The 219,480-nt window shown below is 42.2% G+C and overlaps 1 protein-coding gene across 3 annotated transcripts; it reads left to right on the forward strand.

Annotated features, from left to right (window-relative positions):
- The first annotated feature begins 56,200 nt into the window (after positions 1-56,200).
- On the forward strand, positions 56,201-200,580 carry Adam23 (ADAM metallopeptidase domain 23). 3 transcript variants are annotated; one of them, XM_021648510.2, is made up of 26 exons: positions 56,201-56,725; positions 57,993-58,210; positions 87,282-87,358; positions 122,683-122,746; positions 133,694-133,776; positions 135,153-135,216; positions 139,548-139,620; positions 140,360-140,433; positions 142,280-142,345; positions 148,268-148,339; positions 150,675-150,838; positions 151,694-151,778; positions 152,604-152,694; positions 154,700-154,748; positions 156,824-156,923; positions 160,131-160,202; positions 160,779-160,868; positions 162,095-162,175; positions 168,565-168,615; positions 169,275-169,338; positions 171,253-171,358; positions 172,306-172,425; positions 174,981-175,149; positions 177,892-178,003; positions 190,384-190,474; positions 196,859-200,401. In XM_021648510.2, exons 1-26 carry the CDS (start codon positions 56,524-56,526, stop codon positions 196,905-196,907), a joined length of 2,487 nt encoding a protein of 828 aa, XP_021504185.1. In that variant the 5' UTR covers positions 56,201-56,523; the 3' UTR covers positions 196,908-200,401. The 3 variants fall into 3 exon arrangements, with proteins under 3 accessions (XP_021504185.1, XP_060224468.1, XP_060224469.1); XM_060368485.1 differs by lacking the exon at positions 190,384-190,474 and having other exon boundaries at positions 56,262-56,725; positions 196,859-200,580; XM_060368486.1 differs by lacking the exons at positions 190,384-190,474; positions 196,859-200,401 and adding an exon at positions 192,843-192,901 and having other exon boundaries at positions 56,262-56,725.
- Positions 200,581-219,480: the final 18,900 nt, after the last annotated feature.

Here is a 219,480-nt window from a genome sequence, read left to right on the forward strand (position 1 = left end):
ATTGCTGAGTGGTGGTTGAAGTTAGATCAGTGACAAATGTTGGTCCTCATAATGGTACTAAGTGGCTTTCTAAGAAGAGTCAGACACACACAGTCCTGTCTTTTAGACAGGCCACCCTGGGATTCTGCCAGAAAGACGACCCTCCAGTGCAGAATGCTGGAGCTGGAAGGGCAGGTGGAGGGTGGAAGGATCAAAGCTTGCCTCTACACCATGCTGTGTGACTGTGATTCTTTGAGCTAAGTGATCCTTTCCTTATGGAGTTAGCCCACTTCAGGTTTCCACTGTAGTGCTATGAACTTTCCCCTTTACATTTTTTTTTTTTACTGTGTTTAGTAAGTTTTGGTACATTATATATTTTCACTCACTTGTAAGTATTTGAAAAATTTTCCTCTTGTGATTTCTCCTTGAATACATAGGTTAAGTGTTTTTTTCCCCCCATTTCTACAAATTGATGAATTTTTCAGTTTCTTTTGGTTCCTGATTTCTAACTTTATCTCAACGTGGTAGGCGAAGATAACTTAGTATGATTTTTGTCTTTTAAAATCTGTTAAGAATTTGTGACCTTCTATACGGTCTAGCTCGGATAATGCCTCACAGTGGGCTCCTGTTTTAGCTAGGGATGTCAGCTAGATCTAGCAAATGAATTGTGTTGTTCATCTGCTCTTCTATTTCCTCACTTATCTTCTGTCTGGCTCTACTGTTCATTATCGAGAGTAGCCTACGGCAAGTCTCCAACTGATACCGTGTTGCTATCTCTCTCCTCCATCCTGTCACTACCTCAGCTTTATTATGGTATGATCAACAAATAAAAATTGTATATACTTATGGAGTGTAACAGGGTATTCGCACACACACAACCGCATTTTCTTTATCCACTTATCTGTTAAGAGGCGCCGGAGTTGTTTCCATATCTTTGTTATTGTGAATGATGAATGCTGCTGTGAACGGAGCTGTGCAGATAACTTCTGAGGTGTGGCTTTCATTTCCTTTGGATTTATACTCAGGCATGGGATTGCTAGATCACGCGCTACTTGTATTGCATTTTCTGAGGGATCATCATGCTGCTTTCCATAAGCCTAAACTAATTTACATTTTTATCAACTGTGGACAAGGGTTCTGTTCTCTGCACATCCTCATCACCACTATTTTTGTTGTCATTTTTATAACAGCCATTTTCACAGGTATAAGATGATATCTGTGGTTTAATACAATTTCCCTGATGATTTATGGTGCTGAATACTATTTTTCATATACCTGCTGGCAATTTGGGTGTCTTCTTTTGATATGTCTTTTGCCCATTCTCAAATAGGAGTATTTGTTTTCTTGGTATTGAGTTGAATTCCTTGCATATTTTGGATATTAATATCTACCTTATCAGGTGCATGCATGGTTTATAGAGATTTTCTTACATTCTATATGTTGTCACTTTATTTCATTGATTATATCATATACTGTGCAGAAGCTTTTAAATGAAAATGTAATCGTATTTGTCTATTTTTTATTTTGTTGCGTGTCATTTTCGTTTCATACCCAAACAAAATCATTGTGCAGACCAAGATCAAAAATCTTTCCCCAGGAACCCTTACAGGATGTTGGTAGGAATGTAAATTAGTTCAGCGACTATAAAAATTAGTATGGTGGTTTTTCAAGGAACTAAGAGTAGAACTACCATATAGTTAAGCTATTATACTACTGTTGGTTATACACCTGGAGATTTCTAAGTCAGGATGTAAGGTAGAGACCTACTATCCTTGTAGGCTTTCTTTGTCAACTTGGCATAGCCCGAGATGAAAGCCTCCACTGAGAAATAGTTGGTCCAACCTGAGACCCACCCCATGGTAGAGATCCAGCCCCTGATAATAATGATACTCAGCATGCTTTCAGACAGGAGCTTAACTTGACTGTCCTCTGGGAGGCTCCAGCCAGCAGCTGATTGAAACAGATGCTGAGACTTGCAGCCAAGCATGGGGCAGAACTCTGGGGGGTCCTGTGGAGGGGATAGGAACCCCACAAGAAGACCAACAGAGGCAACTAACTCAGTTGCATGGGAGATTTTAGAGACTGAGACATCAACCAGGGAGCATGCATGATCTGAACCTAGGCCCTCTGCACCCATGTAACCGACTGGCAGCTTGAACTTCATATGGGGCGCCTGATGATATGGACTCTATTGCCTGCTTTTGGATCACTTCCCTGTGGTGACCCCCCTCCAGGAGGAGGTGTCCCTTTTTTTGGGGGGGGAAGGAGAAAGGAAGGGAGAAGGAGGGGAAGTGAGGGTACGGGGAGGGAGGGAGCACCCTGGGGATGTAAAGTAAAAAAACTAATAGAATTAGTTTAATTAATTAATTAAAAAAAGAAATTACCTAGACTAGATTGGCCTGGGGGCGAGTTAGTGTGGGGGAGTCATCTTGATTATTAGTGGGTGCAGGAGGGCCCAGCCCCTGTAGGCCACCCATCCTTAGCAGGTGGTCCTGAGCTTCAGTGAGCTGGTGAGTCAGCAAGCAGCATTGCTCCATGGCTGATGGGAGCCAAATAAATCCTTTCCCTTTCCTAAGTTGCGTCTTTTTCTCAGGGTGGCAGAAAAGAAATGGGAGCATCTGCATACACATTTATCGGGGGGCACCATTCTTAGCAGAAAAACCACTGGAATCAGCCTAGATACCCATTAACGGTTGAATAAAGAAATTGTGGTACATATACACAATGGGGTTTTATTAGGCTATAAAGGAGAAAGAAATTATGCTATTTTCAGGAAAATAGGTACAGCTAGGAATCATCATATTGAGTAAGCCTGGACTGGGGGAGAAAAATGTCATGCTTTTATACATTGGAATCTAAAAATGAAAAGATACGAAAGGAGACTATTTGGGAAGACTGTTAGACTAAGGGTGGAGGGGAATGGGGACAAGAGAGGGGGAGTGATGGAGGAGTAAATAGGATCAAAGCATATTAGATACGTGCATGAAAATGTTATGATGAGATCCATTGCTCCGTATAATTAATATGTGCTAATAAGAAGCTTCTATTCGAAAAGCACAGCAATTTCCTGTTTTTTCCCCCTAGTAACATTTCTGTAGTTTTCCTAGTAGCTTTTCGCCACTTACATTTGACCCCTTCATGCATTTTAGATCGATTTTCGTACCTGGTGTAAGTTCGCTTCGCCCTTCCGCATGCAGATAGCCTATTTCCTCCACCCTCCCCATCACTGTTGAAGATCCTGTCTGTGACGGTTGGTCTTAGTGCCAACGTAGCACAAATTAAAAAGTCACTGGGGTAGAGAGCCTTGCCTGGAGAATTGACCAGGTTCTTGACAGGGAAAGACCCACACCAAGTGTGAGTGTTACTTTCTTGAAGCAGCCCAGATAGAAAAGGGCTTTCGGGGCTGGAGAGATGGCTCAGCCACTCAGAGCACATAACATAGGATAAACCTACTAAAATCTGTACATCTAAAGAAACTAACCAAGAGAGAGGACCCTGACTAAAATGCTCAATCCCCATCCCGAAAGGCAAAGAGGATGGACATCAGAAGAAGAAAACAGGAAACAAGTTAGGAACCTGCCACAGAGGGCCTCTGAAAGGCTCTACCCTGCAGACTATCAAAGCAGATGCTGAGACTGATGGCCAACTGTTGGGCAATGTGCATGGAATCTTATGTAAGAAGTGGGAAATAGATCTGGAGAAGACAGAAGGTCCACAAGGAGAGCAACAGAACCAGAAAATTTGAACACAGGGGTCTTCCCAGAGACTCATACTCCAACCAAGTACCATGCATGGAGATAACCTAGAACCCCTGCACAGATGTAGCCCATGGCAGTTTAGTGTCCAAGTGGGTTCCATAGTAATGGGAACAGGGACTGTCTCTGACATGAACTGATTGGCCTGCTCTTTGATCATCTCCCCCTGAGGGGGGAGCAGTCTTACCAAGCCACAGAAGATGACAATGCAGCCACTCCTGATGAGATCTGATAGACTAAGATCAGAAGGAAGGAGAGGAGGATCTCCCTTATCAGTGGACTTGGGGAGGGGCATTCTTGATAAAGGGGGAGGGAGGTGGGGCCGGGAAAGGAGGGGCTTATGGGGGGATACAAAATGAATAAAGTGTAATTAATAAAATTAAATTAAAGAAAAAAAAAGAAAACAAGTGGTTAAAAAAAAAAAAGCACTGGATGTGCCCCGTCTGTGCGGCCGATCACAACTCTCTGTAACTCCAGTTCCAGGGGATCTGGCCTCTGCGGGCAAGGTATGCAGCATGCACTCAGTGCACAGAAATCCACGCAAGCAAAATACTCACGCACATAAAAGTGACAAAGTCTCAAACAGAAGGACACAGTGGGAGGAAGACCATTCACTCTGCCCTCTTGCTGGGACAGCCTCCTTTTCTTCGCCTCCCAGCTGGTTTCTCCTGTGCTGTTGCTGCTGACCCCTCCACTGACCTCAGATCCTGGGCTTTCACCACCGACTCAGGATCAGCAGCTCACCAGGAGCTTTCCAGGTTTCTGACCCCAGACTGGACTTGCTGAGGCACCCGCCTATGGACCCAACAACTACCTCGTTGTTGGTCACGCCAGTGTGAGATAGCCACTGTGGCGTGCAGGTTCTACGAGGTTCTCAGCCTCTTAGGTGAAATTTAATAAACAGTGTGATAAATAAATCCTCACTCAGAAAGGCAAACGGGATGGACATTGTAAGAGGGAAAAAACAGGAAACAGGACAGGAGCCTACCACAGAGGGTCTCTGAAAGACTCTACCCAGCAGGGTATCAAAGCAGATGCTGAGGCTCATAACCAAACTTTGGGCAGAGTACAGGGAATCTTATGAAAGGGGAGATAGAAAGACCTGGAGAGGACAAGAGCTCAAGGAGAGCAACGGAACCAAAAAATCTGGGCCCGGGGTTTTTTCTGAGACTGATAAATACTCCAACCAAGGACCATTCATGCATATAACCTAGAACCCATGTTCAGATGTAGCCCATCGCAGCTCAGTGTCCAAGTGTGTGTCCTAGTAAGGGGAACAGGGGCTGTCTCTGAACTCATGAACTCAGTGGCTGGCTCTTTGATCACTTTCCCCTGAGGGGGGATCACCCTTGCCAGGCCATTAGAGGAAGACAATGCAGCCAGTCCTGATGAGATCTGATAGGCTAGGGTCAGATGGAAGGGGAGGAGGGTCTCCCTTATCAGTGGACTCAGAAAGGGGCGTGGGAGGAGATGAGGAAGGGAGGGTGGGATTAGGAGGGAATGAGGAAGGGAGCTACAGCTGGGATACAAAGTGAATAAACTGTAATTAATATAAAAATAAAAATAATGTATATATAATATATTTGTCATCCTATCTGCTCTGTTTCTCTAGAGAACCCTGACTAATAAAGAAGCTTTCCTTTTCCACTTGTTTATTCCTGGCACTTTCATCAGAGATCCTCTGACTATAAATGCACAGATTTATTTCTGTGTTCTCTGTTCATGTATATGTCTGGGTTTTGTTTGTTTAGCTAGCACCATGCTGTTTTAATTACTAGGCTGTAGTATAGTTTGAAATTAGGTAATATAATTTCTAGGTTTTTTTTCTCTCTCTCTCCTTCACTCTCTTCTTTTTCTTTCTGTCCCCATCTATTCTGCTTGCTTCCTTTCATGCTGGGGATTGGATCAAGGGCCTCCTGAATGCCAGACAAGGGCCCTACCCTGAGCTTCAGCCTCAGCTGGTTGTTTATTTTTACTCATGTTGCCTAGGATACTCAGGGTTTGTTGTGGTTCCACAACAATTTTAGGATTTTTTTTTTTATTATTTTGGCAAAAACTGTAATTGGAACTTAACACCCCAAGAGTGTAACATTCAAACTTGGACTTATTCTGGTTTAACACCAACATTATATATATAAATGCTGCCCCTTTATATCTTTGTCCCCAAATCTTTCAGTTGCTCTGATAAATTTGTATATTTATATACTGTATTACAAATCTTGAGCTAATACTTGAAAACTGTATGCCTCAAATTAGAGAGAAAATAAAAACTTGGATTTATAGGATTTAGAGTAACAATTTTCTAACGCACTAATCTCAAACCATGTGGAAAACAGTAGCAAAGGAATCATAAAATATTATTACCAACACTCTGCATTTTACAATTGTCTGTGCATTTACCTTAACTGGAATTTACGATTTCTAATTTGTGTGGTTTCAAGTGACCACCTCGTGTCTTTTTCTTTCACCTGTTAAGACTTTTTTTTAGCTTTTTTTTTTTTTGGAGGGGGCAGCCTCCAATGTTTTAGCCTTTTGTTATCTGAGGATATCTTTCTTTTCCGACATGTATAGATGTGTGCATGTATAGTGTATGCATGTGTGTGCACACAGGTGCACATGATGATGCCAGAGGCCAATATTGGGTATCTCTCTCTGTCGGTCTCCACCTAACTTATTTTTTAATCCTACAAATATTATTAATTTTTTTTTTTTGTGTGTGTGTGTGCATGCATGTGTGTGTGCATGTGTGTAGGTCATATATTGCTGCACAGGTGGAGGTCATCTCTTTCCGGAGTCAGCTCATCCCTTCGAGCATGTGATTTCATGGGGTTGAACTCGGGGTATCAAGCTTGCCAGCAGGAACTTGCGAGTCATCTTGCTGGCTCTGCACTTTATTTTTTGAGACAGAGTCTCTCATGGAACTTGGAGCTAATAGATTCAGGTAGATTAGTTGGCCAACAAACCCCAGAGAACATCCCATCTCTGTTTCCCAACCTCAGAATTTCAGCTGTACATCACTTCCTCTGGCTTTTCATGTGGGTGCTGTGGCTCTTTTTATTATGATGATGATTATTTTTTCTCATACATTACACCCTGACTGAAATTTCCTCTGATAACCTTCCAAAAAAAAAAAAAAAAGAGGGGGCCTCCCAGAGCTAAACATGGCCTAACAAGATCCAATGAGACTAGGCACAAACCCTCATAGCAAGGCTGGACGAGGCAACCCAGTAGGAGGAAAAAGGTCCCAAGAGCAGGCAAAAGAGTCAGAGATACTCCCATTTTTGGGAGTCTCACAAGAACACCAAGCTAAACAACCGTAAGGTGTATGCGGAGGGCCAGCTCAGAGCCATACAGGGTCTGTGTCATTTCAGTCTCTGTGAGCCCCTAAGAGCCCTGCTTAGTTGTAAACACAAGTTCTCATATTGGTACAACATAAACTCTACCCACCCAGCCATCTCCTCAGCTCCCACTGTTTTCATTTTTTTGAAAATTTTATTATTATTATTATTTATCACAATTTATTCACTTTGTATCCCGGCTGTGGCCCCCTCCCTTGTCTCTTCCCAATCCCTCCCTCCCTCCCTTTTCTCCCCCTATGCCTCTCCCATAGTCCCCTGATAGGGAAGGTCCTCCTCCCCTTCTATTTGACCTTAGCCTATCAGGTCTCATCAGACTGGCTGCATTGTCTTCCTCTGTGGCCTGGTATGGTTGCTCCCCCCTCAGAAGGAAGTGATCAAAGAGCCTGCCACTGAGTTTATGTCAGAGACAGCCCCTGTTTCCCTTACTAGGAGACCCACCTGAAGACTGAGTCTATGGGCTACATCTGAGGAGGGGTTTTTAGATCCTCTCCATGCATTGTCCTTGGTTGGGGTATCATTCTTTTCATTTTTAAAGGAATATCATCAAAAATAAGATTCTTGTTCAACAGTAAGTTTTTTTTGTTTTTTGTTTTTTTTTCTATTTCTAATATATCAGGTCCTTTGCCTTCTGGACTCCAGAAGTTATTTTTTTTTTTTTAATTTTTATTTTTAAAAATTTGTAGTGTGTGTGTGTGTGTGTGTGTGTGTGTGTGTGTGTGTGTGTGTGCTTGTCTGAGTGCAAACCCCATGGTGTGCATTTTGAGGTCAGTGGACAACTTGTGGGAGTTAGTTCTCTCCTACTTTCACCAGGTCATCAGGCCAGGGAGCAAGCGTGCTTATGCCCTGAGGACCATCACTGGCCCTTCAGAAGTTCTTATGAGAACTAGTATTTAAGACTGTAAAATTGCTGTATCTTTTTGAGCATCATTTGTATGGGATGAGTTGTTTCCCTTTTGTGACACTCAGGGTCCTCCTCGTGTTTGCCTCTCAGTAGGTTGCTTGGAATGCTTCTCCACGTGTGTGCTTTCAGGTTCATTCCACATAGGTAGGTGTGTGTATGCATGTATTCATCATAACTGAGAAGCCTGACCATTATTTGATTATATTTCACATTGTCTCTTTTCCTAATGTGACTCACATGATGTGTCCCCTAGGCTCTGTTCTCCTTTCTTAAATCTTATTTCTTTCTCTTTGTGATCCAAGTAATGTATGGCTGATGAAACCCACAGTTGGTTCTCTCTAGTGATTTTTTTCTTTATTATAGTGTTTTTGTTTTTGGCTTAGTGTTAGGTTTCCTTTTTTCTTTTGTTTTGTGTTTAGAGACAGGGCTTCTCTGTAGCCTTGGCCGTCCTGGAGCTCACTCTGTAGACCAGGCTAGTCTTGAACTCAGAGATCTGCCTGCCTCTGCCTCCCAAATATTGGGACTAAAGGCGTGCGCCAGCACTGCCCGGCTAGTGTTAGGCTTCTAGTCTATTGATATTTTTATTTTATGCATCTATTATTTCCCTGCCTGGCTTCCTTCCTTTTCAGTTAGTTTTCTGGGTGTTGTAAACTTTTTGTTTGTTTGCTTTGTTATATTTGGAGACGACTATGTATCTCGTGCTGGCTTGGAACTTGCTGTGTCCTAGGCTGGCATTGAACTCATGAGCCTCACCCCTCCACACAGAGTGCTTTGATTGTACGCTTATGCCACCATACCTGGCCAACATAAGTTGTTCGAAAATTCTTGTCTAGCTTATCTGCCTTTTTGTCTCTTTATAGCGACAGTTTCTATCCTCTAACTTTTTCTGTTTACACAGGCTGTACATTCCTGTTTCTCTGTGCATTTTCAAGGGTATGTGGTGGCATTAGAATTCAGATTCTTCTTCAGGATCTTCTGCTTCTTATTTTTGATTTGTATTCATTTGTTACTGGCTCTATTCATTTGTGCTAGCTTCCTGGCTATGTTTGAATAAAAGTGTCTTCTGTCTTCTCTGAGCCTGGTCTTTCCCTGAGCATGTGCGGTAGTTTTTAAATTTCATCCATGTATTCAACTGCTTTTGAACATCGTTATCTAAAATGTCTGGTCCTCAATGGATAAAGGACAAAATTAAAATGTGTGTGTGCTTGTGTGTGTACCCATGAGTGTGTGTGTGTGTGTGTGTGAGAGAGAGAGAGAGAGAGAGAGAGAGTGTAACATGTATACTGAAGAACTCTTTACAGTTACGGGGGAAGAGCTTATGGGAAGGAAAGGGAGGGCAACAATGCCAAGCCGCCTCTTTCTCTGCAGCTCCATGATCAGAAGATTTGATCATCAGCGTTTAAGCATAACTCCATGGGTTGGTTTGGACAGGCCTTATGTAGGATAGAAGGGTTATATAGATACTCATAATGTTTGATTTGCTGTTCAGACTCACTACCTGGGAGTAGTCTGACTTGGTCACATCTGTGGCTCATGGGGCTGAGGTGGGGAAGATGCTTTGAACCCAAGCTGCAGGCATTGTGCAGGGGCATTAAGGTTCAAAGACTTGTGCCAGTGAGTTCCAGGCTCTTGCCACTTTTTCTTCCAACAGATTTAGTGTGTCTATTTTTATGTTGAGACCTTTGATCCACTTGGACTTAAATTTTGTGCAGGGTGATAGATATGGGTCTATTTGCATTTTTCTACATGTTGACTTCCAGTTAGACTAGCACTGTTTGTTGAAGATGCTGTCTTTTTTTTTTTTTTTTTTTTTTTTTTTTTTTTTTTTTTATGGTCTTAGCATCTTTGTAAAAAATCAGGTGTCCATAGGTGTGTGGATTTATTCTGGGTCTTCAATTCAATTCCATTGATCCACCAGTCTGTTTCTATGCCAGTACCATGCAGTTTTTCATTACTGTTACTCTAGAGTACAGCTTGGGATCAAGGATGGAGATACCTCCAGAAGATCTTTTATTGTACAGGATTGTTTCTAGCTATTCTGTTGTTGTTATTCCATACAAAGTTGAGAATTTTTCTTTCCAGGTCTGTAAAGAATTGTGTTGGTAATTTGATGGGAATTGCATTGAATCTGTAGATTGCTCTTGGTAAGTTGGCCATTTTTACTATGTTAATCCTACCAAGCCATGAGCATTGGAGATCTTTCCTTCTTGTGATATCTTCTTCTATTTCTTTCTTCAGAGACTTACAGGGGATTGAAGCAGATGCTGAGACTCATGGCCAACCTTTGGGCAGAGTGCAGGGAGTCTTATGGAAGAAGAGGAGGTTGGAGATAGAGGGACATGGAGGGGACAGTGGCACCACAAGGAGATCAACCAAACTAAAGGATCTGAGCCTAGGGGGTCAGAGACTGATGCACCAACTGAGGTCCATGCATGGAGAGGACCTAGACCCCCTGCTCAGATATATCTGATTGGCATCTCAGTCTCCATGTGGATCTCCGAGTGAGGGGAGCAGGGGCTGCCTCAATCATGAACTCAGTTGACTGCTCTTTGATCATTCGCCCCTGGTGCTGCAGCCTTGCCAGGCCATGGAGGAAGAGGATCCAGGCAGGCTTGACAAGACTTAATAAGCTATGGGCAGATGGCAATGATAGAGAACTCCCCCTTTTGGTGGACTAGGGGAAGGGTATGGGGGAAGAGGGAGGGAGGGTGAAACTGGGGGGAGTCAAGGGAGGGGGCTTCAATCAAGATATATAATGAATAAATTGTGAAAAAAGAAAAAGAAAAATTAAAAAGAAAAGGAAAAAGGATTCAAAGGCTTATATGGCAAGCTTTTCAGGCAGCTGAAGGGGGCAGGAGACAGCACAGGCAGGCAATGTTTAAAAGAGTCATGGTTGCTATGGTCTCACATTCTCTCAGGAGCAGTGAGAAGGTTTGGCTAGATTAGGTTTGTGTTATTTCAAAGGTAGAATTAGACAGTGTCAATCACTTTCTCCTGTAGACCCATGTGAACTATCAGCTTCCCATGCTTGCCTCCATGACTTTGCTGGATTGGACCCCAAAATCAAGATTTTTCCCATCAGGTTAGCTGTCAAAATGGTAGGAAGGCCTCCTGTCAGGCCTGCTGCCAGGTCCCATTTTTTTTTTTCTAGACTTGCTGAAATACCTGAGGTATCCTCTATAATGGAAACTTGGTCAATTTCCAGGAGAAGCAAGATTCAAGACAAGCCACTGCCTTGATCCTGACTCTCCGCAGGCAACCATATTTAGCAATGAGATCCTGAGAGTTCAGCGGTTATCTCTGGGCAACACAGCTGTGGTGCCAGCTCCTCGATTCTGCTTGTGTGCCTAGAGAGGAACCACCTGTCTCTATATCTATATTTTCTCCCAGAAGAGCTGAGTGATTGTCTATAACAGCTGTGGATATTTCTGTTTTATTTTTAAGAGCCCTAAGCAACCGAGTGAAAAGCGAAGCCGATTATGTCATTGAGGCCTTTAATATGTATGAACAGGGAAGCAGAAAACTGAATTAGCCATACCAAACAACAAGGCTCACATTAACCGCTGGATTTTACTGGGGAGGGGGAAGAGTCTATGAACAAGAAGGCAGAATGCTTGCATTTTGGAGGGGAGATGATTTTAGTTTTCTTTATGCTGATTCAGGTAAATTATCTTTACACAGAGGCTCTTTAAACTCTGCAAAGAACCAAGTTTATTGTTATAAGATGGAAAAAAAAAAATGTGTGGAGAACAGGCTACCTAAAAATCTGGAAAACAATCTGGGTTTCATTCCAGCTTCTCCCACACATTTGTTTGTTCTTAACGGTTTAATGCCACTTCCTTTCTTTCTCTGAATTCCATAGATGTCCAGTGTTAGTGGAAAAAAGTTCAGTATCTACTCTGAACTTTATTTGTAGCATCAAAGCATGAAGCTAAGCATCTAGATAGCTAGGGCCAGGTTTCTGGCTCCCATGTCAGATGCCACAGGATCTTTGGCTAGTGGCTGTCATTGACAAGTGGTTAGGTCAGCGTGAGAAGGTGCTTTCATTTAGTACTGTATGTATCGTGTTTGAAATAGCAAGGCTTTTGGATTCTGGATACCGCATTTTAGTGCTGGTGGTGATGGGGTAACATTTTGGCAAGGAAAGAGAAATTTCTAATATTTATACGAAAGTTCATGAGAGCATACCAAAAACTGGTCAAAAAAAAAATTTAGGGCATTTTTCTGTCTCCTCCCTCCCCATTTACTTTTTATTTTAAGGAGAATCTAGTTTACCTCAGCTATACTTTTTAATATTTCATCGTGAACATGACACATAATATTATTTGAATTTTTTTTTTTTAAATGGTGGGGCCAGTGAGGTGGCTCTGGGAAAGGCCCCTGTCACCAGAGCAGATGGCCTGGTAGAAGGAAAAAAAAAAAAACAGACTCAAAAGTTGTCCTCTGAACTCACCCCAAACACACACGAAACAAACACACGACTATCTAAAAAATAAGCTTTGAAAATATGAAAGGGCTAAGAAAAATATTGTACTCAAGGGCAACAGTTTTGAATAATATTTTTATTAATTCGTTGAAGATGTCATACAATGCATTTTGATATATTTCTCCCCCCCCAGACTTCTATCAGATCCACTCCCACTTCCTCTCCCCATCCAAGCCAATTTCACGTTCTCTCTCTTTCTGACTTAGTAAGTCCAGCCTGTGTTGAGTATGGGACCTGCCTTGGGGTGTAGTTGCCAGTCAAGAGGTCGCATCATTAAAGAAAACATCCTCTTTGCCTTTTGGGATGGGGATTGGGCATTTTCGTCAGAGTCCTTCCTCTTGATTAGTTTCTTTAGATGTATAGATTTTAGTAGGTTTGTCCTATAATATATGTCTATATGAGTGAGTATATACCATGTGTGTCTTTCTGCTTCTGGGGCAGCTCACTCAGGATGATCCTTTCCAGTTCCCACCATTTACCTGCAAATTTCATGATTTCTTTGTTTTTTATTGCTGAGTAATATTCCAGTGTGTAGATGTACCACAATTTCTGTATCCATTCTTCAGTTGAGGGGCACCTGGGTTGTTTCCAGCTTCTGCCTATTACAAATAAAGCTGCTACAAACATGGTTGAGCAACCGTCCTTCTGGCTATTACAAATAAAGCTACTACAAACATGGTTAAACAAATGTCCTTATTGTGTACTTGAGCCTCTTTTGGATATATGCTTAGGAGTGGTGTAGCTGTGTCTTGAGGAAGCGCTATTTCTAATTATCTGAGACAGCACCAGATTGATTTCCAAAGTGGTTGTACAAGTTTACATTCCCACCAGCAGTGGAGGAGGGTTCCCCTTTCTCCACAACCCCTCCAGCATGTGTTGTCACTTGAGTTTTTGATCTTGGCCATTCTGATGGGTGTAAGGTGAGAAGAAGAAAACAGGAAACAAGTTAGGAACCTGCCACAGAGGGCTTCTGAGAGGCTCTGCCCTGCAGACTATCAAAGCAGACGCTGAGACTTATGGCCAACTGTTGGGCAACGTGCATGAAATCTTATGAAAGAAATGGGAAATAGTAATATTTGGAGAGGACAGGAACTCCACAAGGAGAGCAACAGAACTAGAAAATTTGAACACAGGGATCTTTCCGGAGACTCACACTCCAACCAAGTACCATGCATGGAGATAACCTAGAACCCCTGCACAGATGTAGCCCATGGCAGTTTAGTGTCCAAGTGGGTTCCATAGTAATGGGAAGAGGGACTGCCTCTGACATAAACTCATTGGCCTGCTCTTTGATCACCTCCCCCTGAGGGGGGAGCAGCCTTACCAGGCCACAGAAGATGACAATGCAGCCACTCCTGATGAGATTTGATAGACTAAGATCAGAAGGAAAGAGAGGAGGACCTCCCCTATCAGTGGACTTGGGGAGGGGCATGCGTGAAGAAGAAGGAGGAAAGGTAGGATAAGGAGGAGAGGAGGGAGGGATTTATGGGGGGATACAAAGTGAATAAAGTGTAACTAATAAAAGTTAAAAAAAAGAAAGAAAAAAGGAAAAAAAGGGAAAGAAAGAAACCCAAGGGGGGAGAAAAAAAAAAAAAAAGAAAACGTACTCTTGCTCCTCCAGCAGCTATCAAGTGTCAATAGCTTTTCAGGTAGGGCTGTCTTCGTGCTTACCTCCCTGACTTCATGCTGGAATTTTGTTTGGCTTGAACTTGGGCAGGTCTTGTGAATGCTGTCATAATCACTATGAGTTCATATGTGCAACTGCTCTATCATGTCCAGAAAAGACTGTTTCCTTCGAGTCATCTACCACCTTTGACTCTTCCCTGAAGATCCCCGAGCCTCGAGGAAAGAGGTATGACATAGATGTCCTGTTTAGCAATGAGCAGTCTGATGTCTCTTATCTGCACATTAACCAGTTGTGGGTTTCTGTGTTAACTTCCATCTACTGAAATAAGAAGGTATCAGGAGGCATGTTACTGATATATCAATTTAGCAGAATAATATTAGTAGGTTCTCCCTTAGGGTCTATGACCTATTTAGCCACGAGTTCTTGCCTCATTGAGTCATTCTTGCCTCATTGAGTCATTCTTGCCTCATTGAGTCATTCTTGCCTCATTGAGTCATTCTTGCCTCATTGAGTCATTGCCTTAAGCATGGGTTCCACCTCATAAAGTGGACCATAAGTCCAAGGAGGCAGTGGGTGGTTATTCTCATAACGTTTGTACCACTAATGCACGAGTGGACATATTTTACCAGTAGGCCATTTACTGTAGCTTGAAGAGCTCACAGCTTGGTGAGACTGATGATTACTGACTCCCTGTAGTGTGCACAGATCCTTCCAGCATGGAAAAATCTAACCAGGAAGGATGACTCTTTCAAATAAGTACCCCTTGGATTTCTTCATGCTTAGGGCTCAAGAATGTGGTGTCTTCAACAATAGGGTCTTACCATCAAGCTCTTGTGGGTCACCAAGAACATTGTCAGTAGCCTGTAATGTTGGGGAGTAAATGAAACCCCACTGGCTACAACTCAAAAAGAACTAACCCATTCCTGGTGCTAAGATTTTTATTTGGTAGTATGTGGTATCTGGTTGAGTATTGGCCCCTTCCATTTATAATTCCATTTAAATTCCATATTTAATTTAATCAAATTCCATATTAAATCCATTTAAACTCTTTTGATATATATATATGTTTTTAGAGCCTATATTGTTTTCTTATGGCTTTTTCCAAAGGCCTTCAGTGTTAGTTATACTTTTCCATATTTCCTCCTCTAGCCTCCCTCCCATTTTCCATCCCACATCATCCTTCATCTTGCATCATTGCCCACATCTCTATCCTTCCGCATTCTATCCACCCTTTCTTGAAAGATTCTATCTTCCTAGGACTGCACCTTCACCATGGTTCATAGATTTTGTTATGTTTTATTTTTATTTTCATTCAGCTCTAAGAATTAAAAAGTGTGCTTCTTGACTTCTCTCCTGACTCAGTTTTCATTCAGTGGTGTGCTGTTTAGTGGAGTTCGTGTGCTTCCCAGTGTTCCCATGGCTGCTCTTCAGCTTTGTTTCTTTGTGGTCTTGTAGGATGCAGGATGCTATTTCAATTTTCCTGTATTCATTGAGACTTTCTTTGCGTCCTCGTATGTGGTCAAGTGTGGAGAAATTCCATGGGCTGATGAAAAAAATGTATTCTTTAGCATACATTTGGGGGGAATGTTCTTTAATGTCTGCTAGATTCATTTTCTTTGTGGTTTCGTTTGACCCCAAAGCATCTCTTTAGCTTTTTGTAGATGACCTGTCTACTGGTGAGAATGGGATATTGAGGCCACAAACTATCAGCATGTCGGGGTCAATCTGTGATTTTAGTTCTAATGGTATTGCTTTTGTAAGGTTGGGAAAGGAAACATCTTAAATCTCTCTCTTCGTCTGGCCTGGAACTTACTCTGAAGCCTAGGCTGGCCTTGAATTCATGATCTTTCTGTCTCCACTTCCCACCCATCCCTATTAGGGGGCTCAAAACTGTCTGTGATTTCAGCTGTAATAGAAACGATGCCTTCATTTGCTCTTCATGGGTACTTGCATACACATGCACATGCACACACGCACACACATGACATTAACAAATAAATGAAAAAACAAGTCTCTTGGAGATTATATATATATATATATATATATATATATATATATACACACACACACATATATAAAGATTTGATTCTATCAGAAAGTTTCAACTTGGCGATCAGCACAAAGATAATGAACATGAATGGCTGCCAAAGCCTTTGGGTGAAAGTAGGTGAGCAGAACTTTATGTAAACTCAGATTACAGCTCTGTTTAATGTTTATTGATTACAAAAGGGGGAAATCATGGAAGACTTGGGAACCTTGCAGATACTGTCTTGGCAGCAAGGGACTTTGAAAGATTTGAGAGATGTTCCCCCTGCCCCTGCCCCATGTTTCAAATGTTAAGGTTGATATCATCAAATACAGCACTAAGGAAAAGCTGAGGTTTCCTGAGGAGAGGGTGGCACCACCCCAGCCAGTCTGGAGATAGCTGAGAGAGCAAGGGGATGGTGGGCTTTGACTGCTTGTTTTTGAGACAGGCTTGGCTGGTTTGGAACTTGTTATGTAGACCATGCTGGCCCCCAACTGGCAGCGATCCTTCTACATCTGTCTCCCGAGTGGAAGGATTACAGACATTCGCTGCCAGGCTTGGCTGGATTTCAGCATTTATTGTGTTTAACGGGACGGGACTTGGAAGAGGGTTCCAACTGCGGGCCAGGCCTTGTGTAGCTTGGACTTCCCACCAGCATTTATGAAAAGAACACCCCGCTTTTCTTATTAGTTCGCCCAAAACGTGTGGCAGAGGAGGGAGCGGAAGGAACCGGGATTGAGAACGCGGAGGTGTTAGGAGCCACATTAGAAAACAAAACAAAACAGAAATGGTCTAAGAGCAGCCACATTAGCTGTCATGTTCCACTCCACAAAGGCAAAGGAAAGAAGGTAACATCTGCCAGAGTCCAGCAGAAAACACATTACCTGGGCCTGATTATCAGCGTCACCCTATGACCCCGCCGCGTAGGCAAGAGCCGTTTAACTCAGCAGGCCCAAGGCTGTCTCTCGAAAGGCCGCTGTCAAGAGTGGCTCCCGGTTGGCAGCTGGGAAGTTGGTTTACAGGAAAGCTCTTGCGGTAATAACCGGCGAGAGCGGCTTACCAGACTTAGTTTCTAAGTTACCAGACTTAGAATTCTCTTATTCTGAATACCTGCCTTCTTTTCCCGAGGCTGGAATTTTGGCACCCATCAGACCCCGCGACCCCGTCCAGTGAAAACCTTGCTATGGGCACGAGTCTTTAGTAAGCTCTCCTGGCAGGCAGCATTTCACAGATACTCTTAACAACAGCGCGGTGGGGGGCGGGGGGGGCAGTTAGGCAAGTCTGGCGAGGCTCCTCTCCAGGAGGCTCTTGGGAGCATGCACCTGGGGCTCCCTGGGGCTCCCTGGGCTTTACCCGTCATGCTCTGCCCTGCGGCTGATTTGCTTTGTCTTCCCTGGCTGTAGCGAACCTAGCCAAGCCTATGACTACCCGCACAACCATAAGAATCCTCCCAGCAAATCATCAAATCTAAGGATGGCCTTGGGGACTCTGACACCCCGCAGTGAAATACATTCTCTAAAAATGATTGTCCCATAATCTTCAAAGGTTAGGGACATGAAAGTCAGAGAAGCTAACAACTGGGAACAATGTGTAATCTTGAGCTGGATGGGTCCTTCCTTTTGAAACGGCTTTTACTGGGACAATTGGCCAACCTTGAATATGGTCTCTGATGACGGACTTAAAGGAGCCTTTTGTTTCTTGCAACTTTTTGATAGGAATATATATATATATATATATATATATATATATATATATATATGTATTTGGGGGAGGGCTGGGATTAAACACAGGGCCTCCCGTACGCTAGGAAATTGCTCTGCCTCTGAGCTATGTTCTCAGGCCTAAGCACACTGTTTTAATTGATTGTGTAATCACTCCTGCACAGCAATTTGTCATAGCTTCCTTGGCCTAGTGGCTCTCAAGTGTGCTGCACACGAGAATCCCCCGGGTAGCGTTAAATTAAACGAGTCCAGGTTCTACCTTCTCACGAGATTTGCTTTTTTTGTTTTTCATAGATTTTGATATGAAACGAAAAGAAAGAGCCGTTCAGCTAAGAAAAACAATGGCAGTCCCTGAGTCTTGCTTATTTAGGTTGTTTTTAGTCTATCTATAATATTTCAGTAAAAAACAAAACAAAACAAAAAAACCAATCTTTGTGCATAAGCCACCCGTTATTTGAAAACTAAGCTGTAACATGATTTTTTTTTTAAAGGACCCTGATGGATATTTTTTTTTCCGAAGTATTTTTGAAAGCAGGTTGTCCAGGTTCTATTTTTTCTGCATATCCCGGCAATGTTCAAGTCCTTAAGACATCTTTATTAATAGGATGGGCGGAGGTCCCTGCTTTGCTTTAGTTAGTATTGGGAACATTCTCACAGGGGGTGAGGAGCTCCAGGAAACAGTCTCCAGGCTGATTGCTTCAGAGAACTGCGTCATCACTCATAAGAGGCACCTTGGAGTTTTGCTCACTTTACTCTAGGAAAAGAACTTTTTTTCTTGGGGGTGTGGCTGCCACAAGAAAAGCTGCCAAATTGAAGGTTTATTCTATACCTGAAAGGAGTTCCTAGGCCAGGGGGGAAGAAAATGCTTCAAGCTGTGGAAGGGGCTGTGCTTTTTGTGCTCCTGAGGCGACTGGAGGTTTCAGGCAGGAACAGGATTTGTTGTTGTTCTTAGTCATAGGACTAAATGACCTCTTTCAAGGACTGCATCAGAGGCAGTGACAGACGCTAGTGTTATTTGTCTCCTTGGTCATAGGGACATTTGGAAGATCAGATATGACTAAATAAAAACCGGTTCGAACAATCAGTCAGTGCAAGAAGCGTAGTGTGAGCTGACAAAGACAGATATGAGTAAGCACATCGTACTGTCTATTATTAAGAAAATATTCCAGGCTAACCCCAGCCACAATTACTTTGGCAGTCAGTGTTTATAACACTCAAGAATTCTTGTCACAAAATGTTATTCAGAGAGGCTACAAACAAACAAACAAACAAATAAACAAACAACAACAGAACAAAAAGCACATCCAAAGAAGATAAGGGGATGTCACGTACATTTGAGAAATCCAGCTAGTGGCAATTTATCAGCCCCACCGGGTTAGTAAAGAGCTTCCACCACACGGGGGCGCTCCCATCTCACTTCAGCTATTACCCCACCCACAAACAGTTTGACCTCTGGTGGCAGATGGGTCAAATCGGAAGAATTCAGCGTAGATCTGGAACTTTCTCTGTACTGAAGGAAAGACTGACGATGGTTCCTGGCACGCTTCTCTTTGTAGCTCATGTGTTGCGGGCTTCTCTCATTGACTGGCTCTTTAGAAATGGGCTTCAAGCCTGTTCTATATCTGGAAGGAGTTCATCTTTTTCTTCCATCAAAGCCAAGCAGCGGGGGTTGGCTGTGGACCAGGCACACCCCTTAGGTAAGGAGGAGTGTGTTAGGGTTTAATTCCGAGAGCAAAGGAGAGCTTCTCTCTAAAACAGATGGTGCTTCTCTGAGATCCTTGTGGACCAGAGATGCTGCGTCTCCGGACAGGAAAACAATCTCCGGGTTTGTCTTCCCTTTTTTTTTTTTTTTCTTTTCTTTCTTTTTTTTTTTTTAAATCTCCTTTCCTCTCAACCGGCAATGAGATGAAAGGCTGACATGGATTTTTGGAGCACTGTAAGTGTTCGAGTAGTTAGGATTGTGACAATCATCACGAAGCAAATGGAGAACGTCTCTTTTCTTTCCCTCCGTTCTCTTCCCTTCCTTCCTTCCTTCTTTCCTCCCTCCCTTCTTCCTTCTTTCTTTCCTTCCTTCCTTCCTTCCTTCCTTCCTTCCTTCCTTCCTTCCTTCCTTCCTTCCTTCCTTCCTTCCTTCCTTCCTTCCTTCTTTCCTTCCTTCCTTTCTCCCTCCCTCCCTCCTTCCTTCCTTCCTTTCTCCCTCCCTCCCTCCTTCCTTCCTTCCTTTTGTTCCTCCTTCCCTCCCTCTTGCCCACTCATTCTTCTCATTTTGGATGAGGTTTCATCTAAGACAGATAGTGACAGTTATTTTCCCTTCTGTTGATTAATCATAGTTATATGAGTGACTCTAGGATCTTCCTCCTGTCAGGCCACCACCATCTGCTGCTTGGAGACCACTATCCTGTTACTCTGGGTACCTTAGACATTAGCACCAAGTAGTTTGGGAGCAACCGGAGCCAGAATGCCTAGGAACAAATTTTACTTTGCTGCTCAGTTAACTGACTGGGTGATATTAAATATTGAACAACTTTCTTGGCCTTGTCTGTACCTACATTTCCTTTCCTGGTGAATAAATGTTAGTACCTATTTCAAGGAGTATTTTTTTTAAGTATTTCAAGTATTTTTAAAACGCATTTAGTAATGCGTTTAAAGTACCCAACACCAGAAGGCACTTTTTAAGCACTTCATCAACGATAACTACATTATTCTACTTTTCACTTGTAATATGCTTTTCTCAGTCCCTACAGATAAGCACTGTAATGATTTCTAAAGATCATTTTAGGGCTGTTTGTGTGTGTGATTGACAACATGTGTGCATGTAACTGACAATAGCACAGGGAATTATTCCCATTTTGGAGCATCCTTCTTAATTTGCATTGGTACCTTAAGACCTGTTTAGGCTGATATAGGTACATCTATTATAGTATGGACCTTTTCTCTCTCTCTCTTTCTTCTTCTTTTTTTTTTCTCTGTCCTGAAACTTGCTCTGTAGACCAGGCTGGCCTCGAACTCAGAGATCTACCTGCCTTCCAAGTGTTGGGATTAAAGGCATGGGCACTACCACCCGGCTGTATGTACCTATTTAAAAAATAATTTATTTAATTTTATTTTACGGGCATTGGTGAGAGGATGTGAGATTCCTTGGAACTGGAGTTACAGACAGTTGTGACCTGCCATGTGGGTGCTGGGAATTTAACCCATGTCCTCTGGAAGAGCAGTCAGTGCTCTTAACTGCTGATCCATCTCTCCAGCGCCTGGTAGGCACCTTTTAACTGTTATACAATATATTACTGCATATCTATCTATAACATTTTCTTATCTGTTTCCTTGTTGATAGACAATTTTAAAGGCTGCCAATTTTGTTTTTTGTGCACTATGCTGCACAGAAGTTTTCCATCACATTTTATGTGTATGTGTTAGCATTTTTCAGCCATGTTGGAGAGCTGCTGGGTTTCAGGGAATGGGCCGTTACCTGGACCACTTTATACCTCAAAGTATCCAGTTTCTTAAAACTTTGAAAAAAACAAAACAAAACAAAACAACACTTTTTGATAACCTCTTGTTGCCAATCTGATGGCGACACGCAGGGTGACATTATTGGTTTAATTTGCATTTCCCTGACTTCTAGTGGTCCAGGGCATCTTTTCAGAGCTATTAGCCGCTTGCATTTTCCCTCTGGGACTGTCTGTTCATAATTTATGTTTGCACTTTCATTGTATCACTTGTCTTGTCTTATGAATCTGTGGGATTTGCTACCCATACTCCCTCTTCCATTTGTGTGTGTGTGTGTGTGTGTGTGTGTGTGTGTTTCCAGCTCTGTTTCTGGAATCTTCTGTCATACAGGCTTAAATGTGTAAGCTGCCGTGTCCACCCAGTCTTTTCCTCTGCTTTTTTGTTTGTGTGTTTTTCATTTTGCTTTTAACATTCAAGAAATAAAACTCTCTTTTCTGCATGGTCATAAGGAGTCTCTTGTAACCCCTTCCTTCATCCTTCATATCTTCTCTCTATTGTCCAGTACAGATATTTACAAGATCTGGAGTATATATCTTCTTGGGAAATACAAAGATTTGTACCAGCACCAGACTGCTGTGGAATATCTTTACACATAGATCTTTTCTTCTCTTGAGAGCAAGCGGAATCAGAGCAGAAGGGGAAGCTGTTCCCTAATACCAGTCAGAGAACAGCGTAAGCATACATATTGTCGATGAGGACTGAGGCTGCCTGAGGAACAAGTGGATTTTTTTGGCGGGGGCAGGGGGGTGATGAAATCTACCTGCAAGGGAGGAATTCTTTCAGGAGAAGGAGGAATGGATTACGGAGTCAGAGCTGGGTTGTGCAACTGCTGGACATGGGTGAGACAGAGAGCTTTTGTGGGTGTGAGAGACAACCAGAGACTGTGTGGGGGCTGACATGTTGCTTCTTGGTACCACGCAAGCAAATGTGGAAGAAGCATCACCCACATCTACTCCAGCTCAGAAATGTGTTCCTGGGTGGATATTCAGGCCAGAACAAGTGCCTAGGCAGAAGGGAAATGGAACATAGGATGGTTGTGGTGAGCGAAAATCTGCAAAGTCTGAAAGGGGCAGGGTTCTTAGCATAAATGACATCATTGGAACTAAAAAACAAAACAAAACAAAACGGCTTCAACTGGAGAGAGGGAGTAGGGGGAGGGACGGGAAGTTGGACTGATGGGAAACAAGGCCAGGAATATGAGGTGCTTGGAGAGCCTCTTTGTTGATCAGAGTCTGCATTCAGAAGTGAGTCTGCAGCTCGGTTCAATATGGGCCGATGCAGCTTCAAATGTGGACACAGATAAAAGCAAAGGAAGACATTTTAAATATGCAGGATGAACACGAACAGTAAATACGCAGAATGAACACAAACAAGGACAAAAACACTCAAGAGAGCCTGAGAGACTAGTGGGTCACTCATTGACAAATCTCCGCATCACGCAAGAAAATGCAGTGGAATTTTGACTTTAGCACCATAATTAGTCGCCTGGTTATTATCTTGGGGTTTTATTGCTGTGAAGAGACATCACGACCAAGGTAACTCTTATAAAGGACAATATTTAATTGGGGCTGGCTTACAGTTTCAGAGGTTTAGTCTGTTATCATCATGGCAGGAAGCATGGCATCATGCAAGCCAGCATGGTGCTGGAGACAGAACCAAGAGCTCTCCATTTTGATCTGCAGGCACCAAGGAGAGACTGTGTACTAAGCTGGGCGTAGCTTGAGCATGTATGACCTGAAAGCCCGCCTCCACAGTGACACACTTCCTTCAACAAGGCCACACCTCCTAATAGCGCCACTCCCTCTGGGCCAAGCATTCAAACACACAAGTCTAAAGGTCAAAGCTGTTAGGAGGCGGTGGCTGGGGATGTGGCTTAACATTTTTACGGACCAGAAATGGAAACGGCTAGCAGTAAGTGAGGACTGCAGTCCATGCCTGCTGGGCTGGAGGTCCAGATACAGGCTGTTCTAGAAGTGTGACTCCTACAGGGCCATGAGAAAAATGAAGCGGCCTTGTGTGGTAAGAATCTAGAGCCAACATCCATGTGTACAGCCAAAGGCTGGGTGGGCTTTGTCCTGACTCTATAAAAGAGGCTGGAATAGCCCAGATCAGCATCTGGAACTGTGGCTTTTTAAAGATCAGTCCCTCCAGGGGACAGGCAGACACCAGGGCAAGCTACATAGCAGGACAGGCTCGGCTTAGGTACTAGATTTATTGCAGCCCCATTGCCATGTGCTAGAGCACCAGCCTTACACAGTTCAGGATGTTGGCGGTGATTTTCCGTGGAGGCTGAGTAGAGGCATCTGTAGAAGTTATAGACAGGAAACTCTTCACACAGTGTGGAACTGACAGAGACGGCAACCAAACCACCCACATTCAAGATAAGCTGGCACCTCAATGTGAAACCTCTGTGGTAGTCACTTTTCCTATTGCTTGACAAACTGTGTGACAGATGCAGCTTCAGGAAGGAAGGGAGGGTTCATCTTGGTTTGCGGTTTGAGGGTACAGCCCACCACGGCGGGGAAGGGGTGAAGGTGGGAGAGCCTGAGGCCGTGGCAGCAGGTGTCTGAGGTGGCTGGGTAGTCATGGTACTGTCACAGTCCGCTTTCTCCTTTTTACCTAGTCCAGGACCCAGCTTGGAATGATGCAATCTACGTTGAAGGTGACTCTTCCCTTCTCATTTAAACCTTCCTGGAAATGTCCTCACAGGCACGCTAAAGGGTGTGTCTCATAGGTGGTTGTCAGTCGTATCATGGAGCTCTGAGGCTATTGGTTGGTGTGCTTTCCTGGCATGCACAAAGGCCCGGGTTTGATCTGCAGCGTCACATAAAATGGGTGTGGTGGTGCACAGCTGTAGGTTCAGCACTCGGAGGAAAAGGCAGGATGGCCAGATGTTCAAGATCGTTCTTGGCTTACATACCCAGTGGGAGGCCAGTCTGGGCTACATGAGTACCGACCTCAAAACTCCAAATCCTATCAAGTGGACAAGACCAATCATGGCAACCAACCTTGGGAAAGCTACCACTGAAAAGAAAGCGAACGAAAACACCAGTCGGGGGTGGGGGACACCTTAGTGGGGAAAAAAATGAAAAAAATATCAGAGGACTTTCGAATTATGTTTTCAGTTTTTAGAGGGATAGAAGAGAAGAGGTGGTTTTATGGATCTCGGCAACAAAAGTGACTTGTTTCTAACTTTAAAAACAAAGAGAGGGCTGGGGAGTTGGTTCAGGCAATGCAATGTAAGCCTGAGGACCTGAGTTGTGCCACCGGTACATAAAAAGCTGGGCATCAGGTTACATTTGCAACCCTGGCACTGGGGAACAGAAGCAGGAGAATCTTGGAACTTGTGGGCTGAGCAAGCTAGCTGAGTTGATGAGCTCCGTGACTGCTGGACTCTTCATGCACACACAGGAAATGAGAAAATAATTACCAAGGCTTTCAGGTTTTTGTCTATGAGTCATTTATTTATCCAATAAGTTCTAATTCTGATCTTTAGTGTCCCAAACACGGCTCTAGGTGTGTAGGCTAAACCAGTGAATAATGCCTCATGAGCATGAGGATGGAAACAGCAATTAATCAAAATAAATAGTGAAGTCGTGTTTCTCAAAGTGATGGGTGTGGAAGAAGAAAGAAAACGAGTAAGATAAAAAAGTAGCGAGCCCTGGAATGAGGAGCAGTAAAAGTCTCATCCACCAAAGCATTCTGAAGAACTCGTAGCTGGTAAACACTCAGGCTCAATTCAAGTTACTATATGCATATTTAAAGGAAAACATTTCATTTGAGAACGAATTCCGTATTTCCATCCACCATGCAGGCTGCGCTTAATTTGCCTGACTAATGTGGTTCTAACGTTTTCTTGCTTTTCAGTTGAGAAGGGAAGTTTGTTGGAATCAGTTTTGACTTTGGAGAGGCATGTATGCTGCTTACTAATGTACTCTTGTGTCTCCTTGCTCTTCAGACTGAGATGAACATGTTAGGGGAAACTATAAGACCGTGCCCTAAAAAATGCCAAGCAAGGCTGAAGTTTACCCCAACTGGCAATGCGAGGAGCTTCTACAGAGAGCGAAGACCCGTGTGGGAGCGACCATGAGCTGTATATAGAACGTCAGATTTAGACGTAGACAAGGTGGGGGGTGAGGCAGAGGAGAGAAAGAGAGTAAGAGAATGAGAAAGGCTACTGTGACCAGCTCCTCTGGTCTTGGGTTTTGGTGAGGTAGGAACTTCTATGACCTTCTCCTTTAGTCTGGATGCTATATTTATAGCCTATTTAAAAATGACTTATTAGCCAGGTGTGGTGGCACATGCCTTTAAACCCAGCACTCAGGAGTCAGAGGCAGGTAGTCTTTGTAAGTTCAAGGCCAGCCTGATCTACAGAGCAAATTCCAGGTCAGCCAGGAATACCTAGTGAGCACGTGCCTCCAAAAGTAACACAAAACAATTCATAATAACAGTCTCTCTGATGCAACTCGAATGAGAATTTTAAAAAGAGCACATTCCAATCTGTGTTGAGGACAGGAGGCTCTGACAAGGGGTGGAAGATCCTGTTCTCTGAAGCTGCTTGCCGCACCCGTGCTAGAGCTTGGCCAACATTATACCCTAAGGATGAAGGAGACGGGGACACGGGCTGCCGGGATATGTGTCAAATGTTGGACCCCCTCGTCGCTTCTTTTGGTCAAAGCTGTTTCCCCATCAATTTTCATTTTGTCTGATATTATTGCCATTCATTGAGATCCCAACATTTGCTTTAGAAAGCCTGTGTTGAAAATGTAGCCATGTAGGTAAGAATCCATCCAGAGGTTAATTTAAGGAACAAAGTAAGATAACTACTGAGGTCAGGATCCTGAGCGGGGAAAGAACAGAGACAGGTAGGAAAAAGTACTTAGGCAAATCCTAAAGAGCATCCCGGAATAATGGTCCCTGCAGGGTTGTAGTGAGACTTTTATGATCTGTGGGAGATGTAGAAAACTGCAAAAGGGGGACATATAAGCCGATTTCTCTAACATTTATAGATGACATTGTCTTAGTCCATTTTTCCTGCTTCTGTAACGCAGTACCATAGACTGGGTAGCTTATAAACCACAGAAGTTTATTTGGCTTATAATGCTGGAGGCTGGGAGTCCAAGGTTGAGGTATTGCATCTTCTAGAGCCCTCGTGCTACATCCTATAATGCAGAATGCATCGCCTTTAGCCCCAGCACTTGGGAGGCAGACACAGGCAGATCTCTGAGTTTGAAACCAGCCTGGTCTACAGAGCAGGTTCCACGTTAGCCAGGGGTATACAGAGAAACCTTGTCTCTCAAAACAAACAAACAAGAAACAAACAAACAAACAGAGAAACAAACAACAAGTAAATAAGCAAAAAGTAAAAATAAATCTTATATACAAGTATAGATATGCTAAACCTTAAAGGTCCAGGGAGGACTGTTGTATATACGTTTCCACTTTGCAGCAGAAGGCACCAAAATCTTCAGTAATAGGGCTTTAGCCCCAGGGGCTTACAGTGTTTCTAGAACCAAGTGTTTCTGTTTACTTGGGATTCAGAGTAAGAAGGAAATAGGATCTTTTCAAGGGCCATAGAAAATATATATGTATGGGCCTCTAAAATCATCCCCCAGACAGAGACTACCTTAGGGGTGTCAGCTATATGAAACGGCTCATATGTGCAGAAGAGGCGGCACCCAGGCCAGTGGATAGAAAGGTCCTGTGCTGTGCAGGGTGCTTATAATCCAGGTTTTCTCTTTTCTTTTGCCAGAAAGTCCTTGAGATAATAATCAACTTTCATCTCCTCAGCTAGTCTCTATAACTCTTTATATAAACACACTGTTTTCCTCGCAGTTAAACATTATTCTACTTTTAATTAAAGAACAAGGTTAGCAAGTCCTTAGCCCATACTTCGATGTTAATGAAAGATGTCCCAGGCTCTGGAAAACTTTAAAAAAATAAATAAATAAAAATGTAAAATGACTTATTAAGGGGGGGTCTTGGGACCAGTACTTATCTAGTTTTGTAAATATGCTCCAGAGAGAGAGAGGAAATGTCACAAATATTTCATCTGTCAAAAAGTGTGTTGTTTTCAAAGGATGTATTAAAAGAAATAAGAAAGTCACATCTTACGAAAGAGAGAAAACATTTCTTCAGTTTTTAATCTCTTTTCTTACTCCTGGATACTGAGCTTTTCAGGCTCCAGAGAAACCTTCCTTGCTTTCTCTTATGAACCAATCTCAACATAGCTGTTTTCTGTTGCTCATAGTATGTTCACACCAGAAAACTCCTGTACTGGTAAGTCGCCGGATGTGCTGTTAGCGTCTCTTGCCAGCTTCACACAAACTAGGTTCATCTGGAAAGAGGGAACCTTACCTGAGAAAATGCTTCCATCAGACTGACCTATGGATAAGTGTGTGGGCCGCTTTCTTGATGGGTGGTTGATGTGGAGGGGTTCAGATACTTGTGAACAGTACCTTCTCCAGGCAGGTGGTTCGAAGTTGTATGAAAAAGCAAGCAGATCAAACCAAGAGGAACAAGCCAATAAGTGACGTTCTTTCATGGTCTCTGCTTCAGTTTCTGCTTCCGGGTTCCTGCCTTGAGTTCCTGCCCTGACTTCCCTTGATGATGGACCATAAACTGTAAGCTGCAACAAACCCTTCCTTCCCCAAGTTCCTTTTTGTGACAGGGTTATCTCACAGCAACAGAGAGCAGACTAGGACACCGTGCTGATAATTGACTGGACGCGAGGCAGCAGGGTGCCATTTTTCATCCATGACAGAGCTAATAGTTATAAGAGCTACTACAGACACTGGGGAAGGATAAGGGGCAAGAGGCGCAGAGAGGGCGCTTTCATATTCTATATTAGGAGAACAGTTCTGCACTTTATAATGTAGCAAGGAAACAGCACTTACACATTTGCTAATTGTTTCCTGTGAGTTAACCTTTAATCTAGGTGACAGTTTGAGAGGAATATTGAGAGAGGCTCAATGGCCTTGGGAATATGTGAACCTTTGCTGCACAAAGAAATATGACCATGAAGGAAAGTGCAAGAGGAGCAACGTACCGATACCATGAGCCCCAGACAAGGTGGACTGCCTCCTAAAGGGACTAAATATCGGGGTGATTGATTGTTTTGATCTCCATTCTTTATTCAGTGTGCCAGCTGGAGCTGAGAGAGGAAAGCTGATTTGGGGGTGTCAGATCTCTGTCCTTACAGATGGGTGGCTCTGAATATAACTCAGCTTGAGGGGACAATTTCTGTCTCTGCTCATTGGTGCTTGTGGTGACAGGTAATAAGGACACCAGTTAACTGTTAACTGGCTAACTGTTTCTTTTTCTGCAATATGAGAGTATCGCAGAAAACCTCTCAGTGAGTTACGGTGAGTTTCTTTAGAATTTAGTATATCAGGCAAAAGAACTTAAAACAAAGAATAATATTTCAAGAGTCAATTTGCAGAGTTGAGCTTCCATAAAACACGGTGGTATAAGATACAACAGTGTTGTCATGATTGTCCTTCCACAGAACAGTCCATGTCTAGAAGTCATTTCTTCTCTTTGCCCTTTGCTTGTTCCACTCCCCCTCCTTTCCTGGAGACAAGGTCCCCTTATATAGCCCTCGGCCTGGAATTCTCTATGTAGATCAGGCTGCCCTCAAAAATCACTCAAAAATCACTGAGGCTCATTTGCCTCTGCCTCCTGAGTGCTGGGATTGTGAGCATGAACCACTATGCCCAGATTCTGAACTATTTCTTGAAAAGGTTATGTTTGCACATAAAAATTATGTATCAGATGATTACTGAGGGATACAGGTGTTGGAAACTTGAGAGTGTTTAAGGAAAGAGGATGATCAATTCTTTTCTTAGACTTTAGGCTGAAATATTAGTGGGTTAGCCGTTAGACTGATGGGGAATTACGAGTAGGCAGAGCATGAGTAGACCAGCTAGCAATCAAAGATGGCCATTATCTATGGAATAATGGAGGCCATCGTGTGCTCTCAGAAACACAATTTTTACTTTGGAGTTGGTGGAGTGGTGCAGAGGCAAGTGAATAAATTGTTGAAGTAAATATCCAAACCACTTTAAAATTACTTTTAAAAAATTAAAGGAAAAGTTATGTGCATGTTTTGATGCACTTTTCCTTAGTTTTCTTATTACCCTTTGATTTGGTAAGATGAAAGGCAGATGGAAAGAAAGATGGATTTGGGATGGGCTTTTCTGGGAACCCAGGACAGGTCCCTCAGCTTTCATCTTCTTCCCTTTGTCCTCCTTTGGGAGGAAAACACTTTTACTCTATCCTTCTATCTTCCCAGGCGGGGGGCTTGCAAATTAAAGTGACATGAGACAGATGAACAGGACGGAAAAGCTTTACTCATTTGCTCACAGAATTATCAAAAGAAGTAGTTGATAAATGGTTAAAAGTAGAGATTTAAATATGTAACCCAGAAAGGGCAAGGGCAAGGGGGAAGCAGCTACTATGCAAGAAGAAACAATACATTTCTTTATAGAAAGACAAATGGAGTTTTAAGTACACTATGGGGAAGATAAGAAGTTTATGATGCTTACTTACAAGGGTTCTTCATGGCCATGAAACTCTCCCGGAGAAGAAATTGAGGCAGCTTCTTTTCTCAGAAATTGTTGCTTTCAGTCAGATGTTTTGAGAGCCCATTTCTGCATTGTTGAACCTCAAGTGCCTATATCTGAAAGCAATCTTCACATGAATTCTGGGGTTCTAAGTGGATCTCCAGATCCTTTCAAACCTATGCCCAATCTTCAGTGACAATTGCATTTCCTTATACTTTAGGGTGCTTCAAAATGTTTTCATAGCAGGAGAATTTAATTATAATTACATAAAAGCCAACACCGAAAGTTGTAAGTGTTTGAGAAAGTTCACTGACCCTAGATTAGATGTTTATCACATTCTCTTTAGCTATCAACTTCTCCCCACTCTTACTCTATTCAGGTAAGTTCTTCTCTCTTGCTAGGAGTGATGGAGAGGGAGCTCCTTGTTCATTGTAGAAAATACTCAGAATTAGCCTCAATTGGTTTAATTGGTTGATAGACCCACCTTTTTGCTGGTCATGGATGATATCAATATTCCTATTAGCTAATCCAATTAGCTCACTCCTGAACCAAATTGTAGGCTCAACTCCTTTGAACCTTAAGGGTTTAAAGTAGATGAAAGATGGTTCCAGAAGAATAATTTTCTTACCAGGAGGTAAAAACTGATTTTTAATATTGCAACAGATTTTCCATGTGATTAAAAAAAAACCCTTTGGTATATGGGAATGCTACGATTTATGGTAAAGTTAGTACTTAGTGGATACTGGGGATACAACATAATTCAGTGCCAATGAATCACGTTATGTGTGTGAAGAATATAGTTGACAGCATCAGAATATCCCGAGAGAACAATCTACACTATGCCAGAAGATAACCACATTGAGCAGAAAGGGAATTCATTTTGGAGAGTGAATACAGACTGCGTGGGCTATCCTAAATGCTACTGCATTGTGCACTTGAAGCTCGCTAAGAGAATAGATCTGAAGGTTGGAGAGACGGCTCAGTGGTTAAGAGCACAGGTCACTCTTCCAGAGGAGCCAGGTTCAATTCCCAGTACCCACATGGCAGCTCACAAATGTCTGCAGCTCCAGTTCCAGGGAATCTGAACATAGACATCCATGCAGGCAAAACAGCAATAAAAACTGAGACTAGATCCGAGATAACCTCACTACAAGAAGAACAAAAAGACCGAGAATGATACGCTAGGAAGCTTGATTACAATAATAATTTCATAACATATCCAAGACCAAAACATCGTATGACTCTAAAAATGTATAATTTGTGTTTGTTAACTATGCCTCAATAAGGCTAGAAGGTTGGAAGTCTAGAAGGTTGGAAGTCTATGACCTGGATATTATCTCCTCTAGTCCAGCAAGCCCAACCGAACAAGTTTACATTTACGGTCACTTGTATCACCTCTTCTGGTAACAGTCCTCCTGATTATTACTTGGCACTAAATGGGTTAACTAATGGAAAGGAGAAATGGATCTGAGCAGAAATTGTGGAATATATTGTGAGGTGGGCAGGGGTGCGCTTCCTATAGCCTTTATCAAAGTTGAGTCCTGGAGTGGGGCATTGTCTGATCAATAAGGTTTTATGGACCTCTGTGTGTCAAGCTGGGTGTGTGATCCTGGCAACCTCAGGGAGCTCATTAAGGAAGGTCTCAGGAGAAGTCACATAATTAACAAGACCTTTTTGAACTTAGCAAACTAGCTCTCGATATGTTTGTGTCCGCTGTCACGATCTGTCACTTGGATAAGGTGACGGTGTTCCGCTTAGCTTTCTGCCTACGAAAGGTAATTGAGGAGATGGATTGATTCCCGTAACTGTCCAGGACCCTTTGTCACACTTCTCCGCCACTGATTAAATGTTTTGCCGGGCACACTCCCTCCTCTGCTTCGAGAAATAACTTTAATTAATGAAAATGAGACTAGTTCTCTCACAAAATCAGATCTAATTTCAGCTGAGATGACTCATATTTTTATCCTCAGCATTTATTAATGACTGTTTTCATCTGGCATACAGCAATTCCATGTGACTTAAACATACAGAGCTGGTCTAAATAATAGCACATAAATCTATTTAATGCACATCTGACTCCAGTTGCAGTCATTATAACTTATTCATTTATTTCTGATTGTCATCATATTTCTAAGCAAGTGCTTAATGTCCTGCTGTGTACCCTGCGTGGTCCTGGGAGCTGCAGATACAAAGATGATTAAGACACGGTCTTTGCTCGCTGTGATAAGTCTTATATATGCATCCCGAATGTCTGCAACAAGCTTGTGGCTGTTAGATAAGACCATTCCAACCATTTATATGTGTAGATTAACAGCCTGTCTCACCTTATTTCAACCTTTCTTCTCTTCTGTATCTTCAAATATGAGTATTTTTCTCCACTTACAATTTATGTCAACAGCCGCTCTTTGCCTCCCTTCGGTTTTGCTTCCTTCCCTCGTTTATCATCGGAACCATCTCTTGGCTTGTCTGTGCTGATGTCACTGAATGTTTCTGTTGCTCAACTTAGGCTTGAGTATCCAAGGGCACTAACCCATACTTACCTTTAGGGCTCACTTTCTTCTGTGGCTTGTTGATGCCTTCTTTGCCTCATTCTTTTGTAAGATGGAAACATGGGATGGGAGTAAGGGAAAGGAAGAAAGAGTCTATCTGCCAGTAGAATTACTGAGCTTTGTGTAATATTGTGGTTATACTTTTTCCCAGTAATCTTTATTTAGAAGGCTTTTTATACAGCCTTCTCTTTTGCCCTCTGATATATAGACATATATTTTGGTTAGGATGGTTAACTTTGAGTCTCGTTTGAATTCAGAACCAATTATTGCATTTATCAAACATTAATAAATCCTTGATTGTGGTTGCCCATAGCAGTTTCCTCTCTTTTAGAGTCTGGCCTACAGGCTGACATAGTCATATTATCTCAAAGAGACAGAATCTTTACAAGTGTGTCTGTTTATATACCAATACCTGTATGTGTGTCTTCTTTCTATATACTGTATAGCCTCTCTCCTTTCTCTATACTTGTATGCATGTATGTATACTATACATATACTGGTACCAATGTATAGCTCAGTCTAGGTTTAAGGTCTCTACACCTCAGGGGCTGCTGGTATGAGTTCTGTTTTTATGTATAGTGGCCCTTGAAATTCTAATGTCCGAGGACAGGAAGATGCCCATGAAGACAATGTTTCTTATCTTTCTTCCTCTTTGTATCTTCCTGGCTGCTTTGAGAGGAACAGCTTTTCACCATTGTGCCTTCCCACTGGTATTTTGCTGTCTTGCTACAGTCCTGAAAACAATGGGTCTCACCAGCCACCGACTAAAATCTCTGAAACAGTGGTCAAAAGAAACCTTTCCTCCTTCAGGTTCCTTTTCTCCCTCTGATAGTGATGGGAAGCTAGCTAACACATACACCGAGAGATGTGGTCCACTCAGAGTCACATGCTAGTTAACTCCTTCTCCTACGTTTAACTTTGCAAGGTTTCTATGACCTCCTAGTACCACCTTGGGGGCAAAGCCTTTAGTGTGTGGACCTTTGGGGAAGACGCTATTCATATATAGACTATAAGGACATCTATATTGAAGATTATGAAACAATGGGAATCATCTTTGGAGAGTAGCTACTCTAGCCTCCACCTGATTTCCAGTTGCTAAGGTGGGACAGCTGAGCCTTTCCTCCATCTTCATGTTGGCTCAGGCCTCTCCTGTTGACATGTCCTCTAGAAAGTCTCAATAGCTGGGCATCCTGCATTTCACCCTGTGAGGCTCTGGATGTCCAAATGGAATGTTTTGAGATGGAGGAACCAGAACCAGGCGGTTATTTTAAAAGCTGGAATCAGTATTGTGCCATTTTGGCAACATTTGATTGGAAATCAAAATTCATTAAAGCTAGCAAAGCCTGGTCCCCTGGAGACCTTATAACAAAGAAACTGACTTAATAGGTCAATTGAAGATACAACAATAAGAATGGCAGTTCAGTATCCAAGTGGCCTTCATAGTAATGGGGACAGGGACTGTCTCTGACATGAACTGATTGGCCTGCTCTTTGATCACCTCCCCCTGGGGGGAGAGCAGCCTTACCAGGCCACAGAAGAAGACAATGCAGCCACTCCTGATGAGACCTGATAGACTAGGGTCAGAGGGAAGGGGAGGAGAACCTCCCTTTTCAGTGGACTGGGAGAGGGTCACGGATGGGGAAAAGGGAAGGTGGGATTGGGAGGGGAGGAAGGAGGGAGATACAGGGGGGATACAAAGTGAATAAACTGTAATTAATAAAAATAAAAATAATTATAAAAAAAGAATGAAAATCAGAGGAAGGAAACTGATCCAATATGGTCACATTGGGAAAGGAACAAATAAAGAGGGCCAGTGACCCCTCATGCCCATCATCAGAGATCTGACATGAAGTTTAAACTTAAAAGACAAGGACAACAGTTACACATAACCAAATAATCCTGGTCAGGGTGTGGCTCCACCTATTATTTACCCATTACTGACACACCATGGTCTCTAGTTCTGGCTCCCTGTGTGTCCTGCAAGTTGTTAGCACACGTGAAATCTCCTTCTGGGGGACAAGCATCCTTTCTGGCTGGACCCTAATCTTTTCCTTACCAACATGAGATTCCTGGGGAGATTCCAATTCTTTGAGGTTTGTTGCCTCAATAGTTAGCCAAAGGGAGAGGCAAAGAGTCTCTCTTGAAACTCTCTTCTCTAGGGACGTCCTGTTGGGAAGGTTACTAAGATGGTAGGGGACCATGTGAGGACATGATGCCCTGTTTTTGGGAGTCACCATTGAAGATTAGCTATTATTTAGGATAATGGCAATTTGGAGAGAGCAAGGATAGGATAGTAATCCCTAAAAGTCCCTAAATATGAAAATGTCTACATAGAAAATTCTGCCCCGACCACCTAGGAGCCTCTTTGCATTCATTTAAGACTGTTTATAAGTGTGGGGGGGGAGGTATTTGAAAATCTGAACATGCGTGTAGTCATTGTCTTCTGACAGGTAATTAAGAGAACACTTACTCTTTGCTAGGTGAAGTGATGAGGGGAACACAGGAAATATAGGAAACACGAGGTCCCCCATCTCTCTCAAGTACGGCTGTTGTATAGTTGTGTGACTTTGAGCAACTTCCGTCTTCTCTGGCTTTTCGTTTCCCATCTACAGAAGCTCTTTCTTACTTAAACTCCTAGGACATATTGTCACCAGTCACGTTGTTTTATTCTTAGGTAGTTTTCAAGACTGAACTGAAATGGTATCTTTTCATGCAGTATGATATGGACTAGTATGTTATTGGAGTAGGGGTTGCTCAGTAGCTTCCCTTCATCACTGTTTATCTTCTCCCCTCTCTTTCCTCTCCTCTCCGCTCTTATTCTCTTCTTCCTTCGCTTCCTGTCTATCTATCTATCTATCTATCTATCTATCTATCTATCTATCTATCTATCTATTTGTTTATCTACCATCTATCTGTCTGTCTGTCTATGAAAGTGTCTTACGCTGTATTCCAAGTGTGCACAGAACTCACTGTGTAGCTGGTCTCAAACTTACAATAGTTGTCTTGCCTCAGTTTACCGAGTGCTGTGATTATTGGAATAAGCCACCACGTCTAGCAAGTTAAAAAAAATAATAAAAATCTTGGAGTGCTTTGTCATCCCACTGGAAAGTAAAGTGACGTTTGTAGGATTATCTATAAGACATCTTTTTGTGTTCTACATTTAAAAGCAATGTTTATTTCTGCCTGTGTTTTGTTAGTCAGAGCTCAGCCATGTGCCCTTTCATAACTGGAAATGTGGTTTCGCTATGTTATCACAAAAAGGGTGTTGGACATTCTTGAGTAATTAATTAGTCCTTTTGTCAAAGAGTCTTTGTTCCTGTGGATGGCATTTTGTTGCCTTCGGTAGCTACACATCTGTGTGCTCATCCTGGCTTTTTTTTTAATTGCCATTTATTTTGTTTATGTCTGTGTCATTCTGGTTTTTATTTAAAGTTTATTAAAGAGCAAGTCTTAGTTTTAAAACTCATTACCACCAGACATACTTCTGTTTGATAGAAATTCCCTCTTTTTCTTTCTCAGCATGTTTCAGCACAAAATGATCTGTAGGTTATGGTCTGAAAAAGGGAACAAGTATTCTACCATTTGAGTGTTGTTCTCCATCTTGCTAGACCTCTTGTTTCCCCCTTACAAGTACCCTGTCATTATGAAACACAACTGCTTAAACTGGAGCTCACTCAGAGCAGTGGCAAACAGCATTAGGGATTTTCTATGCTCACACTGTCAGATTGATGAAGCTGAAGAGAGGTATTGTAGAAATGAGACAAAACTCATTTCCAGGAAGAAAACAGCAACCGCATCGCCAGGTCGTGTCAACTCCGGGGAGAAAGACCGTCTCTGCGGAGAACGACGGAGCGCTGGTGCTGTGCCCTGCTGAACTGAACTCTCCCATCTGTCGCTCTTTGATAAATGAATTTCAGTAAAACACATGAGGATGAAAAAAGACTAGGAGACACCAGAGTTTAATAAAACTTTGTGTCTATCAGACAGTGTCTTGTTTCTGGCAAAGCTTTGGGTTTAGTAATTGGCTTAACTGTGAGTTACTGTGATAAAGAGCAAAACCACTGTCTATAGCAGAGGAGAAAATGTCAGAGTTGAACTGCAGATCTTAAGCCCAACTGTGATCGCAGACTTAGATTATGAAATGGAGTTGAAAGGGGGCTTTTCAAGCTAACAATGAGGCTGTTTTATTCCAAAGGATGCTTTCTGTCAAACATTTCTCCCAACATGGTAATTTGATCTCCCTTCATTTAGTCTTACTTAATCTTTCACTTAAAAATTTCTACCAAGATTAGCTACTAAGTTGAACTTTGAATTAAAAGCTACAGAATTTTGACTGTTATCATAAAATCAATATATTCTTATTATGCAAAATTATATAATGCTAAAAAACAGGCAAGCAAATGAGATATATTCAGTATTGCTATGGATATCCACAGTTCCCATTTTGGAGTTTATTTTACTTAATATAGATACAAATTTTATCAAAGTTAAGTAGCTACAGCTATACAATATATGCAATTATGTATTTTGTTTTTTTCTTCCATTGCATTTTTATTGTTGCACAATTAAGCCCCGGATGTCACTGCCAAGAGCACAGAACTAGCATTTTAAATCTCACTACAGATTCCATAGACATGATTTTAAATAATATTTTATGACTTTAAAATAAATCACTATTTCTGTAAAGAACTTAGAAACTACAGAAAGACAAGGGAAAGGGACGTTAATAGTCTAGGATCTCATTTGCCATTTAATTATTATTATTTTTGAATGTGGTTAGGTGTAAATTTTTATTTTTATTTTTATTTTTTTTGGCTTTTGGATTTTAGAGACAGGGTTTCTCTATGTAGCCTTGGCTGTCCTGGAGCTCACTCTGTAGACCAGGCTGGCCTTGAACTCACAGAGATCTGCCTGCCTCTGCCTCCCTGAGTTTTGGGATTAAAGGGTGTGCCGCTTGGCTGTAAGTGTGAATTTTTACTGGATGAATTTGTAACTCATATACTGATTTACATTCTTTTTCTAGCATCTAATAATGCAACGGTAGAACTTCCCTATGTTATGTAAAAACTCCCTGTAAATAGGGCCAGAGAAATAGCTCAGTGCTTAAGATCACTGGTTGCTTTTCCAGACGACCTGGGTTTGATTCCCAGCACCCAAATAACAGCTCATAGACATCTGTAACTCCAGTTCCAGGGTCCACCCTTTTCTGGCTCTACCTACACACTGTGAACAGACACGTGTGCACCCGTGCACAGAAACACAGTCTTTAGAAAAGCTCCTTGTAAGCTGGGTGCTGTGGCGCACGCCTGTGATCTCAGCACGTGGGGAGGCAGAGGCAGGTGGATCTCTGTGAGTTCGAGGCTACCCTGATCTACAAAGTGAGTCCAGGACAGCTAAGGCTACACAGAGAAACCCTGTCTCAAAAAACAAACAAACAAACAAACAAACAAACAAACAAAAAAGCTTCTTGTAAGTGAAAATTTAAAACTTTATAAAATTTTATCATGTGATAAGCTACCCAATCAAGGTTCTGTTGTATAAAGTAATATGATACTTAGACTGATGAACACACACACACACACACACACACACACATATATATATATTCCTAAGAGTCCAAAGACATGACACTGGTACTTGTTTGCCTTTTGTTTTTCTTTTTCTTTCTTTTCTCTTTCTAAACCAGCAATGAATGTGTGCTTGTTTCACAGTGTTGGTCTACATTTTGTTACTTAAAAAAAAAAGTCGATACAAATGTAGATGAGAATCGATGTAAAGTCATTCTGATCAAGCTGATTTGGGTACATCGGTCCAGTATCCTGGCAACTTGAGCTACATGAATCCTATGACCTCTGTCCCCTATGGTCAGAAGGACGCTGCATGCTCTGGTCTCTCTTTCCATAAACATCTTTGTCTATGACAATCCTTTACTGGAACTAGGAAAATAAATGTAAATAAACGATGTCTCTTGAATTTACAAACGGGCACCTCACTCTTGTATGCACAGGCATGTGGCTGTGTTAAATTGTTGAGTGTCCTGGTCTTTGGTGACCAGGTCTAGACTACTGAATTCCTGGGCTAGCTACCTCTGGCTAGGAACAGATTCTTAGCCAAAACCACATCATTTTTATGCAGTTATATCAAGAAGACCTAAAAAATGAGAGAATTAATAGACACCCTATCTCGGAGGAGGGAAAAAAATCTCTCAGCATCCTACCTCTAGACAAAGAACTGCTCGGAGTGGGAGAATTAATCTCTCCCGGGGGTGAGGCGGTTATCCAACACAGAGTTGTCCATCCCGAAACCATATACACACAACAACAAAAACAGACCCAGAAGATTACATTCCTATATTTGTGCATCTATATGTAACAAGAATAATCAAAGAAAATGAGACCATCAGTTTGAGAGTAGGGAGAGGTTGGGAGGGATTGCAGGGCGGGAAGGGGAAGTGATGTAATTATATTTCAATTAAAATGTATACAAAATAACAGTAGAAAAGAGAACATAAAGTTGGTTGTGAGACGGGATGGGGGAGCGAAGGGAAGTTAGAGAGAGGTAGTGGTGGAAAGCTGTGATCAATATACAGTGTATACAAATGTCTGAATCTTTCAGGGAATAAAAATATTATTAAAAATAACCCAAAAGACATAGATTGCAAGGCATGAGAACAGTAGACGGTGCTCCATGACTTCACATCCCCTTCTAAGGAAGGGCGGAACACTTGCCAGTTGTATTCAAGACAGTTGTATTATGTTTTTTGGAACTGTCACCTTTCTTTGGAGGTAAGTATGACTTTAAGATGTTTGTATGTGTACCAAGTTGACAAAAAGGTGGACTTGGGATGATTAATTTTATAAGCCAACATGATTAGGCCATGAGTTGAGTTGCCTAGATATTTTTGGCCAAGCATTTTTCTGGATGTGTCTATGATGGTATTTCTGGATGAGCCTAACTTGAGTATGTTACTTTCCCTTATGATTTTTCTATTTATTCTGTGGCTGGAATCTCCTGTGAATAAGGACTGCATGTCTACTTGATCTAGCACAGTGGTCTAGGCTTCAGATTTGATTACAACATCGGCTTTTCTTGGGCTCGAGGCTGCCGCTTTCCAGATAGTATTGATGCCGCTGGCTCTCCTGGCTCTCAGACTTTTGACTTAGACTGGAACCATGCATTGGCTCTTCAAGGTCTCCATTTTACTGACTAAGATCACCTTAAGTCATGTGAGATAACACTTTAGCATTGGTTCTGTTTCTTTGAGGAATTCTGACTCTCCGTAGTGCTATTTTGAGGAACTAAAATTACCAGAGCTGGAGGAGCTCAGGTTAGAGGCCAGCCGGGGTGACATAACAAGACCCAGTTTCGAAAAACAAATCCCCAAACCAAACCAAACCAAACTAAGCAAACACAATAGTAACAAAACTGCTAGAGTTAGAGTTTAGTTTGTGTGTGTGTGTGTGTGTGTGTGTGTGTGTGTGTGTGTGTGTGTATGTGCATTTGCATATGAATGTGTGAGACAAGGGTGTGCATGCATGTTGAGGTCAGATGATGACCTTGGGTTCCTCAAGTGCTGCCCAGTTTTGTTTTTGAGAATTTTGTACAGTACATTTAGGTCATATTTATGTCACCACCCAAGCTCTTTTCAGATATACCTCCTTCCCTACCCACTCAATTTGTGTACTCTTCTTCTTCTCTTCTTCTTCTTCTTCTTCTTCTTCTTCTTCTTCTTCTTCTTCTTCTTCTTCTTCTTCTTCTTCTAACATCAAGTTCAACTTGTGCTGCCTATGTATTCTTCGCTGTGTGGCTCTCCAGTCAACCTATCCGGGACCACACCCTTAAAGCAAATGACTCTCCCTTTCCAGCAGCAATCAATTGCAATAGCTTCTCAATTAGGAGTGGGACTTTATGTCCACATCCCCTCTCCATGCTGGGATTTATTTGGCTTGTGCTCGAACAGGTCTCGGGCATGCTTCCACAAGTGTCATGAGTTTATATGTGCAGCTGCCTCGATCTACCCAGGAAACACCGCTTCCTTGTGGTCACCCACTGCTTCCAACACAGAATTTCTCCCCCTTGGTTGGCATTGAACCCTAGTAGGCTAGGCTGGCTGGCTGGCATGTCCCAGAGATCCACCTGCCTCTGGCTCCCCAGTGCTGGGATTACAGCCCATAGGTACCACCCTACGCTAAGCTTTTTTTTTAAACATGTGCTCTAGGAATGGAACCCAGGTTATCATGCGTGCAGGCAAGCACTCTCACCAACTGAGCCATTCCTCCAACTCAAGCTTAGATGTTTTTATTAGAGTTTTTGATAAGTAATAAGAGTATGTAAATTTTATAGCAAAACATACAACTGATAATTCTGAATCCATGACGAGGGTTTTGAATCTTTGTCTCTCCTCAACAGAACCCTTCAATGATTAGTTTCGTTGGAGATACAGTATGATGTAAAGATATTCAAGAGCTAAAAAAAATCTGTTTAAAACAGGTAGTAACAGGTAGCTTAGGGACAAGTAACTTAAATTTCTGTGACCCGCCTTTTTTTATATGTGGTTCATGGTTACACTGAAAGAAATGTTGTCTGAGGGTCCTTTTGGTTATAACGGTCAGCAGTGTTTCAGAAGCTCCTGAGTTGAAGAGGAACAGGAGGATTGCATCCCTCAGAGGCCCCAATAAACAGCTCCCCAGTTCTGCAACCACATTCTGTGCAAGTTGAGAGCTATATGGTGACCAAAAACATCACCCTATTATGGTTGGAGATCATGCTCCATCTCTTCTCTGTGGGGAGCACAGTGCAGTGGGGGAAAGGAAGTCACAGAGCAAAGAGGGAAACTGATGTGAGCATGCTCAGTTCATGCTCTTCCAATTTAGTCACCAGATAAATCATCTCTGTCCCCCAGAAGTGTGAAAAGCAAAGGGACAGAGACACTCCTGACATAGAATGTAATAGATTTTTCCCCCTTGGAAAGAAACACTAGGGATGGAAGAATCATTTCTGCTAACAAGTTGTTGAAGCAGAAGAAAGAAACTGGGGGATTTAAATGGGCAACTCTAGGTCAGACCCACACACACTGTAAATGAAAATCAATAGAGAGTTCTGGAGGTTTAAGGCAGCAAGGTGAAAATGGTCTAAAGAAAATCATAACCCAGTCATCAGTAAATTAAAAGAAGATAATGTGAAGAGAATTGGTGGATTAGAAAAGGCAAGAAGTAACAAAGGCTGAGACACTGGTTTGAAGGCTATTTTGTTTCTTAAAGGTAAAATTACATTTATGAAATTCAAGTTAATTCTATTTCAAGCATCAGGTATTTAGGACAAAGGCACAAATTACTAAATCTTACATGTGTGTCTTAGGTTTTCATCAATTGCTTATCTGCAAACAACCTTTAAAGGAGAACTTTGGTGTAGGAAGTAAAAGAGTTTAATTGAACAATAGTTCCATGACAAATCTGTGGAGCATTTTCCTACACCATCACTCTCCCCATCTCTATCATCTCTAAGAACCAATAAGACAGGTCTGAAGTGACTTTGCTCGGCATATGCTTTTACAACTTTTGCACTTATTTCTCTTTTTAACTCTAATGCATGTTTATTATAGTTTGCCCTTTACAGTACATTTTAATTAAAATATATTTACATCATTTACCCCTTTCTTCCCTCTAACCTCTCTCATGTTTTCCCCCACAATCTCAAATGAATAGCCTCTGCTTCTTTAATTGTCATTGTTGCACACACATATATGCACAAATATACGTAAAAAATACTAGCTGCTGAATCCGTTTTTGTTGTTTGTGTGTATACGGTTTCGGCTGTAACTCAGCATCCTTGGCAGCTTATGCAGTACTCTCTGGTACCGTGGAAGCCAGGCTGTAGGAGGAGGCTTCTTTGGAAGAGGCGAAATTTCAGGTAGGGTCCAGCTCAAATCACCTGAACCCTGTGTCCTGAATGTGGCGTCTTCAGCAACGGGACTTCCCTTCAACCTCAGAGAGAGTCAACAAGGGCAATGGCAGTAGCTTATAATGCTTTGGGAGTTACTTGGATTGCCCTGATCAACAACTCAAAAGGCTTCTCATGTTTTACTGAGGTTTTTATTAGAGTATGTTTGTTGTGGAGGAGCAATGCCAGCCCAAGTGACGTAACTTCATTTAACATATGAGGTGTATGTGTGTGCACACACATGCTTCCGTGCATTGTATGTACTTTTGGGTAAATATAAAATAATATGATTCCTCGGGGCTTTATCAAATGACCTTAGTGTTATCTGTCCCTCTTCTCTCCTTCTGTACTGACTTCCATTCCCCACCCCCAGTTGATCCCCCTTCTTTCTCTCTCTCTCTCTCTCTCTCTCTCTCTCTCTTTATCATTTCCCTTTTCCTATCACTTCCTATCCTATCACTTGTATTGAAGGAAATTTTGACAATAATAAAGGAAATTAAGGGAGCAGAGCTACCTTGTGCTGTTCCTTAGGCTAGAGGTATTTGGTGAAAGAGTGAAAGTTATGCCAATATGGGTTTTGGTTCAATTTAAGGAGGAACTCGGCCTTAGAGCTGCTGAAATGTGTGCTGGGGAAAGTTAAGTTTCTCATAACTGAAAGTTGATTGATTTATCTAGCCTTATTTCATCTTATATCTGATGCAGTCCCCATTGTAATATGCTATTTTTATTATACACCTTTCCACTGTTCTGGAAATAAATAATGAAAACTGAAGACGTTTTCATCACATGAAAGTGGGCAGCATGCTGTGTGGATAGGCCTGGTCCTGGGCTGAACAGGCAGGTGGCCAGTTTTGCTGGAGCCATCTCATCTTTCCCTCAGCACTTTCCTTAGAGCCCAGGCTCCCTTGCTGCTTGCTCTGGCAGCATTGTTGTTCAGGCTTGCTCTCCTTCATCACCACTCAACCCTCCCTCCCAGCGCACCACTGCAGCTTCTGGTCACCTTTTAAATTGCTTACGGTGGCTTTATCTATGAGCACTGAACCCCCAAAGCCATGTCAGATTGGGTATATTCCCCTCAGTCACCCCAAGGGAGTGACTGATTAATTCAAGTAGCAACTACACAGGGGATGGTGTTTAAAAATAAAGCAGAGACTTGAAGAAGACGCTTGGGTTAGAAATAACAGAACACTGAAGTGGAAATCTAAATAACTTCTGCAATGAATTTGTTTGGAAATCTAAATAACTTCTGCAATGAATAAGGGGGAAGGGAAATAAAATGCTAAAGGGAGGAGTTAAAGGAACAGACAAGTCCACCCCCCCAGGCATGAGGCATTTACTACATTGTATTGTTGCTAATAGAAAGGGGCGTGGCTAGGGCAAGGATCATGAAGCTGGTGACAGGATGGTCAAGAGGGAACTCTATAACAGAAGAGGAGCGCACATCAAGGATGGTCTCGGTGTAAATCTTGTTTGCTAGGGCTTCCGAACACTGTTGTCACTTTTGGTAGAGTTGGGTTCTGGCCTGGCCTGGCACTACTTTGCATTCCCCTCTCCTTATTGATGGAACATAGCTGGCACCTCGTTTCTTCAAGGTAATTGACAGAAACCAATGAAATGGGTGAGCCCTTGCCGTTAGGTGAAAGGGACCCTCTCTTCTCTTTTATCTCATAAGGAACTCATATGCCTACAATGACAGAACCGTATAATATTGCTAAGTGTGCAGAACTTTACCTTGTGGGGTGACCGTTTGGCTCACAAGTATTGTTCCATCTCTGGGAAATGTTCTAGAAAAAGAAATATGGTGTATGCTGTTAGCTATGAACAAATTATAAACCATGATCCATTTGGAGGTCTAGGTTACAAAAGACCTTTGTTTTCTTCCAGGACAATACCAGATATTAGATGTATGCCAAGCTGCCTACTTTCCTTTAATAATGTATACTGACCTAATAAACATTTTATTAAATACAGCAACTGACAATTCTGCAGAGAAGCAGAGTTTCCATCCCACTGTTCTGTTTTTTTTTTAAGCCCTCTTATTGCTCTGGTGAGATATGACCTTTGACCCTTTGATTCTGACTGCTGGCTCCTGCTGCTGCTGGGTACTGCCTTCCGGCTGCTCTCAGCAGCTCTTGACTCTTGCTAAAATGCATTTCCTGTAAACCCTTCAGTCAAGCAAATCATCACAAAATGGACTGCAAATTCCCACAAGAGCAATGTTATAATTGAAGGTTGCCTCTTGACTTTGAACATGAAATATATCAAATAAATAAAAGATTGACTACCAGTATTTCTTTTTAAAAGGCAGTGAAATTGGGCGCTGTAAAAAGAAAACGAGTATCTCTGTGTGTGGATTTACACAAGGGTTCAACCAACCCATAGAGCATATTGAAAACCCAGAAAAACTTGAGCGCCAGTATATCAAAAATGTGCTTGCGCATGGGCCTGAGGGGGCCAGAGGCATTGAATTTCCCTGCTGCTGGAGTTAGAGAGGCTTGCGAGCTGCCTGATGTGGGTGCTGAGAATCTAATTTAAATCTTCGTCAAGAGCTGTGTGAGATCTCAACTACAGAGCAATCTTTCCAGCCTTCTGTGCTTTCTAATGAACCAAACAAGAAGCAACTTGCAAAAACGCGGAGTGTAAAGGGGTCCTGCTCACCTTTCTGTGCTCTTTTATTTCTGGAAAACCTTTATTTTATTTCTGGGTTGTTTTTGTTAACATGAAATTACTACTGATACTGTTCTTAATACATTAATTTGTTTGAGGCAGTGTCTCATGTCCCTGAGCCGGACTTGAGCTCGCTAGGTAGCTAAGTCTAGTTTTGAATGCCTAATTTTCCTGCCTTTACCTTCTGCATGCTGCGAATTCAGGCTAGTGAAAAAGTTTAAAACCAAAAAAACTTGTTTGGTGAGCATCTTCTTGTCAATTTAGACTCCAAAGAACTCTTCGAGGAATGTTCTTACTGGCTTCACTCACCTGCCTAGGACAGGTGAGCGCTTTCTCTAGCAGCGTGGTTCTGGAGGCAGCCCTGGAGATGGATCTTCACAAAGGCTTTTAGGAAACGGCCTTCCATCAGTGCCTGTGGGAAGGTGGAGAAGGCAGGAGGCAGAAGGAGAAGGTCAAGAGCTGTCTCCACACACTCCACAGAGTTGTGGGGTGACCTGTGTTGTCAGAACTGTGTAATGTGGAAGGAAAAGTGGGCGTGCCTGTTGAAAATATAGGACCTTAACTAAACTGAATTTTAGATTTAAATAATTGTTTGTTTGCTTGCTTTTGTTTTTTGAGACAGAGTTTCTCCATCTAGCCCTGCCTGTCTTGGAGCTTACTCTGTAGACCAGACGGGCCTCAAACTCACAGGGATCTGCTTGTCACTGCCTCCTCATTTGATCCCTCACTGGGATTAAAGACATGCACCACCACCACCCAGCTTCAAATAACATTTTTATTGTATTTGTTTACTTACTTGTGTGTGAATATGCACATACCACCTATGGGGGTCAGAGAGCAATTTTTGGGTTGGTTCTCTCCTTGCATCACAGGATCTAAGGGCTGAACTTGGCAAAGCACCTCGATCTGACGAGCTACCTTGCCAGCCCGGATTCAGGGGCATAATTACCAATAAAACTGAACTCATTGTTGGTCGGCGACATGAATTGATCCAGGCTTCCTGTGCTTTTATTTGCAGTTCTGTTGTGCCCTGGCCAGGATTCCAGATCCTTGCTTCCAGAGTAACTCCACAGCAGCATGCTAGGTAGGAATAGTATTGTCCTGGGCACAGTGACTCTCCAGTCTAAAGCAACCCCTCTGAAGTCTGAGGGCTGAGCCTGACTGCTGGCAGCTTACTCAGCCACTGGGTGACAAATCCTTCCTAAGTTTGAATGACTTTCCTTGTAAGAACTGGTAACTCTGACGACATCACTGAATTACCCTTAGTATTTTAATGAAAGGGAAGACTTTTCTTCAGCACCAGACTCTGAGATAGCAAATACTGGACTCAAAAACAAACGCACAAGAGCGCTCTGTTCATTCTTCTCATCATCTCTACCGGAGACAGTGTCTGAGGGTCAGAGAGGTCTACAGGGGTCCTGTGTCCCGGTTTGCCCAAAGCATTCTTAGTTTATGACTCTTGTCCTGACAATTGTTTGTAGCATTTGTCTTTTCCCCAAAGTGTCTTGGTTTAGAAATAATTGATCCGCTCTCCAGAGCAGGAATCTTGTGAGGTTCACTGTTAGACAGGCATCACGCTTTACTTCTGCAAACTGGGAAACAACATTGCTTCTCACCCCAAGAGAATGCACTCTTTTCATAGTTCCAGTTTTAATGATTAAAAAGGCAGAAACTTAAAAAGAGAAGTGACAGGTAAAGACATTTATTGGCCACACTGAGTCAAACAATTGGATGAGCCATAGCTGTGTTTCAGGAGGAGAAGGACGGTGAGATATAAACATGGCCCTGGGGTCTTATTTCCTAAAGTGTTTTCAAAAGTGAAAGGATACTTTGCCAGGGAAGGTACCCCAAGAGGGGCCTGCTACATACGAATTTGTCACCAGGTATGATCCTGCTAGTTATTAATGTTCACCCAAAAGTTCTCTCTGAAATTTCAGGTGCTGTGCCCTCATTAAAATAGGTTTTGAATGGGTCATGATTTGGAAGGCTTTGAAAGAAACTTCCTCTCCCATTCTCCACTGTACATGTTGGCTTCGTTCTTAGCATTCTAGGTTGTCCTCAGCAGGTCATTTCCAACACTTTCTCTTGGATAGAACCCAGCTTCTTTCTAGGGCTTGCATACCAAGGCATGCTGCAACTTTGACTGTCTTTTCTGTTTGGTCCCAGCACTTTCTTGTTGCCATTTTAAGATGAAGTCCTTTCATTTCGAGATGAGTTAATATAGACTCCATTGTCTGTTTCCCATGTCAAAGTTGAAAGTATGTATTGAGTGTGTGTGTGTGTGTGTGTGTGTGTGTGTGTGTGTGTGTGTTTGGAGGGGTGTGTGCGTGTGCGTGATAGTGCCAGCTGTCATTTGGATATTAATCTATGTGTTTTGAGGTGGGTTGTGTGTCTGTCTATATATAAACAGGTTAAATTACTTTTTCCAAAATGCTCATTTGGCGTGAAAACTTTTATCAGTTTCTTGCCATGAAATTCTGCCTCATAAAAACCTGTTTACGGCTTATCCCAGTTCCCCCAAAGATTTAGTGCATGGGGAACAGTGTGTGCTGCGAGAAAGGACGTTTCACCACACAGCCCTTCCTTCTGAGAACTTATCAAAATAGCGAAGGAGAAGCCTTAGGAGTGGGGACTTGGTGGGAAATCCCAGGATTTACCTCTTCTCTCTGGAAAAGCACTTGTTTGTTTCTGCCGTTCTGTTCCCGTCTCTAAGCCGCGTCAATATTCATGACATGAATAATCTCCTCCCATGACAATGAAGAGAAATAAAATAGCAGGTCAGCACGGGTCTGTGCGACTTAGGGCACTAAGTGGCATGAGATATGCAAGAACAGGCCCCGTGTTCTAGTGCTGGCCCATCCTTTTGCCTTAGAACAACAGAATAAAAACATTTAATGAATTCTGCAGAGGGTTTGAGCCTTCATAATTATTTTCTTAGAAATCTAAACATCCTAATATTCAGAAAGCTAATGTCACTGGGATGGGTGAATAAATGTTGCAAATTATAATTAATCATATTAGGCGAAACATAATAGGTGCTTATATTGGTTAATTTAAAATTTAGAGAAAAGATTAAATTCACTGCTAAGTAAAGATCTTGTAGGGTGGGATCCGCTGTAAGAAACATCTGGGACACAATTAGGTTTTTGTTTCACAGTTTGACAAATAATTACATTTAATGACTGGATTTCAAAAATCTTTGACATGAAATTAAGAACACAGTTTAGAAGAGAAGTATATGAATAAACAAGTGAGTAGTTTTAAATAGACAAGAACAAAATTCAAGAGTTGGCAAGACTGAGCTGGTTAAGGCATTTGCCACATAGCCTCATGGCTCAAGTTTGAGCCTCAGAATCCACGTTAAGTGCAAGGAGAGAACAAATTCCGTAAAGTTGTCCTCTGACTGCCACACAGGTACCAGAACATGTGTGTGTACCAGCGTGTGCACACACATACACACAAGTACAAAGTCAATTTAAAAATAAATTGCATCTCTAGTTAATTACACACTTTCAAATGTTTCAAGTTGTTCCTCTGAAGACGCTGTCTCACTTAGTTTTGAGGTTATTGTCAAATAAGCTATCCAAGATCAACGTTTTTTCGAACTCTAATTTTAAGCACAATTAATTGCTGATGTAGAATGGGTACAAAGTTTTTGGTTCTGTCCTTTCTTCTTTTTCTTTTTAAAAAGGTATTTAAGACATTCATAGGGTGACAGTTGATAGATTGCTAATGTTTGAGAGTCATTATAATGTAGTTGAGAATTAATGTTTCTGCTCTAGGCAACGGTGAGCTTCCAACCCACCTGCTTCTTAGAACATAGACAAGTCATGTAATGTCAGGAAGCCTAAGTTCCTCATCTATCTATCTATCTATCTATCTATCTATCTATCTATCTATCTATCATCCATCTATCTTAAATTCTAAAGAAAATATATAAAATTATATATATATATATATATATTAAAGACACTTAAGTGAGATTTTTCTCTTTAGAAGTTCACCCTACACATGGTTGTGGGGAGCAGATGACGTCCTGCATGGATGTGTGTTGTTGAAAGGAGCACAGCCATGTCAGGGACCCCAGTGACTCAGACCCACGGGAATGGCAAAGCCTTCCTAGGGTCAGGCTCTGGGAGGAGGCAAAGCTCTCCTCTGGTCTACGTGCAGGTGTCGACAGTGTGTGAAAAGTCAAAGCTCTTTCCAGATGTTTACAGCCCGAGACTGATCTCTTATAGACTTCCTACTGAGACTGGCTAAACCTGCCTTCTCCATCAGGGGCATATACAAGGTATGTATGTATGTATGTATGTATGTATGTATGTATGTATGAATGTATATAGTCTCTGAGCTGCTGCATCTTCATCAGAGTGCACAGCCTACCCAATTTCAGCTGCCCTCTCTCTCTCTCTCCATCTCTCTGTCTTCTCTCTCTCTCTTTGCGTATGTGTGTGTGATTTTTTTCATTCCATCATAGCTCCAGTTAGGTCAATTCCTAAAACCTTGCAGATTGCAGCATATGGGTGTGTCTATCCATTTCCCTATCACCCTCCCCTCCTGTTAAGCCATGTGCCATCTTTGTTGAGATGTTTTTCCAATTAACTTCTATTTTGCTCCATACTGACTGTTTCTGGAATTCTTTTCTAAAGCAAAATTGAGAATCCCAGTTTCATCTCAGCATCCCGAGGTTGGCCTGGGCTGCATCATGAAGCTGTCTCTGGCAGGCACGCCACTGCTGCTGACAGTTTTACTAGGTATATCAAAACATTATGTTAGACAGTTTTAAATAAGAAGCTTGTTTAGGCAAGCAAACACGCAACCAGGCAAAACATCATTGCAAGATCACACCTGTTAGCCGTGGTGTCTCCTTACCCAAGGTGGAACTTCTAAAATGCATAATAAGGATGGCCTTCCTGAGTTGTAGGGTTGAGCATCCCATAGAATAGCGTGGAGGAAAACAGTTTGCACCGTGTAGATGCACAATAATTAGAAAAGCTGCATTATTAAAGGTTTTCAGCCATTGTTCTTGTGTACAGGAAGGCTCGTGATCAGCATATTAGTTTTGTGGCTCAAGTTCAAACTTTTTTAGAGAGGAAAAAAATTAGTTTCTGTCTCTAAAAACAGTTGGCGCCCCCTGCCCTCAATCCTTGCCATCAGTTCTTGGCTGCAGAAATTTCTCTGTGAGAAAAGCTCAGTGAGGGTCTGAGCCTCATTTAACAACTCAGTGGCTATTTCTTTTTATTTTATTTAATTATTTTTTATTAATCACATTTGATTCACTTTGTGTTCCAGCCAGAGCTCAGAGTTCCGGTCAGAGGCCCCCTCCCTCATTTCTTCAGAATCCTACCCTCCCCTCCTTCCCTCTTTTCCTCCCGTGCCCTCCCTACCCACTGAGAGGGGAGGTCCTCCTCCCCTTCCATCTGACCCTAGCCTATCAGGTCTCATCAGGACGGGCTGCATTGTCTTCCTCTGTGGCCTGGTAAGGCTGCTCCCCTCTCAGGGGACAGGTGATCCAAGAGCCAGCCTCAGTGGCTATCTCTAATCAACACATTCTTCTAAGTTTGTGGAGAACACATCACCAGGTGTCATGCTGACACATGTGTGTAGTTCTTTGTAGCATAGATTGTAAACATAGTAAACTGTGAGACAAATGAGTCTAGTGTTTGCCGAGTGAGAGTAAAATGAGCTGTTTTTGTATTTTTTTTTTTCAATTTTATCTTGTTCTGGCAGAAATTTCCAGTTAGATGACATCTAGTATAATGTCCTTTCAATACTTAATTTTTTTCAGTGAGCTCCAGGTATGTTGCACTCCACAATTTCATGCCATTCTGTCTCGCTGTCCCCAGGGTCACCTTGGTATGGAATTCTTTTTCCTTTTCCTAGTAGCACAGGCATCAGTTCATCATGACTTCTGAATCTGTGGCATCCTTCAGCATAAACACTAGTATACTTTAAAATTATGTATTTATTTATTTTTAGACAGGGCTTCTCTGTGTAGCCTTGGCTGTTCTGGACTGGATTTGTGGATCATGCTGGCCTGAAACTCAGAGATCAGTCTGCCTCTGTCTTCCTGAGTACTGGGATAACAGGCGTGTGCCACGATGGTGGTATTACCTTTAAATTTTTAAATTAATTCATCAGTTAGTTTTTGAAGTAGGTTCTTATGCATCCTAGGCTGGCCTCAGACTTGCTGAGTAGCTTAGAATGACCTTGAACTCTGATCCCTCTGCCTCTGCTTTCCACGTGTGGGGATGTGCCCCACCATTTCTGGTTTTATGCTGTGGAATGAACCCACAGGCTGAGCTACACCCAGCCCTTAAACAGCAGTGCTTGCAGATTTGCAGACTTGTTTTCCACGAGCTTCCAGGTTTCAGGTGACATCATGGGCCTGGAGTGCAAACTCGCTCACCTTCGTCTGTTCTCTAGGAGCTAGAGTGAGGAGCACAGGCAAATCACTGCTGGTGACAGGCTCGTGGAAGGGCTGTCATGGCATATGTTTCTCTGTCGTCTGACTTGTCATGGCTGTAATGTTCATTCAGCACCTCTTTGCTCACCAGAAAATACAGTTTGGCACAAAAAAAGGAAAAGTCTGAGATATTTTTGACATCTATGTTGTTTTGGTGAATAAATTCTGACACTTGTCCCACTAAGTTCTGGGAAACGATTCCAAAAAGGAGGACTGCTTTTTTCTTAGGAGTCCTTTCATGTACTGAGCATCTTTGAAGAGATCGGTGAGTACTTACTGATTCTAAAACAAACAACTGAACAACAAGGGTGATAAGAGTCATATATATACACACATATTGTATATACATATAATATATGCCTACACATTACGTACATATACACACATACCCACATGATACACACATATCATCCATGTATATAATATACATAATAGATATATAAAAATGTATAATACGTGTGTGTGTGTCTGTGCCGGTGTTCTACAGTTGCCCGAGTCCTGTCTGAAGACAGTTTCGTCCACCGTGTGAATGCTGAGGACTGAACTCACGTGTCAGCCTTGACAGCAAGCACATTTACCTGCTGAGCCAGCTCGCAAGTCCCAGACTCTTTTGAAACTAAAGCCCTGCATATTGTTGTACATCCCTTCCCCACTCTTCTGTTCACAAGCGGCAGGACTTAACATAGTTGATAACTCTTAGCTTTAATATACATTGATAGGAAACACACAAACATTTTGTTGCTAAAAGCAATGAGCTGATGAGTTAGAGCCTGCAGCCCAGATTATTGTTATTATTTTACTTTAAGATGATCATTACTACATTTATTTATTTATTTATTTATTTATTTGAGACAGGTTCTTATGTAGATCTTATTGGTCTGAAGGCTGCTATGTAGTTCAGGCTGGCCTCGATCTCACCTGTCTCTGCTTCTCAAATGCTGGGATTAAAGGCATGCATTATTCATTACACTCAGCACAAACACACACACACACACACACACACTGAGACACACAGAGAAAGAACGTGCAGTGTGCATGCTATTGGAGGATACTTATGTAGGTCAAGGTCAAAGTGCAACTTGCCTGTGTCATTTCTTGACTCGAAGTGGATCCCAGGAACTTAGCTCAGACGGTCAGGTTTGGCAGCAGGTGCCTCTACCTGCCAAGTCTTCTCACTAGTGCTGGTTCTTACATATTTAAACGGTTGTTAAAAATAAAATATGTGACAGAGACCACACAGCCCACAGAGCCCACAATATTGACTGTCTGATCCTTTACAGAAAACACAGGCTGGTCCTCGAGCCGTGTGGAAAATACCAACAACAGAACTAACTCACTCACTCATACTTTCACTAAGAAGCATGAATTGCATTTTTCCTTTAAAGTACGGTCTTCCACCTGTAGACCCAGTGATCAGAGTTATTATACGGAGGCACTGCGGAGTTTGCAGATGTAAAACCCGTGACATGATCAGCCACAGCTGGTTCTGTGACGCCAGCTACACCCCAGCGGTGGGGCAGCCCAGTCTGTTCCTGTCTGTGCGCTCACTGTCTCCTAGAACTCCACGCATCACCCGCTTCCAATTTGCCACATACATTTTTTTTTTCACCCTTGATATTTTGGCCTAATACCACTCTGATTGTTTTGTGAGCCTATTCTGTCACAGAACCTTTTTCATCTCCTTTGACCCTCTGGCGGCCTCTCCTGTGACCTCTTTGGGTCACACGTCTTCTAAATATAATGTTTCTGTGTTTGAGCTTTTTCTTGTTCTTGTGTCATTCTAACTGTCTCAGTGGCAAGCAGATTATGGCAAAGGGAAGCCTCATTCAGGTGGCTCTCTTGTCCAGGCCAGCGGAGACATTTCTGCAAGTCCTTCATTGCCCCCTCTGGACGCTGCTTGAAGGTGTCCTTTATTGTGTTCTCTGGTGTCCACATTGCATGGGATGCTTTTTCCCCTCACAGCAACCATTTTCCACATCTGCCATTCTGACCAGATCAAACTGGTAGTCCACTGATGGCCTCAGTATCCGGTGCAGCTTTGATTTCAGACCCAGCCTGGTCTCAAGCTTCTGGTTTTTCATTTTCTTTACTCTAGCCAAGCTTGCTGCATCTCTCCTGTTGCTTTCGAAGTACAGTTGTCTTTTGACATCCTCATGTGCTGTGGCAGACACACACACACACACACACACACACATACACACACACACACACACACTCATGCACAGTTTTGTGTGTGTGTGAGTGTGTGTGTATGTGTGTGTGTGTGTCTGTGAGATACTGGAATAGAACCCTCAGGGCCTCTCACAGATACCCTTCTATCTGTTTCCACCATGGTTTGATAGGGAAAAGCTGATCTGCGTAGGAAGAGCCAAATGTTGGATAGCAAGCAAGAAGGTCACTAACACATACACCATGAGGGTAAAATGGGACTATTTAGAAGTAAACTCTATTACACTAAAGCATCTTCAGCTACCTAAATGTGAATAATGGTAGGTATAACGAACTGGCCAATTAAAGAATATATGATTCTATTTTTAACATTCATTTAAATAGAGAGGTGAAAGAACACATCTGAATAGATAAACGTTCTTAGGTGGTTCACTCACTTCCTGCCTCCCCGGCTGATACACTGCCTTGCCTCCAACAGCATCTGTAAACATTACACTTCTATATATATAAATGCTGTTTTCCACTATAGAGCATAAGTCAGCATTCTTCTTTGTAAACACTCCACTCCTCCTTAGAAATGAGATGGAACCTTGTCCCACATGCGCAAGACCGTGGGTTGTAGCCGCGGGTGCTCAGTTAGCCCCTCTCAGCCGGGAGGTTTATTAGAGAGCAGTACGGGACTGTCACTCACTTGCAAGAGATGCGTTTGAATTAACTTGTGCCGGGACAACCTTCTCTTCCTATCTTTCTCCCTCCGGAGTCCTTGTCCACCTTCTTTCTGGCTTCCATTCTCCCCATCCGTTTTCATGGCTGTCTACTATACCCAATAGAAGTTGGGACAACCTAGCCAGCATGTCCTTGTCTTGAGGAAGACGAGCATTCTTTTGCAGGAATACTGATCGTCAGGGAACTGCACGTTCACCAGATGCCTCGCTAGCTTAACCGCTACAGCCACTAACCTGAACCCCCTCCTAACTTACCCATTGACCACGTATTATCCAAGAGACTTCGCTGGGCCTTAATATGTTGTTAAGACCTAGGGCTACAACGTTGCTGACCTCATATGCAATGTGTGTGCGTGTGTGTGCGTGCGTGTGTGTGCGTGCGTGTGTGTTGGAGAGGTGTTAATAGTAATTCTAAATCATTGTGCTCAAGAAATACTCCTGCTCAAATTGGGAAAGAAAAAAAAAGTTAACATTAACACGGGACACCTCGGCAACTCTGCAATTTGAGGCTTGTGCGCAGGCCTGTCCTTCCTTGTCTGTCTCCGGAAGTTCTTTCAGTGAAGCTGGGGTGGAGGTGGCGAACTGTCTTGACAGGATGCTGGTGTTATAAGCGTCGTTCATTTTAGCCACAGACTTCTTGAACTCTTCCCCCATCCCCCAACCCGGCCTTCTCCAAGCAGACATTCTTACGTGTATTTTACATATAAGTAATGGAGTAAGACGCTATTGTTATCGCTCAGACCATCCTTGGGAGGGTGAATACATTCATGCTGGTGTTACTGGAGTCTGTTGGTTAGAAATGTGCCTCAAATTCTAATTTGGAATCGCCAGAATTAGTAGTGGGTGCTAACCCACCCAAGCCAGGGAACCGACAGCAGTGAGGGAAAATACCCCCTTTCCCTGCACAAGATAGTACTGGATCTCAAAAATAGAAACGTGTTCTCAGAAATGCCTGCACGCCCCCGAGGCTGGTTGACTTCCCAAGATAGCTGCCATGGTTGGCTTCTAATCTCTGTCTTTCTTCTGTTCCAGAATACATCCCGTCATACTCTCTGAACTTAGCTTTTCTTCAGAGCCCTATGGGCACAGGCAGGGAGGACCCACGACCCTGCAAGGGGATCCCAATGGCTCCGTGCCCACAGACGCCAGCCTGCGAACGCACCACGGCGCTTCCCACTGTGATCCCACTCGCTGCTCTGAGAAGCGCTGCTATTTTTACCTCTCCGGCTGCAGCTCTTTATATTTATTTGAAGGAAGGAAATAAATAGGGTTTGAGAAAGAAAATGCGTGGTCTCAGTTTTCCCTGCGCTAGAAAGGGTTGGTTGGTTATAGGAGTGGATGCTAAACATGGGTCGCTTTCCTTAGCAAGTTGTTGCCAGATCAGGCCTGCCCCAGGCCTGGAAAGCCCTGCACTTCTCTCTTTGGGCACATCCCCTACTGCAGGCTTCTTTCTCCCATGCCCTCATCTTTGGAGGTGCCACCATCTCTTTTGACGCTGCCTGGGATGCTGCATCACTCTGCCCTCTCTTCTCCCTACACCTCCCCGGGGCTCCCACAGTAGAGCATGCGCAGTGCGGTCCATGCGGGCTACAGCATCAGCATCTGCAAAGAGCGTCAGCATCCGCACCCGAAACCCCACTCGGGCGCGCTCCCGGAGGGTGGGGTGCAGTACCGCGCGGCGCGTCCCCGCGCCTCGGGCCCGCGCCGCGCGTCCCCGCACCGCTCGCTCCCCCACCCCCCCCCACCCCGCGCGAGCGCGCGCCTCCTCAGCATCCTCAGGCCCCGGCAGCAGCCCCCGCAGTCACTGGAGCGGCCGCGCCCGCCGCTGGGAGGGTGCAGCGGCTGGGGAGGCTCCAAGTTGGCGGAGCGGCGGGGACCCCTCCTGCGGGCCGTCCCCCGAAAGGCGGAAAGGGCCGAGGAGGGCGCGCCGCCGTCCCCGAGACCCCAGCCCCCCGACCCCTGCCCGCGGCCGCAGCATGCGCGCCCAGCCGGCGTGACCGGCTCCGCCCGCAGCCGCCCCGCACAGCCCAGCCCGGCGCTCTCGCGGGTCACTCGGACCGGCGCCCGGGAGCGATGAGCCATGAAGCCGCCCGGCAGCAGCTCCCGGCGGCCGCCCCTGACGGGCTGCAGCCTGGCCGGCGCCTCCCGCGGCCCCTGCCGCTGCCCCGCCGGCCCAGTGCCGGCCCGCGCGCCGCCCTGCCGCCTGCTCCTCGTCCTTCTCCTGCTGCCTGCGCTCGCCGCCTCGTCCCGGCCCCGCGCCCGGGGGGCCGCTGCGCCCAGCGGTGGGTATGGCTGGTGCCCTTTGCGTTGCCTTCCCCGAGGGCCCCTGGGGAGGAGAGAGAAGGGCACGCAGGTGCGTGGACCCTGAACGTGTGGGTCCCCAGCCCGGCCTTCGAGCGCCTCCCTGACGACCTTCCGCCTTTCTCAGTCCCAAGCCCCAGGTTCATGCTAGTTCACTTTTGTAACTGATGAATTCACAAAAGACCCATTCCAGTGACTGTGGATTCCACCCAGAGGTATTTGGTGGCTCCTGAGTCCTTTAGCGCTCTCTATGTAACTTCCAGTGACTGGGAGATGCAGCAGCGAGTGAGCAAGTTGCTTCTTGCGTTGGGGAACCTTCATAGGCATGCAGGGCGGGGAGGGGGGGCATGCAATAATAGTGGCAAATGCTTGTTTCCCCAAATTCCCCACTAGGTTTAGTCTCTGCTGTTGGACTTAAGGTGAGGGAAGGCATACTTGGGGCACCAGAGAATGAAAGTCTCCAAGACACTCTTTGAACATGACCTTTGGCTGTGTTTTCCCTAAATGCTTGTCATAATGAGCAATCAGAATAATACAATGTTGAGCACACTGGCGACTAGAACTCACGGAAAGCAGAAAGCTGGCCTTGGCAGTAAGAGAAAAAGAATTTGGAAAGCTGCCAGCATTTACAGATCTATAGCCCCTTTATGACAAAACAGTTTTTTGCTCATCTCAAAGTTACACAGAAAAGGGAATCATATATATATAGATATATATATGATATATATATATATATCTATATATATATATGAAAGAATCGCATATATATATAAATGAAAGAATCACTTTCCATTCAGTGTCTATGAATTCAGCACCCAACTTATGTCAGGAGGGTTCTAAACTCTCTGATGGGCTTATTGTTAGGTTGGTTCAGTTGAGCTGCTGTATCCTCTGAAGGGGGAGGGTAGGACCCTTGAAGTGTTCAGTTGGTGACTCTTCTCTAAGCCCGTTCTGTCCCTGTCCCCACCTAGTTTGGACGTTCAGACCTAAGAGTGGATGGGAAAGGCATACACGACTACAGTCCACGATTGTATAAGCTTCCCTGGCTACCAACCTATCCAGGCCGTCCCACTGTTAGAATAGCTTGCTTTTCTGTGTCTCCACCTCCTTAGCGCCTTAGGAATAGAAAACTTTATTAATGTGGTTGATGGAAAGGTGCGTTTTAGAACTTACATATTTACTGGATGTATATGTGTATGTTTGTGTATATTTGTGCCTCCTGTTCTCCTCTCCCTCCCCCCCCCCCAGCTCCGCACTGGAATGAAACTGCAGAAAAAAACCTGGGAGTCCTGACAGAGGAAGACAACACATTGCAACAGAATAGCAGCAGAAATACCAACTACAGCAGTGCGGTGCAGAAAGAAATCACACTGCCTTCAAGACTGGTCTACTACATCAACCAGGACTCAGAAAGCCCTTATCATGTTCTTGACACAAAGGCCAGACACCAACAGAAACACAACAAGGTAGGCAGGAGGCTGAGTACGCCCAAGTTGCTGCCACGAAGAGTTCTCTTCCGATTTGACTTTCTGCCAGAATCTGATTTCACAAATTTTAGTGCAGCATTTTATTAAGAAAGCAATTAATATGATGGTAGGAAAGGAAGTGGAGGGAATTAACTTGGGATCGACCGGGACAGGGTCTACTGTTTGCTTCTTTGACTCGGTGGAAACTGAGCCTTTTCAGATGTCCTGTAAGAAACTCGGTCCCCATGTCTCTCAGGTGCTTCGGCCTCAACGGTGCAGTGAACTTGTTTGCAGTCCTGACTTGTTTCTGGGGGCCTTTATGTACGGGGGCAGGAATCTTCCTCCCAGGAGGTAAAAACTCCTGGCAGTCTCTACACAGAAGGCCTCTCTGAGAGGGAGCATGGCTGCAGTTTCCCAGCAGTCTCTGCCTGTAGAACTTGCATTTGAGTTTACTTTATTTCCTTAACTGGGAATTGTGGGGGGCGGGGGAGGCGGGGGAGGCGGGGGAGGCGGGGGAGGCGGGGGATGTTGCAATGATATGTTCATTCAGTAAACAGTTTGGCATTTCAAGAGACCATGAAGAACAGAAAAGAGTGACTTGCGTAACATACAGACCAGTTTTGATTGACAGCACCCTTGAAGACACCCCGCATCGATGAAGAACATTTTCTTTACCTTTAGGTTGGTTTAGAAAGTGGCGTGGAGCTTGAGAAAGATACTCAAAGGAAGACAGACGTACTTAATATCCAAAGAGTTTAAGGGATCCCCTCTCCCGTGTCTTAATGTTTGAACCAATGGTATTTGGAATGAAGCAGGCCTACCCAGTGGGGTAGTGGAGCCTTTGTTCTTTATTAGGTGCAGAACACAGAGCCCGAAAGTTATATCTTTCCTTCTGAACTGTCCCTGTTCAGTTCATACTGACAGGAGCACGAACAGAATTTAGGCAGAGCTTCTGTGGTTTGCATCAGTGGGCGGTTAGTTTTCTGAAACAGGGGTAAAGTCTATCTGCATGTCATAAATGGGGACGGAGGGACACAGGCCTGTGTGTGACTCTTCTAAAGGTTTAAAGCAGCTATTAGGTTTGCACAGTTAATTGTTACTATTTTTAAAACAAGTGAGGTCCCCGAGAAAAAGCTTCCTTCATACTGAATAACTTCATTAAGCCTGTTAGCCTTGTTTGTGTGAGTTTTGAAGGGGTGGTTGCCCTCCATGGCTGAGACGGTGAGCTTCTCCTCTGTCAGGCCTTCTGCTCGGAAGGCTTTCTGTAACTGGGTGAAGCGATGGATACATGGATAGAAGGAATGGGTGTTGTCTTTAGGAAGAGAATGCCCAAGGCCCCCATTTGATAACATGCAGAGAGGACTAAATAGCTTCCCTTTCGAGTGATCTCTGTGTTAAGCAGGGGACAGTCTGCATTGCTTGGTTATAGTTCTTAAACTTCAGGGCCTTTGTACAGGATGCTGGAGGAAAGCCAAATCTGACTCAAAGCCTGCTTTAAAGGATGTCTAAGCCCTCCTCAGCTGAGATCTGAAAGAGATTTCAGGGGAACTTCTTTTTAACTCAGGCGTTGGATACCATGACTAATGCTTGTCCCATGGTCTAGCCTTAGATGGCTGTTTTGTTTGTGGGCATGATTTCACTGCATATGACTTTATGATAATAAGGCCTATTGACCTTTTCCCCGTGATTTATGTAGACGAATGGATTTCTCCTGTGGAGCACTGGCTTGCGGTTGGCGTGACTAAGTTTCTTGACCCCGTCCACCCTAGTTTCTTTTCTACTTTTGAAAAGAATGTTCAGGCAGGAATGATAGTTGAAAGTCTTTTTTTCCCCCTTTTTTTTCTTATTAGTTTAATTCAATAAACATCTGTTGTACACTCCTCTTATGCAGAGCTGTATGGTAAGGGCTCACAGCTCAGAGATGATAAGAGTAGCAAGGATGAAAAAATCATACTCATTCTCCAGGAGACACAGACATCCGCAAGACCCTGAGACAAGCCTGGGTTAGATTTTAATAGTTGCGATCTGACTTGGTGGCACCCTGAACTTTCCTTTCGTGGTCTGTGGTTTCCTCTTCCCTTGTGTATTGAGGCCTCTCCTGGACTGGTCAACAAGAAGTATTGCCGTGTTTTTTACCGGGTCCTAAGATGACTTGCTTAGTATCAGTGAGGAGAGGCACACCTGTGAGTTCAGCTGCTTTGTAAACGTTACAGTGAGAAAGCGTAGAATTCCACCCTCATCGCTTCTTAAAAAAGAACCTTTGACTTCAATATCTGCGCACTTGGACCTTTGCTTGCTCTGGTTCTGAAGCAGATTTTAATGAAGGCCTCAGAAGTGCTGAATCACTGTGTCTCTCTCTCTCCGGGATCACTACGGTTGGGGGTGGATTTGGAATGGGACATTCCCAAATCTAGGTTGCAAGGCCAAGTTCCACATTTATGTCTGAAGGAAGTTTCATAATCTTGCTTTGTCCTTAATATTTAACGGCTGTCAAAGTTAAAATGCTTGTTAACTCTTTCGTAATTGGGGGTGGGGTGTTGAAAGCTGATTGTGTAGTCCACCTCTGTATATGTTTCTGGTTTTGTAAGGTTCATTTGGGAAGAGAAAAATCTCAGTTGAGAAAATGCCTCAGCCATGGCCTGTAAACAAATCTTGTGGACGTTTTCTTGGTTTATGATTAATGTGGGAGATCCCAGCTTCTTTTGGACAGTGCCAACCTAGGCCAATGGTCCTGGGTTGTGTAAGAAAACAGGCAGAGAAAGCCATGAGAAACAAGCCCGTAAGTAGCTCTTCTCCACAGCCTCTGCTTCAGTTCCTGCCTCCAGGTTCCTGCCAGGAGCTTCTACCCTGACTCCCTCAGCAATAGGCCATGACCTGGAACATGTGAACAAAAATAAACCCTTTCGTCTCTAGGTGGCTTTGGCCATGGTGTTTTATCACAGCAACAGAAAGCAAACCAGAACAGGAATCAGTTCAATTTTGACATAGAGTGATGCTGAAGAAACAGCTGTCCACATGAATTCATTTTTGAGAGAAATGAGTATGCTTATTTCTATGACAAGGTATGAGGTGTACCCTAAGACAGGCCAGAGCAGCCAGGGGATAAAGAGACACCACAGACCTACATAGTCAAGGGTTTCTTGTTTTGATTTTTGACTTTTGGTACATTCCCAAATTAGGATTTCCTTATAGGCAATCTTATTGTCTGATAGTTTATTATAACAATCTCCTTATTACTTAAGATGTCAGCTCACTATTACATAGGAGTTTTAGGGCCTGCTAATGAAAAGTTTTAATTTTATGTGAAACTGGAAAATAAATATTGGGTGTCATCCTATTTTATGTCACATAGGTCTAGAACTCTTGAAGTCATCAAGGCAGCCAGGGGCTTTTTAACAAATGGGATAATGCAGCGATGACTGGTGGCTGGGGCCTTCCGGGATGTTTTAGGATGGGGGTCTCGTCACTAGAAAGATGAGGGAATGACTGAAAGGTTGGGTCTTTCAGCCTTGCCCATCCGGAAAGGACCTTAAGATTTAGTTGGTCGTCAGTGTCCCATCGGCACGATCAATCAACCACACTTAGGAAGTGAAGCTTCCCTAAGGCTCCAAAGGGATCGGATTCTGGAATCTGTCTGCTAACTGAACACTCGGAGGTCCCTAGAGGGTGTGGCACCTGGACAGGGCCTGAAAGCTCAACACCTTTCTCCTACAGCGAGCCTTACGTCTGTCTCTCTTCCACCTGGCTGTTTATCTGCCTCTTTTATAATGTCCTTTTTAGTTACTAGTAAATGTTTCCCCTGAGTTCAGTGAGCTGCTCTTAGCAAATGAGTCAACTCTGAGCAGGGAGCTACGGGCAGCCTGATGTATAGCTTGCCATCAGCTCAGACTCCAGCTCAGGGCCTGTGACCGGCATCTGAAGTCTTGCGGGACTCTGCCTTCAACCTGTGAGGCCTGACACTGTCTCTGGATGGATAGTGTTAGAGCAAAATTTGAGTTAGAGGACACCTGGATCGCTCGATGTGGAGAGTCTGTTAATTGCTTGCCGTGTAGACAACTCATGTCAACAGTGTTGTGGTGGTGAGTGTTGTGTGAGGGTGAAGACGGAAGAAGAGCTTTGCATTTTCTTATGTTTCGTTGTTATCAAGACCTGCCAGTCTTTATGAGTCTATGTGGAATCATGTGATTACTACACAAAACAGTGTATGGCCAGTGCAGCACACGAATAAAATGGATGGTAGATATGAACAGCAGAAGAAACAATTTAGACACATTCATTCTTCATTCATTCACTTTTTTTGTATGAGATGATGCTGTGAAGCCCTTTCCCAAGAACGTTGATCAAAATTTACTTGTCTTTTATGAGCTCTCTCTTCTGATTGGCAAGTAATAGAAGAAGGATGTGAGGGCACAGTTTATAGTCAGGGGAAGGAGACCCAGCTATCAAGGGAGTCCCCCAAGCAAATGACCTGTTGGCACAAACTGACTTTTAGGTAAACAGACTGCTCCTTACTTCCCACAATTCCAGGCTGAGAGAGTGTTTAATGAATTCAGTTTCTTTCTTATTTTGGTGCTGGAGGTTGAACCCAGAGACTTGTGCTCTAAGCATGCATGCATCTACCACAGAGCTGCGTCTTCTCTGTGAGCGGAGCTGGACCAAAGTCCTTAGGCTTTTGAGTTTACCTCAGGACAAGGCTGCTTCCTCAGTTTCTGATTTTCTAGAAGCCAGGAGCTCCATTTTTCTTAGTATGGGACAGCAGAAAGAGCAGGATGGGAAAGGAAGTCCCAAGCATTTATCCTGCCAGGTGCTCTTAATACAGTTTTAGAAGTCTGGAATATACGTTTTTATGATCGTTATCTATTAGGAGGAAGCCTCACTATTGTGGGCCATGTGAAAAAGAAAACTCTTCTGGAAGTTTTCTTTAAAAAAAACAAAACAAAACAAAAAACCCACGTTTTAGCTAAAAATCATAAGATTTGTAGAATCTTATGTGCAGAGCATCTCCACTTCTCCATCACCACACTATGTGAGTTTGATTAACAGGTCTGATGTTCCATGTCCTACCTCTGTTCTGGTGGAATAACCACCCATTGGGTTATATTATAGGACGGACTTTGACATGGACTCAACAGACTTCCTGAGTTGTTTTTAGATAGTCATTGCAAACGTGTGATGTTTGCAGTGGCGTCATTTGTAGGACTTGGAGTACTGTATCTCTTGAGTGAATTTTTGACCAAACATCCACATATAAGAAAATACATAGAATGGATGCCATAACATCTCATGTTATGACTATACTGAAATAAAAAAAAAATATATAGCCTACAGATTTTTTTTTTGTTTTTGTTTTTGTTATTTAGATTTTTTAGTACTGGACCAGATCATCAGGAGAGGTAATTTTAGTCTTGAGTTTTGGCGTTGTAGAAGTTGCTAAACATATGTTTATGCTGGTTGAGCTAGCAAAAATACCTATACAGTGGCGCCCTGCTTCAGTCTCAGTTTTTCTTCCAGCATTTGTGTTACTTGTCAGTTGTGAGTAAGGAGAAAAATGAGTGCAGAACATTAAGGTATTTGAGAGGCCAAGAGTAGGGGTGCGGCTAGTGAGAAAAAGAAAAAAAGTCCTACTTAATTCTCTAGAAATCTAGTGACCAAGGTTTATAGACTCAGCAGATGAGGTTTATCAGTGGTGTCTTCAGAAAGGATGAATAGCCAGAAAGCTGCAGGCAGGGCCAGGGTTCCAATCCATCTCTTTCCTGGGCATAGCCCGTGGTAGAAGGAGATAGAGAGTGTCAGAAGGAGAAGTGGGAGGTTGTAAAGACAGGAGATAGATGCAGGCGTTTGATTTATTCCGTGTCACAGGGTGAGTCATAGGAGGGGGCTCCAGAAATGAGCATGGTGTTGAACACCTGTCCTGCGGCTCACAGAGAGCTAACCCCCTAACAGGAGGGGCAGATGAGGACGGCAACAACACCGGCCCATTCATTTTAAGCACTGACAAGCGCTTGGAGAAGGTAAAGCAACATGCTAGAGAGTGCTAGACACAGCGGTCTCCTTTGAAGAGCAGAGTGGGTCTAGCTGGGTGTGACAAGTCCGCCAATTGTTAGAAAGTAGTTCCTGTCTAGATAAGGTGGGCGTTCGCTTTAGATAAGCATAGGCGGTGGGGAAGAAACAGCAGCACTTAATCTTCACTCATTCTCCTGGTGGAGTGTCAGAGCCGAGGCACTGTGGTGTGTCATTCATGTCTGTGCCGTCACTAGCCGTTGCTACAGAAGGAGGTAGACGTCCAGAGGAGAGAACAACCTTTGCTCAAGGAAATCAGAGAGAAGAAAGAACTGGTCTGGCCCCGATCCTATTCCTTACCAATTTGTGTCAGAAATGCTATTCTCAAACTCCTAGATTAGTGGGGTGAGATGATGGAGGCCCTGGGAAGTGATTAGGATTGGAGAATTCGCTGTGGTAAGGGCCCCATGTTGGCATTAGTGGCTTTATATGAAGAGCAGGAGAGACTCCGGCTAGAACATTTGGTTTGCCGTGCGATGCCTCGTCATGATGAATCAGGAAGGTCCTCTGCACATGTCGGTGCCATGACCTGGGGCTTCACGGCCTCCAGAATCCTGGGCTAAATGCACCTGTGTGTGTGTGTGTGTGTGTGTGTGTGTGTGTGTGTGTTTCTAACTTGTCTAATCTGTTGCGGCAACAGACAACAGACTAAAGCATTCTCCTGCTTCAGGTGCACCCTTCTTTATTTATTTGGCTTTCTTGGTGTCTTTGCGTATTTGAATTTGGATCCTTGTCCTTGATTCTTCTTTTCCATCAAGTCTAGACCTTTTTAATTCATCCTCCCCCCAAAAAAAAATCAATTTGAGCAGCTCACAGCTGAGCCATGCTGATGAAAGTCTGGCTGCAGTGTGTGTCCCTGAATAATGGTTTCTGCTCAGGGCCTGACTCATTCTTGCCAACTATATAACTGCAGGGGCCGTCCTGCCTTCACTTTGTAGGGTTAGTATCCCACTGCCCCCCTTTTTTTTCTTCCATGCAGAAAATAACCCAGGACCCATTGTCTGGTGGCATTGCCTGGGTTTGGTGGCTTCAGCCAGCGTGAAATAGTTCAGGGAAGAAGAGAGCTGTCCTCACTGTCCCCATTTTTCTCACTGGGACTGCAATTTCCCAGCATGGAAGAGCGAACTTGGGGCATCAGCGCTGATTCTTCTCTCCTTCATTTCCTGCCTGTAAATGGTCACTTCTCCAGTCTTGATGCTACTCCCTGAACCCACCCCTCCTCTCCCTGCATTGTGTGCTTGCCATCGCCTCTTGTCTCATTCTCTGTCAGTCCATCAGTCCCACCGCTGACAGGTTAAGCTTACTGGAACACTTATTTCATCACGTGACTCCTTTTATCCACATTCAACAAGCATAATTTCAGCTAGATAACTTTTCCTCGGGCAGAGCACAGGTTGCTTTCCTCCTTCTCCACAGAGCCTTCCTTTTCCAGCATTCTTCTGGCTCTTTTTTGTCCGAAGGTCAGTCCACAGATGGGAAAAGTCCGTGTGCATGATTTCATCCTTATCTGTCCGAACTATGAGGCTACTTTCAGAAAACCCTTGTGCTCCCTGGGAATAAACTAGTCTGTCAGTAATGTGTCCTGAGACTTTGAAGTCTAAATTCTGTTAAATTCCTACTTAGCTCTGATGGTCCTGTCCCATCATCTTTAAGACTTGAATAATTAGCTGCTCCTCAGGTTTGAATTTTCAGAATTATTATTTTTTCCTTTCAAGAAAGTACGTAAGTCATAAAGTACATAACCATGAAGTTTTATTCCTACAAAGTATTCAGTTCTCAGTGAACACAGGCACCCGTGAGGAACCTGAGTGCGATTTAGTGACTCTGCAGGCAAAGCCCACTGATGCCTGCCTTTTGCAGTGTTACCGGGGAGTCTTTGTGTTTAGGATTTATGTCACTTAGTACAGCTGTAATTGAGGTTAGTGCCAGAAATTCTGTTATAAAAGGGACAGATCTAGTTGTCGTAATTTATGTGACAGGGTAGGTAGAAGTCTCCCTCCTGGGGAACCCACTGTGGCACAGCTGCGAGTTGGTTCGGTTCCTCAAACAAAGTTTTGTTTTGTTTGGCATCTTCGTCGGCTAGAGAGGGGACAGAAGCACATTTCCTTGCCTGGGAAATGAGAGATTAATGAACTGACTTCCACTTGGAATTCTTCTATGACATGCACTCATTTGTTAACAAGATCAACCTTACTACGAGATGTTTTTTCCCCGGTTTGAGATGAGAAGGATGGGAATTCGAGCAGATCCCCTCTACAGGAGAGGTACCAATTACAGAGCAGTTAAGTCTAAGTAGGCTGCTAAGCACAGGACGAACAGACCCCTGGCTGCATTGCTCTTGGGCTTAAACCTATCATTACACAGCTGGGGACAGTCACCTTTTACTTATCTTCGTGTCCTGTTGAGGGACTGGTCTTGTCAAGCTTTAAATCCTAGGTAAACAGTGGCAATTAGGAGATCACATGGTCTTGGACTTCTTCCTTCTGCCCGGTGGGATTAAAGATACATTTAGGAGTAGTCTGACCTAAACATGGGGAGAAGCTGATCACACACACACACACACACACACACACACACACACACACACACCACAGAACAGAACAAAGCAAAACAACAGCAGCAACAAAACCAACCTAAAACAAGGTAAAACAAGACAAAACAACAACGACAACAACAAAAAGGAATCGAAAAGCCAGACCCCTCCAAGAGGGCAGGAGGTGTATGTGGCTCAGCTCAGCTATAGAACTGCTTGCCCAGTGTTTCCAAGACTTTGGGTCTGATCTCTCACACCACTAGAGAGAAAAACAAGTAAACAACAACAGAGACACTGGCTTCGATGTTTTTGAGTGTGTGCTGGATCTCAGAATCTCTCTGGAGCTTGCTTCTCCTACCTTTATCCCCACATGGTCCTCATAGCAAAGCGACTGAGGTGTTCTGGATGTGGAACCTTGTTCTCTAGACTTCTAGTTTCTTGCTCTTTTATCACACCTCTGTGGGCGGGCCGTAGAGCACTGGCCTTGCCTTTGAGATGAAGTATTTTTAAAAAGTGATGATTTAAAAGTTGTTGACAACATAGTTACTTATTTTTTTAAAAATTTTCCTCTCTCTCTCTCTCTCTCTCTCTCTCTCTCTTTTAAGATTTATTTATTATTTATACAACATTCTACCTGCACACCGGATCTTACTATAGATGGTTATGAGCCACCATGTGGTTGCTGGGAATTGAACTCAGGACCTTTGGAAGAACAGTGAGTGTTCTTAACCTCTGAGCCATCTCTCCAGTCCCATATTTACTTATTTTTAAATTATTGTGTGTGTACATGTGAGTGCAGTGGCCACAGACACCAAAAGAGAGCTTGCTCTCACCTAGAGAAGGCAATATGGGCTGTGAGCTACCTGACATGTGTGGCGTGGGCTGAATCCAGAGGAGCAGCACATGCCCTTAACTGCTGAGCCATCTCTTTAGCCCAGACACTTGTCTTCTTGATCAAAAGTCCTGAGAGCAAATGACACCTGAGCTGTAGCCCTGCGTACATTCCCAGACACACTGCCTTCAGGATTTCCTTGCATTCACTAGCCTTTTTGGTCTTTGTTTTACCACTTCCTGGCTTCCTCCCTCTTCCCTTTTTATCTCTCCCTCCTTCCCTTCTTTCTTCCCTTCTTTCTCTCTCTCTCTCTCTTTCTTCTTTCTTTCTTTTTAAAATTTTTGAGACAAGTTTATACTATGCAACTCAGGCTAGTCTTGAACTCACCATATAGTCCAAGCTAGCCTCAAACTTAAGTTACTGTTGCCTCAGCTGCCCAAATGTTGGGATTGCAGACATTTCCCACTATGCCTGACACGCTTCCTGATTAGCCTTTCTTTTTATCTTTTCTTTTGCATTTAATTTTATATTATATTTTAATATATTTACATTATATTTAATTATACTATATTTTTTAAATTTTATTTTCCTCTGTCAATTTCTTTCCTTATGGAGAGAGAATGAGAATTTGTGAGAGAGAGAAAGAGTGAGAGAGAGAGAGAGCGAGAGGGGGGTGGAGTTACATTTGGTGTTGCCAAACTATATGTCAGACATTTGACTCATTTTAGAAATAGCTTCTTTTCTTGGAAAAGTATTCTTGTATACTTTTGTAGGAGCTTACAGCTTAAAGAGGTGGGCGTCTGAAACAAGCTGATTTAACAAGAATTGGTAAAGTCATCCTTTATTTTTTAGTAGCTAAGGAAAAAAAAAACAAGACAGAACTCCCAATTTAGCCCATTTGTCAGCACGTGGAATGCGACATAACTAGTGATTCAAAACGAAGAGGATATTTCAACCGAAAGCTAGGAAATGGCCACTTAATGACACAGTATATCCATTTATTTGTGTGACAAATGTGATTTAAAAAAAAAATTGGCCATTGTAGCGGTTTGAATATGAAACACCCCCCACAGACTGGTGTGTTAAAGGCCTGATCCCCAGCTGGTGTTGCTATTTTAGGATGATGGACGCGTTGGAGGTGAGGCCTGGCCTGGCCGGGGGAAGTAGATCTGTCTTTCACCCTGCTGTTTCCTGGTCACCAAGAAGTGAGCAAGGCTTGTCACATGGGCTGGCTGGCTATGGGCGGGCACTTCTGAAAGCATGAGCCAAAGGCCCTTCTTAGGTCATTTTCTTTGTGTGTTTGTCACAGCTGTGTGAAGAGGGCAGGGTTTTTTGTTTGTTTGTTTGTTTTTGTTTTGTTTTGTTTTGTTTTTGTCTCCTCCTGCTACGCCTGTTGTTGCAGAGTGATGAAGAATGGTTCAGGGATTTTAGAGTGTTCTTGGTTTGAGCTGCAGATGAATCTGATCCATTTTAGACAGAAGAAGACATAGGTACTCAGCCAGGTTTTGGGGGCACAGACTTGTCCCAGCTCTCCGGAGGCTGGTGGGAGGACTCTGAAAAGGGGTGAATGCGGTAGGGTGTGCACGCCTCCGGATGAGCTAATTAGCTGAGCCGCACTGACAGCTAGAAGTGATTTTCCTAAACCTGTGTTGATAACCAGGGCATTTGGAATTCGGGCATTTTAGTGAATTGTAAGGGGAACCTTCTCTTTCATTCTTGTCTTGGCATCGAGGGAAAGAATCCCAAGGCCTCTGTGTGCCAGGCTAGTCTTTATGTTCCTGAGCTATGTCCCCAGATCCAGGTGCACTTTTTTTTTTCCTTGAGGGTATTATTGGTAAAGCTCCTAATACTTGTGCTCTAAATAACATAAATCTTAAGACAATTTTTTCCAAGAACTGTCCCAGTTAGATAGCCAGTCACTTTTCTTCCTTTTCTCCGGTTCTCCCAGTGGGGCCAAACCAAGAAAAACCTCAATTTGCCTTTGGAAGTTCTCTGATTTGGAAACAAAATATAGCAGGAAGGCAACCATGCCAGACAGAAAGTGTCTTCATCTTCTGATCAGAAAGAACCCAACAGGACAAAAACTTCAGATACACAGTTTGCTTTTATTTTTCTCACTGGGATACAATTGAATAGCATGCGAAATCTGTGCACAGGTTTGCCTGGAGAGTCCGCACAGTGATTCCCCACTGCTTATAAATGATGGCTTTGTAGTGTGTTCTCACTAATTACTTCGCTAATTGCTGTCTGGCTGTCCTGAGTGACACAGTGGCCTTTCATCTCTGCAGAATGTTCATACAACAGTTAGCCACATTCATCCCTGTTACCCTCGCTTGCTTGTTCTCTCAGAACCAAGGAGACATTCAAATGACGACGTCTCATTGTTTTTCTGTTTTGCAATGGTGTGTAAAATTGTTTTCAGAAATGGTTAATCATTATGCCTTTCCCTTATAATTAATTTAATACATAGTTTTTTCATTTTATTTATTCTTTTATTTGGGTGGCATCCATCCTTTCAAGACCCACTGAAGCATTTAATATTTGTTGCTCAAAGTGGCATATTTATAAACAACCCCACTCCTTCCCACATTGTCTTCATAATTGCCTCTAAGTCTGTTTTCTAATTTTTTTTATGAAATAAATTAGGCATAACTAAAATCTAGAAATCTGCCTATCAGAGATTTTAAATTTGTCTTTTCAGTTTACTTTTCCAAAGTTTGTGGATTCCCCTGGGATGTTTCCACACCCTAATATGTTAGAAGTTTAGGAGCTGGCCCAACTCACTGTTATGAAACACTTGTTGGTGGTGTGATGCCTGAGAGCCTTGAACCTTTCCTGGAGGGCCGCTCTTGCCCTAGTTTTGCAGCCTTTACTCTGCAACCCTTATCCTTTTGTTTCTGCTTTGACGTGTAATAGACAACCCAGGTTTATTGTGTTCAAAATGGAACTTTTAGTTTTAACCTCTCCGAGCCCAGCCTGCCCCTCCCACGTTCTCCCCATGTGGGTAATGGGAGCATTATCTCCCAGACAGTCACTCAGGCTAACAGCTTTTCCCCACCCGTTCTCCCGAAGCATCACTTCAAGTCATCAAGTCCCATCATCCTTTCAGAACCTGGCCGTTTCTCTCCACTGTTGCCCAGCTGGGTTACTGTGCCACCACCTCTCGATTTCATTTCCTTGTTCCTTGTTCCTTTTTCTGTTCCTGTCCCCCTCCTCCCTCCCACTCTTGTCATTTCTACATGCACCAGGCAAAATGATTCTGATAAATTCCTATTTATATTATTCAACTAAAAAATCTCCAGGAGCTTCCATTTTCTAAGAGTGGTTTCTGCCCCTCTAATCACAATGATGTGGCCACTAAAGAAAATTATGCTGTTATAGTTGGATGGACAGGAATGCTCTTCATGTTTGTGTTTTTGAACATATAAGTTAGAAAAATGAATAAGATTTAAATACCAGTTTCACAAATGATTGGAAATATAATAAGGTATACTTCATAGAATTCATTTTCCTAGAGAAATTAATTCAACTTAATTTAATTCTATTTAAATTAAAAAAATTAAAATGTATACTTTGATTAATTCACGTTTTAATAGGAAGTTTTTATTTTCCTAGTTTAAAATCCTAGACCATGCAATTAAAGTGGGTTTTTAAATTTTAACAACAGAGGACAAATGCACCATCTGAATGCATTTGCCGACATTGTGACTCACTGAAGGGCATCTTTCTCTATCCAGAAATGCTCTTGTGGATCAGTGAGCTGTCCAGCCTATTTTCTCACCACAGGAAAGGGTGATGGATACTTCTGGGTTCAGCCAAGGGAGGGGCTGTTTCTTGGGGTTCTATTTTCACAGAAAGGGCCACTTTCTTACTTCTTGGTGTCTAGGGCCCCAGATGGGAAACTCTGTAGTGATGACAGGCGTCTTCACAGAACTTTGGGAGCAGGGCTCTTACGGAAATTCACTGTTCTGTCAACGTTGGGCTTCCTGGGCAGAGAAGAGAGGTCAAACCGCTATATGCTAGTTTTTGTAGCGGTGGCCCCAGTGTGCATTCTCACTAGGGCTGCATACCGGTGAACTATCCCTGCTAACACTTGCTAGCTTCAGTTTTTTTCGTATTGACGAACCTCATAGGCGTCCAGTGATGAGTCTTTGTGGCTTTGATTTTATTTCCTCGAGCACTTTTTGATATCCTTATTGATGCATGTGTATTTTCTCTGGAGAAGTTGCCTATTCAGTCTTTCCGGCTTTCTGTTTGTTTTCTGTTGGTGAGCTGTAGAAATTCTCATATTCCAAGTACAAATCCTCCATCTCTTGGCTTTCTCCCATCCCATGTGGACTTTCCTTTTCTTGACATTCTCCCCTCCTCATTGGAGAATAACTCTAAGTCATGACCATAGGCAACGGCTCTACCACCTCTCTTTCTTTCTTATTTTGAGACAAGACAGTAACTTGCCCCATTCTCCTTGAGCTAACTCTGTAGCCCAGGTTGGCCTTGAACTTGCAACCTTACTGACTTAGTCTCTTGAGCAGCTAGGATTGTGGGCCTGAGATACCAGGCTGACAGTGCTGTTTAATGTACAAAAGTTTATTTATCATTTTTTATGATGTCTCAATTAGGTTTTCTTTTGATGCCTATGCTTTTAATATCGTATTCAAGAAATTATAACCAAGTCCTGTGTTATGAGGATTCCCCCCACATTTCCCCCGCCCCTTGCTCCCATGTTTTCTTCTGAAAGTTTTGTTGTTTAAGGCTCAGGTATAGGTCCTATGTGAACACTGATTTAATTTTTCTAGGTCATATACAGGCTCCAACTTTTTTTTTTAATGTGGATATCCAGTTTTCCCAGTACCGTGTATTAAAAAGACCATATTTTTCTCCTTTAAACTGTCTTGGTATCCTTGTTGAGGATCACGTGACTACATTTGCTTGAGCTTTATACTCTACTCTGCTGGTCCTCATGCCCGTCTCTATGTCAGCACCATACTTTTGATCATCATACCTTTGTGGTAAGTTCTGAAGTCACTAAGTGTTGGATGAACTTCTGGGCCTCATGCATGATGAGCACAGGCTCTACCACTAGGCCACACCTGCAGCCCCTGTTCTTTTTCAAGATAGGTTTTGTTGTTTGGGGTTCTTTGAGATTCCTTTGAGATTATAAGGTTTAGGATAGATTTTTCTATTTTTGGGCTTGGATCGCTCTATTGATTACTTAGAGTAGTGCTGTACTTTTTTTTTTTTTTTTCTGTTGAGTTTTAAAATCCACGAACCCTGATCGATTTCCATATATTCGTGGCTCTAGATTTCTTTCATCTAGTTTTGTGGTTTCAAGGATACATCTTACGTCTCTTTGATAAGTTTATTCTTCGTTATTTTGTTGTGAATGGGACTGTTTTTGCTTAATTAAATTAAATTAATTTAACTTAATTTTCAGATTGTTTATCGCCAGTATGTGGACAGTATTTTGTGGTGCTGGCAATGTGAGACCAAGGTCTCCCACAGCGAAGGTGAACATTCTGTCACTCTGCTACACACCCAGCCCTCCACATTGCATTCTGAATGTGGTTTTTGTGCTCTGCAAATTTTCTGAATTCGTTCATTACTCTTAGATTTCATCATGTAGACTGTAGGGTTTTCTGTATAAGAGATCATGTCATGTATGGACAGATGATTTTATGTCTGCCTTTCCAATATGGATGCCTTCATTTTTTTTTTCTTGCTTAATTAATTTGGCTGAGGCTTTCATTACAGTGTTGAATTTGAAGTGACGAAAACAGGCACCATCATTTTCTTTCTGAACTTAGTCTTTGCTATTCAGTGTCATGTTATGTGTTTTGATGTAGGGCCTTTGTTATCTCAATAATAATAATATTCTATTAAATTTTGCATGTTTTGCTTTGCATATTTCTTTAAAAAGGAAATCAGACTACAGGGAGAATGATTGTTTAGTAGCTTGCCAATTTTGGGTAAGTTATTTGTCTGGATTTAAATCTTGTCATTTTAAGCCTGAGGAGGTTGAATTAGATTTTGGGATCCTGTAGTGTCTTTAGGATAAACCTGGGAGGTTGCTGAAAAGATGTGTAGAATCCAGTGACTTGAAATGTCATATGTCATTTGATTTTGATGTGGGAGAGTTCATTTGATACAACACTCATGGCTCTGAAGTTCTGTGAAATGTCCTCCAGAAAGAGATATGTGCTGTAAAATTAAGGGTCTGTCATTATTTCCAGGGTTGGCTCTATTTGTGGAGCAGCTGCCTTCTGAAACTGGGGTGTTAGGCGGAGAATAGGAATAACAAATTGTGGAAATTTATCTGAAAGTGTGTACTGGGTAGGCTTCAGGGCTTGAGTTTGGATCTATAGTAATCCATGCAGAGAAAAGCTGGTTATGGCAGTTCATGTCTGTAACTCCAGTACTTGGGACATGGATCTGGGTAGATCCTAAAGGCTCACTGGCCAGCGAGCCTCGGTGGATTATTGAGTTCCAAGTTCCGTGAGAGACCTCGTTTCAGAATATTGTGTGGGGAACATGGAGGAAGATATTTGATGCCTTAGACTGCCACACATGTTTACAACTCAAGTGTACCTGTGCACAGATTCACAGGAACACGTAGTACTGAGAGAGGGTGAGGGGGGTAGCTGGCCTCATGAATGAGTAACGTGAAGTGATTCAAAGAGAAAAGAGTTTTTGAAGAACAAAGCAGAGGAGTGGCTAAGGAGTGGTTTTCTACATAACTGCCTCTAGCTGGACCATGCTCCATCCCAGACTCATCATGAAGTCCTCAACAAGACATTTGATGTGATACAATTCCAAAAGTAATAATCTTGGGACTCCAGGGCAAAGAAACGTTATAATAGGTAAAAAGCTAATGATAGATGTACATAAAGATGCACATTCCCGTGTGTGACATTGGCATAAATATGTTGTGTGAAATTCGGGGTTACTCTTACATATTTCCCAGCACGATCTAAGAATTCAGAATTCATAGTGGCATAAAATGAATAGCAAGTCTCTTTCCTAGCAGTCTTCAAAGGCTGTTGAATTTCTGTTTTTAGTTCTTATAACATTTAATAATTTATCTCTGACCTATTTTTAGATACCCATCAGCCTAAGATATTATCTTTTCTCCGGTACAAGGAAAGGTGAATATATTTCACTGTAGTGTGCTTCTTTTTTCCCTAGCTCCTGACTTTTACTTCTGACATATTTTCTTTCCTTTTTTTTTTGTGATATTAGCAGGTATAATACACTTAAATGATCTTAAGGGGATTTAGTCTTAGAATTATGTGTCAAGTTGCAGCCTTTGGCCTCTGGAAAGAGAGATGAACTTGGCGACCTAGGAAGAGCAGCTGGAACAAATTACCCCTCTATAATGGGTTGCCAGGAGTGTATGCTCGGCGTGCAAGGCCTTGGAAGGTTGATAGTGAAGGACTGAGAGACATTTTGTGGAGGAAAAGTATCACATATTTCCTTTGCCAGAGGACAAAGGTCTTCTTAGGATTTCTTCCTCTTTATCTTAGGAAGATAATGAAGAGTTTTAAAAGGGAAAGAAGGTAATATTACCTGACTCATATTTTAAAAAGGGCATCTGGCAGTCCTGTTCAGGATGGACTACTGCAGGGCAAGAGTGGATGTAGGGTGACCATTTGGGACACACTCACAGCTGCCCAGGGCAGAGGCAGTGTGGTCTGCACTGTGGTGGTAGCCGAAGCATGACAGATAAAGAAGTAGATTTGGTATGTGTTTAGAGATGGAGCTTCCAGCTTTCTGACAATTGGGCTGGAACATGAGAGGAGCTGTGGTATGTAAAAGAATTCCTCTCTCTCCCGAAGCTGCCCACACCTGAATCCCTAGAATCTGTGATTATGCCACCTTCCATGACAAAAGCAATTCAGTGGGTATAATTAAACAGAGGATTGTGGAATGGGATTGGGCTGTGTGTGTTGGATCCACTCGGAGACCTCATGCAAGCAGAGCATCAAGGCCCCTATGAGTCAGAATGACTGAAGAGGGTGTGACAGTGGATGCATGCTGAGAGGGACCCTTGAGCCCAGGAGTGTGGTGCTTCTTGAGATTGTGGAAATTAAGGAAATAGGTTCCTCCTGGCTCGCTACAGTTGGAACCAGGTTCACTAACAACTTCGTTTTCTAGTCTGTAGACTTTGATTTGGGCTTTTGACCTCCAGGAGTGTCAGGCAGAGTGGACATATGACACTAGCCCAGAAGCCCGGAACGCCTGCTGGGCTTTCATCACAGGGAGCCCACGGAGGAAGTTTAGAAGCAGGGGGAGAGGGTACCCTACCCTGCTGCAGAGGATTGTAGGTCATCTCTGTGAGTGACTTAGCTATGGTGTCAGGGACAGGTCGAAGTGGGGGGGAGATGTGGGAGCCATCATTAAGCAAATGACATTTAGAGACTCGTGGAGTTTCATCCACGGAGAGGATATTGCTTCAATTGTGGAAAGACAGCTTAGTAACCTTCGAACGCTGGCTCCATTATGACTCCATTCCCTCTCATTTCTAGCTGTTTAAATTACAGTTGTTTTCTTTTGAGTCACCAAATGACATTTCAAAAGATAATAAGAAGCTGTCACTTCGGGAGGAAAGAAAGTAATTTTAAACATCCTTTAAAAAAGATTGAAATTTTGGACTGTGTATCTAGTTGCATTATTGCTTTCTTTATTATTTTTTGAAGGATGTGTGTGAGCTCATTTGACAGATTTAAACCTGTACTTTAATTTAGAGGAATCTCTATGGGCATAAAAAATTTAAAACCCCACTTCTCAGGTGGCCTAGTCTACCTGTGGAAATAAGCAAACTTTGTTTGTCAGTCACTTATTTGGAGAGCTGTGTTGATGGTTGCAGATGGGCTTTGAAGAGAAGGTTAAATGAATTCGTGTAAAGGCACCGTATCCAGAAGGATCTAAATTTTTGTAGTTCCTGCAAATGCAAAGCAGGGATTCTTAACCAAGGGTAGCTCTATAGACCATTTGGCAATGCCGAGAGAGATTTTTTAGTTGTCCCAAGTTGAAGATCGGGTGCTGGGGTCATCTGTGGGCAGAGGCCATGGTGCTGCCAACAACGTGTTTTGTAGCTAGCCTCCTCATCCAGTCAAGGAGACGCTCAGCTCAGGGTGTCAGGAGCGCTGAAGGTGTAAAGCTCTGTCAGAGCTTGTAAACCTACAAGCTAGGAGACAGGCAACTGTCAATCAAACGTAGTCTTTGGCTGCCTTCTCGTAAGTGCCAGAACTTTCTTACAGATTCTGTAAAGTTTTGACTTTGTAAGGAACGAGCTAATTTGGTGTTCATTGGAATGGAAGGCAGAAAGAATAAGCTGCAAATCTTCAGCTGAATGGTGTTTTCCTTTTTTTTTTTTTTTTTGTGCGTGTGTGAGAAAAAAGTATTACATTATCATAAGATTACTTTTAGAAAATTCATGTCCTCTAAGGAGTTTTTATTTCTGGCTATTTATCAAATATTGATAGCATCGTGCCCTCGCTAATCATCACTAACTAAATATCACCCTAGTGTAGTAATTTGCTTATTTTAGGTAATAAAAAAACACTTGAAATGACTATAAATAAATAATAAAAATTTGAAAAATTACCTAATTTCTTTCTTATTTGTTGGCACTATTAAATATCTTGAATCACTGTGGGTTAAAAAGAAATATTCACAAAAAAAAACCACTTGTATTCATATGTTGGTTTAGTTACCATCCCTGGGAAGAGATACAGGACGAAGAACTTTGGACAGTTGTCTGGAGGATTTTACTCCTAGGTTTCTCAATACAGACTTTGTGTTATTAGTGTGTGTGTGTGTGGGGGGGTGCGGTGAGAGGGAGGGAAGGAAAGAGGGAAAGAGAAGTGGGGAGGGAGAAAGACAGCCACACAGACACGCAGAGATCAAGGGCAATCTTTGGTCCTTTCCTTCCACTGTGGATTTGAGGATTAGACTCAGACTTCCTCATTGAGCAGTCTCAGCAGCTCCACAATACAAACCTCAGTTATTAAATTAAAAGAGACCTTGAGAAAATGATGTTGTCAAGAGGATGGAAGCTATGTCTGAACGTCCCTGATTTTAAGAACAGGTCTTTGAGATGGATGCTATAGACAGTAAAATAAAATCAGTAAGAATGACTTTCAAAGTCCTCAGAGTCTGCGACAATGCAGGTCTGATTGCAATGACAAATACAAAATGTGGAGTAATGATAGCATCACTTCTAAAGCATAAGGATGCACTTTAAAAAAAAAGCAAAGGTAAACATTATATTTTTCCTTGAGAATACTTAGCATTTTTATACAGCCACAAAAATGACCTCTGTGGTTTGTAGCAGAGCTAACATTTCCTGACCATTGAGGAGGATGCTTCTGTATTTAAGATTTTTTTGGGGGGAAGGGCTTCCAGTGTAGACCAGCTCTGGCAGTTATGCTTGAAAAGGTTGATATTTTAACCCTCTGAGTAGAATTGCTTTTTGTTGCTTTTTGTAGTTTTTTCCCATTTACTTCGGCTTTTTTAAAAAACTTAAGTCCTAGTTTAACCCATTACAGAGTATATTTTCTGCTGAATTTACTTCCTTCCTCAGATCTTAAAAGTGTTATTTATTTCTATTTGTATGTATTTGAGTGTTTTGTCTGCATGCATGCCATCTCAAGACCATGTGCGTACCTGGTGCCTGCACAGGTCAGTGGATCCCCCGAAACTGGAGAGATGCCTACGAGCCTCCCTTTGGACCTTTGCTTCCTTCCTTGTCATCTGGCCTCTTTAGTCCATTGTTAACACCATACCCTTGAGTGGGCTGGTTAGACTGAAGACCTGATTGTGACTTAGTGACTTCTTATTTCATTCAGAGCACAGGCCAAGCCTTGCCTCGAGGCCCCTACACAGCTGACCCTTATTACTTCTCTCTTCGGTGCTTACCCTGCTCTCCTTCACTTGTTCCACGGCACCAAAAGTGGGCTTTCTGCTATTCTTTGACATATACAACATGCTCTGCCTTAGGGCTTCCACAGTTAGCTGTTTCTTTTGCCTGGAATTCTCAATTGCTGGTTATGCACAGATGTAAAACTTTAAAATAAGACAGCGTTGAGCCTCTTTGACAAGGAACAGGCTCCGGTGTTATTTAAGAAGTCTAGTGACACCTGCAGCTTTGTAAAATGGGGAAATCCAGCTTTGGCACATCTTCTAGTTTGAAAGTTACTCTTGCCACCCAAAGATGGAGGGGTGGTGCGGGGAACCCATCAGTGATTGCAGAGGAGGACAGAATTCAGAGCCAAGGACAGAAGCGACTATAGCTGAACCCCAGAAAGTCCAGAGAACTTCATAATCTATGTGAATTCCTGTAGAAAAAAAAAAAAAAGAGGGACTGAATCCCAGTTCTAGGCAGCTTGTGACATGAATTTTATAAAAAGTAGTCAAGAAAAGTCAAGGTCTCTTAGGAACAGTGTAGTTAAATAGTTGCACATTTAGGATAAAGTTGAAGCAGAGCCTGGGAAACCCATGCAAATGGAAACTAGAACTGTGGTTTGGAGATCTGGCCATAGTCTCCAAGAAGAATGGCATGAGAGCCATTAACAAGGTGTTTTAAGAAAAAAAGCCTCTTCTCTAACTTGCCGTGTAGACTCCTCTTCTTAGCCCCTCTTAGTTACCTGTCTTAAGTGTTTTCTTCCCAAGGGAGAACTAGAAATGAAGATTTGGATCTATACTGTATCATTTATGGTTGATCAGTTGTCATAATGCTCAGGTGAAGTGTGTAATTACCAGACCCTAGTTCTCATTTTGCATCTCAGATTAACTCTTAGCTAATCCTTATGTGGAAATCATAAGTTAAAGACCTTCTGTCGCAGAGAGATTTTGAAGTTGAAAGAGGCCCACTGAGCTGTAGCCAACATTCCAAAGAGCAGAGCAGCAGACTAGGGCAGTGTCTCTCAACGGGTGGTTTCCTGGATAGTGCTACTGTTACATAAGCAATTCTGGAAAAATGGTAACCAGTCACAGACAATAAGGGTGAAGCCTGATTTATTTTCTTTCCAAAGTTTGTATCTCATTCTCCCTCTCCTCCCTTTGCTCCTACTTTTCCTCCTACTTCTTTTCTTTTCTTTTCTCCCTCTTCTTCTCCTTCAGGGCTGGGGATTGAACCTAGGGCCTCATGTATTCTGGGAAAATGCTCTACCACTAAACCATGTCCCCATAGTCTATATTCTTTTCTTTAATTCACATTATTTAGTGGGTGTTTAGGATTCTGGCTAGAGAGTCAGAATGTGTTCTTACTTTAACACAAAAGAGTTGAAGAGAAAGAGCCCTATTTGGAGTTGTGCAGTTAGGTGATGTAGAAATTTATGAGGGGAAGGAAGGTGAGTCACACCTCAGCTACTAGATTAATGCATCAAATTAAATGTTACCATTCAGGAAGGCAGCAGAAAGAAACTGTTTCCATGGCAACTGTTGTCATAGTTGGATTCTTACTCGTCTTTCACAAACTACATGAAAGCCAAAGAATACAGCTGTTGTGATACTGGCGATGCTGTACTCATCTTTGAATAAAATTGCTGTGGAGGCTTGTGATTTTGCTTGTCTTGTTAGCATTGTAAGCTGAATGTACAGAAGAGAGCAATTATCAAAGGTTAGGGTATAGAAGATAGTTAATATAAATGTCCAAAGAGTCTTTGTCAGTGATGTATTCACAGAGCCGTACAGGACTGCTGGATAATCACCAGGAGTAATTTTCCCTGGTCTCCCTCTCCTCTCATAATATTAAATATGGCTTCTCTTCTTTGAGTCTTTTTTAGAGATTGTAAAGAAAATTTCAGCGCACAGGAGTCATATTTTTTTTTTTTGAATGTCTGTTTGGATCATCACTTTACTTTCTCTTTTGTTCACCTATTTTGTGTACCATTCAGAGTACTTCAGTTTGAAGGACAACAGAAAAGGGAAGTAGATAAAACTGGAGTCTCTTTATAGATGGTTAATTTGGAAAGGAGTTCTTGCAGAAGATTTGCCAGAAGTTTCATGGATCTATAAGCCCATTCTTTGCTTTCTCTGTGTCATCAGATTCAGTAATTGAATCCTGGCTATGTTTCTTTCAGACTCCATGTTCCCCCCGCTTTTTTTTTTCTGGTGAGGTTGGCATAGAGACCAAAGTCAAACAGTGACCTGCTTCTTTTATTGGGAGATGCTGATCTGTGGCCTGTGAGCCGAGTGCGCTTGGCTCGTGTATTGGTCTTGTTTCTGTAAAACAAAAGGAGGCAAAGGACATGGCTTAAGCTTCCTAGTTCCTGCTGAAGATAGATTGTTTAGCAGAATAAATTAGCATTCTTGGGTTAATACACATTTATCACATTTATTGATGTCATGAAATGCTTTATGATGCATTGTCAAGTTTGATTCTCACGTCCATCTAACTTGCATTTTAATACCCAAGTACATTCTGTGTTTTGCTTTAAAAGCACGATCCTGATGCACCTATCTATTTGCAAACGTTAGAAAGACTTGGTATTTTCATCCCATTAAGTCCTTGAGCTCTGTGAATTCTACTCGTCTTTACATGCTGAGACTCCCCCATAAGCCACTGTCACTGATTTCCAGTCTACTAAATTTCCTCTCCAAATTCTAATATACTTGCCCCTACTCCAAATTTGATGATTAATTGTGCTCGTATGTCCCATGACAACAGATAATTTTTTGTTGATATTTAATTGGGTGTACTCTATTTCGTACTCAGTTGTTTTTCATTTCATGTCCCAGATGGTCAACTTCTTAAATGGGAATCTTAATTTTTCTATAACCTTCCATCTTCTACAGCTCATACAAGGTAGGTGTCCTATTCCAGCTTGTTAGCAGGTTAACTGGTAACACTATGCATTGGAACACATTAGGACACGTGATGATATTCTCTTCCACAGGCTACCTATTTAAATGTAACTTGGCGGGAATTGTTTAGCAAATTACCTTAATTTGTGAAACTGCCTTCGTGAAACGTTTGCAGCTGTTTCACTTCTTAGGGAAATGATTCATATTGTTTCAAAGACACTGCACTTGAACAAGGTCAAAGCATAATCTATAATTGTAGTGAGTAATACAAATGCAACATTTTCAAATTTTACAGAGTACAGATGCACATTGGAATTTGCTAGAAAGGAACCAGATATAGTGTGGGGAATTTTGAAGGAGCTGACATTTCTACCCTTTGTAAAATGTTAATATATTCTTCTTTTCTCTCTCCTTTCTCACTCTATGTTGTTCTTTTCTAAATTATTAAGGCCTTACAATGTGACCAACATTTTCTAGTAAGTTTCTATTACAGTTTGATCTAATTTAATCCTCATACACATCCTTGGGGTAAGCTATTGTTATTTATATGTTAATGACTATTGAGATTTGAAGATTTAAGGACTTCTGACACGGGCTTGACACTTTTCACTGAACTGAAGCTAGTACTTTGCAGTCCTTTGTTGTATGACCTTTGACAAGAATGTCACTTAACCTTCTGTCTCTTTAAAAAAATTTTTTTCTTGGGGCTGGAGAGATGGCTCAGTAGTTAAGAGCACTGTGTGCTCTTCCAAAGGACCCAGGTTCAATTCCCAGCACCCACATGGCAGCTTACAACTGTCTGTACTCTGAATTCCAAGGGATCTGACACCTTCACACTAATGCACATAAAATTAAATTTTTTTTCTTATATGAGAAATAGTAATAACACCTGCAATCTGGGTAAATATGACAGTGCCTTGGGATGATCAAAACACGAGAAGGGGCTGGATATGTATGTCACCTGCATTTATTTTTCTTTTCAAATTATGTCTGTGTCTGTGTGTCTGAGTGTATTTTGTGCATGTGAGTGCGATGCCTGGGGAAGGCAGAAGAGGACATTGAGTTCCCCGGAGCTGGAGGTACAAGGGGTGTGAGCTGACTGGCGAGGTCTGGGAATGGAACTCAAGTCCTCTGTAAGAACAGCAAGTGCTCTTAACTTGAGCACGTCTCTCCAGCCCCTGAGAACTCATCTTTTATTACTTTAGCGAGTATCCCCGCAAACAACAGTATACTTAAGAGAGAACCACCTCCAGGTTGCCCTCTGCTTCCGCAGTCACATATAGAGTAAAGAAGCAAGTAAAGAAGCAAGGAGAGCGATGGTACAGACTTTCTGTTCTGTAACTTCCTCAGCTTCCATTGAGTTCTGAGGTTCTGTAAGCGGGAAAGGGTAAGCTTTCTGTTTCCCGGTTTTAGTTCTTGAGATAGGTATGATATAGAGAGCTCAGCTCCCACAAAAGGCAGAGAATACTGTGTGAAACATGGTTTTGTGAAAAACATTCATGTGCTCAAATGGCCATTTTATATTTTTATGGGTAATATATATATGTATGTATATAATATGTCAATATATATATAGTAGCTGATATATTTTCCTGTTCTTCATGTCTATTAACTGTCCTTAAATATAAATCTCAAGAACAGCTCCCTGTGCCTCTTCAGCGCCTGCTGTGTGCCTGTTACGAGCTGTCTGGGTTATATCCCAGCATTATGTGATGGCAAAGCTGACAACCTGGCCTAGGATGGAGTGGACTTTCAAGATGCTTAATATGGTAGCTTTAGATGCTGTCTGTCAGAAAGAAAGAAAGAAAGAAAGAAAGAAAGAAAGAAAGAAAGAAAGAAAAAAGGAAGGAAGGAAAGAAAGAAAGAAAGAAAAAAGGAAGGAAGGAAGGAAAGAAAGAAAGAAAGAAAGAAAGAAAGAAAGAAAGAAAGAAAGAAAGAAAAAGAAGCCAGACAGACAAAAGAGTGCTTTAAGGCTTGTAAATTGTCTCTCAGCAAAGGTTTTGTGCATATAATTGCTCTCGGTTGTTTTTGTTTATGAAGCTCCTGCAATTTCCCTGGGCCAGATTCTTAGTCAAAAGAGAAATACCAAAAGTGCGGAGGCAACAGCTGTTTTCAGTCCTTCAGGGTGGTAATTCTGAGCCCAGCGATGCACTCCTCCTTGTGAAGTGATGCTTCCTCGCTGTAAAACTGTGCCCTTCGTCAGGGCCATTACAGAGAACGTCCTTATAAAAACAGGGCTGTTTAACAGGCAGCCAGAAGGAGAAACCATTGTACCTCATGTGGGGTTTACCAACCCTTCTCCGAAGTAGTCTGAGGATCTCATTTTATATAAACCTCGCCGTATCATTCCTCCTTTTAAGGAGAGGAACAATGCTTTAGTCTGCCTTTGTATTTTCAACCAAGTGTACCATCTTGTCAATTCTAAACATATTAGAGAAATCTGAAGTGCTGTACTGTCTCACACAAAACCCTACCCGTTTCTGCTATTTGTCTAATTTCCTAGCATTTCGAAGGTGTGTGTGCTTGAGTATAAAACTATATATGTAAGTATGTATGTATGTACATATGTGTAAATAAAAATTGCATGATCTAGGCATGGTTTTACTTGTCTAATTCTAGCATTTGGGATGCAGTGGCAGGAATTCAGGCCAGCCTCAGATTCCTGGTGAATATGAGTCTAGCCTGACTGCTTAAAGCTGTCTCAAAGCTGGGCGTGGTGGTGCACTAGTAATCCCAGAGCTTGGGAGGCAGATCTCCAAGTTTGAGGCCAGCCTGATCTACCTCGTGAGTTCCAGGACAGACAGGGCTACACAGAGCCTTGTCCCAAGGAAAAAAATAGAGAGAAAAAACAAACAAACAACAACCCAAAAAAACCAAAACCAAAACCAAACCAAAACAAACACAAAACAAAAACAAACCCATAAACCTATCTCAAAGCTAAAAAGGACACGCGTGCACATACACACACGCACTTCAACACAGAAATAATACAATGATAGGGAAGGAAACAAAGGCCAGGCCTTTGCTTAGGGTGGAGAATCAGTGCTCTGTGTCTCATTTCATAACGAAGAGCAGGGGGAAGGTAAACGGGGTGAGAGAAAAATGATATTATTTAAAATAGATGCAACTCTATTAAGTGAATTTATAGGGGTTTTTTTGTTGTTTTTTTTTTTATAGTGTGAGCAAATAAGATCAATATGTGGAAGACATATTGTTTTATAAGAAAAAAATGTACGGCCTGACCTTAGAAATGAAATAAGTTAAAATGTTAGAATACCTCTGTTTGATAACGATAATGAAGCAGATTTTTTCCCCTGTAGAAGAGAGGTGTGGCAGATCACCTCGGCGGTGCCAGAGGGCAACTGATTTACATATATGGAGGGTGCTGCTGCTGCTGCTGCTGCTGCTGCTGCTGCTGCAAGCTAGATCCTGCTGAGTGAAATGCCAGGAATGAGCATTTGGAGGGGACGTGGCCGTCTGGGTCCCCTGTTCACATTTGACAACAGAAGTTTTACATTGAGCACATCACACAAAGTTGGTAGCTCACTTGGCGAGGCCTGATGACATCTACTCTGCAAGTTATTTGCCTACACAGCACATGTAATTTTTTAAACAAATGGAAAAGTATTCTTTATTCCAGTAGTCATTTTTTTTTGAGCCTAATTTTGAACATAAATCTTTTGCTCCCCTCCTAGGTATTATTTAACTTTTGAAATTTCATTCAAATAGCATTTTGTCAGGGAAGTCTTCTCGTAGCTGCTGTCCTAACCCTGCCAAAATGTGGCTCAGCCTTAGCCCTGGCGGCCACTTAGACACAGAGGCAAGAGTTCCCTGGGACCGTGCCTTCTAGATGCAACAATCTTTACCTGTGAGATTTCTTCGAAGGCGCTTGCACCATGAACTCTCCAGAAGGGCAGAAGGCAAACCCGGTGTCACTTGCTAAATCTTGGACTAGATTCTGCAACACTGAAGTTTGTCATGCTGACTTAGGACAAACTTAGTGATAATCAAATTGTGCAAGTTCGAGCAGTTATATAAAACGGGCGTGCTGTGTTTATCAGCACCTACCCTATTTTTCCACAGGTCCCCTTGCTGTTTATATTTGTCTCATTGCTTATGTGCAAGAAGATAAGGTTTTCCTGGGTCAACAGCAGGTTCTTAGCATTTGTAAGGAAGCTTTAGAAGGTCTTATGGATCAGCCTGGTAAAGCTGGGTTGTCACAAGTGAACAGTTCTCTATTACATTTTTATGAGGAAAATATGCTTAAGTGCTTATATTCTCAGGAAATAACTTTTAGGGTTTAAAAAAAAAGCTTTTGGAAACCATAGCTGAAAAACCTCCTCTTATTCATTCATCCATATAAATGTCTTCAAGCAAAAATTCATGGTGCAAGATATGAAATGAATTCATGTAAAGACCAAACAGTTTGTATTGGCTATTTAAAGGTCACCGCAGATGACAGAGACCATGCTTGACAAAACAGATGCTTCCTATTCTTACGTTTAGATGCAGGAACCTTGGACAGGCGTGACGATCTTGTTCTAAATGGTTTGGACTTTGGAATGGAGGCTGATGGGATTAGGGTAACAGAAAACACTTAACTGGTCTGTATTTCAAATTTAGTATGTGTTAATTGCCTTTAAAATTCTGCTTACTGATTTTATTGAGTAACTGGCAGCCAAGATGGACTAAAGTAAAAACCATAGTTTTATTGATGGTGTTTTTATGGCTGTGGCAAGATAATAGTCTTGACAATAAATGTTTGGTGGATTATTTGAAGGTTGTATAGCTTTGGGGAAGAGTCCTTAATCTACCGTCATTGGCAAGACGTCTGGGACACGTGTCTCGGCCCTCACTGAATGGAAGGAGCAAACATCCCAATGGATGGAGGAGGGGGAAGCAAGTTGTTCCTGCTGCTCTGGGGACCAGAGTTCATTCCTAGAGTGTATATGAGGGCAGGTGACCGGGATGCCTTTGAAGGATGGGGAACATTTGATAAACACTAATGGAAAGGAGGGCTAAGAGGAGCCTGGAGTGGCAACAGAGGGAGCTGGGAAAAGAAAGCCCCTAGAGGGGATGTTTCCGTTGGCCTCACCTGTTGTATGGTGCTGTTGCCTTGAGAATGAGTCTAAGGAGTTGCTGTCTTTTTTTTTCTCTCTCTCTTTTAACTTGATAGGATGACAAAGGAAAGCTTTATGGTGGATACTACTTTGACAACTCCTCATTGATTTGTTAATTTACATTATTCAGGGCACTTCTCTGACCTATGCTAATCTTTTAACACCTGCTAAATATGATCCTGGCTTAGATGGGATTATTGTTGGGCTTTGAATTAAGGCATCAAACTCCTAAGCATGACTCTTAAAGGGGAATGTAAACCTGGTATTCCTAAGAGGTCAAGTGCTTTCAGAAGCCAGAAGGCTGTCCCGTTGCATTTTATTGTCACGTTCTGCTGATATATCACATAAAGAAAGTCCTTAATCCCACCGAAGAGCAGGGTGCTGACATGAGTTCTCACTTTGGTGTGTAGGAAACTTCATTTGGAGATACAATATAGTCTAAAGTCAAGCTTTGATTAGAGTTTTGCACAATTCATCATGGTCACTCTGCAGGTGCAGCAGGACATACTGCTGATTCTTGCCTCTGTGGCTTTGTTTGGGAGGACTGATTTTCTTTTAGTGCCTTTGCTGGTCACACAGTGGATCTTCCAAGCAGAACCAAGATGGCACACGCAGTCTTTAAAGTGATGAGTTGATACATAAAGATGCAGAAAAAGGCTACACAAAAATTCTGGTCCTGTTAAATATCTCTTATGGCTCCTTCTGTCTCTTTGCATTCAGGCTGTCCATCTGGCCCAGGCGAGCTTCCAGATTGAAGCCTTTGGCTCCAAGTTCATTCTTGACCTCATACTGAACAAGTAAGTGTGCAGCAAATCCTTTTAGGAAGCAGGGAAAGTAAAACTTCATTTCTAAGACTCACCAAAACAATGTCTGCTCTGAAGCAACTGGTATTTTTAGTGCGTTATCTGGCCAAGAATACTTGAAGAGGTCTGGTAAGTTGGAATAGTAGTAATGATTTTATTTTGTTTTTCTGAAAAAAAAAAAAAACAAAAAAAAAGACATTGAACATGTTATGTGTCCCAAAAAAGAACTTACATGTAATAATTTTAATAACTTTTCCCGAGTTGTGATAATTAGATACTTTCACGTATATAAAAAGAATGTTCTTGATTACCGTAACTTTGTCTTTTCTCATCTCCTTCCTGCCTCAAACACCCACCCTTCCCCCTTAAGTCTCCTTTCTACATTCATATATTATTTTCCTTTTTTGATATCCATTGAGTTTTAACCAGAATTGTCTGTGTTACCATGGGGTTTGAAACTGTTCATTGGATTCTGGTGGGCTTATCAATGGGTATGTAACCGAAGACAATTACCACCCCTCCCCCCAAATCCATCAATAGCCAGTAGTTCAATAAGGAGGCATAGGGCCCTGTGAGCCCCGCTCTGATCCATGATTGACTGCTGAGGGGCCCAGTCTTGTCATACTATGACTTTAAAAGGAATAAATATTTGAAGTAATGCTAGTTAATTGAATGCTAACTGTAGTAATTATGATGTAAGAAGCATAATAAGTGACTGACTGAAGCATAGTTAGACTTAAGTCTAGAAATTTCTTTCGTTTTGCTTTTTATAATGCAACACACATGACTTATGTAGGAAGAAGAAAGTAAACAATGACTCACAAGCTAGCTATTTTGAGAAGGTTCTTTGCTTCATAATTCGCACCAATGCACATTCTTTGAAACTTTGTACTGATGAAAATTTACCCTATTGTCTCTGTGCCTGTGTTTATGCTGATATTTAAATGCTTTTTCCTAAGTTGGAACAGTTTGTTCAGGTGTTCTTGTGCAAAGTGTGAACAAGAGCTCTTGTCTTAGCTGGGACCGAAGAGTTCACACTGAACTGGCAACGGGGATTTGGTGAAGGTGTTTTCCCATAGGAGTCTCTGTAGTTATAGAGACTCTAGACAGAATTTTCAGCTCTCATCAGTAGTTTAAGAAGGACTACATTTTATAAGACAATATTACTTAAGTAATATTCATATTAATGTTACTTAATATTAAGTAATACCAGACACTGTGATGCAGGTGACCGTAGCCCACATCTGAGGAATTGCAGAAGACTATTAAATTTCTTGTATGCCAGATTCTGTCGGCTCTGCAGAAAGAAAGTTGCAGAGTAAGCTTGGGTGCTCCTTACTCAAGTGTTATTGCAGCCTGAAGTCAGAATGAATCAGCAGAACTCAGGCTTTCTGTGTTAAAGATACTGCAGGTTTTCTTCTTTGGTTGACTTCCAGTTCACCGTGCCTTGTCAGCACGGTGCCTGCAGAAGGGATTGTCTTGCCAAGTCTTAGGCTATGTTGAGTACCAGGATGTGGCTAATTTTAGTTGGTCTCAGTCCTCTGCTTATTTGACACTGCCTGAGTTGCAGGTTGCAATCAGGACTGCAGTGTGCTTTGGAGGGCGGCCATGCCTACCACTGCACCAACGGCTGTGGACTCTGAATTCTCAACTATCAGGACCACAGCAGAAGTTCCCAGTCAAAAAAGTGATGTCTGAGGAAGGGTCACATGCGGTGTCCTAGCGTACTCAGAGTTACGGAGGCAGTCCAGAAGATACTTATCACTAGCATTTAACATGCAAAGGAACCAGGCTGAACGCCTGTCATGAATATCACTGCTTGAGGAACTGAGTCTAGTGGGGGATGGTGGATAGAGAGAAATAACATTAGAAGAGTGTGAAGTGCGCTGTGCTAAAGGTTAACATAGAATGCGTGGTAGTGTGAACAAACCCAAAAGGCTTACTTCTTGGTGAGTACAAGCTAGAAGTACAATCAGTGGAGAAAAGTTTATTATGTGCAACCAGTAAGGACAGCACTGGGAATAGGCTGATTCCTTTCCCACACAGAAGGCTAGGGATTTCATTTGGAAGACTTATTCATATTCTTACTGGAAAGCGTTGTCATTACATGTAGACCCTCACACATTCTGAAGTGTGCTCTGTGGGAGGCATTAAATAAACTTCCTTATAAGTCATATGTTTAAAGATGGTGGATGGGAGTAGCTAGGGAGTATGAATTCTCATATAGAGAATTTAACATTATAATGAACAAAGTTTACTGTGGTAGCCTGGAGGAAAAGTCAGCAGTTTTGCTTGGTTTAAACTGGTGCCTTATCTGATCACAACAACAACAACAAAATCTGAAAGGATGTCAGTAGCCATTTAAAGGAACAGCGTCTTATTTTGCATGCACCTCAAGTTTCCAGTTTTGCAGCTGTCACACCAACGAGAGGCATGGAGGAATGTGAGAGTACATGTTAGAAGGGGTAATGTTGGAGACCTACTTTGTAAGACATGTGGTTATCAGCAAGGAAAGTATTGAGAAATGGGAGGAAGAGGGAGATGGAGAAGATGGAGAAATGCATCCAGGCGTGGAAAGGTCAAGAGAGAAAGATATTTATCAGAGGACTCGTTAACACCACAGATAAACAGATGGGTCTGGTGGGGATCTGAAGAGAGTTAAGACCCACCAGGCTAAGCAGGCGTTCCTTCTTACAGATTTCAGAGAGGGTGGGGAAGTCTCACACTATGAAGCTGATGATTAGCCCATAGACTGCTGGCAATCAGGTTGTTTCTGATTCTCAGGCAGCAGGAGAATTGGGAAAGCTTAAGTCCTTTAGTCTGTGTGTTTATCAGAGGGTGCGACACCTTAGCCCCTGATTGCTAAATGTGCTTGGCAAAATTGCTTTGGGGAAATGAGGACTGCAGATCTGCAGACATCACAGACAGCATAGTAGGTTGTCTGTCTTTTTTTTTTTTTTTTTTTTTTTGAGGCCTAGGTAGCACCTAACCCAAGTTGAACAGATCTGTAATGGTATGTGGTAAGAAGGCAGGGGCACGTGATTCAGTAATGCAGTGCCTGAAGGGAATGTTGACCTTTTGTAGAAATTTTCATAAATTACAGGGTTAAGACAGAGGGGGATAATTCTGCAAATCTAAGCCTAGGCGTAGCTTAACTTGTTGGGGTCTGGAATCCAGGTCCAGAAGCTCATATCATGGAAAAGCCGATCCTTAGAAGATGAGCAAAAGGCTTTTTTAATGGTCAAAGAATGGAAAAGTGGGAACTTTGCCCACATATCAGTATGTTTCAAGGAGTTGAGTTCTGAATGTACAATACAGAGGGAGAGGGAGATGCTTATACGAAGTAATATACCTGAGAACAGGTGAAGAACTTTCAGGAACCCAGAGATTCCTCTTTCCACTCCTTTCAAAGCCTGATGGTTCTTGATGTGGAGGTGAAGGAGAGAGATTAGGTGACTATATTAAACCAGAATATTAGTGTTTGGGACAAATCATTTTTCAGTGGTCAGCATGTCTGTTTGTAGAGCTGAGTAGAGTTAGATCCAAAGGTTAAGACAGAAGAAAAGGAGAAGGAAGAGGAGGAGGTGGAAAAAGAAGATGCAAGTAAACAAACAACTAAATAACAGCAACAGCAAAAACTAACAAACCCCACACACTAAGAAGAAAAAGATGCTAAGCCTTTTAATTCTTTTCCATTCACCCAAGAGGGCATACTCAGGTTCCAGTAAATTCCAGTAAAGAGTTGGCAGCCTTAAAATTCCTTAACCATTAGTCCAGGGAGCCTCTATTATCATAGGCCACACATCAGAGATGTTACGCACGAGGCAATCTCGTGGGCAAGAATAATGTGTCACCCGGCTGCCTGACGTTCAAAATTAGTGATCTTGATGTTGACTGAAAGCAAGCGAAGCCTGAGTGTTTACAATTTTTTTTTTCCTTGATAAGAAACTCATGGACGGTCTGGTACTTAGGCTCAATTGCTTGGGAGTCATTCCCAAGGTTGTACAAAGTCATGGGTAGTAAACAGAAGTCTGGTTCACAGGCAATGTGAGGGGATACTTTTAAGAGTCTCCAGTTGGTAAAAAAAAGAAAAAAAATCATTAGAATTGGTTTGATGGGATGACAAAGCAGAAAAAAATGAGGTAAAGCCCACAGAAGAGTCTCGATTGGACAGTGTGTGTCTAGAGGGTAGTTGGATAAAACTCGTGGGGAAATGGGAACTGGAGGGAGTGGCCTCGAGAGTCACTTCCGTATAAACGTTAATGACAACGACGGATGTCTTTAAACGAGGGAGGAAAGGCAGAATAAAGAGAATTGGGGGATAGGCAGGAGGTGGGGAGAGGACCCTGCGAAGGAGACAAGTGAGTGGGGAGTAGGAGGAGAATCAGCAGAAAAATGATGTTGACAGTTTTTAAAAACCTGATTCACGTCATTATGTGCAGCTGAATGAGCTGTTAAGTCAGGAAGCAATAAGCATCCTCTGAATTTTCCAGTTGATTTGCCAGTGTGGTTGGAAGAGAGAGGTTTTAGTGAAGCTGGAGTCTTGAGGGGAGCCAGTTACAGAGCTGGGGATGATTGAGAGAACACAACTTGGGGGATAGCAGATGGCCACTGGTTATCAGTGCTTTTGTGATGATGGAGCAAGTTAATACACCGAGAGACAGATCTGATGTGGAAGGCTTTGATGATACAGAAGGGGTAGTCTATGGAGCAGATACTTAGGGAACATTCTCCATGACATTGAAAACATGCTGTGGTTCATGCAGCATGACTCCTATTGCCCCAGAGCTGCTCACCGGTCACTGATTTAGAAAATCTCAGGACTTGCAGGTCGTTGAATGTTTTGGATGCTTAAATATTCAGGCCACACAATTGGCTCCAAAGTGACTGCCCAGTCTACCAGCATGCTCTCCTGCTTATTTAAAGGCACATATCTGGAATGTCAGCACTTGGGGAGCAGAGGATGACCTGAGTGTTCAAAGCCAGCCTGGTAAGCCCTAGGCCAGTTAGGGCTACATAGAAAGACCCTGTGACAAATAAACAGTAAAATACATGCTTGCTTGCTGCTGACCCATACTCAGGGTAGAGAAGGTAGAACTTCCACCGTGTACCTACATTCTAGGTGGTTAATCAGTCAGGGATATTATTGAGGGGAGAGAGGAGAGAGAGAGAGAGAGAGAGCCCTGCTTAGGTGAAAACTGTAGGAACTCAGCAGTAGATTGCTGTAACCTAAAATTGGGGACCTGCAGACATGGAACATGGAAACTAAGAAGGTTGCTTTATTAGTAACCAAGTGAGCCAAGAGACACAACTCAGCTTGGACTATGTGGGGCGATGCTGAAAGCTATAGTGGAGCAGCAGCCACGGGAGAGGCAAGGCTGTGTGGGATTCTGAGTAGCAATCAACCCCATGGCAGCCATGGCAGCATTCTCCTGTGCGTAGAGCAGACTGGCTCTCATATTCTCCTTCTCCTTGAGGGTGCTATGTGGGTACATAGGAGAAGAAAACAGGGGACACTGTATAGATTCAGACGATGTCAGGGCTCTCAGGGTCTCTGCATGCTCTGCATTCATGGGAATGGCTCCAGTAATGAGTTAAGTAAGAAAAAAAAGGGCAGGATAAAAAAAAGTGTTACTATGATATATCCAGGAAGGTAGCTCTGGTTTTAGAAGAGCTTTTTCTTTGAATTTTCTGGGACTCGGGTGTGTATGATGCATATCTAGAAAACATCGATTTACAGAGGCATATGCACACAGTAATTTGCTCATTAAAAGCAGTTCATGCTGTACTCTTCAAAGAAGAAAACAACTTCACGGAAATCGTTTCAGTTAGGTTAAATAAAGAACCCGGCTTTCATGCTGACTGACATGGTTAATTCATCCTTCAGTTAGTCAACACATTGAGCCTCTAGTTTGTGTAAGACGCTGTGCTGAGCAGCATAGGGAATTCAAGGATGTGTCAGAGTTTTTTTTTTTTTTTCCCTTTTCCCAAGAACTCACAGTTAAAAAAAAAAGAATCCAAGTTAGAGAAATGAAATTAAAATGTACACAGATGATATTAAAACACACCAGTTGGTCATACAATACCAAATGGCCAGTCTGGAAAACATACATACAAGTCACATTATACAGACTGAGAAGGCTGTATTTATTTATTTAGGAACACACACACACACACACACACACACACACACACCACCACCACCACCACCACCGCCACCACCACCAATAAAGGAAAAGAGACCATGAATTTGAAAGAGATCAAGGGAGTGGGTGTATGGAAAGGTTTGGGGACTAGAAAAGGGGGAAATGATGTAATTCTCTTATAACCTCAAAAAGTAAAAATATATTTAAAAAAAATCTCCATTGAAAAACAAAACCGTGGTGGAGAGCGGCTGAGACGCCTTGGTAATGAGAGAACGTTCTTCTGGTGAGTGGGTCCTCTGAGTTTTACGGGGTGCTGCTGTAGAGCACGGATCCCTGCTATAGGAGCCTGGCGTGAGGATACAAGGGAATCATGGGTAATGGAAAGGTGAATCTGGGAAGGGAAGACTCAACCAACCTGAGGCTGTTTGCTCTCTGCGGCCGCCTGAAGGTCTTGTGCAGAGGAATCCTGGCACTCTGCACTCTCAGCTCCTGCCTGGCAGTCATGGAGAGGCAAAAGAGCTCGGTTTAGTTCACCAGCTCCCCAGGCACTTGCCGTCTGTGAGCTGCTTCCGAGGAAAGAGACCATTCGGTACTTCCAGGTGGGACAGACATCTCTCACGCCATCTCTCAGGTAGTTCTTCAGCGGCTGGTGGCGTGTGTGCTCAGAACTCCGGTGCAGGGAGCTTGTGCTAGAAACGGTGGGAAGCAGACTGGCCTGGGACCAGCCCTAGGTTGTGGGACTGTCTAAGAGCTTGAATTCTGGACTTACTAACTCCTCTTCTAAGATGACCACTTTGTCACTGCACCCAGCCATTCTCTTTCCTCGGCAATTAGACTCCCTGCTCACTTTCTTTTGCACATTTGAAGGAGTGCAGGGAATTTGGGGTCTACACTCTGTATCCCGGGTCTGCAGTGGAGGTTACCAGGTGACACACGCTCAGGGGGCTTTTGTCTGAAGAAGTTAGGGTAGCACAGGGTATGGAACATGTCTGTGTCTTCAGATGCTGCTACTTTGGGAAAACGCTCCTCTCCTGAGTTGAAGGGGTGTGTAAATCATGCTAACAATGGCGCCAGCAGACCTTGGCCTCAGCACATTGCCCGTATTGTGTTTAAACTCCTTAAATAACCCCTTAAAGGAGATGTACTCATCTCCTCTGCTTCTGGGCAGTCTGAGACCTGGTGAGACTCGGTTGCAGTTTGGAATTCCAGCCTGATTGGGTTGTGTGATGGCTCTCTAGTGATTACGGAGCTATCAACACCCTAGTAAGCTGGGTGTGGCTCTCAGGGTTTCATACCCTCATGTTGACCTTTGAGACATTCTCCACCAACATTTAACAATACAAAGGACACACGTAAGGCTCCAGTTGCATTTAAAACAGCCCCGTGCCTTGAGCATGGCCGTGAGTCTTGAGCTGACTTTCATCTCTTCCGCAAATTAAAGCTCTGTGAACTTCAGTACCCCATCACGTATGACAGAACAAGGTCTTTTAAAAGGTGATTAGTTAAAACACATGCTTTTGAGGGAGTCCAAAATTCATTGTGAATAGTTTCCTCATGAGAATGAGAAATCTGAGTAGTCATGACTGTACATAGAGACACCGCATGAAGATCACGAGATGGTGGCATGTGTAACCAGGAAGAGGCCTCCAGAGTTTAACTGGCCCTGTTGACACCTCTTTCCTGGGTTCCCTAGACTATGAGAAGATAACTTGTTTGTTTGTTCATTTAAGCCACCACCCTGGTTGGTACTTTGCTTATGGTTCCTTAGCCTACAGACTCAACCATCCTGATCCTTGTCAGCCAGAGAGGTTAAGTGCTGCTGTTAATAAGGGAATCTGTTCGTATCTTACAGCTGATTATCCGACGGTCATTTCCAGGGGCTGGTTTGGAGGCTGCGGTCTCTTTTGTATTTAGGGGTTTCAGGAAGATTGGAACTATTTTGATAATTTCAGAAAAAAAAAGTTTCTGTGATAACGAGGAACCTTAAGAAGCTGTTTCCAAGAGCATGGATCCTGATTTGACTGTGCCACATGTAATATGACATAGTTGGATTTCATGAGCATGGCCTGGAGTAGAAACTTTCTCCTGCCAGGGGGAAGGAGTTGCAAAGGGATCTCACCCTCTCAGACCTTTTCTCCTGTTTAGTTCTGAACAATTTGGTTCTAGGGGTCCAGATGGCTCTGATTTTTGCCATGTTCTCTCTGACAAGATAAGAACTTCCCAGGTCTCTCCCTGGACATTTCCTTCTGGACAGGTAAGCTTTTGTTGGATGCGTTAGGTATTATTTACTGCTGATGAGTCATCTTTGTGTTAGTGGATCAGGCCCAGACACTGTGGAAAATTTAAAATAAGATGAGTATTCTCCAAAAATTAGCAGGCTCTAGTTTTAGCTGTTTGCCATGGTTGTCCCATCTACACAAAAAGGGTCTGAGAAGAGCTTTCACAATTAAATACAATGATAACAGCAACCTTGAAAGAAAATCACAAGCATTGTTGCACACCCCTTTAATCCCTGCACTCTGCAGAGGCCGAGGCAGGCAGAGCTCTGTGAGTTTGAGGTTAGCCTGGTCCCTAGAGAGAGATCCAGGCCAGCCAAAGTTACAAGATAGAGAGACACTGTATCTCCAAAACAAAACAAGCCAAATGTTGGTATCCCCCCTCCCCCGTCTTATGCTGAGGCTTGAACTGGGGCTTTGTGCATGTAAGTCAAGTGTTCTTCCTCAAGTCTATGTATTGATTCTTGCTTTTCACAGACGGACAAGATCTACCTAAGGCGTGCCTTCTGCTTTAGAGCAAGAAGCCCTGCCACCCCAGGACTTGCTGTCTATTGACAACAATCGTCATGGGAGGTTCAAGGTCGGGAATATCAGAATGGCCTCAGGAGCTAGCTTTAGATTTTTTTTAGATTCCAAGAGCTCATACGATTGTGATGGCCCAGAAGAGAAAACCTGGCTGCTACAGCAGAGAGAAAAATGTAACAGCTAAGAATTTATATCAAAACCGAAAGATTCTAATTGCCTGCCAGTGGCATCTCTGGGCACTTGTTATTCAACACAAGATATAAAATATAAACCTAGTGAACCAAGGAACTATTTTCTGACTGCTGGATAAAAGGGGATCCCGTGCAGGTAACCAATGTGAGGGGGAATATGGCCGAATAAACCAGAACTTGATTCATTCTTCAGAGAGCTTATTGGGTTTTTGAAGACAAAAATTTTATATAGAAATCCTAGCAGAGGTTAGTCATGACAAAATGGTCAAAAGCACAGCAGGTTCTAAGTGACTAGGCATTGGGGATGGGTTCATTGCCGTAGTTACTGAAGCTAGATCTTAATTTTCTGACAGTTGAATGAGAAAGGCAATACCCTGGCTTATATAGTTTTCACTATCTGGTAAGAGTTCACCTGTCTGCCTGCAGATAAAATTTTTTTCCTGCCAAGGAGGAACTTAGCCTTACGGTCCCAGTACGGTAAGACAGTTATCAGCATTAGGGTTAATATGGATAGCCGTCATTTTGCAAAGGAGCAGCGATGATACTTAGGTGAGCTTCCAATACTGACCTTCTGTATGAACCAAGTACATGAAGTTCTTTCTAACGTCAGTGAAATGACCAATAAATTTCCACTGATGGAAGGAAGCCTTTCATAAACCATCCAAAGTATTTTATTTCATGATGTTTATTGCATGTCTGCTGAGTGTCAGGAAGTGTTAAGATCACAAGAGAGGGATCATCTCCTCACAAAGCTTACAGGATGGTGGAGGAGAAAGATCGGTTCACAGGCACTTCTTGAAGGTCCTAGAAGTGCAATAGTAAAGATTACAGGTGCTTCTAGTCACATGTGAAGGACATGTAAGTTAGATTAAGGGTAGGAGTGGCTATGGAGTTAGATGTTCATGGAAACTGATGTTTCAAATTAGACATGAAGTTTAATTTTAAGAGTTGGCCAGGTCGAGATTTGAATGTGGAGACCTAGAGGATTGGATTAAGAGAAAATGGAGGGGGACTGGGGAGGTCAGCAGTTAAGAGTGCTGGCTGCTCTTGCAGAGGGCCTGGGTTCAATTCCCAGCTCCCCCCGCAACCCCCACTATGGCAGCTCACAACTGCCTATAACTCCAGTTCCAGAGGATCTGATGTGCTCATACAGTTATGCATGAAGGCAAACACCTGCAAAGTAAAAATGATATATTTTTTTTTTAAAGAGAGCAAATTAAGGTCAACGAGATAAGCAAGCTTCACAGCGGCTCCTAATGACAGCTGGTAACAGAACCTGGGACTGTCCATTGTCAAAGCCTCTAGGAACTGAGGCATTACCTTAGTTCATTTGTGAAGCTATGGCAGAATAGCCCAGAACAGTGGAAATGCATTCCTGCAGTTCTGGAGGTGGGGGGAGTCCAAGATCAAGGTGCAAGAAGATTTGAATGTGGTGAAGGAGTCTGCCTCAGGATAGAAGGACAAGCATCGTGTCCTCATAGTTACTGGGGAAGAGACGGGAGGTTGAGATGGCTCTCTGAAGCCTGTCTTGTAATGACACTGATCCCATTTTATGTGAGCAGAGCCCTCATGGCCTCAGCATTGCCCCAGAACCTACTTCACTATGCCATTACCAGTTTGAGTTTTGGAAGGACACATGCCAGATGTATTTGAAAAGTTCTGTAGACGTGAACCTTACAGAAATGAAACAGTATGAACTGGCATTTTCATGTTGCCTTGTTTTTATAATTTCTATTCCGTGCATAAATCTAGTCCTAAACAATGATTTATTAAACTTTCCTCTTGATTCTGTATGGATTTTTATAAATTCACAGCTTGATATCAGGCAAAATGGCTCATTAAGATCATTGGTGGCTTTATTTATTTATTTATTTTTTAATAAAGATTGTGTTATTTCTAGCATCTTTCTTTTTGGTGATTCACAGGCCAGATTCACCATAGAAAGCCATTTCTCTGCTCTTTTTAAATTAATTATAAATTAGAAGCCCAATATTAGAATCCTAACTACAGCTGGTTCTGACTTGCTTATTAAAATGCACTCTTCAGAAACGTCAGTTCTAATTCATCTTCCCCAATGATGTCCATGAGGTTTAGAAGAAAACAACTCATAGGAACTTAATTTTTTTATTGAAAACATTCAAGTCTAATTTAAAGAATTAAAATAGCATTTACCTTTTTATAGGGATATCTTTTAAGTAAGAGGCTAAAAATCTCTAACATACCATTTGGGGCACATTTTCCCTCTTCCTCATTTGTCTTCTGTCCAAGCAAGACCACTCATGCGATAGATCAGACTTTCCAGTGTGATTAAATATTCTTATACTGGAAGGACAGACTGTATCTTTTACAAATCCCTATGGGTTCTATTTTTAGCATCCCTTCTAGTTTTATTGGGATGTAATTAGCAAAACTATACTTTTTAATAATATAGTGTATATTTGTCTTGACATCTGTATCTATTGTAGTTAACTACTATGCTCAGGCTAACAGACATACTAATTGCTCTATCACCAGCATAATTACCCTTTCCTGTTCCATTTCTTCCTTCTCTTCCTTTCCCTCTTTCTTTCCTCCTCCTCTTTCCTCTTCCACCTTCTCCTCCTCTTTCCTCCTTGCACTCATTACTTATTTTCTCTTCCCTTCTCTCCCCTCCTTTCCCCTCCATCCTTCTGTCTTCTTTTTTTTGTAATTTTACCAAGGTGGGCTTTCTTAGAGACGTAACAGCATCAGTTCTCCTGCTATTGTTGCTGTTTCTCCACCAAGCTAGCCTGACTCGGCCTTAAGAACATACTCTACTCTCTAAAGATATTCAAACAGTGGTTTTGGGGGTGGGGGTCTTCATTTGACCTTCCAACCCACCTCCCTTCCTTCTGCTTTCTACACAGAGTTTGGCTATAGGACAAGAATGAGACTTAAGTCCTAAGGAGCGCACAGTTTAGGACTGAATCAGGGAAAGGAGGGGCTTGTTACTGAGGTTTTAGGCTGAGTGATTCAGGGATGACTAAGTCGTTCAGGCAGGAAGACAATTCTTTCTGAGCACCCATTAATTTTCCTAGCTGAGTCACCAACCTGCAGTGTTTACTAACTGTACAAATGATAAACCGTTTTCTGTTTTGCATCTTTTTTTTTCTCTAACTGACGTCTCTCTCTGATGAAGCTTCAACAGCGTTTTATAAGCTGCAGAAAGAAGTTCTGATGTTTTAGTGGGAATTAGAAATTCACCCGTGCCTCCTTAGCTTCGTTCCTATGACGTCATCAATGCAGTCTTTAACGTAAACGTTAAAAATCTGAGAGACAGCAGCACTTTCAGGAGTAAATAATCTTGCTACCTCTTCATGTAGCTTAGCACTCCTGGATTCTGTGTGTGCTTTTGAGTTAGTGAACTGTGGAAAAACAGCAAACTGCAAGAAACCATTAGATATTCCTTTTCATAAAGGCAATCTGAGGCAAGGTTTGCATGACTGTGGATTCTAGGCAGGAAACTGTTTTGTACCCAGCCCAGTGAACAAAATGCTCACTTGACACCTCCCTGCTTTGAACATGTATTCCTCCCACACTTACTCAACTCGAAGATGATGTATCCTTACTATGGAAGAAAACAAGGTCTTTTGAGAGTTGGATTTTAATCACAACATTATTACTTCCTGGTGGTGTCCTCAGTTTCTCCGTCTATAGTTTCCTTCTTGGTCCCTTGTTTCTGGATGAAAGGGGGCTGTCCCATGAGCTGTCTGTCCTTGTTGGAGTTAACTGAGTGTGAGTGACTTTTGAATCTCTGCTTTGAAGGCGGAGGGCTTTACAAAGGCCCCTAAGGCTGATAAAAAGAGCCTTCATTAAGACACATTAGTGAAAAATAATTGTGCACCTGTTCACGTATTTTCCTGTTTCGAAGGACAACTTGTACTTTTTCAGTAGACTTCTTTTTATCATGAGAAGCTCAGGTTAAACTCCTAAAGGTGCCGCAGGTTTGCTCCCCAGTCTTGCCCCCCTGACTGAGAAGTCTGGAGGTGGATCAAGAGCACCCCCAGGTCTGACAAGAATGATTCTTAGACTAGGTCAACCGGCAGCAGGTCCTTGTTTCCTGTTCTATATGCGTGTGTTTCCTGTTTTTGTACTTAAAAGCCACTTACTCTTGGGCACTGAACGCTACTCTACTTTAGCCACTTACCAGCACCTTTTGGAAAATGGTCTCTGAGATTGCTATTGTCCCCAAGAAAATGGCCAAAATTTTGTTCATATATGTTCAGCCAGAGTACAAAAGAGTACAGGGCCTTTTTCAGGAAGAAAAAAAAAGTTTCAGAGAGAATTTTTCTAATATACGAGAAGCCCACATTTCTAGCATGTCAGGCCCTATTTATAGGCCCTCCCTGCTGTGCTCAGTACTGTTGCACAGCAGGGCGTTTTTGTAGTGTACAAAAGGGCATTTTAAAGTCCTTAAGAACTTTCTGCAAGGTGAAAGCCATCTCAGGTTGAAGGCTGCCAGCATTGCCATCTCAGGGCTTCACAGATAAGATAAAGTCAGCGCCCCCCCCCCCCCGTCATGAGAGGACCATTCAGAGATGTGCATTGATAGACAGCTAAATATAATAGTGCTCTACTGCACTAATGTGAAAGAGGATGTAGCGATGTTCTGTTTAGGATTAAGCCACAGCAGCTGGAATACTGTGTAGTTTCTTCTTAGGCCTGATTCTAAAAATTAACCTGCACCCTATGGGCTTGTACTGGGGAGAACACGACGGATGCGCCATGACTTTTCTTTGTCTTACTTTAGAGATGATGGCCTTGTGTAGAAAGAATCAGTGTGACATGGAAGGCTTCTACATTTACTGTTTACTATTTGTAACAACCGACATGCGGCTACTTCAAAGCAAGTCACCACCTTGCGACTTTAAAAGTTCACATGTGAAACCGTAAAACTTCGTGGATGATGGTAGCTGTCTTCTCCCATGTTAGCTGTCAGCCAGCAGAAACTTTCCACCATTTAGGTACTAAAAAGAATTTTCCAGGCTGGCAAGATGGCTCAGCATGTAAAGGCACTTGCCGTGCCAGCCCGATGACCTGATTTTGACCTCTTGAGCCTACATAAAAGGCGGGAGAAAACCAACTCCATAAAGTTGTCTCGTGACAAGCACTCCCACGATACATTTTCTTCTTCTTTTTATTTTTTTGTAATTTTAACATAGTGTTTATTGAATCTTAAGTATATGATAAATATGGGTGGTGAAATCAGTGCTTTTTCATTGATTCTGAAGCATAAGAGAATCTACCACTTATAAGAAAGCATCCTTTGGAGAGGTAACATGTCCCTCTGGATTTCAAATGAACTTTAGGTTTGGAGAGCTGTATTCATTGTCCCCATTCAGAGCAGTCAGCATCACCGTTCGGAGCAAGGCCCCAGTGATTTTTGTTTGTTTGTTTTGTTTCGTTTTCTGTTTTGTTTTTTTTTTTTTCTTATCAAGTTCCTTCTTTTTTTCCTTTTTTTTCTACCCTATTTCTGAATGTTTTACATACCCTTTTTAATTGTGGATGTTCTTCTAAAACATATAATTCATAGGCCTTTCCCATAAATGCTGTTACAGACTTCTAGTCAACATGAGGTTTAAAGATCAGTGTCTGTAACCGTGTCTGTTTTTCCATGATGCCTAACTGTAGCAGTGGATCTGTGGAGTGCAACCAGTACCCATTTGTTCTCCCAGGGAGAGAAGTCAAGATTCTCTGTGGCCCTGTGCACCCATAAGCCACATTCTAGTGTGCTTGTGTGAGTCGGTGTAAACATAGCCCACAGGGCCGTGTGAGAACCTCTCTAGTGTGTACTCGGACTTGCTGGAGTGGTGCGGGTTTATCCTCCAGACAGCCTACACTTGTCTTCCCTTGAGCAGAAAACAATGCTCCACGGAGCATTCAAATCCCAGCTCATCTGTGTGCTTGACAAGCTGAGTTTGTTTTTTTTTTTCCTCTCTCTCTCTAGATAGATACTTATGTCCTTTGTAGTTGAGAATTCTATTCTTTTTTAATAGATAACATTTCCAGGACCGGAAGATCAAGCCTTATAGTAAGCACCGTGTTTAGTATAAAACAGTTCCCAAGGGACCGTGTTAATTTGTGTGATCCTGAAGGGAATGGAGTTTTACTCTTTCAGCGTCCTGTGTTGGCCAGGATATCTTGAATACTTAGTGTAAAGGACTGGGTTCCTATATGTACTGAAAGCCGTGTGCCCCACCACCAGCCAAGAGGGTCCTTGGGGTACAACAAAGATTGCAAAACTGAATGGCCAACCTTGACAGGTGACATTTGGGAAGGTGCCTGTGTGAAAATTAGGTGAGAGGAGGAAAAAGGTGGGGAAAGGAGGAAAGAAATTATCAGCTGCAGCGTGGAAGGCTGTGCTCAGCCCAAGGGGGAGTTCTGACTGCTGGTCACTGTGCCGATCCTGCTGTGCTGCTGGTCAGAATGAGAGTCGTCCCGGCGCCGCCATCTTGCCCTCCCCTCGATTCGGCGCCGCCATCTTGCCCTCCCCTCGATTCGGCACCGTAAGGAGTGAGTTGATAGTGAGCTGTGTGGAAAATGCTTTGGATCTGTAGCAGAATTCCTGGCTATGATTTCTGATTCTGTCAGTGGGTTAAATCGTGGGATCACACGCAAACTCAGTTCATCAGACTGTGAACTGAGGTGGAGGGGAGGGCTGCCTGGGAAGCCCTGTGTGAAAGCCTTCCTGTAGTCCAGGCACTTAGTGGGGTTTGGTTCCTTTGACAAAGTTCGCTCGTTGTACTCTGGGTGGTAACCAGACTGTGCAGAAATTCTGCACAAATGGGTTCTAGTCTTAGATTTTTTTTTTTTTAGGTAAAAGGCCTCTCTCTCTTCCCCTCTCATTTTATTTCGTTTTGTTATTCATAGAAGCACTTGAAGATATTGTCATATTCTATTTTTAAAAACTTTTGAAAATGATCATAGTTTTGCTTATATAGTTGTATAGGCTGTGACTATGTAAATTTTGACCTATTTTTTTCTGTCACCTTAAAGGTATAAAGAACTATTTTTACTGTGAAGCCTCATTTGCATGGAACTGCCGTAGGATGAGTTGCTATACATTAACTAGGTTTTCCAAATAACAATATTTACACCTTAATTTGTTAAACTTTGAATTTTTAAAAGATTTGTTGGATTATTTTGTGTGTGAGGGTTCTGTCTGTCTGTTTGTCTGTATACCACAAGAGTGCCCGTCACTCGGAAGAGGGCATCAGATCCCTTGGGATTGGAATTATAGCGCTTCCATATGGTGCTGGGAAGCGAATCTGGGCGATTCTGCAAGAGCAGCAGGTGATTTTAGCCACTGAGCCAACTTTCCAGCCCCTAAATGTTAAAAAAAAAGTTATTGTTGAGAAAATAACTCTTCAAAATCTGTGTTATAGATGGACTATAGCGGCTGTGACTTCGTCTGTCATGGATGGACTAGAGTTACTATGGCTTCATCTGTGTCATGGATGGACTAGGGTAGCTGGAACTTCATCTGTGTCATGCATGTACTCTAGTAGTTGTGACGCTGAGTCATGGATATGCTGGGGTAGCTGTGACTTTATTTTTCTGAATGCACAGTTGCTGCCTTGCCTGTTTGACCAGCGATGTCATAAATTTGTGGCTCCTTTCCTTTTGTTTCTTTTAAAATTTATTTATATTTTAATAAAATACAGTTTATTTACTTTGTATCCCCACCCTAGCCCCCTCCCTCATTCTCTCCCAATTCCATCCTTCCTCCCTCATCTTCTCCCATGCCCCTCCCCAAGTCCACTGATAAGGGAGGTCCTCCTCCCTTTCCCTCTGACCCTAGCCTTGTGGCTCCTTTTCTATGGTCAGCTATACTCATGTCTTCAGTTAATCTGCCGTTTCAGCCTGGTTCTTAATAATTTGTCCCTCTTTGATGTGTTAGTTCTAAATAAGAAACAGCTAAAATTATTAGCATTTTATGTAACCCACAAGTTAGCAACACTGAACAAACACTTGATGTCTCCTCTGTTCAAAATGTTAAGAAATGTTCTACCACCGGAGGCTGGAGAGATGCTTAGCAGTTAAGAGCTTTTCTAGAGGACTGGGGTTCAGTTCCCAGCACCTGACATGGTGGCTCACAACTGTCTATAGAGTCAGCTCCGAGGGATATGACACACCCTGGGGACAGCAGGCACACATTGTATCACAAATACATGCACAGAGGCAAAACATAAGATAAAAGTAAGTACTCAGTCTGTACAAAAAGGGGGACGCACCACTGCTGTCAGATTTTGAATCGTGGTAGCCTTCATGCTTTGTCTTGTGGATGCTTGAACCAAGGAACTCTGCATACATAAATGGGTTTCCTTTTACTTTAGAAATATAGCCAGCCGGGTGTGGTGGCACACACCTGTAATCCCAGCACGCATTGGGGCAGAGGCAAGTGGATCACTGTGAGTTCAAGGAGAAAAGGGAGAGAGGCAAAAAGCGGGGGTGGGTGGGGGGAAGCTAGCCTGTTCTACAAAGAGAGTTCCAGGACAGCCAAGGCTACATAGAGAAACCCTGTCTTGAAAAATCAACCCTCCCCCCAAAAAAAAGAAAAGAAAAAGCTATGTAGACGTTGTTTGAAATGTAATATGCAGCATTGCGGAACGTCTACCAAACGCCATCATTTATAAATTGCTCTGGCTTAAATTATGCTGTGACTCTGCAAAGACTCCTTGAAGGCTTGGTTCCCAGGCAATGCCACTAAGGTGAATAGATCATGAGGCCACCAACTCAAGGACTATCACAGGGAATGAACTGGTTGGAGGAAGTAGGTTACTGGTTATCTTTGAACAGTCTTCCCCTCCCCTGCCCTCCCTTTCCCTCCCCTGCCCTTCCTTTCCCTCCTGCCCTTCCTTTCCCTCCCCTACCCTCTCTTCCCCTCCCCTGCCCTTCCTTTCCCTCCTGCCCCCCAACTTCTTTTTCCCCACCCTTTCCCTCCCCTCCCCTCCCTGCCTCATTCTTTCCTTATTCACTCCTATGCACTTCTCTTCTTTTCCCCCTCCCTCTGCTTTTTTCCTCTCTCCCGTTTCTCCTCTGCCTCTCTTCTATTTCCCCTCTTTCCTGTTTCCTTTCTTTTCACTCTCTTCCTCTCTCCCTTTTTTTTTCTCCTTTTACTTCTTTTTTTTCACCCTTTCCTCATCTGCATCTCCAACCTCTACCATTCTCCATCCTGGCTGCCACGAGGTGAGCAGTTTTCCTTCTCCATATTCTTCTGCAGTGATGTCCTCCTTCACCACGTTCCTGAGCGGTTGAGCCAGCCAACTACTGACTAAAACCTGTATGATCTTGAGCTGGCGTGCACATCTTTCTTCCTTTAAGCTTTTGATCTTGAACATTTCATCACTGTGACGGAAAAGCTAGCTAACACCCAGCTGGAGACTCTGAAATTTAGTAATGGACAGTTTTGTTTTGTTTTGTTTTGTTTTTTTTCAAGGTCACCACCCTAAGATATGCTGAGGCCTGGAATCAAGGACCCTGGAGTTGCAGTCTATTGCTTCTGTCACGCCCCTCTTCTTATATGGAGAGCGTTGCCAGCATAGTTCTTCTGTATGTTAGATTATACACATAGAATTAATAAGCTGTCTTGTGCGTGCCTAAATATGTCAGAGTATTTAGATAGTAGAGACTAAATAGAAAGAAGACTAGGTGTATAAGGACTTTGATGGGGAACCCGAGACTGAAAATTTAAGATCGGAAGCTAAATGTCACAGACCTCATTCCCATAAGGTCTCCTTTCGTGAGTGGTGGAGGTAGGGGACTTTCAGTAGAAGAAGGGACTATAACGGGTTGGGGACATGACTCAGTGAGTAAGGTGACTGCCATACAAGTGCAAGGACCTTGGTTTTCCTTGCCTGTTCTTGGTTATACACATCTATAACCCTAGTGCTCCCGGGTGGAGAAAGATGGAGACAGATGGACAGCCAGTTTTTGGCCAGCTGATCTAACTTTCTTTAGAGTGCTGACTTGAGGGAGAGACCCCCATCTCAAAAGATATGGTAGAAAGCAGTAGAAGGAGATATCTGATATAGATCTCTGACCATATACACTCACGAAAACACACATATACACATACATGGATACACACAAACATGAATATACATACATACGGGGGGTAGGGTGGGGAGAAAGAAGGTACTCTCAAAACTACCATTTCTTGAATGCAAACTAGAGTTTGCAACAACAAAACTTAAATCTGGCTTATATCTCTTGAATCACCAGCAGAAGGATATAACTTTCAGCTCAGGTAGACTGTGATTTTGGGATTTGGAATTCAAACAAAAATAACAGCAATGACAGACTTACTAAGCATGTCCAGTGCTTACTCTAGTGTCCAAGAGCCTTGTATGAGCTAAGTCTTTAATCCTCACAGTGACCAAAGATGTAATTACTATTATTGTTCCTGTTCACAAAAAAATGGATCAAAGGCATGGAGGGACTGAGTCCTCATATTGAAATTCATGTCTTATAGCTATGAGATTTGATGGGCCCTGGGATTCCAGTGCTCTCTTGGCTTTCTGAAGAGGTGGCTACATGTAGCTGTGATTACACAGCTTAGTTGGATGTTTGTGGGTGGAGGGGTGTTGACTGACTGCCGAGAAGGCCCAGCCTGTCTTTATAAAATGCTCATTACATTAAGAAGAGTCAGACTTAGAGTCCTAAGTGGTAGCTCATCCATGTAATCTTACCACTGGGGTGGCAGAGTCAGGAATTAGCCCATATTCCAGGTTGGCCTAGCTCCAGCGTGAGACCTTTCCTTACCCCCATCTCAAACAAAACAAGGGCTAAAGCTTAGAGTTCTCATACATACGAGACAGACTCAGTTCTTTGCCCTTAAATTCACATATGCCTTTTATACCACTGGGCTCCATGGAACTTCTTACCAAGACAAATTATTTGTTTTTTTTTTTTTCATCACTACCATCTCTCCTAACAAGAGGCACGCTTCTTCATCAAGTCTATCCTTTGTCATATGTGCGAACGTTTGACAGAGAGAGTCATTAACCTTGGAGATAGAGTGGGGATTCAAGTGGGAAGAACATACAAACAGTAGCATATGAAATCACTTTTGTGATAGCTGGCCTTTGTCTCAAACACTGCTGAGCAGCTCTGGATTTTTTTAGTTTGACAACACTCCAGTTTAGGAGCCTTCCTTCAGGGATACTCCACCCACCCACAGTAAGGCTCCCACAAACCCCAATATTCCTGAACTCCCTTTCTCTGGCTTTCACCGTTTGAGGCATTTCCTTAGTTATAGCTTGAGGTCTGTATTTGCTTATGAAAGCTGACACATGACCTTCAGTTATTTTTTTCCCTTGATGAGTTGCTAGTGTGGTCCTACTATAGGCATGGAACTCACTGAACGAAGGAGAAAGTCTCTTATGTTCCATTATCATTTCAAGAACTGTTTTTAATTTCATCGGTGTTCACAAAAGAACCCTATTCTTAAACAGATGTCAAGTTAGCATGTCCCTCAGTTTTATAAAAAGAGAATGAGAAAGATTTTGCTTTCCAGTTAAATCGTTCAATTATTTTGACATTGAACAGCAGGCGTTTGTCAAAATTAGTGGTTGTGTAAACCTAGATGTATAAATGAAAATGAGTGGGAAGGTTGAAATCAGTTTTAAAATATAAAAAGGTGATCAGAGGATCTGAAGGACCAGTGATAATTGCACAACCACGCTGGCTTTCCTTTATTTCTAGGTCTATTCTCTAGTAGAGTTAAGGGTACTATGGATTGGTGAAGAAGAAATAAATATTCTCCCCCTCCCCCAGATTCACGTTCATTTAATCCTGCCAGTAAGCTTTTCTTAGTAGCCCTGTCTTTTGGATATCATTTAAGGCTTTCTTAAAGTGGCAGCTTGCCTTGGTGAAGCAATGGCCATCAGTTCCTCCTTCCTCATTCCATCCTAAAGTCATAGACACGTTATTGACTCATCATACAAAACACAGCTAATGGTGGACACTTAGAGAGTTACCTGTTTATGGTTAGCTGTAGTCTCTGTGCTTCTGAGACACAGTAGAATGGCTGCTAAAACAAAAATAGATTTATGAAAGAAATAAATACTTTTTTCTGCAAAAAGTAATACTGCTGTTCATAAAATTTCAAGAGAGTCCGAGTAATGCCGAAATAAAAACTCACAAACAAACTCATGATATTGCTATTCATAAGCAATTATTTTAGTCTGTTTAGAACACTGCTGGGACCAATGGGAATCTGAGTAAATAGTTTGCAAAAGTGGCATTATTCTATAATAATTAAATGCAACTGATTATGTGGAATAAAAATTGAGTGCCACGACTCCTTAAACATAAATAATAGAAGTTAAAAGAATCATTGAAGGATGGCTGTTTCTTCATAATAGAAAAATTAAGCCCCATTAAAGTTATGAATCAATTAAAAAACTAGACAGATTTATATAATCAACTAGACTGTATGTCTGAAGGAAAATCAATACACTAACACTTCTTTCACTTAATCCCTATTTATTGAGTAATAATGCTTATTTTACACTGTCAAACTTTGCGAGCTTTGCCTTTTGATTATGAGCCACAGTTTCCACTGTAAATATTAATTCTTAAGATAATTTCTAAGGGCCACTGTGAGTCTTTTACTGCACTGAGTACATCCTTCCTAGGGTATTTGCATCTTGTTTGACTGGAATTAACTGAAAAATAGATTATTCAAGGTAGAGTTTTGAATGTCATCTCATGAATTCATTTCTAAATAAATGCTTATCTGCTATCCTTGTAACTGAGAAATAATCTGAGATTATATGAAACAGTTAAGCCCTCCTTTCCCTGGGATATTTCAAGAATGACTCTATGTGGACTCTAGAACCTATGGTCAAGTCTCAGACAACTGGAGTTCCCTCTTTAGAGAAGGCGTCTTTGTTTTTTTAAATATTCATTTGAAAACGTTTCATACACATATTTTAGTCATATTTTATCCACTTCTCCCCAAGTCTGTAGGCCCACCCTCCAAAACTACCTCTTTTCATATTCTTTCTTAAAAAGAAAACCACACACACACACACACACACACACACACACACACACACACGCACGTACGCACGGGGTAGGGAGAGGGAGAGAGAGAGAGAAAAGAAAAAAACAAACAGACATATAGTCTGTTTTGTGTTGGTCAAATATTCCTGAGCATGCAGCCTGCCCTGGGCTAATATTCCCAGTGTCCCTTTCCCCAGTAAACCCTGTTTATACCAGATCTGTTGCATGGTGTCATTTCTCAGGGGGGCACACCTTGGCATGGGCCCGCCATGGTACCCCTCGCTGCATTTACATTTCATGACAGTATGTCTTTCTGCTGTAGGGTTTATCCTCATTAGTCCTCATTGATAATTTTACCAGGATTGATGGCACCATTCATCAATAACCACTGTTTATCAATTTTTCTGCGACCATGATTTGCCTTTTGGAATTGCAAGCTCATTGAATTTTTAGAAATTTTAAAAAAGAGTTATTTAGTTTATTACTATATGCATATGAGTGTTCTGCTTGGATGTATATGTGCAGTGTGCACATGGCTGATGCCCATGGAGGTCAGAAGAAGGCATTGGGTTCCCTGGGACTGGAACTACAAATGGCTGTAAACCACCATTTCAGTGTTGGAAATCAAGCTCATCCTCTGCAAAAGCAGCGAGTGCTCTTAACTGCATAGCTAACCTTCCAAGTCCATTGTATTTTTTTTTAATTTTTTTTTCCTTCTACATTTTTATTTTTATTCTTTTTAGGGACATCAATGATGTGATATTCTTCCCATTTGTCCAGTATTTTAGTATCATATTATCATTGAGTACTGAATGTGTTTTTATTCTTTATTTCCTTTTCTCTTTGTGATTTGATTTATATCCTTGCAGTATTTATTTTTATTTCATTTTTCTTCTGAACCTTACCAGCTTGCCTTTCATATTCTTTTATGATATTTCTTTGACTGGCTTTCTTTTAAAGAAGAGGTTATTTCTAAAACTTTGTTGAAGTCCCAGTATTTGAGCATGCCTTCCTTTTTGTGTGTGATGCATACCCTTTGTCTCTCCAGGACTTTAACACTGTGCTCCTTCGTTGTCTAGACCTAGGTCCCTATCTTTTTGTTGTTGTTGTTGTTATTATTAATTGGTGCATGGAGCAATCTGCTGAAGCAGAGTGCAGGGAGCCACAGGGAAGGAAGGCAAGTTAGCACCCTTCAGCTAATTTGGAGATTGTTGCTTTGATTGCTTTTCAGTGGGGTGTTGCTGTCCTCAGAGAGAAGGGTGTTGTGCTTGTTTTTTATTTTATTTTTTTAACTCTATTTTATTTGGGGTATTTAAACCTCTACCTTCCTCCCACCAACCCTTTAGCTCTGGGTAAGAGAGAAAAGGTTAGGAGGAGAGGGGTCGCAGACCCTTTTACTTCTCCTCGCTGTTTAGGGTCGATGGATTCTTTTGGGGCTATGTCAGTCTCTGTCCACAGCAAATCCAGCAAGCAGTCTCCTCTGTCTATCTCCTCTAAGCCGCTGATTTGTAAAAAATAAGAAAGGACAGTAATGTCACTAGAAGGGAACAAAGGGAGAGGAGGGGGGGGAGACAGAGGTTAGATAGCAGCCACAAAAAATACAGTTCCCCATGAAAATTTATTATGTATCTTATAAAGAACCAGTAGAGCAGATTTCAGAGGTTCTTACCACAAAAGAGCGACAACTGCTAAAGGAGAAGAAAACTTCAGTCACCCTGATTTGTTTATCGCTCATTTTGGCAAAATTAAGTACATTGTTCCTCATGATTACACTCTCTAGTGTAATTATGCCAATTGAAAATAAACATAAAATTTAGTCACCTTTCCGTTTCCCAGAAAATCTGCTTTTAAAAGCTGAGCAAAGTGAAATTTCTTTCTAGTTAAGAGTTACACAAACTATCAGGCACAAGGCACAGGAAAAAAAGAGGGGGGAGGAGAAGCCTCATTATGCTATTTTCACTCATCCTTCCTGATTTTGGATTGCCATTTAGAGTGGGTGTTTAAATTATTAGCCATTTCAGAAATGTCTCTGGTTTTAGATATTACTAATCATCAGAAAGGCTGTTAAGTACCATTACTGGCTTTAGGATTTAAAAAAAAAAATGCATACAAGCAGAGTAATTTAAAATACTGACCTGACCCTCTGAATATGCATTTAAAAACACTCCCATAATAATCCTCTTCAGAATTGTTGGATGATCTACATACTTACGGTGTAACATATTGTCTGATGAAAGCAGTGAGAATCCAGCCTGAGCAGAAGGCTGCACCTGAGGAGCTGTGTAAGTGAAAGCCCCACAGTGAGACTCGGTCATGGCCTTGTTTTTCCCCTTGGCATTGCCATAGGTGCATTTCACCTTCCTCTGTTTTAGTTAGTGGTTTTCTAATGCTGGGACTCTTTAATGCAGTCTCTTAGGTGGTGGTGACCGCCCCCCAACCGTAAAATTATTTCTGTTGCTACTTCATAACCGTAAATTGGCTATGGTGATGAATTGTGGTGTAAATATCTGAAATGTGACCTCAAGGGGGGTCGCGACCCACAGGTTGAGAATCACCATTCTGTAGCAGCACATCTGTCAACACGGTGAGTGACGTGGAAGGGAGTGAGGGATGACATTTGTCGTTATGAATTCAGAAGTACGTTTTTAGATGCCTGGCACAGTGACCGAGATCAATATTTTCTACTCACGTTAATTTTGGTGATTATAAATAAGACGACTTTTTTACCCTTTCATAAAATATGTAAGTTCATGGATTCTTCCAGCGAAAGTAAAGGATAATATAGCATGCCTCAAATTTATTTTTATTTTTTAAATTTTTTTTTATTGTATGTGTATGGTCATTTTTCCTGCACGTGTGTCTATTCCCTTTTTACATGCCTGGTGCCTGCAAAGGCCAGAAGAGGGCAATGGGTCCCGTGGAACTGGGGTCACAGATGGCTGTGAGATGCCTCGTGGGTGCTGGGAACCAAACCTGGGTCTTCTGGAACAACAACCCATGCTCTTAACCACTGTGCCAGCATTCTGTGCCTGAGAAGCAAAGTTTTGATTGTCAAGTTTTTGTTTCGTGTTATGTCTTTGAGGACTGTTTCCTGTGTTCATGATGTTGCAGATTGACTTTGGAGTTAGGGAAACTATGTAAGGCTGCCTTCCTGTCCTTTGATTTCCTGTTCTTTTAGCTCCCCTGGTACAGGTGTTAACTTCTGGACGGTACACTAACGCACTTTAGATCTTGTCAGTCCTGCTGTGTGGTGGCATTTCTGAAGGTCTTGCTTCTGTGCTTTGCCATCCAGCAACAGCTTCCTTTCCCTTTCCAACGTTCCCTCTTCAAACAGAAGCAGACTCCTACGTGCGCACTGGCGTCTGAACGTGGCCTGACCGCTGCTGTTCCTAGAGAAGGAGAAAGTCCCTCTTCTCTCCTGTGCGTCTTACCTCCCACACGCCCCTTAGCTTTCTCTCTCTGGACTCAGTAGTGACAGCTTTCTGATTCTGGATGCTTTTGCCACGATCTCTTTCTGGCTCAGTGTGTCTCATACTCCAAACTTTAAATGCCGGGATTTGACTAAGTCTTTCTGTTTCTGTTACCTGTAGGCATTTTGAATTGCTTTTCCTTTGAGGGGAGGCTGATCAGTGGATGGAGATCTTGTTTGACATTCACGAGGCCTAAGGTTTGACCCCCCCAGTACCACATGGACATGGTGGGAAGTGCCCGAAGCCAGAGAACTAGGGCGGTAGAGCAGGAGGATTTGAAGTTCAAGGTCATCCTTTGTTACATAGCAAGTTTGAGGGCAATCTGGGATGTACTAGACCTTGCCTCAAAAATAATAACAGCAACAATAAATGCAATTCCTGCATATTCATTGCTCTGGTTGTCACGCAAGGCATTATCAGTGTCTTGGAAACCCTGTGTGTGCCCCTCATTGCCCTATGTCCTCTACCACCCTCTTCTAGCCGTGATAACTTCTTATTCTGAAGTTTAAGTAGTAGATTTGGGGATTTTACCCCAAGCCAAACAAAACCCACAAAACAAACAAATAACTCCCTTATTTGGCAATAATAGGAATCTGGAGTGATGGCTCACCAGTGAAGAGCACTTTTACAGGGGACTCAGTTTCAGTTCGCATTATCCACATGGGAACTCACATTCACCTCAAACTCCAGTCCTAGGGTATCTGACACCCTTTTCTGACTTCTTCAGTACAGGCATACACATGATGCATATACATACGTGCAAGTAAAACACTCTTACACATAAAATAAATCTAGTTACTTTTAAAAGTGACAACAATAGAATTTTCAGTAGTTATGGTAGAGAGATTTATGTTTATCTTTAATATACCATAAAGAAAGAGCTTGTCTAGAATTAAGAGGAGGCTTCATCCTCCTTTTAGTCTGCTTAGGTTCATGCTGACAAAATGCCCTAAACTGAGCTCCTAACTATTTGGCAGATTTAGATGCTGGCAAAGCCCACCTCCTGGCTGGCACATGACTGTCTTCCTGGATCCTCATATTGCACTGAAAAAAAGAGCAAGGGTGTAAGGGCGTTCTCTGGTTCTTCCTGCTCCTGTCTTCCTTTTATTTATTTATTTTTCTTCTTTGTGCTGGACGAAGACTTAGGCCCTTATTCGTGCCTCATGCCAACTGGTTTCTGCTTGCAAGAGTGTCAGTGCCGTCATGAGAACTCCGCCTCATGACCTTGTGTAAGGCTCTGTGGTAGGCACACTTGTCATGAGAGGGTAGGTTGGGGACAACCTACATGCTTTTCTTATGGACATTGTTTGGTATGTTCTCCAGCATCTGTAGGCATGTCAAGTCTCGACTGCTGTCTGGGTCCAGAATCTTGACTCCACTGGATTTTTGGATTTTGATACGGCTTCCTTGGGTGTGAATCAGGTAGTTTACAACCTAGCTCTTTCCCTACCACCTCTGGTCCTAACCTCTCATGGGCCTGGAACTTATATCGCTACTTAGTAAATTCATTTCTGTGGATCATATACAGTTAATGCTGGAATTTCTTCTACCAGGGCACTAAAAATGTCTGGTTTTTTAAAATTAAACTATAAATAGATCCCCTGAAAGACCCAAATAGAATAGTTTCTTCCTTTTTTTCTATGTCAGTCTCTCTGGGATTTTGCTTCTGGAATCTAACAAAGGTTTTGCTTATGATCCAGATTTTGAGAGTCACTTTGTGAATGTAGGATTGTTGATCTGGACTGAAATTTTAAGCATATGCGATGCAAGTTGTCTGGCTGTAGGAAAAGGCCCATTTACAGAAATTGTTTTCAGACTCTGACCTATAGATCTGTTCTGCAATTTTAAAGCCACTAGCAATTTCACTTTGTTACTGGTAGGCCACATAGACATCAATGTAGGAGAAGGAATGTGTTTACCGATAAAATATTGAAAATGATCTTAAAATATATTTTTAGAAGGCCATACACACACAGTGTTCTAAATAGCCTTTAAAAGATAAAAATCCAGTTTTAATATTATGCAAAATGTCTAGACTCTATCATTAGATGGGAATAGATTAAATTACTCACCTCTAATCACTATTTTATACACGTCTCTCAAAGTGACATTAATTGCTCTCCAATTGGCTAATTATAAGATAGTCTTGCAGGACGAGTACTAATTTCTCCCCGTTATCCCTGTTTTTTCAGTATCTTTATGATAAAGCATGTTAATGTGACTGTGAGGTTTGGATTCATTTTAGTCACAAGTGAAGTGATGGTTTTGCAGACCATTTAGATTGGTTAACATAAAGGTAGCTTTGACAGTTTTGGAGCCTTGGGCGTCAGATCGGTTTCTGTGTAAGAGGGTGTATTTTAAATTATCAATCAGATCTGTAGAAAGAGTATCAAATGATATCTTGGAAACGGAGGTGTTCTCTTTCTGTCGCGGTATGTAGAAATATGTAGAGCCGGGGAAAGTGTAAGCAATTCTCCACAGTGTGAAGGTAATGTGAACGGAGCTGGTTTTCAGCACCTTCTGGAGCATCTCATTGTTCCCATAGCAGAAAGAGTGTGTCCACCAGGCGGACTGTGTGTGCCAGCAGTGTCCAGCTTCCTGCTCAGCGACCTTCGTTTGTGGGAGTTAGTAGCTATTCCTGTGTCACTAACAGGAATGGCTTAAAGGAAGGTGGGTTTATGGTTTAAAAGGGTCTTTTATGGCGAGGAAGGCATAATGGAGCAGCCCAGTTCCTGGAGGTGGGACTGTGTGGCAAAAGCTCTTAACACGAAACGTGAAAAAGGAGGTAACGTGTCACCTTAGGGGCCCACTGCAACCAGCAGGACCTCCTAGAGGTGCCACAGTTTCCCAGTCTTGCCAGCAGCTGGAGACCTCTGCCAGACTCAGAAGGTAATTGGCAGGAGGTCCTCTGCTAGCCAGCTACAGAATGACACTAAGTTTCAAGGTCCTCACCAGAAGGAAAGGATTCTTCCTAAAGAAGCTACACAAGAACCACCATGTTTCTAGCAAATTCTTTAATTTCAAACAAATAATAAAAAATAAAAAAAATTCTTTAATTTCCTTAGGAAGTCTGTTGCCTTGCTAATGTTTTGAAATGATCCATTTGGGAGAATGGAAATTGCCCTTCGAGAAGTCAGTATTGCTCTAGGTAAATCATACATTTTTAAAAAGCAATTCAAGGTGAATAATTTTTTGATGCTATGGCTGTGCTCAGGGGTTAGAATCGCCTAAAGGTCATTTTTTTTTCTAAATGATAATTAAAAAAATGTATGTTGTTTGTGAGGTAGGCATCCTGTGTTTGCACACACATACACACACACAGAGCTGTTGAAGGTTACTCTTTCCCTATATTTCTTCTCTTCCCCTTTGCAATAATGTGTTATTTGTCACAATAGTTTGCTGTTACTACAAAAGTGTCTTTCTGATGGCATCATTGTGACAGTTTCTTGTTTACCCTGGGGAAGGACCTTGGCTTACTGTCTGCCTGTCTCTGGTGTGTGTAAGGGGATTCCGTGGTTGGGAAGCACAGATAGATGGCTTCAAATGATCTTCTTTTGTGTTGGGCTCTGCAGATCTATTCTTCGTTTTCGTTGTTGTTTCTTTTTTCTTTTTCCTTCTTTCTTTCTTTTTTTTTCTTTTTGACAGTTCTTCTCAGTTCAGCTGTGCAAGCTCAAGCTGTCGCAACCCTGAAACAGAAACAGAAATCAAGGGCTAGGCTCCCTAGGTAAAAGGGAGCACCGAAAACACAGCTGTGGATGTTCTACAAAAGTCTTGCTTCATTACTAATAAAACAGCACAAAGCTGCAAAAAGCAGAGGCCGGGAGATGGGGTAGGCTGTAAGTGCTTGCTGTGTAACCATGGGGCTGCTATCGTGGTAATCATGATTCCCAGAACCCCAGCCGAGGGGCCAGTGGTAGCAGTATACTGTAATCCCAGGGTTGGGGAGGAGACATCAGATGGAGCCCTCGGACTTGCTGGCCAGCCGGTCTAGCCAGTCAGTGCGCTCTGTGAACAGTGGCAGACCCTATCTCCAAAAATAAGGTGGAGAGTGAATGGGAGGACACCCAGTGTTGACGCTACATGTACACACACACACACACACACACACACACACACCACTACACTGACAAGTATAACTGGCCTTTGCCTAATGGATTTTTCTTTGTATGTATGCATATATGTATGCATGAATATATATTATATATACAATTTCCAATAAATGTCAGAGAGATGGAAATGTAAAAAATGAATCTATCATTTCTCTCAATTGCTGAATTCTCTTCTTCCCTCTGTCTCATTCAGTTTCCAGCAATTAATCAAATGAGTGCAGGAGAGTCACAGCTCCAGGGTCTAATACACGGATAGACCTCTTCCTTGTGTGTGCGTGTGCTCTGTCCTGCTTCTAACGTTAATTACTTTGCTGATGGCTCTAATTGACCTGGTAAAGGAGCCTCTCTATGTTCAGCCTGTCCCAGCCTGTCTCAGATTTTCTGTGGACACAGGGTGTAATGCTTGCTTTCAGCTTTTATGCAAAGCTCTCCAAATCCCGCCTCTCCTCTGTTCCATTGAAAGGTCCACGCCGTTGCTGAAGCTTGCGTGCAGTCCCAAACCTGCCTTTTTAATGGCCCTAGCCACCCCTGCACGCTCAGGAGTAGTTGGCCGACACAGAAAGGACTCCATGACTTTGGTTTGTTGTTGTTTTTTGCATATATGTGTGTTGGCTCTGGTTTTGTTTTCCAAGAGAGAGAAAGAATATGACATTGGGTGGGTAAGTGGGGATCTTGGAGGAGTTTTGGGAGAGGAAATAAAGAAATCACCAAAATATACTGTGTGTAAAAACTCAAAATTTTAATTGCTAATGTTTCAGCTACATGTGTACAAAATAACATTTTTGCAAGGTGTTTTGTTTCTATCTTGTAGTTTTATTATTATTATTTTACAATTTATTCACTTTGTATTCCAGTTGTAGCCCCTCCCTCATTTCCTCCCAGTCCCACCCTCCTTCCCTCTTCCTCCCCTGTTTTTCTCCCCTAGTCCACTGAGAGGGGAAGCTTAGCACAATTAAACTGACAGATAATATACACTTTACCACAAAATAAAATACCTCACATATTGCTGGCCTGAGATATAAAGCTTTTACTATGGTATCTCATTAGAGAGGCAGTCTGTACTAGTGTGGTGCTGCACACAGTCAATTCTAGCACTCGGGAGGCAGAAGTAGGCAGATCTCTGTGAGTTCGAGCCCAGTGAGGGCTACATAGTGAAACCCTGTCTCAAAAGAAGAAAAGGAAAGAAAGGTCACCACTGAAAAGAAATTAAATAAGCAAAAGAAAGCAAGGAAAAATGATGGTGGATTCTGCAGGAAGTAATAGCTGATGATGACCTTTTTGGGGTATATCTTTTTGTAAGCTTTTCTGTGTGTGAATGGATGCATACAAACACGCCGGAGAGGTACCGAATTTTCACACTGGTTCTTTTCCTTCATTTTTCCAGGTGACTGTAAAATAGCACACAATAAACCCCTCGCAACTATGTAAGTGTGTGTGTGTGTGTGTGTGTGTGTGTGTGTAGGTGTGAGTGTGGATCGGAGTGGATATATATATATGAATATATGTGTATGTACAGTGTGATATGACTGTGTGTGACTGTGGATGTATATGAATGTGTGTGCCTGTGTATAAATACGTATGCGGATGTGTGTCTGAGAGAGAGGGAGTATTGCTTTCGCCTTGTTTTCTTTCCTCAGCAAACCGTCATAGGCAGCACTGGATAGAGGGTGAACCTATGGCAGGCTTTTGTTATCCCCTGCCAAATTGCCCTCTGGAGTGCTAGTTTTCTAACAACCTTGCCAGCACTTGCCACTATCACTTGTTTTAATTTTCTAAAGGGATCGAGTAAATGTCCTCTTCTGTTGTTTTAATCTTCGTCTTTTATCGCCAGTGTAATTGTGCATTTGTATATGTTGACCAGCCTTAGCATTTCTTGTTTGGTTTTTGCATGAGTGGCCCCTTGACCTTGTGGATGCCCTTTGTCTGCTTTCCTTTTGAAATGTTCTTGGTTTTAAGACGGCTCTTCTACTAAGGGGAGTAAATCTTTGTTTTTCACTTCTTTTGCAAGTTTTTTTTTTTAAATCCGTTTGTTTTGAAATTTTGGTTGCCTTAACAAATTATCTTTACTTGCATAGTTTATTTTTATAGTTTAATTTATGCTTTTGGGTGTAAGGCCATATATTCAAAGACCTGGATTTGTGTGGTCAGCTTATGGATTTACCTTAAAGCACACAGCCTCAGTAAATAGTCTTGGTTTGGTAGACTGGGGGATGGAGGTCCAGTTTCCCCCAAATATTTAGCCATGTGGCTGAAATATATGAATTCTTTATTTTTTTTTCTTCTGGACTTGTTTCCTGTCTTATGTTCTTCTGGTTTTCAGTTTTCCACTCTTCATGGATTTCAATGCCATTCTTAACACTATGACATTCTTATGTGAAAGCGAGACTTCAGATGTTCTGCTGTGGCCTGTGTTCTTCATCTTAGTTCCTGTAATGATAACTCAAAGTCCCGTTGGTTTTTTTTGTTGTTGTTGTTGTTGTTATTTTTATTTGAAAAGTGTCACGTTTTTCTTTGAGATGCACTGAAGAGTCATTTTGTCATGTTTAAAAGAGTTCTTGAGATTCTGTTTGGAATTGCACTAAAATTAGGTTGAGTGAGGGTGAATGGCCATTGCTCTAATATTGACTGCTCCCCAGGGGGAATCGAGGGAATGCTTCAGTCATGACTTGTTTTGTGTTTGCTTTTTAGGCTAAGGATTTGCTGTTAATTTCATGTGTATTTTTCTTACATGTTTTTATTCTTAGGGTGTTTAAGTATTAACATATGTATGTGGGTATTATATATATGTAAAGTTTATTATTATTTTGGAAACTCCCTGTATTATCTCTAGATCATTTTTTTTCTGGTTTATATAGAAATATGTGCTCCATATTTATCTTGTAACTAGCCACCTTATATAACTCTTATGTCTGATAGTTCTTTCCCCCCCATTGGCTCTTTTTTTGTTTTTTGTTTTTTTTTTTAATTCTTGCGGCCATTTCCCTCATGCTTGGGAAGACTGGAATATGGAATGACTGAAATGCTCCTTAAAGAAAAAATAGGCAGACGAATAAAAGAAGCAGGGAGTCCTCTCCCTAAAACCGGTAAGGGCAAGATTTGGAGGCGCTGTTCCTTCTGGACAGAGGCCACAGGTCAGGCTGACACTCCTGGAGACACTGGTAGCAACACACACAGCAGCGTAACCACTTCACGCCCTCTGCAGCTGCCTCCTCAGGTCATGCTGGCTGATCCAGACCTCTGCGTGGCGGTTCTCACCCTTTGCGCTATACACCGAAAGCCTGTCTCCTATTTTTTCACCTAACTCTTCTTCCTTTCCTCTCTCCACCATGAACTACAGCCCCAAATTTCTTGTTTTCCCTATTCTGTGGTTTCTAGGCTGTACTATGTCACGTGGCTCATCGCCTGAGACATGAGGAGGTCTGGTGCTATGGAATGACCATTATAACCTCTCCTGTCGTTTAGAACGTCATCAGATCCCTCCTGTCACCTTGTCTTCAGCCTGTAATCCTTTTCGTCCACTCCCACTAGGATTGTTCTGTGCCTGCAGCTCTGTTCCCACGAACCATGCCCATATTCCTCAGCTTTTGCCTAGCTCGCTCTCTTTGTCTAACTTAACACAGAGCCTCTCTTCAACATGTAATTATTTTCACCCACCTCATGTATCACTGCCTCTCCACAGCTCTTATCTTCTAACCCAATTCCAACCCTTATTTTATTGTTTATACTCAAAGGAATACGCTTTGCTCCCACACACAAGAAAAATAGTAATCGACAACTCACTTTACTTTAAGTCTATTGTTTAAAAACAATAAACAAAAAACAAAAGCAATATAAGGCAGGAGCATAATTGTAGGTAATAAGCGTATCCTTGTATGAATGTGTTAACCTAAATTTCTATAATTTTCTACATTATTACTTAAGAAAGTAATCATTTTTGAACATGACGATCTGACTTCAGTCCCTAGCACCTGTGTAAATTGAAGTTTCAAATGGAGGTACATGCTGGAGACAGGAGGATTTCCTAGGCTTGCTGGCCAGCCTTGCTGAGTTAGTGAGCCCCAAACCCCAACGAGAGGCCCTGTCTCAAAGAATAAGGTGGGCAGACCCCAGTTGTCTTAATCCCACACTCTTCAGTGGGTGCAGAGCGCCTTGCACTGTGCTTCGTTCTGGAAGCCTGACTGGGGCGATGAAGGAAACGGGGAAAAGCCAGACACACAGGTGCACAGAAAAGCCAGAACCAGGTGCTCCATGCTTGGAGGGAGCATGTGTTGGAGGGGCGCCAGCTGCTCAGCAAGGCTAGACCTCACGGTGCTCACTGTGTACAGGGCACAGGGAAGTGGTTAGTCTGACTCTGTAGGAGGTCTCTGTTAGGGGCGCTGTCTCAGGCTGGAAGCCACCTGCTCTGGTAGGGGCGCAGTCTCACACCGGAAGCCACCTAGAGGAGGATGTTGCTAGATACTTTGTGCAGACCAGAGGAAGGCTTTGCAATCCTCATGGGTCTGAGGTGTTGGTCCTCATCGAGAATACACATACGCTTCGGTCTTCTTCCACTCCCCACAACCAAGCACGCGTTTCCCAGTTTTATAGGGGAGAATGCATTAAAACAAAAACAAAAACGAAAACAAAAACAAAAAACCAAACAAACTTGAGTTAACAGCAACAGCATCGACAGTCACAGTGCATAGCTCTGAACACCCAGTGCTGACTTCTAGGCTAAGTTCTGCATATTTGTGGTTTGATTTAATCAACTTAATGTCCTGTGAGTTTCATATTTTAAATGATCTCATTTCACACGAGTTAGTGACACTTGCCTGCGTCGACACTTCCATTCATTGGCTGTGCTATGTCTAAACCCTGCTCTTACTTCAAACTTGATGCTCTGATAATTTTAAATTTAAAGTTTTTTTTTTTTAATTTTGTTTTTGGCTGCCTTGGCGTACATGTGGAGGTCAGAAGACAACATTCAGTAGTCAGTTCTCTCCTTCCACTGTGGGAGCTGGGGATTGACCTCAGGTTGTTGGGTTTGTGTGACAAGTGGCTTTTGTCCACTGGGCCGTCTTTTTAAAATAGATTTAAAAATTCAAAATAATGTTATTTCATAGTACATTGGATTGTGTGAGGTTCAAACATCATTCCCCATAAATAAAGCTTTTCTGGGACTCAGCCACACTCACTTGTCCGAGTGTTGCTGCTGGGATGGCAGGATCGATTGCTGCTTGCAGGGACCACACAGCTGACGGAGCTGCAGCGTTTACTATCTGGCCTTTATTGGAAATGCTTGCCAGTTGTTTTCCGTATTCCTTCCCATCGACCCACACTTCAAAAAATTCCATCGATATGCCCTCTAGGTGCTGAATCTAAGGGTGTACTTTAGATTGCCTGTGTTTTATGTTTCTGAATGTAGACTGGGAATTTCTTTTTCTTTTTTTCCTGGATGTTGCCCACAGCCAGCTTTGCCGAGACTGTGGACAGCAGGTCTGTGGTTTCTGTGCCCTTCTTATCCACTCCTTGAGCTATTTTTAAACCTCCAGCATTTGGATGCAGAAATCATTATGTCTGCTCTCCTTTGCAGTGGTTTGCTGTCTTCTGACTACGTGGAGATTCACTATGAAAACGGGAAGCCGATGTACTCTAAGGTATAGTAACGTGGCCAGATCTCCTGCAGCATAAAGCATATTCATCCTGGAGCTGACTAACGCACATTGCACTGTTCTGATGGCTGTCAATAAGATCACGTGGCCGCCTGTGCCAGGGAAATGCTTTACTGAGGAAGAATTCACAAGAACTTAAAATGCTGAAGCAACATTCAATTCTGTATACTCAGGACCACAAGGGAATTTTACTGTTTTGCTTTTACACTCATTACCTTCTTAATGGTCAGATGAACTTTTAAAGTTTCACATCAGCACCATAAATACCATTTGGGTGTCCCTTATCTAAAATACTTAGGACCAGACATTTTTGGCTTTAAATCTTGTTTAAGTATTTCCATTATACATAGTGATGTGTGGGCACAGGGCTACAGCTTAAACAGAAAATTCATTTGTGTTTCATCTACAGCTCATACACACAGCTCGAAGGTAAGTTTGTACACTTTAGATAATTTTGCTCATGAAACAGTTTTGTGTGTGGAATTTTCCACTCCTGCTGTCTTGCTGGTGCTCTGGAGTTTTGGAGACTTTTGCATTCGGGATGCTCAGCCAGGATCATGGCCATGTAATCAGAATTATAAGGCTGTGTGAACTCGTGCGGTTTATTGCAAACAACTGATGCCCAAGGGTAAAAGGCAGGTGAGGAGATGAGACCTAGGGGGTGTTCTCCCCCCAAACCCCATCTCCCCGAGTCTCTTTTGAGGCCATGTAATCCAGGTTGACCGCAAACTCAAGGTTCACTTGCCTTGGCCTCCTAAATTCCGAGACCACTGGCATGTGCTGTATGAATACCCAGCTAGATTTCATTATTTTATTTATTTATTCTTGCTGGGGGTCAAACTCAGGACGTTGGTCATGCCAGGCAGTGTTGTACCACTGAGCTATAGTCCCTGTCTTCCCTATTCAACCATCACAGTAGGCTCATGAGGTGGGTTTTTTGTTTGCTCGTTTGTTTGTTTGTTTGTTTGTTTTGGTTAATTGAGACAGGGTTTCCCTGTGCAGCCTTAGCTGTCCTAGGACTCTCTTTGTAGACCAGGATGGCCTTGAACTCACAGAGATCCACCTGCCTCTACCTCCAGAGAGCTGGGATTAAAGGCATGTGCCACCACACCCAGCTGAGATGGGAATTCTTATTCCTGTAGTAAAATGAAAGAAACAGAGGCATGGAGAAGGCAGCAAACCTGTTCAGGGCCAACGCAGGCTGTGATAGAAAGGTAATTTGGCCCCGGAAATTCTTCATGTGGAAGTGATCTTTTCTTGTCACCAGGAAGGCCAATGAGGAACAAATGGGCATAAATGAAAGCAAGATACGGTGGGTAGTGCATGACAAACAGTGATTTCCCTGAGTCAGGCAGAAAACTCAGAGTGGGTACAGGAGAGAAATTATGACCTTTAGTGACTGTCCAGATGCCACTGAGGCCCAGTAGTGCGCATGTAAACCACACTGAGGAGGAAGTAAGAAACAAGCAATGGGGGTGTGTGGGGAGGGGTTAGTATTTTGCAGATGGCTAATGAATGCCAGCATAGGGCTGGCACCTTTCATGTGCAGACCTGCAGAGCTGTGAGCCAGAGAGACCTGGGATTCCTAGCACATGCTTATCGGTGGTCATAATTAGAAACACTGCCCAAGGCCATGGCGCGTCTCAGGCCTTAGGTCTGTCTGATTAACGGTGGGCACATTTGCCATGTGCTCTGGCCTTTGAGATGGATCCACAGACCACAGAGTGCCACGTGTGCTTCTCCCTGCTGTCAGCTCTCTCCCAGCTGCATATGGGATTTTCGAATCTCCCTGAGACTAACACCGTGGGAAGGGACCAGCAGTGTCAGCTCAATTGCGGGAATGGTGCTCGCTGGTTTGTGCAGAACCACGCTGCTGTCAGCTGCACCGGTGCTCTGCGCACTGCGCATGCTGACTCATGAGCCTGGAGGAGAGGTGTTAGCGCAAGGACTTTCCAGACTCAGCAAATGGGCCACCTATGCAGCTTCGGTAACCTGACCCAAACTTTTCTCTAAGAAACTCAGTATTTTTTTTTTAGAAGTACAATAGCTAATTGGTATACAGAGTTCATTTGAGGTGCCCCAAATGAGGCTTTCTTACTAATAAGATATTCAAGCCTCTTATGGTTGTAACATATTTAAAGCAAAAGCTACATCAACTCTGGTAAAAGCAGCTATGTTCACTGTAGTTTGATTTTGCGTTCATCCTTTTTCTTTCATTTATGACCCATTTCCTCTAACAGCTCATATACCCAAATTTACCCATGCACAGATAATGGATTAATGGTAACATCCTACTTTTACATATATATATATATATATATATATATATCTGTGTATATATATATATATATACATATATATACACATATATATGTACATATATAAACATACATAAACATATGTGTGTATACATATATGCACACTCATATCCTCAAGCCCTAAGAAAATGCTATGCACAATTCTGTGCAGGATTTACAAAATCTAATGCTAGGATAAATACTCTAGCATGCATGAAACCTTTATTTATGTTGGATTATTATGTTAAAAACTGCCTAATGTTCTAACTTGTTTGTTATCATTTATTTAAAATATGAATCCATAAGATCTTTACCTTGCTTCCAACCTTCCCTTAGTCCTAAGGGAAAACTTCCCAGATGCAGCCTGAACACACTCTTGGTAATTGCTGAAGGGTTGATTTTAAGAACAGGACTCTCTGGATGAAAGCGTTGTATATATTTTATGATTTTTTTGGTCATAATGACCATTTTCGCTTCTGAAATTATGTGTAATTTCGCATAAATTCCCATTCCCATTACATGTGTAAACTTAAAAGCATTTTAAAAAATGAGATTTACAAAGATTTGCCTCTGTAATGATTAAGAAAGCTTTTCTGAGGAGCACCAAAAAAAGCAGTTAATGTATGGTAATGGCATGGTTTCTCATGCATTACGTGAGCTGATCTCTGACTGAGGGCTGGAGAGATGGCTCAGTGGTGAAGAGCATGTACCGCTCTTGCAGAGGACCTGAGTTTGTTTCTTAGCATTCATGTTGGACGCCTCACAACTGCTTGTAACTCCAGCTCCAGGAAATCCAATGACCTCTTCTGGATGCTATATTCAAATGCACATTCCTACTCACTATATAAAACTAATTAAAAAAACCAAGGATCCCTTACTGTTCAGACAAAGGAAGGCATACACACAAACACTCCTCTAATTCACTGTGCGCCGTTATCTGCCTAGAGAAGCCTGGGATCTTAGGTAGCCTGTGAGGGCCTGGAGGTAAAATATAGATGTGGATATGTAAAGCGCTGTGGGCTAGGATGAAAATCCCAGTGCACGGGTGCTCTGGGAGCACAGTTGCAGTCTTTGCACCTCACTGTACCAAGCAGCCCCCTTCCCCGTCCCCATTCCTCGATGAGGTTAATGCCTTTTACTATCACTGAATGAAAGTGGGCTGAAGAGAGGAGCAAATACAGAAACCAGGGAGACAAAAACACAAAACAGGTCCCTGAAAATGAAAGTCAAGTTCATGGTCTAGGTACCAGGTAGGTGTCTGCTGATAGAAACGGGGCAGCTTCTTGTGTGTCCCCAGCCAGGCAGATTTTATTACAGTTCCTTCCACTACTCCTTGCACAAAGTTCAGTACAAAGTACAAGAAAGCAACTTTGTTGATTTCATTTTACTCATCCAAAAAACGTTATTTCTGTTTTCTTTGGTTGAAACAAGTTTAATTCAGGCATAATTTTTTATACCGGAAAGCACACAATTAAATTGTTTTTACCATATTTGCAAAATTGTGCATCATTAACAATCTAATTTTAAAACATTTTTCATCACCCCACAAAGAAACGTCTTTTCTATTAGCAGTCCTTCCCTCATAACTCTCCTTCCCATCACAGGTAACCACTAATCTACTTTTCTGCCTCTATAAATTGCCTGTTTGGAACATAAACGAAATCCTTTAATATGTGGTCCTTTGTGAATGTTTTCTTTCTTTCCAGCTTTATTGAAGTCTTAATTGAAAAATGCAAATTGTGTTTTTAGGGTGTGCTACTTAGATGTTATACATAAGAATATTGTACAGTTGGGTTGTGCCAAATGGCATGCTTTGGCGTTCGTACCCTGGGAAATGAATGATGGGTCCACTGAAGCTGATGGCCACATCCTCTGCTTCCTGCAATTATTTCCATTAGTGAAAACATCTAAAATCCACCCCAGAGCAGATTTTAAGCATAAAATACAGTAAGTGCAGTCACTGTGTGGCACTTTCTGTCTCCACAGTCTATTCCACCCACGTAACTACAGCTTTGTGTCCTTTGACCAACATCTCTTCATTTGCCCAATTGCCCCCTGCCCCTGACAACCACTGTTCTGCCATCTGCATCTGATTCCCCCTCATGCTACCCATTTGTTTCTCTCTGATGGATTATTTAGCACATTTGTGTGTCCCACCACGTCGGCATTGTGGCAGGATTTTCTCCATTCAAAGCCGGGCGAGAGTCTTTTGTGGACGCATTTCTCCATCCGTCAGTTTCTCCAGCGTGGTAAGGTCAATGTAGCTGAGGTGAACATGCAGTGAAGTTGTCGCTTTAAGATTCAGGTTTTCCTTCCTTCCTTCCTTCCTTCCTTCCTTCCTTCCTTCCTTCCCTCCTTTCTTCCTTCTTTCTTTTTTTCCCATGGGTCTCTATTCTTCAGTTAGCCATGCCGATCTGTAGTTCTACCAACAGTATCTTTACCCGCTTCCAACAACCCCTCCAACATATATACCTTGTCTTTTTCACAATAGCCATTTTCATAAGTGTGAGGTATACACATATACACATACCTCATATGAAATCTCTCTCTCTCCACACACACACACACACACACACACACACACACACACACATCACACACACACACACACACACACACACACACACACACATATATATACGTGTTTGTGTGTGTATGTATGTATTCTGACCTATTTTATGTTTTGGGAAAAGCACATGCATTAGTGAACCATAGATGCATCCCTGCCCTGTGGGGAGAAGGCTTTATACTCACCTTGTTCTTTTCCTTATCCGTGTAACCACGTGACTGTTTTAGAACATTCCTCATCACATCATGAGCTTAGTGGCTAAAGCTCACCGTATCTACGAGGGCTTTGGCAGCAGCAGGGTAGTGATGCCATCTGGGTGAGCCCTTGATAGACCTTGCTCCTGGTGGAATTGGAAGCAGAGTAGAGCAGAGGGATTTGTGGAGTGCACGTCACGAGGACCCTGACTATAGTCATCCCTTGGTATCATGGGGGGATTTGTTCCAGGATCTTACAGGGGACATTTCTGTCCATGGATGCTCAAGCTCCCTGTTTAAAACAAGGCTAGGGGTTTGTGTACCCCACACATCCTCCTGCACCTTTTACGTCATCTCTAGCTTACTTACAATGCCCAGTGCATTATGAATGCATGCAAGCTGACTGTTTGGAGACTAATAGCAAGGAAGGTGGTTTGTATATGTCCAGCCTGGATATAGATGTTTTTGCTGAGTTTCTTTGTCACACCATTGGTTGAATCTTGAAAAGGCTGTAAGTTAAGTGTTCCTGATAACGGAGGGGCAGGCATTGCCACCAGCTATTATTGCTGAGCTGGGGCATCTGCATTGGGCAGGCTTGTGTTTCCTTCTTCTTCCCGGCTCCATTTTCTCTTTTCCCATTATCTCTTCCTTTATTATTGTTTAATAGATTTTCTCAGACTCTTTTTCTCCATCTCTTTCTTACCTCTCAGCCATGTTTGGAATGAAAAATTCTTATTTTTATGTTCCGTTCCTCACCAGAAAGTTTGGATTTCTACTCTTACAATAAATATAAATGCCTCTTTTGTTACTTGTATAATCATTCTAATATTTTTTTAGCCTTTGAATTAATAGCTAGCTTAAAAGTTGCTTGCCATTACATAAATAATAAACAATTTAAGTTATGATGGGGAAAGATTACACATGCTAGAACATTTACATTAGATATCAAATTATAGTCATTAAAATTTCTAGTTTAAAGTTAAGCTCACTATCGTTGATCATTCAAAATATTGCCCTTTCTGGAAATATTCTGAAAACATTCTAGACTCTAAAAGGAACATGGTCAGACAACACTAGTTCCTTACAAAGCTATTTTAAGTTTGAACGGTATAGTTTATATGAAATATTTGAGTTGTGGCATTGGCAGAGCTGACTCCTACCCAGACATCACTGGAAGGACTCTTTTCCCTCTTGAATTTAATGAAGGTAAATTAGTAAACCAGCATTGGAATCTCAGATTCCTCAGCTTTCTGAAGGTAGTTTGTCATTTCCTCATTCTGCAGCAAACCTAGGCAACGTTTGTAATCGGCTCTTTTAAAAAGCTACAAACACTTTTTTAAAAGACTGGCACACTATGTTAGTAGGTAAATTTGTGAAACAAAACCAAAAATCCCTACCTAGAGTACTCATTTGAAGGTGGCATCCTCATTTCAGTGCATCCTGAGTCTAACTCGGGTATGGGCAGTTCTTCCCAATGGGCCGTATCACTTGTGAATGTATCCCCCAACCTCCAGTACCCAAGTGAAAGACCTCACTTCTCAGGAATCATGAGCGTGTAGGTTTCACTGAGTGTCTAGGGCCGAGAAGCTCAGAAGCACTGACTGATGGAACGTTACCAAAGCACTTGGAGATAATTAAGCAAGAACAAAGTTTGGGGAAAAAAAAGCTTAAAAAATTGGCTTTCTTTCTTTTGGTTTCACCCCCACAGCTCAAATCTAAGAGGGTCACTCCCACCAACCTGCTGTCCATCTTCTGCACCTTCGCAGGGACTTCCCAGTTCTGAATTTTCTCTGCCCTCTCTCCTTGTGGGTTGATGTGGCTCTTTTACACGACTGTTGTTTGGCTGGGTCACTGTGAGTGCAGAAGTGTTTCCTTTTATTAAAGCGAGCTGAATTAAATAATGTTTGTTAATGGAGCAGTAATGTCATAGAATGGACTTTTTTTCACTTCAAGTTGTTATTATTTGAATTCTTAAATTGCTCTCTCCACTCATATCTGATTAGAAAATGTTTTAAAAGATGAGTATCACATGGGTTGGGGAGTGTAGCTCAGTGGTAGAGTGCTTGCCTAACCTACAGAAGGTTCTGGGTTCAGTCCCCAACACCACACACACACCCACACCCACACCCACACCCACCCACCCACCCACACACACACACACACACTATGAAAAACAGGTAAGCAGACAGGACTTCAAGCAAACAGAACTAAAGACAAACAACCACCCCCACACCAGTAACAATAACAAAACAGTGAAGGGTACACCAGTGGTTTCCAGTGGAATCCTGAGCTTGCTAACCTTATGTGGGAGCTGGTTATTATGGGCATATGGCTTAGCTCTTGGAGTCCATGGCTGTGAGGAAAAGAATGGCTGAGAAAGTTGGGAGTGTACTTACTAGGAGTTTTCATTTCCTCTGGCTACCAGTAAGTTCTGCTTCTCAGAGGATCCATTTTTGCTGAATTTAATTAACAGGCAAACAGTTTCTGGATCTGAAAATGCTGACATTGGTGGAGACACAAATTGACTTAGCTCTTGCTGCTGCTTGTCTAGTCCCAAGCCTGTGCCACTCTCAGGGGTCAGCACTGACTCTTGAGTGGGCTGAGGCCTTCCTACCTGAAAGAAGAGATCTTAACCAGAGGACACGAAGATGTGACATCCAGCTGGGCCCTTTTTTGCTACCTTTGGGAGAGCCTGCTGCCCGTCTCCTAATATGCACTTGAAGAATTTGGTTATGATCAGTGAGTGTTCATGATGGCAGATTCTTGGGGAAGTCCCCTTGGAATTGACTGCTCCGTGCAAAGGGAGTGAAAATCCCTCACGTGTGCTCTTTGTGTCTGGCTCAAAAGAGTTGCCAAGTGCTATTTTTCAACAATACGTAAAAAAACAAAACAAAACAAATTTATAAATTTTTAAATTTATAAATTTTTGCTATAAATTTAAAAACAAACTCAGAAAACATTATAATATTAACACTAAAATGGAGATTACCAAACTAGTAAATACATTTTAGATAATAAAACTGAATATTGTGCCAACACCAAGAACTGAGTGCTCCTTTAGTCTCACGTAAGAGGCACAGAACTTGATAACACAAATATATAATTCCCTACTTTAATTCAAACAGACGATAATTATCTTTCTAGTCAGAGTCAGCTTCCACTCATCAGTGGAAGTGGAATGGAACTTACATATAAGAAGGGATGGTGCTGTTATATGGGGAAAGTAAGAATATATATATTTGTTTAGGGTTTTGAGACAGGGTTTCTCTGTGTAGCCTTGGCTGTCATATACTCAATTTGTAGGCCAGTCTGCCCTCTTGAACTCAGAGATCTGCCTGCCTCTGCCTTCCGAGTGTTGGGATTAAAGGCGTATGCCACCACACCCGGACCAAATAAAAATATCTTGAGAAAAATCTGAAAATAGCTTCTCTTGGGAAGGCTAAGTGAATACAGATATTTTCTGTACACCTCTTACGGACACTTGCCTTGAGACAGCTTTTATTTTTTTGTGACACAAAGTGCTAAGTGACAGCTCCGATACAATGTACAGCTACTAGGTGTTTCATTTTTGGAAACATGTGAAGGTTGACCCGATTCTCAAGCAGCTTCGGTGTGTGAACCCACTTGCCCTTCCAGGTGGCAGTGTCAAATACGCAAATAGAACTTGATATACCTTGTACAAGTCAATATTTATAAGCGACTTTGCTATTTGAGAACAGAGGAACAGCCCCCCATATCCAGCACTTATAATATGTCATGTATCATATGCCTTCCCAATAACCCATTCAAATGGGAGGTAAAGCCACTGGGACAAAACCAAGTGAAGACAGCAGTAGGAGGTGTCTGTGCAGATTCAGGAGATGGGCAGCGGGTAGATCAAGAACCACCCTCTTAGGCTTGAACTTAACCCGGTCCACTAAATTCTTTTTCTTTTTTTTTGGTGGGGGAGTCAGAAGCAGCAAGGCAACTCATGTTACCAAAGCCAGAAATACCCAGGAACCAGTGGCATCTGGAAAGGGGGTGATGGGTTGAAACGTGCACGTGAAGAATAATTAAGTCCCCGATTCACTGCTTACCCACATAGCCAGGTGGACGCCCCATCTCCAGTCGGTTGAAGTATCTCAGTTTATAAAAGAACATGGAGAAGTAATGAGCGAAGGGATAATAAAAGATGGCTTCCCAGATGGGAGCCCATGAGCTGTTTTCAGTTACGAGGTGTCCCAGGGTACTTAGTGTGAGAGAGAAGAAACATCCCCACAAAGGCACGTCATAAGACTTCATGGCTGTAGTTGAAGAGGAGTCCCTGGAGTGCTCTTATAAGAGAACGATGGATTTTTATAGAAAAGCATATTTGGTCATATTCTTCCCCTTCCCCAAGTTCTTTTAGATCCTCTATCCGCTCAACTTCAAGTTCTTTCTCAAAAACCCAATAAAGCAACAAAACCCCCTCAAACCAAGAACACAAAATAAAGCACCATCCTAAAGGAAAAACAACTGTAACAGAATAAAAGCACACAAAAGACAGTGGAGTATGTTACACGTTGGTCGACTACTTCTGATCACAAAGCTTGCCTTAGAGTTGTTAATATGCCCAGTGTCAAGCCTTTGGAGAAAAATGATTTTCCCTCTTTCAGCAGGTATACAGTTCAGTTTTTAAGCTTTGCCTTAGTGACTGTGTATTTTTAAAACTGCAATGAAATAAAAGATAAGATAACACAAAAACTATCACATCCAAGTTGGACAAGATAAATCAACAGAAGGAATAGAGCCCATAGACCCACTTGTTTGCACACTCAGGAATCCCACAAAAACACTAAAATGGAAGCCAGAATATAATAAGCATTAAGGACCTGGTGCAGAGTCACCCAGGCCCTGTGCATGCTGCCTTAGCTTCTGTGAGGTCCTGTGAGCTTTGCCTGTGTTGATTTAAAGAGCCTTGTTTTCTTGTTGTTCTCTATCCTCTCTGGTTGTTACACTCCCTCCTCTTCCTCTTCCACAGGGCTCTCCAAGCTCTAAGGAAAGGGCTTTGATGAAGGCATTCTCATTTAGGGCTGAGTGGTTCCAAGGTCTCTCACTCTCTGCATAATGTCTTGCTGTGGGTCTCCATATTTGTTCATATCTGCAGCAAAAGGAAGCTTCTCTGATCATGGCTGAATAAGGCACTGACCAATGAGTATAGTACAAAATCATTAAGATTCATTTTATCACTACATTTTTTTTCTATGTTTTGGATCAGTGTATCTTGTTTTACCCTAAGTCTCTGGGATGTCTTGTCTCAGATTCCTGATCACCAGAACAGTGTCAGGTGTGGGTTCCACCTCACAGAGTGAGCCTTAAGTCAAATCAGTTATTGGTTGGTTGCTTCCACCATTGCCCTAACCTATCTTGCAGGTAATACACCATTGCAGATAAAGAGTTTGTGGTTGGCTCGGTGCTTATGTTTCTCTTTTGATAACATGGAGAGTACCTCAGGAAGATAATTTCTAAAGAGGGGTGAATCATGTTTTAGCAGTACAAAAGAGTCTATTCAAAATGCATAGAAACACAAGAAGAAAAGCTGTGGTGTGAGGAGAGAGGAAACTGCTGTGTAACCACATCTGTTTGCAACTGCTTCTGAGATACATGCTTCAGAGGGGCACACAAACTTTATCACTGACCTTGGTTTTGTTTCCTATAAAGCCCCTTTCTCCTCCGCTAAGCACATGCAAACTTGTTACCTTCACAGCTTGCCCTGCCCTAGATTTTTACTTCAAATAGAGGAGTTTCTTGTGCACATGTGTTCTCATCCTTGATGGTCTTTCTCTGCAGAACTGTGGGAAACAGGACTGTCAATGTCTAAGATACACTCAGTGAGGTGTTCTTTGTTTTGTAGGGCGGAGAACACTGTTACTACCATGGAAGCATCAGAGGTGTCAAAGACTCCAGGGTGGCTTTGTCGACATGCAATGGACTCCAGTATGTGGGAATCTTCTGGGTTCTTCCTGACCTCAGGCTTGCCTGTATCCATTCACTCTTTGCAGTTTTGATCTTTCAGATATTTTGCATAGTGAATTTTCTATGTCACTGATATGTTGGGATTAGATACAGAGTGGTTCCAGGAAGCTAAAGTCTCCCCTTCTTTAACACCTAGACTTTGTAGGAAACTCAGAGATTAAACAAATAATTACGTAGATCAATAATTCCCATTTTGGTTGGTGCAGTGGAGGGAAAGGAAAGGGGGTGCATTAATTAGCTTTCTGTCACTGGAACAAAAGTCCTGAGATAATCTACTTACAAGAGAAAAGGATTATTTTAGCTCAAGCTTTGGAGGTTTGAATCTATGATGAGTTGACGTCATTCCTTTGGGCCACTTATGAGGAACCACATCATTGCGAATGGAGCGCGTGTAGTGCGACAAAACAGCTCACCATATGGCTACGAGAGTTAGAAAGTGAGAGGGAGGCTGACGGCCCACGATAGCCCCTCCCCCGCCACAACTTCTTACCAGGCTCAGGAAGATTTCCTTATGATGATTTCACTACTTACATTGGACCTGTGGGGGCCATTTAAGACCCAAACTCTAGCAGGGAGCTTACAGAGTGACTCAGTCTAGCTGATGCCATGCACACAGGTCTATGGCAAAGGTCATATGAGCTGGATTAGAGCTAAGTCTCATGAGGGATCAGCCTGGGAAAGATGGTGTGTTAAGAGGAGACGAACTCTTTGAAACCATGCATAAACACATTTTAGACCCAAATCAAGTGATGCCTCAGATGAAGGTTTAGCTTTGGCCATGTGATGAAAAGGGGTTAAAATCCCTTTCAAATAGTATTAAAACAAACAAACAAACAAACAAACTCATGTCTCCCTGAGTTAAAATGTGGTTTCTATGTCCTACTACTTAATGGGCACTCACAATTTACAAGTGTAAAGATACTTCTGCTGGCCTCTTCAGAATCAGAGATGGCTTTAGAATATTCTTAGACAATGGAGTGGTCAACTTCCTTCTAGGTGATACAGAATTTGCATAATGAGGAGTTTGTACTAGTTTCATATGGTTCTGACATAAGCAGTCCCCCCACCACCACCATGTGCGAGATGAGTGTTGTCCTCAGTTTACCAGAGTTTGCATGCTCTGGGGGAATGCGTGACACTTTTGTGGCTTGCTTGCTACCTTGTAAAGTCCTGGGAGTGCTGAGACGGAGGCGGGGTTCCATGCAGCTACAGGGAGTGTATGTGGTTCAGTAGCTTTGCTCAGAGGCACCCTTTGGTGACGCTGCCGAGGTGCTCTCTTGCCAGCTCTCACCGTTTGCCAGAATCGCTGACTCTCCCCCTTTTGTCTTTCGCTACAGCGGCATGTTTGAGGACGACACCTTCGTGTATATGATTGAGCCGCTGGAGCTGACTCATGACGAGGTGGGTTAGCGACATCAGTTTCCTCATGGTGTTTGGTCTTTCCAGCATGTGTAGGCAAAACACATCAGAAACCGTTTATCTGTGTTACGCGATTTCAGACTCGGTGTTACAGTGCGAGGTTCCTATGCCAGTGAGGGCGGCTCAGAGGTTTCATGCCTAGGCATTCGGAAGCCTTTGGAGGGAACATGTAAGGCCTTTGTTTTCCACTGTGGATCCTGGACTCTGTTAGAAAAGCTTTCCTTCCCACTATCTTCTGTAGATAACTGTGTGAGAATGTACTGACTTTCTGTTACTAGAAACACTTAGTGGGGAAATGTGTGGTCTAAGCAATGACGACACGATGCAACATACAGTTTTGAGATGGAGATAAGACGGCGTTTCATCCTGTGCAGGCCAGCATGCGTAATCAGAAATCCTGTGGTCCTGCCATGCTGTTCACTGACAGGGCTACCAGCTGTACAGGCTAATACAGAGTCATCAATATTATATCGAGGGCTGACTGTGTTTTCCGTTCATGATAAAACTGGTACTCTGAGACTCTTGATGGGGGTGCAAGAGATGACTAAGAAGCCACACATGACATTTTAGAGGGTGGTACCTGCTGAAGAGAGGGAAGGGCCGTCAGGGTGGAGGGGGAGTCTCGATTGAGTAAAGGGAGCTGGAACTTTCCCAGGACCATGAAGATGCAAAGGCTCTGGTGTGGACACTGCTTGCTGTGTTCTCATGTTCTTGACTAGGCAGGAACAAGGTAAAGATTGGCAGATGATGACATGGTGCCGTCAGGGAAGTGAAAGCCAGGGAGGGAACTGCTGGTGAGAAAAACCTGTATTCTCAGAGTGATGATCAAAATAATGCAGTCATTTGATGGAGGGCAGAAAACAGTTTTGGTGGGGCCCAGGGTGTTACTGTGCAGCCCAGGCCTCCTGAATGTTCTGTGTGTGCCGCCATGTCCAGACGGAAATGTTAAAAAACAAAACAAAACAACAACAACAACAGCAAAAACCCCAACTTCTTTTAGGAATATCATAGTCAGCCAGTGCGGTGGCGCACACTCGTGATCCCAGCACTCAGGGAGGCAGAGGCAGGCGACTGTCTGTGAGGTAGAGGCCAGGCTGGCCTACAAAAGTGAATCTTGAATAGCCAAATTTATACAGACAAAACCTATGTAAAAAAAAAATGTAGTAGTCATTGAGGTGGTTTATATATTTATATATTACTATAAGCTTATATATGTGTATGTATGTGTGTGTGTATATATATATATATATGTGTGTGTGTGTGTGTGTGTGTGTGTGTGTGTATGTGTATGTTTACTTATTGTGTATGAGTGTTCTATGTGGATGCAGTGCTTTGGGAGCCAAGCAAAGGGCCTCAGAGCTCTGGGAAGGGATGTGAGTGGCCATGTGGGTGCTGGGAACTGAGTTCTCTGCAAGGGCAGCAAGCACTCTCAACTGCTGAGCCATCTCACCAACCCTGACATCCAGGCTTTTGACAGTAAAAGGCAACATACCATTGTTTGTTTATTTATTTATCCATTCGTTCACTTATTATTTACTTATGTGTGTGGATGACTATGAGTTAACATTTCAGATTTGAGACAGAGAAGTCATGGAATTATATACGGTGATATTTGAACAAGCCTGTATGGGTTTTGATGAATAACTAAAACTTTCCAGAGAGTGATGACAGTTTATGGTAGAGTAAGATGCTCTGATGAGAAAACTGTTCTCCCTATTCCATGGGCAGGCAGGCAACCCTCTTAGAGCAAAACTGTCAGACATTCAGCAAAATACTTTGATTTTCAGCGTTGACTAGCTGCTCTCTTACTTTCCTCACCAAAGAAATCCCCCAAAGAAAAACAACAAATCCAAAATAGTTCTCTAAGTCTTTACATTTTATGAATGTACAAATGGGGTAATTTCCAGTGCATCCATAATAGGGCAATTTTTGCAGACTGAGTGAATCCATAAATGTGTTGCAGTGTCTGGTGAGCTGCTAAAGGGTTTATATACATATAAACTCTTATTATCAAAATGTTTAAAGAGTTAGTGCTTCGTTGTTATAGCTGTAATTAGACTGCTTGGGCCTGATGGGTATGTGTTTATTATCTTCTGTTCCCTGTCTGCCTCGTACCGCCTCCCTTTTGTTCACAGAGTGATTTGTTCTCATTCTCACTGTGGGTAGGGGCCAAGGAGCAGAACTTGAAACTTTAAATTAGTTGTAAAAATTATGTTGGCGGATTCAGAGGTGAACCTCACTCTGCTGGATGTCTTTATTCTATTACCAGAATAAGAGCTCACTAGAATAGATTTTGGATTTTTGGAAGTTCACATTCTTCTTCTTATTATTAATTATTACTAATGTTAGCATGCTTTGTAGTCAGTCAAGAGCATAGACAGGATATTTCCATGTTTTCCCATGATATTCTGTTGCAAGTAGAGAGTTAATAGCAATATTTTTAATTATCGTTTTTTAATCAAATCTAAAAAGAAGGGTACTTTTAAGGGCTATTTTTTGTGATTACAAAACAAATATATTATATATGAGTGTGGTGTTGCATTCCTGTAATCCCAGCTGTTCAGGAGGCTGAAGCAGAAGGAACTTCAGCTCAAGGCCAATCAGGGAAACTTAGTGAGACCCAGTCTAAAAAAAAAAACAAAAACAAAAACCAAAAACAAAAAAACAAGGAAACAAAACAATAACACCAAAAATACATAAATAAATAAATAAATAAAACCCCAAAATAAACAGCTAAACAAACTAACAACAACAACAACAACAAAAAATCAAGCTAGGGAATGCTTAGCGGAACAGAACTAATTTAGTATGCATGCCATTCTGGGTTTTATTATCAATTTTGCAAAAACCCCCAAATCTGCTAATATATTTGACAAATTGAAAAATAAAATAAACAATTAAATAGTAATTATCCCTCATACCATCACCAAAGATAATATCTCAGCACCTTTTAGCAAATATTCATACAATTTTTCAGTTGCAGTTTTTCATAAACATTTTTTTTAAGATTTATTTATTTTATGTATATGAGTGTTCTATCTGCATTTACACCTGCCAGAAGAGGGAATCAGTTCACATTATAGATGGTTATGAGCCACCATGTGGTTGCTGGGAATTGAACTCATGACCTTTGGAAGAGCAGACAGTGCTCTTAACCACTGAGCCATCTCTCCAGCCCATTTTCATAAACATTTTAAATGAGTTGATTGGACCATCATTTCTTAACACAACTTAACCCAATAATGAATCTTTTTGAATCACAGTATTTTTAATTCATTAAATAGAAATGTGATGACTGATCTTGGTTATCAAATTGACACACCCCAGGGGAGGGAAGCTCAGCTGAAGAACTGCCTCCATTAGAATGGCTGTGGGCATGTCTGTGGAACACAGGATGGGCAAGCCCACCATGGAGGCCCTATCCTTAGACAGGTGGGATAAAGTAGGTACCCCTAGACTCTATAAAAAAAAAGGTAGCTGTGCAAGCCAGAAGAAGCAAGCCAGTAAGCAGAGTTCCTCTCTGGTCTCTGTTTCTAGTTCCTGCCTCTAGTTTCCTACTTGAGTTCCTGGACTCATGTTTTTCCTCGACGGACTGTAACCTGCAAGCTGGAATAAAGCCTTTCCCTCTCAAGTTTGTTTTGGTCATGTGATCATCATAGCAACCGAAAGCAAACTAGGACAGGGATAGAATATGGACTCCTTTTGGGGGACATGTTGGACAATGCATAGGTAAATGATGGCTGGCAGACAGGAAGCACTGAGCTATGGAAGCTACTTCCACTTCTGATGATGTAATGAGTCAGTGTGATGCCTAGGCCAAAGAATATGAGTATTTTCATGGTTGTTTATGGGTCTTTCTCAAGCCATGTTTACCAATGATGTGTGAGTACGTTCTGCCTTGCAGCTGTAATGAACTATGGGATGTCATAATTTTTAAAACATTTTCAAGTTGGCAGGAAAATTGCTGTTTCGTCTTTTTGAAATTTATGTCTGTAAAAGCCTACTGAAGCACCAATGTTCTCGCATGCTGGTGGATGTTCCGTTCCTTTCTTTGTGCATTTCCTACTTGGGGCTTTGAAAGAAGCTGAGATTTAAGAGCAACTGACAAAACAGTGCTCTGATCTGAAGTGGGGCAGTTGAAGCTCACTGATTCATTTAAAATTAAAGATTCAACCAGGCATACCCTTTTCCTTCTAATACCTAACGTCCCCAGGTAAGGAAAGGTGTTAGGAAAAACATCACGCTGACACACGGTTCCATAAAGGTGTCTTCACGTCTTACTTTTCCATTTCCTCCAATTGTTTTTGTTTCAGAAAAGCACAGGCCGACCACACGTAATCCAGAAAACCTTGGCAGGACAGTATTCTAAGCAGATGAAGAACCTCAGTAAGTTTTAATTAAAATAGCTGTGATCCGCGTGGGGACTGTGGCTTGGCAGACCTCTGGACGCGCGGGCTTGTTGAGAAGGGAAATTGGTTTGAGAGCTGGGGTCAGCAGTGTGGGTGGGAATGGAGTCCCAGCTGAGCCTTGCGTGGGATGAGCCATGGGGAGTTTTTTCAATGGAGATGACAAATGGAACTCTGGCTTAGCTGGGCTGGGAAGCGGAGTGTGGCCAAATGTAAATGATTACCACAGGGCCAGGCGGTAGGCCAGGCTTTCTGCACTGCTTCCCCCATTCACCCTGCCCCTGAAGCATCTTTAGTATGCTAATGTTGGTTAAAGGCTTCCTTTGATTTCCTGGGGGCATGTGATTCTATTCCTATATACTAATGCCCAGAATTTTTCATAATTTATGCAAAACCTTCTGCCACGCATCACTTTAAATTCTAAAATAAACTGGGCGTATATGGTAGCGTTCTTAAGGTATTGTTAAATGGTTGTCAAATAACCACCTTCTAATCAACCTTGGGCACCTCACATTTTTCATGATGAGAACAAAACAGCGTTTGAACTGTCTTTATGAGTGTGAAATGTTCAGCAATCAATGCACTGTTTCACTGTAGGCTATTTTGGCTTTGTGATGACATTTATTATTAATGGCACTGTTCCTTCGTGTAATATTTGAAGTCTATTCTCAATGGCACTCTGTCCACGTCCATTTGATGTTCATTTTCCTCTTACACAGGCACAGATGGCAGTAACCAGTGGCCTTTGCTACCTGAATTACAGTGGCTGCGGAGAAGGAAAAGAGCAGCGAATGTGAGTGTAGCCTTGGGCCCCAGGCATGACCCCTTCACCCTCGGGAGTCCGGCCCCCACACTCAGTCTAAACTTCCGCCTTCCAAACAAAAGAAGAACAGCACAAAGAAGCGTCTATCTCTGGAGCGTTTTCAGATGACGCCGTTCCTTCTTTTCCTGTTAATGATTCAAACAATGAACGCCAATGTCAGTGTAAAAATGTGTTGTTTTAGTTCTGTTTTCAATGTCTTTTTCTTATGAAAATCGGAACACATTTTGTTTTCCTGCTGAGAAGCACGGTAGGGTTGTTGAGATAGCTAAGCAGGCGAGGCTTAAAACCTGAACGCCAATGTCAGTGTAAAAATGTGTTGTTTTAGTTCTGTTTTCAATGTCTTTTTCTTATGAAAATCGGAACACATTTTGTTTTCCTGCTGAGAAGCATGGTAGGGTTGTTGAGATAGCTAAGCAGGCGAGGCTTAAAACCTGAATTCCATCCTGTGAACGGCTGGCGAAAGGAGAGGATTGATTCCAGTAGTTGGCCTCTGACCTCTGACATGTGCTCACCCTCCCCACACAGACAAAAAGGAACAGATAAGCAATAAAGAGAGAACGCACCAAAGCTTTAGAAGTGACATTTCTGTTAAAAATATATATATATTGGCTAATCAAGGTTATTTGTCGTTCTTCCAAGTGAAAAACTCTTATTATACCAAATTTGAAAGCCGGATGTGACTTCCGGAGCAGAAGGACACAATGTCATTCCTCTCACTGGCGATATGACAGTGGCTAGATAAGAGTCACGAGGTGGCATAACCAGTGGCTGCTGTATGTCTTTTGTGCACTGATAAATGCAGAGGGGCGTTGTAACCAACTATGTAGTAGATTAGAAGGCTGTAATGGTTGGGCCTGTTTAGTAATTACATGGTGAGTGCCATGTAACCAAGAATTAATTCTACAGTGTATAGGTTCCATGGTAATTCAGTAGATGACTTAATGAGTAATTATAGCACAAATTACACATTTTAGATAATGCTTAGTTGAATGTGTTTTTTTTTTTTTCTGTGTTAAATGAATTAGACCCCCCCGGCGATCTAAAAGTTAGTTCAAGTCTGAATCATCTTTTTACGTAGCGTCTCTTGGTATTATGGTAATCACGAACACGGTTTTCGCATTCACTTATTTAGCACTCCTTGCTCACTCTTGAAGATGCAGTTGGCTTATGCAGCTTTCCTTTTCCCCCAGTCTACCCCATGCTCATACCGTGCACACAAAGAAAAAGAACCACCATTTTCCCCTTTTCAGCTATGAAAAATAAATTACGTGTGAATGAGAAGTAAAATAGTCTCTATTCCTAAAGTGTCAGGGTTTGTTCCTGTGAGGGGCTGGAAATTGGTACTCTGTTAGTAGCCTTTTACTCCTGTTCTCTAATTCTTGGTCGCCCTGATGTGATTTCAGAGATGCCTGCTGTTGTCACGGAATGAGTTGAAAGTCAATTCCCTTAGACATTTTAATATGAACATTTTTACCATTAATGTCATAGAAAAGGAACTCTACTTTTAGCTACCATGCTATGCATTTTCCTTGAGACCGATTTTACGTGGAAAAACCACACAGAAACAACATGACCCATTTCCCATTTTGGTGAGTAGAGATAGTAAAGCTGTTTTCTTCTAAGTCATTGTTTGTTCACTGACACTATGGTCACGTATGAACAATTGCCTCACCAGGCTCCTTTTTTTGGGTATCTGTACAATAGGCAGAGAAGAGTCCTAAAATCCAGGGCTCTCCTGCAACTTGCCTTTGAAGACTAGAGATACTTTAACGCCAGTCACTATTATGACCATGTATTTTTTTTTCCTTTTCCTTAGCCATCACGCGGTGTGTTTGAAGAAATGAAGTATCTGGAGCTTATGATTGTTAATGATCACAAGACGGTAAGACTATAGAGCCAGTGCTGTCTTAGTCACTGTTCTATTGCTGTGAAGAGACACTGTGACCAAGGCCACTTGTAAAAGACAGCATTCAATTGGGGTCTTGCTCACAGCTTCGGAGGCTGAGTCCATGCTCATCGTTGTGGGTAGCATAGCGTGGCAGCAGGCAGCCTGCAGGAACAGTGGCTGAGAGCTTGCATTTGATCCACAAACAGGAGGCAGAGACCGAGATAGAGGAGGGAGGGGTTGGCATGGGCTTTGGAAATGTCTCAGTGTCCCTCAGTGACACACCTCCTCCAAATAGGTCCTACTTCCTAATCCTTCCCCAAACTGTTCCTCCAGATAAGGACCAAGCATTCAGATAAAAGAGCCCCCTATGGGGGCCATCCTCATACAATCCCCCGAAATCCCCAGTAGCCTGTTCAACAAGAAATGCATTTCACTTTAACTATTGTTTGTAACTTAATGAAGGCTAGATGCGTAGACACAATGTTTTGGTAAATCTAAATGAGCACCGTATTTCTAGATAAAGAAGAGACAATAACTATGAAATTTTGACAGCTCCAAATTTATCTGTTTAATAGAGATTTATAGTGGGTAGATATATCAATATGATATTTTTCACTTGTCCATGTTTAAAACTCTCACTTTCTACTTCTCACAACTGTATGCTTGGTCATCGATTCACTATCTTACTCCATGTTTTTGTCCTATGAAAAATAAAATATCATATGTGAGGCTCTGGGTTCCCTCCCCAGTGATGAAACAAACAAATAAACAAATGAAAAATCTATATAAAGAGATCATTTTAAACTGGTGTTTTGTTTTTACTAAGTATTGACAGTATACGCCCGTGGAAGTCAAACGTGTTTCACTTCAGCAATGCTTAAGAGGAGAAACATGGACAGAACACACCACTCTCCATTTGCTTAGCCATTTCCGTAGTCAGCTTCTGGGCGAGCCTCTTGTGGCCAAGGCTGTGTACCACTGTCCCCGGTTCCAGCGGAGTGCTGGCAATTTTTAGATAGATTTTAAATGTTAGCTCCTCCCTAGCGTTTAACTCTTTCCCTGGTGGCTGATTCCAAGCTATTGAAGTGAGTGAGACCACTGACTGAAGCCAGGCAAGAGGTGACCGAGGGGTTCTTTCAAGCCCTTTGCATCTGGCCTCATCATTGCCGCACTCCTAAACTCATTAGGCCGGTGATTATCTTGTTACAGCGATGCGGTTTAATTATATATATATATATAAAAATGCTCATTAAAAGTAGTTGATTTTATGGAGATGGAGTTGAATTTTTTAAAGACCCCATGAAGATGAAGAACTTTGAAAAAAAATGCTTAAAAATCATGGCTAAAAAAAACATTATAAAATACTGGAACAAAATTTTAAGCTTCACCAAGTCCTTGTTATTTTAAGAAAATCAAAGTTAATGAACTATGTAAAGTTGTGTTTTGCATTAAATCATCCACATGAGATTCTGTTCAGCACAGTCTCCCCAGAGAAATCCTTAAAACTGTATATCACAAAGGTTTAATGTATATTTAAAATTTTATTTCAGTCTTTTGCTTTAATGGATATTTGAATTAATTACCATTAGTTACTAACTACTAATTCAGTTGTGTTGAAAATTCTCTTTCCCCCGAGGAATTTCTTTTTATTTTCGTAGGCAAGCTTAATTTTCCTTATCAGTCTTTCAATAAATTTCTTGAGTAAGAAGGAAAATCTGTTGGAATGACTTATAACTTCCTAGAAGTTTTCCCTGGTGAGGAAACCCAAAGGATCAGGTGGTCACTTGTGCTCAGACAGCATTAAATGTGACTTTCTTAAGGGTGTTAGTGGGGCTGTCTTCATCTGAACCGCTTTTTCTGACTGAGAATTTTCCTAACCGCTTTTCACACCTGATGATTATGCCAAGTTGAGAAATTATGTCTTTGAAAGCCTGGGCTTTTCCTAGCATTCATTTTACAGGTCTTGTAAGGCCTAGATACAATAGTTAAGCTGTGTACAGTAAGTACTGTTGAACAGGCAAAGTGCATTCCTGGCAAGTGAGGAGAGAATATCAATTTTTAAAGGTCTATTTATTTATTTATTTATTTATTTAATATTATTAGTGTGTATGTGTGTGTGCATGTGTGTCTGAGAGCGAGTGTGTGTGTGTGCATGTGTGTCTGAGAACGAGTGTGTGTGTGTGTGTGTGTGTGAGAGAGAGAGAGAGAGAGAGAGAGAGAGAGCGCATAGGAAAGAGCCACAGTGTACCCAACTGTACATATCCTGCAATAGCACCTTTCTCAAAAACACAATTTTCTGCAAAGAAGGCTTTCATTTGCTTATACCACATATTTTGTGCTAAAATCACCATCTCATTTTGGGTATCTTATCTTCCCTTCAGTAATTTCGCACACTTATTTACTGCCATGTTTGTGTGTTTCTGATGTGTATGGCGGTAGGCACCCCCAGTGGGGCAGTCAGGGGTCAGCTTTCAGGAATCCTGCTCTCTTTCCGCCCTGCTGAGTCCCTTGTTTCTGCTCTGCCGTACTCTAGACTGGCTGGCATTTCCATCTTACCTTCCTGTCTCACTACAGTGGTGCTGGAATTACAGATGCACACCAGTCCTGGCTTCTCTTTTTTCGCTGTTTGTTTGTTTTTTAATGTGGGTTTAGAGAACTGGACTGTTTGTGAGGCTTTACCCAGCAAACCATCTCATCAGCCCACATCTTTTAATTAAAAAAAAAAAACAAAAAAAGAAAAAGAAAAAAGAAATCTAAGTTTTTAAGTCAGCAAAGTTTTAGTTGTCATTTCATTACAATAAGTTATATTAAATGAGAACTGGGCATGCTATTTTAATGATGATGTGTTTTAAAATGCAAAAAAAAAAAACCAAACAGAAAACAAACCTTGATTTTTTTGAATGGTGGTAATGAACAAAATTACCTGAGCATTTCTAGCGTTTAAGCATAATTACTTTGGGGATAATATCACTAAATAGCCCCTTTGCTTTAAGATCAGGTTGCACTCTGTTCTATAATTGTCCCAAACAAATACTCATTTTTAAGAAGCCTCGTAAGAGTTGAGAAAAGCTCCTTTTTGAGGTGATCTTTCTATCAAATGAAGTTTTAAAAATATAACTGCTGCAATGATGAAACACGTGAGTTAGAGAGTAGAGTTCTGCACTTCGGCGCTGGAAGCCAGACCGAGCATGGATAAGTGAATGCGTCAATTTCCAGCATCTGGAGATTTCTGCTGCTGGGCTTTAGCATAATCATTCCACCGAGAAGCCCCATCTCACGGTGTTTGTACTGTACAGGCCAGCGGGATTTTTTAATTCTTACCTTTGGATTGAAAATAAGGTTCAGCTTTAATTGTTTTCAAAAGGGCACATTTCTTAAGGGGTTCATTTATCCAGAAAGTGAAAGCCAATTTGCCAGCTTAAATGGAAATGGTTTTCGGTGATCAGAAAATGTGAAGGTTAAGTTTTATCATAAATGAAGCCCACACATTTTTCTTTATTTGCCAAATTAGTTCTCATTCATGCAGGAAATGGGAACATTTTGCCTACATTTGCATTCAGGCCTCCCTCTCTAATATTGGCTGCCTGAAAAATTGCACCTATCGTGTTTTGAACAAGCACCCCAATTATCAGGGGCTTTCAAATAGAAAGGAGAAAAAAAATCTCTCAAATTTGTAGAAAGCATCTTGGTACCTAGCTGGCAGAAATTAATTTGTGAGCAATTATGGCTTGATAAAAGTCTGCAAACATTTCTTTGAGCTGCTTAAGCTAAAAATAAATATTAAAAACTGCCTAATAAAAAATTGGTAGAGATATTTTAAAGCACATGTAAAGCAAGCGTTTTGCTTCTATTACTGCCACATTATTAAATATGAACCAATAAGTGCAAATCAATGATGACTCAAATATTTTTTCAATTAAAACCTCATTTGGTTTTCCTTATTTAAAAACCACTATATTTTTATGGACCAAACAAATTACAAGTTTTCATCAATAATCCTGACTTGTTGGGGGTCTATGTAATAAACAATAGCTTATAATCGTTTTATAAGAATTATTAACTGAACAAGTTAACCTCTTTTCCCAGCCCAGAACAGGACAAACTTTGTTTTCAGCCCCATGATCTTAGATAAGTTATTTGAGGACAATAAAGCTTATTTCATGGAGCTGTAAGGAGTGAATATGTGCTGTAGGAGAAACGCGGTTTCTCATAGATCCTCGGTGCCTGCTAAATGGAGCTTCAAGCTAATGAAACCAGTGGCGGTTTCTTTGTGGGCCTGGGAACTCAAGATCCGAGCTACCTCCCCTGCTTTGTTCTCCCTTTCCCTTCCTCTCTCACCAGCACTGAATACCGACGACTTCTTCTTCTGTTATTATCATTATTTGAGAACGGTTTTCTCTTCTGGTTTCTGTGACACAGTAGTTCTTCTCTCACTGATATCTGTTCTAATTGTTTAATGTCTGACCCCTCAGATTACGTATGGGGGCTGGGCTCCGAGTTCTGTGGCATGTGCTCTTCCTGCCTGAGAGCTTCCCATTTCAAGCTTTTAAACAGGCTCATGATTTAAGATCCCTGACGCCTTACTTGGGAGCTTTCGACTCCTGAGTTCTGTACTCAGGGAACTAAACGTGAACGTGGCGTCTTTGCTCTGGCATCGGATAGGCAGCTCACAGTTGCTCCCCCTAGATTACAGTTCAGAGTTACTGGACTGGTTCCAACGTGTTTGAAATCCATGTGTTGGGAACAATTCCCAAATTCACATGGTGGTGGTATTCAGAGGTAGGGTCTCTGGGAGGTATCTAGGATTATGTAAAGAGAAAAGAATTCCTATTATATTTTAAATATTCTTAATCTTTCTGAAAGATACAATTGATTTAATAACTGTAATTGGAAACAATTTTCAAAGACTTACGTGCTACAAAAGACTCACCGGTTTAAACCGTGTTTCTCTTTTTCCCCATGGTTGGAGAAATAGCAATAGCCTCACGGAGCGTACAGTTGACTTGTAAACTGTCCGAGACCTTGATACAAATCCAGCCCTGTGGTGGGGAGGTGGCCCACCGCGGTAGCACATCGGCTGTAAATTGGGAGAGTGTGATGAGGCCTCGGGGCTGTGTGTCTCCACACAAAACCAAACCTCCCTCAACTGCAACCCAATGCCAGGAGACGTTTTTGCTCAGTTCTTGACCCAGGGCCTAGTTAGTCTGTGCAGGTCTTGAACTCTCAGGCTCAAGGGTTCCTCCTACCCCAGATTTCAAAGTGCTGGGATTATAGATGTCAACCATGGTGCCAGGCCCACATGTCAGCGTACGGAATGATTTTGATTAGTTTTCTTAAATAATTAAAACCAGCCATGATCGGTTAACATACTGCCTTTTATTTGTTGGCTCCTCTTTGGCTTTGCTCATCCAGAATAAAGGCTTTGCTCTAGGCGTGACATCCTTGAGAGGAAGTTCCCTCAATGCAGGACAAATACTTCCCTGTCATGGACACTGTCTGGAGTGCTTGTGTGTGGCCTTGAGTTGGAAGTGAGGAAGTAGTCCAGTCGAGACTGGCCTTTGCTCTAAGCCCTTTGTATATGGTAAAGATTCGTTTTTATGGAAGCAAAAGAGCTGAAGAGTAGCTGTTAAGACTGAATTAAAAGTTGACTTCAAGGGACAGGGTTTCTGAGCATAGGTCTGTAGGCTCCTGCAGGCCCTAGGACATCATGAGTATTTCACAGTTTTGCTGCCTGCGGTTTGTGCTGTGGGGAGGGGAGGAAGAAGGCAACACTATCTCCATTGTAGTGCAAACCAGTTTTTGACCTTTTGATCCATGTTTCAAGCATCTCTCAGAGATTTCTGCTTCTATGAAAGTTTGACGTTTAGTGTCAGTTAGGATGTAACAGTGACCGGGCTCATCTTCTCTCCTCCCTAGTACAAGAAGCACCGCTCCTCTCACGCGCACACCAACAACTTCGCAAAGTCTGTGGTCAACCTCGTGGATTCTGTAAGTAGCCTGGCTTTTCTTCAAAGTGCTTCTTCTGAATCCAGAGAGCATGCTTTATATCTCCTTCTCTCTGCTGTGCTCGGTGATAATGTTAGCTATCGCTTGGATGAAATGAAAAAAAAAAAAAAAAAGCATTCATATGTTCTCCTGGTGAAGAAACTGTTGGACAGAGAGCTTTGTTTAAAAAAAAAAAAGTATTATTGTCTGAGCTTCAGAATTCTCAGACTTCCCAAGACACTTCAGCACTGTTTCTTTTTTTTTTCTAAGCTTATTGACTTTCATTAATTATCATTTTAATTCTACATATCTGTGGGGTGCAGTGAGATAATTCGATACATGTGTACGGTATCTAATGAGCAAATCAGAGAAGCTAGCATTGCCACCTCCTTAAACAGTAAGAAATTTTTATTAACCCACAGTAATTGTATAGCATTGCCTGTGTTATTACCAGAGTCCATGGGGGATAAAGAGCAACAGAGAAAGACCGTAAGGCCTGGAAATTATTCTCAGCAAATGAGACTTTATTAATAACTACTTGAGCTTTTCCTAAATATTTTGCGTAAGTAGAGAAGTCCTAATGGATTGAGGCGGCATGTGTTTAGAGGATTTAGATAGATGGAAATTTCAAGGCTGTGTAGTTATTATCTCAGCTCTATGGTGGAATATTTCAGAGTTAATTTCTAGTATTCTAGGTGATAAAATTAGGTGTCATCACCACATAAAATAACTTTGTAAAAATGAAATGTCTACTTTTGCAAAAGGTTCTGACCCTACATATCTTCACTACTGACGTGCTTTTTCTTTCCTGGCACTTCATAAGTTCCAAAGAATGATCGTTTCAGATTTTCCTCTTGATCCCTGCCTTAGGTAGCCACCCCACAGAGCTGAATTTCTTACATTATGTTCTAACAAATAATTCAATTTGACTCACATAAATTAATTTATATATTCTGCTGTGAAGTGCTACTCTGTTAAGCTAAATATATTTTTTTTAATCTTGTCTTTATTGTATGGGCCCTCTTAACTGTGGATAAAAAAATATCCTTTTTTAAAAATTTTATAAATTGCCAAGCATCTAAATGCTACTCACTCTGAGGATCTGCCTTTTAAACAGCCCCAAACCACCCGTCATGTAAATATTCATAACATATTTTGTGCACCTAGCATATGTTATGTGCCTCATAGGCACAGCTGACAAAATTGTAATATGAGTTGATGTGCATAGAATATGTAATATAAAATTAAGGTTGAACCCCTGAGAGCCAGTTTACATCTGCCTTATTACTTTTCTTTAATTTCAGCTCTTGTCAATCTGCTCACAGGAATGCTGTAACTGGATATGGAAAAGAGAATCTTAAACACATCTTTTCCCATGCAAAAGCTATTTATTAGGCAGTATCTCCGCGTTAATCATTTGTGTGTGTGTGTGTGTGTGTGTGTGTGTGTGTGTGTGTGTGTGTGATTGAATGGAATCGTGCTTTGCAAAATTTAATTTTTAGTTTATGTTATATTTATAAAATCCTGGAGCTGATCTTTCACAGCAATATATATATAATATATATCATATATATATATACATATATATATATATAGCACCCAGTTTGTCTTTGTGTGGAGCCATTATAGCCTCAATTTGATGCTAAATTTCTTCATTCAGTGTCTTTGTAGACCACTCATTTGTTTTCTTAGATAGTTGAAAAGTAAGGCAACGTGGCAGCTCCCACTGAAGTTGGTTAATTCTGTGAGTTCTTTACTTGGGCCCAAAGTAGACAGAACAGAAGAACCACAGGCTATACGTGAGTGGCGCCCGTCTGCAGTGAGGGTGAGATTGGTGACGCAAAGCTGCCTTTTCCTCGCCTCTTGGCCTCAGACCTGTGGTTCACTCTGAGAGATATTGTGTTGCGTGGCAGGGCAGGTGTGCTGTTGGATGAACTGTCCCAAAGCTGCAGGAGTCACTGTGCCAGGCTGTGGCTTGTTGTCTCCTCTGGGGTTTGGAAAGGTTATTTTGCTGAGCCCCATTGGCAGTGCAGGTCCTGGCTTGAGAATCTTCACATCCGTACCTTCCTCTCACATATGAGATGCCAGGCAACTGACGATGCTGAGATGGGGGTGCAAATAACCATCAGGAGAGTAGAGAACACATATGTGTGGGGGTTTTTTCTTCTTTATTTTGACACTTGGAAAAGAGAAAGGGAAAGTAGATTCTGTATGATTAGCTAATTCTGACCCCGTGTTCTCTCACCTCCCTCTTCCCCCCTTCCGCTGACTGACTCACTGACCGTGCCTGTTTGACCCAGTGTTTTCCTCCTGCACCTGTCCTGTTGTATACCCTCAGATTTACAAGGAACAGCTCAACACCAGGGTCGTCCTGGTGGCTGTAGAGACCTGGACTGAGAAGGATCAGATCGACATCACCATCAACCCTGTGCAGATGCTGCACGAGTTCTCCAAGTACCGGCAGCGCATCAAGCAGCACGCCGACGCCGTCCACCTCATCTCGTATGTGATCCTTCTGGCTGCCGTTGCGGTTTTTGGCTCAGCATTTATCTTTATCTCCTTACAGTGTCAGTTAGGTTAGAGATCAGGGAGCAGAATCGCTGTTGATACCATTCTCTGTTCATGGAGGTAGGATTCCAGGACGGGGGTTCTGGGGTTCCAGGGCCACCAGCTCTACTATCCCAGCACAGAACTTCCATCCTGGAGGTCAGATCACAACCCAAGGTGCTACTGACACGGTTGCTTCATTACAGGTGGCAGGAATGGCCAGGCTGGGAGGAGGGCTAGAGGGCATCCCTTCTGTGAGGGCAATTTCTGTAAAGCGGGTTTCCCTTAAAGCTCGCAAGTTCATCCGTTTTGCTCAAGTTTGCTAGATCTTAGTCACGTGGCCATGCTTCGCTGTAGGAGGTCTAGAAACTGTCTTTTCAGATGGACCATTGGATACAGTTGTGTTTCTGTCCCTAAGGAAGAGGGTTATACTCTCTTTTCACTCTCCCTCTTTCCCCCTCATGGCAAAGCTGTTTTAACCATATTCCTCCATGGTTCTGTACTGTAACAAACCAAGCAACACCCTTCTGTCTTTCTTCCCTCCCTCCCTCCCTCCCTCCCTCCCTCCCTCCCTCCCTCCCTTCCTTCCTCCCCCCCTTTCTCAGCCTTTACCAATTTATAGTGACCAGCAAATGCTATTCTCTGGTAGAATAAGAGTCAATTGTTTATAACAGCCAAGGTCGAAATATATTTAAATACAGTTTTTCTTTTTCCTGTTGAGGGTGGTTTTCAGGGTGTTCGGTGTGGGAGAATACGTATGTTTGGGGAGCATTTGTGTAGTTGTTTCTGACTGTACTTTGGTTTCTTAAGGCGTGTGACATTCCATTACAAGAGAAGCAGTCTGAGCTACTTCGGAGGTGTGTGTTCTCGCATAAGAGGGGTTGGTGTGAATGAGGTAAGTTTCCTGTTTTCTTTACCTAGAGCTCTGTCCTTGCAACCAACTTATTTTTTCACTAAGGCCCGGTGTATAACTCTTGCATGTTTCGAATGATGGCAATGAAAATGTAGCATAAGAGGCTTAGATCAGTAAACAGGGCCCAAAGTGGTCCTCTAAGTTTATAATGGTAGCTTCTGACGTCATCTTGGTAGTTTTTCACTCTTGTAGTACATACATTACCTGAGAATTGGCTCAGAGATTTCTTTTAGGCCTGTATAGTTGAGATGTTTTTATAAACTTATCAATCTTTTCCTATATTGTTTTTTTGTTTTGTTTTGGTTTAGTTTCTAATGCTTTTTTGCATGTATTAGAATTAACTCATTTAAATCAAAAGTTTGCAGATATAGTTTGTCTCTCTGTGTGAATTTTCATTTTTATGTTTACTGCTTAAGTTTGGCATGACTTAAGACAAATGTTTTCATAGAATCCCTGTTTAGATACCTTCACCATGAAAATTCTCCATTGCAAGAAGTACCGCAATTAGATAAAAGCCAGACCTGCAGTGTGTCTTACCGGCTAGTCCCACTTAATCCGTGTAGAGTTCATCCTCAGTTGGTTCAAGGAGCACAACCTCAGCGATTTGTGTTTTCTGTTCTCATGTGAAAGCTCCCTGTTCTGGGGCACAGTCTCAGGGGAGAAATGACTTAACGAGCACACATCATCTTTAGATGTTGTAAGGCTTCTACATAGGGACTTGAATGATGGCGATAACAATGAAGGAATAATAACTGGCTTTGTGCACTCTCTCAAATGTTTCCACACACTTTCAACTCTGAAAACCAGTATGGTCTTCCAATGGCAGTGGCACAAGTGTTATCACAGAGCCTGGCTCAAAACCTCGGAATCCAGTGGGAGCCTTCTAGTAGGAAGCCAAGTACGTACGCTGACCTTTTTACTCAAGTTCCTATGTTGTTCTGTCTGTGCAATGTGTGCCCAGTCATTGAGAATGTCTTATTTCTAAGTTACTGTAGTTTAATTATAGTATATCCCATTCCTTTAAAAGATCTTGAGCATCTTGAGATAATTATTAGGCTGTTGGGATAGGGGTGGGAGAGACATTTCTCTTCCAAAATCCATAAGCTCATACCTGGTCAGTTCTTTCTTACACTGAGAATGTTGAGCCAAGGTGGGGTGTGTGGCAGTACTAATTTGCTCCTCTAATTTTTAGCCATTTGTGTATAGACACAAAATGCCAGGTACAGCTCCATAGAAAGCTTATCAAAGACTCAGGGCACTGGGAAGGAGCCGAAATCTAGAGCAGACAATTTCTGAATGCTAGCAACACTTAACCCACACAGTCACATCCAGAAGGTGAGCTCCCTGTCTCCCCTTAACAAAGCCTGACACTGGCTCTTTAAGCTTGGGATGGGTAGGAGAGGTACATACTTGTTCTCTGGTGCAAAGGTAGGCCCCAGGGGGGGAAGCTCATCCACCGTGACTGACCCATGCAGCACCTGTTGATGACTGTTGATGTCATCACCATGCAGTGACTGTTGATGTCACTGTTTTCATTGATCACATGAGAGAAGGAAGGAACTGGCTAGCTCATCGAGTGGGCTGAGTATTGGGGGACCATCAAGAGGTTTAGGAGCCCAAGGAAATATCTGGTTTCTTTTAAGGCCAGGATAAAGTCCATATCTCATTTCTTTTAAAATCAGGATGAAGTCCAACCTGAATTACAGTCCCCTTTGTGCTAGCACAGTAGTTGGATACAATCTTGGGACATTTTTGTGGTAGAAGGCAAAACATCACAATAGGACCTTGTGGAGGAGGAGAGCAGCATGCTCACCCATTGTTCACTTAATGAGAAAAAAAGCTGAAATCCTCATCCTCTTATTATAATTTTGAGAGGCAAGTTAGGAGCTAAAAAACAAAAACAAAAACAAACCTCTCTTCCTTCCCAAGCCTTCCCAGAGAAGAGAAGGAAAATGTATTATCTTGCTTAAACAGTCCTCTGTGTGACTAATGTGTAGTACTGTGGAAAAGTAGAGCGACATGTGTGTTCATGGTCTTGAATCCCTTCATGCGTGCATTAATGGCCAGGTGGACAGCCATGACAAGCACCTAGAAACATCTTACCAACCTCTATAGACTGTCATTTCCTAATATCTTGCTCAGAGCACTTGCTTTCTCAAGGAAGTGGCCACTCCATATTAACATTTCAGAAGCTGGTCCAGACAGCCCCGAGTCAGGAAGCGGAGCCCCAGCTTCAGCAACTCGGTGGAAAATCCTGGAGGCCAGTGCTGGGGTCAGCCAAGAGATGTTATCAGATTGGAATGTACAGTATTAGGGGATGAGATTGTTCTCCACGTCTCTGGCTGATCCTGGCACTTACTCCAGCAAGTTGCATTCCCTTCTCTAACTGCCCTGTGTCTGAAGGCATTGCCCTGCATTTAGACAGATCATCCGGGAATGCCATCTGTGTGAACCCTAGAACCACCCTGGGAGATAGGCAGAGAGAGAGACAGCGCTTCCATTTTAAAAGCAGAAATACAGCTCCCTGCCCACTGAAAGCTAAGTGGCTTCTCAATGGGAATTTCTCCTGGAGTAGAAGGTAAACTAGGGTGGAGCCTTTTGTTTCTGGCCCACAGTACTCCTAACCAAACATCGGAGTTTAGAAATATGACTGAGGTATTTGAGTAACAAAAATGAAGAGAGGCCCAAGTCTCCACCCTTCCCACCCTCACCTTAGGAAGCAACCTGTACACCAGGCATAAGGAACCATTGTTTTAAACTATTTAGGGGAATAGGGGAATCTTGACACTGTATTTTTTTGGACATGAAATCGGTACTGAGGAGGTTTTGCAGGAGCTGGTACAAGTTGAAGCTGTGACTTTGTTCTCCTCTCTCCTTTCACTGTTCTTGTTTCATTGGGCTAGAATGTGAATGCATCGAGTCCTGGGGTGGCTGCATTATGGAGGAAACAGGGTAAGTCCACGTTACGCTTGCACGTGAGGTATGCCTGCTGCAGAAATTGCTGCATATATAACACTTAGAGACGCAGTCTCTCAGGTACTGGTATTCTAGGCTAAGCACTTAGTATAAATCCAATAATTAATTGTCTGATATTTTAAAACTGACAGTGCTAATTCACTTTATATTTTAATTTTTAATTTAAGGTTGGGGAGAAAAGTGAAATGTATTAACTACTTCCATTTATTAACCCTTGCAGGAGTCACATGACTAAAAGCTTCTGCATCTAGTGGAGGCATTAATCTTTTAATATACTTAGAATAAAAGCAGATGGTCTACCTGAAGCAGCCAGTGAAAAATCAATTCAGTCACCCATTTACATTTTTTAGGAACTTATAAATACGTGCTTACAGTAATAAATTTGTGCTACACTGTTTATAGAGCCCTCAGAGCTTTTTTCTCCTTTTTTAAATTAATTCAGTTATAAAGCTTGAACAAAAGGGTTGTCAAGTGGCCGACCATCAACCTTAATTCACTTGTCTTTCCTTAGTGGGCACTTGTGCAACTGGACCAGCTGTTTCGTAAGCAGTGCACTGAGCCCTGCCACTGTTGCTGTTTCTGTGGCACTCTTGCACTCTGCCAGTGACCACCACTAGGCCTCCTAAGCTAAAGCCCTTAGTAGTGGGGAGAGGTGTCTCTTTTCTCTCTTTGCTCGGGCCAGACACCGGCACACTGGCAATTTCCGGACCTACCGTTTTTCTACACTGGTTGTCAAGGTACCATCTCCTACAGGCCCCTTCCTCCTCCTTTCACCACAGTCCGGAGGGGAGAAAGTTTGTACAGTTAGCCGTCACCCCTGCGACTTCAGAACACGTTACTGGAAATGCACTCTGATCTTGAAATGCCTTACCAGGCATATACTTGTGCTCTGTACTTGAGTCCTTCTGATGACACAGGCTGAACAGGTGCCATAGCAAATAGTGCCATCTATAATGTTGGTTTCCTATGGCAATATTATTGTCTTTTAAACTGTCAGCTTCTAAATGAGTTTTGGATTGAATGTTCATAGCATGGAATAAACTATTTGAAGGTAATGTATATTCTCTCAAACATATTCCTGATGTACTTCTCGTAAGACCACCACTGTCGACAGAGGTGAGTTTTAATTCCGCAAGTACTCTCGGACATCAGAATATATAAAACTGTTGTATTGTATGCTAGGATGCCCTATTGCAGACTTTCCCGAGGAACCATTGTGTATGAGTTAGCTTAAACTTGATGTGTGTGTATGCTATTCCCTTGTGTACTGACAGAGGGGTCTTAATTTGATTGACTAAATCATGGAGAGGCTCATTTTTTATTCATGCTAAATCATGAATATTGCTCAATAATTGTATTTGAAATGAAGAATAAAGAGCTGTGGCTCATGGGAACATTCCTTAATTCTTTTTTGCTGTGGGCATACGCACTGGTAGCTTATGCATGTATGATCCAGCGCACTCTTCAGAGTTTACTCATTTACTTACATTTTTGATTGCTGGAGCCCAAGTAACGTTGTCTTTAATAAATCAGCTCTCCCAACACCCTCCTCCAAAACACAAGGTCTAGTAGGTTGTGAACCTTTTTATTCAGAACAGAGTGAAAAAGAAAAGATTGCCTTTATTGAGGCAAAGTAAATAAAAATCATCAAAACCTAGCCTTAATTTAAAGTTTCATAGCAAGCCTTTCATGTGACGTGTTTTGAGACAGATTTCAGTCAGGAGGGTTGGTAGCTGGGCAGTGACCAAGCCCCTACTTCTGCAGTGGTCCATTTATTTTTCTTCTCCAGATTCCACCCCATAAACATAGCCATTTGGATCCAAGCATCTTGTCAATATTTGTATAGATTCATCCACATCCAGAGTGGACATCCAGTGGATTTTAATTTTCATCTCCGTGGGGGGATACAAAGTGAATAAACTGTAATTAATAAAATAAATAAATAAAAAAAATAAAAAATAAACAAAATCTGTAACAACAAAAAAAAACTTTTCATCTCTGATGATTGCTTTTGTGAAGATGTTTACATAATTGATTCCTTGTTTCTTCAGGGTGTCCCACTCTCGAAAGTTCTCAAAGTGCAGCATTTTGGAGTATAGAGACTTTTTACAGAGAGGAGGCGGAGCCTGCCTTTTCAACAGGCCCACAAAGGTAACTGATTGTTCCAATAATAAGAATGTACCAAACATTAGAAATTCTTTCTCAGAAAGCAAGTCTCTTGTCAAACAGTTAAATATATTGCTACAAGCAATCTTCCTTTCTCAGCCTCCCAAATGCTGGAGTTATAGGTAGGAGCCACTGTACCCATCATGGAAAGATGTTCAGTTGTTAGAGAGCCTCTATATGCTTGCTTGCAGTCCCCACAAATGCAAAAATTCTCCAGCACTTTATGTTAGAGTTTTCACCTTTCTGTGAAGAGGCAGAATGAAAAGAACTGTTACTATGATTTATTCTTGGCTAACAATCTCATTTAATCTTGACATTCTCTCTGGAGACTTCCTGGGAGTTTCCTATACCCTCGAACCCCAATTCTTCCACTTTCTGGAGTGATCTGGTCCTAGGCACAGAGCATTACCAATATCAGCCAAGACAAAAAATGGTGTTGGTCTAACATTTGCAGATTCTGTAGACACCACAAATATTTCTACTCTATAGTCCCCTCCCCTGGCAGCTCATGCTGTCACTGGCATTTCATACGAGTATGTACAAACAATATCACCATTCCTAAGGCACAAGTAAAAAAAAACAAACAACAACAAAAAAAAAAACTATACATTTCAGAAAGAGCTTTTTAGGAGTTTTCAGAAAACATGTTTGACAGTAAAACTTCTAAATTTTGAAAATCTTCATTTGGGCCTCATGATGTAAATATTTATGTCTTGCTGTGGAAGCATGAAATTGTTTGATTATAAAAAATGCTCCAGTTCCCTTGACATAGAACATGGCCAGGCATCATACTTTCCTAAAGTTCAGCAGAGGCAGAATTCTCAAACTGACAGGCACAAGGCTCCTTGTTTTTATAGGAGCGTGTTTGGAAGTGAAGCAGGCCAGCAGTTGAAAAGACAGTATTGTTACCATTAGCAGATGGTATCAGAATTTGAACGTGGAAAAAAAAATCATTTTTTCTTTAGAATACACCTCATCTCAGATTGAGTTCATTTGTATAGAAAATGTTCAATACTCTGCAAATTTAAAGAGTGGCAATGTTGTGTTGACCTTTTCTTAATAAGATAAAAATCGGTTACAAAGGCAAACGACCACAGGACTAATTTATTCCATACTCACAGCTGAGAGATGCAGCTGAGGTCAGGGAGAGGAAGCTCAGGACCTGACATCCCCATGAAACCCTCAAGAAAGTAAAAGCTCTGTAACTCTCAGAAGAACAGAGACTTTTTAAAAGCGACTTAGCACCATTAAAACAGGCTGGTAGCCTTTGCTGGCAGTGACCTCCGGGCAAAGAAACTAGAGGGCTTCAAGGCATCTGAAATGAGTGAGAGCTGCAGGAAGGAACCAATGTGGCAGTTTTGAGTTACACAGCGCATGGTTAGTGTTACTTTGCTTGCAGCTGCCAGCTCGTTATAAGCACCAAGTCTGAGGAAATAACTCGCTTGTTTGGAGAAGTTAAGGTTTCTGGTATATACACAAAGATCCATCATTGCATTTCTCAGATTACCTGTGAGCAGGAAGAAAATTACCCCGGCAACTTGGGAATTGCACACACAAAAAAATTAACTATGTTTACATATTCAATTTCAGAAGTTAGATACAGGATAATTTCTCTTTTCAAACTACAAATTACAATGATTAAAAAAGAAGGCCCTGTGGATTCTAGTAGAATGGTTTATATGTATCTGTCAAGGAACTTTTTTTTTTTTTCTCCCTGGTGTCCTTAGACGGTGAATGAGCACACAGGCATGTGTTGCTTGCTATTTTCAGTTTACATGCGCCTTGTCTGTACTTTAGGAATCTTCCCAGTTGCTGTGATTTCCATCTGGTTTGAGATGGCGACCCATCTCAGCAAGGGGAAACAACCCAAGAATGAAAGGATGGGGAGCCCCGTACCGGGTGTCGGTCATCTTTTAGCTGCCCTGCCCCTTTCTGTTTTCTCCTGTCTGCTAATCAAAGTGACATGAAGATCAGCACCCTTGAGCCCCACCCTGCTCTGCTGGAAAGCTTCCTTGCTTCTCCTAATAGTTCCTTCCTGGAAGAGGCAGAACCAGGTAGACTCGGTGGAAGATGATTGTTGCCCGGTGTGCATGCCTGCTAGAGGCGAGCTCTCTCCCCTGTTGATGACTCTGAGCTTCTGTGAGTGTTGGGGTGTACTGTTCCATTCCCCAGTCCTCCTACTCACACACTCAGAAGTCCAGAGAAGTCCAGCCAATAGGATACAGTCTGTCATAAGGAAACAACTTCTTTAACAATTGGTCTACAATATTTTTACCCAGAAACAAGTGCGTGGCAGCACTAGGGGGAATATTCTAGAAACTCACCTCTGCTCTGACTGTAGCAATGACTGAAAGATTTCTAGATACTCATCTGTGTGTCTATGCATTAACTTAATGTACTTAATTTTTTAAATGAAACTAAAGTGAGTATTGAGAGATTGAATATTTGCACATAATTAATATGTTGAAATTTCCAAGTTGCTGGATTAATTTTCTTTCTACTCAGAGGTAATTCAAGAAATGCATTGGTGAGGCTTAATGCAGGCAATGAGTGTGATGGATTTGAATCTCTGGCAGTCTTGTTCTGAGCTTATTGGCGTTTCCTTAGTTGCATAGCTCACATTTGGTTTTGACTGAACATATTTATCTTTCTGACAGTTCTGATGTCATCTTGTCTGCCTTTAGTCAAGTCAGCAAATTAAATATCTGTAAGTCTCATTAGTAATACATTTTAGCTCCATTAGATAACATGGGAAGTGATCTATTTCTCTTGACTTGGCTCCATAAAGAGTCACTCTAGTGCTTGGGGTTGTCCCTCAGGACCCCCCCTCCAAGGAAATCTCCCCTTTCTAACATGTTTTTAAGAGTGTTATTAATAAGTGAATAGTATTTTCCACACAGAGACAAGATATAAAATGCATAGTAGTGAATCAGGGGCTTGGAAGGATGGCTCAGCAGTTAAGAGAGCTTGCTGTTTTCTTCAGAAGACTAGAATTTAGTTTCCTGTGTCTACACACATGCATGTGTGCATGCACTTACGTAGCTACCCACGTATGCATAATAAAAGGGAATATAAAATAATAACAAATCATAGAAGAATCCTATGACATGGATGTGTATGTGGCCGTGTTGGTGGGTGGATTTCCTGTGATAGATTCAAGGACTTTTCTCTGTGTTTTCCCATCTCTTTCAGCTGTTTGAGCCCACAGAATGTGGCAACGGATATGTAGAGGCCGGGGAGGAATGTGATTGCGGTTTCCATGTGGTAGGTATAAGAGACTGTCTCTACTTTCAGTGCATTTCATCCTCTGAGCTAACAGGAACAACAGCAGTGAGCAGTCCTGCTATCATTCACCACGGGGTCACCGCCTTCTTCATTTTTGTTTGTTTGTTTTGTTTCATGATCGCTATGATCAATGCTTTGTCCCCGCTCAGACATGTAAGAATTATCATGTTGTTGTTACGGCCTTGTCTGAAAAGCCTAATGGATTGTTCTAATCAAATCCCTGACCTTTAAAAAGTTAATTGAGAGCTCATATTCATATTCAGGCACCTTCCTCGCAATCGTGAGCTCTTTCTCATGCTGTGTGTGTGTGTGTGTGTTTAAACCCCGGGTGTTAAGAACATGATATAGTCGCAGAGGTAATGTGTGCGAGTGCCCGCTAATGAGTAATCGCGCTCCTGGGTGATCAGTCTGCTGCTGAGAAATGTGGCGGGAATTCATTGTCATTTAAAGTGATTGATTTCTCTAAAATGTTAGCGAATCATTGACTTGTCTGATGTATAAGCTGCACGTGGCGGGAATGCAGAGCGGGTTCACTTATGGGAGTGTTTTCTCTAGGAATGCTATGGAGTTTGCTGTAAGAAGTGCTCCCTGTCCAACGGGGCTCACTGCAGCGACGGCCCCTGCTGTAACAACACCTCGTGTCTTGTGAGTCCTCCGGAAGTTTCCTTTTCCTTCTCGCCTGTTGGTAAATGGGGCAACCATCCTAGTATGTCCGCTGAGCTTTTGGGTGACTTGATACACACTTAACACATGTTAGCTCAGCGACATTGGTAATTCTCTCAAACTCCCGTGGGCCAGAGTGTTGCAACCCTCCTGTTATAGCTCTCCTGTTATAGGGGACACTGCCTGTCCCCCAAGCCTTCTCTAGCGTGTGTACCTGTACCCCCTGCAAACTAAACATTGCCCTCTAACACAGATTAAATGATGGGGCAGAAGAGGAACACTTTTCTTGGTGTTTTAAATAACACGACCTATTTTCAACGTTTGCTTTTGAAGACTTCCCCTAATTTGTCTTAGACACACCGTCTGAGAACTGGTACTTACATCTCTCCTTTGACTATGTTCACACGTGTGAGTGTGTGTATGTGCATGTTTGCAAATGCGTGTGTTCAGTCTTCCACCTACAGTGACTGCCATTTCCTTTTGATAAATCATTTAAATAGTCCTTTATCTCATCTGTCGGATCCATGACACTTCAGATGACATATAAAATTATGTGATTTTTATTATTTTTCAACACCAGGGGAGGTTCCACATTATGATATTCTAAGAGATTTCACCTTAGTGTGTGCTTTGCTTCACATTACCTACCAAATGGTAAATCGCTTGAGGCTAGTGAGACTTCATATTTTGCCAATCCATTGCCAGAAAAACAAAATATTTTGTTCATCACAGACGGTCATGGATGCCTTTGAAGGTGATTTATATGAATTCATTGTAATTTTGTTGTGTGTTTTTACCTAAAGCAAGATTAATACTCAAACTAGATTAGTGATGTTCAAGCTAATGGACAAATTAATGAGGGCTGTGCACAGACATCAGCCCTTCAGAGAAATCTTAAGCGACATCTAATGACAATTTTTTTATTCCTTTGTGTTAACATGAGCCAGCGTTTCTTCTTTGCATAAATTCCGTTGCTTTGTTCTCTTACCTCAGAACTCGGAGACAGTGGGTTTTGCAGTCTGCACAGTTGGTGCCTGTCTGGTGCTCACCCTCGTACAGGAAGAGCATCTCAACCTCGTTTCTAACCCTCAATGGTTTTACAAACTGTGAAGCGGGTGGGTGGCGATCGCCAAAAAGCTCAGGCTTGTTGGTGAACATAACAGTGGCAGCTTTGTGGCTGGCTCCTAATGTTGGGTCTTGATTTGTAGTTTCAGTCACGAGGGTATGAATGTCGGGACGCCGTAAACAGCTGTGACATCACTGAGTACTGCACTGGAGACTCTGGCCAGGTATGTAAAACCACATATATATTGTGCAAGGTACGTTTTAAATCCTTTGATAAAGACCATGTGTGTGGCTCTGTTTTGCTTTTGTTGTTGTTGTTTGGATTTTGTTTTCTAGATATCTCTAGCTCTCTACCAAAATATCACTTAATATCTTGAGATGATTCATACTCAACTCGAAAGCTTTTTCCCTTAGGCTCCCCATCTTCTGTGCTGTTTTCAATAATTTTGAACAAATTTTGGAAGGGAGCTGATGTAGGAGACTGGCAGAACGTCTGTGGCTGGGAGAAGAAGGCCAGGTTTCTAAGTTTCTGTTGTTGCCCTGTCCCAGGCATAGTCCTGCCTCTCCGCCTCTGTGCTTTGGCTTGATTTTCTTCTGTTAAAATGATCATAATGCTATAATTAATATTGACTTTTTGACTCCCTCTTTGTGTAACTTTTGTGCTTTTTTGTTTATGGCATGTTATTTTATGTCGTTATTTGACATTCAAATGAACATTTGTTGAGTTATTTGTCAAGTACTGCTGTAAATGCCAGGATATTGAAGAGCACATGATTGTTGAGTCCTTGCTCTGGTGAAACTTAAGTTCTGTGGTGTGTAGAGAGGTAAATAAGTTAAATATATATATACATATATAAATATGTATGTATATACATATAGACATGTATGATATATGTATGTACACACAATATATATACATATATGATAAAATAAGGTGCTATGGAAAGAAGAGTTTGGTGGGGTATTAGGTTAAAACCATCAGATGGGCCCTCCTGAAGGAGATGGCCCTGAAGTAGCTGTGGAAGAAACTAGTTTATGAATAGCAAGTGTAGCGGTGTGGCTTCTTCAGGAAGTAGAATGGAAGCAGGCAGAACTGGAGGAAAGTTGAAGTTTCTGAGGACTCTGGCGAGTGGGACCTGTAAGGTGCAGTGAGGATTTGGGATTTCATTGGCATTTTATGGTTTATGATGTAAATTTGTCACTTGATTTTTACTCAGAGATTATCCATTAGATTTTCGTAGTTTCTTATTGTTTTTTCAGTATAGAAGTAAAGACTTTTGTGCATTTGGAGGAATATCTCTCATGCCGGGTTATCTCTCTAGGATAAGTTTCCAGGGCTGGAGTTGCCAACAGAAAGGAATAGTGGCTTCCACTGGGGTCACAGTGAATGTGGTATAGTTTGAAGTCAAAAGCTCATGCTCCATACATGGTCCTTGTTTGGAGTATCAATCTTAGAAAAGACCCCTGTGGCCAGATTTTTTGGTTCTGTTGCTCTCCTTGTGGAGATCCTGTTCCTTCTAGGTCTTTCTATCTCCCCCTTCTTTCATAAGATTCCCTGGGCCATGCATGGAGATAACCTAGAACCCCTGCACAGAAGTAGCCTCTGGCAGCTCCGTGTCCAAGAGAATTCCCCAGTAATAGGAACAGGGACTGTCTCTGACATGAACTCAGTGGTAGGCTCTTTGATCACCTCCCCCTGAGGGGGGATCAGCCTTACCAGTCCACAGAGGAAGACAATGAAGCCAGTCCTGATGAGGCCTGATAGACTAGGGTTAGATGGAAGGGGAGGAGGACCTCCCCTACCATTGGACTGGGGGGAGGGGCATAGGAGAAGAAGAGGGAGGGAGGATGGGATTGGGAGGGGATGGGGGAGGGGGCTACAGCTGGGATACAAACTGAATAAACTGTAATTAATAAAAATTAAAAAAAGAAAAAAGCTCATGCTCTAAAAATGAAAACAACCAACTTGAGTCATAGCCTTAACTTAATACAAGGGCCATATGTGTCTTCTAGTAGATCCTGGCTCAGACTGTAGCAGGTTAGAAACAATTGGTCCCCACAGGGCTTTCCTGCAGAGGCAGATTCTTCCGCAGTGGCCAGCCTGAAGAAGCAGTGGAGAGTGCTGGCTCCCCTTCCACACTCAAAGCTCTGGCTCAGAATGTCTAACTATTCTTCACCGGTGTTATCAGTCAGTCAGTCCAAGAGCAGGAGAGCAGGGTGGTTGGTGTTGTGCTGGGTTTCCGGAACGGAACCTGAGAAGAGATCAAGATGTTAATTAACCTTTAGAAAGGTCTCTGTATTATCAGCCATGGCTCTGTTAATGATACAGCACATGGAAATATGTCCTGACTGTTTATTTATGTGTGTGTCCTTCTTGCACATCTGTTCCTCATATTTTAGATATGTAAACAGAGTCCTTGGCAATTTCTCTATACAGTGTAATGACAGAGTACAAGAACTGTGTATTCTGTCTTTTGCAAGTGTAACACTTCTGCTATACCATTTGACAGAGTTGTTAGTTTTATAGAATAGTACCATTTTTTTTTGTAACTACATTATATGTCCTTGGCTCTCATATTCAGTCTTTTTTTTTTTTTTTTTAGAAGCATAGGTTTCCGCTTCAATTTTTAATTCCTGAATTGCCTTGGAGTCTGCTGTAAATAATGTTTTTTAAATGGGGATATTGGGTCTGGGGAGATGGCTCAGTGGATGAAGTGCTTGCTCTCCCCAACAACCCCAGGAAAGCCAGATGCCTGTAATTTCAGCATGGGAGGCGGAGACAGGAGGATCCCTGAGCAGCTAGTCTAGCTAACTGGTAAGCTACAGGTCCAGTGAGAGATGCTATCTCAAAATATAGGTGTGGAGAGTGATGACCTCTGATTTCCACAGGCACACATGGATCTCTGTGTACACATACTAACATACACACTCACAAACACACATCTCTCACACACACATATCACAATATACTATATATATATATTCATATATGTATATATATAATCACATAGGCTATACACATATACACAAAAGTAAATTAAAATAGGGGCTCTTTGCTCACCCTATTACCTGAGAATGCAACTGTTTTTTTGTTTTGATTTGTTTTGTTTTTTACTTCATGTGTCTTTGGTGAAAATTGGTGAATCTTTCAATGGCACATTAGAATATAATGCTATTTTATTAATAATTTAAAAATGTGATCATCAGACTAAACTCAATGTAGGTAGTTGAACTAGAAGGACATAAAACCCATAATATTTTTCCTCAATGAGGTTTGAATTTATTGGTATTTAGAGTTTTTATGAAACTAGAATCTCTGTGCCCCTGAGAACTGCGATCTACATGGCTGCATCTCACCCTCATCCTTTTTTACTTCATGTCCTAGCTAATTTTTACATTAGCCTTTACTGGAATCTCCGAACTTGTTTTTCTTTTCTTTTTAAAAACACAACAAAATAAAATGCAGTAAGATAAAACAAAAACCATCATATTGAAGTTGGACGAGGCAAGCCAACAGAAAAACAAAAGAGCTCCAAGAGATGGTCCAAGAATCAGAGAGCTACTCTGTCACACATTTAGGAGTCCTGTTACAGCACTAGGCTGAAAGCTGTAGCATACACACCGGGGACCAGGCACAGACCAGTGCTGGCCCTGTGATGGCTGCTGCAGTCTCTGGGTTCAGATGAGCTCTGCTCAGTTGTTTTGGAGGGCTCGTTCTCCTGATGTCTTCTGTCCTCTCTTTCTCCCCTGTTCCTCCTGCCTTCTCTTTCACAGGGTTCTCTGAGCCCTGATGGGGATTTGATGGAGACATATCATTTAGAGCTGTGCTGAACTCTTTTTTTTTATTGCACAGTTTATGACAGAACAATCAATACTTGAGCAGCTGAAAGAAATCTTTGGCAAACAATCCGGTGACATAGCAAAGATATTTGAAAGCTGTGAGAGTGGTCTCTGCAAGCGCTAGTCATTAGCGGGGATATTCTGCCATTTAAAATAAGCACCACAGAAACCACTTCAGGAAAATCTTCCTGCGTGGCATGCCAGGTGAACCACGGATGTAGTGCTGTTCAGAGACTGCGGAGCTCCACTTTGAGAGGACAGTGCCCAGTTGCTCCTGTTCTGAATATCCTTAGAGGATGTAAGAACACCTGGGAAATTTCCCCGTTAAACATTGCACTGATAAGCGACTGGCCTTAATGGTTTTGTTGTTTTGTTGGTTGGTTGGTTTTTTGAGGCATGGTCTTATTTTGCAGCCCAGGCTGGCCATGACCCTTGACCTGCAGCTTCCTGACTGTTGGGATTCCAGGTGTATCAGTCGCTGTGGCAAACGGCACGACTAAAGTAACTTATAAAAGACTCAAACAGTTTTACCAACTGGGGACCAGGTATTCAAATATATGCACCCACAGGGGGCATTTTCATTTAGATCACCACAGCAGGCGCGCACAGTCGCACCTGTCTAAAAACTGGCTTTCTTAGCCTAAACTAAAGCCAGATTGATTAGAAGTCACGGTACATGTAGCTGTGACAGTTTATAATAAGGGCTGGTTTCCTTCTTTTTCTTTCTTGCTTTTTTTTCTCTCTTTCTTTCTTTCTTTCTTTCTTTCTTTCTTTCTTTCTTTCTTTCTTTCTTTCTTTCTTTCTTCCTTCCTTCCTTCCGAAGACATCACACAAGCGACATGCCTTTTCTGGGAGCACCTTCCCCCCGCCCCCGTTTCTATTTACTGTGCTTGTCCTGGTTTTTAGGGTGAGTGAATAATTTATGATAGTTGATTAACGAGATAATGATTGCATCCTGAGGGGATTCAGAAAGACGGAAGAGGCCTCAGGGATCTCTGCCTTTTGTGCTGTTCGTTCAGCGTCAATCAATGCATCCCTGGGATACCGGGCACCAGGTAGAGTGAAAAGCTGTGGTGAATGAAGCAGAAAGGGGCTCGGGCCTGTAGGAAGATGCAGGGCTGACGTTATTGCTCCCGAGGAATGCTTCACCAGTCCCTCTTTCTGTGCCGAGCTCAGGAAATGACCCTATGTGTGCAGCATAAAATAACTTCATTCTACCAGTATGGGTGATCCATTCATTTTCTTAGTCAGCTAGTAGTAATTGAGCACCCAGCACATCCTGGTGCTGTTTTGTGCAGCAGGAAGCTAAACAGAAAATCCTGCCTGCGTCGAGCCCACATAATCGTGGGAAGAAAAGTGAACAAACAAGGGAAATATATGGATTGCCAGTCAGTGGTAAGTGTGGTGGAGAAGGAAAATGTAGGAAATGGGGAACAGAGAATGCCAGCATGGGAGAGAGTTGGTGCTTTAGAGAAGGCTCTTTGAGAGGGTGATATTTGAACAAAACCCTTAAAGAGGAGATGGGATGAGCCCCACAGTAATTGGAGGGGGGGGGCGAGCTGGCAGCATGCCTGTCACAAGCTATGGAATTACATCACCCATTGAGAGAGTTGGAAAGGAGGTCAGGATGATGATGGGTTGTGGATGGGAGAAGCAGATCACGTGGAACTTGGAAGGCTCTTCAGGAGTTTTGAGCAGGGGACCAACATGAAATGGTGGTTGTGTTTTAAGGGATCTTTCTGGGAGCAGTGCATGGCACCAGGCAGAAGGAGGAACACTGGGCTGGATATTCCAGTCCAGGCTTTAGAGGTGGCAGGCTAGACCTGGGATTAAATGGAAGGAGCTGAGAAAAAGAGTTGTTATTTTGAAGTGGCTCTGAGGATTTGCATTCCTACTGAACGGGTGTGTAGGAGACAAAAAAAGACAAGTGGGGGGTGCAGCTGAAGAAGGGTGGAGACTCTGGCCTGGGGCCTCAGCCATTGTTGCTTTGAAAAGATATTTGCTGAGGAAATAGGGAATGGGACGAACCTCAGTGGGCACCTTTATGCTTCTTGCTGCTTGTGCCACATTTTTTTTTCCTTTCATATTCGCTTTCAACATTGAGGCACCTGACCTTTCCACCACATTCTTAAATGTTTAAAAAGCGTGACTGCAGTTACTGTGGCTAACGTCTGGGGCAAATGAAGCGCACTTAAAAACGGTTTTGGCTAAAACAGCAACAAACAAAAACAACAACAACAACAAAAACAACCCTTCTTCACCATAGATTATTTTAGTAACAAGTCTGCGGTTTGAGAGGTCGGGGAGACAGACTGCTTACATTGATTGCGTTGTGGTTCAAGACCGTTCCTTCTGCTTTTGCAAAGTGTCCCATAGGTACATGTCATGGTGTCACATGCAGATTTGACATTTACAAGGAGCTGTGCAAGGTCTTGCAAATTAGTCTTTAATGTGTCTACTCCTACACAGCAGCCTGATTCATACCCTTTGATGCCCACTTTAGTGCCTTCTGCTTGAAGCTTCAGGACAAGTGAACATTTTTTGTTACCTAGTCCAGCTCTTGGTAAACAGAGAAACATAAAAAGAGTTAACTGCGTGCACTCTGCTCGCGTTAGTAATGACAGAATTCAAATCAAATAACCCATTAATGGAGTTTAATGCATTTTTCTAAATGTTCCTAATTGTGTGTTTAATTTCCCTCTCGTTTATATATACTATACATTTTCTGAAATTTTATATACTGTACATCAACTAAAAAGATAATATTTTTCAGTGCCCACCAAATCTGCATAAACAAGATGGCTATGCCTGCAATCAAAATCAGGTATGCTGGCCTATAAATAAGATTTAAGTATAACTTAGAAAGGATCAGTGTGATTCTCCACCCTTACTGTTTTTGATAATTATAACTTTGGAAGGTTTACTCAAGTAAATTGCAGTGGGGTGCTGGTTTATATCAGCTTTATTTCATTCCAAGTTCAATATATGTTCAGTCAGTGACAAAATGTACAGGTTGAAGGAAAAGAACAAGAAGTATAATGGCTGATGAAACCAGGAGCCCGATTTGCTGAATTGTAACCATCCTTAAATAATTCCAGCCTGTTTAACAAAAAAAAAAGATAATATTTTATAAGACTTTTCTCAAGTCAGTATTATATCCTTATATCTCTTATATGTAAGAGAAGCTAAAAGTCATTTTGTTATCATTTGCAGAATGGTAAGAGTTTTTGTCCTTCCTAAGAGTTTAAGTTTCAAGAGTTGTTCTCACGTAAACAGTGTGTCCGGAGCTTTACATTTTAAGGTAGTAGATCCTGCACATCGTTTAAAATGTTTGTTTCTTACTGGTCGCTGTGAGCATACTTGAGTACAGGATGAAGAGAGCTTTGTGTAACTCACCCCGAGGGGGACCTTGTAGTCAGAACATTGGGGAAAATGGTCCCCGTGCCTCGTGACTCACAACAATGTATCTGCTCTTTCTCTCAGGGTCGCTGCTACAATGGGGAGTGCAAGACAAGGGACAACCAATGCCAATACATCTGGGGAACAAGTAGGCTTTGTCTTCTGGCTTGACGGCCACGCTCTGTTTCCTTTTCACGGCTCTTCTCTTTCAGACTGTGACAGAGACGGACAGCATGGAGTGATGTGAAAAGGAAGTCTAGAAAAGGATGAAAGTAGAGAGATATCATGAAAACTATATAGAGCTCTGGAAATAGAGTGCAGTGGTGGAGTGCATGTGAGGGTTTGTGTTCAGTGCCTAGTACACCTCAAACGGTGATGGTGGTGGTGATGGCGATGATGATGATCATAATGATGGTGATGATGATGATGGTGATGATGATGATGGTGATGATTGATGGTGATGCAAAATCTGTGGAAACAGAGAACTTGAGAACTTGTCATGGAAACCAAAGTGTCTTTCATTGGTCTCGGCTGATAAATATGGGATGTTGCAACAACAAGGCCCAGTGCCACGGTCACACTCACTGTCTGGCCACTTCTGTAATTGCATGCCTTACTTTGTACCTTGCCGGTTTGCCTTGGTAGAGTGGCAGACTGAGTTTTGTTTTTGTGTTCTGTGTGTGTGTGTGTGTTGTGACTTTTTTGTTTGGCTGGTTGGTCTGTCACTCATTATCTCAGTTAAAGTGATGGCATGCAGGTATTTCCTTGGGAGCAGACAGTAACATGGTAATGAATGTCAGCTATTGCCTACGTGTTAATACACACGTCTCCTGGCTGACATTTACAGTGACCCAGAACTTCGTTTCATGAGGGCCACCTAGGAATTGACCTACTCTGCTTTCTGATAGAAGCACTGATAAAAAGAACTTTGGGGAGGAAAAGATTTACTTGGCTCTTACTTCCCTGTCACACCCCTTCACTGAGGAAAATTAGGACAGGAACTCACAGCAGGAATCTGGAGTAAGGAACTGAAGCAGAGAATTTAAGTTTCAAGAGTTGTTCTCACGTAAACAGGGAGGAGTATTGCTTACTGGTTTGTTCAAGAACACCTCAGCCTGCTTTCTTATACAACCCAGGATCACCTGCCTAACAGAGGCACCACCCAGTGTCCTGGGCCCTTCCATATCAAGCATTTATCAAGAATTTAGCCCCCGGACTTGCTCAAAGGCCAGTCAGGTGGAGGCAGTCTTCCAGTTGAACTTCCCTCTTCTGAGGTAACTCTGGTTGAGGCAGAAGGATTACTAGTCAATAAAGGTCAGCTTGGACTGCGTAATGAATTCCAGGCCAGCTGGGCCAAAGGAATGAGAGTCCGTCTCAAAAAGAGAGAGAAAAAATTAACAACCTCAGTTTGCTGAGACTTTAAAATTAATCTCTGACTATTACCATAAAACAGGACTAAGAAGGGTGGAGAGGTGGCTAAATGGTTAAGAGCACCAGTGGTTCTTCCAGAGGTCCTGGGTTTGATTCCCCACACTCGCATGGTGGCTGGAAGCTGTCGGCATCTCCACTTCTGGGGCATCTCCTGGGCTCCTCGGACACTGCACGCACATAGTGTACAGCGCTCGTAGGCACAGCACCCATATGCAGAAAACATAAAGTAAAACAGGATCAAGGATACACATTTGTTTACGCAGTGCTGGCGTACTTATTGCTGCTAATGATTTTTCTCACTGGTCGCTCTCAAAACCATCAGCATGGTGGGTTAGAGATGTACCCACCATGGTTAGAGATTTCTCACATTTCAGACCACGCTGTGCTGGAGCATTTTTGCACTAGCTTACAAAAGCCACTGAATTTTGAAGGTTTTGATAAGGCAGTAAATGGCACGTCCATAGCTTGAAATCAAGGCTTGCCTGTTCCCTGCCGTAGGAACTGGCAATCAAGGTTCCTTTCTTCTCCCTGTTTCTGGGAAGCAATTGACAGACAAGTTTGCGGCACCCCACTGAGTGTGAATAGCCCAGAGAAATACGATGTATTTTCTTCTCCGGTCTCTCTCCTGCAGAGGCTTCCGGGTCAGACAAGTTCTGTTATGAAAAGCTGAACACCGAAGGTACGGAAAAGGGCAACTGTGGCAAGGTGGGAGACCGCTGGATCCAGTGCAGCAAACAGTGAGTGGACCCCCCCGGGGCACAGTGGCTGCTCCACCGGGACCATGCAAGAGCAAAGTGAACAAAAAGCGTGATTTTACCGGATGTTTAACTTGCTCTACCTGGCCCATGCAAGAGCAAAGTGAACAAAAATACGTGATTTTACCACTTCTCTAGGTTCTGGTGGGTGGGAAGTGCGATCTTGGTTTTAATCGGCCTTTCTCAAAATTACAAGAGGAATTTAGCTCACTCCCGTGCCTTTGCTGGCTGCAGATTTCCTCGTTAATGCCATGACACCTGCTTGCCATCATGTTGTGTGTGTCATTGTTTATCGCACAGCGAGGCTGGAGGCACAGGTGTCTCATGACAGGTGAGGCTTATTAGTAATGCCACAAAGGACCCAGACGACTTCTCCCCTTGGGCTGTGTGAACTCTCCCTCATGTGAGCTCATGATTGCAAAGTGGATGCAAAAAAAAAAAAAACTACAATGCAAACGTAGGTCTTCTTCGCATTGTCTGGAAGTGAGATCCTTCCAGCAACCCTGATCTGGCTTGCCCTCACATTCATTCCTAGGAGGGCTGTGCTGCTCTCAGCTCTAGAGTGGAGAGGAGGGATGCACAGGATCTCGGATGTGGGAGCAGGAGTGCTGCAACTGACTGAGAACATTCCTGGCCTTACTTCACTGCCATGAACAAAGCTGTGGTCCTTTAGGCAAGGAAGGGGCAGGGTCGGGGGACAGACATAGATAACACACAGGACCCAAGTGCTTTTATTTTGCAGTGAAGATGATATTGAGAAATTTGCGGGCTGGAGATAAGGCTCAATAGTAGATTGCTTGCCTAGTGTCTGCAAGGTTCTGCGTTTAGTTCCCAGAACTGTAGCACGTGAAAACGAATGTACGTGCGGTGAGAGCTGTGGAATTTTGAGCTGTATTCTTCCTGTGTTCTGCCTTCTCCTTCCCATGCAGTGACGTGTTCTGTGGATTTTTACTTTGCACCAATCTTACCCGAGCTCCACGTATTGGTCAACTTCAGGGAGAGATCATCCCAACGTCCTTTTACCATCAAGGCCGAGTCATTGACTGCAGGTAACATACAGAAGTCAAGAGACCTGGGGAAGAATGGTGATCACAAATTTCAAACAAGCAAAGTGTTAAAACGTCAAAGATCTAAGACTTTCTAGTTTCATCTTTTCCTTCCACGTGAAGAACCATTAAAAAAAAAAGTAGTATATTGACTTGCAAATTACAGTTGCCTAAAATTGTAGTGGTTATCAGCAATCAGACCTTTTTCCAAATTACAATCTTAGGAATAGTTATTCTCTAATCTATAACCCTTATCCCCAAAGCTCAAGATTAGAAGTGTTCAGATTCAGAATGTTTGTATGTACATAATGATGTGGCATGAAGATGGGACCCAAAACTATGTGTGGAATTCATTTTTCATTTATGCCTTATAGGCACAGGCTGAAGGAAGTTTAAACGTTGGTGCATCCCTTTTATTTAACATAATAAGTGTGTACACTAGCGGAATTATTGAAATACCTCCACACAAGCACACAGCATCTATTAACTTTGCCTAACCATCCTCCCACCCCCACCCCCAATGCGTAGTCTCAAATCCCCACTCTTTACTATTCTTCCACGAAGCCAGACTCTTTGAGGTTTGCACATGTGTGAGAGGGTGTGTTTGTTGCGCTTCTCTTTCTGTGTGCAACTTAGTTCCCGTATCTTCTGGAAAACGAAGGCATATCATACCTCTTTGGGGCTCACTGATACTCTGGATGCACATGCCATCACTCCTATAACCATTTCTGTTGGTGGGGACCTAGACTGATTCTATACCCTGGCTATTGTGATAACGCCACAGCAAACATACAGTAGTACTACCTGGTATCTGAAAGAACCCCCCCCCCCGCACCCTTCTCTTGGGGACTGTATGCTCCCACTTGCAATGTATTAAGGCTCTCTTTTCTCCTCACTCTAGCCAGCATTTGTAATTTTTTTTAACGGCAGCCTCCTTTAAATGAACCCAGATGGAACCGTGTTGTGGTTCGAACTGCAGTTCCTTGAGTCATATTGAACTTTCCTATATTTATTGTTCGTTTATATTTCTTCTTCTAAGCAGTGATTTTTTTTCTGTGCATGCATTTTAACCATGACCAAGCTTTAAGTGGACTTTTCCACTCATGGCATCCTGTGAGCACCATTGCCTTCTGAGTAGCTGTGGTTCTATGTATGATAGCATCCTCTTGTTCAGAGACACTGCCAACTGAAACACTGTTGGGGTCCTTCCACAGGACCAACACAGCATTAGCCCTTCATTTTCACTATCCCAGAATTCTAAACTGACATTTTATGGGAGTGGATAGATGTTTGAAATTACCTAAGAGTACTTCTGCGCAATTGCGTGATGTCTTGGTCGGATAGCTGCTGGTGTGCTAGTGTTTTCAGCTTGTTAAATGACCCTGAAGGTGATTCTGGTGAGGCCTTAGGCTAGTCACCACCTACCGGGAATACGCATGAAGCGTGGTTTCTAGTACTTTCCACATACACGAGTGCTCTTCCAGTGTACACGCCCCCACACGTCTCTCATAGCCTCGCTGAATTACATGGTTATGTTACAAACGGCCATGTTTGTAGAACATTCAGCAAGGTTCTTGGTTAGCAATTTTGTCAGTGGTTATCATCCAAATTCTAATTGCCCCTAACTTTGAAACATAAGAAGTAAACATTACTTAAAGAAGACCTGGCTTTATATTTTCAACCGTGATAGCTAAATCCTTTGAAGTAATGATAATAACTTTCAAATACCCTATGTTGCTCAGCATTATTTCCCCATACTGTTTTTTTCTCCACCAAGTCTTGGAGAACCAATGAAACACTTTCTTCTCCTCTTTTTTACATAAACACCTTTCACTTAGCCTTAATATTGGAAACAACTGAAGAGTTAGAATGTTTCCTGCTATAACAGTTGTTCCTGATGATGTGTGCTATAATGATAACTAAAGGTAGTTTCTGTAGGCACTGGTTTTTCAACTGCTGCTTTTGGGGTGGGTTCCTTAAAGCTTTTGCCTCAACTTCCAAATCCCCAACCCCAGGTAGGGGAAAAAGAAGGTAATAAGAAAAAGGGGATGTATCCCTCTTCTTCCTGCTGGGTAGGGTTGTAGGATTCTTTTGGGGGCAATACCAATATCCATCCTCAGGAAATCCAGAAGTCCAGGTAACCTGCAAATCAGCAAGTGCAGCAAGCAGTCCTCCTTCATCTCCTCCAAGACACCATGCTTTTTTCCTCTGGGCTATCATATTTATACCCCTCAAAGTCTTCAGAATGCAACAGTTTCCGGCTAGCAAAGACCATGCTCTGCAGGAGACAATTAACAGGTGTGGACAAACTAAAATCTCCCACTTGGGATTATAACAAAAGTGTGTTTACACATCATAAACCAAAAGGTCTACAACAAGTTTCTTTCTTGCACTCTTACTAAAGATAGTTGGGAAGAAGGGAAAGTCTCGAATAAACCCTCGCTAGCTCTAACGGTATTTCTTCTGCTTCATGAATGGCAAGTCTTGCTCATGCTGGCACTATGTTGTTTTTGTGGTGTGGTGCTTCTGTTTATGCGGGGTCTCTTTCTGCTTTTCAGTGGTGCTCACGTAGTCTTAGACGATGATACGGACGTGGGCTACGTAGAAGATGGGACACCATGTGGCCCATCCATGATGTGCTTAGATCGGAAATGCCTACAGATTCAAGCCCTGAATATGAGCAGCTGCCCTCTTGACTCCAGGGGTAAAGTCTGCTCAGGCCACGGGGTAAGTAGACAACACCGTTACAGCTTGACTCTCTGTTGTCTGGAACCCTGAGCTCATAGTAGCAAAACAACCAAATCAGCCATTTTTCAAAACTGAGGCTGTGGCCAGTTTCTACGCCCTGATTATCATCATTTTCTCAGTACCTTAATCTGCTAAAGTAATTATTTACAAGTTAATTTGATTTGTTTGTTTCTCAAATCATATTAGCCATGTGTACTGATCACATTCTCCACATAAGTCAACAGCCTCTAGAAAAATAAGGTAAATCTTCTGTGTAGCCATCCATCTGTCCTCTATCTATCTAAGAGGATTTATTATGAATCACTGACTCACGGGATTATGGAAGCTGTGATGTCTTTTATTTGCTGTTTATAAAATGGAGAGCTTTGCAAGCCATTGGTATGATTCATTCTGAGTCTCCGGACATGAGACTCGGCAGAGCTGATGTTCTGGGAGTGGAAAACATGAGATAAAGCATCTCAGCTCAAACACTGGAGGAGGGAAAGAGGTTGAATTCCTCTTCGTCCTCCTTTTGTGCTCTGCTCAGGCCTTGTTGGGAGTGCAATCAGCTCTGCGGAGTTCACTCTTTCAGATGGTCTCTCCTGGAAATGCTTTCGCAGTCACATCCAGAAATGATGTTCAGTTAGGTACTCCACAGCTCAGTTAACTTGGCACATGAAATTAACCATCGTGACATCTTAAAAGTTGTAAGAAAATGGAAATGGCTCCTAAGGGACTGTAGACTCCAAGTCAGAATTTTTTTGAATAGCACAAAACAACATAAGTCATATTAGTGATTGGCTTTCATCTCAGGTCATGCTGATAGGAGAGTGGATCATGGATGATACACATTATGATAAAGATGTACAGTTATACTTGGACCAGTTATACAGTTATACCAATCCCCCCCACACTCCAAAAGATGCTGTCTATGTTGAAACCTGTATGTGGCTTTAATTCTGTGACCAAAGTGTTTGAGAATGCTGCCTTCCCTGGAAAACCCAAGTTTAACAATAACCATGAAGAAAAAAAACCCAAATTATAACAGTGATTTGGATTGGACTCGGCAAAATGAAGGCATTTCAAAATTTAAGCAGACTTCAAAAAGTAGAAAAACAGGTACAAAATGAACAGAGCAGTAATAAAAAGGGTGGTGGTAGGGAGATACTGGAATGAGGGAAGCCAACATGGAGAGGTAGGTGGATGATGCAGAGTAGACCACGGTGGACGGGCGCAGAAGGCTTCTCTCGAGGTGGCATTTGGCTGAAGCCCAAGCTTACAGGGAGGCCGTGCAGCCTGGTGTGCTGGTCACTCTGCTTGCTGATGTGACAAAATTCCCAGCATGAGTGACTTCAGAGAGGAGGGGATGACGTGGCCCATGTTCCAGGGACACAGTCCAGCATGTTGGGGACGTGTGGCAGCCAGCAGATGGCTTATTCCTCCTATTTGTCAGAGCCGGAGACAAAGATGGGGAACAGGGGTGTTTAGCTGCTTTTTCCTTTGTCATTCAGTCCAGGATCCATGGGGTGGCACGGTGGCCCTCACTCAGGCTGGGCCTTTTTCCTACATACTCAGAGACGTCCCCAAAGGTGTGCCTTATTTATGCTCTTTAAGGTGTATTTATCACCAAGAAGGTGAGACTGAAGCCAGCCACTCTATGTGGTGACTTTGGATTCGGGGGGAGTTGTGGCTTTAGATACTGGCTCTGCTTCTTGATGTCCTGGCGGCTCTGGAGAGGTACTTCCCCTCTCTCAGCCCTCAGCTGCTGTTGTGGAGTGAAGGAGGAGCCTTTCATAAAGTTCTTTGTGGTGGAACGGGACACATAATGAGCGCTTGGTACAATTGCTGTAAAATAAAACCATCAAGCAGACTTTTTAAGCATTTCAGTTACTACCCTACAAATATGAGACATGAAAGCTCTTTGCTGCTTTCCCTTTTCTCTTTTCATTTTCACTATTTAAAAAGAAAAACAAAGCAAAAAGCAAAGTTCAGTCTTATTAATCATAATATATAACAGCATCTCAGATTTAAAAGCTTTGGCATTTGATTTTATTATTTCTAATGATAAAAGGGTCTCAGCACCTCTCTTTCTAGCTAGCAGAGGGTTTTATTTGATTCATGTAAATTGCAAATTTGCATGCTTTTGAAAATGTGAAATTTAATTTTTAATTAATATTTAATTTTAATTCATTTGTTGCTTGATGAAGGCCTTCAGCCTGCTGGGAGAGACTGGGAAAGAATGACTCCACCGATGGTGCGGGGAGGGGGGCGCTTACTGGGCCGGCAGGGTGGCACCAGATGAGTTGGGGATGGTGAGGTGAGATCACACAATGTGCTAATGATTGTGTCTCTTGATCTTTTAACTTGGGGATTGCCCCATGAGCCCCATTTATGTTAACTTACTGAGTTAAACACGTATGCTTTTCATGACTGTTCCTAGAAACATTTGTTTCAGAAAATTAAAAAAAAAACAAAAACAAAAAAAAAACCCGAAAACCTACCTTATTGGACATTTGTGCATCTAAATATAGTGAATAACAATTCATGTTTAAAAAGTTTTCTTCACCTCAGTCATTACTTTTTTATAATTACCAGAAAGCATATTCAGTAATTGGACCCATTAGCCGTGGGGTAGTTTCTGGAGCCTTGCGATTTTGAGGGATTCCTCCAAGCACCCCAACCCTCAGATTAAGCTTATTGTCAGTGGTCCCCAGTGCTGCATCTCTTCTTTCTCCTCCATAGGTGTGCAGCAACGAAGCCACCTGCATCTGTGATTTCACATGGGCAGGCACGGACTGCAGCATCCGGGATCCAGTTCGGAACCCCAGCCCCCCGAAGGATGAAGGCCCTAAGGGTTTGTGTGATTCCGGTTTTAGATCCTTGCAGACTGCATTCATTTCCCCTCCTCCCACTGCAACAGCAGCACGCTGCTGTGGCTTTGGAAGGAGACACACAGGGATCCATCTCTTTTGCCGTGAAGTTGCACAGTGCTGCGTGTATCGTATTTTCAAAAGCATGCTTAAATGAGCTCTCAGCTTAGAACTGAATTAAGGAAAGTGAATATATTGACTTCCTTTAATATGGTTTCTTCTCTGCCCTTTAAACCTCATACTTTTCCCCACTTTCCCAAAAGCTAATTATTTTACAATTCATCTAAGCTTTTTCATTTTCAAATAGGTACAGTCTCTGGGGCTGATAGGAGACTTCTATCATTCCTTAATATCACATTCTCTCTAGAGGAAAGTTGTAGTCCTTTATGCTCCATTCTAACAGAGTCTTTTGATTTGGTAAGAGAATCAGTTCCTCAGACAGCTTTAATTTTTCAAAGGAAGCATAAGAGGGTGAAGCTTTGTTCTCACCAGCCGCTAAGAGGACAGAGAGAGACAGAGAGAGATGAGAATTTAGCATAATGAGTCTGTTATGAGCAGTCCATCGTCACCACGTGATACTGAAGATGAGAATGCTCAGGCCCTGAGGTCAGGTGACATACCCGTTACCCAGGCAACCAGGGGCTAAACGGGGAGCATGCTCGCTCCTACTACATCATTTATAATATTGTCTTTTTTCTCAGTCTTCTCCCCACTCTCACCCCCTCAGGTGATTCTCAAAGACCTTGAAAAGCTGTCTTTATGCAGCATCTAAGTCTCTAGTACAAACAACTGCTAGTACCAATTTTGACATCTGACCGTGGTGCTGTTCCCCAGCTTCTTCTTTTTTAATGATACTGCCATGCCTCCCCTCCTCCCTCACCCCCTGAAGTCAGGAGAATACACATAGGACTAGCATTGTGTTGTTGATCAACCTTACTTGGGATGAAACATTTAAACTCTCTGAACTTCAGTGTGGTCTGTATGGGAGTATGTGAGCCCCAGAGCAAGCGCAGCTCCCTAGACGACAGTTCCTGAAGGGATGTAGCCTGGTTTGGATGCATTTGAGTTGTTCCCTAACAGGGGAAAAGGTTAAACGCTTCACTCCTTTGCTTAATGTGCCCAGGATGTTAAAATTCCATAAGAATAATTATTACAGCCTCACAGTCTATTTCTGTTTTCCCCGAGTGTGTGTGTGTGTGTGTGTGTTTTAAAAGGAACTCAGTCCACTTTTACATTCAGTCTTTTGTTACTTTAAAACTAGAACAAAACATTCTTGGATCCACCTTCAGAAGTTACATTTGGAGATTTAGGCCCCGACAGAGAGAAGCTGAGATTACTCCTTCAAACCCTCTGCGTAGCGCAGCTGTGAATTCTCCGAGCTACTGCCGTGCTCGTGAGCTACTGCCGTGCTCGTTCCTGCCGTAACACTCAGGCATGTTTGTACTTGTGCCGCTTGCCGTTTCTCCACCTGCTCACTCACCAAGAAAAATCAAAATCGGAGCCATGAAACAAACAGCCACTCTTTAGAGAAAAGAGTGTTTACAGCTGTCTTTTCTTTGACTCTCATTTTATGAGGTGGCAGTCTTCACTATAGCTGATAAAATATCCCCCCCTTTTGGTAATTCAAATCATACACGGTTATTTTTAAAATATGCATAAGGAAATACAAAAAAGGGATGAAAAAGAGAGTGAAAATTATCCACAGTCCCGCAGCTCAGAGGTGATTAGTATGCACATTCCGGCTGATGGTTTTTGGTCACATGGTTTCTTTTTTCTGCTCTTATTGAAGGCACCAAGTCATAGGTGCAAGCTGGTTACGAAATGGCCAAAATCGGTGCGAGCTTCTAATAATTTTGATTAAGCAAAAATGTCATCACTTTTCATAAATCAAACCAGTTATTTTGTAAACAAATGTCGAGGTAAATCAAGAAACTTTAGTACAATTAAATAGTATCTCTATTCTTGGGCTGGAAAGATGGCTCAGTGCTTAAGAGCAGAAGACCTGGGTTCAGATCCCAGTACCCCATATAGTAGCTCCAATTCCAGGGGAACCAGCATCTCTGCTGACCTTCCTGGGGGCCAGGTGTGCATATGATATACATACATGCCTGTAGGCAAAACACTCACACACATAAAATAAAATAATTTATGAAAAGTTAAGGAACAGCTGGGATACAAAGTAAATAAACTGTAATTAATATAAAAAATTAAAAATTAAAAAATTTAAGCAACAGCTCTATTAGCTATTCTATTGACTATAGAAAGTCTATGAAGCTTAGTCTATAGTCTATAGAAAGATCCATGAATATGCTATTAAAATGAGGAACAACAGAAACCAGACATTCCATGAGTTTATTGCCAGTTTTTATAAATTTATCCTTTATAATCTCTGTTAAAAGAAAGGGGAAGAGAGAAACTGTGTCCTTGACCTTTATCTTCACCCACTAAGTAAATCTGTATTGTCTGTCCTGGATATGAAGGGGTCACATGCTCTCACCTGGTGGGGATAGGTAAAAGAGATAGCCACGTAACAGTTGGGAGGCGGAGGCCAGACCATCGGCTCAAGTTCGAAGCTGGCTGGATGGTGGCGGCACACGCCTTTAATCCCAGCACTCAGGAGGCAAAGGCAGGCAGATCTCTGAGTTCAAGCCAGCCTGGTTCACAGAGTGAGTTCTAGGACAGCCAAAGCTACACAGAGAAATCCTATCTCAAAAACACCCCCCCCACCAAAAAAAAAAAAAAAGTTTGAAGCTATCCTGCTCTACCACATACAGTCATTTCCAGGGCAGCCAGGAAACACAACCACAACAATGACAACGACAAGGCATTTGGCATTTAGTGCTGATTTTTTTGTTTACGTGTACTCATTTTTAGGAAGTCAAGGTATCTGTGCAATACCTACTTCCTCATCTGTCAATTCTGCATAGGCGCCAAGCTTGTCTTGATAGCTGCAGCCTATATAATCCTTCAGCCTTCAGTAACTTTGGCTGTCTTAGTCCTACCTTTCCCAGGTGCTTGCCATACATAATGAGCAGCAGCCACATGGACGGTCACTTCGACAGATGGTCTCCTAGGTAGATGCGGCGAGAATACTTAGTCATCGCAACACTTGGGAGGCTGAGGCAGGAGGATCTTAAATTTAAGGCCAGCCTGGGCAGCATAAGGGTTCTAGGCCAGGCTAGCTAGTGAGACTGTCCCTAAAACACAAACAAACAAAAATCCAAAAACTATCCATTGATGTTTAATTGTATTCCCCCTAAATGGCAGAAAAATCCAAGAAGCCTAATGAAAATATTGCCTTTTTAATCATGGAATGGGCATGAAACTACAGCCCTTTGGATGGAGACTGCATTGGTCAAGGGCAGGTTCTGCAGTTCCCTTTTCATTGAGTTGAAGATGTAAGAAATAGACCTATTTATTTTGGATATTTTGAAAATTAATTTCCAGAGGAGCATATGGATCTGGGTAGAGACTTAACGTAAACACCGTTTATGTTATCATCTTGCTAAAGTCATCATCTTGCTAAGGTTCTCTATGGTGGACCCACAGGTGGTTAGGTTAGCCCTGTGAGACCCCCACAGGACAGTTGAGAAAGGTCTTCAGCTGTGCAGACCCTGAGGATAAGGGTTTCCTTCCTCCCTTCCTCACCCTTCTTTTTTCTCTTCTTTCTTCTGCCTGCCCTCCACCCCTTTCCTTTTCTCAGTGTCCTCATGCACACTTGGTAATTTCTACCACTGAGCTCTATTTGCTGCCCTCTGGAGAACAATTTTCAGAAAACACCATCCATTCTTATGTTACCATTGATTCTACGTGTGAAAACCTTTTGAGTTTCTCTTCCTTCAACTGGTTCCTGTTGAGATCACTGAAAGGAATTCCCTTCCTTTGCTGTGTAAGGATAGAATATCTTGCATTTCTGTTTACAAGAATTTTCAGAGGCCTAGGATATGGCTCTGTGGAAAAAGCACTGGTGTCAAGACCTGAGTTCTGGTCCAGATTGCCTATGGTGAACTCCAGGTTCAATGAGAGAGAGAGACCTTGCCTCAAAAAATAAGGTGGGGAGTGAGTGAGGAAGACACACGATGCAAATTTCTGGCCTCTATACACTAGCACTTGTGCTCACACCCATATTTGCATGAACACACATGTGTATACACAATTGTAACAGAGAGAGAGAGAGAGAAAGGGAGAGGGAGAAGAAGAGAGAAGGGGAAAAAGAAAGAGACAGAAAGAGAGAGAGTGTGTTGCGTGTGTGTGTTTCTACCTGTGGAAGGTACCATAGCCATTTATTTTTATTAATTTGTATCCACTTTGCTCAGTGCATATGAGGGATTTTTTTCAGGCTTTCATGCCATCACTGTGACAAGAGAAAAGACAAAAAACGGGTCATATCACTGACACTGACTTGTGTGGGTAGAGACAGTATTCCTAGGGAGGATGGGCCAGGCCCTTTAATGAAGACCATAGCCATCAAATTAGAGATAGGAAGGACCTTGAAGGCAGTTCATCCAGATTTGCTGCTTTACAAACGGGAAAACTAATTATTAGTGTTAACAGCTCATTAAATAAAACGTGATCACACGAGCTTACCCTCAGTGTCTTTTCTGCTGCTGCTTCATTTAAAGCAGAATGCTAAGTCCTTCTGCTGGTTCTTTGTGCGCAATAAGAAAGAGAAGGAACGACAATAGCGGAGCAGCGATTAAGCCCATTAGAGGATCCATTATTTACCAGCTTCTTATGGCTCTGAAGAAATGAAGTATATATCATCAGGGTTTTGAGTTTTGAAAATGGCTTTAAATGTTTATAACATACCAGATATTGTTTATTGCAGCTTTTGCATATAGCGCTTAGGTGACTTTTGTATGATGAACCTTTGATTTTGTAGTCAGATCATTAAATAATTCTCAAATGTGAGTATTAAGTATTATGTATAATTATATGACATGAATTTTTTAAAACCACAGACTCACCAAAGCTTAAGGATTTACTATATTTTACAATATTTTATTACCTATGAATTTGTCTTATATGAATTCAGAACATCCTCTGATTTTTTTTTTTTGATACAATGAATTGCAGTATTTGCTTTTTTTTTTTTTTTTTGAGACAGGATTTTGCTAGTTCTGGCTGGCCTCAAACCCGCAATCCCCCAGCTGCTGGCAGTACAAGTGTGTGCCATCATATTCAGCTGAAATAATATTTGTCATGATATAAATTTTTCCATGTCCTTCTGGACATGTGTAGCAGTAGACTAAAATTGAACTATTTTTATTTTGTGGAAAAGGAGAAGGAGATCTGAATTTATTTCTAACACATCGAAATTTTGAGCAAGATAAGATACTTTATAATATCAATATTATACTGTTAAATAAAGAGATTTATTTAGTGTTTATTTTAACCTTCAGTTTATTTAGTAAAGTGAATTCCTGCAGGAAGAACCGTGGCCTCCAGGCCACCAGTGATGGTTTTGCTGCTTATCGCCTTTGAAACGCCGAGGGTCGGAGCCCGTTTATTCTTTGTTGGCTCACTGGCATCACATAGGTGAAACATTGAATCCTGCTGATTTAGAAACTGAAAAAGGACCACTCAGTTTCAAAAAGAGCATGGTTCTCTGAATGTGTGAAGTCCCACTTAAGCTTGCAGGAATTCTACATGCAAAATAGAGAATCTTTTTTTTTTTTTCAAAACAGAAAATTCACAGTTTGCATCTTAATATTACATGCTTATCAAAAGTTGTATTTTTTTTTTAGGACCGGCCAAACTAGAGAACAGGAAGCAGGATTGGAAATAATAAAGCTAACGATAACACACACATACAGAGAAAGGCACTGAGGTTGAGAGTGTAAAGACGGACGCGTGTGTCAGAGAGCGAGGGTTCAAAGTCAAGCTTTCAAAACCAGGACTGTGTTTATCAGCTCGAGAATGCCACAATCAGGATCAGAGGAGAAAATTAAGGCATGTCATCGCGCAAACAGTGTAGAGAGAGACTAGGTATAAAATCGACACTTGGAGATAGCAAGTGCGTATGAATGAAAGGACTGATGAACAGAAGCAGCTACATAATAAATCACTGAGTGTGGAACCAAAGCTACACCAGGAGCTTCCAAAGGCCCAAGGAAAAAAAAAATTGGATTTCTCATGGTGGCTGTTAAAAACAGCTACGTTCGAAAAAAAATTTGTCCCGTGTAAAAACGGTGCCCACCTGAGGGTCACTGGATCAGCTCCTGCCAAACTGATTTGAAAACAGGCTGAGTCTGAATTTAAAGAGAGAAAATTACTCTTCAGGATCACAGCAAGGGTCCGGGTGGGTCTTTACCTACATTTTCAGCATGTCAGAGCTGAAAGCATCGGGGGCACACGAGAGAGACGGGTGAGCTCTGAAAAGCTAGCTCCCACCCTCTGCTCATTTGCGTTATTCTAAGAGCACTTATCTGTTAAGAATCTGAAGATAATTATTCTTTCTCAGTGCTGATTAAGGCTCATCATCTGCCTGCCTGCAGTACGTGCTTTAAGCATCTGCAGGAATTTTTTTTTTTTTTTTTTTTTTTTTTTTGTTTTGTTCCCCGATCAGGTTTCTAGTGCATGCGCAGTGGGCCAGCTAACCCTCCCGCTTCCACACCGAGGAATCATACCACAGCAAACGGATAAGGGTTTGCCAGACGGTTACTCACATTTCCTGTGGTAGTTGCAATCTTTAAAATACACAAATATTAATTTAGCATCCCGATTTGTGGGAGAGGAAGGGGATGTTTTTCTATTAGCTGTCGTATCTTCCTTACATAACAATTGCAGGGAAAGTAGGACTAACTGGTGTGTTTTAGCTCTGACAGCCAGTACTTGAAACTTAAGCCCCTGGCGCCTCCAAAAAGTCATGAGCTAACACATTTGTTAATTTGGGCTTCTGAGGTAAATGATTTTATTCAAAAGAAAATCAAGCTTTAAGTTTGGAACAGGTCATTTTGGATGGAAACGTGCGGTCCTTCACCTGAATGCAACGTCTTTCCCCTTCTGTTAGTGCTTTCACTAGACTGTCTCTGTTTTCTGTTGCGTCTCCATCTTTTTATTTTTAAAAGGCCATCTCTGGTTGTGGTTAGTTAATAGCCCTTAGACTCTCACTTATATTATTTAGCTTGTGATAAAATGAAGTCATTGTGAAACTGCTAAGCAGGCCTAGAGATCCAAGATCCTCTCCCATTGGGGCTAATATCCTACTAAAAGGTCCAGGGACGCTAGGAAGCCTTAAACAGGTGTGACTGGGAGTCTCAGTTCTTGGTTCTGTTTCCCTGTGTTCATAGCATACAGCGTGTGCAATACGGTTCTGTTGAGGTGAAAATCTGCCCATCAGCCGTTTGCATTGAATGTCTTTAATTTATGTAGAAACGAGAGGTGAAGTGTGTGTGAGCCGGTTTCCTTATACAGGCTGACCCTAACTAATATTCCCTCCTATTTTAATATCTGACTCCGCAGAGCCCACTTAGAGAAAGTGTTGGGGATTTCTACCTGTTCCAGGTTTGTTTTCCAACATTTGAAAGCTGCTGCAACTTCCAGAGACCCCAGCCTTCTCTCAGCACACACACACACACAAACACACACACACACACACACACACACACACACACACACACACACACACACAGAGTTATACATTGGAATCTGTAGTCAAAGAAGAAAATGTCTATTTTCTGGGACAGAAATGCAAACCTTGCAGTTATTCAGAATATACTTTTCAATAACTTCCCAGGCGAATGACACAGAATTTTAAAGGTTCCCTATTGGCTGTTTATGAATGTTCCCAAAATTGAATGACACATTCTTCGTTTAAATGATGCTAAGCATACTTTGCAGTTTGAAAAATTTACAGATCATACGTTAATGGTTAATTTATAACTAAAAGATAGATTTGCTGTAATGAAACTAAAATTTTACCTCATACTGCTGGGAACTATACTTCAACCTGGGTTACTTGTGATCCTAAAAGTGTTTCTAAGAGATTATGTTTTAAAACAGAGTATGTAGCGTTTGAAGCTGACAATTATTTGCACTGATGTATGCCCATCTCAGTTTTCAAGTTTTGAGCAAAGCTATCCATACTTAGCTAACTCCCAAAGCCCTTTCTGGAGAGATTGTTCTGTATAATAGTGAAATCAGCATGTGTTTTTTTTTTTCCTCTGTTTAAAAAGAAACATCTCCGTTTTCCCTCCACGCAGTGAACATGGCCACAAGCAGGCTCATAGGGGCTGTGGCTGGCAGCATTCTGGCCCTGGGGGTGATTTTTGGAGGCACAGGGTGGGGAGTAGAGTAAGCAATCTCGTTAGTTTCTGTGTGTCTTTCTCTGGTGCTTGGCGTGTGAGATGATGCCTGGACCCCTGACCCTTCCATGTTTGTCTTGTTGATTGTTTCCCGTGTTGGTGTAATCTGTGGTGTGATTTGAATGTATTTGTGTCTTGTGATTTTTCTCGTGCACTATAGAACCTTCTCCTGTCTGGAACAATGTGGGGCATAAAACAATGTTGGGGTGCTTATCCACCATTAAGGCAAGAGCCTAAAACCTCCTCTGCTCTCCCGTAGATCTTAATTTTTTTTTTAACTATCAATTGGCAAAATGCTTTATGTGTTTCATAGAAGTATTACAATGGAATTATTTTACTACTTAAATGAATCCATCTATACAATTAGGAACACCAGCAACTCTCAACACTTTTTAATGATAGCGAGAATGATAGCCACTTAATGTTCTTCTGTTAATTTAGAACGATATGGAAGGCCACAACTCCACTATTCAAAGAATGGCATTAAGGACATTGCTTTTCTTTCTTCCTTTTTATGTTATAAAGTTGGGTCACAGTTCAACTTTGAAATTTTCATAAATATCGGAGCAAGGAACATTAAAAATCAAAATGTGTTAAGTTCAAACTGCACAACCTTAGCGAACAGCTGCAATTTTTGTTTTGTCTTCCAAATATCCATTATCTGAACTGGCGCGTTGTGGTCACTTACTCATGAGATTCCCAGAGACACACAGCTCTCCTGATGCTTTGTTCAGCCTGCCCTGCATTTGGTCTAAGTAGCTGAAGTTGCGAGGCAGTCTACATTATCAGGAAGCCTTTTTCTCCCATCACCCAGGTAGCATTTATGTACACATGGCAGGAGTCACCCTTCACACACTGTGTTTTCTTTTTACTGGGGTTGTGGTAACACTTCACACTTCATAGTAGCCCCCCCCTCCAAAAAAAATTTATCAGTGTCTTAAGGAGACACAAACTATCCTTGACTCAGCCCATAGAATGGACCTTGTAGGCTGTCAGCCTAGCCTCAGCTTCGCTAGTTCTGGACACATCTGCTCTTCTTACAAACCCAAGTCAGGCAACTTAGGCACCAAGATCTCAGCCGGAGGAGAGCATGTTACACATGAAGCTGTTCTGCCGTAGCTGCAAGACCTGGCCGGCCTTGACTCATTTTTCAAAAAAAATTTTGAGACAGGGTCTCACTCTATTGCTTATGCTCATCTAGAACTTAACTGTGTCGCCCAGGCTGGCTTTGATCCTGCATCAATTCTCCTGCCTCAGATTCCTAAATGCTGGGTTATGGGCTTGAGCCCTCATGCCCAGCTCAGCTTAGCCTTATGCCTTTTAACTCACGGTTCATCTGTATGGTCTGTGATGTCTCTTAGATTAGGGGAAGGAGCAATAACTGGAAAAGGGTTTGTGTTTCCTTTAATTTTTTTTTTTCAAGACAGAGTTTCTCTGAGTAGGCTTGTATGTCCTGGACATGCTTTGTAGATCAGGCTGGCCTTGAACTCACAGAGATCCACCTTCCTCCCCGAGTGCTGGGATTGCAGGCATGTGCCTCCGTGTCTGGCTTTTATTTTTTTTAACTTGTGAGAAAGTGAAGTATGAAACCACGCTAAAATGTTTGACTTCAAGAACTTGGTTCTGCAAGCTGCACCTCATGGCTATGGGCCAGAAGTTCCCATCCCATGACCACATTCTAGATAAATGTTTTTGTGAAATCCTACGAAGAAGAAAGGCAGTTTTCAAAAGATCATCTCAGACGTGTTTCCCGTATTACTTAGTGGCCATAGTTTCAATGCCTTCAGTTATAGACAAAGTGATGAAGCCTGGTCATGCCCTGAACCTCAGAGATGGACAGGATCAAAATAGATGTAAATATACATATGTAATATATGTAAATATGTAAACAGTCCTGTTGCCAGCATTTGTTCCCATCCATCCTTTCCAGTGTGGCTGGTCTGTGGCTATTTATGCTTGTGGCAGGTAAGTGTCTAAATGTTTGTTTTCTTTTAAGCTAAAAATAAGGCTTGATGTTTTTGTTTCATGAAAGCTTTTTTCTAGTGGTCTACTGACTTTTCCCCTTCAAGTTCTGTTTATTTTTGATTGATACATAATGAGTTTTTAGAAAAATTAGATAATACAACCCAGTTTTAATACTTCCTGGCTTGATTTTGTGATAGGCATGTAACCAGTAAAGGTTTCACGGACAGATTTAATTTTTAAATTCTACTCAGTAGTTTATTGTACATCAGAAGTCACTTCTCATGGATTCTGTATTGAACCTGATCCCAGCCTGTTTTCTGAGGCAACAAAGTAAAAATTTGCCTCAAGTGTAGGTGTATACATGGTACTATGAATATATTTTTGAATGATTTCTTCAAGTTTCTCTGTGGAGAAATGGAGACAAAGTATGTGGAGCAGAATAAAGTTTCATCAGAGTAGTCATCCACAATCTTTCTGTAAAGAGCTGGGTGTCAATAGTTCTGTCTTCCAAGCTACAGGGCATCCATCAGGGATCCTCAGCCTTGCTATCAAAGGCGACCACAGTCAGCACGAAAGCAAGGAGGAGTGCTACAGTGAAATGTCTCTGCCCAGATAGATAGTGAGGCCAGGTGTGGCTCCGGTCTGCTGACCCTTGGTTTATGATACAGGTCTTGAAATCAGGCAGGTCCCTGTTTGCATCTTGTCCCCATTATCTATTTTCTATGAACTGTCCATTCCTTCACCTATTGAACAGGATGGTTTAAATTCCCACCTTGAGTTTTCGTCCGTGAGGATTCAATGAGATGTTCAGAAACGAGCGGCGTCAGTACGCACTATACAGTCCCTAAAAGGCATTTATCGTTCTCACTGCTGTTCTTTGTGATCCTCGATGCTTCCCCAAGGGCCGCTGAGATTCGTGTTCTAAAGGCCCTCTCCAATTTAAGAGCATGGCAAAGCCCAGGAACTAGGCAGGACCTTCCATCCTGGATCTTTATTGTACTCTCCCTCCCCCCACACACACACTTAGCACTTCTAGTGCTGTGTGGCTTCTAGGCAAAAGCATCACCCGTTCAGTTGTGGTGATGTAAGAAATGGTGTCCACCTATGTGAGGAAAAAAGAGATTCTTTGGAGGAACGAATGTCTGATAAACTGGGAGGTTTTAGGAAAACCAGCCAAATTGGCTAGTGGTTGACGTCTGGGCAGGTAGATGCAGTCGGCACTTGAAGGTGTTTGGTTATTAGGAGGCACATGCATAGTAGATCCTGGAGGATGTGAAATTTCATTCTTTGTTTAAGCTACGTGTAACTTTGTTTTGATCTTTAAAAGCCGAATAAAGGAAAAGAATGGAGTTACTATAAATCGCTACCAACTTTTAAATATAGCACCGAGCCTCAAATTTCTCTTAATGAGACATGGGAATTTAAAAGATATATTCTCCAGTGGAATTTAAAGAATTACTTTATTTCCCATTTCCTATACATTGTTCACATACATTTTAGGTCTCCTGCATCTGCAGGACCATTTGGGGGGCTTAACGCTGAAGACCCAGTAAGAAAGAGCTGAGAACAAAGTTTTGAAGCCAGATCTTTCTTGGTCAACTTCTTCCAAAGAAATTCTCACTGTCTCCCAGTACAGAGCAAGCAGCATCCAGGGTGTGGAGTCAGTTGGACGAGCACTGTCCTAGAATTATTTATCTCACGTATCTGGCAGCCAGGCGGGGCCAGTGCTAAGGGAGCCCAGTTCTTTATTTGTACCAACCTGTTTGAGTTACGGTGTGGTGGAAGAGACCAGAAGAGACAAAACACGTGCACCGAAAACAAGTGGGGCTGATTTGTTTCAGGTTTGGAGAAAGATTAACCTAACAGAGCTTGACATCAGTGGCAAAGGAAGGGTAGACTTAAAGACAAATAATCCAGCCAGTCACAGATGGAAGTATCCGACATAGGATTAAACTGAAACAAGAAAGCAATGTAAGCATTTAGGGACCTTGCCCAACAGGGCTTTACTTTCTGAAGCTGCTTACCTGCCTTTCCGTTGTGGTAACGAAAGTACTCGGCTCACGTGACTTTCTTCCCATGATCCTTTGTCACAGGTCCTAGCGCCACCAATCTCATAATAGGCTCCATCGCTGGTGCCATCCTGGTAGCAGCTATTGTCCTTGGGGGCACAGGTTGGGGATTTAAGTAAGCAATGCCGCATGTCTTCTTCTCTGTGGCTCGGGCGCCTCTCTTTTCTGCTTACATAACCTGGTTTTGAGTTCCTGCTACAAGACTTTGGTGTTGACAGTACAACTGAAAAAAAAAATACGCGCTTTTACTCAGAAGTGGGTTAGAAACAGGAGGCGTGGAGCTTCAAAGGTCAGCTTTGGGCTGGCAGAGAAACACGGGCTGTTGAAGGAACCCACTTTAACTTGAAGCCAGAGCCTTTCAACAGAAGACGCTCCAGCCTGCGGGAGCAAGCCTCCTGAGCTGCGTCATGTACACTCCAGTGACCAAAGACGCATGTTGGAAATCCATACACTTACATTCTTATTTGTTTCTGCTAAACACTGGTTTATAGTTCCCTGGGGTTCTCTATAAGCTCGGTCACCACATAACCACTGTTTTTTACACGTAACTTTGTGATGTGAAAACTTTTTTTTTTTTTTACTTAACAAATATTTTTAAAATGATTTTGTTACGTCTCCAACCAACCAAATTTGAAAGCAAAGGCTTTGTGGCATTTACTCTAACTTTAACATAACTGAGTGGCCTACCATCCTTTCATGATGACTTTTATTTTGGATTGCATATATTGATAACCAACATTGGATTATTTTATTTTGGATTGCATGGATTGATAACCAACATTGATAAAGTTGGTAATCACAGATCAACCCTACTGTGTTTAAAGCTTTTTAAACCCGATTTGCCTAGTTTGGATATTTTGTACCTCTGATTCATTAGAGAACCACTTTCATATATTTGATGGCCTTAGTGATTTGATTTTTATTATTTGTAGATAAGTCTTCCTCTGCCAGGTAGCTTCGTTCTTAAGTAAGTTTCATCCAGATTGATTGGGATGAATTTAAGTGGGAAATGAAATCTGCAGTCAAACCAAAGCCTCCCCACCCCGTATCCGTCCAGCCGGTCAATGGAGGAAGCTTTGCCTTAAATCAAACATGTAGTAGCCTCCATTAAAGCCAGTTAAAACGTAATTATTAGAAGCCGATTATGAAAGGAAAGATACCAAGATATGATCTAAATAAATCACTTTTTTTCCCCTAATTTGTTATGTTTTAGGGTTTAATGAGTAAGCCCATAGCATTTGAGAGCCTTCTGCTTGGAGGCTGTGTTGAATGGTGCTTGTGTTCTACACAGATGTCTATAAACTTGGAACGGTTCAGTGAAATAGTAATTTTGGCATCAGCCTGCTTGCAGAAACATATGAGCTGAATAGGCACCTACAATTTGGATTCCTCCTTTGAATGGCGTTATCCAGCCTGGCTCCCATAAAGGGCATCTTAGAAGCAGCATGTTTTTGTTTGGATTTTTCCTCAATCCAGAGGAAGATTTTTTTCTTTAGTGTCCCACTACTGTGAAAAAGTCATCGTATATTATAGAAATTCTGTTCTCTATTTATAATGCTTCCTCTTAGAAAAAGTAAATGTGCCTCCAGAAAAAGAAATTTGGCTTGTTCCGTGGCGCGTAGCTCCTTAGCATTAAGAAACATTCATTTCAAAGGCTCAAAAAACGGCCTCCCGTGCGTCATTGCCACGCAGCGCGAGGTGATGCCAGATGTACCATTTCTTTGTTCTCGATGAGAGCACTGTTCTGTAGCAGGACCTCGAAACAGCAGCCTGGCTAGCTCTCAGCTTGAACTGCATGTGTTGGGGGAGAAGCCTTTATCACTGTGTCAGTAAGCGGCTTAGGCTCTGTGCAGCTGATTCACATCCGAGAGAGATGTCCCGTCATTGGAAGAGCAGGGAACGAGGCGAGGGGCTGACCCGAAGTCAGCCAAGCGAAGTTCCATCTCAGCTCCACAGACTGTGCGCGGGGACCGTGACACAGGGACGCTTCTGGACAAGCTCAGTCAAAGCCCCTTCATATTTCCTGTCGCTGTACTAGTCACTTCTGGCAAAAATGTAGAAAGGCACAGTGCTGCACAGTAGCACGCAGGGACTATTGTCCCGTGGCGAGGGTAAGAGGCCAAGAATGTTTCTCAGATCATTAACCTCTCCTTTGTGTAGCTTCTGGAGCGGGAGTTTGGAGATGCTGCTGCTGTACTCCATGCTGAAACTGGGGCACTATTCCCAGGAGAGGAGTGAGTGAGCCAAGTCGCCTGACGTCTTTGACCTTGTGTAAACGAGATTAAAGGGACAGGTGCAACGGATCAGGGGAGAGAACACTTTTTCCTGCTAGGTGTCACGTTCCTTTACGCGTCATACGCCGAGTCATTAATTTAGGTGTGGGAGAGGGCCCTAACCATCCCCGACCTGCACAGACATACAAGCACAAGTGAGAAACGCAGCTATGCTGTTACCTGACGTGGTCTCACTGACTCTTTCCTTAGATCACAGTTCTTCTCAACTAAGATACGACCTTGGGAGAACATAAGCCTATGCGTGAGTGGACACACTTTTCATGCCGTAAGGTTATGCAAATCCCTCAACATTATTGTCAACTAAAATAAACACACATTTAGGTTGCTTCTTCTTAGTCAAATAGTAGAGTCTGAAAATTTTTGGTCAATGTCCTCATGACTTCCATATGCAAAAGTTGTAGAATTTTCAAAAAAAAAAAAAAGGAAGGTTCTCTTTGGTGGATTTCTCATTGCTGCATTCATGCATTTAGATATATGCTGAATAATGTAAAAATGGGTGTGTAGTTGAACTGAATTAAGATTGCCTACAGACTGGTCTTATGGAGGCATTTTTTGTATTAAGGCTCCCTTCTTTCTGTTGACTTCAGCATGTATGACGTTGACAAAAAACTAGCCAGTGCAACCCCCTAAATTTGAATACAAGAATTTAGGTGTGTGAGTCCACACACACAATATTTATCGATACCATAAGTGATAGCAGTGGGGAAAATACGTTCTTGATGGTGGCAAGAGAAGGACACAAAAGTGACAGCGGGGTAGGTTTCTGACAGTTCCAGGGTGAGTCTGGGTTTTTCCACCACACTCCAATGCATTAACCGTTGGAAACCTAAAACATGCCTCCTCTGTTCCACCTGGTCTCTGCGGGTTCCAGTGGCAAAGTGGGGTTCCACCATTGCCAGCAGAGCCTGTATTAACCTCTGAGAGCAATTCCTGACAAGAAGTTCCTGTAACCAGCCTGTAATTATCACAGGCAGTTCTCTGGCCAAGCAAGCACTTGCATTAGCACCCTCTTTTAGCACTAAACCATTTTCTGTTGGCCAGAATTCCATTCTGTTCTGTTCCTTCTCTAGAGAAAAGATTGTCACAGTTGGTACTCCTCTAAAATGACAGTTGAAAGGCTCTAGCCAGAAAAAAAATAACTGAATCTCAGTAGGGAAGGAAAGTATTTTGATTTTCTTAAAGTTAGGAAGGAGTAGAATACATTTTAGCCATTTTCTCTATGAACACGGTAACCAAATTGTTGCTTTCCCTTCTAACTTCCAATGCAGAATTCCAATGCAGAATAAGGAGCCACATTTCCTGTTGTCTAAGACTCTTGGGTTAGACTCTTTCTTTTTCATGCACAATGAAGATAGACATGACAATGAAGATATGCATACATGGTGCTAGGCTGACCAGAAAGACACATGTGTTTCCTTGACTCAAACCCCTAAAAGGACATGAGCTCAACTTAAGGTGGCCTAGAGGTTTGGTGTGTGTGTGTTTGGAGGGTGTGTGTATCTTGGTGATGGGCACAGGGACTAATATAAAATGTGACAGTTGGTGGCTAGAGATGGCTCAGTGCCCTTGCAAAGGACTAGGATTTGGGTCCCAGCATCCACGTGGTGGCTTGCAACTGTCTAAAACTCCAGTTCCAGGGGATCTGGTGCTCTCTTCTAGCATCCCAGAGCATTAGGCATGCATGAGTGCAGGCAAAACATTCACACACACAGGTTTTTTTTAAAGGTGATAGTAGCAGGTAACTGTCCATCCTTGTCAGAAGACCCGTTGTAGCTATTGTTACCAAGAGATCTTTATTAATGAAGGATGAGTAAGTATATGTATATACATGTATGCAAAAGATTCGATTTCACAGGTACCCAAAATTGATAAAAGTGGTATCTTTGAAAGGCTAATGGATTGCGTTGATGTTTTACAATGATCCAGAAATACCTTTCTGGATGTGACAACAAAATTGCCTTCAAAAATCCAGTGAGCAGAGGGCATCCAAATGAAACAGTTTGGGAAGAAAGCCAGCAAGGACCTGTCTGTGAAAGTTTTCACTTTCACATTAAAACTGAACAAGAAGAGCCTTATGTTCATATAGGAAATTCAGGACAGGCAGTGCTCAGCTAGAGTGACCCACAGTGGACTTAAGGCTTATGCATGAGAAAACTTTACAGAGGCCTTGCAGAGCTAGCCTCTCTGCTCATGTCTGGTTTCCCTCTCCCCTGCACTGTAACTTGCTATCTCCACTGCTAGGACTTTAGAGGGAGAGAACATGTCCTCCAGGCCTGTCAGTACAGTGAAAACATATGATTCTCTAGGGTAATGATCTATTAGTGTGACCAAAGAACCTAGTAATCCTTTAGAACATTGTTGAACAGGAAAAGGGCAACCTAAGCTTCAAAAATGGACTTTTAAGAGGAACACACACTTTTGGACACTGGAGTTTCCTGGGTGCCAGCCTGAAGTAGAATTTCAGTTCTCTCTTTAAAAACTTGCTGCTTGGCTCTTCTGACCTTGGACATTCCCTACAACTAAATGAAAGAATTTAAATGTGAGTGGCGTGGTCATGTCTTGCTCTATGCTAGCAGGCTTTGCTCTGCCTCAGTGTTTACATTAGTCAAAGAGACACGAATTTGATATTTCTCCCGAGTTGCAGTGATACACAGCTTAGATAGGGGTCCCTGGTCCTCTAGGGTGATTTATCAAAGTTGTTTCTTTACCCCCAAGTCTTCAGCAGGAAATGTCACTCTTAGATGTCTTCTCGGAGTGCACAGACTTTGATGGCTGCTGCAGGTCCCGAGTCCCATAGCAAGTTCATTTGCTGACAGACACATCGTGGAGATGTCCCGTTCAGTCTGACCTATACCTCCTGTTCAGTCAGTGATGCTGGCACTCAAGATCATTGACTTTAGAGAGGACTGGGTGGTGAGAAAAGCCAGTAGCTCTAATGAAAAGAAGGTTTGCTGCAGTGAATTATGTTGCTAGGCCAGAGTACCATGTGCCCAGGCTTTCATGAAGATGTTTCAATGGGGGGGGGTGTCTAAAATAATAAATAAATAAATAAATAAATAGATAAATAAATAAATAAAGGTAGACTTTTGTTGAAGATGTTAATGCTTGGTATTTCAAAAAGAGGCGTCAAAGTGGGCCTTCTGGGGAAGTAGGGACTTTGCAGGATACCTTTCTATATATTTTAAGTTTTGGAGGTGTTTCTGTTTTGAAGTGGAGGAGGAATCTGTTGCACTATTTCAGTACTTAGGGCCTGTGGAGGTGTTCAGCTGGCCCCGAGTAAGTGGGCAGGGGAGTGAGGGAGCGCTGGGCTCCTCAGCCTGCAGTTTTGCATGATGCCTTGGTGGCAGTGGTGTTGTACCCGCCAGTGTGCAGACTAATGCATGAGCCCCTTGCTTGATGCCCCACATGAAGCCAGACCACGGGGAGGTTACAACCAGTTCACATTGTTGCCGTGTTGTGTCTTGCTGTTCTCTCTCTCTCTCTCTCTCTCTCTCTCTCTGTCTCTCTCTCTCTCTCCCTCCTCCCTTTAAGCACAGGAACCACTTTTTCGGAGACTGGACACTGTGAGCAAAGCATTTGAACGTGCTTCTCTCCACGGAGCTAAAGTGCTGCACTTGCTTGGCTAACCTGGGCCCGTGTCCATTCTCCTGAGTGTACCACCTCCCTGTGCCCTCTGTCTGCCAACTTCCCTCCCTAAAAACTGCTCGTTTCATAGTGGAATAAGCTCTCACACAGCCAAGGCAGAAACCACCAGGCAGAGCAAGGTTTTCGCTACCTTGCTGAGGGCCTGCCCATTGCTACAGAACTCTAGAGGAAACATCTACAAAGCCTTCACAGTTTTTCTTAGTTCTTTGGGGTAGAAACTCAGGAGAAACTATCCTGTAGTACATTTTGTCTAATGAATTGGCAACGAATACCATTACTTCTAACATTCGTCCAATTTATGATTGAAAGTGAACCACTTGAGGTTTCTCTTGATCTTCCCCAAAGTGCGTAGTAGTCTTGTGGGGAAGTGTGAAGACATTCCAAAATGTTAGCGCTTCTTTGTTTCCAGGTCCTTGGGGAGACTGCCTCTGTGTGAGCTGGTTACTCCATTCTGGAACTCACATTACTGTTGTTGTCGTCCTGAGCCTCTCACTGTCACCTTATTAATATCGTGGCTTTTCTTTCCCTCTTCCTGCATTTCTTTTGACGTACCCTGGAAGAAACGTCAAGAAGAGGAGATTCGATCCCACTCAGCAAGGCCCCATCTGAATTGGCTGCACTGGAGGAATGCCACCTTGCACTGTGGGGTTCTGGGTATGACATGTTTTCAGCCATGCTGCCGGAACTCTTAAGTCTGTAAACAAGACCATTGGGTGGTAATGACTACGGAGTTCAAATTTGGGAATTGGGGTGGGGTAAAAGACAATGGTCCCTTTTGGAAATAACTTCAAGTAAACCCCCCTATCACCTGTCAATAGAGGGGAAAGGGTTAAAGACCACGTCATTAAAAACAACAATTGTTCAAAATCCTATTTTTTTTCTTTTTAACTGAAGAAGAAAGGAACAACAACAAAGTGCAATAAAAGTACAAATAGCAAATGATTCCCCACCCCTTAGCCTGCTGGCACTTAATATCTTCTAAATGATTTGGCATGACTTTTTTTTTTTCTTGTACTATCAAAGACAAACCCCGGTGGCATGAAGATCCAATTTTGGAAAGGGTAAAAACTGCATGGCATATATAACAACAAGCTAGCAAGCCAATCTTCAGCAAAAACCTACAGTGGAAGTCCTGAAGGAAATGACAGATGAACACACAGACCTGCCTGGGCCCAAATAATGCCTTCCCACCCTCTGCCACCCCACTCCCAACTCTTTCCCATCTCCTACATGACCCCCTGCCCACTCTAGACCAGCCCAGGGTACCACTCAGCTGGACTGTGCTCCTGTTGACTCACTTTTCCCATCATTTCTTTCCTGGACCAAGCATCCTTTGGAAATGGGAGCTGGAATTTGAATGATGCTGTTGTATAGTTCTTTTCTAAATGTAAATATGGAAATAAGAGATTTTGACATGCCATTTTCACTTGTCTGTATTGAAATGTTTTCCTTGCAAGGATTCTCTCTATACTTGAGTTTGTTGCTTGCTCCACATCCTCTTTTTCTTTCTTTTCTCCCATTTTCCTTCCTTCATTGTCTCTGTCCTCTCTTATAATATGGTCAATGATTGTTGGGATTGCTTAACAAGACAGATGTAGCCAAAGGTGCAGGGAGTTTGGGCACAAAATGAAAGCAGTATGCTTGAAACAAAATATTAAAAAAAAAGGGAGGACACAAAACAACCCATAACAGGAACACAAAAAAATTATGTAAATGTGAGTATATATGTACTGATGAGTCTAAAATTTCTTTGATGTCATCATAAGCACATGTATATAATGTAAGAAAACAGAGACCCTTCTCAAATTAATCACAAAAGTGCCAAGGTCATGATTTTAGTTTTTGGTTTAGACAGTTCTCTTTCCCTGTTGTAAATGTGAAAGGAGGAGAAACTTAAAGCCTTAAATAAAAAATTAATAATTTTTTCAATGTTGAAAGCTTGGAGAAAAGTTTAAGCTTTCCATCTGTTCATATGTTTTGTTTTGTTTTGTTTCAAAATCCATTTACGCTTCTTTCTGCCTTAGCATCTGTGTGACAGAATGGCAATGTGGATGGGCAGAGCAGAGACACCCTACTGGGCCATTGCAGCCTGTCACTCTGTGTAGTGATTTTGGGACCTCACTCGGCCCTCCATGTTTTGTTGGCTCATGGACCCTGCTGGGTTGTGATTGGACTCTACTGAGTATGAATCCACAGTCTTCTTTTCCCTCCAGGCACCTGGGGAGATTGAATTTTGGCATTCTCAAGACTGTCTGAGTTTCCCTCATCTTCACCCATTCCTTCTTTAATGTATTGCCAGGATAGCCTCCATTGCAATGCTAAGGGAACATGTTACTGAAGAAATTCCCTCCCAGGTTTGTTCTGGACGTGCAGATGTTCAGTGAACATCCATCTAGAACTCAGACCCCCTGGAAAGCTCCTACTGTCCCACTTTTAGCAAGAAGACACACAGATGAGCTATGCATTTCTTACGAGCATTGAGTTACTTCCTACATTTTGCTCTAAGTCCCTTTCCAGCAAGACTCATGATTTGAGTTTTAAAACATTTTTCTTGACTAGAAAGGCAGATTTACTAAAAATGGACTGCTTAAAACTGGACCTTCCCTTTTTCCACCCAAAGATATCTTTAATTATTGAAGTTTCACACTCACAGAGAAGAAATCTTGATTGCTACATACTACCCCAGACCATAACCTAACATCCTAATCCTTGGATGGCTTTCTGAGAAACAGGTGCTAAGCAGGTATGCTGTCTTTTGCTTGAACTTGCAGTTTGTTTATATCATAATAACAGGGCTACCTAGAAGGTTATTGGCCTTATTCCTGTTTTCATGAGACACAGGTTGTGCCCCTTTACTTAATGGTAGTGACTCAGCTTGGAGGAAGGTCAGAGGGAACTCACATGACTTGGTATTGCCCCCTGTTTTTGCGTTGCTTAGGGGTCTGCTTCACTATGAGATGCCGAGCGGCTGCCAACCTCACCATACTCATTCCACTGCTATTTCTGAGGCACCGTGATGACTCTATTCGACATAAAAACATGCCAGTTACAGACCAGATCTCAATGGATGACTTTTGAGCGTTTCACAAACAACATTGTAAATGTGCGATGTTATGTTTTAAATCAGACCACAGTGGTCCCCAAATATTATGTACATATGTCAAATGTCAGTGTAACTTTTCGTTACACTGACAGTTTCATAGGTAAACAGACCTATGCTCCAATGTTAAATTATTTGTGTGTATATGTAAAATACACAAGCTTTAAGCGATGTGTGTATGGACATGAAGGGTAGTGCAATTGTACTGTATGCAATGGGTTAGAATCATTTTCAGTGGTGTTGGGTTATGTACTCTTGAACTCTTTGCTGCATTTCCTCTTGCACATGCCATCCGTTTGCTTATTTTGTGGTGTGAATACCCCTTCTTCTTAATTTGAATCCAAAGCACAAGCCTACCATTGTTTCACATTCCCCAACAAGAGTGTCCAGGGATGACCAAGTTCCCATTTCACCTGCTATATTTCTGCTGCGATAATTCGTGACACCTGGATGAAGAGGTGTGTGCTGACGTCATTGCTCACCTGGGATAGTGCATGAGGCCACTGAATTAGAGCCCCCAGTAAGTGAGCAGTACACATAGGTGCATGTTTGAAACATGAATCACATAGAGTTGTGGAGTTTTGCCAAGTGACGTGTTCTCTTTCTTTCCTTCCTTCTCTTTCTTTCTTTCTTTGTTTCTTTCTTTCTTTCTTTCTTTCTTTCTTTCTTTCTTTCTTTCTTTCTTTCTTTCTTTCTTTCTTTCTTTCCACTATGCAAAGATGGGAAATGCACAAAATTTCAAAGACATGTCTGAAGAACTTTACAACAATACTTGAATTCTTTCTTTAATCATCCCATCACACTTTATGGTCATTGACGCTTCCATTGTTAACTTCCTTTCTTTTTTTTCCCTCCAACTTCAATGGTTTGTAATCTTTAAATGCACAATCTAAACTTTTGTTTGAAGTTAAATTCCAATCCTGTTGGCTGCCTGTGAACAGAGATTCCGTCATTCTTATATGCATCTTTTAGTTGAGTGTGCATTAAAATGTTTATTAATGTAGGATGTTGTAATTTTGTGCTTTGATTGGTTTTCTTACCTCTTGTTTATGGGTTTTCTTGCATTGTTGGTTAAGTGGCCATGTGCCTGATATCATTTGAGTTTTAGCAGTGTGAATCCAAGGTTCACTGAAAATTGCTGCAATCAGTGGAGCAAAATAAAATCTCTGGTTAAATGGTAAACATGTTCTGGATTAGAACTCAGTTTTACTGGAGTCATTGGAAGTTCTTTGTCTCATATGAATCAGAAAGCAAAAATAACACAGTAAGAATCCTACCACTGTTGATTTTATTTTGTGGTTTTACTGTCTGTCATCTGAGTTTAAAGAGTAGATGACTGGCAGTAACATCCACGCTTTGACTTGGTACCAAATTAACAATGAAAGTGTGCACACCCATGCTTGCTCCCATGTACACATACACACACACACATACACACATGAGGAGGGAGGGAAGAGAAAGGGAGAAGAGAGGAAAGGAGGATGGAAGACGAGGAGCAGGCAGCAGCAAAATCACCTGGTTATGTATATTACATCATCAAAAACATTTAAAGGGAGGGACCCTGATGACTCATATAAAATCAGTCAACAATTTACATTCCTTCCTATTGGACATCTTCAGTATCTCTTCCCTGCACCCTCCTGGCATGCCTCATTTATCTGTATGAAACAGCACGGACACACCGAGACGCTAACTACACTCCTTTCATCACGACAGTCTTGAAGCCTTGTTCATTTCCTGCTGGGTACTTTCCAGACTCAATAATGAAGCTCTATGCTGCTGATCTCATGACCTCACCAGTCTGCTTTCTGAGTCTAACTCTCATCTTCCCTTAGTCATCTTAAAGTTCCCCTAAAGAAGCCTATGCTTTTGAGTCTGGATAATCTCAAAATTTTATGTCCATTATCTGTAATCCTTTGGTTTTGTGTAATGTCATGTAATAAAGGAAATGCAGAAACACTTAAATAGCAAAAAATAGCATACTTAAGGAAGTAAGCACAGTGCCATTCATAGTTGACTTTAAAGGAATCCTTTTTCTTTTTTGTTTTTACTTGAGACAGGGTTTTTCTGTGTAGCCTTGGCTGTCGTAGAACTTGCTCTGTGAAATGATCTGAATTTTTGGTGTGCTGCCCTTTAGGTTATATGGTTCTTGAGGCTGACATTGAAGTGAGTTGGTTCATGTTCCTTTGATAATGAACAACAAGAAAACAAAGTCACCAAGAAACTAGACTGAGCAAACTCCCTACATAAGAGCTCAATTAAGTAGATGATCCTTATGCTCAAGATAGTATTCTCAAGTACCTTAAATCTAAAGCAGGCGTCCTGCAGATTAACCTGAAAGGGTTGGAGGATTTCTCGCTATCTGCTCAGTCACCCTAGAGGCTCTGCTCTATGCTGAGGGTTAGATGAAAGCACACAAGACAACTCTTTCCTTCCAGTTGCTCACGGTTAAGCACCAAGGGAAAACCTTTAAAGTAGAAGTCTCTGGCTCCAAAGCAATAAATATGTAATTTGAGAGTGTAAATAGAAGTAAAAAAGAGAGTGTTGGGCCAGGTAAGCGATGGATGCAGGAGGTTTCCTGACCGAGTGAGTTGTAATGTATTTTGAAAGATACCTGGACTTCGTTATTCATAAAACGAAAGTCATACTCAAGACACAAGAAGCAATGGGCATGAAGATCGTGCAGAAGCAGCTGAACCCTTGAGGTAAGTAGCTGCAAGGGTCTGATGCATCCAGCCTGAGTTCCCTTTCCTCCCTTTTTTCGCTTTCCTTCTCACTTTTCACAAGCCCTGGTTGAATACAAGTCTAGTACGAGCCTAAGCACACAGGGTTAAGACCCCAATTTTATGTGCAAAATGCATCCTTTGAATAGGTCATAATTCCTTCCTAATAGACCTCAAAGGAAGAGACGAGGAAGGTTTTTCCTGTTCTTGGGACTTGAAGGATTTCAAGGAGGATTTGAGCAAAAGGCTGTGCCCGTGCCACTGGACCTAATGGCATGTTATCATCAACAACAGCTGACTCATATTGGTGGGAAAGCGTTCCCATAAATTCCTTGGAGGTAGGGTATCTTCTAAAGTCCAGCTCTAACTGTCTAATCCAGTTTCTGAGTGTCTTGTTTGTGTTAAGGTTAAGATGTCTGTTACATTTTTGGTTAGTTCCCAGGTAAGGTGCACATTATGAATCTGTCTTCTCTGCTTGGGATGGTCAGTAATGACAAAGATGACTTGCTTCACCTGAACTGTGAACCTTGCTCTATTTTTTTTTCTTACCATAAAGAGTGTGGCTAAGCCCAATCAGGAGTGTGTGGGGGGATGATGGAGAAGAATCATAAATGGTTAAAGCATCATTTACAAAGTATTCCTGTTAATGAAGGGTCAACATCATTTTCTAAGGGCAGCCATATTGCCTGCCAACGAAAATTAGGGTTTGCCTCTCCATTATGCCTCGGAGGGAAGATTACCCTTTCTCAACCTTCTCAGAAATAGATTAGCCACTCTGGCTCCTTGCCTATAACAATCCACACACATGGATTCCAAAAAGAGAGGAAATAGGATGGTCCCTCCTGAGATCTGGGGACAGTCCCTTGCTGGCTGATTGCGTGTTTACACACATCCCTCTGGTGTGGCTATAAAGACTAGCCATGTCACCAGAGTCCATTCGTAGAGGGATAGCTAAGTGTGATGATCATTGATAAGCCAAATTGGCATGATAAAGCAGCCCTTCAAAAATGGCAAAGCAAAGCAAAACAAAACAAAACAAATCTCTGCATCTTGAATGATCAAGAGTCCTTCAGAGTTCTCTGGTGCTTTAAATAGCGCCTGGCCTTCAGGGGGTAAATGAGCCTGGGGCGGATCTGCCTCTTCAGTTCCTGGTAGTCGAATGAAGGCAGAAAACAGTACGGGAACCGGGAACCATGGATTGTAGATTACAGCAGGGAGGCCTCTGTTTCCCCAAGGGAAAATGTAAGATCTCTGTAACTCACATAGAAGAAGTGAATGGCTATTAGCTCTTGTACAGACACATAAACACAGCAGCTGTAAGTGGTCTTTCTATGTAGGTGAAGTGGCTACACTGCAAGGAACACAAAGTATAAGGTCTGCAGGAGAGTCAGTTACCAAAGTGAGCAGAAGGGGAGCCCAGAGGAATGAGGGTGGTTGAGCTGAGCTGGAGGCAAGCACCTGAAGGAAGCAGCTAGTGTTCGGATCCAGCCGTTCGTAACTCAGTGGAAAACCACCCCGCCATTGCTCAAGCCAGCTGTTGTCCTAGTACCACCAGAACCCAGATTTTTACATAACTCTTCCCCTACTGGCGAAGCTCATTTATGTTTTATATATATATATATATATAAATATATTATATTTTATATATAAATATATAAATATATATATATATATTTTAAATCTGTGTGGATCAAGGTGGTACAGGTGGAAATGCTCTTCACATAGCCTGCTGGTCCTTAGAAAGCAAGTTTAAAGTAACAGGACATATTAAAAGAATTCATCCGTGTGTAGTCTCTCTTTGTTTGATTTAAAATTTTTATTTTTTTCTATTATTTTTTTATTTTTTTAATTTATTCACTTTATATCCTGATTTAGCCCCTCCATCCTCTTTTCCCAGTCCCACCTTCCCTCCCTTTTCCCCACTATCCCCTTTCCTAGACAACAGAAAGGGGGAGCCCACCTTCCCTCCCATCTGACATTAGCCTATCAGGCGTCATCAGGGCTACCTGGATCCCCTTCCTCTGTGGCCAGGGGGAAGTGATCACAGAGCATGCAACCCAGTCCATGTCAGAGACAGCCCCTGCTCCCCTTACTATGGAACCCACGTGGAGACTGAGCAGCCCATGGGCTACATGTTAGGGAGTCTAGAGCCTCTCCCTGCGTGGCTCTTGGCTGGTGCATCAGTCTCTGCAGGGCTCCCCTGGACCCAGATTTGTTGGCTTTGTTGGTCTCATTGTGGAGCTCCTGTCCCCTGTGGATCCTTCTACCTCCCCAGTCTTCCATAAGACTCCCTGTACTCTGCCCAAAGTTTGGCTGTGAGTCTCATCATCTGCTTCTATCTGCTGTTTGTTAACCCTAGGGTCGGTCCCATGTTGTTTTCTTCATCAGTGAAATAAGAAAAATAAGCAAAATCTCCAATCACAGCAGGAAGGGACAACTGTAGTCGTTTACAGTAATTAATTTTCTTATTAATTATAGAGACCTCCATGTAGAAAATTTCAAATGAAAGCTTAAAGAAGAAGTGTAAAATTACTCTAATCATACTGTAACCTCTTTAATGTTTCCAATCCGTCTTTCATTTTCTTGTCCCTGCCCATATAATCCCAGGAGAATTGTACAAGGATGGACAAAGATATTTTTTTCCGGAGGGTTTCCTTTCTGTGTGTGTGGTGAGCAAGTGAGCATGTGTGTCTCTCTGTATGCGTGAGAGAGAGAGAGAGAAAAAGAGAGAGAGAGAGAGAGCTCATGTCTATGTGCATGTCCCTCATGCCAATGGCTTCAGAAAAAAATAGATCAGTATTTTGGGGGCAAAACATACTTCCTGTGCCCTCACCCATCAAGCACATGCCCAAGTGTCACTTCATCAAACATCGTCATGACATCATTCCTGATCCTTCTAGAACTCCGTAGTATACACAGAAAACATGAGATTGTAAGTCAGCAGCAGGGTGGGGAGGAGAGCCCAGGCATTCCAGGCTCCAGAGTCCATGCTGATTCCTCTGTGGATCGAGGAAAGCTCAAAGTTGCAGGTGTCAAGCACCTTCCTTGAAATGGCCGTTCTAGCAAACGCCAGGGCCAGAATCACTACACAGGGATTTCTAATCTAAGTCTCTTCTAATCTATAGTCTTTCCAATCTATAGTCTCCTGAAATCAGGAGACTATAGGCTTTAACAATATAACACAAATCAGCGAGGAGGCAGGACGGCAGGAGCCCTCCCAGATGGGAGAGCCCAGGAAGAATCACTTGCTGCTTCCCTGCATGCTGCTGGTTCGGTTGTCAACCACCAGGATGAGGAGAGAGCGTCCAAGCTGAGGGGATCTGTTTTGAAATATTTCACTGTCTAATTAGGAGTTCCAGCCTTTTCTTAAAATTAAAGGAAGCAGAGGTAGAGCCAGGATGCCTAGCGAGGCCTTCCCAAGGGAAGGTTGAAGGCACATTCCTGGGGCACTCACTTGCAAAGGAAAGATGTTTTCAGGAAGGAGAGGAGAAGAAATGGCACTTTCCTATTGTGTGTGTGATGAGTTAAACAGTTTCCTGGAGCAAAAGCTTATGAAGGGAAAGTTGTAAGAATGCCAACTTCAACCTCTTGTTTGGAACCTCACTGAGTTAACATATAATGCAAATCAATATGTACTCAGTAACAGAATTCCCGCCGGGCATGATGGGTCAGAACTAGGTTCAGATTCTTCCCAGAGGAATGTTAATAGTTTGGTAGGAAAGTTAAGAAACTTGGAAAGAATGTCATTCGTAATGAAAATCCAGTACAGATAAATGACCACGGGCAGTCAACAGAGAAGGATGCAGTTTCCTGCTGGAGGAAGTCTGCGGGGCGCATCAGGACACTAATGAGGAGAGCACATGTCAACTGGATCTGAATGGCTGTAGAACTGTGGACACGAAGGAGCAGCAGCAGTAGAATGTCACGGTGTTCAGTATCCATCTGGATACCCAAGGCATGTACCTTGCTTCAGGGACATAAGTACAAGAGAAGTTTTCTTTTGTGGCATCGTAGTCTAGAGGTTTTATGGTGTCCTGAAGTTCTTCTGCTTTCTTGCTGAGAGTCATGAGCACCAGCTCCCCTCTCAAGGAACTAGCTCCAAATCCCAGGTCCTACCACTGACAGTCTTCCGGTGTGTAGGAGGGGAAAAAAAAAAAACCTCAATGACTGGCTCTTCGACCCCCCCCCCGAGGGAGGAGCAACCTTGCTAGGCCATGGAAGAGGACATTTCAGCCAGTCCTGAAGAGACCTGATAAGCTAGAGTCAGATGGAAAGGGAAGAGGTCCTCTCCTATCAGTGGACTTGGAAAGGGGCAGGGAAGAGATGCGGGAGGGAGAGTGGGATTGGGAGGGAATGAGGGAGGGGGATATGGCTGAGATACAAAGTAAATAACCTGTGATTAATATAAAAAATAAAAATAATTACAAAAAACCCAAAGACATCTGCAATTTGCAGCCAAATGGGTGGAACTAGAAAAGATTATCCAGACTCAGAAAGACACACACGGTATGTACTCACTTAGAAGTGGACATTAGCCATAATGTACAGGGTAACCATGCTACAATCCGTAGAACCAAAGAAGCCAAGGAGACCCCAAGGGAGGATTCTTCAATCTCATCCAGAAGGGGAAATAAAGTAGCTATCTGAAGTGAGTAGATGGAAGGAGCTGTGTGGAAAAAAAGGGTGGGGAGGATAACAGGTGTGGGGATCAGGTGTTGGGAGGGCGAAGAAGGGGAGAAAGGAGAAGAGGCCCAGGAGAAAGATTAGAAATGAACGAGTTTCAAAGGCGGGGCATTATCAAAAAAGGAGCTAGAGAGAGCTGGAGGGAGGAAGTTGAAGCATCTGGGTAGGGAGAAATATGGACTAAATACAGCAAGGAGTCATTGATTTCAGGAGGTGCCTGCTGTGTGCAGAAAGAGTTGGATGCTATTGGTGACACGAACAAACTTTGTTCAGAGAGGGTAAATTAGATCCTCTTCGGAATATGCTATGGAATGAATAGTAGGTTTTTATAGAGGACAACATAAAACAAGTTGCTCAGAAAAATTGGACATATGATAAAAGAAACATTTAGAGTGGAGGAACTTTTGATAATATCTCAGCACAGCAAGACCAATTTTTAAAAGAAACATTTACTTCTATTACTATGACAGTAATTGAATTTTCTTGGAGCCAAAGCTGAAATGACAGCATTTTGGCATTCTAAGAGACTGGGATGACACTCCACTGCTTATTAGAAGCCAATTTTGATATATCAGTAGACTGGTTGTTTATCAATAATATTACAATAGCTCTGCAGAAAAATATTATTCTGGGTCACTATGACATAAAAGGAGAAGAGGGCAGAAGACGGGACACAAAGAAAGTTGCTATCAAGCTCAAGTCTTCAAATTACATCCTCAGAACCATTCAAGACGAAGTGAGATGCTTAAGCCATCTCATTGAGTACTTAGTATTTTGAGAGATGTGAATTGAAAATGAGAAATAAAAAGAGAAGGTAGAAAGAGGTTCACAGAAGATCATGGCTCTGATTGCATTGCTTTGAGTTCTCAGCTCCATACTCCTTCTTTTCAATGCCCTGTGAGAAGCCAAAAAAATAAACCATATTCAATTTGCTGTGGTTAGAGATGAAGAAATTATTATTTTTTGTTCATTGAAGTTCAAAAATAAGAACAAGCCTTGTATTTATATGAAACCATACACTCAGATGAAAGGAAGAAAATATAACCAATTCAGCCCATTTGTGCTTTGTTCGTGGGATCTACACGGAGTGGACTGCTGCCATACGGAGAAAAAAGCCTCCAGCTTTTTAGAGATGAATGGATTGTGGCTGAGAGTCCCTAGAAGTTCTTAGGCGCTCTGTGTCTGTATAATTTCATCCCCCAGAAATCCAAACAACCGGTGCATCAATCAATCGCACATCATTTTTTATTAGCAGGCTATCACAAATATTTGCAACACAGGTTATCTCCCTGGCTGACTTGCCTGCAATAAAAAAAAGATTCTTTTCCAATGCTGGAAAAGGAAACCAGAGCTGCATCCATGCCAGGTAAGTGCTCTGCTGTCGATCCACTCCCCAGTCTTCTTGCAGTATGAAGACAGTTTGGCAAGCAGCTTTACAATTTGTTTGGCCATAAAGCTTAAAATAATGTAAAAAGTTATGCATATAAAATATATTATATTGTTATATACTATATGTACTATAGTATACAATTACAATATATTATCACATATGTTGTTATATACGATATACAATACACAATTACAATATATACAATATATTGTATATAACATATATAAAAAGTTATATATAAAATTCATTACATTATTATCTATATATAACAGAATATATAATTACAATATATTATATTATTATATATAATATGTAATATATAATTATATATAAGTCTGGAAATATATATATATATATATATAAAGCTTCTTACATATACAATATATACATATATACACATTTTTACAGCCTTTCACTTAAAAGCAACAAAGATGTTTCCTTTTTTTTCATAAAGCATGATTAATGACGGCGTTACTTATTTTCTCAACACCGTAACCAAATACCCAATAAGAAGCAACTAAAAAATGGGAGGGTTTCTTTTAGCTGGGGGTGGCATGCTAACAGGAATGGGAGATAATCACGCCGCCTCCTCAGACAGAAAGAGGTGCTCAGACAGGAGATGGGGCTAGGCTACCAAATCTCAAGACCCAGTTTACTTACTTCCCGTGTTGGGGTGTCCCCTCCAAAAGCTTTCCCTGACTTCCAAAACAGCATTACCAATTGGGGACCAAGTGTTCAAACCCGTGAGAATGGGAAACATTTCACCCTCACACCCTGACAACATTTAGAACCAAACTCCTTGCATGAAAGGGTGCCCAGTCCCTCACTGCAGAAAGAATGAAACCATGGCAACATCCCCATAGAACTATCCCGAGCCTGAGTGACTCGCCCTGCCCTTCATTAGTCCTTCACCATTCCATGTGCAAGGAAGGGATGGCCCACTCCTTGTCCTGAAACCATTTTAGAGTCAGAGAAAAATGTGAAGTCTAAAAGGTTCTGTGCAATGTTTGAACCACGGTACTTTAGAGAATGTATTAGTAAGACTTGGAAATGTGATGTAAGAAAAAAAAGTGTGCATGGCTGCCAAGGTAGGGCCCTGGTCTGAATGCCTGCCTATCACGCTTTAAGTCCGAAATCCCTCCTTACCACTACATAGAACTCACTGTGGTGATGCACACCTGTTATTCCAGCATTCAGGAGGTGGAGGCAGGAGGCTCGGAAGTTCAAAGATATCCTCTGCTATAAAGCTGAATTCACTGACCAAGTTACACAAGAACCTCTCTTGAATTAATGGATGAATGAATGAATGAATGAATCAATCAATCAATCAATAGATGAAAATTTAAGGTAGCTAGGCCAAGTGGGGTTAGGTCTGCTATTAGATGGACATGACCTTAACTTTATTTCTGCTCTTCTGATTGGCTGTCCAAAAGTTTTAGGTCTATGAGCTTCTCAATTGGGAACTTTAAGGGAAAAAATTCTATATTCTTTCCCAAACAGTAGCTTACCCAGACCTGCTGGGCATTTGATGAAATGTCTAACACAGGTATGTCTTGGTGAGCACTTGCCTGGCCTCTCTCTGATCCTGAAATAGATCAACACAGTCATCTATGAAAGAGTAGACTATTCTACATTCATCACTTGTGGGAGCCAGATAAGGAAGAACAGATTGCAAACCAGAAACGCAAGAAACAGCCTAAAGTCATTTTTTTTTCCTTTGCTAGTAATGAAACTACTAGCAAAGTGAATGTTCCCAGAGGGAGTCAACTTTTTTTATTGTAACTTTGGGTCAGGTTTATAAACTAAAACAAACAAACAAACAAAAACACACCTATGTATCAGACTCAGAGGTAGGAAGTAGTGAGTTTTCATTTGTCTTTAATTGTCATCTCACTTGATGTAACAACTCCCTTTGTCTGGAAGCATTGCTGTTTAATCAAAGCCATGGTGAACAAAGCTATGTTAAGCTCGTTATGACTCCTTGTTTGAATATGAGATCTCTGCATGAGATGGAGGAACAATATTTTATTAATAGCATCTTGCTTATTTTTAATATGAATGCTTACTATGTATATATTTGAGCAAGTAATTTGATTTATGTTATTGTGATGGTTGGTGTTGATTGTCAGTAGAATCTAGAATCACATGGGAAATGAGCCTCTGGGCATGCCTGGAGGGGTTGTTTTGACTTGGAAAGTCCCGTGTTAATTGTAGATAAGGCCACTCTCCGTGAGACAGCACCCTGGGCTTTGTCATATGGATAAGGCACTAACCATTGCTTTCACCTCCTAATCATGGATGGATTATGACCAGCTCCCCCCAAGTTCCTGCTACAGTGAGCTCCCACTGGGAGAGCCTGGAACTGCGAGCCAAAATTAACTCTTTCCTCCTTAGGTTGCTCTTGTCCGTGTAGAGAAGCTAGGAAGTTCAGCTTCACCAGAAGCAGGCACCAATGGAGGAGAACATGCTGTTTCTTGGGAGCCCCTGGCTTTCAGGTGAGGTGGGTAAGTAACCTGAAGGTTGCTAAGGTCTTTGTGAATGCATGTGTGGGTGGAAGTCCGGCAGGAGCCGGGCTGCGGAGAGGCTGGGGCTGAAGAAGCCTGTGTTTGCCGCATACATTGGGTACATCTCTGTGGCTTCGGATATGTGCGTCTAATGACACTTGAACTCCCGGCTGACAGTCAATTTGGTGAGAACAAGGGGTTGCGATTTTGTTCAAATGAGCCTTGATGCAGTTTCAAAGCTTGAAGATCTAAAAAAGTTGGAAAGACTAAAGGTGCTTTTGTTTTCACAGCTACATTTTTCTCCTTGATCTCTATCATAATGCTAGCCATGATTTTACTGCCTTCATTTCTTTCTCTCTCTCTGTCTTTTCCCTTTTACTTGTTCTTATTGCTTGTTTACTTAAGTAGGTAGCTTCCTCTCCAAGAACAAAGACTTTTTCCTCTCTTGACTATTGATGCATCCTCTCATGTCTGCGATGGCGAATACCACTGTGTCTGCTCATGCAGATAAAATATTGAAGAAGTAAATTACTTTGGTATGGGTATGTGTCATTCCATTTTGGGGCCTTATTTTTTTAAGCTATGTTCTCTACTAGCTTAAGGATTTCTCAGTGATTTGAGACTTATGTTGATGTCCTCTCTTGACATTCAGCACAGGACACTTTTGGAAACAGTGAGTGAGTATTGAGTCACCTTAATAATCCCTTACTTAGGAAGGCCTGTGGCTGGGCTGCTTTACTCACTGTCCTAACTTCACTGCAGAGAAGCAGGCACGGATTAGAGAGATGACTACAGGAAATGAATAGTGGCTGCTCTTATCCCAAGAGGTACACAGACTCAGGGCACTGTGTAATACATTTCTGCCTCCCTGTCTTATTAACACTGGTTAGATGGCTATAAATTCTAATAGGGGTTTTCCTAAATTAAAACAAACTTTATTTTCAAAGTTTGTTTTTTCCTTTGCTAGTAATGAAACTACTAGCAAAGTGAATGTTCCCAGAGGGAATTTTTCCACCATCTTTTTTTTTTTCAGCTTGTTTGTTTGTTTGTTTATTTCAGACAGGGTTTCTCTATGTAGCCTTGGCTGTCCTGGACTCACTTTGTAGACCAGGCTGACCTTGAACTCACAGCAATACACCTGCCTCCGCCTCCCCAAGTGTTGGGAATACAGGCATGAGCCACCACACCTAGCCCACCATCTGTTTTACGTGGGGAATAAAGATCATGATCTAAGGAATTTTGGTAAACGGCATTGCTTTTTTTTTCTCCTCTTCCTCTTCCTCTTTCTCATTCTTTTTTTTTTTTTGTTTTGTTTTTACTTGAAATTTAAATGATGGCTTATGCCTGTAATCCTGACATTCAGGAGACCAAGGAAAAAAGATTTCAAGAAGAAGAAAAGTTCCATTTTTTAGGATCAGGAAAACTGTGATCTAAGGACTGGATAAACCACAAAAGAATTGTCCTAACTTAGACTTAAACTCGAGCTTAGTGGCTGAATAGTTTCCTGTTGGGTCACATGTCTTGTGAGGCTAACCTTGTGGACTACAAACAAGCATCCGAAAGTCCATAAACAACATGTTTCCCATTGGGGCTCTTTCTCTCCTAGATACGCTTATGTTTATGAACAACCCTGTGACAGTTCTGTAGCACACGGCTCAGAAGCCTAAGTCTATTGATGAGCTTATGAGAATGCTTTTACTTTCTTGCTTTAAATGGTATGGGCATGTTGAGAGAATCACAGAAACATGGAGGCTGGCATCCTGGCACTACAGCATGAAGAGCAGCAGCCGCTTGCTTCCAGCCTTACTAAGAAAGACAGACTCTTTCTGTTTAAGTGCTGTATTCAGATTTTCTGTGACCTAAGACATTCCTGGCTCACACAGTGTGTTATACAAATTATCTCAAACTAGATGTGCAGTGTTTCTGCGTTTCAGTGACTTAACTTCAGAATCTTGTTATTGGATCCTGTTCATAGCTGCCATCTACTTTTAGCATTATACTGGAAAAAAAAACAAACAAAAACCTCCATTTCAGAAGATATGCCTGGTAACCAAACCAAAGGAATATCCCCGCTCAGAAAAAGTATAATTAAAATTTGAGTACTGAATGAAGAAAAATGAAAACAAAAGTGACTGGTATTTTTATTCCTTTGTCAAGACACAAATGAAAAACAAATTCATCAATGTTGATGAACTATGCTCATGATTCCAGGCTCGGTTTCAAAAGGTTGCTACTTGCATAGCTGAATTCAATCAATATTGTTTAAAAAAATTATTATCTGTGTTGGGAGGGACATTCAGTTGGTAAAACGCTTACCATGCAAACATGAGGACCTGAGTTCAATCTCAGAATCTACAAGAAAAGCTGGGCAAGGCAATTGGAGAGATGGCTTACAGGTTAAGAGCACTTTACTGTTCTTCAAGAGGACCCAGGTTCAGTTCCCAGCACCCACGTGCTCAGGCTGTAGAGTGAGTGTCCTCATTTATTAATTCCCAGGTGTTTTGCACAACAATGTTATGCTTATTCTCAGCCCCTGACCTTTGAGGCTGTGAATCCTACATGTCAAGGAGATAAAGAGATTTTATATTATGTTTTATTGAATTATTCTTGTATAGCTGGACGGTCTTGAAACACCAGCCACCGAACTGATGGCACAGAATTAACATTTGAATTATACAAAGACAGCCTTTACACAGTGTACAAAAAGATCACCCCAGCCATCTCCCCCTTTTTAGTCCAATAAAAAGCTCTTTTAACATCAATAAACTCTACACAATAAGAGAAATTATGAAAACTATCAGGTAAGAATTACATTCACGGTGTCCAGTTCATTTGTATACGGCAACCTTGGACATCTACTGTCTATCCTCTCTTGGTGAGTCCGAAGTTCTGTACTTTCCACCATAATTTGCACTTATCAACCTAAAAATGTCGGTTTGGATCTTAAAGCATCTTTTTAAAATCCTAAGTTCAATTTAATTTAAGCTTAATTGGGAGACTATAACTATCTAGTCTTCAGCCTCATCAGAGACCTGAGAAGGATAGATGTTACCGAGTAAATGGGAAGTACAAAGCGAGCAGCTTCCAAAACTACAGAAATGACAGAGACTGATGGCTGCCCAGATAGCCACCCAAGATAGCTTTGCAACCTTGGAGCATCTATCTCTTCAGACTTCTGACCCAGAATAGCTGACAGATTTTTTTTTCAAAGTTCAGCAGTCCATTTTCTCCTGTGTCCAACTTGTCCACAGTTTGGACAGCATGCTGTCAGCAACTGAGGCAAGGGCAGTTTTTTTGCCTAGTGGCTGCTTGCCACATTTGAAGCAAACTCCATATGAAGGTTATTTGATGCCAGATATCTCTTTTTGGAAGTAGTAGTGGGGTGCTGCCAGGAGCAGATGTGTCTCATTGTCAGAAAGGCCTTTCATTATTAAAACTATAAATGCCATATTCAGTATGTCTCTGATGTGTTTGAAGACCATCTGTCTAATTCAGTATAACCAAATAGACGAGTGTTGTTTGTTTCTAGCTATTTACCATTACATTATTAAATGAGCTGCATAGGTACAACACTTTAAACAAGAGTTGAAATTATATATATATATATATATATATATATATTTACATGTATAGTATGTCCTAACAAAATATAATCTTAAATTTCTATCAGTATACAAAAAAATCATATCTCTGTAAAATATTAGGCTTGTTGATGCTCTTTAGTTTAAAAGTACATTCAATAATCTCCCCTTTTATCCTATCATTCCTATCTCTCCCCTTCTTTCTTCTCATCCTCTCTCCTGTTTTTTCCCTGAACATTAGATAGGAGAGAAAGGAGAAAGAGAGAAAGAGACCTCTGAATCTAAACATCCTTTACTTTGCTTCCTCCCTGACTGAGATCATTAACAACTTGTGACCAGACTTCCTTAAATGACAACAAACATCTATCACCCACTGAATGACCAAAAACCACCCAACCTACCTCTTGGGAATAGGGGCATTGTTCTCTTAAAATTGTGCTCTGTTGTCTGAGGTTGATGGCATCTTTTGGGTGCCCTAAGACAATTGGTATAGTGACTCCACATTGGGTGCCAATTATTGCTGGACTACATCGATGCATCAGCTGATCAAGTAATGACATGGAGACTTTTTATTAATGTATGAAAGCTTAGCCTTAGCTTAGGCTTGTTTCTAACTATCTCGTATAACTTAAATTGTAAAAGTAACTTTTATTTGCCTGGTTCAGTTGCTGTCTCACAGCTTTATTGCTTCTTCTGCTAACCTAGTCCTAGCCATGGAAGCTTCTAGCCTTTGTACAATCCTAGAATGTTTTTAGGCTCTGAGACTTACTGCTGAATAAGCTCAGCCTTTCTTGTTCTTTCTGAGCTCTGGGCTGGCTGCTTCAACACAGCTGTTCTGGCTCAAACTCCTCTCCCAGCTAACTTATTCAATCTGGTTTTTTGGTTGGGTTTGAAATTTCTCTGCTTGCTCTCAAACTAAATCCAGCAATCTGTTATAATCTCCTGGCTCCTTCTCATTCCCTAGCTTATTCAATCTTCACCTGAGTTCTCTCTTTCTGCACAGTCCTTGGTTGGTTCATCAGTCTCTGCAGGTCCCTGTGAGGCCAGATTTGTAGGCTCTGTTGGTCTTCTTATGGAGCTCCTGTCTACTCTGGGTCCCTTTGTTTCCCCACTCTTTCCTACGACTCCCTGTGCTCTACTCAAGGTTTGGCTGTGAGTCTAAGCAAGTGCTTCGATCCCCTCTGGGTAGAGTTTTTCAGAGGACATTTATGATAGGCTCCCAATCTGTTCCCTCTCTTCAACCACTTTCTGTGTTTATTCTATTTGCCCTTCTGAATGAGAATTAAGCATCCTCCCTAGGACCCTCCTTGTTATTTAACTTTTTAGGTCTGTGAATTGTAGTATGGTTATCCTGTAGTATATGGCTAATATCTACTTATACGTAAGTATATTACATGCATGTCTTTCTGGTTCTGGATTATCTCACTCAGGATAATCTTTTTTAGTTCCATCCATTTGCCTGCAAATTTCATGATTTTTGTTTGTTTGTTTTAAATAGCTGAGTAGTATTCCATTGTATAAATGTGCCACAGTTTCTTTATCCATTCTTCTGTTGAGGGACATCCAGGTTGTTTCCAGATTCTAGCTATTATGAATAAAGCTGCTATGAACATAGTTGATCAATTGTCCTTGTTATATGGTGGAGCATCTTTTGGGTATATGCCCAGAAGTAGTATAGCTGGGCCCTCTACTCAGATGTAGCCTATAGGCAGCTCAGTCTCCATATGGCTTCCCTAGTAATGGGAGCAGAGGTTGTCTCTGACATGGATTCTGTTGCCTGCTCTTTGATCACTTCCTCCCCCCCCGGTTGGGAAACATTGCCAGGCCACAGAGGAAGAAGATACAGGCAATCCTAATGAGAATTGATAGGCTGGAGTTAAATGGTAGGGGAGGAGGGCTTCCTCTTTCCTGAGAAATAGGGGAGGGAAATACGGAGGAAGAGGGAGGGAGGGTGCACCCAAAAGGAGACAATAGGTCTACAATAGGGATGTAAGATGAATAAATTATAAAAAATAAATTTAAATGAAAAGAAAAAGAAAAAAAACAACGAAGGCCAAAAGACAAGACCAATTTAAAAGTCAGTATCTATAATAGTAATTCTGGAATTGTTGAACTCACTGTAATAGACGAAATCAAAGCTGGACAAAGCTGCCCGAGTTACTGTGGGCCTTGCGAGCTGCTATAAAGAACAGACAAAATTTTAAGTTCTCTTAGAAGTACAGAGCAAAGAAGCCACTACGTGTTACTGTAGTTGTGACATCACAGCTGTCATTACCTGGCCAGTCAGGAAGCTATGAATGAACTATTCGTGTAACCCTGGGTGACTTTTCTCTTTCACACCTTTTGGAGCCGATGTCCAGAATCCTCTGACTCCTGCGCTGCAATGCTTCCTGTGGGTGTGATGGCACTTGCGGAGTGACTCACCCACTTAACCCGATGGGCTTAAAACCCCAGGAAATTGTTCCTGTTTATTGCCGTTTCCAAATGACGGAGAAGCACAAAATAATGAGAGAGAAATAATTATTTTTGCTATCTGATCCCAAGCATTAGAGAAGCATCCCATTCTTAGAGGCTGCCCCAGCATTTGCAAATTTAATGCCCTGCTGAAGATGCAAACTGTCGCCATAACTGCTCTTGAATTTCATTCAAATTAATCGGAAGTCCCTTTTAATGTTTTTTGAAAATTGCTTCAAGTGGCAAAAATCAGAAAATCTACCCATGGGGCACATTCAGCTAATTGCAATTTATTTCTCAACTAGTCGGTCTTCAGCTGTAGGCCGTAACTTCATAAAACTCAAACAACTCTGGATGACAAACGCCAGAAAGATTGGATGTGCACCTAGGTGCAAAGGATTTTAAATGACCCTCCGTTTATTTAAGATCTCTTTCTTAAAAATTAAAAAGTGTTGTTTTATGTGCATGACTATTTTGCTGGCTGTGTGTATGCAGCGCGCGTGTGTGATACTCGTGGGAGCCAGAAGAGGGCATCAGAGCCCTCGGAAGTGGAATTGCAGACTGTGAGTGCTGAGAATTGCACCTGAGTCCTCAGGAAGGGGAGCCGGTGCTGTTAGCTGAAGTGTCGTCTCTCTAGCCTCTCTGCAATATCACCTAACAGCACAGAATGGGGCTGTGAACTGAACTCAGATGCACGTGTCTCTGTATACGGAGTCACGTTGCGTTCCCTCCCAGATGATAACGTGGAACAAACTGGGAACTAAGGGTAAAGGAAGCAAGAAGAGGGGAAGCGATAGAGCGTGTGTCTGTCTGTGTATGTGACTTAGGATAGACAAACTACGACGCATAAAGTTTATTTGTGGAATCAGAGTCAGACCCTAACACTTTCCAGCTAAATTACCCTAAAGAAGTCGCGACATAATGAAACAGGAAAGAAGGAAGATCAACTGATGTTTTCCTCGGGATTATGTGGAGCCACAGATAGAAGACGGTATTTTGTAAATAAATGGCAAAGGCAAACCACGTGTGAGCAGTGCTTAAGAGGGTCTAGTATGTAAAAATGTAACTGTCAGGAGAAGTCACCGTGAAGATGACAGCCCATGTGTTCAACGGAAGATAAAGGTTTTACTCACATGGTTTGGTGGCAGTTTCCACTAATGTAACTACCTGAATTAGGATGTCATTTTCATCTTGCAATTATGAGGAAGACAGTCAAGTTTGGGATTAAAAATTCATCTATCACCTTTTTCCAAGAATCTCTCCAAATCTTCCTGATAAATTGAAAAGTGTAAAATATCTATCATAATAGAGTGTGTGGTGGATTGGACTTTTGTCTAAATAAAAGTATTCAAACGATAGTTGCTTGATTTTTTTAAAAGTACCGATTAGTAATATTTGTGAGAAAGGTTTAGTTAGGCATTCTATTTCAAAGCAGGTGTATAAAAGTTTTCCTGAAAAGTTCTAGTGTCAAGTAAAAACACTGAAAAGAAAACAAGTATCTGAGTAGACACCACTATGTCCTTAAAAATTGTGCTTTTGAGAGTCTTTACTTCAACTGGAAAGAGCTGCTTGGGGTTGTTTGGGGGAGCAATGTCTCATACCCCTGGTGTCTGTGAAGCAAGACACCTAATTCATCATTTTCATACTTTCAGGCAAGTAGAACTCACCAGCAGCAGCCTGCACATTCACAGAACATTTCTTAAAGCATTGCATCAGTTTCAAGATACCATCAGTTATAGACATCTTGTTATTGTAAAAAGTAAAAGAAAATGCTGCAAATCTAATTGCCACAGTGCTGTCAGTTGTCAGTCACATCCTGAGAGGGCAGGTGAAGGGTGCAAAATTTTTTTTCCTGATACTCAAAGAACTATGACAAGAGAAAGACACACAGATCAAACCCAGGCCATTGGGATCCAGAGAATAATTGCCATAATTATGTTATGCTGCCTCATAAAAGCTATTCAGGCCTACGGTGTAGAACACTACAGATTCATGGTCTCATGATTTTCTAAGTCTTTACTTTGGCTTTTTTAATCCCTGTCTATTCTCTTATTTTGTCTTCCTGTTCTTGCCTGCAATGGATACTATAAAGCTTTTCTACTCTTTCTAGATTCCCTACTCAACGTTTGCCTCCTTTAGTTTTGACCTTCAGTGAGAAAACTGAGGTCGTTGGTTATTGCTCTCAGCGGCTTCTTCCCTGTCCTCCGTGCCCTGGGTACCCTTTCTTCTTTCCTGTTTCAAAAGGCAGGCTGTCTGCCCTTCTCTTAGGTGTTGGCTCCTCTTTTTTTTTTCTTACCCATCTGTTTCTCACCTCTGATGATTTTAGTCACCCTTTCCTGAGGCTCAACCTTTCTTCTTTATTGATTCTCTACCCCAGCTGTGAGTATGACATGATCCGATCCCTAGCCTCTCTTCCCTTCACTCTCCTTTGCATCAAAACTCTATATGGAAAGGCTCGGGTACTGCCATCATTTCCTAACTTTCCCTCCCTGTCTTTACTTGCGACAACTCCAAGGACACTGAGATGAAATTGCTCTTACTATTTTCATCAGTGATCTTCTATTTTCCTAGGTACAGTAGACACTTCTTTTCCCTTCTTTCTATTGGCGTCCTTTACTGAATCTGTGAGATTTAGTTGGCTTCTTCCTACTTGGTGAAAATCTTTACCATCAGCCCCCAAGTGTTCCACACACTGCCCCCATTTTTTAAACTATTTTGTTCCTCAGATATGTAACCATTGACCTTAC

This window comes from Meriones unguiculatus, chromosome 15 (assembly GCF_030254825.1).
Source record: "Meriones unguiculatus strain TT.TT164.6M chromosome 15, Bangor_MerUng_6.1, whole genome shotgun sequence".
Classification (NCBI taxonomy): Eukaryota; Metazoa; Chordata; class Mammalia; order Rodentia; family Muridae; genus Meriones; species Meriones unguiculatus.

Bases quoted from the DNA above. Each gene is read 5' to 3' on its own strand.
- Adam23 (XM_021648510.2), top strand. From the start codon at position 56,524: ATGAAGCCGCCCGGCAGCAGCTCCCGGCGGCCGCCCCTGACGGGCTGC. The intron at 151,779-152,603 runs GTAAGTTTCCTG...TCTGAAAACCAG, and splicing joins GAGGGGTTGGTGTGAATGAG to TATGGTCTTCCAATGGCAGT. The intron at 172,426-174,980 runs GTAACATACAGA...TCTGCTTTTCAG, and splicing joins GGCCGAGTCATTGACTGCAG to TGGTGCTCACGTAGTCTTAG.